The sequence below is a fragment of the Ylistrum balloti genome, unplaced genomic scaffold, assembly GCF_031769215.1.
Source record: "Ylistrum balloti isolate Yb309-2 unplaced genomic scaffold, AGI_CSIRO_Ybal_v1 Utg369754, whole genome shotgun sequence".
Classification (NCBI taxonomy): domain Eukaryota; kingdom Metazoa; phylum Mollusca; class Bivalvia; order Pectinida; family Pectinidae; genus Ylistrum; species Ylistrum balloti.
This window is the reverse complement of record NW_026781956.1, coordinates 1,187,940-1,443,845: the sequence shown is the minus strand read 5'-3', so window position 1 is coordinate 1,443,845 and position 255,906 is coordinate 1,187,940. Positions and strand designations below refer to the sequence as shown.

Below are 255,906 nucleotides of genomic sequence, written 5' to 3'. Positions count from 1 at the left end.
TCGTTTCCAAGGTTCCTACATACACAGTCAATGAACAACCACTTCGTCTCCAAGGTTCCTACACACATGGTCATTGTACAACCACTTCGTCTCCAAGGTTCCTGCATACATGGTCATTGTACAACCATCAGGTTTCCTAAGTTACTGCATACACAGTCAATGAACAACCACTTCGTCTCCAAGGTTCCTGCATACATGGTCGATGTATACCCATCAGGTTTCCTAAGTTACTGCATACACAGTCAATGAACAACCACTTCGTCTCCAAGGTTCCTGCATACATGGTCATTGTACAACCATCAGGTTTCCTAAGTTACTGCATACACAGTCAATGAACAACCACTTCGTCTCCAAGGTTCCTGCATACATGGTCGATGTACAACCATCAGGTTTCCTAAGTTACTGCATACACAGTCAATGAACAACCACTTCGTCTCCAAGGTTCCTGCATACATGGTCGATGTACAACCATCAGGTTTCCTAAGTTACTGCATACACAGTCAATGAACAACCACTTCGTCTCCAAGGTTCCTGCATACATGGTCGATGTACAACCATCAGGTTTCCTAAGTTACTGCATACACAGTCAATGAACAACCACTTCGTCTCCAAGGTTCCTGCATACATGGTCATTGTACAACCATCAGGTTTCCTAAGTTACTGCATACACAGTCAATGAACAACCACTTTGTCTCCAAGGTTCCTACATACATGGTCATTGTACAACCATCAGGTTTCTTAAGTTACTGCATACACAGTCAATGAACAACCACTTCGTCTCCAAGGTTCCTACATACATGGTCATTGTACAACCATCAGGTTTCCTAAGTTACTGCATACACAGTCAATGAACAACCACTTCGTCTCCAAGGTTCCTGCATACATGGTCGATGTACAACCATCAGGTTTCCTAAGTTACTGCATACACAGTCAATGAACAACCACTTCGTCTCCAAGGTTCCTGCATACATGGTCATTGTACAACCATCAGGTTTCCTAAGTTACTGCATACACAGTCAATGAACAACCACTTTGTCTCCAAGGTTCCTAAATACATGGTCATTGTACAACCATCAGGTTTCCTAAGTTACTGCATACACAGTCAATGAACAACCACTTCGTCTCCAAGGTTCCTACATACATGGTCATTGTACAACCATCAGGTTTCCTAAGTTACTGCATACACAGTCAATGAACAACCACTTCGTCTCCAAGGTTTCTGCATACATGGTCGAGTTACAACCACCATGTCACCTAGTTAGACATAGTAGATGTACAATCACCAGGTCCTCTAGTTTACAACATATACAGTCGAGTTACAACCACCATGCCACCATGGTTACTACATACACGTTCGATGTACAACCACTATGCCACCAAGGTTACTACATACACGGTCGATGTGCAACCACCATGCCACCAAGGTTACTATATACACGGTCGATGTACAACCACCATGCCACCAAGGTTACTACATACACGGTTTCGATGTACAACCACTATGCCACCAAGGTTACTACATACACGGTCGATGTGCAACCACCATGCCACCAAGGTTACCACATACACGGTCGATGTACAACCATCATGCCACCAAAGTTACTATTTACACGGTCGATGTACAACCACTATGCCACCAAAGTTACTACAAACACGTTCGATGTACATCCACCATGCCAACAAGATTACTAAATACAGGTCAATTTACAATCACCATGCCATCAAGGTTACTAAATAAGCGGTCGATGTACAACCACCATGCCACTAAGGTTACTATATACACGGTCGATGTACAACCACCATGCCACTAAGGTTACTAAATAGACGGTCAATATACAACCATTATGTCACCTTGTTTACTATATGCTCGGTGGATGTACTTTGCCAGGTACTTATGTAAAACATGCAAGGTCTTTAACACCTTGTCACCTATTACTCGTTTAATTGGGACCTTTTCCCAAGTCTTGTCGTATATCAAAAAGGTGTTATCAGGTGCATGTCTCCATATGAATTATTGTCATATCTAACACACGTAGGGTGATAATTTATCAGAGAATTGTATATGAGATAGCATGCTTCTGTATGTTGATATTAGTATTGCACAGTAAGAAGGAATACCAGTGGATTTCCTGGCCAATTAAGAAAAAAGGTTGAAAATAGTTAGTTTGCTTCGTTGGATTTGCTTTCCTCGTGAATTAAGACCAATTATTTTTTTCAATCTAGAAATGAGAAACAAATCTGAACATATTCAAATTGTTACAAACTCCGAAAAACTCGCCAGCATATGTTTATATTTTACAAGTATAATTCCCTTTAAATATAAACTCTAAACCTATAATCTTATATAATTGTGATGATTAAGGTATTTAATTTAGCATAAAACTATCTTGTACCGTATCTAAAATTTGTCCCACTTTTTAACGATTTTATATGTGGTTTCCAAAACACCTCCGTTAACAAGTCAAAAAAGATTGTACAACAAACATACAAGTAAATAGCACCTTTCAATACAAGGATTACATATAAGCGAAAAACACTTTTCTGTACCAGACGCACCAATGGATAGCACCTTTCTGTGCAATTATTGTACACAAGACACACAAGTAAAACCCACTTTTCTGTACAACAGTGAATATCACCTTTCTGTGTAATTATTGTAAACAAGACACACAAGTAAAACCCACTTTTCTGTACCAGACACACCAATGAATATCACCTTTCTGTGCAATTATTGTAAACAAGACACACAAGTAAAACCCACTTTTCTGTACAACAGTGAATATCACCTTTTTGTGCAATTATTGTACACAAGACACACAAGTAAAACCCACTTTTCTGTACAACAGTGAATATCACCTTTTTGTGCAATTATTGTACACAAGACACACAAGTAAACCCCACTTTTCTGTACAACAGTGAATATCACCTTTTTGTGCAATTATTGTACACAAGACACACAAGTAAAACCCACTTTTCTGTACAACAGTGAATATCACCTTTCTGTGTAATTATTGTACACAAGACACACAAGTAAAACCCACTTTTCTGTACAACAGTGAATATCACCTTTCTGTGTAATTATTGTACACAAGACATACAAGTAAACCCCACTTTTCTGTACAACAGTGAATATCACCTTTTTATGCAATTATTGTACACAAGACACACAAGTAAAACCCACTTTTCTGTACAACAGTGAATATCACCTTTTTGTGCAATTATTGTACACAAGACACACAAGTAAAACCCACTTTTCTGTACCAGACACACCAATGAATATCACCTTTTTGTGTAATTATTGTACACAAGACACACAAGTAAAACCCACTTTTCTGTACAACAGTGAATATCACCTTTTTGTGCAATTATTGTACACAAGACATACAAGTAAACCCCACTTTTCTGTACAACAGTGAATATCACCTTTTTGTGCAATTATTGTACACAAGACACACAAGTAAAACCCACTTTTCTGTACAACAGTGAATATCACCTTTCTGTGTAATTATTGTACACAAGACACACAAGTAAAACCCACTTTTCTGTACAACAGTGAATATCACCTTTCTGTGTAATTATTGTACACAAGACACACAAGTAAAACCCACTTTTCTGTACAACAGTGAATATCACCTTTTTGTGCAATTATTGTAAACAAGACACACAAGTAAAACCCACTTTTCTGTACCAGACACACCAATGGATAGCACCTTTCTGTGCAATTATTGTAAACAAGACACACAAGTGCATAGCACCTTTCAATACAATATTAGAATTAGATACAATAGAGCCAAACAATGAATTAAACTTCGTCACACAGCTGTTTCGTCCTTCTTGGAATGGTCAGTGATGCTAAGGGTCTAAACTGAGGAAAATCAGAAGTGATCGAAATGTAAAAATCTAGAAGGGAAAATGCACTTGCCACATAATTCAATAAAATTCTATATTTTCATTTATTTGATTATTTCAAAAGATCGTCATGAACATATAGATATCCTGAGCCATGCCAACATTCGAATGAGTTTAAACGTGCATGCTGCGAACCTCGAAGTGTAAAAGTTCACCAGCGATGTTAACTATATGCAATATGGAAAGCATAGCTGTAAAGCGAGATACATAAGTAAGCAGGACATGTAATTGGTGTTTCCGTCAGCTTTAATCATATGACATATATGGATGTTTGGTTTTCATTTTATGGTTATATGTATGACACAAATTATCATAAGTAATGAAGTAAAATGGAAATATGTAACGAATTAAATAGAAAGTATATGTCAACAAAGCTGTTCTCCCAAATAGTGTTTCATTCAGGAAGCATAAGGAATTCCTTTTGTCTCACATCGATGTCGCTTATTCTCCCAAGGTAACTGAATGTAGGACATCTGCATTTTCCATAAGTAATATATGTACATTATTACGTATTACCGTGTCTTAACGCTTATTAATGCCCATATTTAAACTCTAGCCGACTTTCCAGAGCATTCTAATATATAGAAAGCTACCATACGAGTTCATGACATTCAAAACAGTATTTAACAAAGCATTCTTAAACCAATAAAAACTGAGGATAGTATCTAACAGGACATTTTTAGACTGGAAACAATATTTAAAAGTACATTATTAAACCTACAAAAACCGACAGCATTATTTTACATTACATTCTTACACCTTCAAAAACTGACTAAAGTATTTAACAGAACATTCTTAAACCTTCAAAAACTGACCAAAGTTTTTAACAGAACATTCTTAAACCTTCAAAAACTGACAAAAGTATTTAACAGAACATTCTTAAACCTTCAAAAACTGACCAAAGTATTTAACAGAACATTCTTAAACCTTCAAAAACTGACCAAAGTATTTAACAGAACATTCTTAAACCTTCAAAAACTGACCAAAGTATTTAACAGAACATTCTTTATAACTATAAAAAAAATTACAACAGTATTTTACGAAATATTTTGGTATCTACAAACACTTACAACAGTACTTCAAAGAACATTCATATGTCTACAAAAAATGCCAGCAGCAGTTGATATTTTTAGACCTAGAAAAACCGACATTATTTAACAGAACATTCTTAAACTTACAAAAACCGATAGCAGTACATTCTGTATTTAACAGAACATTCTAATACCTACAAAGATTGATAACAGTATTAACAAGTACATTCTTATAGTTACGAAAACCCATATGGGATACCGACACGTTAACACAATGGTATTTCACACCCGAATTTAATGAAACTATGGAAAATATGAAGAAGAGACACATGAGAAAGAATATCGATAGTTTCTTCACTGGTATTATCGATAGTAATAAGCTGTTTATTTTGACTGTAAATTTTGGTTGGTTTAAACTCCGTTTTAGATGTGCCAGGACTACAAATATCACGAGTACCGTTACAACAAACCCATATTGATCACTACTTGTTGTCTATTTTGGTTTCGTCATGGGAAAATATTTAGATAAAGGGATTATATATAGAGTCCGCCGTGGTCTTGATTTCCAAGTCTGGCAATGGTCAATACAATCTCATGTTATTTAAAAGCAAGGCCATCATCAATTTACCTAAAATTAAAACTGAAGGATTTGGTAGGATCTTTTAACCTGCTTTGATAAGCTTTAATAAATTCAGTCTCGTATGAAAACAAACAATAAAATGCAGTGAAAAGAGGGAAAGAAGTTCTTACGTTGTTTACTGAAAATAAACGAAGAAATTATAAAATGATTGTACCTGTTTACATCCTGTGAAAATGCTTTTTATCAATGCGAAATCAAAATATGGTGAAAAATAGCCTAGAATTAAGTTTCATTATACAGCTGTTTCGTCTCCTTCGTGATACAAATGGTTGTATTATTAAAACCTATGAACCGAGAAAAAACAAAATTGATAGGAATAAAAGTTAAAAAAAAAAAAAAAAAAAAAAAAGACAGACGAAGAGTTAGACTATCAAATCATTCAATACATGTTATGACTTTCAATATTGGTTGATTTCAGAAGTTCATCAACGACCAGTGTAAATATTAACCCTAGCCTATTTGGCAAAGTTTACCCCATCTGAAATGGTTGTACCAAAACCAGACGTGGAATACAACTTTCAATAGAATTAGTTAATGTATCATACATTCATATCGCCCTTCTTGGACGCGTCAGTTATGCTACAAGTATTGACCTTGTGAAATCAAACGTATATAGTGATTGATCAAAGTACTGAAAGTACTGAGAGGCTAAACTTAATGAAAAATATTAAAAAATAACCGCTAAGCTATATTACTTTCCCCATACTCCTACACTTTGGAATGCAAAAATTACTAAAATAAGAGAACCAGAGGCTATTTTCCTTAATATTAAGCTATTTTAAATCTTCCTAAATTCTTATTTCAAATTTGACGACAATAATGTGAACAAATCAAGATAGGTTAAAAAAATAAAATAAACACAACCATATAATTATCGCCAACAAGCCAAATGATAAATAGCTCTATGATGAAGTTGACTAAATATAACCTTTGAAATACCCAATATTTTGCAATTACTATCCTATCAATATGAGGATTTAGACAAATCGAAAGGACTTTATACCTACTTCTCTATTTTAAATGTATTGCAAAGTAATAGTCCTTACTTATTATAATTATATTTTTAGTTGAGGAAAGTAGATAAGGTGTACACAGCATTTCAGATAGATAAAAGTGTAAATAATTAAATGTATTTACATGCCTATCTTCCAAGATGTATCATGGTTGGATTTTTCTTCCAGTAATTATATCTATAAAGACATAGTTCTATGAGATTAAACTAGACTTCCATATACAAAATTTACAATATTTTCACTATAGCTACTACTATTTCTGATCTTCAATGCATTAAATAATGTCACAATGACAGGCAAAATGAATAATTATGTTATGGAAATATTTCGTTCTAGTTAATTGATTATTATTATCTTTATTTTCTCCAAATATGAAGATTTACAAAGACAACTATATAAACAGCAATAAATTACATAAATTTACACACGTACACACCAACACGCACATACATATATATACAGTTACAATATGTTTTGATAGTTAATTAGAGGTATTTCACTACTTTCAACACATTTTCAAGATATAGGGTTTTGGTACTTATATTTACCAGAAAAGCAGATTACTGATAATAGTTTTTCAACATTTGACATACATATGAGATAGCGCCTAATCTAAAATGTTCCATTTTCTCTGAAGATAAATCATACTTTAATAGACTGCCTAACAGAGCATTAGTTAATTCGAAATCCGATAAGTTATGTATATGGACACTGAATTGAATATCTGACATGTTAATAACATAGCACCATAATTCGTCTCTAATGCATGCATTTGCATCACAATTTAGAACAATATGAGTTATAGAATCATTGTAAAATTTTCCACAAACATGACACAATTCCGTATTGGTAGATCTGCGAGAGGTTACACACCATCTTAAAATACAATGTATAGATCTAGCGTACTGAGGATATTTTGCAGCAAGTTTCCATAAGCAATGTGACTCTAGCTTGTTATGAATCGACGCGAACCGGAAGAAGTCACTGTCATTTGACATTCTTTGTTTCAATTCATTTTCTTCAAATATATATACGTACTTATTTACCAATGTTTTCCACTGTCGTTTACCAGTTAACGAGCCCGTTCTTATACAATCTAAAAAAAAACATACAATGTATACTTTCGTAGGATCCGTACAATATCTGGTATGAACCCACTTTGTTTTGCATTACTCGTATTAAGCATAAAAAAATCCAGTGGCAAATAGTTTATATACCAAAGTGCTAATGTTCATACTATATATTCGCCTCAAATATAGTAACTTTCTTATATCAATATAAGCTTCAATAGATGTCCAACCTAATAATGAGTTACACATATCGGTTCTCGTCCTTTTTTTCAAATCCTTGGATGGATTTAACAATATAATTTTGTGCTCTTTCTAACATGGCTATTTCAGTATCCATAGTTCACAACCATACAACGCAGACGGATACACTTTAATCTTAACCAGTTTAGCTACAGTAAGAGGGTTAAGTGTACTGGGGTGAGCACCAGATTTAAGGAGAGACATGGTGCCAGATTTTAAATTGTTGCAAGCTCTTTCTGTTCTTTCAGTTGAATTACATCTACCGTTTAACAGTATACCTACATGTCTAATTTCACTAACTACTGGCAGAACACAATTGTACAGGTAAACATTTGGTATCTTATATGGATCGCATTTCTTTGAGAAACATACTATTTTACTTTTTGTAGAAGAGAAGGTAAATCTCCACTTTTTGCTATAATGTTCACACATGCTGACCATTTGTTGAAGACTTCGATGATTCGTGCTCACTAAACATATATCGTCTGCTTGAGTTGGTATATTAACTTTAAGGTCAATAATCATTGCTCCTTTCCCACATGTCTCTATTTCATTCAATAATTCATTAATAAAGATAAGATACATTTTAGCAGACAGAGCTCCCCCTTGTAAGATTCCTCTCTTCATTTTAACATTTGGTGAGGTGAAACCATTATATAAAACAGAGCTTCCAACATGCGTGTACATTTCTTGTAATATGACCCATATTTTACCCCTCAAACCCATTTCATGTAGTTTAAATAAAAGGCCAGCATGCCAAACTGTATCAAACGCCTTGTTGCTGTCTAAAAAGGCGACATACGTTTGAGCCATTTTCTATATTATAATTCACACATTCTTGTAAGTTAAATGATGTACACATGCTACAAAGATTCTTTTGGTATGCAGACTGTTGCTTGTTCGGAAACGTGTTTGAACACAGTACCGAGTCTATTCTACTTGAAATAGCCATTTCGAATAGTTTAAACATGACAGGCAGAAGGGTGATTCTCCTGTAACTATTGGGATCATCTTTTACTTTCCCTTGACCTTTATATAACGTTACAATGATTCCCTTTTTCCATGGCTTAGGGATGTATCCTTTTTGTATTATAACATTAAATAACTTGGCTATGTGTTCAGACAGAGTTCTGCTACCATACTTAATGTGTTCGTAAACTAAACCATCATGGCCTCCAGCTTTTTTAGAATTAAGTTTTTTACACAACAGTTGTATTTCGGAAAATGTAATCACATCTCCAAGAAAATTATCTTGTTCAAATTTCTAGTTTGACTGTATATGCTTTATATTCGCATCAATAAATTTGAAAAAGTCTGTATCGAAGCATTCATCAGAGTTATCTTGGTATATAATTTCAAAGTGTGAGGCCCAAGCATTAACAATCTCTTCTGGATCACGTAATGTTTTCCCATTGTACTTTAGTTCAGTTAGAACATGGGATTTTTTCCGTGACTTTCTTTTATATAATTGCCAAAACAGTATTTGATCTACCTCTCCACTTCTATCAATTTCTGAAAATTGCTTTGATATATACACATTGAAAGCTTTTCTCAAGTTCATACGGAATATTGTTTTAGACTTTTAATAATTAAAAAAACTTGTACTATTAGATCTTGGTTTACCTTCTGAAATCCAAATTTGTCTTGTATTTGTCATCGATTTATGAATTCTAGACAATTCCTTATTCCAATATAGTTTCAGATAACTTTTATACACACTTTTAGGCAATGCAGCATCAGAGGCTTTCTTCATAGCTAATAAAATATTATTACAGTAGACATCGATATCTTTGTTACTTGTGTCACTTTCAGGTATAATTACGAGGCTTAAATTATCATCTAAACATCTTCTATATTCTCTGAGAAGACCGTTAGTTATTGCCTTCTTCCAGTTATACTTTACATAACCAGACTGTACATTAAGAGGTGGAGAGACAGGCACTGATAAAGAACATATTACAGGATTGTGCTCGGACAGATTGTGCAAATCTTCGTCTAAAACTTCACAGAAATTGATGAGATCAGCTGTGTTTGATTGAACTAATATATGATCGATGGATGTACAATTTCCTGTTTGGGGGTAAAATGTATATACTGGACCGTGACAGTTGGGCTGTACATTAACCGAAAATAAATTTACTCGGTCTAAAAATGATTGAAATAAGTCTGAGCTTTCATTGTTTTCAAATTGATATCGATCACCACGTATCTTAACGTTTAAGTCACCAATGATAAAAACTTTTCCCTTTTCAGAATAAACTGTGAAAAGTGCCTCCAGAGTTTCGATATGATCGATGAACATTTCAATTGGCCTCGTTGAGGCTGGCATGTATACTGAGAAACAATAAATATATTCTCCGTTTGGAGTTTGGATCTCAACACCAATGATTCTAGGACTGTCAACCTCTATTTCAGTGACAATGAGAGTGTTGGATTTAAAAAGTATCGCAACACCTCCTCTTATGTTACATTTATATCGAAAGGGGTCTATTTCATGAACAGGTTTGACTATACATGTATAACCATAATCATTGAACATGTCAAAGAAGGAAATATTGTATTCCCTAACCCAATGTTCTGACAAACCACAAATGTCAATGTCATAAATTTTGAGACACTTTAGAAGGTACGGAGTGCCAGACATAACACCTTCAATGTTCCAATGAGCACCAACTGTACCTTGCCTACAAAGCGCAAACTTTTTATCTACAAAAACTTGAAAAAGTGTCATGGCGGTGGGTGTGAAAAACCTGAAAAAGTGTCATATCGGCGGGTATGGGCGTGGGACAAACAGTCCAATTTTGTGACGTCTAATGAGGTAAAGTAATGTTATATATTAAGACTATCTTGCCACAATGACAAGGATTAAAACAAAATTGATGTTCTGTTTGTAAGTTTTGTTTGTTTATAAGTGCTGTTAATTAATAATTCAAACCAAGCCCCATGGCGCCAAATCGCACGTACAGTGTTCTGTACGCTTACGTCATGTCGAGAAGGATTCATAAGCCGCCATACAGTAAATACACTGTAAATCAAATCATGCAGTTACAATAAACTTTGAAGATACAAGAAACCATTTCTTTGCTTACTTACGGCAGAGACGTATCTCTGCTTACGGTTAATATGGTTGTTTTCTAGGAATATTCACAGCAGGCGAGAAGATCTTCTTCAGCAGCACAGGTCGGGGATGTCCGTGAGCAAATTCCGTAAAATATATTGTTCAAAATTTATCAATAGTTCAACCACACTGTGCTTCTTTTTTGAAATGTATAGTAACCGTATTGTTATTAAAAACATAAACTTATTGTGGATGCTTTGAAAATAGCGATTTGAAAGATCGCGACATTATTTACGCAGAAAATTGCCGCTAGAGGGCTCTAACTCTTTTCGATATTTCAGCCAATGAGAAGGCCAGGATCGGTAAATTTTGTCTGAAAGGCCGTCGCAATAGGCTGTACGTACTGAGTACGTTTAGCCTAAAAATGATTTGGCCAAAAATTCCCTTACCTAGTAAAATAGACGACACATTTGTTGAAATGACTTTTTGGAACGAAGTAAGTCTTTAACAGGTTTCAAATGGTTATAGCATTCAATGAGAAGAAAAATAGTTACTTTTTTACTGGTTTTATTCAGATAACTAGCTACAAATGACATGAAGTCCTACTAGCATAAGTAATTAACTGGTATCCTTCTGATATTACCTTGATTAAGATTGTCGCTTGTTGGAGGTTACCGGGCCATGGTATTTGACATGTTACACTTAACACAAATGGAAACGGTGATAGTCATGTTTATCATGGATAATTCAGCGTGAGTGTGTGTCTCGCCTCAACAAACTGTGTTACTACCTGAAACTTGTTTGAAGGATCATTTCACATTGTTTTAATACGCTTTAGTTTTGCGTCATAACTTTATGTAAATTACAATATAATACATTTCACTTTATTTCGAAAAATAAGTTTAATCAATTGATTCTGAATATTTTGTACAGATATTTCAAATTTAGTTATCTTTTTTTGCGTTTCCGAGAATATCACGTTATTTGTTGATAATAATCACGACAGGTCACCGACTTAAAAACGAAATTGGGTCAGTGTGATGTTAGGTTATTTTTTCAAATGTAATACATGAAACGGCAACTTAAATGTCTATCACGCAACAAATTTCATTCCTGTTTAATTACAAAACACAATGTTAGGAGGTTACCTGATATTGCCTAACTTTTGAATATACATTTAATAGGACTATTGAATATTAATTTGGCGATAGATATGGTACATGTCTAATATTAGATAAAACTACAACATAAAGCTGGTTTGTTCCACTTTTAAAATGGTGCTATAGACCAAAAGTATCCACAGTTACGAAAATCTTTATCGGCCTATACATATGTAAAAAATGTATATAGTTGGTGATTGTAAATGTTGAAATTTAAATCGATATTAAAATGACTAGAATATAGTAAACAGTAAATAACAAACAGATGTTATATGTAACGGAAGAAAAATGATAAACTGTAATAGGGTAAGTGTTATCTGTAACAGGTGAAAAATGAGAAACTTTAATACAGTAAGTGTTATCTGTAACAGGTGAAAAATGGGAAACTTTAATAGGGTAAGTGTTATCTGTAACAGGTGAAAAATGGGAAACTTTAATAAAGTAAGTGTTATCTGTGACAAGTGAAAAATGGGAAACTTTAATAAAGTAAGTGTTATCTGTAACAGGTGAAAAATGAGAAACTTTACTAAAGTAAGTGTTATCTGTAACAGGTGAAAAATGAGAAACTTTAATAAATTAAGTGTTATCTATAACAGGTGAAAAATGGGAAACTTTAATACAGTAAGTGTTATCTGTAACAGATGAAAAATGAGAAACTTTAATAAAGTAAGTGTTATCTGTAACAGGTGAAAAATGAGAAACTTTAATAAAGTAAGTGTTATCTGTAACAGGTGAAAAATGGGAAACTTTAATACAGTAAGTGTTATCTGTAACAGATGAAAAATGAGAAACTTTAATAAAGTAAGTGTTATCTGTAACAGGTGAAAAATGAGAAACTTTAATAAAGTAAGTGTTATCTGTAACAGGTGAAAAATGGGAAACTTTAATAAAGTAAGTGTTATGTTTAACTGATGAAAAATGATTAACTGTAATAAAGTAAATGTTATGATTATCGAGTGAAAAATGATCAACTCTGATAAAGTAAATGTTATGATTAACGAGTGAAAAATGATCAACTCTGATAAAGTAAATGTTATGATTATCGAGTGAAAAATGATCAACTCTGATAAAGTAAATGTTATGTTTAACGAGTGAAAAATGATCAACTCTGATAAAGTAAATGTTATGATTAACGAGTGAAAAATGATCAACTCTGATAAAGTAAATGTTATGATTAACGAGTGAAAAATGATCAACTCTGATAAAGTAAATGTTATGATTATCGAGTGAAAAATGATCAACTCTGATAAAGTAAATGTTATGTTTAACGAGTGAAAAATGATCAACTCTGATAAAGTAAATGTTATGATTATCGAGTGAAAAATGATCAACTCTGATAAAGTAAATGTTATGTTTAACGAGTGAAAAATGATCAACTCTGATAAAGTAAATGTTATGTTTAACGAGTGAAAAATGATTAACTCTGATAAAGTAAATGTTATGTTTAACGAGTGAAAAATGATCAACTCTGATAAAGTAAATGTTATGTTTAACGAGTGAAAAATGATCAACTCTGATAAAGTAAATGTTATGATTATCGAGTGAAAAATGATCAACTCTGATAAAGTAAATGTTTTGATTATCGAGTGAAAAATGATCAACTCTGATAAAGTAAATGTTATTATTAACGAGTGAAAAATGATCAACTCTGATAAAGTAAATGTTATGATTATCGAGTGAAAAATGATCAACTCTGATTAAGTAACTGTTATGTTTATCGAGTGAAAAATGATCAACTCTGATAAAGTAAATGTTATGTTTAACGAGTGAAAAATGATCAACTCTGATAAAGTAAATGTTATGATTATCGAGTGAAAAATGATCAACTCTGATAAAGTAAATGTTATGTTTAACGAGTGAAAAATGATCAACTCTGATAAAGTAAATGTTATGTTTAACGAGTGAAAAATGATCAACTCTGATAAAGTAAATGTTATGATTATCGAGTGAAAAATGATCAACTCTGATAAAGTAAATGTTATGTTTAACGAGTGAAAAATGATCAACTCTGATAAAGTAAATGTTATGTTTAACGAGTGAAAAATGATCAACTCTGATAAAGTAAATGTTATGATTATCGAGTGAAAAATGATCAACTCTGATAAAGTAAATGTTATGTTTAACGAGTGAAAAATGATCAACTCTGATAAAGTAAATGTTATGTTTAACGAGTGAAAAATGATTAACTCTGATAAAGTAAATGTTATGTTTAACGAGTGAAAAATGATCAACTCTGATAAAGTAAATGTTATGTTTAACGAGTGAAAAATGATCAACTCTGATAAAGTAAATGTTATGATTAACGAGTGAAAAATGATCAACTCTGATAAAGTAAATGTTATGATTAACGAGTGAAAAATGATCAACTCTGATAAAGTAAATGTTATGTTTAACGAGTGAAAAATGATCAACTCTGATAAAGTAAATGTTATGTTTAACGAGTGAAAAATGATCAACTCTGATAAAGTAAATGTTATGATTATCGAGTGAAAAATGATCAACTCTGATAAAGTAAATGTTATGATTAACGAGTGAAAAATGATCAACTCTGATAAAGTAAATGTTATGTTTAACGAGTGAAAAATGATCAACTCTGATAAAGTAAATGTTATGTTTAACGAGTGAAAAATGATCAACTCTGATAAAGTAAATGTTATGTTTAACGAGTGAAAAATGATCAACTCTGATAAAGTAAATGTTATGTTTAACGAGTGAAAAATGATCAACTCTGATAAAGTAAATGTTATGTTTAACGAGTGAAAAATGATTAACTCTGATAAAGTAAATGTTATGTTTAACGAGTGAAAAATGATCAACTCTGATAAAGTAAATGTTATGTTTAACGAGTGAAAAATGATCAACTCTGATAAAGTAAATGTTATGTTTAACGAGTGAAAAATGATTAACTCTGATAAAGTAAATGTTATGATTATCGAGTGAAAAATGATTAACTCTGATAAAGTAAATGTTATGTTTAACGAGTGAAAAATGATTAAATCTAATAAAGTAAATGTAATTTGTGACAAAGAAGAAATAACAAAATTTGATAGAATGAATGTTATATGTGGCAATTGAAAAATAATAATAAGGAATGGGGAATAATAATTAACTTGAATAAGTGAATGTTATCCTTGGAAATTAAGGACACGACCGACTTCATCAAGCGCTTTCCTCGATCTTCTCCTTCAACGAAACCAAAATGAACAGCTTTCCACCAAGCTGTTTGGTAATCGTGATGATTTTAATTTTTCCTTTTGTGAATTTTCCATTTCTTGATAGCAAATACCTGCATCTTCAACCGATAGTATGTACATGTCACAGTATCCAATGACCTGTTCTCATTTCACGATTTCCGTGCAAGAAGTCGTCAACTTACGGACAAACTCGCAACACAGGGTTTAAAAAGATGCAGGTTGACAAAAATTATGGGGAAGTTTTACGGTCACCATTGTGATTTAATTGGAAAATATAATGTCTCTTTGTGCGGTATAAAGCTGGACCTCTTTTTATTCATTTTTGTTGTTGCTGCTGTTGGTTCCATTGCTGTATGTCTTCTTGTCGTTTGAGAACTTGACATTACTGATTTGAATTTATCAATGTTTACATGGCGGGTGTCGTTGATGATTACTCTTCCGGAAAACCTGATATTATTCCCCTTATACTTCTTCAGGGGTCTCCGTGTATATGTTTCTTTTGTTCATATTTTGCCCTGGTTTTATTTAATTTGAGTTTAGATGATATCATGTTGTTTGTATTTTCTTGTGTTTTGTAATGAAGTGGATGTTATCTGTAAGGGGTTAGTAATGATCAATTTTAATAAATTAAGTGTTATTTGTTACGAGATAATAATGATAAACTATAGGTACCTTTCGTCTTACTTAATATTGAACTTTGAATTGATGACACATTACACATTATAATACACAGATTACTATATATAGTAACCACTGTTTATCTTCGATAAATCTTTTGTTGAAATTTATGTGATTGATAGCATTGATTTGTAAAAATCCAGACACTTGACTGGGAATGCAGATGACTCACGGAAATAGTGTAAAATTCAAACATGCAGCTTCAAAATCTTTCAGTTTTTGAACAACTATTCTGTTATTTTTTGCCGTTTAGTAAAGACGATAGAAAGTGCCGTCATGATGGTTGTCTTTTCTGATGAACATTTACAATCTTAATATCCCTCGTGACGAACATAGACCTTACAAGAACGGATACCGAGAAAAATCCAACCTTCATTTCAGTTCAAATAAAAGCGATCAGAACAGGAAAAACTTGGTACAATGCAATCGTCAGTTAATCTGAAATACTGTGATAAATCCCATTTTAACATTAAAAAGCAACGAAAAGCACGTGGAAATTATTGGGAGACGTAAACCAATAATCTTTCCTCCATCAAAAATATAATAACTTTTATTTCACATGTGTATACCATGTACTCTAGATTATTGATTAAGTGCTTTGTCCGTGGTTCATTGCGGAACATTCTGGATATTAAGGATTAAACCTTGGTATTTGAGTAGTTCAGGTGATGTTAAGATTATTCAAACATAGATGGAATAATTGGAGTTGGCTTCGACAAGCAAAAAAATTCATAGAAAGAAATGAAAGATGGCCTTATATCTTTAATAGATTTCCATAATCTATATAAGGATAGGTGTTCAGAAACGTTTTCTGCTTCATTGGCGACACCAACCACAGAAACTTGGTCAGACCAAGGTTGCACTGTCAGATTTCAAAATGAGAACAAGATTAAAAACAACGGAACAACATGACATTCTAATTGGTTTAATCTTTGGTGATTGATGTAGTTATACATCTTAAAGAATCTTTACACGTTTTGCCGACATTTTCGCTAAATAAAATAAATTGAAAAAAAAAATCGTGATGTTCTAATTATTAGTGTATAAATGCAGGACAATGTTTCTGCATAATGTCAATGTACATGGTACTATGTTTAAAGTTTTTTTCTATCGATGATAAATTTCCTTAATTCAATCATTTCCACATCGACATCTTTCACAATCTGCCTATAATAAAGTCTATTATAAGAACTTCTGTGGAGACATAGTGCTGACATTGTTTGGCAATCATGAATACTATAACGAAGACAATTTGGGTTGTACTACATCCCATGTTGATAACACTTGTGTGTTGCTAGTATTCTACATTGTACAACATCACGTGACACGGTTCTATAAATCTTGTGTGTTGCAAGGTGATCTACATTGTACCTAATGACGAGACATGTGCCTATAAACCTTGTGTTGGTAGTTTCTACATCGAACCATATCCCAGCATACGCTTCTTTAAACCTTTTGTGAAAATTACCTTTGCTTGTGTAACTGTGACAAGTTATACATACTGACGGTGACCTATCCTGTTCGAAGGAGCACATCGGGATACTACTTAGGGTGAACGCGTTAGCCTGAATATACCATTCTCGGTTTCTAACTTCCAACAGTTAAACACACCGTCTTGTGGTGCGAAGGGATTAAGATACATAGCGATTTAATTGAAGGTATGTAAAGCCGATTCCTTTTTTAACCATTAATTCCAATTCCTCATAACTGTACACTTCTTTGCTAAAAACTGCTGATGTGAATAGTACGGTTTTATAAACTGAAGATAAAACATTGTCGTCATTGCCAACAATATTTTGACATTTCACCAAATATATAAGTTATCACTGACTAGTATAAAAAAAGTGTCTAGAATTTCGAGAGTTTTCAATGTTGCTCAGTGCTGAAGTCAAAATTAAGTAAATTTTGTCGCCTGTTATAGATAACGCTACTAAGATGTTAATTCGTGGTAACTACGCGTGTTTCATTGAAATGCAACTATATTTTTTAATGTTACAATAGAAGTGACATACCATATACCTATATCAAAGCATATTTCGTAATATATATATCCTCTATAGATAGAAGAAATATACGGAGGACGAAGTAAGAAAATGACGGTGAAGTCTGATTAGCGCTATTGTGATCTCATGGAGAAATATTCTATTTCTATAAGCGATATGAAGCTTGACGTGTTTGATGATCGCTAGTTTCCCTGTTTATTCCGTTGTCGTATACCTTGTTTCCATTAGAGATCGTGACATTACTTACTTGGATTGACCAAGGTTTACATCGTGAGTGTCGTCGATGAAGCAGAAGACGCTTACTCTTTCGGAACATCTGTTCTGATTCTCCTTGTACTTGTTCAGGAGTTTCCGTGTAAATCTTTCGTTTGTTCATATTTTGCTCTAGTGTATTGAATTTTAGTTTGGATTATGACATGATGGTGTTTTCATCTTTTTTTTAAATCCTTATTTTACTCCATTTATCTTATTATTCCAAATTTGAATGAAAGATGTTCTTCACATGTGTGTCTATAGTGTAATTTTGTATTTTTAATATCATCATCATCATCATCATCATCATCATCATCATTTGTGTCATTATATTAGGTATATGATTCTGCAGTGTGTAAAAATGTAATAAAAAAAGCAAGTAATTAACTATACACTAACCTTGAGCTCAGTCAAATGTGTGACTGAATTAACAAATAATATATGTTTACCTAGTTCTACGCATGATGATTTTTGTTACATGGAAATGTAATTAATTTAATGACACATTACACGTTGTAAATTAATTAAGTTACCATTACTTACAAGGTACTTTTAAAATCTACAACATCTATAATGTACACTATTACACATATAACTGACATCACGTTTTCGTAGCAGAACTTCACGCAAAACGACACTGAGCATTTTTACATCAATACTAGAGTAGAACAACATTTAAAATCTAGAAATAATTGTTTACTCTGATCTATCATGAATATTTAATGGAGTGATTTTTATTAATTTATTTATTCATTCATTTAAACATATTCATTGTCAACTCTGGTCAGACATGGGTTTGGCAGCTATAACATATCCCTGACACCAGTCCTTGACTTTAAGTTATCACATTATGGATATGTTTGTCAACTTGCATCAACAATTAAGTCCGAAGTTCAGAGGTGCATCTGACAATGTTAAAACATTCAGAGGTGACAAATTACAGGGAATATCTGACAATACTACTGCACCTTAAACTACACACTGTGTGTAATGTCTAGCTATTCTTCCTAGGTGATTTTTCAAACTACTTGAAAACGTCATTGTGTTCCTTAAGACATTTGAAACACATGCATCCAATGCTTCTGTACCAGAAAGCTTTGCGTAAGGTACATATGAAATTAATAAACATCTGTTAGTGAAACATAAACGTATATAAACTTGCATATTTATCAATTACAAAATGGATAGTGGTATGATAAATATAACGTTAGGCTATTTTAGAATATATATATATATATATTGTATTACACATAATCTTGAAATTCACCTATCAACTTCAAAATCATTAGTAAGATGTATTCTTTTGTATTATATTGAAAAGGAAATTTAATTGAAATGTCATTTGTTAATTAGACTTATTTACTTGTAGTTACATGAAGATGAAGTTGAGTGATTTCTACCTGAAATACGAGAAAAAGGTCGGAGCTGTTTTCGAGAAGTACGGGTCCTTTGCAACGCATCATCCCTGGTACCTTATTTTGGGTTGTTTGATGATGAACGCTCTGATGGCAATAGGGTTGATGAGGATGAAATCCGAGACACATGTTGACATATTATACACGCCAATGGGAAGTCAAGCTTATTCAGACAGAGCTAAAGTAGCAGATTTATTTCCAGATCAAACTGGTATAAATTTTAACATATTCAGTCTTGTCGACCTTGGCATGTATGGTCAAGTAATGATACGGACAAAGGACGGTTCTACGATCTTAAACGACACGCTGCTGGACGAGGTCGAAATGATTGACAGGTTCATCAATACCATCTCTGTGACCGACACCAGCACCGGAAAAGAAAAATTTTACTCTGAGGTCTGTGCGACCAACAATGACGGATGTGGTCTCTTCGGTAACGTTATTTTTACGAATACATTCCGGACTCGGATGCGAATTAACAATATTACATATCCAAGATTTCACAGAGAAGCTGTCGCACCTATCTTTGGTAATGCAACAGTGAAAAATGGAATCTTGCACTTCGCATCTATGGTGAAACTGAGGTATTATCTTCGTACGGATACCCCAGCAAACAGATATCTCGCACGGCAATGGGAACAGGCCTTTGTGAAGAAGATGGAGGATATTGTCACAAATCTTACGGAAGTAGCATATGAACATTCAGATTCTTTAAATGTGGAACTGAACGGAAACACAGGAGGTCGCGATATCGGCCTGTTTTCTGTAACATTTACTATCATGCTGTTTTATGCTGGATTTGCAACTTCCGGTGGAGACTGTATATCACAAAGACAGAATCTAGGACGGGCAGGTGTCCTAACTACTCTGATCAGTATTGCAGCCTCGTTTGGACTTGTTAGTGCTTGCGGAGTTAAGTTTGTAAACATTGTAGGGGTGATGCCCTTTTTACTTGTCGGTAAGTCGGATATCACTTCCATCTTATGTCTTTATTGACGAAAAGAATTTAGATATGTTCTATTTCTCTTACCTGCTAAGGAATGAAAGGTATGTTCCTATATTTCAAAAGACAATTAATACAGAGTTATTTCCAATATATCACGTGATAACGAAAACACAGACTCATTCAAATACTGATAACGAAAAAAGAAAAAAATCCCTTAATCTTACCTGATAACAGAAACATGTTCTCCGTCTTACCTGAAAACGAAAACATCAACATTTCCTCAATCTCAGACATTTTGTATATCTTACCTAATAATTAACTTTGTGTATAAGGTGTAGGTCTACTTGTATATACATATTGTAGACTCAGATAGAGTGTTATGTTTTAGGTATGTTGATATTGTAGACTCAGATAGAGTGTTATGTTTAGGTATATTGATATTGTAGACTCAGATTGAGTGTTATGCTTTAGGTATATTGATATTGTAGACTCAGACTGTTATGTTTTAGGTATGTTGATATTGTAGACTCAGATAGAGTGTTATGTTTTAGGTATGTTGATATTGTAGACTCAGATTGAGTGTTATGTTTTAGGTATATTGATATTGTAGACTCAGATTGAGTGTTATGCTTTAGGTATGTTGATATTGTAGACTCAGACTGTTATGTTTTAGGTATGTTGATATTGTAGACTCAGATAGAGTGTTATGCTTTAGGTATATTGATATTGTAGACTCAGACTGAGTGTTATGCTTTAGGTATGTTGATATTGTAGACTCAGACTGTTATGTTTTAGGTATGTTGATATTGTAGACTCAGAGTGACTGTTATGCTTTAGGTATGTTGATATTGTAGACTCAGATAGAGTGTTATGTTTTAGGTATGTTGATATTGTAGACTCAGACTGTTATGTTTTAGGTATGTTGATATTGTAGACTCAGAGTGAGTGTTATGTTTTAGGTATGTTGATATTGTAGACTCAGACTGTTATGTTTTAGGTATGTTGATATTGTAGACTCAGATAGAGTGTTATGCTTTAGGTATATTGATATTGTAGACTGTTATGCTTTAGGTATGTTGATATTGTAGACTCAGACTGTTATGTTTTAGGTATGTTATGTTTTAGGTATGTTGATATTGTAGACTCAGATGAGTGTTATGTTTTAGGTATGTTGATATTGTAGACTCAGACTGTTATGTTTTAGGTATGTTATGTTTTAGGTATGTTTTAGATATGTTGATATTGTAGACTCAGAGTGACTGTTATGCTTTAGGTATGTTGATATTGTAGACTCAGAGTGACTGTTATGCTTTAGGTATGTTGATATTGTAGACTCAGAGTGAGTGTTATGTTTTAGGTATGTTGATATTGTAGACTCAGACTGTTATGTTTTAGGTATGTTGATATTGTAGACTCAGATTGAGTGTTATGTTTTAGGTATGTTGATATTGTAGACTCAGAGTGACTGTTATGCTTTAGGTATGTTGATATTGTAGACTCAGAGTGACTGTTATGCTTTAGGTATGTTGATATTGTAGACTCAGAGTGACTGTTATGCTTTAGGTATGTTGATATTGTAGACTCAGACTGTTATGTTTTAGGTATGTTGATATTGTAGACTCAGAGTGACTGTTATGCTTTAGGTATGTTGATATTGTAGACTCAGAGTGACTGTTATGCTTTAGGTATGTTGATATTGTAGACTCAGACTGTTATGCTTTAGGTATGTTGATATTGTAGACTCAGAGTGACTCTTATGCTTTAGGTATGTTGATATTGTAGACTCAGAGTGACTGTTATGCTTTAGGTATGTTGATATTGTAGACTCAGACTGTTATGTTTTAGGTATGTTGATATTGTAGACTCAGAGTGACTGTTATGCTTTAGGTATGTTGATATTGTAGACTCAGAGTGACTGTTATGCTTTAGGTATGTTGATATTGTAAACTCAGACTGTTATGTTTTAGGTATGTTGATATTGTAGACTCAGATAGAGTGTTATGTTTTAGGTATGTTGATATTGTAGACTCAGAGTGACTGTTATGTTTTAGGTATGTTGATATTGTAGACTCAGACTGTTATGTTTTAGGTATGTTGATATTGTAAACTCAGACTGTTATGTTTTAGGTATGTTGATATTGTAGACTCAGATTGAGTGTTATGTTTTAGTTATGTTGATATTGTAGACTCAGAGTGACTGTTATGCTTTAGGTATGTTGATATTGTAGACTCAGACTGTTATGTTTTAGGTATGTTGATATTGTAGACTCAGAGTGACTGTTATGCTTTAGGTATGTTGATATTGTAGACTCAGAGTGACTGTTATGCTTTAGGTATGTTGATATTGTAAACTCAGACTGTTATGTTTTAGGTATGTTGATATTGTAGACTCAGAGTGAGTGTTATGTTTTAGGTATGTTGATATTGTAGACTCAGACTGTTATGTTTTAGGTATGTTGATATTGTAGACTCAGAGTGACTGTTATGCTTTAGGTATGTTGATATTGTAGACTCAGATTGAGTGTTATGTTTTAGTTATGTTGATATTGTAGACTCAGAGTGACTGTTATGTTTTAGGTATGTTGATATTGTAGACTCAGATTGAGTGTTATGTTTTAGTTATGTTGATATTGTAGACTCAGAGTGACTGTTATGTTTTAGGTATGTTGATATTGTAGCATCAGTACATATGTTGTGTTTTAGGTATGTTGATATTGTAGACACAGTACATATGTTATGTTTTAGGTATGTTGATATTGTAGCTTCAGTACATATGTTGTATTTAGGTATGTTGATATTGTAGACACAGTACATATGTTGTGTTTTAGGTATGTTGATATTGTAGACACAGTACATATGTTGTGTTTTAGGTATGTTGATATTGTAGACACAGTACATATGTTGTGTTTTAGGTATGTTGATATTGTAGACACAGTACATATGTTGTGTTTTAGGTATGTTGATATTGTAGACACAGTACATATGTTGTGTTTTAGGTATGTTGATATTGTAGACACAGTACATATGTTGTGTTTTAGGTATCGGTCTAGATGACATGTTTATACTGCTTTCTGGTCTCGCTGATGTTCCTGCCTCAAAAACCATAGAGGAGAAAATCAAACAGACCATGCGGACGAGTGGGGTGGCCATCACGATTACGTCGCTTACAGACTTCCTGGCCTTCGCTATAGGAGCTTCGTCAGTATTCCTTAGCGTGAGGAATTTCTGTTTATATACAGGTAAACCACTCGTATGTCTATAGATAATTATCTGATATATATATATATATATATATATATACGGATTTAACTACATCACTAATACGTGTATAGGTAAGTCACTAATAGGTAAACAAGACAAATTACTAATATTTGTACAGTTAAATTTCTTATGTATCCATGTTAGGAAAACATTAATATATAACAATTTGTTCGTGTTAATCACACACAAACACACACACCTACACACCCAGACATCACCTCACAAACACACACACACACGCACGCACCTACACACACACACGCACGCACCCACACACACACACACACACACACACACACACACACACACACACATATATATATATAGATAGATAGATAGATAGATAGATAGATAGATAGATAGATAGATAGATAGATAGATAGATAGATAATGTAATATGATCAATAATGTAAAATACATAAACATGTGTTTACATGCATACAGGTAATTCTTACATATTTACAGATGAGGATACAAACACGAACATATATACAGCAATTTACAAAAAAAATTAAAATACCAAACATACATGACACAAACAAAGAAATATCAAATATATAATAGATACTCAAATTTATTACACTGTCAACAGCAAGGGTCTTTTCATAGCGGGGCATCCTTGTAGTGCACAGCTGGTTGCTACCACAATGGACACAATGCTGGAGAACCGCCGCATGCTATCCAAAGTAGTTGGAGTAAAGTGTCCCAAGGACACAACCTACAAAGCACATGATGAACCATGATCTCAGATTCTTGAGAATACAAACCTGTCTCAGGTAGGGATATAACAACACACCTTGGACCTACACCTGAGAAACTTAATTCTGCCTGATATAAGGATAGAACTACACATCTTTATCCTACATTTGAAAACACAAACCTGTCTGAGGTAGGGATAGAACCACACACCACCATGGACCTACATCTCAGGTTGTAATGTCTGATGCTCTACCGACTGAGCTATCCCAAAACATACACAGGTAAATTACAGACACATATATACATAACAAATATCGGTAATAACTTATATATATATATATACATAAATAATATGAAAATAAGTTTACACACATATACATTCCAATCCATGACACCACACTACCTAAAGCCATTTGCAGATTTTGGTGTTTTATCTCCCAGAGGATCTGAATGTGAGTAGAAGGGATATGCTGTACGTACTATAACAGTTTAAATACATGATTTTTCTCATCTTCCTATCGAACATTTTCCTTTCCACTATCTTTAATGGCAACATTTCGATTTTCGTCGTAACATCACTCTTTTGCCACGTCTCGTTGTCCTTCCGTCATAACCTTTTCAGGATGTCAGAGACTCACTGACAAGATCTGCACTAGCAAGGACATGTGGCTAGTCAGGAAGTCGTGCGTAAGATACTTTTGAGATAATACATATACTATCATTGTATTCTTTGTTAACCACAAACCCAAAATATGTATATCAGTCACTTGGTGGAATAGAGAGATGAAGAAATCTGTGTGCTTGTTGTTTGGCAGTTTGTAGATAAGGCCTACGAAAACTACCTCTAGTTTGATCATCGTGTCTGAGTGTTACAGCGTCAGTCTGTCACCTTCCACTATTAGAGGAAGTTGTCACAGCTGGAAAACTTGTGTTTTCCATTCCTACATATCAACTAAAATGTACTCTTTTCCTCACGCAGGTGTCGGCGTCCTGGTATGTTACATCAACCAGCTCACGTTCTTTGTTCCCTGTATGGTGCTCAATGAACGACGAGTAGCCAGTCGACGACATTGCCTAACATGCCTTACCATAGACACTCGCGAAAACCTCCAGTCTCTGGGAAAGTCCCGCCGCTTTGTCAGATGCTGTGGCGGGTCGCCACCTAAGAACAGAATGGACAATGAAAGTCCTCTAGAACGATATCCAAAGTTTGTGTTGCAGCGTTTTGTACTTTATCCGCCATGCAAGGTATTAATTATCTTAGTATTTTGTGCTTACTTTGGGTTTTCTATCTACGGTGCCGTAAATGTAGAACAGGGTCTCAAACTGAGTAATTTAGCTGACGAGAAATCGTATTATCACAAGTATGCTGTTTGGGACGAAGAATTCTTCACTACACAAATGCTTGTTTCCTTCGTTTTTCAATCCGCTCTGAACTATACTGACCCATACACTTTGAGACACATAAACTCTTTGGTCGACACTTTAAAAAATGAGACTGCAACAGTGACGTACATCCCCGAGTGGAACTGGCTGGAAGAGTACCAGGGATCGGTATTTTCTAAACTAATGGGGAATAACGTCAGTGTATTTACCGAAGGTGTCAAACTATACTTACAGTACAGACCCGATCTTATCAATAATGTTATATTTGACGACAAAGAAAACATTGTAGCATCTCGTATAAACATAATTACCAAAAATCTGAAGCATTCTACAGAACAAGGCCAGATGATGCTACGGATGAGGGAGATCGCCGCCGACTCGCAGCTAAACGTCCTAGCCCACTCTGCTCCCTTTATCTACTTCGAGCAGTACGTGGCCGTATTACCGAGCACACTGACTACAGTCGGGATAGCTGTCGTAGCCATGATAGTTGTGACGACGCTCTTTATGCCTCATCCTTTACTCGTAGCCCTGGTGGGTGTCACGATGATCATGATTCTGGTCGGACTGTTTGGCTTCATGTACTTCTGGAACTTGACCCTGAGTTCAGTCACTATGATCCACCTTATCATGAGCATCGGTTTTTCAGTCGACTTCAGTGCCCACGTCTGTCACGCCTACATCTGTATGGAGGGCACGTGCAGAAATTCCATGGTCAGCGCCGCTATAACCCGATCCGGAGGACCTATATTCAATGCTGCAATATCTACCATCCTTGGCGTGGTGGTACTAGCATTTTCATCGTCTTATATATTTCAGTCATTTTTCAAACTGATGTTACTAGTTATGTTGTTCGGTTTTGCTCATTCAATGTTTCTTTTGCCGGTTATACTATCACTCATAGGACCGGAAGTGAATGTTATACCACTTATAAAAGAACATAGGAAAAAGCTCAAGGAAAGAATGTTGACAAATAGAAACATTAATGAGGACATCAAAGGATTTCAGCCAGGGTTTGTAGAAAAACAGGGTTACTCAAACAACGCTTTCACAAAGGACAGCGATTCTACGGAGGACAATGCAGGTAACCATTATGAAACTTTGGATAGCGTAATTGGCGGTAAAAAACCAAACCTGGAAAATAGTCAACTGTCAGAACCCCAATATGAAAACGAAAATATTATAGCACCTCACAGTAACTCAAGCATAGGCATTCCCATTGTGAACGAGAACAATTACATGAGTCATCTGTAAAGTAAATAGTGTGTCTGTGCTAGGTATATATATGTTAGCCTCGCATTTTGTGATTGATAGATTAAATGCTTCATCTTTTATGAAGCTTGCCTTCTCTCACTATGCACTCATCAATACTTGATATGATGTTAAAATGTTAACATGTAAATCAGACGAATCATGTGTCAGTTTTCTGTTTGGTCGATATGATGCCCTGTGTTAGGTATCTTTTTCATGTTTTGGTTTATACTATCGTCAGTGTTAGGTGTCTGTTTCCTGATTGGTTTATATTATCGTCTGTTTTAGGTCTATTTTTTCTGATTGGTTTATATTATCGTCAGTGTTAGGTGTCTGTTCCCTGATTGGTTTATATTATCGTCAGTGTTAGGTGTCTGTTCCCTGATTGGTTTATACTATCGTCAGTGTTAGGTGTCTGTCTCATGATTGGTTTATATTATCGTCAGTGTTAGGTGTCTGATTCCTGATTGGTTTATATTATCGTCAGTGTTAGGTGTCTGTTCCTGATTGGTTTATATTATCGTCAGTGTTAGGTGTCTGATTCCTGATTGGTTTATATTATCGTCAGTGTTAGGTGTCTGTTTCCTGATTGGTTAATATGAAATACCGTTTTAGGTATCTGTTTCCTGATTGGTTTATATCATCGTCAGTGTTAGGTGTCTGTTCCCTGATTGGTTTATATTATCGTCAGTGTTAGGTGTCTGTATCCTGATTGGTTTATATTATCGTCAGTGTTAGGTGTCTGTATCCTGATTGGTTTACCTTATCGTCTGTGTTAGGTATCTGTTTTCCTGATTAGTTGATACGATATTCTGCGTTAGATGTCTGTTTTTGGTGTGATGTTTCCATGGTAGTTAGCTCTTTGCCATATGTTTCCTATTATAGGATATTAGAGCGGGGTTTTTTTTCTTGCTTGAATCGGATAACGATGATGAAAAGCTGTAATGAATTGAAACCCTTAATAAAGTGTTAGGAGGTTCCGTATTTACACACAAGTATGATATGCGTTCCTGAATGTGTAACATTTTTGTAAAAGGTAATGGCTGAGAATATTTTCTTTACACGCTAGGCTTAGTATGATGAAATGTCGACATAATGTATCACTTAGTATGCTTTTTTAAGAGAGATTTCATCGGGTTCATAAATGTTTATATACAATAACCAGTTGACGCTCAGCTAACATGTGCATTAAAGACATTTCGTGTAAACTTAAGACCTACAAAAATAGCCAGCTTCCTGCAGTGCTGGTCTAAGTAGCATCCTGTAATCCGAGCTTCACTTACATCATGTCCGTTCTGTTGAGCGAGACAGTTCTATAAGAAATTTTTTGGTGATTGTATGGTGTTCCAGGTATCCCTGGCCCTTTAACATATCATGTAACATCATCCTAGTTTGGGTGATCAATACTTGCGACTGGTGTTGGTTATATGACCTTTAGTGTGTTAATGTCGTCTTAATTTGATTAGAATATCATTTTTATGTTGGAGTGTGATGGAAACATTGTATAAAATACACACAAATAGATACGCACCTATAATTATTAACCTGGTATGTAACGTTGTGATTGCTGAATAAAATATATAATAACATACAGCTGTTTCTTCATTTGAATACTAATGACCTGGCGTAAGCGTCCAAACGTGTAGAAAAAGACACAGGGTTACATAATGATAATCATACGGACATGTGAGAGTGTTTAGAAATAATACCAAATATGTGTGTATTTCATCCTTAGCCACAAGAAAATATAATGTGCCTTAAATGGCGGAAATAATCTTTATTAGCAGAATGTACCACTAAATTACAGCTTGTCATATAGCTGTGAGTATTATAAGTCACCTTGCCGTGGAAATGTAGGTTGAAATATATACATCACGTTTACAAAAACCGTCACAGATATAGTCATGTCTGTTATACTTCTTATGTGAGTTGTGTTTATTCATAACCCATCAGATATAATAAGCTACCGCTGGAGTTCGAGATCGTGACGATAGATCTGGTTCTTGTTGGTACGGTAATAAAGTGGTCAATGACAATATTCAATACATTTAAACATGTATATATATTTCATTCAGACTATTAAGAACAACAACTCTTTCAGTACGTTCTTGTTTATCCCTCCCCATATATATTGCCAAGCTGAACACATAGATTCCAAAACGATCGAGACCGTTCTTCCATTCGAATTGAAAATACTCAGATATTGGTAAAACATGCCAGACACAGAGTGAAATGAGGACAACCTTCCACGTTCAGACTTGAGTACATCAATGTTATCTAACATTTCACAAGAATTAGCAATTTAGATAAAAGATACAAGACTCCTGATCCCGAGGCAACACAACACTTTACACCTTTCATAATAATGTGTAAGTGTCTATGCACAAGACAACAGACACCCAACCATTGCCTGCTAACTCTTTGCTACGAAAAACACTAGGTTTAAAAACTCTACCTACAAGTTACCTAATATTTCCAAGACGAGTTACCTTTCTGGATTACCAGTCAATGATGATAGGATACGGACCTCTCTCGTACAAGAATCTATATGAAGTACTTGTCTCGTTGTCCACCTAACTCTGTTTTAATACATATTTTATTCAATAATTAAACAGTATTTCACACACACACACACACACACACACACACACACACACACACACACACACACACACACACACACACACACACACACACACACACACACACACACCATATTTGGAATGGGAAAATAACCTGAAGCTTATATCAATTCCTTTACAAAATTAAGCTATTACTACAATTTTAAGTACTATTATTATCTTAGCAAGATTTCATTCACTTTACTGGGGATATTGAGCTAATGATATGTCGATTTCGAAGAAACCAACTGATGTAAACTTAAATTGCAGACATATTTTGTAATTCCAGCTGATCCCAAAGAAATGTAAGTACAATGTAAATGTATTATTGATAACGTTCAATCATTTAGACACTAATTGATATACATGTAGCACTGCATATAACTAACAGGCACACGCAACAACACAGTCTATATAACACTGTATATAACTAACAGGCACACGCAACGACACTGTCTATATAACACTATATATAACTAACAGGCACACGCAACGACACTGTCTATATAACACTATATATAACTAACAGGCACACGCAACAACACTGTCTATATAACACTATATATAACTAACAGGCACACACAACAACACTGCCTATATAACACTATATATAACTAACAGCCACACGCAACGACACTGTCTATATAACACTATATATAACTAACAGGCACACGCAACAACACTGTCTATATAACACTATATATAACTAACAGGCACACGCAACAACACTGTCTATATAACACTATATATAACTAACAGGCACACACGCAATATAACAATATATAACACTGTCTATATAACACTATATATAACTAACAGGCACACACAACAACACTGTCTATATAACACTATATATAATATAACACTATATATAGACAGGCACACGCAACATACATATATATAAATAATAGACTGTCTATATAACACTATATATAACTAACAGCCACACGCAACAACACTGCCTATATAACACTATATATAACTAACAGCCACACGCAACAACACTGTCTATATAACACTGTATATAAATAATAGACACAAGGAAAGACACTGTCTATATAACACTATATATAACTAACAGGCACACGCAGCAACACTGTCTATATAACACTATATATAACTAACAGGCACACGCAACAACACTGTCTATATAACACTATATATAACTAACAGGCACACACAACAACACTGTCTATATAACACTGTATATAAATAATAGACACAAGGAAAGACACTGTCTATATAACACTATATATAGATAATAGGTACAAGGAACGACACTGTCTATATAACACTATATATATAAATAATAGACACAAGGAACGACACTGTCTATATAACACTATATATAACTAACAGCCACACGCAACGACACTGTCTATATAACACTATATATATAAATAATAGACACAAGGAACGACACTGCCTATATAACACTATATATAACTAACAGACACACGCAACAACACTGTCTATATAACACTATATATAATTAATAGGGATACAGCATAACGAACAAAGCTTCACGGTTTTGCTTTGTTCATACCAAAGTCTTTGTAATGCAGTGAAGGCAAAAAAGAAAAGTATCTTCACAAATGGTATAAGCACCAGAACGGACTTGTCCCTGACCCTGTTATCGCTCCCTGGCGAACACAGGTAAAACATCTTTCTGTTTGTTATAGAAGCTCCGTCATCAACGAGAATGGCACATTTTATACAAGGTACGAGAACGCTATAGGAATGGTCTTTTAGATTTATGCCATCGCAGTATACAAACATCCTTGGACAATTCTAGGATTCGGTGTGATGTATAACTGCTTTTTTTGTTTAGGATTCTTAAAATCTAGTACTGAGACTGACATGAAAAAGATATTTACATCTAAGAATAATGAGGCAATAACAAACATGGACAAAATATTTCAAAACAATTTCTATCCAAGAGCATTAACCAATCTGAATAAACATGGTGGAATAATAGTCAAATCGAAGGAAAACTTAAACCTCCTGAGGGCAGATAAACTACGTGAGCTGAGGAGAATTGATGAGATCATACGGGAGGAAGTTGATATCATGAGTGATTCTGGTTCTGTGCTACATTACTAAGATGTGTGTGCTCTTAAACGGAAGCAGTGTGCAGGCAATGGTGACTTTGTATTGTCCAAGCTTTTTGCAATGCTCATGAAAGCATGATCCCATATCCTAATTTCGCCGGAATAGTCTCTCTGCGGTGTTTGGAAAGGTACGCGTAGTGAACGGTCGCGTGCTAAAGGCTTCCTTGTTACGCTTGATGTACCATCTCCGTTTAGAAACCTACGAAGACAAGAAACGAGCTCGAGCATGGGAGACCAGCTTTGTGAATAAACTGAAACATCTTCAAACAAACCTAACTCGCGTTGCATTCAGAAGTTGAACGTCTGTTATTACGTTTTTGGTGAAAGTTCCTTCTTTTCACAATAATGTTGATTTATGCTACTTTTTCTATTTCTGGAGGGAACTGTGTATCTAGACGTCACACCTAGGCAGTTGTTGGAGTCGCATCCACCTGTTCGGCCGTACTGGGGCGTTCAGAGCGGTCAGCGGAGCTGGAGTTAAATACGTCAACGTTTGTGGTGTGATTCCTTTCCTTATTGTGGGCAAGTGTGTTTGTTGTCACAACTTCCAATGTGGTCGTATTGAAAAAAAAAAACATTATGTTGTATTCTACCACAAAGTAACATAAACGATTTTTACAAAAGTGCAGAACGCTGGCACAATTATGAGTATGACAGCTGACGGAAGAGAGTGCGACAACAGTTGACAGTAGAACCACGAGAAAAATATTAACACAAAACGACAATATCTTGTTAATTTCTATCTATCTAAAGTTTCCACAGTTTCCTGCCCCCCGTTTGTCAGTTGTCTGTCCGTTATTGTTGTTCACTTTCCACTACCTGCAGTTTCGTGTGTGTTTATTGCTCATTGTCTGATGTCTACTGCTTATTGTTTAAAGCAAATTCTTTCTACAGAGTACACCCTGTTGCAGATTCATGTGATACGCGTCTTTTGACTGAGGTATCGGGTTTTACGACATGTTTATCCTGATGGCGTGCATGACCGACACGCCGAAAACTGTTGCTGTGAAAGACCGAATTAAAAGCATGATGAGGACAGACGGGGTGGCGGTTATCATGACGTCACTGACAGACTTTCTGGCATTCTTGGTTGGCTCCACCTCCGTGTTCCCGAGTGTACAGTACTTTTGTTTATATACAGGTAAACTCGTTTGAAGTACCGTAAAGTTTTGGAATAAGGAATATAAATTGCAATACAAGGTAAGAAGTCATTACGACAACAGGAACACGAAATAAGTAAATATCCCAGTCGACTCATTTAGACAAATATACAGAAAACATACTATGTAATCATACTACTAATGTTAAATCATATTGTTCGGCCGGTGGGTAGTTCAGTGCTATTGATGTTGAAAAATTGATTTTTAGATGACTTACGACAAAAAAAAAGGATAATCGAAATCATCCTGCAACTGGTTCTGGCATTGCCAGAATACACCTGGAGGGGCGTATCTTCAATAGAAAGGAAAAGCCCGCGCTTACACATAAAAAATCCGAGTATGTCGGACAAAAATACAAAACTAAGGTTGAAAATAAATATCTAATATTTTTGATAAATAAAAAAATATAAATAGAAAATTGTTGAATAACTAGGCCTATTGCATTGCTTTACGGAACTTTATACACGTCATACATTTCTACTTCTTACTATCATTTCAACGTTTCCGATTATAATGTTGTTAAAGTGCAAATTTTAAAAATGAAGAAGGCTTCTAGATTACAGACGTCGAACGACAAGTTTTTCAAACAAAATATAGTCTTTTATTTAATCAGGGGCTGAAGTTTCTTGTTAAAGAAATAAAAAAACGTCTCAGAAAACGATTCAAAACATCTTTGAAATCATGAAATTCATTTTCCGTCGAGGGTGCTTCGCCCCCCGATCCCCCCACCAGGGCCCTGCCCTGGACCCGCTGGGGGCCTAGAAGTTGTGATTTTAAGATATATATTCTCTATTTATGAGATGATACCATGTTATGATGTCTAAGATCGTATTGCGTTCTGCAAGTATATGATTCCCATGATTACATCCTAGGTGTAGCCGTATGTTTTGGCTACCTCAACCAACTGCTCTTCTTCGTACCCTGCATCATCCTTAAGGAGAGACGCACGTTCGAGTAGCGTCACTGCATTACGTGTCCGAAGACGCGATCGTACAAACAGTTAAGGGATGCCAACCACAGCGTGCTGTGGAGCCATTGTTGTTGCGGGGAGCCCCCTAGGTCAGCTTCCGATAACAAGAGTGTTTTAGAACGATACCCCAAACAGTTCAAACAGAGGATAATATCTAAACGATCAATAAAGGCTGGGTGTATGTTATTTTTCATTGGCTACCTCACAATGTCAATTTACGGTTCTGTGAATGCCTCTCAAAACTTCCGTGTGAGTTAGCTTGTGCTAGACGATTCTTACGTGCACAAGTGCCTGACATGGACGGAAAATTACTTCAAAAACGAGGTTATTGTATCCTTTGTAATCCACAAAGAAATTGACTTCAGTGACCATGTCATACAGGACAAGGTGGTCACCATGTTAAAAATGGCGAAGAATGAACCGTTCATCGAAAGAAAACGGGAAATAATTGGCTATTAGCGTATAAACGTTCACGCTTTTACGACTCTAGTGGTTTTGTAGGACTGAAAATGTTTTTCAAATGCAAAAAAGATTATGACGTAGATGTTATCCTAAATGAATCTGGACACAGGATAAAGGCATATCGATTTTACTTGATATCAAAAGACATCCGCGATTCTAAGATCACAAAATCATTTCTGACTTGTAAGAGGACCATAGCCAGTAACTTGGGTCTACCTGTTATTGCGCATGCGCCCATATTCAATAATAGCGAACAGTTTTTAGGCTAAACGTACTCAGTACGCATAGCCTATTGCGACGGCCTTTCAGACAAAATTTACCGATCCTGGCCTTCTCATTGGCTGAAATATCGAAAAGAGTTAGAGCCCTCTAGCGGCAATTTTCTGCGTAAATAATGCCGCGATCTTTCAAATCGCTATTTTAAAAGCATCCAAAATTAGTTTATTTTTTAATAACAATACGATTACTATATATTTCAAAAAAGAAGCACAGTGTGGTTGAACTATTGATAATTTTTGAACAACATATTTCTCGACATGACGTAAGCGTACAGAGCACTGTACGTGCGAGTTGATAAGAAGCTAGTCAGGGGACTTGATTTGAATTATCAACAGCACTTATAAACAAACAAAACGTACAAATACAACATTAATTTTGTTTTAATCCTTGTCGTTGTGGCAAGATCGCCTTAATATTTAACATCACTTAACCTCATTAGACGTCACCGAATTGGACTGTTCGTCCCACGCGCACACCCGCCGATATAACACTTTTTCAGGTTTTTCACACCCACTGCCATGACACTTTTTCAAGTTCTTGAAGATAAAAAGTTTGCGCTTCGTAGGCAAGGTACATTTGGTGCTCATGATTTATGAATAATATATTTTTAATACTGTACTGATCATGATGTTGACTTTGTTATAACTTATATTTTTTGTCTTTTAGTTTTATTTGATGAAGGTTGATTGTGCTGATTTCTCAAGGTTTGTTAATGTGTATCAAAGTTCCTTGAAATGAAAATATTCCTTCGAACAAATCGCGTATAAAAATCCCCAAAATATTCATGTTTATAATTATCAATTAACTGAAACGAAATATTTCCATAACATATTTATTCATTTAGCGTGTCATGGTGACATTATCTAATGCATTGCAGATCAGAAATAGTAGTAGCTATAGTGAAAATATTGTATTTTTTATATATATTTGGAAGTCTGGTTTAATCTCAAAGAACTATGTCTTTATAGACATAATTACTGGAAGAAAAGTCTAACCATGATACTTCAAGGAAGATAGGCATGTAAATACATTTAATGTAATTACTTACACTTTAATCTATCTGAAATGCTGTGTACACCTTATCTACTTTCTTCAACTACAAATATAATTATAACAAGTAAGGACTATTACTTTGCAATACATTTAAAATAGAGAATATAGGTATAAAGTCCTTTCGATTTGTCTAAATCCTCATACTGATAGGATAGTAATTGCAAAATATTGGGTATTTCAAAGGTTTCATTTAGTCAACTTCATCATAGAGCTTTTTATCATTTGGCTTGTTGGCGATAAATATATGGTTGCGTGTATTTTGTTACTTTTTTTTACCTATTTTGATTTGTTCACATTATTGTCGTCAAATTTGAAATAAGAATTAAAGAAGATATAAAATCGCTTAAAATTAAGAAAAATAGCCTCTAGTTCTCTTATTTCAGTAATTTTTGCATTCCAAAGTGTAGGAGTATGGGGAAAGTAATATAGCTTTGCGGTTATTTGAGAATATTTTTCAATACGTTAAACCTTTCAGTACTTTGATTGGCAATTGGCACGTCAACATTGCAAACAATTTTAATCGCCATGACGGCTGCATCGATAGTCACAATAGCGGCGATGCTAAACCCCTTAATTGTTATGTTAGTGTGTATCAGCATGGTAAGTATACAGACGGGTGTGTACGGATTCATGTACATATGGGGACTAGGTATTAACTCGATCACACCATGGTCCAGCTCATCATGAGCATAAGATTCTCTGCTGACTTCAGTGCCCATATCTGCCACGCCTACATCACAGCTGAAGGTCCCAACAGAGCTCAGCTAGTAGACTCCACCATCTCTAGAGCTGGAGGTGCTGTCATCAACGCAGCAACATCCTCAATAATAGGCGTTCTCATGCTTGCCTTCACGTCAACATATGTGTTTAGATACTTTTTTAAAATCACGTTTCTTATGATGGTGTTCGGCTTGCTGCATGCACTTCTATTCCTGCCAGTGGCGTTGGTTGTGTGTGGTTCACGTCCGAGGACAACTGAGGAAGACTCTGGCATTACACCATCAAACATTTCTATGATAACTCTCTACAAGGATAGGGAGCAGAGTGAGTCAAGGCATTAGTCGTGTGATGAATGACAAATGTGAGAGGGATGTAGTTAGCCATATGCATTTTTATTCGTCTTTTTTTTCACTAATACAAAAAGTGGTTGCCGGTTAACTTATCCGGACTTAGGTACAAACTAATACAATGATTTACAATAATTTCCGGATTTCAGTTATCTCCCTTTGACCATTCCCTTGTTCTCCATGCCCAGTACACATACAAATATAGAATCACAACACCCGTATACTTGTGCAGTAGACCAGTGTTCTGCAAGAGCAGCTGCACACAATACATCAACAGCTTCTAATATACATTCTACATCTGATTAAAACCCCTTTATCTCATAATGTACTGGTTTCTTCATCACGGAGAGGTCACTGTGCTTTTGACATTGATTTATCGCGAATCTTCAACAACTTTGGCTTATATGCAGCTGACATGCAACACGTGTCAATGATGAAACAGAGCAATGTTACATATATATCTGTTTGAGATAAGCTAGTCTACTAACTATTTCTATTGTGATGTAATCCTGACTGATCGATTCTTCTATTATGATGTCAGCAGGTCTGACTACATTATCTAAAAAGGCGTGAACCGTGCCATATTAACAAAAAACAAGACATCCAACATTTGACTTTTATTTCTAATTTAAATATTTTTACATAATTTAGTTGTGTAATGTTTTAAATAAAATTAATTAAAACAAATCCTAATAAAAAAGAAAATGTATAATGATGTGAACTACTGGCTGACATGCAGGTGAATCCTTTTGTAACAATCTGATATGTGGAATGGAGGTAACGTACTGCTGTACCAACATGGCAAGAATGACACATTTAATATCATCCCAAACCATTGTGTCATAGAAATAGTCATCAATTTTATAATTTTGTAGAACGTTTTTCATAAAAAAAATGTCCAAATTTGTTCCTTAATTGAGAGATAAAATGTAACATTGTTACTGCGACAAAGAAGAATGTAATGCCAAACATGATAAAGAAATGTATTAATAATGAAGTGTGGAATGAGTTTAGTCCACAAGTTGTATTCATCTTCTACATGGTTTGATGACTGACTTCTCAAGTTTGTGAAAGCAAGCAAAAACCACAAGTCTTAATCACAGCATTACATTTACCTATAGTGCTCCTACATGTCAGCCATTTGGAAAGCAACCAGAAGTTTGCAAAATGACAGTAGTAACAGTTTCAGATTAAAAAACTCTTTGCTTTTTTTTTTTTTTTTTTTAACAAAGACAGGTTTTAAATAAAATGTGATCAAACTGAAAAAGTAGATTGATTTTGACCCAGTCACTGACGCTATCTGTCATTGCCGAGGAATTATAAGTACCAAGTTGGAACCACTCCATAGTATTTTGTATCACATACAGCCTAAAACTTGTTATGGTTCTGACAGATTTTTGCCATGTCATTTACGAGTGAGCTCAGTATTGGTTACATATTTATATTCAAAATAGTATATTACATCATTCTGTAAATATTTCTTAAATCTTTACTGAATCAATATTACTGATTGGCCTGTGTACTTGTCCAATACCAAATAAAAGAGAAACGTTTTGACAGTTGTCTCTTTTTTCAAATCAATCTGACGAGGATGTAAAATGAAGTTTATTTTGTGTGGTGATGAGATGAAGAAGTCCAAATGCTGTTTGGGTGTTGAAGGTTTATTGAGATGTAGTCTACGGAGAGATGGAACACTCACATGCCTTCAGGAACCGATACATACTGGCTAGAAAGGTGGTCATATTTATACTAGCCATGTTAATTAACTGATAAAGTAAAATTACACATTAGCTAACAGGTAAACAAGGATTGAATAATACATGAGTTATTGACATGGTGTTACACATATAAATCGCAATAGATCCGACTGTTTACAACAATATAAGGTTACACTGACCTTCACAAAGGCTACTTAGATAGGTCTCGGGTAATGACAGAACCAGGGAACAAATTAATACATGATCAACAACAACAGAAAAATTAACTAACATGTTAACATATAATAGTTCATTTGTACTCTTAATTAAATAGAAAATTAAAGGAAAAATTGACACTGGAAGGAAAGAAGACACCACGCTTTAAGTCATTGTGTCCCTTGGACCATGCGGAATGTGAAATTAAGTCTCTTTAAAATAGAGTACGATAACAGAATGTTTAAAAACAATAAGGCTAATATCTTGGATGATTATGACTAGTAAGTTAAAACTCTTCTAAAATAGTTACATGTAAAAGAGATGAATTCACAGTGTTTCATATCACAGTTAACTAAACAATTACAGTATATAGTATCACAGATGAAATGTACCCAATGACATAGATGAATGATCTTATCAGTTGTAAGAAAAGTATTGATATGTCAATTAAATATACACTGTACAACACATTGAACATTTTTATGCGTCACATCATATTTAAAACACAACAAAAGTCTATAAAGCAAATTAAATAAACTTTGAGAAACTTTATAAAGCAGTAATGTAAATCCTGCAGAAACCAACACGGATCATAAAAAATTAAAAAATAGATATATATATATATAATGTAATATATCAAAAGTAGATATATGAAAATTGAGCAATATCTGGATTTATACCATAATAACAAAACATTGTGTTGACCATATACCATACAAAACTGAACTGTCCTACTTTTTTCATTTTTGATTTGAGCTGCGGTTTATTTGCATTGCCCTGAATATTTCATGATAAATCAGGGTCTATGTGTTAATGAACATGTTACAGTGCGTTGTGACAGAATACATTACTGTGCATGGTGGCGTCTTTGTCTCAGAATATGTTACGATACATGGTGATCTCTGTTTAAGAGTAAGTTACAATGCACGGTAGTACCTGATCAGAGACTATGCTACAAAACATTGAGGCTTCATTGTCTCAGAATATGTTACAGTAAATGGTGATCTCTGTTTTGGAATGTTACATTAAAGGATGGTGTCAGGTCTCAGAATATGTTACAGTAAATGGTGATCTCTGTTTTGGAATGTTACATTGAAGGGTGGTGTCAGGTCTCAGAATATGTTAGGGTGAGGAGTGATCTCTGTTTTGGAATGTTACATTGAAGGGTGGTGTCAGGTCTCGGAATATGTTACAGTAAATGGTGATCTCTGTTTTGGAATGTTACATTAAAGGATGGTGTCAGGTCTCAGAATATGTTAGGGTGAGGAGTGATCTCTGTTTTGGAATGTTACATTGAAGGGTGGTGTCAGGTCTCAGAATATGTTACAGTAAATGGTGATCTCTGTTTCAGTATATGTTATGATACAGGGTGATCTCTGTTCAGAATGTTATGCTGAATGGTGCTGTCTGTCCTCAGATTCTGTTTCAGTATGTGTTATGATATAGGGTGATCTCTGTTCAGAATGTTATGCTGAATGGTGCTGTCTGTCCTCAGATTCTGTTTCAGTATATGTTATGATACAGGGTGATCTCTGCTCAGAATGTTACGCTGAATGGTGCTGTCTGTCCTTAGATTATGATATTGTATGTGGAGGTTTTGTTGTCTGAAGCTGTGTTACTATACATCATGGTCTCTGTGTCTCAGAATATGTTATTGTACATCACATATTGGGTTTCACATGGATATTAAAATTGTACAAAAAGACACAAATGAAAAACATGATTTTATATAAATTTGTTTAAGATAGAGCCAACAATGAATGAAACTGCATCATACAGCTGTTTCAACCCTCTAGGACTCCTCAGTGATGTTGATAGCATAAACATTAAAACGAGGAAACGACTGAGGAAATTTCAAAGTGATTGAAAGAAAGAGACTGAAAGTGAGGAAAGTGCTTTAGGACTCCTGAATATACTTCTGTATAAGGTGGTTTTCATGTTTTATGGGTGTGATACACAAGGTACAAGTGTTTTTGTAAATTAAAACCATAAACTCTTACTTATTGCATTGTTCTGTAGAAGTATACTTACAATTAGAGATTGTCATTTAAAAAAATATTGTCATAATATCTTGTAAAAACATGTTATAAAATAAATAAAAACATACAATAAAAAACTAAACAGTTCAAGTCATACAGTTATTGATCAATGTATATTGTGTATTATACAGATACTATAAACTACTTGTCAGTTCTGTCAATATTACAGATCTACAGATTGAATGTATTTTACATGTTTGATATGAAACTGTATGTTAACATCATAAACATTGACCATGAGAAAAAAAGTCGTCCGTTTTCAACTGGTGACAAATCCCTTTGGTTCACACCTTTGCAAACAATAGGTTCAACTAAAACAGAGAACATCAAGGTTTTTTGTGCATTTACCAAGTATTCTGCCAGAGAAAACAACAGAGAACAGAAATCAGAAGTTGGGAACCTTTCTGAAGGTATTTGTAAGAAAATATAATTCTAAATTTACTCCTGTTTTAAGAGTACAAACATAAGAATGCTTGTGTCTGTACAACAGATTGCAATCGTTCGGGAAATGCCAAACCCTAGCATTCCAAACAAAGGCATGTATACGATTTAGAAAATAAACCAAAATCCATGCATCTCCATCAAACGAGCATATATGATCAGAAAATGCACGGAAATCCATGCATCCCGAACACAGGAGTGTAGACAATTGGGAAATAAACCAAAATCCATGCATCCCAAACAAAGGAACATATATGATTTAAAAAATTTATAGGAGACACACATGTGAATAGCACCTTTTAATAATATTGAGTTAAACAGAGGTGTTAATGGTTGGGTAAGGCTAACCCTTGGCATCCTCTACAAAGGAGAATGAATAGTCACCAGGAATTTTCCAGATATTGATTATGTTACAGTATCACACATGTTTTGCTTGCTGGTTTGCCTTGCTGAGGGATGTCTTGTCTTGAAGAGGGGGTAGTTTTGACCTCTACAGCCATGCTTATCGGAAGGGAGAAAGTTGCAGGAGTTGGAGTGTTTGGGACAGAATTGACCTGTGAAGAAGACAGCTTTGGTTCATTGAAGTTCCTAGAGGAAGAGTTTGACTGGTCCTTGTGTTGTTCTGTGATCTCCTGTGTAGCCGTATGAACAGTTGATGCAATGGGTGCTAATTTACCACCACCAATTCTTGAATGTGAAATGTCTGTGGTCAGTGCTCCCTGTGTTTCTGCATCAGACAGAGGGATGGTGGGTAACTTTCTGTATCTCTTTTCAACACTGTCAACACCTGAGTCATTAGGTGTCCCCTGTAAGGTGATGTCTAAATCAGTCTCAGAAGAGTCTTTGGCCTTAGACTTTTTGTGGCTCTTCTTGCGTTTTTTCTTTGGTTTCTCTCCCTCTTTCTTTTGAGATACATCCAGAATCTTTGCAGAGACTTGACTGGTGGTTGCATCTTCCTGAACCTCCTGAGTGAATTGTCTAACAGCTTGATCTTCCTGAACCTTCTCAGCAGGTTGTCTAACAGCTTGATCTTCCTGAACCTTCTCAGCAGGTTGTTTAACAGCTTGGTGTTCCTGAACCTTCTCAGCAGGTTGTTTAACAGCTTGGTGTTCCTGAGCCTTCTCAGCAGGTTGTTTAACAGCTTGGTGTTCCTGAACCTTCTCAGCAGGTTGTTTAACAGCTTGGTCTTCCCGAACCTTCTCAGCAGGTTGTTTAACAGCTTGGTCTTGTTGAATTTCCTTATTTGCTTGTTTAATCGCTTCCTTGTCTATAGTTGAAGAACTTTGCTGCGACAGGGTCATCTGGGTGTATCTCTCAACTTCAGCCACATCTCCAGCTGCAAAGTGATGCGAAAAAATCAAAGAACACTTCATCATATTCTTTAATCTTACAATTAAAGTATATAAATCTTTAAAGCTGAATTGAAAAGAAGTTCTTATATCACGATGTGTCAGAAAAGTTTTTAGAAAAATTTTGACAAAAGCCTTGATGTCAAGGCCAGTCTGTATGTGGTCAAACCTCTTGTCTAGATCACAGCCTGTATGTGACAATGCCTCTTGTCTATACCACAGTCTGCATGTGACCAGGCCTCTTGTCTAGACCACAGTCTGTATATGACAATGCCTCTTGTCTATACCACAGTTTGCATGTGACCAGGCCTTTCCTGTCTTAGACCACAGTCTGTATGTGACCAGGCCTTTCCTGTCTTAGACCACAGTCTGTATGTGACCATGCCCTTCCTGTCTTAGACCACAGTCTGTATGTGACCAAGCCCTTCCTGTCTTAGACCACAGTCTGTATGTGACCAAGCCCTTCCTGTCTTAGACCACAGTCTGTATGTGACCAAGCCCTTCCTGTCTTAGACCATAGTCTGTATGTGACCAAGCCCTTCCTGTCTTAGACCACAGTCTGTATGTGATTAAGCCTTCTGGTCTGATACTACAACACTTTCTATAACCCAGTCTGTTTGAACCAAGCCTCTTGTCTTAGACCACAGTCTGTATGTGACCAAGCCCTTCTTGTCTTAGACCACAGTCTGTATGTGACCAAGTCCTTCCTGTCTTCGACCACAGTCTGTATATGACCAGGCCTTTCCTGTCTTAGACCACAGTCTGTATGTGATTAAGCCTTCTGGTCTGATACTACAACACTTTCTATAACCCAGTCTGTTTGAACCAAGCCTCTTGTCTTAGACCACAGTCTGTATGTGACCAAGCCCTTCCTGTCTTAGACCACAGTCTGTATGTGACCAGGCCTTTCCTGTCTTAGACCACAGTCTGTATGTGACCAGGCCTTTCCTGTCTTAGACCACAGTCTGTATGTGATTAAGCCTTCTGGTCTGATACTACAACACTTTCTATAACCCAGTCTGTTTGAACCAAGCCTCTTGTCTTAGACCACAGTCTGTTTGAACCAAGCCTCTTGTCTTAGACAACAGTCTGTATGTGACCAAGTCCTTCCTGTCTTAGACCATAGTCTGTATGTGACCAAGCCCTTCCTGTCTTAGACCACAGTCTGTATGTGACCATGCCCTTGCTGTCTTAGACCACAGTCTGTTTGAACCAAGCCTCTTGTCTTAGACCACAGTCTGTATGTGACCAAGTCCTTCCTGTCTTAGACCATAGTCTGTATGTGACCAAGCCCTTCCTGTCTTAGACCACAGTCTGTATGTGACCATGCCCTTGCTGTCTTAGACCACAGTCTGTATGTGACCAAGCCCTTCCTGTCTTAGACCACAGTCTGTATGTGACCAAGCCCTTCCTGTCTTAGACCACAGTCTGTATGTGACCAAGCCCTTCCTGTCTTAGACCATAGTCTGTATGTGACCAAGCCCTTCCTGTCTTAGACCACAGTCTGTATGTGACCAAGCCCTTCCTGTCTTAGACCACAGTCTGTATGTGACCAAGCCCTTCCTGTCTTAGACCACAGTCTGTATGTGACCAAGCCCTTCCTGTCTTAGACCACAGTCTGTATGTGACCAAGCCCTTCCTGTCTTAGACCACAGTCTGTATGTGACCATGCCCTTGCTGTCTTAGACCACAGTCTGCATGTGACCAGGCCTTTCCTGTCTTAGACCACAGTCTGCATGTGACCAGGCCTTTCCTGTCTTAGACCACAGTCTGCATGTGACCAGGCCTTTCCTGTCTTAGACCACAGTCTGTATGTGACCAGGCCTTTCCTGTCTTAGACCACAGTCTGTATGTGACCAAGCCCTTCCTGTCTTAGACCACAGTTTGTATGTGACCAAGCCCTTCCTGTCTTAGACAAAGTCTGTATGTGACCAAGCCCTTCCTGTCTTAGACCACAGTCTGTATGTGACCATGCCTCTTGTCTTAGACCACAGTCTGTTTGAACCAAGCCTATTGTCTTAGACCACAGTCTGTATGTGACCAAGCCCTTCCTGTCTTAGACCACAGTCTGTATGTGACCAAGCCCTTCCTGTCTTAGACCACAGTCTGTATGTGACCATACCTCTTGTCTTAGACCACAGTCTGTATGTGACCAAGCCCTTCCTGTCTTAGACCACAGTCTGTATGTGACCAAGCCCTTCCTGTCTTAGACCACAGTCTGTATGTGACCATACCTCTTGTCTTAGACCACAGTCTGTATGTGACCTTTTTTGTCTGATATTACAGTACTAAAAAGCTTACCGTTTCCATGAAATGTCCTTTTCTGTAGAGCAGTTGGTTTAAAAGTGATTTTAAGGTTCTGTGGGAGCCTGAGAGCCTCCATCATGGCCTCAACCCAGACCTGGTTTGTGGACATCTGCTTGACTTCAGTCACACTGTCACTTAATACAGATACCTTCAGTTTATCAATGTGCTCCTCACAAAGCCAGCTTGTCTTTCCACTTGGTAAACGACACCTTCAAATCAAATTCACTCTGTGGAATTATTTGTTGTTGTGACAAAGAGAAAACTTGGCAATCTAAAAATGACTGATTTCCTTCCTGCTTAAATATACTGATCAGTCATTCATGATGTCATACAGAAAATTAAGTTTAAATCATCATACCTTTTCAGTTGTCCTTTCTGTAATTTTGAATCCATGTCGAACACCTTCTGACGGAGCAGCTGGTAACTTGTTTCAAAGGTGTGCCCACCTTTCACAGTCAGCTAAGGACACAGCAAACAAAGTAATGTGATGAGAGTTCACTAGCATCATCTCAGTTACATTCTCGGTTTTCTTCAATAAAAGTCTGCGTATAGGCTAGTCATCCCACTTCAATAGTGAATGTTACCTCCTGTGTATTACATAAGCACCCCTCTCCTACAGTAAAACCTACCTCCTGTGTATTACATAATCACCCCTCTCCTACAGTAAAACCTACCTCCTGTGTATTACATAATCACCCCTCTCCTACAGTAAAACCTTCCTCCTGTGTATTACATAATCACCCCTCTCCTACAGTAAAACCTTCCTCCTGTGTATTACATAATCACCCCTCTCCTACAGTAAAACCTACCTCCTGTGTATAACATAATCACCCCTCTCCTACAGTAAAACCTACCTCCTGTGTATAACATAATCACCCCTCTCCTACAGTAAAACCTTCCTCCTGTGTATTACATAATCACCCCTCTCCTACAGTAAAACCTACCTCCTGTGTATAACATAATCACCCCTCTCCTACAGTAAAACCTACCTCCTGTGTATTACATAATCACCTCCTGTCCTACAGTAAAACCTACCCCTCTCCTAAAAGTAAAACCTACCTCCTGTGTATTACATAATCACCCCTCTCCTACAGTAAAACCTACCTCCTGTGTATAACATAATCACCCCTCTCCTACAGTAAAACCTACCTCCTGTGTATAACATAATCACCCCTCTCCTACAGTAAAACCTACCTCCTGTGTATAACATAATCACCCCTCTCCTACAGTAAAACCTACCTCCTGTGTATAACATAATCACCCCTCTCCTACAGTAAAACCTACCTCCTGTGTATAACATAATCACCCCTCTCCTACAGTAAAACCTACCTCCTGTGTATAACATAAGCACCCCTCTCCTACAGTAAAACCTACCTCCTGTGTATAACATAATCACCCCTCTCCTACAGTAAACCTACCTCCTGTGTATTACATAATCACCCCTCTCCTACAGTAAAACCTACCTCCTGTGTATGACATAATCACCCCTCTCCTACAGTAAAACCTACCTCCTGTGTATTACATAATCACCCCTCTCCTACAGTAAAACCTACCTCCTGTGTATTACATAATCACCCCTCTCCTACAGTAAAACCTACCTCCTGTGTATTACATAATCACCCCTCTCCTACAGTAAAACCTACCTCCTGTGTATAACATAATCACCCCTCTCCTACAGTAAAACCTACCTCCTGTGTATAACATAATCACCCCTCTCCTACAGTAAAACCTTCCTCCTGTGTACAGCGTAATCACCCCTCTCCTACAGTAAAACCTTCCACCTGTGTATTACATAATCACCCCTCTCCTACAGTAAAACCTACCTCCTGTGTATAACATAATCACCCCTCTCCTACAGTAAAACCTACCTCCTGTGTATAATAATCACCCCTAATCCTACCTCCTGTGTATAACATAATCACCCCTCTCCTACAGTAAAACCTACCTCCTGTGTATAACATAATCACCCCTCTCCTACCTCTCCTACAGTAAAACCTACCTCCTGTATAACATAATCACCTTCTCCTACAGTAAAACCTACCTCCTGTGTATTACATAATCCTGTGTATAACATAATCACCCTTCTCCTACAGTAAAACCCCACCCCTCTCCTACAGTAAAACCTACCTCCTGTGTATAACATAATCACCCCTCTCCTACAGTAAAACCTACCTCCTGTGTAATTACCCTTCTCCTACATAAACCACCCCTCTCCTACAGTAAAACCTACCTCCTGTGTATAACATAATCACCCCTCTCCTACAGTAAAACCTTCCTCCTGTGTACAGCGTAATCACCCCTCTCCTACAGTAAAACCTTCCTCCTGTGTATTACATAATCACCCCTCTCCTACAGTAAAACCTACCTCCTGTGTATAACATAATCACCCCTCTCCTACAGTAAAACCTTCCTCCTGTGTATAACATAACCACCCCTCTCCTACAGTAAAACCTACCTCCTGTGTATAACATAATCACCCCTCTCCTACAGTAAAACCTTCTACCTCCTGTGTATATAACATAATCATCCCCTCTCCTACAGTAAAACCTATCCTGTGTATAACATAATCCCCTCTCCTACAGTAAAACCTACCTCAAGTGTATAAAAAAATCACCCCTCTCCTACAGTAAAACCTACCTCCTGTGTATAACATAATTACCCCTCTCCTACAGTAAAACCTACCTCCTGTGTATAACATAATCACCCCTCTCCTACAGTAAAACCTACCTCCTGTGTATAACATAATCACCCCTCTCCTACAGTAAAACCTACCTCCTGTATATAACATAATTATCCTTTTCTACAGTAAAACCTACCTCCTGTGTATAACATAACCACCCCTCTCCTACAGTAAAACCTTCCTCCTGTGTATAACATAATCACCCCTCTCCTACAGTAAAACCTACCTCCTGTGTATAACATAACCACCCCTCTCCTACAGTAAAACCTACCTCCTGTGTATAACATAATTACAAAACCTACCTCCTGTGTATAACATAATCACCCCTCTCCTACAGTAAAACCTACCTCCTGTGTATAACATAATCACCCCTCTCCTACAGTAAAACCTACCTCCTGTGTATAACATAATCACCCCTCTCCTACAGTAAAAACTACTTCCTGTGTATAACATAATTATCCTTTTCTACAGTAAAACCTACCTCCTGTATATAACATAATTATCCTTTTCTACAGTAAAACCTACCTCCTGTGTATAACATAATCATCCCTCTCCTACAGTAAAACCTACCTCCTGCGTATAACATAATTATCCTTTTCTACAGTAAAACCTACCTCCTGTGTATAACATAATCATCCCTCTCCTACAGTAAAAACTACTTCCTGCGTATAACCTAATTATCCTTTTCTACAGTAAAACCTACCTCCTGTATATAACATAATTATCCTTTTCTACAGTAAAACCTACCTCCTGTGTATAATCACCCCTCTCCTACAGTAAAACCTACCTATATTATAAAAACCTTTTCCTAATTATCCTTTTCTACAGTAAAACCTACCTCCTGTATATAACATAATTATCCTTTTCTACAGTAAAACCTACCTCCTGTGTATAACATAATCATCCCTCTCCTACAGTAAAAACTACTTCCTGCGTATAACCTAATTATCCTTTTCTACAGTAAAAACTACTTCCTGTGTATAACATAATTATCCTTTTCTACAGTAAAACCTACCTCCTGTATATAACATAATTATCCTTTTCTACAGTAAAACCTACCTCCTGTGTATAACCTAATTATCCTTTTCTACAGTAAAAACTACTTCCTGTGTATAACAGAATTATCTTTATCTACAGTAAGATCTACCTCATGTGTATATCCTTATAATCCCTTTTCACAATTAAACCTACCTCCTGTATATATTTAAGGTATTGCTGACCAACAACATCTGAGAAGAGATTGAGGACAAAGTCTGGGCTGTGTCTCATTACCAGAGTTATGTGAGCTAGGTAGGGAGCATATTCTTCTATATCCTCACCAATAAAGGTGGTCTCCAGCAGCAGAGGTTTACAGACTGAGTGCCACCCCTACATAAAAACAAATCATACACTTTACAAATATTGTATTGCAGAGGTTTACAGACTGAGTGCCACCCCTATACCAAATAAATACATTTTACAAATATTTTACTGTGGAGGTTTGCAGATTTGGTGCCACCCCTACACCAAACAAATACATTTTTACAAATATTTTACTGCCGAGGTTTACAGACTGAGTGCCACCCCTATATAAAAACAAATCATACACTTTACAAATATTTTACTGCCGAGGTTTACAGACTGAGTGCCACCCCTACACCAAATAAATCATACATTTTTACAAATATTTTACTGTGGAAGTTTGCAGATTGAGTGGCATTCATAAAAATAAAAGTCAAACATACACTCAAATAGAGGAAAGTATTAAACACATTCTTGGGAAAACAGGATTCTGGTATAACAGCAATTTGGTATTAGATCATATGGATACCTTTGATTATGCCATATCCTTCTTAAATTAAAAAAAAAATCTAACATTTACTGTTTCCCAAAAAGTGTACAATAGCATGATTTACCTGTTCACATTCACACAAAGTGTACACACAGTATCTTCGGGACTTGAAGTCATCCTCACTTGGTAACATTTTCTTTGCTTCTACAAGAATTTAGAGTTTTTAATAATTTTAATGTAATAACTGAATTAAAATTAAAAAGAAACAAAACATCATCCTTGACCTGAAACTCCTTGCAGTAATTAAACACTTTTTTTGAAGTTTTAAGAAATTTTAGTCCAGGAAAAATATTCAAAAGTATCAAATTGAAAAGTTCTTTTTCCATGCACAAGTATAGTTTCATGGTCTTCCATTGTCCCTAGTTACAAAAAAGTTTAAATAGTGCAGTTTTAGTTCTGCTAATTACAAGGTTTTGTCACAGAAATCATAGTTTCAAGTTCCTCATGCTAAAATATTTCAAATTACAAGTACCTTTCTTAATTGATAACCATATATTTTGATCTTCCATTGTGCTCACTAAAAATACAAAAACACAACCTGCAGCTGAAGAGAAGTTTTGGTTACATGGATTTTAATGTTGGGAAGTTTATTCTATAACTCCAGAAAAATATAGCTGCTTTCAAAAATTCCATTATATATATTATGTCTCTTCTGTGTGCCAAGTTATACATAGAAATAAGTGTATAGAGAGGATTTTTACTAACAGAAACCGTGATTCCTGTGTACCTATCATTTACAGAGGATATACTTAACCTAATGAACTTCCAGTTTTACCTTGTACCCCAGTATCCACTATATCCACTACAAACAGACGTGGGTAGCTAGCCATGTCATGTTTTAGAGCATAACTTGAAATCTGTCGTAGAAATTTCCTCTGAGCAAGCTCGTACATCTCCTACATAAACCAAAATATAAGTAAAATTGCTTTGTAATCTTTCTTTGGTGGGGATATCTGACATAAAAACTTTCTCTGGGCAAGGTCATGATTTCCCTATAACCAACATAGCTATAATACTGGGTCCATTCTGGTTGTAACTTTATACAATGTATTATGATAAATATTAATTTGATTTGCAATACATTCGCTGAACTACTAGTCTAAGGTGATTAAGAAATTTTGAAACAAGATCCAGCAGCCCTAATTTAAGTAAGTCTTGTTGGAAGGTTCTAAAACCAATATATGTACCTACTATATACTAGAGTTGTGGTGATATTCTTAAACTTCCTCATCAGAACAGATAGCATTCAGCACTTAGATAGGCATGTAATTAATATGGCAGGCATACAAAGATAAATATTACTGTAATTCTTAGTGTAAAGCTCATAAATAAAAAAAAATCTCTAATTCTGGGAACAGAAAGAGAAAAATAAAAAAATAACAAACACACAAACTGATACCATGAGTTTTGTGTAGAAATTTTTATAAAGTTTGTTCAGTTTTAAAGCAGAGCAGCCTGTACAAAATGATGTCCATGTTCCAGTACATCAACAAACAGCTGGAAAATGACACAAAGTTTATGGCAACTTTTAAGTGACACCAAAATTTAGTCATGACTAGATTGTTCTGTCCTGTTTCTACAGAGTTTAACATCCTTGCAACAGCCAAGGTCATATGAGGACAGGTATCAAGAGGGACACTAACAGTCAGGGTCTTATGTGACTTGGTGTACTAGGGTGACACCAATAGCCAGGGTTATATGAAGACGGGGGTGAAAAGGGACACCAACAGCCATGGGCATATGAAGACAGGCATCAAGAGGGACACCAACAGCCAGGGGCATATGAAGATGGGGGTCAAAAGGGACACCAATAGCAAGGGTCTTATGAAGACAGAGGTCAAAAGGGACACCAACAGCCAGGGGCATATGAGGACAGGCATCAAGAGGGACACCAACAGCCAGGGGCATATGAGGACAGGCATCAAGAGGGACACCAATAGCAAGGGGCATATGTGGTTTGGTGTACTAGGATGACATCAACAGCCAGGGTCATATGTGACTTGGTGTACTAGGGTGTCACCAACAGCCATTGGCATATGAAGATGGGGGGTTAAAAGGGACACCAACAGCCAGGGGCATATGAGGACAATCGTACCGGGAAGACACCAACAGCCAAGGTCATACGTGGCTAGGTGTACGAGGGTGATACCAACAGCAAGGGTCATATGTGACTTGGTGTACTAGGATGACACCAACAGCCAAGGTCATACGTGGCTAGGTGTACGAGGGTGATACCAACAGCCAGGGTCATATGTGGCTAGGTGTACTAGGGTGACACCATCAGCCAAGGTCATGTGTGGCTATGTGTACTAGGATTATACCAACAGCCAAGGTCATATGTGGCTTGGTGTACTAGGGTGACACCAACAGCCAAGGTCATATGTGGCTAGGTGTACTAGGGTGACACCAACAGCCAGGGTCATATGTGGCTTGGTGTAATAGGATGACACCACCAGCCAGGGTCATATGTGGCTTGGTGTATTAGGGTGACACCACCAGCCAGGGTCATATGTGGCTAGGTGTACTAGGATGACACCAACAGCCAGGGTCATATGTGGCTTGGTGTACTAGGGTGACACCAACAGCCAGGTGCATATATGGCTAGGTGTACTAGGATGACACCAACAGCCAGGGTCATATGTGGCTTGGTGTAATAGGGTGACACCACCAGCCAGGGGCATATATGGCTAGGTGTACTAGGATGACACCAACAGCCAGGGTCATATGTGGCTTGGTGTAATAGGGTGACACCACCAGCCAGGGGCATATGTGGCTAGGTGTACTAGGATGACACCAACAGCCAGGGTCATATGTGGCTTGGTGTACTAGGGTGACACCAACAGCCAGGGGCAGATGAGGCTAGGTGTACTAGGATGACACCAACAGCCAGGGTCATATATGGCTAGGTGTACTAGGATGACACCAACAGCCAGGGTCATATGTGGCTTGGTGTACGAGGGTGATACCAACAGCCAGGGTCATATGTGGCTTGGTGTAATAGGGTGACACCACCAGCCAGGGGCATATATGGCTAGGTGTACTAGGATGACACCAACAGCCAGGGTCATATGTGGCTTGGTGTAATAGGGTGACACCACCAGCCAGGGGCATATGTGGCTAGGTGTACTAGGGTGACACCAACAGCCAGGGTCATATATGGCTAGGTGTACTAGGATGACACCAACAGCCAGGGTCATATGTGGCTTGGTGTACGAGGGTGATACCAACAGCCAGGGGCATATGTGGCTTGGTGTACTAGGATGACACCAACAGCCAGGGGCAGATGAGGCTAGGTGTACTAGGATGACACCAACAGCCAGGGTCATATGTGGCTTGGTGTACTGGGACATCATTTGGAAAACAAAGCACAGAAAGGAAGAGCAGACAAGAAAAAAAATCAAAAGATCAAGATCCCACATGTCATGATGGAGGCAGCATATCTATTCTGCAGGAGGCACACGTTTAGTTACCTCCTATGATAATACAGTGGAATACAGTGGAATATGCTTGAGCTCTGCAATGTCCCCTTAACAGGAGATCTCAGAGAAAGCAGCCGCAAGTGATGCCCAACAGTGAGTCATGTGTTATGACATGCAGTGACATACAGCAGGCATATTCTCCTTCAGGGGTGGGTTAGGGTTCATGCCTGAAGCTTTGATACTAAGTGTCTACAACAGGTTCTTGGGTGAGGAAAGTGAAGGGGCAATTTATTAGAAATTATAAATGGTGTCAGGTAAGTAATTCGGTAAGTGACCTTGAATGATGTATTAGTTCTGTCTATGTCCTTTCTCCTATGCTTGTCTATCACCTCCATACTCTCAGGCAGCATATTTGACTTGACAAGTGTGAGCAAGTCTTGGCAGGCGTTTGGGTTAGGTCGTTGGAAGTCAATGACAGGGTATGACATGGAATTGAAGCCCACCTGAAACATGAAAACAGCTATCATATTTAGTCTAAATGACCACATTCCTGACTTCTTGTGACCTTAGTTCTTGTAATCCTAGTGAAGGCGACTATATTTCTAGTCACCATCGCATAGGTGACCTTACTTCTTGTTACTCTAATCCATTTGACTTTAATATAGATTTTGTATTGTTCTTATAACCTTGAACAAGAATATTTAATGCCAGTCACCTTCGCATAAATGACCACACTAAGTATAAGAAGGTTATACTGAGATACACTAAGTATCAGTCTGATATACTGAGATACACTAAGTATCAGTCTGACATACTGAGATACACTAAGTATCAGTCTGACATACTAAGATACACTAAGTATAAGTCTGACATACTGAGATACACTAAGTATAAGTCTGATATACTGAGATACACTAAGTATCAGTCTGATATACTGAGATACACTAAGTATAAGTCTGACATACTGAGATACACTAAGTATCAGTCTGACATACTGAGATACACTAAGTATCAGTCTGACATACTGAGATACACTAAGTATCAGTCTGACATACTGAGATACACTAAGTATCAGTCTGACATACTGAGATACACTAAGTATCAGTCTGACACACTAAGTATCAGTCTGACATACTGAGATACACTAAGTATCAGTCTGACACACTAAGTATCAGTCTGACATACTGAGATACACTAAGTATCAGTCTGACATACTGAGATACACTAAGTATCAGTCTGACACACTAAGTATAAGTCTGACATACTGAGATACACTAAGTATCAGTCTGACATACTGAGATACACTAAGTATCAGTCTGACATACTGAGATACACTGAGTATCAGTCTGATACACTAAGTATCAGTCTGACATACTGAGATACACTAAGTATAAGTCTGACATACTGAGATACACTAAGTATCAGTCTGACATACTGAGATACACTAAGTATAAGTCTGACATACTGAGATACACTAGGTATCAGTCTGACATACTGAGATACACTAGGTATCAGTCTGACATACTGAGATACACTAAGTATAAGTCTGACATACTGAGATACACTAAGTATCAGTCTGACATACTGAGATACACTAGGTATCAGTCTGACATACTGAGATACACTAAGTATCTGACATATGTCTGACATCAGTCTGACATACTGAGATACACTAAGTATCAGTCTGACATACTGAGATACACTAAGTATCAGTCTGATATACTGAGTATCAGTCTGATATACTGAGATACACTAAGTATCAGTCTGACATACTGAGATACACTAAGTATCAGTCTGACATACTGAGATACACTAAGTATCAGTCTGACATACTGAGATACACTAAGTATCAGTCTGACATACTGAGATACACTAGGTATCAGTCTGACATACTGAGATACACTAAGTATCAGTAGATACAGTCTAAGTATCATACATACTGAGATACACTAAGTATCAGTCTGACATACTGAGATACACTAAGTATCAGTCTGACATACTGAGATACACTAAGTATCAGTCTGATACACTAAGTATCAGTCTGACATACTGAGATACACTAAGTATCAGTCTGACATACTGAGATACACTAAGTATCAGTCTGACATACTGAGATACACTAAGTATCAGTCTGATATACTGAGATACACTAAGTATCAGTCTGACATACTGAGATACACTAAGTATCAGTCTGACATACTGAGATACACTAAGTATCAGTCTGACATTATGAGATACACTAAGTATCAGTCTGACATACTGAGATACACTAAGTATCAGTCTGACATACTGAGATACACTAAGTATCAGTATCAGTCTGACATACTGAGATGAGATACACTAAGTATCAGTCTGACATACTGAGATACACTAAGTATCAGTCTGACATACTGAGATACACTAGGTATCAGTCTGACATACTGAGATACACTAAGTAAAAGTCTGACATACTGAGATACACTAAGTATAAGTCTGACATACTGAGATACACTAAGTATCAGTCTGACATACTGAGATACACTAGGTATCAGTCTGACATACTGAGATACACTAAGTATCAGTCTGACATACTGAGATACACTAAGTATCAGTCTGACATACTGAGATACACTAAGTATCAGTCTGACATACTGAGATACACTAAGTATCAGTCTGACATACTGAGATACACTAAGTATAAGTCTGACATACTAAGATACACTAAGTATCAGTCTGACATACTGAGTATCAGTCTGACATACTGAGATACACTAAGTATCAGTCTGACATACTGAGATACACTAAGTATCAGTCTGACATACCTCTGAGCGTTTCCACTGTGTTCCAGTTCCAACAACAGCCACTACTACAGGCAGCTCCAGTTGAATGGCAAACCTTAGCTCCTTACAGCATATCTTTGATTGGGCATACTGGTCAGACACACAAGCGATTACTACCCGGGCCTCAGACAGACCCTGTGCTATCCTGTTTAATAACTGGTCATTCTGTGGAGTTAAGTATGAACTTTAGTAAACAAGCCTACAAATTAGAATGGACTGTGTACTCTATCATGGTTTTATATTAAAAGGTTCCCGACAAAAAAAATATAGGAGATCAATTTTTATTAAAACTACATGTATAAATCAAGTCCTGGTGAATGTTCATTTTAGGAAAACACCAGATCTTTAAAGCTTAATTGATTCCTAAAAAACAGTGTAGCAATATCATTCTTAAAAACAGCTCTAAATATGTATTCTTCACTTCAATACAAACAGACACAGTCTCACTATTCTGTATAACATGTTATTTACACTGACTACTAAGTGTCCTTGTTTATTTACACTGACTACACAGTGTCCTAGTTTATTTACACAGACTACACAGTGTCCTAGTTTATTTACACTGACTTCACAGTGTCCTAGTTTATTTACACTGACTACACAGTGTCCTAGTTTATTTTCACTGACTACACAGTGTCCTAGTTTATTTACACTGACCACAGTGTCCTAGTATATTAACACTGACCACACAGTGTCCTAGTTTATTTTCACTGACTTCTTAGTGTCCTAGTTTATTTACACTGACTACACAGTGTCCTAGTTTATTTACACTGACTACACAGTGTCCTAGTTTATTTACACTGACTACACAGTGTCCTAGTTTATTTACACTGACTACACAGTGTCCTAGTTTATTTTCACTGACTACACAGTGTCCTAGCTTATCTACACAGACTACACAGTGTCCTAGTTTATCTACACATACTACACAGTGTCCTAGTTTATTTACACTGACTACACAGTGTCCTAGTTTATTTTCACTGACTACACAGTGTCCTAGTTTATTTACACTGATTACACAGTGTCCTAGTTTATTTACACAGACTACAGTGTCCTAGTTTATTTACACAGACTACACAGTGTCCTAGTTTATTTACACTGACTACACAGTGTCCTAGTTTATTTTCACTGACTACACAGTGTCCTAGTTTATTTACACAGACTACACAGTGTCCTAGTTTATTTACGTAGACCACACAGTGTCCTAGTTTATTTACACTGACTACACAGTGTCCTAGTTTATTTACACTTACTACACAGTGTCCTAGCTTATCTACACAGACTACACAGTGTCCTAGTTTATCTACACATACTACACAGTGTACTAGTTTATTTACACTGACTACACAGTGTCCTAGTTTATTTACACTGACCACAGTGTCCTAGTATATTAACACTGACCACACAGTGTCCTAGTTTATTTTCACTGACTACTAAGTGTCCTAGTTTATTTACACTGACTACACAGTGTCCTAGTTTATTTACACTGACTACACAGTGTCCTAGTTTATTTACACTTACTACACAGTGTCCTAGTTTATTTACACTTACTACACAGTGTCCTAGTTTATCTACACAGACTACACAGTGTCCTAGTTTATCTACACTGACTACACAGTGTCCTAGTTTATTTACACTGACTACACAGTGTCCTAGTTTATTTTCACTGACTACACAGTGTCCTAGTTTATTTACACTGACTACACAGTGTCCTAGTTTATTTACACTGACTACACAGTGTCCTAGTTTATTTTCACTGACTACACAGTGTCCTAGTTTATTTACACTGACTACTAAGTGTCCTAGTTTATTTACACTGACTACACAGTGTCCTAGTTTATTTTCACAGACTACACAGTGTCCTAGTTTATTTACACTTACTACACAGTGTCCTAGCTTATCTTCACAGACTACACAGTGTCCTAGTTTATCTACACATACTACACAGTGTACTAGTTTATTTTCACTGACTACACAGTGTCCTAGTTTATTTACACTGACCACAGTGTCCTAGTATATTAACACTGACCACAGTGTCCTAGTTTATTTACACTGACTACACAGTGTCCTAGTTTATTTACACTGACTACACAGTGTCCTAGTTTATTTACACTGACTACACAGTGTCCTAGTTTATTTTCACTGACTACACAGTGTCCTAGTTTATTTACACTGACTACACAGTGTCCTAGTTTATCTACACTGACTACACAGTGTCCTAGTTTATTTACACTGACTACACAGTGTCCTAGTTTATTTACACTGACTACACAGTGTCCTAGTTTATTTACACTGACTACACAGTGTCCTAGTTTATTTACACTGACTACACAGTGTCCTAGTTTATTTACACTGACTACACAGTGTCCTAGTTTATTTACACTGACTACACAGTGTCCTAGTTTATCTACACAGACTACACAGTGTCCTAGTTTATTTACACTGACTACACAGTGTCCTAGTTTATTTACACTGACTACACAGTGTCCTAGTTTATTTACACTTACTACACAGTGTCCTAGTTTATCTACACAGACTACACAGTGTCCTAGTTTATCTACACAGACTACACAGTGTCCTAGTTTATTTTCACTGACTACACAGTGTCCTAGTTTATTTACACTGACTACACAGTGTCCTAGTTTATCTACACTGACTACACAGTGTCCTAGTTTATTTACACTGACTACACAGTGTCCTAGTTTATTTTACACAGTGTCCTAGTTTATTTTCTACACACAGTGTCCTAGTTTATTTACACTGACTACACAGTGTCCTAGTTTATTTATCTACACAGACTACACAGTGTCCTAGTTTATTTACACTGACTACACAGTGTCCTAGTTTATTTACACTGACTACACAGTGTCCTAGTTTATCTACACTGACTACACAGTGTCCTAGTTTATTTACACTGACTACACAGTGTCCTAGTTTATTTTCACAGACTACACAGTGTCCTAGTTTATTACTACACCTAGCTTATCTTCACTGTCCTAGTTTATCACACATACTACACAGTGTCCTAGTTTATTTACACTGACTACACAGTGTCCTAGTTTATTTACACTGACCACAGTGTCCTGTATATTAACTGACTGTCCTAGTTTATTTACACACACACAGTGTCCTAGTTTATTTTCACTGACTACACAGTGTCCTAGTTTATTTACACTGACTACACAGTGTCCTAGTTTATTTACACTGACTACACAGTGTCCTAGTTTATTTACACTGACTACACAGTGTCCTAGTTTATTTTCACTGACTACACAGTGTCCTAGTTTATTTACACTGACTACACAGTAAGTGTCCTAGTTTATTTACACTGACTACACAGTGTCCTAGTTTATTTTCACAGACTACACAATCTACACAGACTACACAGTGTCCTAGTTTATCTACACAGACTACACAGTGTCCTAGTTTATTTTCACTGACTACACAGTGTCCTAGTTTATCTACACTGACTACACAGTGTCCTAGTTTATTTACACTGACTACACAGTGTCCTAGTTTATTTTCACTGACTACAGTGTCCTAGTTTATTTACACTTACTACACAGTGTCCTAGTTTATCTACACAGACTACACAGTGTCCTAGTTTATCTACACAGACTACACAGTGTCCTAGTTTATTTACACTGACTACACAGTGTCCTAGTTTATCTACACTGACTACACAGTGTCCTAGTTTATTTACACTGACTACACAGTGTCCTAGACTACACAGTGTCCTAGTTTATCTACACAGACTACACTGTGTCCTAGTTTATTTACACTGACTAAACAGTGTCCTAGTTTATCTACACAGACTACACAGTGTCCTAGTTTATTCACACTGACTACACAGTGTCCTAGTTTATTTACACTGACTACACAGTGTCCTAGTTTATTTACACTGACTACACAGTGTCCTAGTTTATCTACACAGACTACACAGTGTCCTAGTTTATTTACACTTACTACACAGTGTCTTTGCTCATACTTACCACATTAACTTGATCAACATCTAACCAGCACTTGATGCCATTCTCCTCTAAATAGGACTTAAGTTGACGTGGATCCCCAAATCCGAGGGCTCCAGCTATCTCTCTGTAAGACAGTTATATATATGTGCAAACTATGAATTATGTTATTGTAAGTGCAACAAATTACACTTATATTCAAAATAACTATAACTTCCCCACATACCACAATTTTTTTAACATCCTCAGAGATTAAGATTTTAATGTATAGTTAATCGCTAATACTGCTTGAAATTTCTGATAATTCCAGAAATGAAAACTTGGAAGCTCACATAGAGTTACACATTGATAAAAAGATGATCATAAAACCCTCAACCTGTGCCAGACCCAATACAATCCTTTGTCTGAATTTTTGATGACACTCTACAGCCAACCTAGAGTTAGCCCAGGAGTAACTGATGAAGCAGGCACCAACAAAATCTCAATTATACCATCCTCTATCACACCATACTCACTTGGTGCCGCACTCTACAGCCAACCTAGAGTTAGCCCAGGAGTAACTGATGAAGCAAGCACCAACAGGCTCTGATTTAACTTGAGAGATTTGGTCATTTTTCTGCAGCGTGGCAAGCAATTCCCTCATCTTCGACTCATACATTGGCTTCTTTGAATTAATCATGTTTACAAACACCTGCAAAATAAACACAAACACTGTAAATAGGAACACCTGTTAACATACTGACATCTTCAGACACATTGTGGATCTCCAATCCCAACTCCTACATGATGTATCTCCATCACCCTCCCAACCCTACATCCTTGATTCCTATTTCCCAATCCTACCTTCTGGATCCCCATTCCCCAATCCTACATCCTCGGTCCCCATTCCCCAAGCCTACATCCTGTATCTCCATCACCCTCCCAATCCTTCATCCTCGATTCCTATTCCCAACCCTACATCCTCAATTCCTATTCCCCAATCCTGCATCATGGATCCCCATTCCCCACTCCTACCATCTCGATCTCCTTCACCCTCCCACTCCTACAATCTGGATCCCCATTCCCCAATTTTACATCCTGGATCCCCATTCTCCACTCCTTCATCCTTGATCCCCATTCCCCTATGCTTCAGCCTTGATCCCAATCACTCTCCCAACGGAACACTTTGGATCCAAATCCTCTATCTTTACACCATTGATCACCCAATTCCCCACCCCCTCCCCTCACATCATGGATCACAATCCCCCTACCACCATATCCTGGATCCCCATTTTCTACTCCCACATCATAAATCACCATTCCCCACAGTTACACCATTGACCACCATCCCCTACTCTCACATCATTGATAACCATCCCCTACTCTCACATCATTGACCACCATCCCCCATCCTCACATCATTGATCACCATCCCCTACTCTCACATCATTGATCACCATCCCCAACCATCACATCATTGATCACCATCCCCCTCCCTCACATCATTGATCACCATCCCCAACCCTCACATCATTGATCACCATCCCCTACTCTCACATCATTGATCACCATCCCCAACCCTCACAACATTGATCACCATCCCCCACCCTCACATCATTGATCACCATCCCCTACCCCACATCATTGATCACCATCCCCAACCCTCACATCATTGACCACCATCCCCCAACCTCTCATCATTGATCACCATCCCCTGACCCACATCATTGACCACCATCCCCAACCCTCACATCATTGACCACCATCCCCCACCCTCACATTATTGATCACCATCCCCCACCCTCACATCATTGATCACCATCCCCCACCCTCGCATCATTGACCACCATCCCCCATCCTTACATCATTGACTACCATCCCCTACCCCACATTTTGAATCAGCCTCTCACAGTGTGAACAGTGAACTTACCGATATTCATTTTTCAACTGACCCTCTGTCAAATACTTACCACATCAGCAGTGATGACGCCAAGAGAGGGACTCTTTTTCCAGTCAAAATTTTCGCCCAGTGCCACACAGATGGAGGGACGTTTCATGGTGCTGACAGCGTATTTGTACATGTCACAGCAGACCTCATTAGCAGCATAGTTATTGGAGACTAAGGCCAGAAATACAGATGAATGGACTAGTTGCTGGGCCATCTCCTCGCGAGAGGTCAGTGCATCACCCTCCGGAAAGTAACTGTAACAGCAGTTCTCATCCCATTGGAGACTTAATGACAATGTTTATGCATTAATGAAGTTACTATATAGTCACCTCATTTCTGTGACTATGACCTCGTATTCCCCTTACATAGAACATAATAGTTGTGCTAGTTAAAACACAAGAATAGTGAATCAATTCTGGTATTTCTACAATCCAAGCATCGTCGTTGAGGTATAATTTTTAAGCTGAATTATATCTATACAACTTACCAGGAAAATCCAGCTTTTTCAAGGTCAGCACAAATATCAGCTGGATGTATAACCTTTGACCTATCCCGTGGGGCATCTTTAGAGCAGTAGGAAATGAAGATGTCTGCCCACAGATAAAAAAAACACTGATACTAGATATCAACATTCATATCCCATATAAACAGTAAATCATAACATCTACATAATATCTATACTAATTAACATCACAGATCAATTTATCTACGTAATATCTATACTAATTAACATCACAGATCAATTTATCTATGTAAATCTATACTAGTTAACACAGATCAATTTATCTATGTAATATCTATACTAATTAACATCACAGATCAATTTATCTATGTAATATCTATACTAATTAACATCACAGATCAATTTATCTATGTAATATCTATACTAATTAACATCACAGATCAATTTATCTATGTAATATCTATACTAATTAACATCACAGATCAATTTATCTATGTAAATCTATACTAATTAACACACAGATCAATTTATCTATGTAATATCTATACTAATTAACATCACAGATCAATTTATCTATGTAATATCTATATTAATTAACATCACAGATCAATTTATCTATGTATATCTATACTTATTAACACAGATCAATTTATCTTTGTAATATCTATACTAATTAACATCACAGACCAATTTATCTATGTAAATCTATACTAATTAACATCACAGATCAATTTATCTACAAATAAATGATAATTAACACAGATCAATTTATCTATGTAACATCTAAAATTAACATCACAGTTGCCATTTCTTTTTGCATCTATAGCAAATTAACATCACTGATCAATTTATCTATGTAATCATCTGTTAGTTAACAAGAATGGTCAATTTATCTATGTAAATCTATACTGGCACTAACACAGATCAATTTATCTATGTAATATCTATACGCCTTAAACATGTGTGGATCCTTCTGGTGCTGTAAACCAGAATAAACATCAATTTCTATAACGATGTCTGGTTAAAAAGTGACTTAGTAAAAAACAGAGTAAACATCTAGTTTCTATAGCAATGTCTGGAACAGTGTGACTTAGCTATAAACCAAAGTAAACATCTATTTTTTCTTATAGAAACATATGGTACAAAGTGACTAAATTATAAACCAGAGATTGAGATTTTTATTCTCTTTTCCTTTCTTGTTACATCTGGTGTCATACACCACTCCAAATGCAAGCAGACTGAGAGATTCTGTTGAAGCAAGAGAACCTGCTTTGATGTGGTGGTATTCAAGGGTGAACACATTTGATGGGGGAGCAGTTTGTAAGATTCCAGAGATGTAGAACATAGAGATATAGTTGCCTTCTAGCTTCCAGCTAAAGGAAATTTCCCTTTAGTTAGATCATTAGAAAGTTGGACCAGTATACCAGTTTTACCTTGACCTTTGACCTGATGACTATGATCTGTGGTCATCATCTTTTCATTTGATTTCAGTCAATAATGCTACTTCATATCATAACAAAATATCTGCAGATATAATAATTCAAATTTGACCTTGGCCTTTACCAGATAACCTTGACCTGCAGCCAGGTGACTTCCCATTTGTTTCAGCCAATAACGTTTCATTATGTAAATATTTACCAGGAACATTCAGGTATGATATATTTTTGCTGTATAGCCCATTTCTATTTCTCTTAACAGTGACCTTGTTTATGACCTCTGAACATAAAAAACAAGAAAGAGCTTGCACTTCCTGTGAAGAAACAATGGAGAAAATCGTAATGTAATTATTGAAACAGAACTTCAGATAATTTGCAAAAACCAACTTTCGAGTTATAATAACAGTGATATTGACCTTTGATCCCAAGACATGAAAAACACTCCCACTCAACCACTTCCTTTGATGAAACATTGGTGAATGTCTAAGTTCAATTGGCTCCACAATATTTGCGATGTTGTGCAAAAAAAAAAAACATCAAACAAACAGGCTGATGAGCAACCTGATAACTACAGGGCACCTGCATCTTCAATGCAGGCCGTCATAATTTTGATCTAGTAAAATCCATGTGACACCAGTATTAATCCAGACTTCTCTTATTTTTGATACCAGACATGGAAGAGATAACAAAGTCAATGAAGCATGAAATATAGAGTACATTCAGAATCCTTAAGAAAAGGTCTGTATAGCAGTCCTTGCTACATAATAGTATGACATCGCAGTGCTGATCATATCCAGGTATAAAACAGATAGTCTTTCGTCACTGGTTAGGGTGACACAGTGGTTTTGACTTACAGGTTACTGTTACATGTTTGCGGTTACTGAAGGCTGAAAACAATAGACCAGACAAATGGACATACCTCATAACCTGCACAAAACTGACTAAGGAGGGCATAATATGTCCATTGGTTACCCACCAATGGCTGACAGATATACCTACATGTTTGGTGCAATCTGGACATGGTATCTCGTAGTCATAGGTCACGCCATGGAACGACTCATTGATCAAACCTTCAAACACTTCATGAATGAAGAAAAGGATGTTATTTGGGTTAGGTCCTTGTACTTTGACACTAAGCTCCGTGTCCCTAAAAATACAGATTAAAATGAAATATTTTTTGTCCACAACAAACATTTCGACACCTTTGGTCTGACTTGTAAGAGTCCTAGCTCCAGACATGACTTCTCTCTTTCCTAGTTTAGCACACTGTTTTACTAACTTTTGTGGTGGCAGCAGTTTATCACAGCAGTATTACCTTGCTTATACTTGTTGTATTTATCATCGTACATGGAAGATAGTATCCCTAAGACTTCTATCTTTATCATTATACAGGAATAACTATCCACTATGATTACTGTAGTTACTTCTCACACCTGAGATGTAGCAGCTGGAACAACCACAGGTATTTCAATTGATACTTGTTTTATATACTGTAAGTCAGATTTTCACTCTCAGTAAATAAATTCTAACAACAGCTCCTGTAAACCTTTCTTACTCATTCATTTTGTTGTATCTATGGTAACTTGCCATTTTACACTGACCAGTGCCAAAGTGACCAATGAAACTACTCACTCGTCCTGTTGTATCAACGCTAACTGGCCATTTTTCTCTATGTAAGATCCTCTCTTCCAGATCAGCGAATCTTCTGAATACCCATGTAGTCTCACCTAAATTTGAATTTTGAAAGAAATATTAATGTTTAGCTTTTTAAGTGTCTGAAACTTTAGCAAATATATAAAAAAAAACCCAACAATAAAACAAAAAACCTAATATATCACAATATAGAAAGATGTTTATATTTAACTATGCTTACAAACGGTCAATACTACAAAACATTACGATGCAAATTATGACTTCAAAGATCTTTGCACCTGTAATATCATGCCTTTAAGGTGTTCTACAATACAGAAACCATCTAGTCATGTATCAAGACTGTTACCCACAGGTTAAATATCATATCTATTATGTATAACTTTTATCTTCAGGTTAATTAAAAACCTTCTCATGTGTAACTAGGACTTTTATCTACAGGTTAACTAACAACCTTATCATGTATAACTAGGACTTTTATCTACAGGTTAACTAACAACCTTATCATGTATAACTAGGACTTTTATCTACAGGTTAACTAACAGCCTTATCATGTATAACTAGGACTTTTATCTACAGGTTAACTAACAACCTTATCATGTATAACTAGGACTTTTATCTACAGGTTAACTAACAACCTTATCATGTATAACTGGGACTTTTATCTACAGGTTAACTAACAACCTTATCATGTATAACTAGGACTTTTATCTACAGGTTAACTAACAACCTTAACATAATATAATAATATTATTATAATAATGAGGACAGTTATACATCTGAACTAGGTTCTTTATAATTGTTTCGGTGATAAAGGAGCAGAATTTAATATCAAAGTCATAATTGATTTAACCTACATTTACATACTGAGAGTTATCAGGACTTACTTGTCCTGAAATTATCATTTAAATCAACCAGAGCTTACCTGTCCTGCATTCAACATTTAGATATATCAGGACTTACCTTTCTCGAAATAAACATTTAGATATATATTGACTTTCCTGTCTTGAAATCAACATTTAAATATATACTGACTTACTCGTCCTCAAATCAACATTTAGATATATCAAGACTTACCTGTCCTGATATCAACATTTAGATATATCAAGACTTACCTGTCCTCAAATCAACATTTAGAAATATCAAGACTTACCTGTCCTGATATCAACATTTAGATATATCAAGACTTACCTGTCCTGATATCAACATTTAGATATATCAAGACTTACCTGTCCTGATATCAACATTTAGATATATCAAGACTTACCTGTCCTGATATCAACATTTAGATATATCAAGACTTACCTGTCCTGATATCAACATTTAGATATATCAAGACTTACCTGTCCTCAAATCAACATTAAGAAATATCAAGACTTACCTGTCCTCAAATCAACATTTAGATATATCAAGACTTACCTGTCCTCAAATCAACATTTAGATATATCAAGACTTACCTGTCCTGATATCAACATTTAGATATATCAAGACTTACCTGTCCTGATATCAACATTTAGATATATCAAGACTTACCTGTCCTCAAATCAACATTTAGAAATATCAAGACTTACCTGTCCTCAAATCAACATTTAGATATATCAAGACTTACCTGTCCTGATATCAACATTTAGATATATCAAGACTTACCTGTCCTGATATCAACATTTAGATATATCAAGACTTACCTGTCCTGATATCAACATTTAGATATATCAAGACTTACCTGTCCCCTATTAAATAAGCCTGCTGGCAGGTAATCAAACTTGTACACCATCTTCATCTCATATATTCCTTCATCTTTATTGATGTCAGGCCACTCAAACTGAAGTTAATCATTGTATGGAAAGCAATCAATGTGAAATATTTATTTCACTAAGATGAAGAGAGTCAGACTGTAATGATGTGTGTAAGAGAGGTATGTCATGATTAGCTTGATTAGTACAGTCCTATTCATTACCTTTCCTATAAAGCATAATGGAAAGTAAAGGTACAAGACATCGAGTGACATGAAATTTTCCCCAAAATTATCAAAACTTGGAACTCCAAAAGTCTTTACATGTATCAATAAAACTTGTGGATCAGATAAAACATGTGCCTGTTAAAATGACAATGGGATTAGTGACACTGCCACTTACATTTGGTCGTTTCTCTGGCAGAAGACATGGTACAATGTTACAATTCTCCCCTTCCAGTGGAAATGTGAGGTCAAACTCTTCAGTGAGCTTAAGTAACCAGTTAGCCATTTGGTGGTACTCCGACCATATAGTGTCAATATCCGAGTGCATCAAGCGCCCATCCTGTAATGGTAGAGGTAATCACAGGTCAAAAGTAGCATGCAAATTAATAACTGCTCTGAGTAATGAAACAGGACCCCTGGTAATACCACTAGACAGTACAACAAGCCACTGGGTAACACAGCCACTAGACTGTACAACAAGCCACTGGGTAACACAGCCACTAGACTGTACAACAAGCCACTGGGTAACACAACCACTAGACTGTACATCAAGCCACTGGGTAACACAGCCACTGGGTAACACAACCACTAGACAGTACAACAAGCCACTGGGTAACACAACCACTAGACTGTACATCAAGCCACTGGGTAACACAGCCACTAGACTGTACAACAAGCCATTGGGTAACACAACCACTAGACTGTACATCAAGCCACTGGGTAACACAGCCACTAGACAGTACATCAAGCCACTGAGTAACACAGCCACTAGACTGCACATCAAGCCGCTGGGTAACACAACCACTAGACTGTACATCAAGCCACTGGGTAACACAACCACTAGACTGTAAAACAAGCCACTGGGTAACACAGCCACTAGACTGCACAACAAGCCATTGGGTAACACAACCACTAGACAGTACAACAAGCCACTGGGTAACACAGCCACTAGACTGCACATCAAGCTACTGGGTAACACAGCCACTAGACTGTACAACAAGCCACTGGGTAACACAGCCACTAGACTGCACAACAAGCCATTGGGTAACACAACCACTAGACAGTACAACAAGCCACTGGGTAACACAGCCACTAGACTGCACATCAAGCTACTGGGTAACACAGCCACTAGACTGTACAACAAGCCATTGGGTAACACAACCACTAGACAGTACAACAAGCCACTGGGTAACACAACCACTAGACTGTACATCAAGCCACTGGGTAACACAGCCACTAGACAGTACAACAAGCCACTGGGTAACACAACCACTAGACTGTACAACAAGCCACTGGGTAACACAGCCACTAGACAGTACATCAAGCCACTGAGTAACACAGCCACTAGACTGCACATCAAGCCGCTGGGTAACACAACCACTAGACTGTACATCAAGCCACTGTGTAACACAACCACTAGACTGTAAAACAAGCCACTGGGTAACACAGCTACTAGAATGCACAACAAGCCATTGGGTAACACAACCACTAGACAGTACAACAGGGCACTGGGTAACACAGCCACTAGACTGCACATCAAGCTACTGGGTAAGACAGCCACTAGACTGTACAACAAGCCACTGGGTAACACAGCCACTAGACTGCACAACAAGCCATTGGGTAACACAACCACTAGACAGTACAAGAAGCCACTGGGTAACACAGCCACTAGAATGCACATCAAGCTACTGGGTAACACAGCCACTAGACTGTACAACAAGCCACTGGGTAACACAACCACTAGACTGTACAACAAGCCACTGGGTAACACAACCACTAGACTGTACATCAAGCCACTGGGTAACACAGCCACTAGACAGTACAACAAGCCACTGGGTAACACAACCACTAGACTGTACAACAAGCCACTGGGTAACACAGCCACTAGACAGTACATCAAGCCACTGAGTAACACAGCCACTAGACTGCACATCAAGCCGCTGGGTAACACAACCACTAGACTGTACATCAAGCCACTGGGTAACACAACCACTAGACTGTAAAACAAGCCACTGGGTAACACAGCCACTAGAATGCACAACAAGCCATTGGGTAACACAACCACTAGACAGTACAACAGGGCACTGGGTAACACAGCCACTAGACTGTACAACAAGCCACTGGGTAACACAGCCACTAGACTGCACAACAAGCCATTGGGTAACACAACCACTAGACAGTACAACAAGCCACTGGGTAACACAGCCACTAGACTGCACATCAAGCTACTGGGTAACACAGCCACTAGACTGTACAACAAGCCATTGGGTAACACAACCACTAGACAGTACAACAAGCCACTGGGTAACACAACCACTAGACTGTACATCAAGCCACTGGGTAACACAGCCACTAGACAGTACAACAAGCCATTGGGTAACACAACCACTAGACTGTACAACAAGCCACTGGGTAACACAGCCACTAGACAGTACATCAAGCCACTGAGTAACACAGCCACTAGACTGCACATCAAGCCGCTGGGTAACACAACCACTAGACTGTACATCAAGCCACTGGGTAACACAACCACTAGACAGTACAACAAGCCACTGGGTAACACAGCCACTAGAATGCACAACAAGCCATTGGGTAACACAACCACTAGACAGTACAACAGGGCACTGGGTAACACAGCCACTAGACTGTACATCAAGCTACTGGGTAACACAACCACTAGACTGTACATCAAGCCACTGGGTAACACAACCACTAGACTGCACAACAAGCCATTGGGTAACACAACCACTAGACAGTACATCAAGCCACTGGGTAACACAGCCACTAGACAGTACAACAAGCCACTGGGCTAGACAGTACAACAAGCCACTGGGTAACACAACCACTAGACTGTACAACAAGCCACTCGGTATCACAACCACTAAAGTGTACATCAAGCCACTGGGTAACACAACCACTAGACAGTACATCAAGCCACTGGGTAAAGCAGCCACTAGACTGTACATCAAGCCACTGGGTAACACAGCCACTAGACTGTACAACAAGCCACTGGGTAACACAATCACTAGACAGTACAACAAGCCATTGGGTAACACAACCACTAGACTGTACAACAAGCCACTGGGTAACACAATCACTAGACAGTACATCAAGCCGCTGGGTAACACAACCACTAGACTGTACATCAAGCCATTGGGTAACACAACCACTAGACTGTACATCAAGCCACTGGGTAACACAACCACTAGACTGTACAACAAGCCACTGGGTAACACAACCACTAGACTGTACAACAAGCCACTGGGTAACACAACCACTAGACAGTACAAGAAGCCACTGGGTAACACAGCCACTAGACTGCACATCAAGCTACTGGGTAACACAACCACTAGACTGTACATCAAGCCACTGGGTAACACAACCACTAGACAGTACATCAAGCCATTGGGTAACACAACCACTAGACTGCACATCAAGCCACTGGGTAATACAACCACTAGACAGTACATCAAGCCAATGGGTAACACAATCACTAGACTGCACAACAAGCCATTGGGTAACACAACCACTAGACAGTACATCAAGCCACTGGGTAACACAACTACCAGACTGTTGGACAGGCCACTTAGTAACACAACCAACCAACAACGTATTTACACAACAGCTAGACTGTACAACAGGCAATTTAGTAACACAAACAGTAGGCTAAACAACATGCCAATTAGTAACACAATCACTAGAATGTACATCAAGCCACTTAGTAATACAACCACTAAAGTGTACAACAAGCCACTAACTAGCACAATCACTATAATAGCACAACCACAGGACTGTACAATAGGGTCCGTAGTAACGCAACTACTAGATTGTAAAATGCTACTTAGATGCAATATATTTAGATGGTAAACTGGTCACTTAGTTTCAGGAAAAGGGTCACACACATACTTTGATGTTGATGGAACATTCACATAGACTTTTAGTAAATAAAACTTACCTGAAGGTTTATAAAACATAATAAACATACACATGAATGTTAAGTAAATAAACACAAATCTTCAGGTTAAGTTAAAAGAGATATACCTTGATCACTTCCTGTTTGACAGACACCACACAGGCCATAACATTGACAATCCATTGTGGGTTGATCACAACACGGCTACGGAGAAACTCACTGGGGAAGTACTGCACTGATCCAAGGTCATGTAAAAACTGGATTGCTTGGGACACCTAGAGTGAAATCAAAGACTTTAATACTCTCATAACTGATACAGCCTCAGGACCAGAATTTAGCTCTGACTTATACATCTTATAATTTTGAATGCTGACAATTAGTGATGGTGTTTGTTTTTATACTAGCTGTGATGGAGAGGTATAGCTTCTTAATGCATAACCTCTCACTTCACCTAGACAATCTTACACAAACAACATTTCAAGGGAGGTAACCTCCAACTTCACATCTGTAACTGTACTCTTCAACACTTTGAGGGAGGTATTCTCTAACTTTAACTTTGAAATCTCATATTTCAAATGAGGCTGCCTCCAATTTTGCTTTTGTAATCCACATTCAAGGGAGGTAGACTCCAACTTAATCTTGATTCATAATAAAATGGTTTCGAGTCAATTTGAACTTTCGAGTCTGATTAAAAAACAAACACATTTTGGAATAATAATGTCTTCACAACATATTCACTTTAATCAAGCGTTCCTGATCTGACAAAGATTTGTTTTGTTTGCGGTCACCTACCTGACATTATAAGTCTTGAGTAGGCTTCCATTTCTCACATTACATGCCTCTCTGAACTTCCAATGAGGCCATAAATTGTGACTGATTAAGTTTGTGGATTTTTTCATGAGCGCTGTAAAGTGTGATCTTTCTTACCTCTGATGGCTCAACAATGCCTGCATCAGCAGCAATCTTCTCAACATTTGTATAATCCAGCACAGGAATTTTTTTTTTCCCTCTGTAAATATATTACTAAATATCGTCAGACTTGATTAAAACTGTGTGATTCAGTGATATATATTAAAGAGCCAATGATACACGAGTGTAAGATGGCCATATCTAGATCTACATGTAACTAAGAATCAGATGTGGCCAATATATAAGTACTAAGTTGTTGCCTTGTGAGGACGCAGATATCATACATTCTGCACTAAACCATATAAATGTTTTAAGAATTTGATTCTGCAGATAGCCCACTCTGGTGTAATACCTGTGGGTAATCTACTTCTAATCATATATAATTGTCTTACGAGTTCAAGTATTCATCACACTACCTATAGAATTCCTCAATGCATTGTTTACAATCCGGTTAACAGGTTTCCCAGGTTCTCTTACTTTTACATGTAAACAGTGTTAATAAACATGAGGTGGATGATCATGACAGTGATGATGGCATGCCTATAGCACAGATTGCTAGACTGGATAGGGAACAGCTAGGACTGTACAATAGTGACTTGGACAGCTAGGACTGTACAATAGTGACTAGGACAGCTAGGACTGTACAATATTGACTTGGACAACTAGGACTATACAATAGTGACTAGGACAGCTAGGACTGTACAATAGTGACTAGGACAGCTAGGACTGTACAATAGTGACTTGGACAGCTAGGACTGTACAATAGTGACTTGGACAGCTAGGACTGTACAATAGTGACTTGGACAGCTAGGACTGTACAATAGTGACTTGGGCAGCTAGGACTGTACAATAGTGACATGGACAGCTAGGACTGTACAATAGTGACTTGGACAGCTAGGACTGTACAATAGTGACTTGGACACCTAGGACTGTACAATAGTGACATGGACAGCTAGGACTGTACAATAGTGACATGGACAGCTAGGACTGTACAATGGTGACTTGGGCAGCTAGGACTGTACAATAGTGACTTGGACAGCTAGGACTGTACAATAGTGACATGGACAGCCAGGACTGTACAATAGTGACTTGGACAGCTAGGACTGTACAGTAGTGACTTGGACAGCTAGGACTGTACAGTAGTGACTTGGACAGCTAGGACTGTACAATAGTGACTACCAGCACTAGCACTTAAAACACTTACACTGCACAAGCCAAAACAAACACACCAGACCAGCACTTAAAACACTTACACAGCACAAGCCAAAACAAACACACCAGACAAGCACTTAAAACACTTACACTGCACAAGCCAAAACAAATACCAGCACCAGCACTTAAAACTAATACACAGCACAAGCCAAAACAAACACACCAGACCAGCACTTAAAACACTTACACAGCACAGCATGGCCCTTGAAACTGAAAAGTGACATTGTCTGATGTGACATTAAGTGGTTAACACTCTCCAACAGAGTGAGAATGTGTTAAAGCTATAGAAATATTCATGAGATAGTTTGTACAAAAGCTTCATATTTCTGAATGTTCAAGTTCATCTTTTGACCTTTAACCTTGACTAGTACAAACTGACAACCACAACAATGAATAAATTGAATCACTATTGTACAAAATGGTTTCTATATACCATACAGCACCTCTCTTGTTAAGTGGGGTATAACTACAGTTAGAAGAGTCAAACATGAGGCATGCAGGAGGTCACACACAAGGGACAGAGACTTACTAGGGTCACGAACCGTAGACAGAAACTTACTGGGGTCACACTCCAGGGACACAGATTTACTGGGGTCACGCACCGCAGACAGAGACTTACTGGGGTCACACTCAGGGGACACAGACTTAATGGGGTCACACTCCGGGGACACAGACTGACTAGGGTCACACACACGGGAGAGAGACTTTCTGGGGTCGTACAAAGGGGTTTAGACATGCTGGGGTCATACACAGGAGTGTACACATACTGGGGTCATACACAGGGGTGTAGACATACTGGTGTCATACACAGGAGTGTAAACAGACTAGGGTCACACACCGGAGTTTAAACATATTGGGGTCATCCACAGGGGTGTAGACATACTGGGTTCATACACAAGGGTATAAACAGACTGGGGTCGTACACAGGAGTTTAAACATATTGGGGTCATCCACAGGGGTGTAGACATACTGGGTTCATACACAAGGTTGTTAACAGACTGGGGTGTTACACAAGAGTGTGAACATACTGGGGTCACAACCAGGAGACAGAGACTTACTGAAGTCACACACAGTGGTGTAGAAATACTGGGTTCATACATAGGGGTGTAGTCATACATGTCCTGAGGTCACACAAGGGACCCTATTTGGGTCCGACAAAGTGATTTAGATATAATGGGCTCACACACAGAAGCGTTTACCTGGCTTACTCATAATTGAAGTACACTTACTGTGATATAAGGGATTCAAAATGGAGCCAAGCCTGAGGTATCTTTTCTCCCATGTATTCCTGTTGTAATGTTATTCTGAATAACTTCTCCTTCAGATTTTGGATGCCCTGAAAATCATTGTAATAGAATTGTTATAAATTACATATTAATTCAAACAAAAGTGAGTTCAACAGTCTCTGAAGTTTTTGTAGGGTCACAGAGTTTCTGTACTATCTGTAGGGTCACAGTGTCTCTGTACTATCATAGGGTCACAGTGTCTCTGTACTATCATAGGGTCACAGTGTCTCTGTACTATCTGTAGGGTCAGAGTGTCTCTGTACTATCTGTAGGGTCACAGTGTCTCTGTACTATCTGTAGGATCATAGTGTCTCTGTACTATCTGTAGGATCATAGTGTCTCTGTACTATCTGTAGGATCACAGTGTCTCTGTACTATCTGTAGGGTCAAAGTGTCTCTGTACTATCTGTAGGGTCACAGTGTCTCTGTACTATCTGTAGGGTCACAGTGTCTCTGTACTATCTGTTGGGTCAAAGTGTCTCTGTACTATGTGTAGGTCACAGTGTTTCTGTACTATCTGTAGGGTCACAGTGTCTCTGTACTATCTGTAGGGTCATAGTGTCTCTGTACTACCTGTAGGATCACAGTGTCTCTGTACTATCTGTAGGGTCACAGTGTCTCTGTACTATCTGTTGGGTCAAAGTGTCTCTGTACTATGTGTAGGTCACAGTGTCTCTGTACTATCTGTAGGGTCACAGTGTCTCTGTACTATCTGTAGGGTCATAGTGTCTCTGTACTACCTGTAGGATCACAGTGTCTCTGTACTATCTGTAGGGTCATAGTGTCTCTGTACTACCTGTAGTGTCACAGTGTCTCTGTACTATCTGTAGGATCAAGGTGTCATTGTAGTATCTGTAGGATCACAGTGTCTCTGTACTATCTGAAGTGTCACAGTGTCTCTGTAATATCTGTATGGTTCAAGTGTCTCTGTACTATCTATGGGTCCAAGTGTCTCTGTACTTTCTGTAGGATCAAGGTGTCATTGTAGTATCTGTAGGATCACAGTGTCTCTGTACTATCTGTAGGATTACAGTGTCTCTGTACTATCTGTAGGGTCAAAGTGTCTCTGTACTATGTGTAGGTCACAGTGTTTCTGTACTATCTGTAGGGTCACAGTGTCTCTGTACTATCTGTAGGGTCACAGTGTCTCTGTACTATCTGTAGGATTACAGTGTCTCTGTACTATCTGTAGGATCATAGTGTCTCTGTACTATCTGTAGGATCACAGTGTCTCTGTACTATCTGTAGGATCACAGTGTCTCTGTACTATCTGTAGGGTCACAGTGTTTCTGTACTATCTGTAGGGTCACAGTGTCTCTGTACTATCTGTTGGGTCAAAGTGTCTCTGTACTATCTGTAGTGTCACAGTGTCTCTGTACTATCTGTAGGGTCACAGTGTCTCTGTACTATCTGTAGGATAATAGTGCCTAGGTTCTATCAACAGAGTACTCACATCACCAGTCTTGGAGCTGACAAATTGAAAGCCAACAATCTGGTGGTATTTGTGTTGCATATCCTCAACTGGCAAGTCCATCTTAGTCATCTACAATCAAAACAGAACATAAATGTAACCATAATTAGCCATAAAACAGTGGCCTTACATCATAGATATCTACTATCAACAGTACATGAATGTAACGATGCCTTACATCACAGATATCTACTATCACCAGTACATGAATGTAACGATGCCTTACATCATAGACATCTACTATCAACAGTACATGAATGTAACGATGCCTTACATCATAGATATCTACTATCACCAGTACATGAATGTAACGATGCCTTACATCATAGACATCTACTATCACCAGTACATGAATGTAACGATGCCTTACATCATAGACATCTACTATCAACAGTACATGAATGTAACGATGCCTTACATCACAGATATCTACTATCACCAGTACATGACTGTAACGATGCCTTACATCATAGACATCTACTATCACCAGTACATGAATGTAACGATGCCTTACATCACAGATATCTACTATCACCAGTACATGAATGTAACGATGCCTTACATCACAGATATCTACTATCACCAGTACATGAATGTAACGATGCCTTACATCACAGATATCTACTATCACCAGTACATGAATGTAACGATGCCTTACATCATAGACATCTACTATCAACAGTACATGAATGTAACGATGCTCACAGATATCTACTATCACCAGTACATGAATGTAACGATGCCTTACATCATAGACATCTACTATCACCAGTACATGAATGTAACGATGCCTTACATCATAGACATCTACTATCAACAGTACATGAATGTAACGATGCCTTACATCACAGATATCTACTATCACCAGTACATGAATGTAACGATGCCTTACATCATAGACATCTACTATCAACAGTACATGAATGTAACGATGCCTTACATCACAGATATCTACTATCACCAGTACATGAATGTAACGATGCCTTACATCACAGATATCTACTATCACCAGTACATGAATGTAACGATGCCTTACATCATAGACATCTACTATCAACAGTACATGAATGTCACGATGCCTTACATCACAGATATCTACTATCAACAGTACATGAATGTAACGATGCCTTACATCATAGACATCTACTATCAACAGTACATGAATGTAACGATGCCTTACATCACAGATATCTACTATCACCAGTACATGAATGTAACGATGCCTTACATCATAGACATCTACTATCAACAGTACATGAATGTAACGATGCCTTACATCATAGACATCTACTATCAACAGTACATGAATGTAACGATGCCTTACATCATAGACATCTACTATCAACAGTACATGAATGTAACGATGCCTTACATCATAGACATCTACTATCAACAGTACATGAATGTAACGATGCCTTACATCATAGACATCTACTATCAACAGTACATGAATGTAACGATGCCTTACATCATAGACATCTACTATCACCAGTACATGAATGTAACGATGCCTTACATCATAGACATCTACTATCACCAGTACATGAATGTAACGATGCCTTACATCATAGACATCTACTATCAACAGTACATGAATGTAACGATGCCTTACATCACAGATATCTACTATCACCAGTACATGAATGTAACGATGCCTTACATCATAGACATCTACTATCAACAGTACATGAATGTAACGATCTACCTTACATCATAGACATCTACTATCAACAGTACATGAATGTAACGATGCCTTACATCATAGACATCTACTATCAACAGTACATGAATGTAACGATGCCTTACATCATAGACATCTACTATCAACAGTACATGAATGTCACGATGCCTTACATCATAGACATCTACTATCAACAGTACATGAATGTAACGATGCCTTACATCATAGACATCTACTATCAACTGTACATGAATGTAACAATATCTAGCCATAAAACAGTGGCCTTACATCATAGACATCTACTATCAAATTAATCATAGTGAACTAAGACATAAAAATAGTGTCATTATGATCATATCTTCATATTTATACATTTATTTGACTCTATATACCTATCAAGATAATCAATGGTTATTTTTCAATTAACCTCCCATTTGGCATAGGAATATAATATTATGTGTTTTACTAAAAGCTTGGATTATCTCCCCTTGCAAAGAACTATTTGTATGAAGTGAGGCTGGATTTCTGTAAATTTCCATGTTTAATAATTGCTCCTTCCATTTCTAAAACACAAAAGGGAAGAGGAGTGAGCTTCACATGGTCAGTGGCTAAGTCTCACCTGGTCACTGTGTGTGCCCACTACAAAGATAGGCGCTTTAGGGGCATGCACTGAGATAGAGTTAAGCCAGAACTTTAGACCAGCATGCTCATGTCCAAGTCTTGTGTTCCACAGCAATAGATAGACTGCACGATCAGACAGGAAAAACTGCAACATAATAAACAAGAAAGCCATGAGTTTTGACAGTCATCTGACTAGGAAAGACATGAATGACACAACAGCAGCAGTTAAAACAATTAAAACTATTCTGAATATTTCAGCAGGAAAGGTAACAAAAAAAACAACAGTACAATTAATTTTCTCCACATCCATTAAATGTTTAACTCAATGGCACCAGGAAATCTGAAGAAGAGGTTTAAAATGTTTTTCAAGATGGTTACCATGGTAGCTATAATGGAGTTTGGACTGACCTGAAAAATAAATCATTTGATAAAGGAGTTTAAGATCAAATCACGCTGATATTTGTTGAGGCATTTGAGAGGAGAAGAATTATTCTAAAGCCTAATTTCCTAATTTCCCACACACACCTTGCTCTTTAACATCTTGGAGTCAAAATACCTTACATTATATAAATCAGAATGGTGTTTCATGCATATTTTGTTTGAAATCTGTGTAGGTATGTGAGAGAATATTAAAGCAAAAATTCCTAAATTCATTTTTCATTTATTTATTGATTGATTTTGCCCTTGGCACCTAAGTGTCCCACTACCTTTAGTTATCAATATCATGACTGCACTCCCAAGGTTGAAAGTTGTCTAGGTATGTGAGAATGGAAGAATTATAAAGAATAATTTTCTAATTTCCAATAACAAGCCTCTCCTCTTGGCCTCTTGGGGTCACAATACCTACATTTTCAAATTATGATTGCCCTCCCCTATGATTTTTCAGGTAAATTATCAACATTTTTTTATCAATTTGTCTTGGTAAAATAAATCAAAGTAAAAGATTTTAAACTTGACCTTGACCTCTGACCTGAGAGCAGTGACATGAAATCAAGTAAAATATTTATGAAGATATAGATCTGGCAAATTTCTGATTATGCTAACTGCAAAACTCAGGTGAAGGTCACTGTAATAAAAGAGTGTATGCTAAGTTATATCATTAACATCTTTTTTCGTGATATTCTCCTATCATGACCTTGCCATCCATTACCTAAGTGTTGTATTATAATTACTTTTTCAGAACTTCCCCTATCTAGACCCTGTTCATGACATCCTCTACTTGAGTCTTTTATTACACTTACCTTTTGAGAGGACCCCTTACTAGTCCCTGACATCTAATATCTTAGTGCTTTACCACCTTTTGAGATAATGCCTTTACCTGACTATAACCTCCATTACCTGGTGAGTATTATAGTAGACAGTCTGGCCAGCGAAGTCCCACACACTGTATGATATCTTGTCTCCTTCATAATCTACGTCCCATGTACAAATGTCGATACCTGATCAGAAACAATCGATATAAACTTAGTGTTTGCTAACTTATTGTATATGTATGTATAACTATCAAAATAACCATATCAGGCAGTGAAAGCAAATAAAACTAGGAGTCAGACCATGTTGTTGTCTCACAGATGATATCCATTGTTCTGTCAATGTGTGAAATTATTAAAACTGAAACAAATTGTTGCCCTGGTACCCAAATATTTGCATAGAAAATGCATATATATATCTCTACTGAAGGACTGCTTTCAGTTTTCAGACCCTTAAAAAATGAAGATAACATATATTGGAAGGGAGATAACTCTGTTAAATCTCCTATTTTCATTCCCAAACTGTAACATTCTGGAGAGAATCTCCTGAATAGATTAAGAATCAATTTCTGAACAGCTAAATGGTGGTAGGGGATTTAGAGATGATATAGGTTACCTCTGACAAACAAACATTGCCTGATTCTTAAACTGTCCTTCAGGTTTCAATATTCAAACCTCAATTATGTAATGCTCAGAGATTAAATGAAATACAATTCTGCAGCTCTTGATAGCAAGAGCAAACATTTTATAGCAATAAAATAGTAGTCCTAATAACACAACCTGCAGAAGATTAGAGTGTGATGTTTTGATGACTTCTTGGTCACCTTCATCAAACAAATGATCAGAGCATACCAGCACTAATGTAAGTGGTGTACAAGTACTTTTTCAGTTGTACTAAAATCCTTTATACACTAAGGTAAAAAATAGTGTGAAGATCAAAGAAAATACACAAGTTGATAATGTAATGTAGTCAAATCAGCTACACTTTGTTTAACACTTGGTCACAGACAAGCTAGAGTCTGTGGCCCCTCTTGTCCCTTTTTAGCACTAGCCTGCTGCTGCGTATCTAGAAGGGATGTTTTCCATGTCCACTATTTTGGTATTTTCACCGTAAATGATGAGACTTTGCTGTGTTGAATGATCTGTAAGTGCTGATCTATTGATCTGGGACTGTGAATTTTCATTCTGATCTATTGAACTTTTTGCTTTACCGGTGTTCACCAAGTCAGACCCCAAATGTCCTGCCTGTTTCTCTGATATATGATGAGTCACAATTCTTGTTTTGAATATTATATAGCTTGTCTTAACTGATTATCAATATTCGACACTGGGATAGACAGATGAGTAATGAAATATCACACTTACCGTCTGTTATGGCGTCTGCTCCAGTTAAATGTGATTCCTGGTCAGTTGATATCAATGTTCTCATCAAACTGTAATTGCCATACAATGTATTTTAAATGCATCTGTCATAGAGATAAAATACACAATTCTAGTACAAATAAGTGACAAGATCCCAATAAAACAGGTGATAAGTGGCTGAGCCCCACTGAAGGAGTAGAATTTCAACATCATTTCTTACTAGTCTCGTCTGCCTATTTGCTCTCTTAAGTACAAGAGGTTATAACCTTCTCAATACCTTCACTAGGAATATGAAAGCCTTCAGTTTACTGGTCAACTACTCAAGTTAATCAAGTAGATATTCTAATCCACCAAGGAAGTGGTTAGGATTCTGATAGTATAACATTAGTACAGGTCAGAGTTCAAATCACTTCTTCTCTTGCCTTTCATCATACAGCTCTGTCATTGCTATGTAGAATTGATCCTTATCAACCCTGCCGTAAATTAATTCCTACTGAAATCTATTTGTAAGCATGAGAAACAATAAGATTTTAGGTAAATCACCTAAATATTCTAACAATGCCTACTGACTTTCTAGAGAAGTAGCTTTTACTGGTATATTTAGTCACATCATCTACGCTGCAGACACATGTGAATCAAGTAACTTAAGCATGAGTTCTTTAAGTCATAATTACTCAAACTCCTTTCAATGAATACATTTCTCAAAACTTCCATCGGCAACCAGACCCTACCTTGTTTTACCAGCACCTCCTAACCCCACCAACATAAGCTTTGTTCTTTTACAGTCCACCGAGCCTGTCTGTAACCGTTTCAGATAAGCTAAGGTGGCCTTGAAGCCTCTGTCTCGGATCTCTTTGGGAGGTGTTTTCAGCAATGGACATTCTTCCAAGGCCAATCCTTCAAGTACATAAATATAAACTTAAAGATTAAGGGAATAATATAACTGAAAATATGCCATCTAGTCAGAGGACAGCAGACAAATGAATAGATGCTAGATATTTCTTCACTGTGTCACCTAGTTAGAGACACCATACAAGTAAATGGGTGCTAGATATTTCTTCACTGTGTCACCTAGTTAGAGACACCATACAAGTAAATGGACACTAGATATTTCTTCACTGTGTCAGCTAGTTAGAGACACCATACAATCTAATGAACACCAGATATTTCTTCACTGTGTCAGCTAGTTAGAGACACCATACAATTTAATGAGCACCAGATATTTCTTCACTGTGTCAGCTAGTTAGAGACACCATACAATTTAATGAGCACCAGATATTTCTTCACTGTGTCACCTAGTTAGAGACACCATGCAAGTAAATGGGTGCTAGATATTTCTTCACTGTGTCACCTAGTTACAAGTAACACCATGTGTCACAAGTAAATGGGTGCTAGATATTTCTTCACTGTGTCACCTAGTTAGAGACACCATACAAGTAAATGGGTGCTAGATATTTCTTCACTGTGTCACCTAGTTAGAGACACCATACAAGTAAATGGGTGCTAGATATTTCTTCACTGTGTCACCTAGTTAGAGACACCATACAAGTAAATGGGTGCTTTCTTCACTGTGTATTTCTTCACTGTGTCACTAGATATTTCTTCACTGTGTCAGCTAGTTAGAGACACCATACAAGTAAATGGGTGCTAGATATTTCTTCACTGAGTCAGCTAGTTAGAGACACCATACAAGTGAATGGATGCTAACAGGGATGTTTCTTCACTGTAGTCAGTTAAGACACCATACAGTTAGCTAGGTCCATTCAATGAATGGATTATTTCTTCACACCATACAAGTAAATGGATCAAGATATTTCTTCAGGGAAGCTAGTTAGATCTACATCACATAAATATGTTATCCCCTATGGACATAGGTATTTCTACACTGTGTTTCTTCAGGAAACACAGGGAGAGTTATCATTAAAACACAAAACAATAATGTTAACATCATCTACAACATATAACAGGGATGTTATCATCTACATATAACAGGGATGTTATCATCTACAACAGATGGGTGTTATGTTATCATCTACAACACAAAACAAGTGTTAATCTACAACATATAAAAGGGATGTTATCACTACATCACATCAGGGATGTTATCATCTACAACAGATAACAGGGGTGTTATCATCTACACACAAAACAATGTTATCATCTACAACATATAAAAGGGATGTTATCATCTACAACAGATAACAGGGATGTTATCATCTACAACACATAACAGGGATGTTATCATCTACAACATATAACAGGGATGTTATCATCTACATCACATAACAGGGATGTTATCATCTACAACAGATAACAGGGATGTTATCATCTACAACACATCTAAACAGGGATGTTATCATCTACAACACAAAACAATGTTATCATCTACAACACAACATATAACAGGGATGTTATCATCTACATCACATAACAGGGATGTTATCATCTACAACACATAACAGGGATGTTATCATCTACAACACAAAACAATAATGTTATCATCTACAACATATAAAAGGGATGTTATCATCTACATCACATAACAGGGATGTTATCATCTACATCACATAACAGGGATGTTATCATCTACATCACATAACAGGGATGTTATCATCTACAACACAAAACAATAATGTTATCATCTACAACATATAACAGGGATGTTATCATCTACATCACATAACAGGGATGTTATCATCTACAACACAAAACAGGGATGTTACCATCTACAACACAAAACAGGGATGTTATCATCCACAACATCTCATCTACAACATATAACAGGGATGTTATCATCTACATCACATAACAGGGATGTTATCATCTACAACAGATAACAGGGGTGTTATCACCTACAACACATAACAAGGATGTTATCATCTACAACACAAAACAGGGATGTTATCATCTACATCACATAACAGGGATGTTATCATCTACAACAGATAACAGGGATGTTATCATCTACAACACATAACAGGGATGTTATCATCTACAACACAAAACAGGGATGTTATCATCTACAACATATAACAGGGATGTTATCATCTACAACACATAACAGGGATGTTATCATCTACATCACATAACAGGGATGTTATCATCTACAACACATAACAGGGATGTTATCATCTACAACACAAAACAGGGATGTTATCATCTACAACATATAACAGGGATGTTATCACCTACAACATATAACAGGGGTGTTATCACCTACAACACATAACAGGGATGTTATCATCTACAACACAAAACAGGGATGTTATCATCTACAACAGATAACAGGGGTGTTATCACCTACAACACATAACAAGGATGTTATCATCTACAACACAAAACAATAATGTTATCATCTACAACATATAAAAGGGATGTTATCATCTACATCACAAAACAGGGATGTTATCATCTACAACACAAAACAATAATATTATCATCTACAACATATAAAAGGGATGTTATCATCTACATCACATAACAGGGATGTTATCATCTACAACAGATAACAGGGATCATCTACAACACATAACAATAATGTTATCATCTACAACACAAAACAATAATGTTATCATCTACAACATATAAAAGGGATGTTATCATCTACATCACATAACAGGGATGTTATCATCTACAACAGATAACAGGGATGTTATCATCTACAACACAAAACAATAATGTTATCATCTACAACATATAAAAGGGATGTTATCATCTACATCACATAACAGGGATGTTATCATCTACAACAGATAACAGGGATGTTATCATCTACAACACAAAACAATAATGTTATCATCTACAACATATAAAAGGGATGTTATCATCTACATCACATAACAGGGATGTTATCATCTACAACAGATAACAGGGATGTTATCACTACAACACAAAACAATAATGTTATCATCTACAACATATAAAAGGGATGTTATCATCTACATCACATAACAGGGATGTTATCATCTACAACAGATAACAGGGATGTTATCATCTACAACACATAACAGGGATGTTATCATCTACAACACAAAACAATAATGTTATCATCTACAACATATAAAAGGGATGTTATCATCTACAACACAGTACAGTTGTGGTATCAGCTACAACAGATAACAGGGATGTTATCATCTACAACACAAAACAGGGATGTTATCATCTACACCCGATAACAGGGATGTTATCATCTACAACACATAACAGGGATGTTATCATCTACAACACATAACAGGGATGTTATCATCTACAACACATAACAGGGATGTTATCATCTACAACACAATAACAGGGATGTTATCATCTACAACACATAACAGGGATGTTATCATTATCAGGGATGTTATCATCTACAACAACATATAAAAGGGATGTTATCATCTACAACACATAACAGGGATGTTATCATCTACAACAGATAACAGGGATGTTATCATCTACAACACAAAACAGGGATGTTATCATCTACAACAGATAACAGGGATGTTATCATCTACAACACATAACAGGGATGTTATCATCTACAACATAAACAGGGATGTTATCATCTACAACACATAAGGGGTGTTATCATCTACAACAATAACAGGATGTTATCATCTACAACACAAAACAGGGATGTTATCATCTACAACAGATAACAGGGGTGTTATCACCTACAACACATAACAGGGATGTTATCATCTACAACACAAAACAGGGATGTTATCATCTACAACACATAACAGGGGTGTTATCATCTACAACAGATAACAGGGATGTTATCATCTACAACACATAACAGGGATGTTATCATCTACAACATAATGGGGATGTTGTGATCATTTTTGCACCTTAGTTTCACACCAACAATATGAAATTCAATGAGATTTTATTATCTTTGGAATTTTTGTAGAACTTATTAATTATTATTATGCGTATTTGACTAAAGTGACTATTAAATAAGTAATTAAAAACCAAATTCAATATCTGTTAATTGAGTAGCTGGTTCAGTTTACGCAGCAGTAACCTCATGTAAACATCCAAGGCACTTTATCTGATGATCATGTAATGTGCTATTGTTGTAGTGGGCAAGACACTTAAACCATATTGCTTTGGACGGCATATGTACCTAAAGATGGCACCGGTTTTACATAAGCTGATATACTTAGCAAACAAATATAGCTCTTCATCCTATTACCTGCTAGGTAGAATCTATACAACAGGCTTTAATAGCATTCTCAGGCAGTTGTTCTGATGTATTTTACCTGTGAACTTGAAATTAGCATGCTTCTTCTTGTAGCACAGTAGCAAGGCCCTCAGCTTCTTGTTCATTGATAACAATTTAACCATAACCATGTATCAATTCTAAACCATTTCACATCTCTGACTAAAGGCAATTCATTTGGACAATTTCCATAGCATGATATCTGTATATTGAATGTTGCTGGTTAAACATCATGATTTCAGGACTTTTGGTTATTGAGGAAATATTGTTTAAAGCCTTATGAGGTTAAATAGCACTTACCAGGAGGCAGTTCTCCAGTAAAACCTAATCTGGGGAACAGCTTGAACAAGAAAGCCTTATGAGGTTAAATAACACTTACCAGAGGCAGTTCTCCAGTACAACCTAATCTGGGGAACAGCTTGAACAAGAAAGCCTTATGAGGTTAAATAACACTTACCAGGAGGCAGTTCTCCAGTAAAACCTAATCTGGGGAACAGCTTGAACAAGAAAGCCTTATGAGGTTAAATAACACTTACCAGAGGCAGTTCTCCAGTAAAACCTAATCTGGGGAACAGCTTGAACAAGAAAGCCTTATGAGGTTAAATAACACTTACCAGGAGGCAGTTCTCCAGTAAAACCTAATCTGGGGAACAGCTTGAACAAGAAAGCCTTATGAGGTTAAATAACACTTACCAGGTGGCAGTTCTCCAGTAAAACCTAATCTGGGGAACAGCTTGAACAAGAAAGCCTTATGAGGTTAAATAACACTTACCAGGAGGCAGTTCTCCAGTAAAACCTAATCTGGGGAACAGCTTGAACAAGAAAGCCTTATGAGGTTAAATAACACTTACCAGGTGGCAGTTCTCCAGTAAAACCTAATCTGGGGAACAGCTTGAACAAGAAAGCCTTATGAGGTTAAATAACACTTACCAGGTGGCAGTTCTCCAGTAAAACCTAATCTGGGGAACAGCTTGAACAAGAAAGCCTTATGAGGTTAAATAACACTTACCAGGTGGCAGTTCTCCAGTAAAACCTAATCTGGGGAACAGCTTGAACAAGAAAGCCTTATGAGGTTAAATAACACTTACCAGGTGGCAGTTCTCCAGTAAAACCTAATCTGGGGAACAGCTTGAACAAGAAAGCCTTATGAGGTTAAATAACACTTACCAGGTGGCAGTTCTCCAGTAAAACCTAATCTGGGGAACAGCTTGAACAAGAAAGCCTTATGAGGTTAAATAACACTTACCAGGTGGCAGTTCTCCAGTAAAACCTAATCTGGGGAACAGCTTGAACAAGAAAGCCTTATGAGGTTAAATAACACTTACCAGGTGGCAGTTCTCCAGTAAAACCTAATCTGGGGAACAGCTTGAACAAGAAAGCCTTATGAGGTTAAATAGCACTTACCAGGAGGCAGTTCTCCAGTAAAACCTAATCTGGGGAACAGCTTGAACAAGAAAGCCTTATGAGGTTAAATAACACTTACCAGGAGGCAGTTCTCCAGTAAAACCTAATCTGGGGAACAGCTTGAACAAGAAAGCCTTATGAGGTTAAATAGCACTTACCAGGAGGCAGTTCTCCAGTAAAACCTAATCTGGGGAACAGCTTGAACAAGAAAGCATTAAACTTGGCAATTTCAGAAGTGTCAAGTGTTCCACTGCCGTCTAGATCAAACAATTGGTACAGCTGATCCTCTGTAAGCTTCTGAAACATAGCACAACATCTAACACGTTAATATACCATAATATACCCCAACACGAAAACAACATAACATCACAGAATATAGAACAACACCATGACACCTTAATATCACAGGATATAGCACAACACCACAACACCTTAATATCACATAATATAGAACAACACCATGACACCTTAATATCACAGGATATAGCACAACACCATGACACCTTAATATCACATAATATAGAACAACACCATAACACCTTAATATCACAGGATATAGCACAACACCATGACACCTTAATATCACAGGATACAGCACAACACCACAACACAACACAACACCATGACACCTTAATATCACAGGATATAGCACAACACCATGACACCTTAATATCACATAATATAGAACAACACCATAACACCTTAATATCACAGGATATAGCACAACACCATGACACCTTAATATCACAGGATACAGCACAACACCACAACACCTTAATATCACATAATATAGAACAACACCATGACACCTTAATATCACAGGATATAGCACAACACCATGACACCTTAATATCACATAATATAGAACAACACCATGACACCTTAATATCACAGGATATAGCACAACACCATGACACCTTAATATCACAGGATACAGCACAACACCACAACACCTTAATATCACATAATATAGAACAACACCATGACACCTTAATATCACAGGATATAGCACAACACCACAACACCTTAATATCACAGAACATATCACAACACCACAACATCACAGAACATATCACAATACCACCATATCACAGAACATATCACAATACCACCATATCACAGAACATATCACAACACCACAACATCACAGAACAGATCACAACACCACAACATCACAGAACATATCACAACACCACAACATCACAGAACATATCACAACACCACAACATCACAGAACATATCACAATACCACCATATCACAGAACATATCACAATACCACCATATCACAGAACATATCACAATACCACCATATCACAGAACATACCATAACACCATTGAACTCCAATATCACATGACATGAAACCACAACATAACACTGTAATATCACAGAACAGATTAACCCGTAAACACATTAACTTTACCTCTAAGCCCATTTTTACTAAAGTAACACAGTTCCTCTGTGATATGCCTCTAGTGGATCGCTCAACACTGGTAGATTAAATCTCAGATTAACCATTATGATGGTAAATTAAACTGGTATTGTCTTCTTCATACAATTACTGGAAAACAAAGAATGTTGTTTGCTCTGAGAGAAAAAAGAAGTCTATTATAATCTCGGACAAAACCAACAAAAAAATTTTCTTGCAGTACCTCTGACTGAGCATTCATCCATCTATCAATGCCTTTTTCCCTCAGAAATCGGGCAAAGTGTGACTTGGAGAGGAAATACTTGGCTTTGTTCTGTATCCACCTCACCCCTGTCACTGACAAGGATTTCAGCTGCTGCAGATTAGTAAAACTCTTTGGGAGATTTGTGAGGCAGTTTCCTTTCAACAATAAAAATGACAAGTTAGCCATGTCCCCTATGTTCTCGGGAAGATCTGTTAGCATCAAGTTGCAGGCAAGCAGACGTCGTATCCCCTTCATCTGTACCAGCACAGGTGGCAGAACCTGCATTCTGTTGTTGCTAATATGTACTTGGTAGATATTGGTACAATGGACCAGGCTGGCTGGGAGGTCCATCAGGTTGTTTGCCTCCACATTCAGGAAGAGCAGATCCTTACACAATCCTATAGACTCTGGGAGAACATCAATGTAATTTTCGCTCAGGTCCAGCTTTAAGAGATGAGGGAGGTTTACGAAGGTGTCAGCAGGAATATTAGTGAGACGGTTCCCCTGAAGTTTAAGACATGTTACCAGATTTGGATTACCACTAAAAACCAGTTTTGGTATTTCTGTGAGGCTGTTGTTTGTACCCACAGGTGACCGACAGGCAGCATGACACTCGCACACATAATTCTGTTTCTTCTTCCGCATCGTAGTAGCAAGACCAAATCTTGTCAAGTTGTCTTTTATTAGGCTCCGAAGTTGCTGAAACAAAACACATGATAATCATTCCTCTCATCAAACCAATCAAAAAATCAGCAGAAACAAAATTTAGGGAAAAGCAAATAATATCTGTGGAACAAATTTCATTCTTTTATTTATTCATATATATATTTCGTTTTTTTCTTATTTCAATTAAATTCACTCAAGATATTGCAATAATAGAATAGAAAAAGATGATTCAATCAGATCTGTCCTTCCCACCTCTCGGAGCATCTTATGATAGGCACTATATGTTATCAATATAAGCATGGCATGGTTGCAACAGAGACAAAACCTCTTGTTGCAACACAAATGTTTTTAAAAAAAAAAAAGTATAATGGTTTTGTTTACCAAGCTTACATTAATTCTCTCAAAACATTTTTTCTATATAACATTTAAGATAGAGAGGTGAATTGCTGAGAGACAAGATAGTGTTTTTCCCATGTATTGTTTCAAGCCTACCACAGCACCAGGGCTCAGGTAAGGTCGAGCATGTCCATCTTTAGCTTTAGTTTTACTCATTGTAATGCTTAAGATGCTATCTCTGCCAAAGCTTTCTCCAAAAGATGACAGCTGCTTCATCGCATATAGCACTAGCAGTTCCTGTACACCTTGTCCAATCTGGATTACAAAATAACATTGACATACAATGTATCCTTCTAAGTTAAAGCAAGTGTTAGGTATATTGTTTGAAGGTTACAGGTCTGCATTATTAATTTAATTGATAATTAATATTGGAAACACTGATCAAGGTCTTCCATGAGTATACTGAGATTTACAATATTATCTTGGTATCTAGGAGATCACCCAATTAATACACACGCCTCAATAACACTGTTTATACTTGAATGTGATAATAGACATAGAAACCCCATTATTGTATCATATGGCTTTGCCAATAGTTAAACTTCAGAAGAATTCAAATTACTCTGTCTACAACACACAGAGGTGATTGATTATTTTATCACACACATTCCCATCAACAACAACTACAAGTTGTAATGATTAACTCAATATGTTCCAACAATTGTAAACAGTGACATAAAATAAAGGTCCTAGTGTCAAAGGCAGTAAGCACAAATATACTCTTTCATTTGAAAAAAACACAGGGACATCAGTAATACCAGTGGGAGAAGACAGAAAATTGATAAGGTACCTTAATCTATTAAGCAGCAGTAATATTAAACATTATAATCCAACAATCTCCATACCATCATGGCTATGTTATCATGCAGAAAACACCTGCAGGCAGACATGTTAAATCTATTTTGATTACCTCCCAGTGATTGTATACAATCTTTATCTTTACTGCATTGTTTTCAGTCCAAATATAGCCATGATAAGCACTGGACTGCCTATATATAACAATTAAATCTTTGAATATTTAGATAAAGAATACTAACTAGGTGAGTCTTGTGGTCGTTAACTCCAGCTGAAGATGGCAGGTGGGGAAACAGCTTGTCATAAACTGGTGGTAAGTCCAACTGACAAAAACAATGTCAATTTATACTCGATATAATCATCATTAATTAATACCAAACAAAATTGATGATAAATTATCACATTTTTCAAAAGTAAATACATCAAATATATTGAATTAGTGATTCCATCTTTCTAGTGAAGTAGGTACAACAAGTACTGAAGTATCATCAGATAGATGAATAGTATTGTATCACTGAATGATTTAAAAAGTACCTGTGCACTATACGCGAATATTTACGGTATCATCAGACAGATGAATAGTATTGTATTACTGAATGATTTAAAAAGTACCTGCGCACTATACGCGAGTGCGCACTATACGCGAATATTTACGGTATCATCAGACAGATGAATAGTATTGTATCACTGAATGATTTAAAAAGTACCTGCGCACTATACGCGAGTGCGCACTATACGCGAATATTTACGGTATCATCAGACAGATGAATAGTATTGTATCACTGAATGATTTATAAAGTACCTGCGCACTATACGCGAATATTTACGGTATCATCAGACAGATGAATAGTATTGTATCACTGAATGATTTAAAAAGTACCTGCGCACTATACGCGAGTGCGCACTATACGCAAATATTTACGGTATCATCAGACAGATGAATAGTATTGTATCACTGAATGATTTATAAAGTACCTGCGCACTATACGCGAATATTTACGGTATCATCAGACAGATGAATAGTATTGTATCACTGAATGATTTAAAAAGTACCTGCGCACTATACACGAATATTTACAGTATCATCAGACAGATGAATAGTATTGTATCACTGAATGATTTATAAAGTAATCAGAAAATACAGAAAAAAGGTTCCTAGTTTTACTGAAGCAAAATAGGAAACTCAAGTATAATTTTGATGATGTCACCTGTATACGGGTATCTACACAGTCGTAGATGATGTCATCATAGTCTGAGTACACATTAGTAGGCAGTGTATCTACACAGTTGTAGATGATGACATCATAGTCTGAGTACACACCAGTAGGCAGTGTATCTACACAGTTGTAGATGATGTCATCAGACTTTGAGTACACACCAGTAGGCAGTGTATCTACACAGTTGTATATGATGTCATCAGACTTTGAGTACACACCAGTAGGCAGTGTATCTACACAGTTGTATATGATGTCATCAGACTTTGAGTACACATCAGTAGGCAGTGTATCTACACAGTTGTATATGATGTCATCAGACTTTGAGTACATACCAGTGGGCAGTGTATCAGAAGGCACTGCCAGGCCCAGATAAGACGTTGCATGGTTTCGTCAGAGATGACCAGTGGGAAGCCTTCAGCATTGACTAGATGCATGAGGAACGTTTTATGACGCCAGTTGTTGCTGGATTGTCCTAACTCCAAGCCATTGTGCACTAAGTAATAGTAGAATATGAGAATCTATAAACATTGTCAAAACTGACAAAATAATAGAAGCCAATTTATTGTAAGATTATTACACATCCATCCTTATGTTAAATGCTCTATTTGGGTACTATATCATGAAGTTTTTTTAAATTGAGAAACACACCTAATTTATAGCCATTGAATTCCATAATATACTGTGTTACTTTTAAAACTTTCCATGTACCTAATTTATAGCCATTGACTTCCATAACATACCGTGTTACTTTTAAAACTCTCCGGGTACCTAATTTATAGCCATTGACTTCCATAACATACCGTGTTACTTTTAAAACTCTCCAGGTACCTAATTTATAGCCATTGACTTCCATAACATACCGTGTTACTTTTAAAACTCTCCAGGTACCTAATTTATAGCCATTGACTTCCATAACATACTGTGTTACTTTTAAAACTTTCCAGGTACCAAATTTATAGCCATTGACTTCCATAACATACTGTGTTACTTTTAAAACTCTCCAGGTACCTAATTTATAGCCATTGACTTCCATAACATACTGTGTTACTTTTAAAACTCTCCGGGTACCTAATTTATAGCCATTGACTTCCATAACATACCGTGTTACTTTTAAAACTCTCCAGGTACCTAATTTATAGCCATTGACTTCCATAACATACCGTGTTACTTTTAAAACTTTCCAGGTACCTAATTTATAGCCATTGACTTCCATAACATACCGTGTTACTTTTAAAACTTTCCAGGTACCTAATTTATAGCCATTGACTTCCATAACATACCGTGTTACTTTCCAGGTACATGACTTTAAAATGTCAGCACAGAATATCTACCACAGAAGAAAAACAAAACTGCACGTCTTTGACCTTGACATTTGGTCATGTAGTTTCTTTTATCTAACTCTGAACAAAAAGCCTCAGTTTCACAATATTTTACATATAAGTAATGTCACTATGTACATACCTAATTTTTTACCTACATTACAACATTTCATCAATATCTATAATATTGCAAAGACAATTCAACTTCTATCTTTAGCATTGGTGACCTTTACCAGGGGGTCAAATGTTTCAGACATTACTTCATTAGAGATATATTTTAGTCGTTACATCATTAAAACAATACGGAACAAGAGATGACAAGGAATTGTTCAGGATGACCGATAGTCAACAACATACCAAAATACAACCTGTTAAAATCTTGATACCTAAAAATTACAAAGATAACCTTTGTGTTTCTCAAATCAATAAATGTTTACATTATCATGCTTATAATTATTGAAGTTTATAAATTAAAAACTTCAAGTAAAACCTAGTAATTAATAAAGAAAACAAGGCTTCATGTTGATACACACCATTGGCTACACAAAGAGGATGGAAGAGGAAAGTCATCCTTAACAACTTTGGAGAGGGGCACACAACCTCATCCAATGTCAGCTGTTGGGGTAACATCACACCTGCTGTTCCTGTTAAAAAATTGGAATTTTGTTTATAGAGTGTTTTTTTAATTCAAGGTAGCATACACTGAACAACAAGAACAACATTATACATGTGAAATGTAGACTAACAAGGATAAGTAGTATCTGTAAAGTGTAGATAATAAGGAAACGTTTTACATGTGAGCTGTAGACTAACACTGAAAAGTTTTACCTGTGAGCTGTAGACTAACACTGAAAAGTTTTACCTGTGAGCTGTAGACTAATGAGGAAAAGTTTTACCTGTGAGCTGTAGACTAACATTGAAAAGTTTTACCTGTGAGCTGTAGACTAACAGTAGACTGAAAAAAGTTTTACCTGTGAGTTTTACATGTGAGCTGTAGAGTACTGCTGTAGACTACATGACAAAAGTTTTACCTGTGAGCTGTAGACTTACATTGAAAAGTTTTACCTGTGAGCTGTTGACTAATGAGGAACAGTTTTACATGTGAGCTGTAGAATAATGAGGAAAAGTTTTACCTGTGAGCTGTAGACTAACATGGAAAAGTTTTACCCGTCAGCTGTAGACTAATGAGGAAAAGTTTTATCTGTGAGCTGTAGACTAATGAGGAAAAGTTTAACAGTTTTACCTGTGAGCTGTACTAATGAGGAACAGTAATGAGCTGTTAAAAGTTTTACCTGTGAGCTGTAGACTAACATGGAAAAGTTTTACCTGTGAGCTGTTGACTAATGAGGAACAGTTTTACATGTGAGCTGTAGACTAATGAGGAAAAGTTTTACCTGTGAGCTGTAGACTAATGAGGAAATGTTTTACCTGTGAGCTGTAGACTAATGAGGAACAGTTTTACCTGTGAGCTGTAGACTAATGAGTGAAGACTAAGGAAAAGTTTTACCTGTGAGTTTTACCTGTGAGCTGTAGACTAACCTGTGAGCTGTAGACTAATGAGGAAAAGTTTTACATGTGAGCTGTAGACTAATGAGGAAAAGTTTTACATGTGAGCTGTAGACTAATGAGGAAAAGTTTTACCTGTGAGCTGTAGACTAATGAGGAAAAGTTTTACCTGTGAGCTGTTGACTAATGAGGAACAGTTTTACATGTGTGCTGTAGACTAATGAGGAAAAGTTTTGCCTGTGAGCTGTAGACTAATGAGGAAACGTATTACATGTGAGCTGTAGACTAATGAGGAAAAGTTTTACCTGTGAGCTGTAGACTAACATGGAAAAGTTTTACCTGTGAGCTGTAGACTAACATGGAAAAGTTTTACATGTGAGCTGTAGACTAACATGGAAAAGTTTTACATGTGAGCTGTAGACTAATGAGGAAACGTTTTACATGTGAGCTGTAGACTAATGAGGAAAAGTTTACATGTGAGCTGTAGACTAATGAGGAAAAGTTTTACATGTGAGCTGTAGACTAATGAGGAAAAGTTTTACATGTGAGCTGTAGACTAACATGGAAAAGTTTTACCTGTGAGCTGTAGACTAACATGGAAAAGTTTTACCTGTGAGCTGTAGACTAATGAGGAAAAGTTTTACCTGTGAGCCATAGACTAATATTGAAAAGTTTTGCATGTGAGCTGTAGACTAATGAGGAAAAGTTTTACCTGTGAGCTGTAGACTAATGAGGAAAAGTTTTACATGTGAGCTGTAGACTAATGAGGAAAAGTTTTACATGTGAGCTGTAGACTAATGAGGAAAAGTTTTACATGTGAGCTGTAGACTAATGAGGAAAAGTTTTACATGTGAGCTGTAGACTAATGAGGAAAAGTTTTACCTGTGAGCTGTAGACTAATGAGGAACAGTTTTACTTGTGAGCTGTAGACTAATGAGGAAAAGTTTTACCTGTGGGCTATAGACTTACATTGAAAAGTTTTGCATGTGAGCTGTAGACTAATATTGAAAAGTTTTGCATGTGAGCTGTAGACTAATGAGGAAAAGTTTTACCTGTGAGCTGTAGACTAATGAGGAAAAGTTTTACCTGTGAGCTGTAGACTAACATGGAAAAGTTTTACATGTGAGCTGTAGACTAATGAGGAAAAGTTTTACCTGTGATGGAAAAGTTTTACCTGTGAGCTGCAGACTAACATGGAAAAGTTTTACATGTGAGCTGTAGACTAACACGGAAAAGTTTTACCTGTGAACTGTAGAATAATGAGGAAAAGTTTTACCTGTGAGCTGTAGACTAACATGGAAAAGTTTTACCTGTGAGCTGTAAACTTAAATTGAAAAGTTTTACTTGTGAGCTGTTGACTAATGAGGAACAGTTTTACTTGTGAGCTGTAGACTAATGAGGAAACGTTTTACCTGTGAGCTGTAGACTAATGAGGAACAGTTTTACTTGTGAGCTGTAGACTAATGAGGAAAAGTTTTACCTGTGAGCTATAGACTTACATTGAAAAGTTTTACCTGTGAGCTGTTGACTAATGAGGAACAGTTTTACATATGTGCTGTAGACTAATGAGGAAAAGTTTTACCTGTGAGCTGTAGACTTACATTGAAAAGTTTTACCTGTGAGCTGTTGACTAATGAGGAACAGTTTTACTTGTGAGCTGTAGACTAATGAGGAAAAGTTTTACCTGTGAGCTGTAGACTTACATTGAAAAGTTTTACCTGTGAGCTGTTGACTAATGAGGAACAGTTTTACTTGTGAGCTGTTGACTAATGAGGAACAGTTTTACATGTGAGCTGTAGACTAATGAGGAAATGTTTTACCTGTGAGCTGTAGACTAATGAGGAAATGTTTTACCTGTGAGCTGTAGACTAATGAGGAACAGTTTTACCTGTGAGCTGTAGACTAATGAGGAAAAGTTTTACATGTGAGCTGTAGACTAATGAGGAAAAGTTTTACCTGTGAGCTGTAGACTAATGAGGAAAAGTTTTACCTGTGAGCTGTAGACTATTGAGGAAACGTTATACATGTGAGCTGTAGACTAACTAGGATAAAGATACCTGAGAGGAGCAGACTTATTATAAAAAGTTTCACCTGTGGGATGACTCATGAGGACAAGTTATATCTTACCTGTGAAGAACAAATCACCATATGAATTATGTAAGAGATGTTCCTCCAGCAAAGCATTCATCACAGACATTCTTCTCTCCAACACTAAAACATTATCAAACAGTCTGACATAAATACAGCATAGCTCAAACATAAACAGTCTTAAACAGTCTAACAGGCTTCATTCCAAACACTCAATCAGAATATCATACTTCTGGGCTGTTTGGTTAGTTAGAAGAAGTTGTTAAAAGGTTTCAATAAATTTGACCCCTTTTCTTTTTCGTAAACTTTTCCTAAGAACTTAGCCATTTACCATGCTTTTGTGCCTTTGACTTAGTCATAAGAAGTTGTTTAAAAGTTTTTACAAATTCCATCCTTATGACCTTGAATATAGGTCAAGGTCATTTCATTTGCAAACTTTGTCGGATTTCATCCTCAGAACTTACCAGCCAAATACCATGCTTCTTCTCATTTTGGTTAATCAAAATAAGTTGTTTAAAGGTTTTAACAAATTCAACCCCCGTGAACTTGAATATGGGTCAAGGTCATTTCCTTACAAAACCTTGTAAATCTTGTTTAGAAAGTTCACCCCTGTGATCATGAATGAAAGCCAAGGTCATTTCTTTTCACAAAATTTGTTGGACTTTTTCCTAAGAACCTATCAGCCAATTACCATGCTTCTGTTCCTTTTGCTCAGTCAGAAGAAGATGTTTAAATGTTTTAACAAATTCAACCTCAGTGAACTTTAATAAGGGCCAAGGGCATTTCTTTACACAAACTTTGTTGAGCTTCATCCAAGCAATCTACCAGTCAAATACCATGACATTTAGTTCTATGGGTTATTGAGAAGAAGTTGTTCAGATGGAAAAGTTGATACAAGATGGACGAACAGACGGACAGATAAACAACATACCACTGCACAAACTCATTTGGCATTTCCAGCCAGGTGAGCTAAAAATCACATTTATGGAGAAAACAAACCTGTAGGAAAGGAACCACAGCATTTGAGGACACGTCCATCTTGAAAAATTTCCTTATTCTTGGTGTCAAGTTTTTCCTTTTTCTATAAATTAGAAACATGGGTGTTATGACTAGATCATTACAACAGGTCAATACTTAATGCTGTATTAGTGTCAGTATGAGTAAAAACAATCTACCTCCTCACAGCATTGATAAAATCTTACAGTATAAGAAAGATTTCTATCGACATCCAATTGGTCATTCACGAGAGTATGAAAATTCTTCTATCATCACTTCATTGATTGTTTCCAAGGGTATCAGACTTCTTTATCTTCATCTTGTTAATTGTCTCCATGACTATAAGACTACTATCCTCAACATAATGATTTGGCTAATATAGGAAAGAGATCTTGACTTTAACAGTGCTTCATTGAAAATTGCCTTTAAAAGATTAAGGAAGGGACAAAGTGTTAGGGCGAGTATGGTTACCATTATGGTTAGCAATCATCAAGGTCAAAGGTCAGAAGACATTCTATGTGGAGGTAGCTAGGAAACGATTCATCTGGTTATTGACATTTTATCATAAGTTACAAACTTCAGGCAAATGTGACATTATAAAGTATTGGGTTAGAAAACACACATAAGATGCTAGATTTTCATATATCAAGGTAGAAAACAAAAACACTACATCAGTATGACATAAATCCTAGATCAACCGTGACTTATGCTGTTAGCTGAGGCTACTTACAATGAGGAAGGGCGTATACAGGAATATACTGCAACTCTCCTTGGATGTGATTTTAACACTTGTTCTTCCAAGAGCATGCAGGTCAAATTCAAAGATGAAAGCTCCATTCTTCTGTATTTGCAGTTTCTTTTTGAACTGGTCCATCTGTCAAAGAGCATAAGAAGCTATTTCACATTTGTCTGTAACAGCAAACTATCTCTATCTCCCATATATTTGCAAAACATTGGGCAACAACAGAAGGCTCATTTAACTGTAATTCTTCAATATAGCTCATGTCTTTTGAGCCAGGTAAGCTAAAAAGACCTTTATCTACCACACTATCAGTCTTGCTTTTCTGACTGAACCAACTCCTTCTATGAGAGTATCTCGATATATCTACTGTCGCAAGTCTTTGTGGAGATATCTGTGTCATCAATATACCACAACACATGTAAATTTCATATGCAAAGTAGAGAACATATTCAGCCAGAATTGGTTTATTTATTTATCTATTGAACAGGTTTTAAGTCCACTATTATGGCCTTTCAGCCTTTCAGCAGACGAGAAAATGCAGAAAAATGAGTAAGGCACTGGTGTATCCATCCCTTTTGAGGGACTTTTTAATGACTAGTAGGCAGCGCATTGTTAAGTTCCCAGTTGTGAAGTCTCAGACACTTTAAGGGACACGTGTTTATCCAGTGATTTATTTATTGAGAAATATCAGGTAATATTGTGAATATCAGTTTATGTAGGAAAGCAGTGAACCATGAAGGTTAAGAGGAGAAAAACAAAACAAAAAAGCTAATAAGAAATGAAAGTTCAATTATTTTAGATAAAGTGAATATTTCAAAAGCATAACTTCTTTATCAAAATAGGCCAAAAGCTTTCCAACTTCATAGTTGAGTTTTAATTATTCAAAAATTGTTTAGTCCAAGTGTTGCATGCTCAGTACATTTATATCAAACCTGTCAGCTCTAACAGTTGCTATAAATAACAGATCTACAAAATGTTGTCATGGAGTCACATGATAGAACACCACGTCCAGGACACTCTTCTACAAGTAAACAGAGTAATCAATAACACCCAAGTACAGAAATCAGAACTTACCTCATTATAAACAATGAGAAAATCCAGCTGATCATACATTTCACAGGAACTGTTCCTGTAAGACAGATTATCCTCACCCACTGTCCCGTCTACTGTTATCTGTCCTGTACTTGTCTGGTACTTTACAGTCAATTCTGGGCCTTTCGGCGATAAGCTGCTCAAATTAAGATATACATTTTATTTCTGGAGTATAAATAAGTGAGAATAATACATTTATTGTATACAGAGAAATATTCATCACAGTTTAATGTAATATCTATTCACGTTTTCACCCTTTTGTCAATAAGGCAATAATAAAATGGTGGCTTGAGTTGTAAGCTAAAGCTCCATTGTATAATTATGCTTATAGGATAAATTTACCACCAGCCAAAACATAAGATATTTTTAGTGTAAAAAAACCCTGATTTCCACATACAGTAAAAAATTACAAACATATCTGTCTTTATTCTATTGCCATACAGGTTGTACTGATTGTACAGGTAAACTGCTTCAGTTACTTATACCAAAGTAAATTCAAGAATGAGTAAAACCCTGGCCCTCAGCCCCCAAGTCAGATATCCCTACCACGTATGGTATAAAGAAGGGTTGTCATTCTTTTTAAACCCTGCCCCTCAGCCCCCAAGTCAGATATCCCTACCCAGTATGGTATAAAGAAGGATCATCATTCTTTTCAAAGCCTGGCCCTCAGCCCCCAAGTCAGATATCCCTACACAGTATGGTACAAACGGTTATCATTCTTTTCAAAGCCTACCCCTCAGCCCCTAAGTCAGATATCCCTACCAAAACCACATACAAAAACGTCTGGATCAAAATGAAGGAAGAAAGTATTGGGTGATTATGCTAGTACCATTATGAAAAGAGTACTTACTGTTGAAGGTCAATAATTAAGTCACACTTTTTGTTCAGGACAATAGTAACTTGTCTGTTGTACTCCGGATGTATGTAATCATACAGGAAGTACTCCTGGCCTGCCATGAATTTCACCAGACATCCAACTCTCTTAGCCGAGTCTGTATCCTTCTTAGCTAAGTCTGTGTCCTTCATAGCTAAGTCTTTGTCCTTCTTAGACGAGTCTGTATCCCTCTTAGACGAGTCTGTGTCCTTCTTAGCCGAGTCTGTGTCCTTGGTAGGGCGATGGAAGGAGGGCTGAACAGTGACATGGGCTTGCTAGAGGTACAAAGACAATAGAGATAGAGAACTAGAAATGATGACTGTTTAAATAGATCTACAGTTAAAGCCAGTGATTATCAACAAATATCAATTAAATGTATCTTCAGTGTTAACTAGATTTCAAACCTAAATGCATTTATTATAAGAACAATGGTAATTTGTCATTTAATATGTGCTGTAACAGAGATTGGGAAAAGTCTTACCTCTAAAAATGATAAGGATTGTTTTGGGACGGATGATAGGTATACAATGGACAGATGATGACCCATGGGTACAAGGTGATTCAAAGACAACGTCTGATCATGGTGGTAAAAAATTAGTTCGTTGAAATACATTCAGTACACACTGATCCCATGTCACAGTACACACTTACTGTTAACTGTAGTAGACACTGGTCACACACACCACAGTACACACGTACCGTTAACTGTAGTAGACACTGGTCACACATCACAGTACACACTTACCGTTAACTGTAGTAGACACTGGTCCCACATCACAGTACACACTTACCGTTAACTGTAGTAGACAATGGTCCCACATCACAGTACACACTTACCGTTAACTGTAGTAGACAATGGTCCCACATCACAGTACACACTTACCGTTAACTGTAGTAGACACTGGTCACACATCACAGTACACACTTACCGTTAACTGTAGTAGACACTGGTCACACGCACCACAGTACACACTTACCGTTAACTGTAGTAGACACTGGTCACACACACCACAGTACACACAAAGACTTCGTCTATATTTACAGCTACATAGTCTGGAAAGTAAAAAAATACATGTTGTTTTTAGCCATCTTTTATTGTTGAATATTGAAAACAAAAGAGACCAAAACCAGAGAGTAATAAGCGAAGACCAATATAAGATTGCTATATACCTGCTGGAGACTAATGGTTTTAGGTTCTCTGGACAGTAAATGCCCTGCACACAACAGTTGTTACACAGGAAACATCGAGGGGATACTGTCAACTTCTTAGCAAATCCTTGTGTCATCATCTGCATGTATTTGTGGTTAGGGATGTAGTCACTCTGACTCAGACCTGCAGTTGATATATATCATAAATTGTGCTTATGTCACACATTAGTTACACTAACAGTCATACAGGTAGCACATTAGCCACACCTACATGTCATACATTAGCCACACCTACATGTCATACATTAGCCACATCTACATGTCATACATTAGCCACACCTACATGTCATACATTAGCCACACCTACATGTCATACATTAGCCACACCTACATGTCATACATTAGTCACACCTACATGTCATACATCTATAACCAGATTTCTAAAATGATAGCATCTTATTTTGATAGCATATCATATTATTATGCATCCTGTTTGTAGGCTTCAAAATTGTCCCTGATGATGTGAGATATGTAACAAATAGCGGATTTGTCATTAGTGTTGATGTAATATAGAATTCATGTCACTTGCCTAACAGTTTGTGACATTTCAACTTATTGATCTTGTTTAATAATTTTGTTTATTTTTATATCATTTGACATGTCATTTACCCAAAGTTCATGGCACATCAAATTACAGAAATTATTTATCATATAACCCATATTTCTGGAAAATAAGCAAAAACTCTCAAATTAACTTCTCTTTAAGACAGCTTAAGTTTGACATGGACAGTATATTTTTTTCATTACCAAGACAGTCATGTGACCTCATAAAGACATAAATTATCTATGATGTCATTTGTAAATTCTGCATTGTTTGCCTGGATAAAAGGACAGATTGTCTTGAAATTTGACAACAAAATATCATAAGTTTTATCATGACTTTATCATATAGGTCAGTATCATTGTGGTGACCTTGTTACTGACCTTGGGGAAGTAATGTCTCCTTCCTGATGACTATCCCAGAATTACTCCTACGACAAGAGACTGGTTCTTCACTAAGTCTGATGTCCATCTCTCTCATTTGACAACACTTTTCACTAAGGGCAAGATTTGTACTGTGGGTGGGGTTACAAGTCTCACATGATACACTTTTCTGGAACAGATTATAGAGCTTTTATTAGTAGACCCCTAATACATCTTTGATGTTGTAAAGAACAATAAAAGGTATCAACAGCTACCAAAAACATCTAGGGCAACAGCTACCAAAATCATCTAGGGCAACATCTCAGGCAACAGCTATCAAAAAATATCTAGGGCAACAGCTACCAAACACATCTAGGGCAACAGCTACCAAAAACATCAAGGGCAACAGCTACCAAAAGCATCTAGGGCAACAGCTACCAAAAACATCTAGGGCAACAGCTACCAAAAACATCAAGGGCAACAGCTACCAAAAGCATCTAGGGCAACAGCTACCAAAACCATCTAGGGCAACAGCTACCAAAAATATCTAGGGCAACAGCGTTAGAAGAATCAGATATAGCATCATCATAGCCATTTAAATGCAGGCTCTGACTGTCAAAATACTTATTTACGAAAATATTTACCACTGCAAAAATCTTCCTCTTCTGTAACATTGCCTCAAGGATTGTTTTGATGTTGTTGAATGTGAGAGTTAGTGTGTTTCTCATGTTGGTATGCATCACCCGAGCACTGATCGCTAGAGAAGGTAAGCCTAGTGGAAGAATGTTAAGCATTAATAAATATCTGGAATATGTACAGAAAGGACACCATTATAGATAGAACAATGTGTAAAGAAATCCAGACAAACGTATTACACATTTAAAACACTTATGAGACATGATACCAAGAATTCATTTTTGTACAGCACACCACATCACTTGACTGAAATCTGCAGTCGTGTGATCATTGTATGAGTACTACTGACCCTGACAAGCCTGGTTGGTAATTAGTTTCACCAGAACTATCACTGGGCCCTGGCGTACAACTAATCCTGCCCTCCACATCAGCAACACTTTAGACATTTCCTGAAGTTTTCTGGGAATAAAAATGTTAATCATAATTATGTTAAATAAATACTTAATGATCTTACATGTTTCCATGTTGTATTAGATTTTGGAGTCAGTTTATAAAACCTGATTTTCAATATTCTCCTATTACATGAGTTCATAAAATGGGGAGGGGAGGGGAAGGGAGGGTCATGCCTGAATAAAGCAACAGTCATGTAATAAACATATATGGAAAATGTTGTTTTTTTTTTGGTCATTCTTAGACTTTCTTTAGAATGTTAAATCAAAGAGCAAGTGAAAACATAATCAGTCTCATATGAAACAGAGTATGTTTGACAGAAAGGTGAACAGACATGAGAACAGACAGATAGACAGACAGGTGGACAGTCAAGTGAATAGACAATTTAAAAGACAGAAAAGAGATTGAGATAGGTAGAAAGACAAGAGGACAGAAAGACAGAAAGACAGAAAAGACAGACAGGTGTTAAATGAAAAGCAAATGAAAAGTTTTATAAATATAGTATGAAACAGAATTATTTTGACCATCTATCCATTTCTTTGTCATATATTCTTAGCATCAATTCTGATGTCAAATTACCAATGGGAAATCAGTTATGTGGGTCAGACAGGTGGACAGATAAAGGGATAGTTAGGTGGTTCGAAAAGTGGACAGACAGACAAATGAATTATTTTGAGATCTTTTGTGTTTGATAACAACTAATCCTATATTTAAGAAGAATGAAGAGTAGCAGGACAGGCAAAAGATATGTTCTCTGTGATACCTGAGGAAGCAGGGCAGCAGGCTGGATGGTAAGGATGGCAACGTCATATAGCAATCTCTCTGTTCTTCTCCAGTCTCCAACTCTTCAGGCCACACTTGCTCCTGTGTAAAACATAAATATAAAAAATCATGAAAAACATAATCCAGGACAACTTACGCTGAAATAAAATGTTCTAGTTATTTTATCCACACTTGGAAGACCTCTATAGTTAATGGCAGCTGAATATTCACTGACGAGAACACCTTGTTTACTGTAAAAATTCTGGTAAAATTCTCTATATAAATCTCTATTACCAGGAGAGGATTTTACCAGTGTTTCCACCTATATGACTTTTATGGAACAAACATTAGAATTTCTCATTTTACTGAGCCTCTCATATGAAATGGAAACAAATGGTAAATTCTGTTTATCTCATAACTTTTATATTTTCACACAAACATTTGTAGAAACAACATTTTAACAGACTGATACACAATGTGAAGCTATCCTCTTTCCACGTCTCTTTCTTGGCCATGATGACAGTGTGAATGTCCACACCAACAAAATATGCAATGTTGAAAATTAATTTATCTGTATAATATTGATTTACTGAATAGAAAATATTTTTAAAAGGCACTTAATCTCACTGAAATATTTCAAAAAGTTCAAATAGCTATCAAAAATATTTAAAGCATTCTGTATTGCTCAGTGTCACATCTAACAGAGTCAGTAATAGACAACCTATACTGAGACAGCTATTCCAATGGGCTCTGTCAGATCTTCATATAACAAGGTACAACATGAAATAAGAGACTCAATTTTAATTAGATCGAGTTGTGTTAACATATGTTTTAGTGTATCATAAGTATAATTGATCTCTTACTACTTACCAGAGGCAGGAATGGACTGTTGGGGAGGTCAGATGTCAAGACATACAAGATTGTATCTGTAAACTGAGAATCCCAGAGGGAACATGCAAACTGGAACAACAATCCCTTTTTCTTGAGCACCCTAAAAAGGAGATTTTCAAATCCCTGAAAATTAAACAGAAAAGCATTCAGAGTATTGTTAAAGCCATACATGTCCCCTACCAACCCCCACAAGGTTTCACTGAAATGATTTATATAGATGAGCTGTTTGGTGTTAATTTGGACAAGAAATAAGTATACTATTATATTGTACCTGATTTGTAATGGAACATTGCAATAAGTATGAAATTCTGACAGTTTCATCATCAATGTATAATAATGCAATATGGTCATTTGTTTGTTTGTAAGGTTTGATGAGAACCCCTTCTAAAAATAGTAACTTTGACCTTGACATTGACTCAACAACCCTGAAACTCTAATTTGCACAAGATAAGCATGTGAAGGATAATGAAAATGTCTCGAGTATGAAGCCACAAAAATGCTGACAATGATTTTCTATAAATAGTACCCGGTAACAGTGATGTTGATCTTAGCCCAACAACCCTGAAACTCGTCAAGTCTGATGAGCATCCCTTGACCCAACAACCCTGAAACTCGTCAAGTCTGATGAGCATCCCTTGACCCAACAACCCTGAAACTCGTCAAGTCTGATGAGCATCCCTTGACCAACAACAACCCTGAAGCATCCCTTGACCCAACAACCCCGTCAAGTCTGATGAGCATCCCTTGACCCAACAACCCTGAAACTCGTCAAGTCTGATGAGCATCCCTTGACCCAACAACCCTGAAACTCGTCAAGTCTGATGAGCATCCCTTGACCCAACAACCCTGAAAATCAAAGTGCGATAAGAATACTTCACAAAAAATAAAGAAAAATTCCTCACATATGTAAACATTCATTGGAATGGAATCTTATTTGCTTTCCTATAACGTAGCTTTACAGAATATGAAGCAAAGAAAAGTTATAGTCAAAAAGATATCCTAGAGAGGTCTTGGCAAGAACTGATGATGGACTGATGACAGATGGAGTGTAGATGCAGTTTGAACAGAATATAATCTAATAAATGTGAGTCTAAGAAACAGATTTTCTCTTTGCATTTATAATTCTGGTAAAATCACCATCGACAAGAATCAAGTGATGTAACTTTTATACCCACAATATTTCCGTGGGAGAGTATTAAATATCATCGAGTAGGAAACCCAAGGGACAGTATCAAATATCACCGAGTAGGAAACCCAAGGAACAAGTATCAAATATCACCGAGTAGGAAACACAAGGAACAAGTATCAAATATCACTGAGTCTGAAACCCAAGGAACAAGTATCAAATATCACCGAGTCGGAAACCCAAGGAACAAGTATCAAATATCACCGAGTCGGAAACCCAAGGAACAAGTATCAAATATCACCGAGTCGGAAACCCAAGGAACAAGTATCAAATATCACCGAGTAAGAAACCCGAGGAACATGTATCAAATATCATCGAGTAGGAAACCCAAGGAACAAGTATCAAATATCATCGAGTAGGAAACCCAAGGAACAAGTATCAAATATCACCGAGTAGGAAACCCAAGGAACAAGTATCAAATATCACCGAGTAGGAAACCCAAGGAACAAGTATCAAATATCACCGAGTAGGAAACCCAAGGAACAAGTATCAAATATCACTGAGTCTGAAACCCAGGGAACATGTATCAAATATCATCGAGTAGGAAACCCAAGGAACAAGTATCAAATATCACCGAGTCGGAAACCCAAGGAACAAGTATCAAATATCACCGAGTCGGAAACCCAAGGAACATATTAAATGTTTCTAATGATTCTTGTTAATCTGTACTTAATCAGATCCCAAACCCTGATGGTGTTATTCAGATCCCAAACCCTGATGGTGTTATTCATGTTATTCAGAACCCAAACCCTGATTGTCTTATTCACAACCCCAACCCTGATGGTGTTATTCTGAAATAATTGTAAATCATACCCTTATGGTATCATTCAGAGAACTGAAGTCCTCTTTCCTCCAGCAGGGCACATTAGCTCCCAGTCCCTGTATGTAGGCTTGGTGAGGTGCCTTTCCCACTAGATTGGCAACCATTGGCAGTATTTCTATGTCACGAATAGCAGGTTTCTCAGCAATGTCACGGAAAAACACACACAAACCCTACAGAAAACAATTATTATAAACTTGAATTACCTCAAAATGAAACCAACAATTTCAATATAAAAAAGAAACAAGAGTTTCAGATGAACTGGCATTCTACATACTTGGTAAATGGCAAACTTTTGTAATATATGACTATAATTTTAGTTTTTATTTAATATCACATCACAATTTTTTAGTTTAAAGTCCTTTTTGATAAAACTTTCTGTTCAGGAAAGGTAAATATAAGATTTTCAAGATGACTACCATGATAGCAATCTTGACACAGGTCCTAAATACAGTTTGGAATATTTGTTCACCATCTAAAATTCATTATTGGGAGTCCTGTCTCAAAAGGATTCTTTTTCCTGATCAGGAGAAAATAGAGATAACATTACTTTCAAAATGGCAGTCATGTTAAATGCTTCACATGCTAAAACTTCATTTAGAGCCATCTGTGTGACCATCCACACTTAATCATTGTAATTCCAGTCTCAATATACATTGTAAGATGTCCATGATGGAAGAGTAGTAATGAGATTTTCAAGATGGCAGATAAGTAGGTAGGCCCCAAATTCTATTCAGGACCATGTGTTTTTACATTACTGAAGAAGAGGTTTGTCCCCTACTTACCCTGTCATGTAGAATTTGCATGGCAGACTCCACCTCATCATATCTACTGAAAGTGTACCTCACATCCTTATTTACCTCTGACAAAGGACAAATTATAGGCGATGTGCCAGGAAATGTTTTGGTTAAATTGTCCAGACCTTCAATAGAATCCTCCATAAACTTTGATAAGTGCCAAGGAAATAGCTTCTCCAGTTGTTCCAAGGAGTATGATAGGTAGGAGTGTTCTGGGTCCTTTGCCTAGTTAAAACCAAACAAAGACCAAAACTTATACTAGTTAATAAAGTAATGCTTTGCTATTACCATAGTGAAACCATACCATAGACAGTGTATCATCCTCGCCTTGATAACATTCCAAGTTGACTTTGCAATGTACTTACTGTTAATCAACCAATCTGACAGCAATGACCAGATTCAGACACCAAGTAGTTCAGTTCAAAATAGCTATATATAAGACAATAAACAATGTGATTCAGATACCAAGTTGTTCAAGCTGTCAAAAAGTTAATATATAAACTTAACATGATTTACCAATCTGACAATATATAAGACATTGACAACATTGACACGTCAAGATGCAGACACCAAGTTATTCCTGCTGTCATAAAGTGTCTGACTGTTAATCTAAAAGACTTACAAAGCTAACAGCACTGACAAGTCCAGGCTGAGACATCAGGTTATTCAAGCTGTCATAAAGTGTCTGACTGAATACCATCTGCATCTGATCAGCAAATGTGGACTCAGTCAAAACCTTGCTATCAATTCCACTAAAATTGAAAGAAAAAATATCTCATTACGTATTTAAATGATGCATGTTTTAACAGCAGATATAATACTAAAAACTTTGAGTATTTACTTTAAAAGGTAGTCTCACATAACATACTACATGATATTAAGGGTTTAAGTCCCTTTCTACTGAACCATGCATTATCAACATGAAATTTAAACAATTAAAATTGATTATGAAAACATATTTCTGGAAACTGTATAGAATTATTCAACAATACATCAGATACCTCTGATCCTGTGGTTAATGATCTTGTCATCTACCAGTTAAACTAGAACAGTGATTCATTAAAAATGACTCTGCTAGGTGTCTCACTTTAATATTGCCTTGGTCATGGTGTTACATTGAGATACAAAATTTGCCCTTGATTAGTTTACCTAATGACCTTTAGAATTGATACAACGACTCTATTCCACATCTGCTTATCACAGTGAATCAACATACCAAACACAAAAAAAATGTTCTCCGCTCTGGGATTTAAACTGCATTAATCCTTCACATTTGGGTATTTAGCATAATCAGCAGGCTTCATTAAAATAGCATATCTGCAGGAGCTATTGTTAAGTAAAGGATTAGAATGTAACAGTTGCATTAAATGTGCACAGCACCTGCTGATAAATAAGATCCTTGGTGGTAATTGGGTGGTCAAAGGTCATGTACTACCAGATTTATCTTCAAATAAGTCACCCTCCCAGAGTGTAAATGTCTAGTATTCAAGTTTGGGGACGGTTTATTTGTGATCTATTTTTAGCTTACTAGACATGCCTAGGTGAAGGTGGAATAAACATGCCTATGTCATATCTGTGTAGACATGCCTAGGTGAAGGTGGAATAAACATGCCTTTGTCTGTGTAGACATGCCTAGCTTGTGTTGGTGGAGACATGCATAGGCTTCGAAGGTGGAGGAGACATGCAAAAAGTTATATAGGTTTTATACAACCTAAACATGTCTCCAACTACACAAGCTAGACATGTCTCCACAGACAGTGGAGTAGGCATGCCTAGAAGTATAAGAGCAGATATGCTTTGTTTATATTGATCAAGACTTCTCTAGTTTGTTTCTGGAGTCTTACCCTTTGTATACCATGGAGTCTGACACATATTGCATCCAACCTTGAAGAATAGTATTTATTTTGTTCCACATTACCATTGGTGGGTTGTCAGAGGACAAGGCAGCTAGTACAAATACATTCTCAGGATACTGTAACATACAGATATTGTGAGATACATTTTTTTGTCAGTGTGCCATTAAGAGAATCTTATTTACCTAATCCAGACTAATCTGAAGCCTTATATAAAAATTCAGGAACATGAAGATGGCAAATAAACTATATTCAATTAAAAAAAATTTAAACTGTCTTATCTCTGATAATTTTTTAACAATAAATTCTCAGTACCCTACAAACAATATCAATCATACAATAGTTACCCAGGACTAGGTTCTCTGTACCCTACAAACAGTACCAATCATACATTACCCAGGACTAGGTTCTCTGTACCCTACAAACAGTACCAATCATACATTACCCAGGACTAGGTTCTCTGTACCCTACAAACAGTACCAATCATACATTACCCAGGACTAGGTTATCTGTACCCTACAAACAGTACCAATCATACATTACTCAGGACTAGGTTCTCTGTACCCTACAAACAGTACCAATCATACATTACCCAGGACTAGGTTCTCTGTACCCTACAAACAGTACCAATCATACATTACCCAGGACTAGGTTCTCTGTACCCTACAAACAGTACCAATCATACATTACCCAGGACTAGGTTCTCTGTACCCTACAAACAGTACCAATCATACATTACCCAGGACTAGGTTCTCTGTACCCTACAAACAGTACCAATCATACATTACCCAGGACTAGGTTCTCTGTACCCTACAAACAGTACCAATCATACATTACCCAGGACTAGGTTCTCTGTACCCTACAAACAGTACCAATCATACATTACCCAGGACTAGGTTCTCTGTACCCTACAAACAGTACCAATCATACATTACCCAGGACTAGGTTCTCTGTACCCTACAAACAGTACCAATCATACATTACCCAGGACTAGGTTCTCTGTACCCTACAAACAGTACCAATCATACATTACCCAGGACTAGGTTCTCTGTAACCTACAAACAGTACCAATCATACATTACTTAGTACCAATCATATACATACCAAGGACTAGTTGTTCTAAAGGAGAATCTGTCAAAAAAATAGGAATGATCTGATGCAAATGTAAATCTGATCAGTGAGAACTTGGTGTGATGATACTATATGTAGAGGGCGACACAAATGTAAACATTGATTAGTTTCAGTCCGTGGTCCAGTGATTTCCCAGTAAATATGCCCGTCCTCTCACTACAGTCCTGAGTGTAAAGGACCAGCAACTTATGGTGTGGATAGTTGACAGTTTTTTTACCTCTGTATGTAGCTGAAAACAAAAAATACATCAACATCAGTGTCGCCATTTCACCACCAGATACTAAGAACTTGTAGGAATATCCTTCAGTTTTACAGCTTTGAATGTTATCTACCTACAGTTCTAACTCTACAATTTTTAGCTTCTATTTACTTACTTAAATCTGACATAACAATAGGTTTTATTACAAGAGGAACATTATGATATACATAACAATAGGTTTTATTACAAGAGGAACATTATGATATACATAACAATAGGTTTTATTACAAGAGGAACATTATGATATACATAACAATAGGTTTTATTACAAGAGGAACATTATGATATACATAACAATAGGTTTTATTACAAGAGGAACATTATGATATATTTAACAATAGGTTTTATTACAAGTGGAACATTATGATATACATAACAATAGGATTTAATTACAAGAGGAACATTATGATATACATAACAATAGGTTTTATTACAAGAGGTACATTAACAACAAAAATCAACACATATCATACTAATTGACCACTTACAGTTGAAAGCAGCTTGGGAACGACAGGAGTTGTAGGAATTGTAGAATGGTGACACCAGAGGGCAGCATGAAACTTGTACATGTGGTGTGAAATCCGCCACTGTATACACATGATAGGTATCACATAGTTATTGTTTTGATGTCAATTGCTTGATAAATCAATTTTGCATGATAGTTTATTTTGCATTTACTCTTGTCCCATCTAAATCATGTATTTTAGAGCAGGTATTACATGTATACTGAACAAGTAGCAAATATCATATAGCCAGTTATTTTTGCAGGACGGTATTTTTGCTTTTTCAAGGTACACTAACTTGATAACAGAAATATAATCTGTAAAATAATGAAACGCATGTGTATAACATGTCCTTTTACACCCAGATCCTGAAATTTCATTTGTTAAAATAAAGTTCATCTGTTTTAAATGAAAATCGTGAAAATTACCATATTACGGTATTGAATTGGTTGTTCTGTACAAATATGTTTACATGTCAGCAGGTGAATAAAACTATCACCAGGTCTGGAGAGATAAGTCACTAGTTCATGGTCACCTGGCTTTAAATATCAATAGATGGAAATGTTCATCAGAACAAAGGGAGATAAGTCACAAGTTCATGGTTACCTGGATTTAAATATCAATAGATGGAAATGTTCATCAGAACAAAGGGAGATAAGTCACAAGTTCATGGTCACCTGGCTTTAAATATCAATAGATGGAAATGTTCATCAGAACAAAGGGAGATAAGTCACAAGTTCATGGTTACCTGGATTTAAATATCAATAGATGGAAATGTTCATCAGAACAAAGGGAGATAAGTCACAAGTTCATGGTTACCTAGATTTAAATATCAATAGATGGAAATGTTCATCAGAACAAAGGGAGATAAGTCACAAGTTCATGGTTACTTAGATTTAAATATCAATAGATGGAAATGTTCATCAGAACAAAGGGAGATAAGTCACAAGTTCATGGTTACTTAGATTTAAATATCAATAGATGGAAATGTTCATCAGAACAAAGGGAGATAAGTCACAAGTTCATGGTTACCTGGATTTAAATATCAATAGATGGAAATGTTCATCAGATCAAAGGGAGATAAGTCACAAGTTCATGGTTACCTAGATTTAAATATCAATAGATGGAAATGTTCATCAGATCAAAGGGAGATAAGTCACAAGTTCATGGTTACCTGGCTTTAAATATCAATAGATGGAAATGTTCATCAGATCAAAGGGAGATAAGTCACAAGTTCATGGTTACCTAGATTTAAATATCAATAGATGGAAATGTTCATCAGATCAAAGGGAGATAAGTCACAAGTTCATGGTTACCTGGCTTTAAATATCAATAGATGGAAATGTTCATCAGATCAAAGGGAGATAAGTCACTAGTTCATGGTTACCTGGATTTAAATATCAATAGATGGAAATGTTCACCAGATCAAAGGGAGATAAGTCACTAGTTCATGGTTACCTGGATTTAAATATCAATAGATGTTCACCAGATCAAAGGGAGATAAGTCACTAGTTCATGGTTACCTGGATTTAAATAATGACAAATAGACATGTTCACCAGGTCAAGGGGAGATAGAAAGGACTTTTTAATTTGATATTTAAGAAGTCTAGATTATATGATGACAAAAAAACTTTTCAACACCATTGTGATATTCCAATGAAGCTGTTAAAGTGGCATCAGTACATTTGTCCCCCTATATGGTGCCACACTGAAATTCTGAGTAGATTCAGAATACAGTATTCCTATTCCTAAAGTTTCAAAAAGACATCTCAATTCTTTTCTGCAGCATTGTTTTTTCTGGTGTATATTTTACCTTCGACATGACCAGGGAAGAATGCACAAGATGTTCCCATCATACTGAATTCTGCAGCTTTACTCATTAATCTGTAAATGCTTTTGTGTGTCAGTTGTTTACAACCATTCAGCAAAACCTGAAAATCAATACATGGACCCATTAACAGAAACCACAGAAAATCAGTCATCAGGTACATAAACCACAGTCACTAGAAACACAAGCCACAGTCACTAGTAACACAAACCACAGTCACTAGAAACACAAACCACAGTCACCAGTAACACAAACCACAGTCACTAGAAACACAAGCCACAGTCACCAGTAACACAAACCACAGTCACCAGTAACACAAACCACAGTCACCAGTAACACAATACAGTCACTAGTAACACAAATCATAGTCACTAGAAACACAAACCACAATCACCAGTAACACAAACCATAGTCACTAGTAACACAAACCACAGTCACCAGTAACACAAACCATAGTCACTAGTAACACAAACCACAGTCACTAGTAACACAAACCATAGTCACCAGTAACACAATACAGTCACCAGTAACACAAACCACAGTCACTAGTAACACAATACAGTCACTAGTAACACAAACCACAGTCACTAGTAACACAAACCACAGTCACCAGTAACACAATACAGTCACTAGTAACACAAACAACAGTCACTAGTAACACAAACCACAGTCACTAGTAACACAAACCACAGTCACTAGTAACACAAACCACAGTCACCAGTAACACAAACCATAGTCACTAGTAACACAAACCATAGTCACTAGAAACACAAGCCACAGTCACCAGTCACACAAACCATAGTCACTAGTAACACAAACCATAGTCACTAGAAACACAAGCCACAGTCACTAGTAACACAATACAGTCACTAGTAACACAAACCATAGTCACTAGAAACACAAGCCACAGTCACCAGTGATACAAACCATAGTCACTAGTAACACAAACCATAGTCACTAGAAACACAAGCCACAGTCACCAGTAACACAAACCATAGTCACTAGTAACACAAACCATAGTCACTAGTAACACAAACCATAGTCACTAGAAACACAAGCCACAGTCACCAGTACCATAAACCATAGTCACTAGTAACACAAACCATAGTCACTAGAAACACAAGTCACAGTCACCATTAACACAATACAGTCACTAGTAACACAATACAGTCACTAGTAACACAAACCACAGTCACCACAGTCATCAGTAACACAAACCACAGTCACCAGTTACACAAGCCAGTCATCAGTAACACAAATGGTAGTTCAACTTGGTTACACTGTAATCTAGTTTTCTAAACTTATGCTTCAGTCAGATTTAGTTAAGTTACACTGTAGTCCAATTTAGTTCAGTTACAACGTAGTCCATTTTATTTCATTTATGCTCCTGTCAGGTTAAGTTTAGTTACACTGTCTGTAATGAAGTTTACTTAGACTGTCTGTAATGAAGTTTAGTTTACTTACAGAAGATATAAACCCGTTTTCAGTCTCTGACAGCCATCGTATACCTTCATCTGTGATATTTCGGCACCCTGGCAAAAAAGGATATTGCATTATCATAAACATAGAAGATACCTCAAAACATGACAATAACAGGCTTAATTCAAAAACAAACTAATAATTTAAGAGGCCCAGTAGGTCTGTATCACTCACCTAGTACCTGTATTTAAAGTTACTTCAAATACAAGCATTCTCATACTTTAAGCTGAGAAAAACTTATCTCCAGCAAATAGATTATTTTCTGATGAATTCTGATTGATGAGGTTTTTAAACAGATATTTAAAATGCAATGCTACTCGTAACACTTTAAACACTCTAAAATAAACTCTATTTTTAACGTCATAACTGAAACTTTGAATATAGGTCAAGGCTATTCACAGGCTGCTTCTCAGGGAGCAGTTTAGCAAAATATCATGATACTAAACCTTTTGGTTACAACCCAGATGCTTGTATATATCATACTTAGTTTACTACACCTGATCATGGTCAAACATTCCATTGACAAGTATTAGATAACTTGACAAGTATTAGATAAGATGACAAGTATTAGAAAACATGACAAGTATTAGATAACATGACAAGTATTAGATAACATGACAAGTATTAGATAACATGACAAGTATTAGAAAACATGACAAGTATAAGATAACCTGACAAGTATTAGGTAACATGACAAGTATTAGATAACATGACAAGTATTAGATAACATGACAAGTATTAGATAATATAGATAACATGACAAGTATTAGATAACATGACAAGTATTAGATAACATGACAAGTACTAGGTAACATGACAAGTATTAGATAATATAGATAACATGACAAGTATTAGATAACATGACAAGTATTAGATAACATGACAAGTACTAGATAACATGACAAGTATTAGATAATATAGATAACATGACAAGTATTAGATAACATGACAAGTATTAGATAACATGACAAGTATTAGATAATATAGATAACATGACAAGTATTAGATAACATGACAAGTATTAGATAATATAGATAACATGACAAGTATTAGATAACATGACAAGTATTAGATAACACGACAAGTATTAGATAATATAGATAACATGACAAGTATTAGATAATATAGATAACATGACAAGTATTAGATAATATAGATAACATGACAAGTATTAGATAACATGACAAGTATTAGATAACATGACAAGTATTAGATAATATAGATAACATGACAAGTATTAGATAATATAGATAACATGACAAGTATTAGATAATATAGATAACATGACAAGTATTAGATAACATGACAAGTATTAGATAACATGACAAGTATTAGATAATATAGATAACATGACAAGTATTAGATAACATGACAAGTATTAGATAACATGACAAGTACTAGGTAACATGACAAGTATTAGATAATATAGATAACATGACAAGTATTAGATAACATGACAAGTATTAGATAACATGACAAGTACTAGGTAACATGACAAGTATTAGATAATATAGATAACATGACAAGTATTAGATAACATGACAAGTATTAGATAACATGACAAGTACTAGGTAACATGACAAGTATTAGATAATATAGATAACATGACAAGTATTAGATAACATGACAAGTATTAGATAACATGACAAGTATTAGATAACACGACAAGTATTAGATAATATAGATAACATGACAAGTATTAGATAATATAGATAACATGACAAGTATTAGATAATATAGATAACATGACAAGTATTAGATAATATAGATAACATGACAAGTATTAGATAACATGACAAGTATTAGATAACATGACAAGTATTAGATAATATAGATAACATGACAAGTATTAGATAACATGACAAGTATTAGATAATATAGATAACATGACAAGTATTAGATAACATGACAAGTATTAGATAACATGACAAGTATTAGATAACATGACAAGTATTAGATAATATAGATAACATGACAAGTATTAGATAACATGACAAGTATTAGATAATATAGATAACATGACAAGTATTAGATAACATGACAAGTATTAGATAACATGACAAGTATTAGATAACATGACAAGTATTAGATAATATAGATAACATGACAAGTATTAGATAACATGACAAGTATTAGATAATATAGATAACATGACAAGTATTAGATAATATAGATAACATGACAAGTATTAGATAATATAGATAACATGACAAGTATTAGATAACATGACAAGTATTAGATAACATGACAAGTACTAGATAACACGACAAGTATTAGATAAGATGACAAGATGACAAGTATTAGATAACATGACAAGTATTAGATAACATGACAAGTATTAGATAATATAGATAACATGACAAGTATTAGATAACATGACAAGTATTAGATAACATGACAAGTACTAGATAACACGACAAGTATTAGATAAGATGACAAGATGACAAGTATTAGATAAGATGACAAGTATTAGAAAACATGACAAGTATTATATAACATGACAAGTATTAGATAAGATGACAAGTATTAGAAAACATGACAAGTATTGATAAGATGACAAGTATTAGAAAACATGACAAGTATTAGATAACATGACAAGTATTAGATAACATGACAAGTACTAGGTAACATGACAAGTATTAGATAATATAGATAACATGACAAGTATTAGATAACATGACAAGTATTAGATAACATGACAAGTACTAGGTAACATGACAAGTATTAGATAATATAGATAACATGACAAGTATTAGATAACATGACAAGTATTAGATAACATGACAAGTACTAGGTAACATGACAAGTATTAGATAATATAGATAACATGACAAGTATTAGATAACATGACAAGTATTAGATAACATGACAAGTATTAGATAACACGACAAGTATTAGATAATATAGATAACATGACAAGTATTAGATAATATAGATAACATGACAAGTATTAGATAATATAGATAACATGACAAGTATTAGATAATATAGATAACATGACAAGTATTAGATAACATGACAAGTATTAGATAACATGACAAGTATTAGATAACATGACAAGTATTAGATAATATAGATAACATGACAAGTATTAGATAACATGACAAGTATTAGATAATATAGATAACATGACAAGTATTAGATAACATGACAAGTATTAGATAACATGACAAGTATTAGATAACATGACAAGTATTAGATAATATAGATAACATGACAAGTATTAGATAACATGACAAGTATTAGATAATATAGATAACATGACAAGTATTAGATAATATAGATAACATGACAAGTATTAGATAATATAGATAACATGACAAGTATTAGATAACATGACAAGTATTAGATAACATGACAAGTACTAGATAACACGACAAGTATTAGATAAGATGACAAGATGACAAGTATTAGATAACATGACAAGTATTAGATAACATGACAAGTATTAGATAATATAGATAACATGACAAGTATTAGATAACATGACAAGTATTAGATAACATGACAAGTACTAGATAACACGACAAGTATTAGATAAGATGACAAGATGACAAGTATTAGATAAGATGACAAGTATTAGAAAACATGACAAGTATTATATAACATGACAAGTATTAGATAAGATGACAAGTATTAGAAAACATGACAAGTATTGATAAGATGACAAGTATTAGAAAACATGACAAGTATTAGATAACATGACAAGTATTAGATAACATGACAAGTATTAGAAAACATGACAAGTATTATATAACATGACAAGTATTAGATAAGATGACAAGTATTAGAAAACATGACAAGTATTGATAAGATGACAAGTATTAGAAAACATGACAAGTATTAGAAAACATGACAAGTATTAGATAACATGACAAGTATTAGATAACATGACAAGTATTAGATAACATGACAAGTATTAGATAACATGACAAGTATTAGATAACATGACAAGTATTAGATAAGATGACAAGTATTAGATAACCTGACAAGTATTAGATAACATGACAAGTATTAGATAACATGACAAGTATTAGATAAGATGACAAGTATTAGATAACATGACAAGTATTAGATAACATGACAAGTATTAGATAACATGACCCCAGTTCATGTTGTTTTTGGGTTGATTGAGAGTCATTATTTATTGACCTCCAGGATTGAGGGTCTGGAGTCCCTACTACCTAATCATTATTTATTGACCTCCAGCATTGAGGGTCTGGAGTCCCTACTACCTAATCATTATTTATTGACCTCCAGGATTGAGGGTCTGGAGTCCCTACTACCTAATCATTATTTATTGACCTCCAGCATTGAGGGTCTGGAGTCCCTACTACCTAATCATTATTTATTGACCTCCAGGATTGAGGGTCTGGAGTCCCTACTACCTAATCATTATTTATTGACCTCCAGGATTGAGGGTCTGAAGTCCCTACCACCTAATCATTATTAAATAGGTATGTAATGTTTTTCTCTGCTTCACCTACTGACCAGAAAGATTGAGAACTTCAACTGAGTTCAAAGCCATGTCCTTCTCATTAAGTTTTAGCATCAAGAAGAATATATCTGTTATCTGGTCTACACAAGAAAAGTCAATTTCCACCACTTCATTCCAGCTTTCCTTCTGTAGATGTTTCTGAAAAAATAAACATCATTATTTCTAATAGAACAAAATATCCATTCAACTGCTAAATGGTTTAAAGAACAAAATCAACTCCCCTTTCACACAAGAATGCTTTAGACCAAATTTAAGTAAAACACAACCATTCCTACAGGAGGTATAGGATTTTAAGAATTTGTCCTATTTTGCACATTGGCCCGGGTGACTCCCACCCCAGGGGGCTTAGACCCGCCATTTATACAAAATTCATTTCTTTTCACCCAAGAATGCTTCAGACTAAATTTGGGCCTTTCAGACAACATGTGCTAAAAACTACAATAAATGATGTGGATTGGCTCATTACCAATCAATGATTATTGATAGATAAATATGGTGCCTTATGGTTCACAATATTTCAAATCACCAAACATCACAACTGATACTTACTAATCAAATTTCAATGATTTTATAAAGAATTTTCAACATTTACATCAACCACTCACAAGAATTGATATCACATCCAGACAATCTCCATCCTCAAGGTCTGTTCTGTCCAGCTGATCTGAAAGCAAGAATACAACAGCTATAATTATTAGTAATCTAAAGTAAATATGTGAGCTTGAAAGGTAACCAAATTATTATGGAATAAATGTGTATTTAGTATACATACACCATTATAATGGAATTTAGTTCATTTTGATGAAATACAGGTGTACACACTTCATTATGATGGAACACAGGTGTACACACATCATTATGATGGAACACAGGTGTACACACATCATTATGATGGAACACAGGTGTACACACATAATCATGATGGAACACAGGTGTACACACATAATTATGATAGAATACAGGTGTACACACATCATTACGATGAAATACAGGTGTACACACATCATTACGATGGAATACAGGTGTACACACATCATAATGATGGAATACAGGTGTATACACATCATAAGAATGGAATACAGGTGTACACAAATCATTACAATGGAATACAGGTGTATACACATCATAAGAATGGAATACAGGTGTACACACATAATCATGATGGAATACAGGTGTACACAAATCATTTCAATGGAATACAGGTGTATACACATCATAAGAATGGAATACAGGTGTACACACATCATTATGATGGAATACAGGTGTATACACATCATAAGGATGGCATACAGGTGAACATACATCATAAGGTTGGCATACAGGTGTATACACATCATAAGAATGGAATACAGGTGTACACACATTATTACGATGGAATACAGGTGTATACACATCATAAGGATGGCATACAGGTGAACATACATCATAAGGTTGGCATACAGGTGTATACACATCATAAGAATGGAATACAGGTGTACACACATTATTACGATGGAATACAGGTGTATACACATAATTAAGATGGAATACAGGTGTACACACATCATTAAGATGGAATACAGGTGTATACACATCATAAGAATGGAATACAGGTCTACACACACCATTATGATGGAATACAGGTGTACACAAATCATTACGATGGAATACAGGTGTGTACACATCATAAGAATGGAATACAGGTGTACACACATTATTATGATGGTACATCATGCTGGTACATATGTTCATCTTGACTTGCTTCACTACAAATTGATAGGATGCTATATGCTCTTGTTGTCATGTGGTTAACATATTGTTCATTGGATTTTCTGGCAATATTCTGATGACTGATGGAGATATTTTGTTTTATCAGTCGACTAAAGTAGATATGAATATCATTTTAACTCTTTCATGGTAACTCATATTGTGATCTGTTCACACATAAATGGTACTATTTTCTTTTAAGTAGGTAAAGCTAGTAGTTACTTGATCATTTGCTATCTTAAAGTCACCAATTAAAGTAAACATGCTAGCTTTAATTTACTTCATATCACCATATTTTACAAATTCAAACTGGTTGTTGCCAGGAATTTCATAACAAAAGTTCTAAATATCTATAAGTATGTATAGATCATTAATAAAAAATGTGATCTGACTGCTTAAATGGAAGCGAAAAAAATCACACACAATCTATACTAGTGTGATCCACTCACCTATCAGGACAACCTGATAACGGCCATTACATGACCTGCTCAAATCATGAAATATGCTAGAATCACCAGACTTTTATTCAAACATAACAAAGAACATCATTTAAATACATCAAGATGTGATAATTATTCAATAGAATTGATCATAAGGTCTTTTAACCTAATGACGCTAGAAACACCCAGTCAGTCTTGATTTTGAAAGCCGTGACATGAGGTTAGTGACACTGCTAGACAAGGAATTATGTAATTAAGTAAGAGTATATTTTTTGTTTATTATTTATAGCCGAGATCATAATACTTTTGGTGTACAAATTAAATAAGTCTCTTATTTAGTATTTCCAAATTGATTAGGCTTCAAAATACAACTATAGCCAATAAGTGGACTATTTTGCAATACCTGACATCGAGATAAAAACATGTCATCATTTGGCTCATATTAACTTTATTTTCCATTATATATGTGATATATATATTTTTTTGTTTTTGTTTTTCTACATAGTAAAGGTCACATCCAAAGTGCAACAGATATACTTACGTCTTGTTTTAGGTTGAGTGCGTTTCAGTTTGCTCCTCATACTAAGCAATGCTTGTACACTAATTGTCTCCTCCGATGTTGACAAGTTTGTCTGTGAAACCTGCTCAGATGATGGGTGTGATTCCACAGTTGGCAGCAGAGGGGGTGGAGGAGGGGCAGGTGGAGGGGCAGGGGAAGGAGGGGTTGATGAGGCACCATCTGAAATAAACCAAAATTTGACAATTAAATGAGCTCCTGAGTTAACTACTGGTTTAATGTTTCTGTGTTCATTATTTACTGGTTCTAGTAGAATGATATGGTTATGTCTGTGCCAGAACTTAAGAAAATGTGAAAAATAAAATCAAAATAAAAGAGTGTATCATAATTAAGTCCAAATTCAATAGAGTTTCTTATACGCATACCTGCTTCATTTGTCTGTTTCAAGTCTGTGTGATGACTCCGACGAGCAGTCTGTTTTGTCCTTGCCATGATGATATTTTCTGTGAAAGATAAAAGTTTAACATCATTTATTACTTCTGTAATGTTGAATTAGACTTTCCATGTGTCATGTTTAGAACCTGATATTACCTAATGATAAAAAGCAAGGTTGGCTATATCAAATAACCCACAGTGTACCTTCCTACACATATGAAATATTTATATAAAATGTTACCTGAGGACCATAATGTCAGTGTACACAAATAAATTGGGATAATCTTAAATGGATCCAATTTTTCAAGAAATTATCACACACAATCTTGGCAACTGCACGCAAGATATGGCAGATTTATGTGACAATAAACAACACAGAGTAGATGCTCACAGGCAATATTCAGACAATTTAAGGTGAATATTGTGGAAGTGGTACTCGGTGCACATAACAAAGGTGCATAACTCTGCATACAAAGGATCAAGAAAGGGTTTAAACACTGGATCCTCTGAACTCTAGACAGACAGTTCTCCACCAATGGAGCTACCTGGAAGCTGACAATAGACCCAGTCCAGTTCAACTAAATTACTCTCTCATTTATCGAACTCGTTGTCTCAGTTTGAGTATACCCTTGTCAAGCACTGCTTGAAACAAGGGTTGGTCATGATTTAAAATACCACATGCAAATGCGTGGCCAGATTGGGGTCCAAACCAGGACCCTCCAAACTCTAGACAGACACACTACCAATTTAGTTATATTGTTGCAGATGATCGACTCGGTCTAGGTCCACTACCTGCAGTACATTACAAATTGTGACACTCAAAGCAATTTCTGACAAGTTTAGGTGATATTATATGAGATTAGAAAGATGTGTCCTGGAAACAGCTAACTGCATATAGATTCAGTTCGTTTTAAGTAACTGAAGGTAGAAAATGAAAACAAACAAAAACAAAATAAATATTTTCCATACTGTAAGGTCTATTAATCACTGTTCGGTTATTTCCCTCAGCTAGTGATGCTTACATTGTTAAATAGTGTTTATCATCCTATCGACCTATATTTTTACAATTTACACGTAAATTGTAAAAAAAAAAATATAGGTCGATGTTTGTCTGTTTCCATGTTTTAGCTGATAGATGTTATTTATCATCGTAAACATATTTCTTAGTAATCAACATGTTTAGTTCACCGCCTACAAGTGTTGTAACTAACTTTGCATTTTAGTCTTACTTTCGTTTCTCGTCATTAAAACCTTATGCTGGATACTGAATGATAGTAATAAGGTTTAATTGTCTGACAACTTATTCATGTGTCGATATGTAAGATTGCTAAAATGGCAAGAGGATTTATCATCCCTGTCTGGATCAACCTGCTTTACTTACATGAGAGCTAGAGCTGCTGATTATCGTAGCTAAGACGCCATTGATGTAAATAGTCTGAAGAATCCATACGAGTTAACTCCCCTCGTACAAACATTTTTTTTATTTTTATTATTTATTATTATGATCTTTATTTTAAGAATTTAAGAATATTAAAAAAAAAAAGAAGACCACAACGTGAACAGGTAAAGAAATTATCTATTAAAAAGTATACACACGCTCTTCCTTTTCAGAAATCCTAATTATATGTTTATGTATAGATGCACTTACTAGATATATTCAAATATGCTTTTAACATTTTAAAAGGACTCCACGGGAAATAAGTCCATTTAAGGCTTTTATTGATAAACCTTCGTAAATGGCACATACCACTGCGTAAATCAAGGGATTGATATATATATACTGCCTTGTCACCTGTCTAATTTCTTATAGTATTTACGGTTACCTGCTATTTTTACAATGCGCTCTCTCTCTCTCTCTCTCTCTCACCTATAGTTTTATTTAGCCGTTCATCATTTCCCTGACTGATAATGAATATTTTGATTGACTAAAGCATTTTTCGACTTGGTTATTTCTGTGGATACTTTACAGATTTTTTTTAACCTTTCCGTGATTGATATACCCTTCACGTTGATCCAATGTTAGACAATCCTCGATTAAAATCTTATCTTTATGGACAAAACACCTTAGCCCCCGAGGACAATAAAGTATAACTACCAACACTATCATTTCTCCTCAGAAGCCATGGCACTAATTTTTAGCGGAGGTCCATTACCGACCCGGTTGAACCCACATTTTATACACCCTCTAAGCTGAATTGTTGGATTATAATTAACTCATTACTATTACATTGATCAATGGCAACAGCTCATCCTCCATGTAACCTTAGTAAAATACCAGCCGTATTATACCGCTTGGCTAGAGAAAACTTCTCTTTAGTTTCAGTCGGTAACGCGGCGAACTAGTAAGCCAGGGGTTCCATGTTCGAATCCTAGCGGATGCATTGAAATAATGACCTCGGTTACATTGACGCCAAATCGTACTTAATCATACTCAACCATCATCGCTGTAACCCCTGGAAACTCGAGGACGAGTTATTCCCTGGAGGAGAAGTAAAAAGTGAGAAGAGAGAAATTCTCTTTAGCTACATCGGTTTAGCGACAGACCAGTAAGCCAAGGGTCCCGGATTCGAATCCTATGTGATGCATATATGCCTGGGGTCTCGGGTTTGAATCCTAGGTGAGGCCTATATAATTATCTCTGTTACATCCATCTCACTTTGACGGACTTCCAAAATACTATCGGAATTTAATCATGTAGAACCCCCTTCCTTTTCCTCTGTGTCCATAAAGCGATCATCTTACTGCGACGTGCTTAGTGTTAGGTTAGGTCTAAAATTAGGCCAGGGGTTGCCTTCTAAATTATAGTTTTAGAACAGTTCATAGACGGACCATCTCTATCTCCTCTCTGTATCCCACTCTCTACCATCGCTTCCTATTTTACCCTCAATTTCCTATCTTTTCTCGTACGCTGAAAGGCCGAAAGGCCGTAAGAGTGGACGTGAAATAAATAATATCCATCTCACATAACACGACAGTTCTGAACAAGTCAGACTTAGTGATTCCCTAAAGTATTGAGCTTCACAAGATTACTTCGGGTACCATACAAATTTATGTACAAAGTGGAATCTATTGCAAATTTTGATATGACAGATGAATTTGTTCACACATTTTTTTTTTTTTTTTTGGCGGGGGGGGGGGGGGGGGGGGATACATGTCAGCAGCGCGCATATCTATAAATAGATCACTACAAGGCGTGCCAGGTTCAGCAATATTTTTGAAGAGGTACGGGTACCGAAAATGGAACATCTCATATAACTAGCTCATTTATAAAAATGATATTAGGAATATTAGTGTTGTCGCATGGCGTATCCCTCCTCCTCCCCCCAACCCCACATCATCCCTCTTCTTTTTTTACAATTTCATTTTTTTATTATTTTAATTTTTTTCATAAATTCAATTTTTTATTTTAAGTAGAAATGATAATCAACAAAGAAGACATATGCTGCTAAAAATAACCCGAATTATTTATCAATACATCATATTTTTGTTAATTATAGATAATATACATCTGTCTCGCGGAAAAATACATTTCAAAGCGGGTAAGACCAATTTCATTGGGATTTTTTTTTTTCTCGTAGAAGGAAAATAATTAAACTTGAGAAAAACGTACAAATAGTGATAAAGAAATGTTGAACAGTATGCGCTTTCAAAAGTTTGATTTCGGGGGGGACTTCCATCTCGATATGATGGAGGACTTTTCATTGAACTAGAATGAATTCTGTTGCAATTAGGTTAGGTCTCGACTTACTTGTTTTCAGTAAGTATAACTTTTCATTGTTAACAAAGTAATCAATGTACTTTGCTTGGTTGATGTTGATGTATTTGTTGAAATAGACTATACTGAGTAAAACTCCAACCAATGAGAATCATCGAAACACGTGATCGTTTGAAGCTAACCAACCAACGAGAAGCCCGCCAAGCGTCGTCTTTCGCGTCCATTGCAGGAAGAGGATTTCGAATTGTAAGTAAAAATGGGTCATAGTACTCTTATTTTTTCGTACTGTTTACGCATGTATGTAATTTTAACAAATGAAGTTAAAACAAGATGTAAACACCTTTCATTAACAGTTACATCAGATCGCATTGCTCTTAACGGGAATTTTTTGTGATCCGGTTATCGCTCATATCGAAACGAAAACAAAACAGCGATTGTCCTCGTAGTCATTACGCTGTATTAACTTTTACATGGCACGTAGTGATTAAGTCAGATACCATTAATTTGCTTTGTCATGTGTTATACCGAAGATCAAACTCGTCTTCTTGTTATTAGGAATGTGTTATAAATGTGTAGACTGTAATGTTAGTTTTCCCCTTCCACGTGCCATTGTTTACATCAACACGGATGAAAAACTCTTAGGAGTTTCGAGGGCAAGCAAGCTGACTGGTTGTAATTTTACTGCAAATATCTTGGACTAAAACACTACAACATCACTGTTATTGTGTTAGAAAACACAGATTATTTAACTTTTAACCAATTTGTTTTTATCGGTAACAAATATGTTGGAAATTACGGTCGCAGTTCGTGTTGTGTATTGAATGCCAGACGAGACTTTATTCAGCAGGTCTAACTGAAGCTTTAGGCTAGATTTATTTGTTTCATATGGAAAGTTTTAGTGACTTATTTCTTGCTATTGTGACCATTCAATGTTCGAGTGAAATTAATTTTGCACCATTTTAAAGTATAGTTTTATCAATTTAAAAGCAATGTGTAAGATGAAATGTATTTAGTAAAGTTACTATCGAGGACAATTGGCTTTTGGGAAATTAATGTTTTCTATGTAGTTTGAAAATAAAGGAACTTTTAGACAATATGAATTACATTAACCAGGTAGTGAAATATTGATTGAGGATAGAAGATGGAAGCTGTATTTACTACATGTTTTGTAATGATCATGTTTCTACTGCTTCCAGTTTGCAATACTTTATTGAGCATTACAACATATACACTAGTGTAGCAGTATTGACCTCATCAAAGGTTTGTTATTAATATATATATATATATATTGGATAGTATATTTAATGTATACACATCACACAGAATGTAGTTGATACACCTTTGTTATTGTACAGTTAAATACTACAATATTGATAGCCTCTTTTGTATTGGCATTCAGAGAATAAGTTTACAAATGAAACATTCTTTTCCTTTGTTCATAGCAATTCTGCTGTGTCAGTCAAGTTTGAAATTCTTCAAGTCAAGCATTCCTCGTTAATACCCTTAGCAATTGAGAAGTATGTAGTAACAGATACGAGGTATTATAACCATGCAAGCATGGATGATGATACTTCCCACAATTATATCAGGTGTTCATCATCGAGTATTAATAAGTAAAACACACTATCCTTATCACCATTGATCGAGATATGGAGTTACCCATTCAGAATACAGTCTGTGGTTATATACCGGAAAAGGACATAAAATGAAAGACTGACAAGTTATTGAAATTGGCTTTAATACTGTATGTACAAATTTAGTCACAATGGCAGGGTTCAGCGAATTGATATGTGTGTATTTTTCTTGCAATGATATGTGTTCCTATATTGGTTGTGTATATATTTATAAGAACACCTTTACCTGTAGCTTTAGGTTTTATGTCATTGTGATATCCACATGATTTATTTTGTGTCAAAATTCAGCTGCTTTAGAGAAGAGGATGTGTTAGCAATTACCTCTCTCACTGTACATGTTTACAGGGTGTGTATGATTTTGTGTGCTATACAGTAACTTTAATATTGTTTGTAGGTGTGGATACAACAGAATCCTTTACACCTTGGAGAGACATTGTTACTAAATCAATTTAGTACACTTACCAGATGAGAAATAGGTCAAAGCACCCTTCTTTTTTTTTTTTACACCTGATTGTAATTGGAAGAATGACACCCCTTCTTGGTTACTTACTGTTAATCTTGTGTAGAGATCTACTCACTCAGTTTTCAACACATTTCTTTTAAATTTTATTGGCTTAATAACCATGACATAAAGTTGTACTTTTGTAAACAGCAGTTTGACTCAACTGTGTTTTGAAGAGTATCTGAACTTTTTTCAGAATGTTAATCATGTTTTAAGATATTTCTTTTTGACCCATTTCTTTCAAACGTAATAAAATGAATCACCATGACATGGAAATTACAGATTTGATATGAAATGGTGTTTTCCTTTCTGGCATTGTGGCATTTAATATTTATATCTTGTCCAGATATTTCTTATTGCATATTTTAACCAATTTCATTGAAACTTAAGCTTAAGCAACAGGAAATTGTGTTCTTTTGAAAAGTTATTGTCTTTTGTTCTTTGCAGCATTTTCATTTTGTTCAGAGATTTCTTTCAGTTTTCCAACTATCTCTTTAATACTTGGTATGCTTTGATCTGTCATTGAAATATAGAGCACTGCGTTCCCTTATGATATTTTGATTAATTATTACAATGGCCTTATTTGTATTCATTTAGATATAACAAATCCTGAATATTTCTTTTGCACAGGACAAGTGTATTTGTTCTGTCCTGTGGAACTCATGTTACCATTGATTTTCATAGATAAAAGTTTACCAGCTTGCTTTTGCATATCTACCATACCATGTGCCTGATAGTGGCCAGTAGGGATAAGGTGTCAATGGTTTACTTTGTAGTGAGTATGTTATATATAGGTAACAAATCATGATTTGTGTAACAATGCTTGAAATTTAACCAAAAGAGAGATTATTTAATGTTATACCCCTGATAAACTTTCAATTTTTGTAAAGTGTGCTTCTTTGTAACTAAAATATGTTTCTAGCAGGGGTAACTCCACACACAACCTGATCCACACACAGATGTACAACAAATTTGAGGGAAGATTTTTACTGGAATTGATAACACAAAATCAATGACTGAAATCCCCACAGTGTCAAGCTTTTTTTCTCTCTTGAAGACAGTAGCCATAGCATGGGAATTTTTCCAGTATTTGCCTATCAGTGAATCTATTGAGGTTTAATATAACATCTCAAATTTCAACATTTCAGGATATTAAGCGTGAATAGAAAAGACTAAATCATGGCTTCAGTAAAGGTAAGCAAACAGCCACTCATAACTTTATTTGAATTTAGTTCTACTGTAACTGATTATGAGTTGTAAAGCTACATATGTTGATCTATAAATGTAAATATCTGTGATAAAATGAGTCACATGACCCGTAGTATATCAATTACTCAGTAAGGAAAGGTATGGTGAGACCAGGAGAGTATGATGTTTACATAAACCCTAGTTTATGGGTGTACCCTGGTTTGAGCAGTATCAACTTTACCCCTTTTCTCCTGAAAAAGAGCTGGAACAATATAGTGTCAGGTAAAGTTGTTGCTTATACAGAACAATATACAGATGTCATTAGACTGGGTAGGAAAGACCTGTAGGTAATATAGGGTCATTTGTCACGCCTGCATTGACCTTGACTGGCAGGTTAATTTCTACTTCATTAGGAGGGTTGCCTGGAGGTCTTATAGTAAGGAAGTGTGGCTCTGGCTGACCCTATTCTTTACTGGCCGTGGTCAGGTTGATTGATGGCTACATTTGTATGTAGTAATGTTGACTGATTTGTGTCATATAAACAATTATAAGTATCATATTTACATTTATGTTTGCTATTTATGCTAAACATCTCCTAGTCTCGCCTTGAATTTATTATCAATGTATGAATAAAGCTTAACTCTTCTCATATGCTGCTTAAGTACAACCCCTAACCCCTCCTCATTTTTTTTAATTTGTAACTTCATTGTATTTTTCAATAAATCATGAAGAAATTTAACTATTGGTATTGGACATGACAATAGCATGCTTTGTTTTATGTAGGTAGATATTACTTGCTTATTTGAATTATTCCCATGTTATTTGGTTATCACAAGTTGCACCAGTAGAATCTGTTTACAAGCTTCAATTAAGCAAGGACTTCTCAGATTACTGATGTTAAGTGTTCATGTGTGATTATACATTCCACCACTTTCTGATCTGGTTTTCCTTCCTTAAGAGTTAGGCAGTCCAATATGGTTGATAGCATTACATCAGCTGGAAAAGAATGGAATGGTGGTTTGATTCAATATCATCATGGTTCAATAAAAATGTATGCATGAATTTGTTATTTCTATGTTGTTCATGTTCAGATAAAATTGTATATCTACTGATAAAATTGAATTGGTAACCAAGGTACATTTCTCCAAATTTTCTTTAAATATTTTCATCTTTTCACAAGTTGCAAGTAAGCTTTGATCAGCTCACATGTGCATACTTTATAGGTCATGTACATGTGAGATCTACCTAACCTGTAAGTAATCTTGTTGTCAACCACCCCATTTTGGGGGGGGGGGGGGGATAAAAAAAATGTATGCTTCCATGGTATGAACCTATTTTAACCACACTAACAATTTCATTCAGTTCTGATGCATATTGTTCTTGGTTAAAGGTCAGTGACTGCAGGGCTAGGTAAACTGAATCATTGGAGAAAAGAGATTGATCTGAGATTACAGGTGTCAAGTGTCATTTACTTGTGATCTTATTGTGACCTTAAGCATTCTGTGTGGCTAGCGTCATTGCTAGTATCAATACAGAACTCTTTAAGGCTAACAATTATATTTGTCTGTGGCAGTCCACTGCTTAGTAACTTCAGTTCAGGCACATGGATATTACAGACCATTCAATTATAGAGCTTTGTATAAGCTACCATTCCATCAGCTGGACTACATTGGAAGTGATAAAAGCTAGTGAAGCTGGGCTGGTCATGTATACCTGTGAGCTTGAAGCTTGTCAGAAAGCGAATAGACTGACAGTATAGCAGTGTATTTGTTTAAATAAAGTTGACAGGAAATGGCACTCAAACCACTTATAAAAATATCCAGTTTTGAAATTGTATCCTGTGTTGCATACGTTAATGTATTTTTTCCTTGTATATATCTCTATCTGTTTATGTAGCATAGATGCATGTTTGAAAATATAACAGAATAAAACAAAATAATATCTAGATTATTTGCTTAACTGGTGTTAGTTATTGGTAATATAGCAGCTAATGACTTGAATTAAAGTCTAAAGATTTAAGATGTTTTTGGAATTTAACAAAATGAAGCAGTTTGTAAGTTATGAGGACATTCTCCTAAATTTCATTCTTATTGGACACGTACACTCAGTAGTTCTAAAAATTGAGGTCGAAGGTAAAGGTCACCATTACTATAAATAGAAATTGGAATATAAAGCGCAAAAATATATATCTAAATATTACTGGTAAAAGTTTACTTATTCTGTAATGAAGCATAATTGATTACAAACAATTAAAAGCTTAGGTCAATAGTCAAGGCCAAATTTGACACATCTTACTGGCTAATGTCTTCTACAGAGCTTTAGGTAGCAAAGTTCACCAAAGTTAAATGAGAAGTTGCCAGACTGCAGGTCAAGGTCACTAAGTCAAAATTTGCAAATAGCACAGGAAAATATTTTGTTACAAAGTTGAGAGGAAAATTTACTTGAATTAAATGAGAAGTCATGCAACTACATGTCAAGCTCACAGGGTCATTTTTTTGTGGTAAATGTTTTGTTATAACATCATGAAATAAAGTTGATAACCAGTACAAAATAAATGCTTTGTCAAAGTTCAAGACCAGTGGTTCAAAGTAAAGGTTAGATTTAAATACTTTTACTGTTTTATTTTTTTTTTAACTTTATCAATCTCATAACAATTTCTTTCGAATAACTTGCTTTATTTCTATAACTTCTGCAATTAGTTTGCTTTTGATCAAAATGTGTCATTATTTGCCAACGTTACCAGACTTTAGACAGTATAAACTTACAGTTACATTACAGCAACGATCACACCATCTTTAGATATTCTTGTGCCAAAAATTTTGCCAAATACTTTTCGATAAATCATAAATTTAGGAGCCAAAGATATGTAATTGGGTAAAAAGCCCATGCTTAAATAATAGAGCTAATTGTTTTAATGTGGTAAGATATTTATATGATCTGTTATAAGGAAATCACCCTCAGTTGCAGTACTTTTGTTGTAATAACTTATTAAATAATGTCATAGAAATGTATGTAGCTTAAGGAAAAACATACCTGGTAGAATCGTCATGTACACATACTTCATATTTTGTGAAATAATTCTGAATTGAAAATTTTGTAACCAAACTAATTGAAACCTGATCATGACCCTAGAATATGTTTTGATGGAAATAAGAACAGTAGTATGGTGATTACACTATGATTAGGGAGTTAATCACAAAAATTTACCTGTATCTTTTTGTAATATATATCTTAAAACTAAGATACAAATTGCTCAATTAATTTCATTACCTTTCAAAAAATGTATTTATTACTTGACTATTGCACAAACTTAGATAAATGTAGCATTCATGGTATTGTATGTTTTGTATTGATGTATGGGAAAATACAATAAAGTTCGATACTTTCTGCATGAAATGTTGAAGAGGAGTTATTAATTTTCCTTGTCATAATTTTATCTAAATTGTGCAGAATTAATTTGTTTTATTTCAACTAAAATGAAGGCCAAAATGTTACCTGAATTTTGGTACGTATCCATTTTGGTATCACATTACTAGTCCCATTTACTAACTCCATGGGAGTCAATCTTTATGAATTTGGTGGAGATAGAGGGAAAATATCTATTAAATGACTGTATAAGAACTTTTAATCAAATTCTCAAGTAAGTGTTACTTCTTACTTCAATTGCAGTGGTGCTGTATTTGACCCTGTTTCCATTTCTGCTCTATAGTTGTAAAGCAACTCTTGACTCTTTAATATCTTGTCAACTGTGTTCTTACAGTTTGGTGCCTTGACTAGACTATCTTTTCTGGAAGACTACATATTCTCCACACTCTCAAAGAGAAAAAAAAGTTGTCTTATTTTTGTTTTTGTCCTCTGTGGAAACATTTTCTTGATGTTTCCTCTAGAATTTTTCTTTGAGTTTGCTATGGAGCTGTACTTGGCTGTGACACTGTTCCAATGTTTGAGGATATTATTAATGTCTGTCATATACACCATTTACAATCTTATAGATTTCAATCATATCCTGTCTGAAGTGAAGGTAAACTAGTGTGAGTGACCCTTAACATCCTCAGTCTTTCATCATATATGAGATCCTTCATCCATGAGATTTGCTAAGTAGCCCTTCTCTGCACTCCCTCCAGCTTTTCAATGACCAAACACAGCTAGTCAAATCTAGATGAGTGCAAACTAAGGTTATGTGTTATGGCAGTAGTGACTTTTCATCCATGTAGTTGAAGGTCCTCTGAAGGATTGCAAATATGGAGTTTGCTTTCTTGTCTTTCTCACTTATGGTCTTGAAAGGTGAGGTTAGAATCCATCAGTACGAAATTATCCTTTTCACTTTCTGTATGGGTGAGCACTTGGTTATTGATAGAGTATGTTGCTGTTCCTTCTGTTCATTTGTCAATGTGCATATATTTACATTTTTAAGGATGTTCTTCTAGGGGCCAGATAGATAATTTTGTTTTTGTAAGTAACTTCAAATAAGAAAAAATAAAAATTTCAAATCCATTCAATTTCATAAAATTTGGTATAATGTATATAATATAGATTTCAGATCAGTTCAATATTGTTCAAAATTTGTGGAGATTTTCCAGAGTTTACGCATTTAGAGACTGTAATATTCATAATATAGATACTTGTTTCCATCAAATAACTTTCTTTTTTTATGTCTGATTTGAACTAAACTTGAAAGAGTTCAATAATGGTCAAAATCCATGAATGTTTGCCAGAGTTACTAGACATAAAATTCCTGATTTAGACATTTTTTTTTGTTGCATTCAGTATTGGTCAAAATCTGTCATCATTAGCCAGAGTTACAGGACTTCAAAATAGGCCAAATAGAATATTTCTGTGTTACTATCCGACATCTTTATTTTTTCAAACTGAACCTTTGTGAAGATTTGCTAGAGTTAACAGGGTTTTGAAAATAGATGATTTGTTTGTTTCAGTCAAATAGCTTTAATTTTGACTTCTAGACTCGAAGCAAATTTTGTGTTGCTTTATGTTTGAGATCTCAAATGAGTATGCCCCCATAGCCTTTAAGAAAGGCTTTCCCTGGTTGATATATTGTCATTCAAACACATCTTAATATTTTGCAAATTGATTCATATTTTGGAAATAAAGAAATGCACCCGATTTATCTTTTTCTGATGAAGGATAACTTATTATTTACAGAGGTTTGGTTTCCTGAGGTTTGTTCAGATCCTTTTAGAATAGATTCCACAATGATGTTTAAAAATGTTATGCTCATTTATTTATTTTTTTAGAATGGATAAAAATATAAGACATTATTAACATAAATGGCAAATTATGAGTTTTTGGTTGTAGTTCAGTATTTGTATTTGTTTATAAGTTAATAGGAACCTCACTTGATACTAAAGACTGTTATTTTTCCATGTTTGTAAATATAACTTTTTAGAGGGGTTAAACGTATGTGATTCCAAGTAATAATAATTGGATGATATATTTATAGTTGTAAATCTAGGTCCTACATATTATCAGTTTGGTTTGACCATTCAAACAGACCAACATTGTAAGGAGTTTGTTTCATGCACATGTTCACTAATCAGGCCCAGCTGTAAACTTGAGAAGACTAGAGGGCACATGTTTCTCTATATTTGTGTTAGTGTAATTGATATCTTGTAGACATTTGATACCAGTAATTGTAGAAAAAGTGATATACATGCACACAGTTTAATTTCTCAACAGTGTTTTGAATTCTGATATACATGATATTCATATACATATATAGTATTGTACCTGTAAATCTAATTGTGTCATTGGCTACTAGAAGGGTTTTTATGAAACAGACTATAGCTCAGTGCAATTATAAGCATATACACCGACCGATATGATAAGGTATGGAACCTAAAACAGTTTGTAGAGAAAATTTTTGAATCTAAATTTGATGATTAACCTGTTTTGCAAGAATTCTAATGAACAACAGCTATGTATCTAAAAAATCTGGTTAAAAAAAAAGAAGAAAAATAATTTCAAAGATATACTAATAACCCATAAATGTAGGTTATATGGTTTTCATTACATAATGGTATAGTATAAATGCTATTTTGTGTACATTTTGATTGTGTTACTTAAGTCTAATAAAAGTATTTTGCATTATGATCTCCCACTCTTATTGTATAAGATTTAAGTGTAGTGCATTCTATTTTACATCTTTACTTCCTCTATAAGAGTATCATCATCATGTTTATTCCATCATTAGGAGGCAAAGTCGCCAGGTAGGACTTCGACGAGACAATCCAAATCCAAATCCAGGAGTCGCAGTCGTAGTAGAAGTAGAAGCAGATCTAGAGGACGAACATCATCAGCAACTCGCAAACGCAAACCTACAACCTCTAAACCAAAGCAGGAAAAGATGGAGCCAAACTCGCCTGCTAGAGCAAAAGCCAGAACCCCTGAAAGGGCTGCAACTCCCACCAGAAAGTCTGCACGTCTTCAGAATCAGGTGAAAGATTTAACCTCACATCTAAATATAGGAAAAATGTACATGTTTTTATACAGTAGAGCTTCTTATAACAGGAGTCGTTATTTCCTTGTAAAGCATTACAAATTTTCAAGCAACAGGAAATGCATGATACGGCCTATAAATTATGTTTTTTGTTTGGCAGAGTCTTGCCCCTGAAGAAAGGAAGCCAGTGGAGTTTGAAGCATCTTTAGAGGAGGAGAAGCGTGTTTCTCGTACAAAGAAAACAGAGTTTGGGGGTGCCGTTGGTGCTTTTTTCATGATCCTTGGCCTTCCATTGTTAGTCTACTTCCTCAACTTTGTATGCGCCAAGGTATGAAAAAGTAGTTTTCTCAGGATTAATACATATAAACAATAAATTGTATGGGTTATGGTGAAAATGTAACTTGTTCAATATCCTGGAAAATGTTCACAGTGAAATAAAGAAACTGTTGTTATAGTTGGATATAGAAAGTGATCATCACATGGTCATAGTTGATGCCTATCATGGCTTGTTATAGTCTTTTGTTTGTTGATTATACTAGGAAGTACAGAGTAATATAAAGTTGAATACATACTTGTTACAACATTTTTTGCTGGCTATACTTGGAAGTTTTTATCAATATTTATCATGGTATGTTTATGTTTATGTTGGTCGCTAAGATATAACATAGCAACATAAGAAAACATCCTGTGTTATAGACAGGATTTATACATAATACTAATATGTGTTTCATGTATGTTTATGATTTGGATAAATTTAATTGCTTTATACTATATTTCTTTAGAACAAGTGCAAGCCAGTCCTGCCTGTTGTGCCATTGGACTGGCGGAGTTATTTTGACATCCAGGCTGCTGCAATTTACCTTGGCTGGATGGCTTTCCAGGCAGTTCTTTACATGTTACCTATTGGTCCAGTGGTGTTGGGGCAGCCCTTGCGCTCTGGTCAACGACTCCAGTATAGGTGTAATGGTAAGATATAGATAATGTTACAGTAAGCTTTTGATTATTTCACAAATAGGAGTTAGGTAATTGATTGGAATGAAAAAAACATTGTCATTATTATTGATCAGTTGTCTGAACCTTCATTCTGTTTCATTTATCATAATCTGCCTTCATCATTGGTAAATAGATTATCAATTTAACATATCCCGCCACTTGGGGGGAGGGGAGGGGGAGTTGTAGTTAAAAATCTCTTTGTGCTTCCATCTGTGATGAACTTATATGCACAATATCCCACAAGACCATGAACAGATTTATAGTTCTTATTGACATCATAGGTTCACCCCAGCAAGGTATATACCTGATTTGATTTGGGTGTGCATTGCTTAAATGGAAAGATCCAAGGACATCCTTGACCACTTTTAAAGATAAAAAGCTTGTGTGCAATATATTTTGTGAACCTCTTAATACATTCAAGATTTAAATCAGAAGAAAAAGACAAGGGGATATATCTACATGAGTCATATTGTTTCTATTAACTATAGCTGTTAGCGAAAATATAGAACATCGTTTATGAACTTATAATAACAGGAAGAAATGCCATAACGAGATAGAAAAACTATACTTGACCAAGTACATAGTGGTAATCCTTTCTGTTATCCTTCTGTCAGAACTGATGTTCCTAACACCATATACACACAATTCTACTTTCACATTAAAAAGTCCACCAAACTTTTTGAGAGTTAAACATGTGTGAGAATTATATTCATGTTTCAGGTTTTATCTCGCTTTGTATCAGCCTTGTTGCCTTCGGAGCTGCTGTCTACTTAAAACTTCCTGTTGGTATTGTTTTGCAAAAGTTCACCCAGCTCATCACCACAGGAATCCTCTTCTCATTTGTTGTTAGCGTCATTCTTTATGTCCAGGCAAGGAGAGGACCTAACAATAAGTTAGCACCTGGAGGAAATACAGGTATTTATACAAATATGATATTTCCTTCATGGTCAAAGAAACATGATAAATTTATTTGTATAGATGAGTTGTTCAGTATTTTAAAATAAACATGTACTTTAACAAACACCTGAATGAAAAGTATGAATGTCATAATTTTGAATTAATTTTGCAAGACAAAATTTATGGAAGTTAACAGTGCTGAAACTTTTTCTTAGAAATGTGCACATTTTTTTCAGGCAACGTTCTGTATGATTTCTTCATTGGTCATGAGTTGAACCCTCGAGTGGGCAGTTTTGACTTGAAGTTTTTCTGTGAGCTGCGTCCTGGTCTAATTGGCTGGCTGATGCTAAACCTGGTGATGCTTACAGAGAAATACAACAAAGAAGGGGCTTTTCCTCCAGCTCTCACCATGGTTGTGGTGTTCCAGGCACTTTATGTAGCTGATGCTCTTTGGTTTGAGGTACAGTGAAAGTCACTTATTATATTTTCTGATATTATGATATCCTGCTGAGCTGTACCTTGTGAAACACAAATCTGCTAATTGTCGCTGGAGTATTACAGAAATTGGTCCAAACCTCAGAGGTGCTTCCAGATTTATACAAAGGAATTACCTTTGCAGTTTTCCATTTTATAGGAAAACAACCATTTTGAATACTAAGATTCATTATATATGATAATTAGCAAACAATAGAGATCAAATCATCACCTACCTGTGCCAGTTGCAGTCTGCCAAAACATACACACTCAGACAGAGAAGATAGTTCTGCTTTGAATGATGGAGAAAATACAGCTGTTTATGCAGAGTTTCTGTATGTAACAGGACACCAAATGCTGTCCATTTGGGAATATATTTCCTTCTAAATTAGATTTTATTGTCAAATTCATAAAAAAGATTATGTTCTATTTAAATAATGTATTGCCATGATTATGTTACTTCAGTTTTAGGCCATCAAATAAGTTTTATTCACAAAAATGATAAGTGGATGTAATAGGATACCAATTTTGCAATCAACAAGTTTTTCAGGGTATAAAGATTATCAGTATTATGTTTAAAGAATTTCATCACTCGATGATGATTTTATTCACCAGTTGCAATTATGGTGTCCTGCATTACATCCAATTAAGAATCCATGAGTTCATGTTACATCCCAGACATATTTCTATGAAAAATAGATACTCCTGTGATACACCAGAAAATTTCAATGTTAAAAGTAATGTGATGCAAAGTAGTTTTACATAGAATATTGTCTCTACACATTTCATCATCAAAGTAATACATCTATTGCAGAATGGAAAGACGTAACAAAGACACTAGATTGCGTTGGTGTCAAAGGAACCACTAATGACATAATATGCCACATACTTCTTATCCACCATTTGTTACATGTAAAAAGGTCTTTCTTGTATATTTTGGGTTTTCTTGTGTTATATGAGGCTGAGAATCAAACATGTCGGTCACATTGAGAGTAATTCATCATGACATAACAGTGGACATTAAACCACATCAAACAATATAAGCAAACCTCGGCTAAAATTGGTCATGTTACAGCACAACATTTGATTGGTTGTTGATCTTCAACTGTCATTTTGCGGTAAAATATATTAAATATTCATCGACTTGTTATACTGGACAAATTCTGACATTTCAAACAACGTTTTCAACGGTTGGCTGACATATTCATCTAATGTCATGGATGTAACATTCGACTTTCATTACCGCCACTCCAGTATATAGGTCATCTTTTGCATCGTGGTAGTGCAGAGATATGTTAAACAGCCGGAAACCAATCTGTGATATGTGCCTCTAACAGGATGTTGTAAAACATGTATACCAACGAACTCTTAATGAGAGATAAATCACTGTAGTTTCATTGTCCAGGACATAACATTATGCCACAATTTACAAAAGCGCTTAATGATTTAATTTCTTTAAAACATGTTCAGAGGTTTTTCACTACATTCTGGTGTTGATACCATTGTAGAATGCCATTTTGACTACTATGGACATCATTCATGATGGTTTTGGATTCATGCTTGTGTTTGGAGACCTTGTTTGGGTGCCCTTCCTCTACTGTCTACAGACACGCTTCCTGTCACTCTATAGTGTCAAGATGGAATGGTACTGTCTGGTCTTTATTGGCATCCTCAATTGTAAGTACTGTTACAACAGAGAAACCTGTTATGTTATCCATTGTTCAATATTAACCAGAACCCATTCATGATATAAAAGCTACAAGGTCACAATCTTAGTTCAGTTTTCAAATTGTTCTGCATATAGATTTAATATAGTTATCAATAGATTATTGCTATTTACAGAAAATCCATCGTAGAAAAGAAATATATTTAAAATGAGAAACTAGAGGCTTTTCCTCATGTTACGTTCAAATATACACAGGTTATGAATTCAATTTCTTCAGTTGTGTTTTTAATCATTAATTATTTACATATTTTGAAATTAATGTTGCCACATTCTTTTCAGTGATTGGCTACTACATATTCAGAGGAAGTAATTCTCAGAAGAATGAATTCAGGAAGAATCCCTACAACCCAGCTCTAGCGCGTGAGTTTTTCCCTATGAATTCCTGAAATACTCTGTCCGCAGTAGCTCAGAAGCCAAGAGTCTCGATATGTTTCTCCTGAATCTTCAACACACCTTTATTGAGAATGTTAAATGCAGTTTTTTTTAGAAATAAGTGGAAATCGAAAACATTTCTGCTTCAGATCGAAAAACCATTAGTTCTACGCTATAATGGATATCACAATGTAATTGGATGGTCAACATAGATAACTACATGTATTTATATTCAGTCTGAGACTATGTTGGTGTTTTTTCAGATCTTGAGACTATCCCAACTTCGTCTGGCAAATGCTTGCTGGTTTCTGGATGGTGGGGACTCTGTCGCAAGCCTAATTACCTAGGAGACATCCTAATGGCCACTGCCTGGTCCCTCTCATGTGGTAAGTCATTTAGTTCCTTGTAATGGTTGTAGATATCACAACTTGTCTATTTCTTTAGATAAATTAGTTACTGTAAAATGCAATATTTGAATTTCATGTTAAAAATGGCAAACCAACAGTATGGATATTGTTTGTCATTATCTGAATGGGCTGTTTAAGGAATGGTGAATCAAGCAAAGAAATGAATAAGTAAATGAATAAATTCTAATTTACTATCATTTGCTGAACTGTTTTAAAGCTATTACCTGATGATCTAGAACCATCCTGTTTCCTCTGTTTTGGATCCTCAACAATCTGAACTACCTTGCAATTTTCTCTGTCTGATCATTTTTCTCCCTATTGAAGATTTAGAACAGCTTGTCAACTTTAGGAAAAGAAAAATAGTTGAATATTTTTTACTTGTACTAGTATTTTTAAGCTATAGCCAAATAAATAACTGGTTAGAAATTTGTATAACAAATTGTTTTTGCTGTCAACTAGCTGTAACTGGAAACATTACTTCATTCAAAACATGTCTGGATGGAAAAAACTTGATGGTGAAAACATTGTTAATGAAAAATCAAACAGTAAACTGGGCATCTTAGTGTCGCAACATGTAATAGCTGTTAGTACATTTGAAAGTGTTAGACTGTAAGCCATATTCTCTTACAAACTTTCCTTTTTTGGGGAAAAAGCACACATTTGTTAAAACATTTGGTTTTGTTTTAGGGTTTTCTACACCAGTGGTTTACTTCTATCCTGTGTACTTTACCATCCTGCTGATCCACCGGGAATACAGAGACTCAGAACAGTGCCAAAAGAAATACAAGGCCAGCTGGGACCGTTACTGTGAACGAGTGAAATACAGAATATTCCCATACATTTATTAGTCTTACCAGTAGTTTTATTACCTACCTGTAGGCAGTACTAAAATACTCCACAGTATTTAGTTATTGTTTGTATTCATGTGTAGTACAAATTTTTCTGTTATCATTTCCCATTGATTTATTTTGTTTTGTTTATTGCATTGTTCAAGACTAGGATATTCTTTTCATTTTCTTTTTTTCTGAAATATTTTAAAATTTTTAATATTTTATGATTTTTTAAAGTGTTTTTATAGTGTAATTCATCAGATGAGATTTCCATTGACATAAAAAATGCAATAACCTTGTGTGTAGAAATATTATTAGAGTAAAGTTACATTTACTTTGTGTTTTAATACTAGCGTCTGGAAATCATTTTCCATTTTCCTTTTAGTAGAAAATGGTCATTGACCTGAATATTAAAATATTATTGATTTTTACCTTTATTATTTTTATCAAAAATAGTGCCTTTGAGAAGAAAAAAAAAGCTTCTAACTGCCATTCCCAGATTACTAGAACACACTTTTTTCATAAGATGCATATTTCTTGAATTTTTTCTTTTCATACATGAAATTTCTGTCTACCAATATCGAGAGAGCATCTTTCAGTAGCTATCAAAAACTTTGAAATAAATTATGCAATGAAATAAAATGATGTACAGAATGGGTTTTGTCATTGAATAGTTTGCAAATCAACCATACATGATAAAAGAAATCAATTTTTGTCATCCTTTACATCAATATCAGAGATTTCTGAAAAACTTTATAATTTGGAGGATGAGAAGGTATGTGAATATGTGTGTATGTTTTGTATAAAAATGTGAATTTAACACCAAAATAATGCTCCAAACATTTTCTTCAAAAAAAATGTGAAATCTAATCAAGGCTCTTATAAATATGGGGATAGGAGAAAAAATTGTTTATATTGTGAGTCTCTGGGAAAACTTCCCCTTTCTATTGTTGATGATTTATCTGAAATATTCAGTTTTAATTTGAGTGATTGTAAATGTCATGATTAAGGAGCTCAAACTGCAATACAACATTCTCAGGAAAATCACAATCCATTTCTGCAGTACTGTGAAAGATCTCAACATTGAATATAGTCTAGTGAAAGGGAACATAGTGTCCAGGGTAATTTATTTGCTGGACATGATGAAATCATGTGTATTAGGATTTGCTGGATGTAAATGTGTAGTATGTACATAGTCTCAGCATTTTAATATAAAGTGTACTGTATATAGAATGGTGTTTGTACATATTATTGTATTCCAATGTTGTAATAAAACTTTTAGCCTGTATATAATTAGTCACTTTTATGGATGTTTAAAATAAAGCAGCTTATCAAGCATCGACAGTGGTCCAATGTTTGGAGTAATAACATTAAATAACAGCACTGTAAATTGGGATATTTTGGTAGGGTTATATTGTGGAGGTTACTCTTTATTCTATTTAAATGTCATACATGGAAAATGTAGATTGATTGATCTGGAATGAAAATGTCGGATATGTGTTGAAGAGAAGAAAAGTTTGGCACAACATAAAAATTGGACACCAGTAATATAACCTTGTCCATATTGAAAATATCCCAGTTAAACAGTAATCTTGTTTGTTACATAATGAAACATTTGAAAATGTTACTTCACGTTATGAAAAATTAACACAAAATGTTCCAGATAAAGATTGTATGTATATTTGCCATGTCTGTGTAAACACAGTCCCAGTATAATTATATTCACTGCAGAAATACAGCTTGATTTTAATTACAATACTTTTGTTGTGTTTTTTTTTACTACACCAATGAAGAGTTGGCCCCAGTGACAAAAGTAATAACATACCATACATTGCCATTAAAAGGTAGTTTATACATGTAGTACAAGTTCTTGGTTTTGTACCAAGTACTAGAAAGAGAAGTGAAAATTAGGTTACAGCAGAGGTAAATGTATACTTGAAAATAAGTTGGGATGGTCAGATGGCACAGTGGTAATGCATTCCCCTTTTACCCATGAACCTGTGATCCGATTTCCAGATCAGATGTGAATATGTGTGGGATCACCTGGCTGACCCCTTTTTTATCATACACAGCCTATTTTGAGCAAGAAATTTTGTAAAGTGTTGACAAATGTCAGCTGTAAATAACTGATGATGGGTATCATCCACATTTATGATACGGAATGCATTTATTCCACATTGAATATGTCTCAAAGTTTTCTGAAGATTCCTTTAGTAATTGCCAACAAATAACTTTCTAACTTTATCACTGGTGCCTGACTTGAATATGTATGCTATATCAAAAGGTACTGTGTATACATTTTGATAATGTGCAGCAAGTTTCAAGAAGACCTTTCCAATAGTTTTGAGCCCACCGTAAGATTTTGATCTATTTAAATCGTTCTAGCCATTGTCCATCCTTCCAAAAACAATTTTCATCACTATTTCTTGAAATGTTTAGAATAGTTCTTTCTCAATTTTCATGTTCTTTAGGTTTCCCTTGGTCCCAATTAGACCCTTGTGATTTTGTTGATGCTCAGGAAAAAAGGAGGAGGATGTGCGGCCATGTTTGATTTTGATCGTGAAAAATTTGTCATGTGACAGTGATGCTAAGGGCCCAAATTGCCAACATCCTGGAGGCAATTGAGGAAAATCTAAACTGGTTGAAATAAATATCAGAGACTAGATGGGAAGGTGCACGTAACCAAAAATTGAAAAAAGAGGGTGAAAATCAGTAGTGAAGGATTTTAAAAGAATGTACTTGTGTATACACTTATAGATTTCAAATGAGGCATACAGGTTACTGCAAACCTTGAGGACTGAAAGTTCACCGTCAGTCTCTATCACCTGCAATCTGAAGATTGAACAAAATACTCCCAATTAATAGCCAACCATTTACAATTTGTAAACGCTCTTTCTTGAGATCTGGATGGATCAATGCAGCTTCCATTTGGTCCTTATTTGTGCTTTTCTGAGCAGAAACAACTTTCATATGTTTTGGAGCGAAGTCACAGGAAAGAAGTGCAAAGGTCCAATTTTTTTAAAGAACAAATAAAGATAAAATAATAGATGTCAAGATCACTCTGGGATCTCTGGTAGTGAACTTTTAAACTTCAGACGTCTCAAGGTTGCTGGTGATCATTTTAAACATGGAAACGTTATTCAAATCCGGCCTGTGTTACCAGTTCCATTACTGATTTGCATTAATGTAAAGGGCAATCTTTGGGACCACCTATTATTATCGACACACAAAATGGTTAAGGACTATGCTCTCAATATAACGGTAACATATCATGTCCTGAGAGCTGGATTAGTACATTCAAGCATTGAAGTATAAAATGTAGCATGTACAATGCACATTTTTTTTGTTTCCGCTAATTCGTTAGAGAAAATCCATGAGAAATGGCAATAAAATGATTGTTTTTGATTGGACAGCGTGGTAGTTTCTAATAAACGAACGGAGCTAAGAATGGGGAAAAGTTATTCTTCTCATTGTTACAGTTCCACGAGTTATTTCCCTTCCCTTTAAACTGAAGCGTGTTCGTGAGTCAGAGTATGAAGTACCCGGATATTGGATTTCGACTCATATAATTTTTCAGTGATCTGAACTCAAAACATTTCTTTGCGGAGAACGACAGAGTTCGCCTTGAGGGCAGGAGTTGGCCATTTCGCCATAAAATGGCGGATACATCAGAATCTGACACCACTGAGGTCCAGTCAGTGGCAGATACCACTGTATTTTCAGAATATCTGTGCAGAATTGTTCCCGTTTTGCTGGAAGATAGGGAGTCTGCGTCTGCAAACCTGAAAACTGCTTTGGTGGAAAAACCTCACGTGGAAAGCATAAAAAAATTTCTCGGAGACCCACAAGTGCCAGTGTTGTTAGTACAACGGTTATCTACCAAAGGTAAAGTATCAAACGATAAAATAAATTATTTATATGGCGGCTAAAAAAAAGGAGGCGTGGCTTAATTTTCAGTAAACTTTGCAATTGATGCTCCTGTCCATGCTATAAAAGTATTATACATAAAATGGAGAGCATCCCTTTCTAATTTTCCGACTAAGACCACTACAGACAATTGAATTTAACGTTACACATTTTAGGCGACGTTGCAGACATCACATGACAAATTCTTATCATAATCAATAGCATGACTCACTGGCTGCAGTCTATCTGCAGAGTATAAGTTTGAGACGTGTTTAAGTAATTCGGTCATGCCTATTATTATCGTGAAGCAGTAAAAGAATTGCACTAAAGCCATTTTATCCGGATGGACAAGCCTATCTAACCATTAAAATAGTCAGAACCGTTCCTGACCGAATTTAACGTGTCTTTGATGGAGAAAAATCTCTAGTAAAACTTCAATATTCAATTTATGGTTGAATTAAATCAGTTCAACAAATGCTCTGAAAATAGGATGCAGAATGCATGAAGTTTTATTAGGCAGGTATGTTTAAACAATTGAACATCAACCATACAGTGTTATAAATGTATAAATGGTAACATCGATAGAATGAATACCTCAGTTAATTATTTGTAGTAATAAAATTTTGAAGTGTCTAGGTATGACTCAGAAAAAGTTTTTATGTAAATAAAGCAGGTTGAGGGATCTACATTCAATAGAAAACAGTGTACCTGAAGGAAACGCAGGGGGTTGAATTGTTTAAGACACAAATTTGGTACTGCCTCACATTTGCAATCTGTCTCCAAGCTCTGCTGGACAGTTCAGTCTTCTTATTATTCACTACTTACTATTTAGCTATGTGTTTTTTTTACTTCGTCAACTGATTTGCTCATTTTTAGTGTATTGTGACAGGATGGAATGTGCAGCCAGACTTATTTGGCATTTATTCTTCAGTTTGACATCACTATAATGTCTGCATCACAGGGAGGCTAATAAAACATATTGCAGCCACCTGAAAACACAGCAGTCCTTAAATGACAGCAGATGTTAAAATTACATTAAGGAAAACAAAATAAGAACCAAACAAACAAAATCCCTTACATCAAACCTCTGGTCAGTTCGAAAAGGCATGTTGTTCAAACATATTTCTCAAAATTAAATTGATAATTTTAAATCATCCACAGTTAAGCAAGAATCTTGAAACTTGGCATATACATTAGTCCTACAAAGGGGATGTGCATTGTACCAAATTCATGGCCCTTAACTGCTCAATTATAGAGTTACTGTCCTTTGTTGAAACTTCATCTCCAGTGCATAATTTTGCTTGCATTTAAACTAGGATAACAAAACTTGGCGTAGACATTGATCATGCAAAGATGATGTGCAGTGCACCAAATTCAGGGCCCACAATCCCTTCATTACAGAGTTATTGCCCTTTGTTAAAATTTTGTATCTGGAGCATTAGTAGTGATTACTTTACGTTTGAACTAGGATATGGGAATGTGATAAATGCATTAGCTATTCATACAAAACAGGGTGCAATATATAGCAAAGTCAGGGCCCATGACTACACTGTAGTTATTGTCCTTTGTTAAAATTTTGTCTCCAGTAAATTAATTTTTGGGGAGCATTATCAGTTTCACTGATCTCTGGTCTGTCTAGTAATAGGTTGAACCCTTTCTAGTTTGTTTCACTTACATTTTGAATTGTTTGAACATATCATGAGACTGCATGTTTAACTACTGATAAAAGCATCAGTGTCTCAATAGATGCTCCATGCTGTCACTATTCACATTGACATTAACTCTGTGGGCAGTAGGCTGTAAATGACCATTGTAAGCAATTGATAGCATCAAAATATACACACATGTGTAACTTAATAAGGATTGATATGTATTATGATTTCTTTCACATCTTGCTGTAACATCATGCGCACACCAGCTGACACCATTTGAGGCTCCAACTCTGTATTTCATGCTAAGTGATCTGTAAATATATAGTGACAACGGGATGTCAGCATGTGTTTCATCAAAGAACAATATTGTTTGACTTCTTCACATTTTGATAAGATAATCACATCCAGACTCTTTCAATGATTGTAAGATTCATAAAGATTTTAACAAACATTGATCTGTAGTCAATAAAGTCTCAATTACCACTCCACATACTGATATGTCAACATGAACTTCTGCCAACACAAGCAGAAATTATTATGCTTTTTATGAGCTTTCTTTTTCATCACAGTATCCAACGTTATGAAGATCAAAATGAAACTTATGATTTCATAACACATATTACAGAACAGTAAGTGTTTCAAGAGATAATAATTTTATAATCAACAATTTTCCCCCCAGAAAATGTCATTTTCAACTGGTATTTTCCGTCTATGCTAAAATCATATCTTGATCTGTGATTTTGTACTGTAAACTGTGTTCCATGGATGAAATGTTCTTACAGTGGAACTTCTCTAAATGGACCATGCATGGAATATGAATATTTGGATGGTTTAAGGAGGGTTCGGTTTGCAAAAGTGAACAAAATTGACCAGTCCAGACTTAAATATAATTGACCAAATTCTATTCTGTATATGATATTAACATTTCTTTGAGCATTTACACTGCACCTGTCAAACTCTAAACAGAAAAAAAATTGTGTAGAGTAAAAATGTTTTGATAAAGTGGAAAAAAGGGGGTGGGTATGATACCAGTATGCAATATGTGACTACTTGAGAAGAAATCTATGCGTTGTCCAGGCCTAGGGTTGTCAGAAATTACCTTACATACGACTGACCCCAGCTCAAGTCAGATGATTGGCTTGCCTGAAAGTGTTTACAACTGATATATTTGATGAATAGATATTTTGTTGATCTGTATAAAAAATCATTTAAAACCGCACTCCAGAGCTGTTTCCATTTTTTGTATGTGTTGAAATATTATTCTATAATTGACAATTTAGATGCAAAACTGCAACTTTCTTGCTTTGAATAAGTACTTATTTTCACTTTTAGCTGTTACTCACTTTAGTGAAACAATGAATTTGTTTGAATTTGTTTCATTTTGTTGTTAGTGATAAATATAATGTTTATTATCACTATGCTAAAAAGGATATTCTGTACATCAGCATTTTGTGCAGCTTCTAAAGGTCATCGGTTTTTGAAAAGGAATTTGGAGGCAGTCGCACTGTATTGCATCTATCACAAGTTATTGATTAGCATGCTTGATAGCATATAACTTGCCACTCTGTGATATTTAGTTGGAATCATTTGACTGATGTTTTCTGTTTCAATAGCTTTAAGATTAACTTAGTCTTTCATATTTGCAATATATCAGTTATATCCAAATGCTGGATAGTAAACTCATTTGTTGACATTGGTCAACATTGTTAGATTTTCTGGTGCCATGCTGATACAACTATTTAATTTTGATGCCAATTCAATGTAAGCACTTAAAAACTTAATTCTTTGACAGTTTTTGGTCAAACTTTATACAAAGATGAATTATGAAGATGCTGGACATCATATTTTGGGGCCCAAAGTCAAGGCCAAGGTCACCTTTGTTATAAATAGAAAATCATTAATTGATTCCTGATTTTGGTCAAACTTAATTCAACCATCAGTTATGAGTATACTTTGGACAAGGTTATATGTCAGGATTTCGAGGTCAAGGCAAAGGTCACCCTTGCTGTATATAGTAAATCATCAACTGATTCAACACTTGAACTTATTTCACTTGTCAGTTGGGGCATTTATGTCTTACAGGCATTTTCTATTGTTAGTTTGTACAGTTTCTTTTTGTTAAATCATTATGTTGTATGGAAAACTGAAACACAGAGCTTAATAATCGTCAGATTAATGGTACAGTCCAGTAGGATGAAGTCTTATTTACTGATTCAGTGGTTATGGTCACTGTTACTGTCAAATTTGAAATAATAGATCAGGGCATGACTGGCCTTTTAAGTTACCGGTAAACATTTTGAGGATTAAGTGAAATTATCTCAGATGCTTTTGATAAATTTCCTATTTTTTTCTTTTGTGTGAACAGATGAATCTGAGGATGTTGCTGAGGGAGATGGGGACAATGAGGGAACTGTGGCCTATCACATAACATCTACTGTCAAGTACTCCAGTTCAAAGATCTGCAGGTAATTAGTACAAGTGTATACCATGGCTTTGTACATCATGCTGTAGTCTTTTATCATATACCAAAAGACATGAATACTTGTATTAAAAGGAAAGTAAAAGTTGATGATGGTTTAAATGATTTGAAATAAATGGTATGTAACTTATTTCATTGAATATAAAAATATTAGTGAAAAGTATTACTGTATAATTGCCTATGTATGTGGCAGATTTAATCTAGCTAACTTTAAGTTCACTGAAAATAGTGCAAATTCAATTACCTGAATATTTATGGTGAATTGAAATTTCTGGGACTGTATATGGTATGCCTGTATTTATATTAATAGGTATATTTATCTGTCTTCTGAGAGAAAAATGACTAGATGGTGTTGTGCAAAATTTAATCCTCATAAACTTGTTCTAACTGGTACTACCACAAAAACATAAAAAGTAAACAAATGTTCAGAATCATCAAGCTCCTACTCCCCATGATAGTATCAGTATGGGGCATATCTACTAATTAGAATGACCTCCTGTACATTTTAGATCTATGCAATATCTTATGTATGGTTTTTATATGTACATCTAATGAGGATGAGACTTAAATGAATTTTTTATACTATTACTTGGTACTCTGTAGATTTCTTCTGATATTCAAATACTCCGTACTAAAACTCTGTACTAAAACAGAGTTTCAAAGTATGATATTTGTATCAAGTTATGAATTTCTGACTTTGAATATTTCTAGCATGGTGCTCATCAAGAGAGGGCCCATAGTGGAAGCAGACAAGTCCTTTCCCTCACAGCTTAGGATTATGAACTTCAGTGAAGGCTCACCATATGAGACACTCCACTCCTACGTTGCCAATGCTGTGGCCCCATTCTTCAAATCCTACATCAAGGAAACTGGAAAGGCTGAGAGGTCAGTGTTAATTGATAATTGATATATTGACCACAGGTGTGGCATCACTGGTGTAACATTGGTCTGAAACTTTCAATCGTGCCATGTGTAATAATGAATGAGAATGGCTGTCTAAATTGATTGAATATATATCAGAGTTGGTAATTTGTCTTTTATCAAAGTGATATGTAAATGTTTTTACACAAAATATACTTTTGTCAATAAAACACATTTATTTAACAGTGACTGTAAAAGTTACCTGCAACAGTTTCTATCATGAAAGTGTTTAAATAAAAAAAAATCTGAAGGTTTTTTAGCATATGGTTACACACGATGGCTAGAACAGTTTTTTCCAGATCTGTCATGACAGTTTTGAAGTATTACTTTTGCTTCTTTAAAAAAAAAGAGTCACTGATGCTCATTAATTTTAATCCCTAGGGATCTGTCATGACAGTTTTGAAGTATTACTTTTGCTTCTTTAAAAAAAAAGCGTCACTGATGCTCATTAATTTTAATCCCTAGGGATGGTGATAAAATGGCCCCTACTGTTGAAAAGAAAATTTCTGAGCTGGAAATGGGCCTTCTTCATCTACAACAGAACATAGACATCCCAGAGATCACTCTGCCCATCCACCAGGTAGTTTCTAGTGTCATCAAAAAATGTGGAGAGGAGAATAAAAAACCCAAGGTGGAGGATTTTGGGGACAAAGTGGAGGATGCTCAGTTTCTTAATGCTCTACAAAGTGGGGTAAACCGCTGGATAAGGGAAATCCAGAAGGTAAGAACACTTTTTGGTCAAATGCTAAAGAAATCAGAATGGAAGAACTAGGGTCAAAAAGTGCTAATTTATGTAATTATCTTAATTTATGAACTGCTGCAGTCTTTTTGAAACATTTTAAGTTGATTTATGAACTTGTTAAATCTTTAAGTAAGGAAAATTTGAAATATTGGATCAGTTTTTGTTCCTGACATGTGAAAATAAATGTAATTTTTGCTCTGTTTTTACAGGTGACTAAGTTGGACCGAGATCCAGCATCAGGAACTGCTCTCCAGGAAATCAGCTTTTGGCTTAATCTAGAGCGAGCTCTCCTGAGGATCCAAGAAAAACGTGAAAGCCCTGAAATTGTTCTAACTTTGGAGATCCTCAAACATGGAAAAAGATTCCATGCTACCGTCAGTTTTGACACAGATACAGGTCAGTTATTATTGCAAGGATTGATAGTTTTGTAGATGAATTTTAATTGTGGTACACTGTAACAATTTTTTCTGTTCTAAAGGAGAATTACAAATGAAAATATTAGGTATGATTTTATGTTATGTGGTATGAATGTGTTTAAATTATTATATTGAGATTTTGTCAATGGAAACTGTTATACACAGGTCTTAAAACTGCCATGGCCACCGTGAATGACTACAACCAGCTGATGAAGGACTTTCCTTTGAATGATCTTCTGGCTGCATCAGAACTAGATAGAATTAGAGTGTCAGTACAGGCAATCTTCCTGCACCTGAGGAAGATCCGACCAACAAAGTATCCCATTCAAAGAGCACTGAGACTGGTGGAGGCTATCTCTAGGGACCTCAGCTCACAACTTCTCAAGGTAAGGTAACCCAGTGCTATGAGATCTGTGGAGGTTATCTTTAGTGTCCACAGCTCACAGCTTACAAAATCATGGGCACATTAAAAAAAAATTTTGAAGGTAAGAAAATATAATCATGATCTAATTATTGGCATCATTGAAGATCAAAACAGAATTATACTTTGATAAAAAATTCTATTTTATGTTATTGATAATTTTGCTTTCAATTTTTTTAAGCAAATAGTGACATACTTCATTTGTATGTTATTCTTTATGGAAAGAATTAACAATCTAATGCATTATGTTGTGTGGAAAATGCCATTTTATTTGCTGTTTTTGTAGGTGCTTGGAACTCGGCGCTTAATGCATATTGCATATGATGAGTTTGAGAAGGTGATGAATGCATGTTTCGAAGTATTTGGGACATGGGATGATGAATATGACCGGCTCCAGGGACTACTGAGGGACCTGGTGAAGAAGAAGAGAGATGAACATTTGAGGATGGTGTGGAGGGTGAACCCGGCCCACAAACGTCTCCAGGGAAGACTAGAACAGATGAGAAAGTAAGTGACTCAAAGTGGGACCATTTCACATTTGATAACAGACCATTTATAAATAAAGTAAGAAACTCTTTAAAATTGAAGGTAAGCATGAAACATAAACAATAACTTTTCATTTTATGACTGTAGATTTGGTTGAGTTTTGTACTGAATGTTCCTGTTGTTTTCCAGGTTCCGGAGGCAGCATGAACAATTGCGACAAGTCATTGTACGTGTCCTTAGACCAGCAGTCATCTCCTCTGGACGAGCTACTACCCCAGGACAGGACGATGCAGAAGCCAAGACCATTGAACCCATGGTAGATGAAGCAGCAGATGCCAATGCCATTGAGGTAAGCCAATAAATAGTTTAGATTTAGAAAAAACACCATCACATTTTTTTCTTTTGCATGTTCTCATTTGAATTTGAATTTTTCAAATTGATGACTATTTCAAATAGTTTTTTTTGATTGTGTGCATTGTGACAGGAGGTGAATCTCGCATATGAGAATGTGAAGGAGGTAGATGGACTGGATGTGTCTAAAGAAGGTTCAGATGCCTGGGAGGCTGCCATCAAAAGGTGAGTTAGAACTTAAAATTGTTTATCTTGTTTGATCATATAGTTGTAAATGCAGTTGATGAGCTGATGTCTCCACATGATGTAGTGTATGTCAATTCTACCTACATGTGATATGCGTCAACATGTAACACTTGGTGTAGTCGACACTTGGTCAAGCTTCTATACGGCTTGATCATAGACTACACCTGCTGTTCCCAGTAATATATGAAACATACTTTATTATTTTCTTCATGAATTATCACAATGATAAGGATGAATATTATGATAAGGATGTAAAGTATTTGCAGTATTGATGAAAAAATTAATAGATAAAATTATGAATGTTTCCAGGTATGACGAGCGAATTGACAGAGTGGAAACCCAAATCACAGCTCGTCTGAGGGATCAGCTAGGGACAGCCAAAAATGCAAATGAAATGTTCCGAATCTTCTCACGCTTCAATGCCCTGTTTGTGCGACCACATATCCGTGGAGCAATCAGAGAGTACCAGACCCAGCTCATACAGAGAGTCAAAGATGACATTGAGTCACTTCATGAGAAATTCAAGGTAATTGTCGACAGAAAAGAAAAATTATTGCTGAAAAATTCTTCTTATGTACACTTTCATTATAGATTTCAAGTGAAACATGACTATGTAGGTTTATAGAATTATTTCAAGTATATATCAAGCAGATTTAAAGGGTTTATTTTTTGTTGCTTACAATAAAGTTGGCTGTGTGGTTCACTTAAATGTTCAATATGTGAAGAAAAAGTTCAGCTGGATTTTACATTAATGATTCAAAATGCCCAGAATAAGACTTACTGAATGTTTACGCAACTGAATGTCTATGCAACAGGTTCAGTATGCCCAGAGCAAGGCCTGCCGTATGAGTAAGGTCCGAGATCTGCCACAGGTGTCTGGTCGTATCATCTGGTCACGACAAGTAAGTATACAATTTATATCAACTTTTTATGAATCCATGCTACTGACTTTCTAAAGTTTTGGTTGGGTATTACTATTTATTACTGTCTATATGGACATATAGACACTGACAGCATAATTAGCACTGAGGCAAACATTTATGATGTAAAGAAAACTTATTGTCATCAACAGTCAATCAGTTTACAAGTGGCTAACAGTGTTGATGTCAATTATGATATGTTGTTATTTTATTCAGATTGAGCGCCAGCTGAATACCTATCTGCGTCGTGTGGAGGATGTTCTTGGGAAAGGTTGGGAGAACCATGTAGAGGGACAGAAACTCAAGGCTGATGGTGACAGCTTCCGCATGAAACTCAACACTACTGACCTGTTTGAAGACTGGCAGCGAAAGGTGATGTAGCAAAGAAATTTTCGACCAGAATTCAGTTCTTTCTAACTTAACACATAACAAAAATGGCAAAGAAAGCTCTGAGTATTTTTTGAAGACCAGATGCGACTATAAGAATTATATTTGTAGAGAAATAAGAAGCATAGGAAATAATTGATAGTAAACTTGTGCATCAAACTATCTTTTTTCCTGGTTTCAGGTCCAGCAACGCCAGCTTGTGGTCACAGGTAGAATTTTTGTCATCATCAGTGTCAAGTCCAAATCCATGGCAAAGGGCAACATCCTCAAGCTTGGAGTCAACTTCCAACCAGATGTCATTAATCTGTCTAAAGAGGTTGGTTAAATAATCCTTTTTTGTCATCAATAACCATCCTCTTGATGGAGTTCGATATTTTTCTCCCAGATGAAACTGTGGTTTTGTATTTTATTCTCTCATGACTTAACAAAAGATCTCAAATTGATAAATTGAATACTTTCTGCTTCCAAAGTTTGTTTCTTACACTTCTTTTATTTCTATCACCAGGTTCGTAACATGAGGTGGCTTGGATTCCGTGTTCCTCTTGCAATTGTCAACAAGGCACATCAGGCTAACCAACTGTATCCCTTTGCTATCTCCCTGATAGAAAGTGTGCGCACCTATGAACAGACACGCGAGAAGGTAAAGCTATGATGGAACAATTTACATAATTGATTTTGAGATGTTTGTAATTATTATTGATGGCATATAGGTAACTTGTTGAAACTATTGTTATATACTAGACCTATTTCATCGACTGTAGAAGTGAAAAACCTTTTTCTTTTAATTCATGGCGAACTTCCATTCTCAGATTGATGAGCGTGCCTCCATCATGTTACTTGTAGCTGGTCTTCGCAAGGAGGTACAAAACCTGATTGCAGAGGTAAGATTTAAAAAGGATTTTGATCGAATGTGCAGGAAAAGTCCTTATTCGACAGGGCTTCTTTCAGGGATTTTTAAGACTGATAGTGGGGCCCATTCTGAATTCTTCTCAAAAAGGCCCCACCCAAAAACCAGTGAAAAAACCTTTTTCATGAAAACTCCTGTCCAATAGATTCCATGAAAAATGTAGCCATTGAATAATTGGTAACATCAAAACTTTTAAAACAGTTTATTCAAATTTTTATTCAGATTGTTGAAGTGACTGTCTTTTTTCTTGTTGAATGATAACTGATGTTGATTTGTACAGGGTGTACAACTGGTTTGGGAGTCATACAAGCTGGATCCTTATGTGCAGAGACTAGCTGACACTGGTTTTAACTTCCAAGAAAAGGTTTGAATTATTAAAAATGTTTGACTAGAAATGATAAAATGACTGTCAAATATTTCACATGATGTCTTTGTTTGAGAAGGCTTAATGTTATTTTAGAAAATTAATGCAAATCTAGTTTCAGTGCATGAAACTGCATTTATGTTCAGTCTGATAACATGTGGTTAGCAACATTTACCAAATGTGTTTGGAGGTAGGGAGTCTTTGCATGAAGTCTGAATTATTTGTCATGTTGATGGTCAGTTATTTATGTATTTGTTATAGGTGGATGACTTGGTAGCAATGGAGGAAGAGATTGAGCTGGAGGTTAAAGCTCTGGAGACGTGCGCCTATAGTAATGCTACCTTCAGTGAGATTTTGGGCAAGATACAGAAAGCTGTTGATAACCTCAGTCTGCATGGTTTCTCCAATCTACAGCAGTGGGTGGCCAAACTTGATCAGCAGGTGGGTAATCTTTCTGTTGTTAGTCTGGTAAGGAAGGTGCCAATTGAGAAGATTGATAACTGGAGTCTATTTGTGTGCTTTGTTTTTACACTTCTACTCCATGTAGACACTAAAAACTGTAACTACCTGTGTTTTTAATACCTAATGCTTAACCCTGTGTTACAGGTTGAGGCAAAGTTGGCCGCTCGGTTGGAGGCAGGCCTTAAAGCATGGACAGAGTGTCTGAAGCAAACCAAAGAAGATACCATGGATCACACCATGGACACAGATGCACCACAGCAGGTGGCTCATAAACCAGGAGGTGACCCCAACATCAAGGTAGATAGACTGCTTTTCTGTGTAGTTTGTATCTCTTGTATTCCGTATCTTTTTAATCAACTTTGGTGTCCAAACTTTTTAGTGTTTCTTTAAAACTTCAGTTTAAAGAGAACATTTTGTTAACTTTCAGTCGTTGGTCCATGAGCTGAGGATCACAAACCAACTGATCTATGTGAATCCACCAATTGAGGAGGCTCGTGTCAATATAATGCAGGAATTATTTGGTTGGGAAGCTGTCATCACAAGCCTGCCTCGTATCAGACATTCTAGGTACCAGGTATGTACTGCACCTCTCTGAAATACAGTAATGATCATCTTTGAGTTGAGTATATAACACCATTTTGTTCACAGAAGTGATAACATAATTGACAAGCCATTGCAATTTGGATGTTCATGGCTAAATTTTCAATCTTTAAGATAGCGTGATGTGAGAATAAGTGTTCACAAATCTACACATTTGTAATTTATTATTTTTTGTAGGTTGGCCTGGATGTGGAGTCAGAGTCCGAGACAACATACCGTAATGTTCTGACAAAACTGCCTAGTAGTCAGATTATTCTGGAGGATGTATACCAGGCTATAGAAGACACCATGAAGGAATTCTCTAGCTATGTTAAAGTAAGTACGATATTTCACTATTTTAAATTATTAAGAATATATTGATTTATGTGTGGTCTTGGCTGAGTTATCAATCTATGTTAAATGTGTTTTTTAAGTATGGCTTAGATACCAGTCACTGTGTACAACATTTATCTGACTTACCACTACTATGAAGTATAGGAGTATATTGATTTATGTGTGGTCTTGACTGATTTATCAATCTATGGTAAATGTGTTACAGGTGTGGCTTAGATACCAGTCACTGTGGGACCTGAACCCAGATGTGCTGTACAGTCGTCTTGGTAACAAGCTCAAGGTGTGGATGGCTACCCTTGAGGAAATTAAGTAAGTTATATAAAGTTAGAACTGACTGAAACTCATCATTCCTATTGTTACATGTTTTAACATTTATATTTCAAAATTCCCATCATTATATTGATACTTGGTATTTCATTTGTTAGAGCCTCAAGGAAAACTTTTGACACATCAGACACTCAGAAAGAGATTGGACCAATTATTGTTCAGTATGGCAAAGTACAGTCGAAGGTGAGCCTTAAATATGACTCTTGGCACAAAGAGGTTCTCAGCAAGTTTGGTACTCTCCTCGCCACAGAAATGCAAGACTTCCATGGAACTATCTCCAAGGTAAGTACCAACATGTAGTAACGAAAATTTTCATTGACATTATGACTTACTGTAATTGTAACACAACATTTGATTGGTTAATGAAAGTAATTTGTAAATGTATAACCAAGGTATACCATCAGCAAATTCCTCATTTGCATATTTAACCCATATTACAATTGATTGGTAATGATTTCATTGACCCTGACTGACCACAGATACGTCATGAAAAGTAGTGTAACCCGAAAAGGTCAATAATACATTAAGTGATACTTGTGTCAGGACAGAGTGATCCAGCTATCTAGTGAAAATGTAAAATTGACACTAAATGCCATGTCTTACTTATTCAAAAAATAATTCATTCAAATAGGGATCTCCCTGCTGTGTTTTGGAACTTATGGCATCAAAACTCCTGCAATTTGTGATTTACCTAGAGCACTTAATATATGAATGTAATTCTACATATGCATTGTACTTAGAAAACTTGCTTATCAGACACAAACTCATGTAACTCTGTTTCCATGTTAAAGTCAGAGACAGAATGTAAGTACACAAACTCATGTAACTCTGTTTCCATGTTAAAGTCAGAGACAGAATGTAAGTACACAAACTCATGTAACTCTGTTTCCATGTTAAAGTCAGAGACAGAATGTAAGTACACAAACTCATGTAACTCTGTTTCCATGTTAAAGTCAGAGACAGAATGTAAGTACACAAACTCATGTAACTCTGTTTCCATGTTAAAGTCAGAGACAGAATGTAAGTACACAAACTCATGTAACTCTGTTTCCATGTTAAAGTCAGAGACAGAATGTAAGTGTCCTTTTTAGTTACCTGTAAGCATATTCATGTTTCAGTCACGAACAGAACTGGAGCAACAGTCTATAGACACAGCCAACACTTCAGAGGCAGTGTGTCTTATCACTCAAGTCCAGGCTCTCAAACGCAAAATGAAGACATGGGAGAAACAGGTGGAGGTGAGTACCTAACTCAATAAGTTACTCTTAGTGTTAATCAATATCAAAGATTTTAATTTAAGTTTTAATATTTACCTTAAATTAAAAATTTTCAGTAAAATCAGTTTTTTGCAGAAAAAGTCTTACTTTTCATTACATTTCATGACCTCTGATACGTATTTGTCATTGTGAATAAACTGTTTTTCTTACATGTCATACATATACAAGCAGTTTGTCTACATTAAAATTAAACCACCTGATTAAAATCTCAGCAGTAACTAAATAGGTAGTACTTGTTACATTACTAGATGTACAATGAAGGACAGAGGATTCTGGAGCGACAAAGATTCCAGTTCCCTGCCAACTGGCTGTACAGTGACAATATCGAAGGAGAGTGGGGGGCCTTCAATGACATCATGAAACGCAAAGACTCATCCATCCAGACACAAGTTGCCAGCCTTCAGATGAAGATCGTATCTGAGGACAAAATCGTGGAGAGTAAGACAGGGGACATGCTACAGGAATGGGACAAAGAGAAACCTGTTGATGTGAGTAGTCCACCATCTATAACAAGCTTGGCCTTAACTACACTAGATCATTCTGAAGAACCACTTACCAACAGATAGTTGGTTCATATCTCTTTTCGTGAAGATTAATCATTTTCTCTTTATATTTCATGATAAATTCTGTAGAAGATATAACCATTGATTATCCTGTTGTCCTTTGTAGGGAAACATGCGTCCAGACATGGCTACAAAGGCTCTGACAATATTTGAGGGAAAATTCACCCGTCTGAAGGAGGAGAGGGACAATGTTGCCAAAGCCAAGGAAGCATTGGAGCTATCTGAGCCTGGTAAGGGTGGCAAACACTAGGTAAAATTGAGCCTTGAAATGGCGAGAAAGGATAGTCTAGATTCGCTAGGTAAAAGGGGGTCTGGAAATGCAAGATATGAGAAGTTCTGGAGTTGCTATGGAAGGATGGGGATTGGAATGCTCGGTAAAGTGGGCTTAGAACAGTTGGATAAGGATAGGGTCAGAAAGGCAATGAAAGAATTAGGTTGATATACCAGGGAAGAGTGGGACTAAAAGTGCTAGGAAAGGATTGAGCTGGAAAAGCTAGGTAAGGGTGATCTTTGAAATGTCAGGGAAGGGTTTAGCTGGCCATATGATAACAAAACTTTACTTGAACCTTTTTGCTTGTTACAGGTCAGCTTAGTCCCAGTGAGGAACGTGTCCAGGTTGCTTTAGAGGAGTTACAAGATCTCAAGGGAGTATGGGCTGAACTGTCTAAGATCTGGGAACAGATAGATGAGCTTAAGGATAAACCCTGGCTGTCTGTGCAGCCCAGAAAGGTAAGGCGAAGCTCACAGATGAATCTATCTGTCTGTACATTCCATTCAAGTAAAGATGAAACTCACAGACAAATTTGTCTGTGCAGCCTAGAAAGGTAAGATAAAACTCAGAAATATCACAGTCTGTGCAGCCTAGAAAGGTAAGATGAAACTCAAAAATATCACAGTCTGTGCAGCCTAGAAAGGTAAGATGAAACTCAAAAATATCACAGTCTGTGCAGCCTAGAAAGGTAAGATGAAACTCAAAAATATCACTGTCTGTGCAGCCTAGAAAGGTAAGATAAAACTCAAAAATATCACTGTCTGTGCAGCCTAGAAAGGTAAGATAAAACTCAAAAATATCACTGTCTGTGCAGCCAAGAAAGGTAAGATAAAACTCAAAAATATCACTGTTTGTGCAGCCTAGAAAGGCAAGATAAAACTCAAAGACATCACTCTCTGTGCAGCCTAGAAAGGTAAGATAAAACCCACAGGATTGTATTGTAATGTAGTCAGTGATTATATTGATTCCAATTTTTCAAGAGTGTAGTGGATCTCATTAAATGGATGAAAATATTACTTCAAAAACACATCAATTATTAGTCTCAAGATCACACATCAAAAATGCATTTCTATTAATTGAAAATCTACACACTAAACATTGAAAACACATCTGTCTAATCTCAAGATAATACAAATATTATAAAGACATGTTTTTCTTAGTTTCGCTTATGCAATTTGATATAAAAATAAATCACGATGTTTGTCTTATTTAGATTCGTCAGTCCTTAGATGGACTCCTGAACCAGCTGAAGGACTTACCTGCCAGATTGAGGACATATGCCTCATATGAATATGTCAAGAGAACTTTACAGACTTATGCTAAGGTAGTAACCTAATTATTTTACCCTTTATGTAGAGTTTTATCATGTCATAAATCATGTCAGGCATAAATAAGGTTTATCAGTAATGAAGAACTTTTCTCAAGCCATTAAATTGAGCATAGTGAAATGTTCATGGTTTGTTACTGGTTTCAAAAGTTTTGTTGGAAGTAAAGGTTACATTCTGATGTTTTAAACTTTATAAAGGTGAACATGCTGATTGTGGAGCTGAAATCAGAGGCTCTGAAGGAACGCCACTGGAGACAACTGACCAAACGCCTCAATGTTCGCTGGGTGTTATCAGAGCTAACGCTGGGACTGGTCTGGGATGTGGACCTCATTAAAAATGAACCAATCATTAGAGATGTGATCCTTGTAGCTCAGGGAGAGATGGCTCTGGAAGAATTCCTCAAACAGGTATGTAATCTTAGATATATAGTTTGTTAAATTCAGCAATGAAAGTCCAGGCAGTCAGGCTTCTGTTAAGATAGAACTTTCATGATGTCTAGAGAATGTATTTGTGTAGGTATCTGATATAAGAAATTAAAAATTTACCCCTCTTTTTGTTTATTTAATGAAGTACTGTCTCATAAAACATAGAGTTCTCAGCAAACATATAACAAGTCTATATCACTTAAAGATGGAAAGAAATACCTCAAATGATACAAAAATAATGTGGGAAATATATCTCCGCAACACATAAAAGAATGGAATCCCATCGCTATAAAATGAGAATGGTGAATTCGAAATTTCACTTGGGTTTTTCCTTCATATAAAGGTTAGCGAAGTTTGGAGATCTTACGAGCTCGATCTGGTCAATTACCAAAATAAATGTCGACTGATCCGAGGATGGGATGACCTCTTCACAAAGGTCAAGGAACACATTAACAGTGTCACTGCCATGAAGCTCTCGCCCTACTACAAGGTTGGTAATTCCTGCAATATTCAATTAATGGTTTGATGTTTTGTTATATTTTTATTGTTCATGTGTAATATTTTACTGTTTGTAACTGTGTGTAATATTTACTGTGGACATTTTGAAAATGCAAACTACAATATTTAAGTAGGAAATAACATTTTGTTGGGATACATCCTGATTATCAATGAAATTTTCAGCAATTTGAAGAAGATGCCCTAGCCTGGGAGGACAAGTTAAACCGCATCAATGCTCTGTTTGATGTGTGGATAGATGTCCAGCGGCGTTGGGTCTACCTTGAGGGTATCTTCACAGGAAGTGCTGACATCAAACATTTGCTGCCAGTGGAGACATCACGATTTCAAGGGTAGGCCTTACAGTAGACCTTCACTGTCATGTACATGGTTGTGGTTGTCCAATCTCCTTTACGAAATAATAAAAGAATAGATGTTTGAAAAAATATTCAGAAAGCATCTTCATATAGAAAACATATTGGAATTATTTTGATATACTTGGAAAGGCACTGTACAGGGATTGCTGTGTTGACTCTGTCCTTGGTTGTGTCATTTACCTTAAGATTCATTGATGACTCAAGATCTTGTTTGCCAATGTCTGAACGTTAATGGTGTTAATGCTTGCTTGGAATTGATTTTTATATGATTATATTTCAGTGTGAGTACAGAGTTCCTTGGTTTGATGAAGAAGGTGACAAAATCTCCTCTTGTGATGGATGTTGTCAACATCAATAATGTACAGAGACAGCTGGAGAGGCTGGCTGACCTGCTAGGCAAGATCCAAAAGGCTCTAGGAGAATACCTAGAGCGAGAGAGAGCATCATTTCCGAGGTATGCCAAATACAGTGTAGAATTAATACAAGGGATGATATCTTTCCCTGAGTAGGTCAAACACAGATGCATGGTAGAAGTAGATTGTGATAAAGGGAAGTGTATCTTTCCCTATGTAGATCAGAAACAAGGTAGAATTAGTTTGTAAAACAAGGGATGACATCTTTCCCTGAGTAGGTCAAACACAGATGCACAGTAAAAGTAGATTGTAATAAAGGGAAGTGTATCTTTCCCTATGAAAATCTGAAACAAAGTCAAATTATTTTGTAAAACAATAGAGGATTTATTTCTGTAGGTTTTGTAAGACAAAGTGCAGAATGAACTTGTGAAATACAGAGTAGAATTTGTTTGTAAAACAAAACTCCTTTTTGATTTGGTTTTAGATTTTACTTTGTTGGGGATGAAGATTTACTGGAAATCATTGGCAACAGTAAGAATGTGACCCGTTTACAGAAGCATTTCAAGAAAATGTTTGCTGGTGTGGCATCCATCATACTTAATGATGACAGTTCCCAGGTGATTGGCTTGCTGTCCAAGGAAGGAGAGGAGGTATGTGTCTGGCTGACTACATGGTTGCTTTTCTAATGGCTAGGCTTCTAACTTTTTCCGTACCTATTCTTCAATGACCATTTCAGAAGGAAACTTACGAATCTGGTTCCTGTATACTGGTCCAGAAGACATTCTCATCCCTGCCTCCCTATCTAAGTGTCCGTACTCGAGATGTACATAATCTAGATGGAATTGAAGTAACCGATACATTCATTCTTCCATAATGTTTTTGTTGCTTTGTTTTAGGTACAATTTGCCACTCCAGTGTCCATTGCAGCCAACCCTAAGATCAATGAATGGCTGACATTGGTGGAGAAGGAAATGAGGATGACTCTAGCAAAACTCCTCGCCTCCGCTGTCCAGGACATTGCTGCCTTCAAATCTGGCAATATTGACCCCACCAAGTATCTCCAGTGGGTGGACACTTACCAGGTAAGGTCCAAGGTCAATTATTTATATCATTTGAAGGTCACATAAGGATTTATAGCATTGTGATAGAAATGTAAGTTTTGGAATGAGATTTTGATCTCCAGATTTAGCCTTTTTACTGTTGTGATGGGCTATTTTTCAGTTCGAAGTATTTTGTCAAAATGTAGATCCTTGAAACCTGTCTATTCTGACCTATTTATTGTATAATTTACATAATATATTAGATGTAAAGGATGGGAAAAGAGTTAATGCCCTTTTATTTTTTTGTGTTAGGCCCAATTGGTGGTTCTGGCATCCCAGATTGCCTGGTCGGAGAGTATAGACAGTGCCCTTGCTGCCATTGCTGCACAAAAGAATGTTGATGACCTCAAACCCATGAACAATGTCCTACTGATGGTGGAGTCCACCCTCAATGTCCTGGCTGACTCTGTACTTACAGAACAGCCGCCAGTCCGAAGAAAGAAACTAGAACATTTGGTGAGTCTTTAATGATGAATAGAATTGGATTACTCTGCTATGGTTATCTATCCAAATGTCAAAAACTTTTGAAACCAAGATAGACTTTGTAACTGATATAATTTCTCTAAATTTGTGGCATTAGATATGTGTGAATGTTATTGCTCAAAGTACAGATCAGTCCTTTTGTAGGAACAAACTTATCATCAATCAGGATGTTAAAAGAAGTTAGAAGTGTTTTATTTATGTTTTGCTATATATGGTAGTTATTGAGCTTTGGAACTTGTGAAGATGCTAAATTTAGGTAAAGAACATCCCATTTTAAATTGAATATTTTAGAATTAATTTACTTTCCTATTTGTCAACCTCAGATCACAGAGCTGGTGCACCAGAGAGGAGTCACTCGGAATCTCATCAAACAAAAAGTGAACAGTCCCAAAAACTTTGACTGGCTGTGTAACATGCGCTTCTACTTTGACCCAAAGAACCCAGAGGTTCTACAGCAGCTGTCTATTCAGATGGCCAATGCCAGGTTTAATTATGGCTTTGAGTACCTTGGGGTTCAGGACAAATTGGTACAAACCCCACTTACTGACCGCTGTTACCTCACCATGACACAGGCTCTAGAGGCTAGATTGGGAGGCTCCCCATTTGGTAGGTACTCATCCCCCTAAGTGGTTGAAGCACATGCCCCAAATATCCTTAGACATCCGTAGACATGATAAAATCATAGCATATGATGAGAATACAGGGTAATATAGACAGGCTTAAACAACCCGGTTCATAGAGCATTTTCCTACATTACCTCAGGTGAAGATCAGAAGTGAGTGATTTTAAGCTTCCTATCTGTGGCAGTTTGTGTTTCTCAGGAGGATGAAACCAGTCTTTGCTGCTATGGTTGTGTTCTTGGGTAAGACATGTTACCCAAATTGCTCTAGGAGATATTATGGGCCTCCCATATGCTGTTCATTGAGGTAGCCACCAACTATTACAAGGACACCCACCTCAAAACAACCATCTGTTTATGTGGCAATAAATCCAGCAAATGAACAAAATACAGAATTATCATAGACACTGCAATCACACCTGTTGTACTCTATTTTTGCAAATTGTATTTGTGTTACTGATGTCCTTGTTTCTGTGCAGGACCTGCTGGTACTGGTAAAACAGAATCTGTGAAAGCCCTTGGAAATCAGCTTGGAAGATTTGTGCTGGTGTTCAATTGTGATGAGACCTTTGACTTCCAGGTATGTATGGATGTACACTGTATCTTGTTTCTTTTTTCCTTATCTGATATTCATTCGTTACAGATTTCTTTCTTCAGCTAGTTTTTGTGTCACCTGCCAAAGGCAACATATAGGTAAAACTCATTGGCGTCATTGGTGCTGTCATTTATGAAGGGTTTTTTTGTGATAAATTGAGTGCACTTTGGCCAAAAGTGCTTGCTTAGAATTGCTTTTCATGAAGATGAAAGGTTAAGGTCACTGTTACTATGAATAGAAAATTAGTTTTTCTCAAAGTAACTTCAGTTCCCTTTGGACAATCAACCTGAAACTGTATACAGTACTTCTTTACCAAAAGTGCTACCTTGGGATTGATTTTCAAGTCCAAAGGTCAAAGTCTCTGCTACTATAAATGGAAAATTTTTTTTTTTTTTCATGATAACGTAGTAACCTTTGTCAGATTATCCTCACTACATACAATGCTTCCTTGCCAAAAGTGGTTGCTCGGGATTGGTTTTCAAGTCCAAAGGTCAAAGGACAAGGACAGTGTTACCATATATAGGAGATTGGTTTTCATGCAATACCTTAAGTTTTCTTTGGACAATTACACTCAAATTTTATGCAGTGCTTCTTTAACAGGTCCAAAGGTCAAGGTCATTGTAGCTGTAAAAAGAAAATTGGTTTTGTATAATTACTTGAGCTTTCTTTGATAATTAGACTCAAACTTCATACAATGCTTCTTAAACAAAGGGGCTTGTTTGAGATTGTTTTTCTTTGTCTGCTGGGTTGTCCCTGTTCCTGCCATATTTGGAGCAAATAGATTACAAAAATGGAATAAATACAATGAATATCTATGGCTGTTGTTCCTTAGAATTCATCTCCAGAAACCTTGCTGGGCAGGTGACACATCCACTTCTGTGGAATTCTTGTAACATCTGTTTGGTTTCTAACTTTATGAAACTTGCAAAATCCTGACTTTTTAAATTGTTTTACATTTTGTGCATCCATGAGCATTGGGTTTCAAGATTGATACTCGTAATAATGCTGCCAATGTTTGTCATTTTCCTGCCTAATCTGTTTGGAGGTATGGAACATTCAGGTGTCATAATAATCAATAATGTATATTTTACAGGCTATGGGCCGTATCTTTGTCGGTCTGTGTCAAGTAGGTGCCTGGGGATGTTTTGATGAGTTCAATCGACTGGAGGAAAGAATGTTGTCAGCTGTCTCCCAACAGATTCAGACAATCCAGGAGTCTCTTAAGGAACTAGCAATCACAAAGGGCAAGCAAGGTAAGAAATCTGCAGCAGTGACACAAAACCTGTCAATACTAGCAATTACAAAGGGCAAGCAAAATAGGAGAATTGGAGCATTTATTAAAAACCTTATCCCTATTATTATATTCTTATGAGATATCTACCGTTATTAATTGGTCATGGTAATTATTGGAAATATCTAATGTTGATTATTTTTCGTCATTTTAGCGTCCCATATCGTGGTGGAACTAATCGGTAAGCAAGTGAAGGTGAATGCTGACATGGCAGTGTTTATTACCATGAATCCTGGTTATGCTGGCCGATCCAATCTACCAGACAATCTGAAAAAACTGTTCCGTAGTTTAGCTATGACCAAACCAGACCGCCAGCTTATTGCTGAGGTGATGCTCTACTCTCAGGGCTTCCGAACGGCAGAAAAACTTGCCTGCAAGATTGTCCCCTTCTTCAAGTAGGTACCAATAGCATCATTGATTGATCAAACTGTAACATATACTTAAGTAGAATTTTTCTGTATTAAAAAACTTTTCTCTGAAAAAGAAAGTCATATTTATTCATTATGAAGGGGTTTCAACATTTGTGACAAACTGATTTCAAATTTTACAGACTCTGTGATGAGCAGCTTTCACCACAATCTCACTATGACTTTGGGCTGCGAGCCTTGAAGAGTGTACTGGTTAGTGCAGGAAACGTCAAGAGAGATCGCATAGCATGTTTGAAGCAAGGTTTACTGGACCGTGGAGAACCTGTAGATGAATCTGTCATTGCAGAGAACTTACCAGAACAGGAGGTAATTTATATATTGACCAGTGTTGTTGTGGTGATTTTGTACTGTTTGATGATGCTCCGATATTTACCAAAGTATTACAGTAGAATGTAATTGATGATAATTTAATGTTGTGTATGACTAGATCCTGATACAGAGTGTGATGGAGACCATGGTTCCTAAACTGGTAGCAGAAGATATTCCTCTCCTCAACAGCCTGTTGTCTGATGTGTTTCCTGGAGTCGATTACAACCCTGCTGAGATGTCAAACCTCCGCCAGGAAATTAAACGTGTGTGCCAGGAAATGTACCTTGTGTATGGCGAGCAAGATGAACAGGGTGCCCACTGGGTAGATAAGGTAAGGTCTGCAATTACAGTTAATCCTCTCTTTACTTGTTAATGATATAGGTTTTAACTGACCTGGTAATTGTCTCATTTTATTTGATAATGATATAGATTACAAATAAACTGTTAATTCTCTAATTTGAATTATTAATGATGTAGATTTATATGCCCTGTTATTCCTCAGATGGATGCTTGAATAAACAAGTTTTAAATTACAGGTGCTACAGCTGTACCAGATCACTCAGCTACATCACGGCCTCATGATGGTTGGTCCCAGTGGTAGTGGCAAGTCTACAGCATGGAGGGTTCTACTCCGAGCCTTGGAGCGACTTGAATCCACAGAGGGCGTTGTGCATGTCATTGACCCAAAGGTTTGTGGTTAAGAGCAGAAGTTTAATAGAAATTGATAAAAAAGGGACCATTATCTTTTATAACTTTCAATAGCCAAGAATTTTCAATTTTGCAATGCCTTTACCTTACACTAGTTATAGACATGTCCATCAAACTTAGATGTCACATTTTGATTGCTGTTTCACTCAATCATTATCAATAAATGTTTCACTTAATCGTTATCAATAGATTCTACTTTTCTATTTGGTCTAAATTTGATGATATGAAATGAATTTTTTCTTGTTGAACAAAAATCATTTTAAAGTTCAGTTTTTCAAATATTGTATTCTAATAACAAGTGATAATTTCATTAATCTAGGCAGATATTTTTATAGTGATGAAGTATTCAGTTGTATTCCAGGAACTTAAGATGTATTCTTTGTTTTGTGCAGTCTATTTCAAAACAAATCCTGTACGGTAGCCTGGACCCTAACACAAGGGAGTGGACAGACGGTCTCTTCACTCATATCCTCAGAAAGTAAGTATCAAACATAATGCCATGTCAATCTATCACGACAGCTGACAGGTGTTGGAGAGTCAGAAGAACATAACATAAAAAAATCAAGAAACCCATAAGACTTTCACCAGTAACTGTAGCAATGTCTCATTGATAAGTAATTGTCAATATATGTCAGTTCCTGGTCATTTTGCTTTTATTTCAAATGTGTTATTGTGAGAATTTGATGAGATATTTATTTACTTGCCTACCTCCCCAGGATCATAGACAATGTGAGAGGAGAATTACAGAAGAGACAGTGGATCATCTTTGATGGAGATGTTGACCCAGAATGGGTAGAAAATCTCAACTCGGTGCTTGATGACACCAAACTTCTGACACTTCCTAATGGAGAAAGATTGGCCATACCCCCTAATGTGAGTCCACCATTAATAAAAATGTGACTGTACACTATTGTCTTTACCTGGTTGTTCATTCTGAACAAAGTATGTGAAATTAGGATTAACTGTAAATGTTTGTTCTCTACAGGTGCGGATCATGTTTGAGGTACAGGACCTAAAGTATGCAACGCTGGCTACTGTCAGTCGCTGTGGGATGGTTTGGTTTAGTCAGGATGTCCTGTCAACAGAAATGCTGTTTGAGAACTACCTATTGCAGCTGAAGAACCTTCCAGTTGAGGAGGCTGAGGATGAGGGCTTCATGGGACTCGCCTCCAAATCTGAAACCAAAGATGAGACTCTCTCACCAAACATGCAGGTACAGTATTAGAGAAATAGCCTTTCTCCGATGACTCATTGCCTCACATCCTGTATACAAGTGTGTGTGGTTTGGACACAGCTTTTCTTCTAGGATTAACAGATTTTGCCTTTCTAAACCTATTTCTTTCATCATACAGGATTTTAAATCACTAGAAGAAAGTTGTGTATATCAAATCTTGATCTGTTGATCAGTCTGACTATTACCACTTTCGATGTTGTTCCCTGAGACACAGATATGTTTGTTGAATTTGCCAGATTAGGATCAGCAATTCAAGGATATTACCAAATCAGGTGTAGAAATTGGTATGATTGCATGATACTCATATGTGCTGGTATAGTCCTGTCAGTCTTGAAATGCTTTTTTCAGGTTCAGAATGATTGTGCTGCATTTCTGGCTCCTTATTTCTCCTCTGATGGGATCATTGTGCGCTCCCTTGAGTATGCCAAGGATCTTGACCATGTGATGGACTTCACCAGGATGCGGGCTGTCAGTTCTCTCTTTTCCCTCCTTAACCAAGGTGTAAGGAATGTGTTGACCTACAACCACAACCATTCAGACTTCCCCATGCCTGTAAGTTGACTGGAAAGCTAACTGATTTCAGAGCTGTGAAATGATTTTTAAGTGCTTTTTAAAACTTTTAGTTTTATGTAACCTTGCACTCAGGCCTGCCACCAATATGTTTTTCAGCAAGACCAGCTGGAGAAGTACATTAGCAAATACCTCATCTACAGCTTGGTATGGTCCATGACTGGAGATGGACCACTTAAGATGAGAAAGGACATGGGCGAGTTCATCCGCAGCTGTTCTACAATATCACTTCCCTCTACTCATCCCATTGTGGACTATGAAGTAGGTATTTACAATCCCATAGTAGTCTATTTGATAGTCTTTGCTATCCCATTATTGACCATAAGGTAGTGTTTGCTATCCCATTGTTGATAGCACTATGAGATAGTCTATCTATTCGATTGTTGACTTTGAGGTAGGACTTGTTCCATTCTGCTATTACAACCTCTGTGTTCCAATACTCATTTATTACTAGGTTCTGTTAACTTAATTCACTTACATATAATTTCACCTGGATGAAAACTGCATGATGTAAGGATGACCTTATTTTGTATAATAATAGTAAGGTGTAGAAAAGTTTCAACATTAATTGATATCACTAAGGTGTTATATTAATATATGATAATGCCTTGTAGGTGTCTATCACTGGAGAATGGGTACCATGGCAATCTCGTGTGCCACAAGTGGAAGTGGAGACCCACAAAGTTGCCTCTCCCGATGTCGTCATCCCAACTATTGACACTGTAAGACACGAGGCACTACTCTTCACTTGGCTTGCAGAACACAAGCCCCTTGTACTGTGTGGACCCCCTGGTTCTGGAAAAACCATGACATTGTTTAGTGCCCTACGCTCTCTTCCTGACATGGAGGTATGTTGTTAGTTTGTGAGGATCGATATTATAAAGACCTATGGATCACTAGAATGTTTGTACTGGATTACATGTGTTTTTATTAGCAGGTTTCCCACGTCTCAATCAACAATGTCTACCATTCTCAAGTTTTATGGACTAATATTGGTTTCCATACATTGTGTTGTTCTGAAAGCCTAGTTGTTAACTTGGATTAATATTGTCTCATGTATTATGTTGTATAGGTTGTCGGCCTGAACTTCTCCAGTGCGACAACTCCTGAACTGTTGCTGAAGACTTTTGACCACTACTGTGAGTACAGACGTACTCCTAATGGTGTGGTGCTATCCCCAGTCCAGATGAACAAATGGCTTGTCCTTTTCTGTGATGAAATCAACCTCCCCAATATGGACAAATATGGTAAGATAGATATTTTTCTTTTAGACTTCATAGTAATTAACACAAATTTTTTATATCATATTGTAGATTCATATTTTGTATCATTTTCATTTATTCTTTTTTTGATGGATAGGTACCCAGCGAGTGATATCCTTCCTCCGACAAATACTGGAGCATGGTGGATTCTACCGCACCACTGACCAGTGCTGGGTTAAGTTTGAAAGGATCCAGTTTGTTGGAGCTTGTAACCCTCCAACAGACCCAGGCAGGAAGCCCCTATCTCACAGGTAAATATAACACAGCGGCACTTCTGTGAGATTATTACATTTTTCAAAAATATTCATCGTTGAAGTCAGTTGTCCATGAAGTAGTAACATTTAAAAGAACCACAAAATTGAGCCCCAGAAAAATATATGATTATAAAGTAACTCTGTAACCAACCAGGAAAAGGCATTATACATGTAGAGTCATGTACACTATCTACAACACATTCATGCGCTGAAAAAGATTGTTATTGTTTTACATTCCTAAATCATTGAATATAATAGGAAACTGTTTTGCCTATCGCTAGGTTCCTGCGTCATGTGCCAATAGTGTATGTGGATTACCCTGGAAAGTTGTCCCTGACCCAGATCTATGGCACCTTCAACAGAGCCATGTTGAGATTGGTACCAAGTCTAAAACCCTATGCTGAACCTCTTACAAATGCTATGGTGGAGTTCTATCTCTTGTCACAGGTTAGTTATGATTTTTAATGTTAATATAAATATTTTCCTGATTGATCATATTGCTCAATTTTGGTTAATTACCTGCAATGTTTTACTAAAATTGTATGGCTCTACTGCTTTTTCTATGTTACACAGGAGCGGTTTACTCAGGACATGCAACCTCACTATGTATACAGTCCTCGTGAGATGACACGTTGGGTCCGAGGAATCTGTGAGGCCCTGCGGCCCCTTGATAACCTTTCTGTAGAGGGACTGGTCCGAATCTGGGCCCATGAAGCTCTCCGACTCTTCCAAGACAGGTAAGGATACAAGCAAGGATTACAAAAGCTGTTAGTGAAAAGCAGTGTACAAAGCCATTAAGTTGAAGGTCATATAGTGTTATCCATGTTGGTCTGTTCTGTCGCATCTCATTTGGAATCAGAAGGGTGGGAGCGAGGGCATTCATATCAAACAGACATTTTTCAGTTTCAGTGAGAATTTTTTTTATTTCTTTTATTTTCAAATTTCAGTAATAAATTTTATCAGAATTTTGTTATAAGGTAGCAATTTAAGTATGTATAGTTTGGAGATTATTTACTATTGTTGTTGTTTATAACTTTAGATATTGTTTTGAATAAAGATATATGTTAAAGAATTGAAAATCATTAACAGAAGCTGTCTGGTTTAGCATGTTGCAATTATTCAGCGAAATTTTATCATGTGAGTGATGATAAATATGATGTAAATGTGATTGGTCAGATTGATTGAGGATGAGGAACGAAGGTGGACAGATGAAAATGTTGACATGGTGGCTCTAAAACACTTCACTAACATCAACCGGGATGCTGCACTCGCACGGCCAATCCTCTTCAGCAACTGGATGTCCAAGGATTATGTGCCTGTTGATCGGGAGGATCTGAGGGAATACACCAAGGCTAGACTCAAGGTGTGTATCCTTTGTGATGATTGTACAAAAGACACACAATTGAACAGCATCTTTTAATTTAAATTTAGAGTTAACTATAGTAGAGCCAAACAGTGAATTAAACTGCATCGCACAGCTGCCTTGCCCCACTAGGACACATCAAAGATGCTAAGGGCCTAAATTTTGAAGCCTAGGAAGTGACTTAGGAAAATAAAAAAAAATTCAGTATTTCATAATTTATATATATCACAACCACTAGCCTATCTACACCCATCACAAACCATAGCCTCCCTACACCCCATCACAAACTCTTGCCCTTCTCATTGTTATTTCACTACATCTCCAAACATACCTGCTTCACCTCTATCTTAACCTTAACTGTGCTTCACCTTTAAATAACACCCCCTCGCCCTATATCCTGAAATCTCCCCAGTTTCAGTCTACTCCTTAAACAGCTATAGCTGTTTCAACACTGTCTTATAGCTATCATAGCGGTATATTGTTTCTGAAATATTTGAAATTCACAATCTCAGTTTCTTTGTGCAGGTGTTTTATGAGGAGGAGCTAGATGTGCCCTTGGTGCTCTTTGATGAGGTATTAGACCATGTCCTCAGAATCGACAGAATTTTCCGTCAGCCTCAAGGTCACGTCCTTTTGATAGGGGTTAGTGGAGCAGGAAAAACCACTCTGTCCAGGTTTGTGGCATGGATGAATGGCCTCAGCACTTACCAAATCAAAGTACACAACAAGTACACAGCATTGGACTTCGATGAGGACCTGAGAATTGTGCTGCGTCGGTCAGGTTGTAAGGTCTGTAGGACGTTAATCTTTCCATGTTGAAAAATATATTTCATATAGATCTTTCTGAAAAAGTTCAAAAGTAGATGGGAAATGGAAATAAGAAACTTTCTGTGATCATTCCTTACTCATGTTACAGTAAATGTAACCTAATATCCTGTATCCTGATAGATCTGCTTTGTAAATTCTGAAGTGAATTATGTGACTTAGATGTGTGCGATGTCCCTGGAGTGAGTTATGTGACTGAGATGTATGTGATGTTCCTGAAGTGAGTTATGTGACTTAGGTGTGTGTGATATGTCTCAGAAGTTAGTTATGTGACTTAGATGTGTGTGATATTTGTGTGATAGATAAACTGTATACATGAGATCTACAGTATACATGCTGGAGTGAGTTTTGTAACAAAGATGTGTATGATATCCCTGAAGTGAGGTTTGTGACTGAGATGTGTGTGATATATCCCTATTACAGGATGAAAAGATCGCTTTTATCATGGATGAGTCTAATGTGCTAGACTCCAGCTTCCTGGAGAGAATGAACACCCTGCTAGCCAACGGAGAGGTTCCAGGTCTGTTTGAGGGGGATGAGTACACTACCTTGATGACCCAGTGTAAGGAAGGAGCCCAGAGAGAAGGACTCATGTTAGACTCTGGGGAGGAACTGTACAAGTGGTTCACTGGACAGGTAAAACAGATTGTCCTCATATTTATGTATAAACCTGATAAACAAGGGGTGAATTTTTTACCTGTATATTAGATAATAGGTTTTTAAGGGATTTAATGTTCAGATTAAGCTATTGTAGTAACGATGGCCTTGTAAGTTAACACTATGTTTGTGGTTGACAGGTAATGAAGAATCTCCATGTAGTGTTTACCATGAATCCGTCATCAGAAGGTTTGAAGGACAAGTCCGCTACATCTCCTGCTCTCTTCAACAGGTAACTTCAGACTCTCATGATGTGTTGTCAGATTAACTGGCTGTAGGGATGTAGGAGAGAGAGTACCGAGTCAGCAGGTGGGAGTAGTCAAATTAGCTGGGTAAAGGGGTGTAGAGGAGGGAGTTCTGAAACAACAGGTGTGAATAGTCTGGTAAGCTGGTTGTAGGGATGTAGGAGAAAGAGTACTGAGTCAGCAGGTGGGAGTAGTCAAATTAGCTGGGTAAAGGGGTGTAGAGGAGGGAGTTCTGAAACAACAGGTGTGAATAGTCTGGTAAGCTGGCTGTAGAGGTGTGGGAGAGAGAGTATTGAGACAACGGGTGTGAGTAGTCAAATTAGCTGGGTAAAGGGGTGTGGGGGAAGGAGTTCTGAAACAACAGGTGAGAGTAGTCAAATTAGCAGGGTAAAGGGGTGTGGGGGAGGGAGTTCTGAAGCAACAGGTGGGAGTAGTCAAATTAGCAGGGTAAAGGGGTGTGGGGGAGGGAGTTCTAAAACAACAGGTGGGAGTAGTCAGGTTAGTATGCTGAAGAGGTTTAGGGGAGGGAGTATCGAGACAATGGGTGTGAGTAGTTGGGTAAACTGGCTGTTATTGGTGTGGAGGAGGGAGCATAAGACAACGAGGTGAGTAGTCATGTTAGCTGGCTTTAGAGGTGTGGAGGAGGGAGTATAAGGCAGTTGGGCGAGTAGTCATGTTAGCTGGCTGTTATTAGTGTGGAGGAGGGAGTATAAGACAATTGGGTGGGTAGTCATTATAGCTGGCTGTAGAGGTGTGGGGTATAGAGGGATTGTAGACACTGGATTATCATGGCTTGACTCTGCCCTTTGATTATAGGTGATGACAAATTATGTCAATATTTACCTTCCAGGTGTGTTTTGAATTGGTTTGGAGATTGGTCCAATGGAGCTTTGTTCCATGTTGGAAAGGAATTTACCAACAAGATTGATTTGGAGAAGTCTAATGTAAGTAACCAATAATATGATTTAGCTGCGTATAGTAGAAAATATTGAAGTTATCATAGTTATGTGTAAATCTTGGTCTTAACATGTGTAATTGTTGTATTATTTTGTTGTAGTACATTGCTCCTGACTATCTACCAGCTGCCTACGAGGGTCTGTCTGCATCACCATCCCACAGGGAGGCTGTGACCAATGCATTTGTCCATGTCCACCAGTCATTGCACCAGGCCAACGCTCGCGTAGCTAAGCGAGGGGGGCGTTGTATGGCCATCACACCTAGGCACTACTTGGACTTCATCAACCACTTTGTATGTACTTTACTATCTTAAACGATTGTATGGTTCATAATTCTTTTATAATGTATGTCTGTAAAGGGGATCAGAGGCATTCTTTTCCTTATTGGTGAAAATGTTATCATTACATTACTATTACATTATGATTTTAATTCTGAAGAGGTTTTGGTTTCATTTAAATTCTTGGATGTGTATTTTACCTGTCTTTCTCACAGGCTAAATTGTACAATGAGAAGCGATCTGACTTGGAAGAGCAGCAGCTTCACCTGAACATAGGTCTACAGAAGATCCGAGAGACAGTAGATCAGGTGGAGGAACTGCAGAAGTCTCTCTCTGTCAAACGCATCGAGCTGGAGGAGAAAAACGCTGCTGCTAATGCCAAACTCAAGCAAATGGTAAATTTAACTTCACTATGAGTTAGAGAATCATTGATAGGCTTCATGTATATTTGCTTACAGAGTATACACAATAAACCATGATGCCTTTTCTGCAAATTTTTATTTGAATTTTACTCTTTTTATGCATTACAAGGAATATTGCTTTCATGTAACATGTTTGAAACTACTAGAATGCATGATTTATTTATCAAAAAGGTCAAAGATCAACAGGAAGCTGAGAGGAAGAAAATGACATCACAAGAAATTCAGGTGGCACTTATTGAGCAAACCAAGATAATCGCAGAGAAGTCGGCTAGTGTGAAAGCTGACTTAGCTGGGGTAGAGCCAGCTGTCATAGAGGCACAGCAAGGTAGGCAACAGGGTCTTACTTTTCTCTACACATCATACTGCTGACAGAGTCAAAGTTCAAAGTGTTATTGCTCCTATCTATCAATCATGTACAGGCATAATGTGAAGGGCTAAAATGGTATAAAAATGAAATGTTTACCTTTGCTTTCTTCACCTGTCCATAGCTAAATTATGATTCCTGTGTTACAGTCTTTCATATCTAGGGTTTGAAAGTATAGATTTGGATAGACGTTATAAGTTTAACATTCATCATTTCTTATGACTGAATCATGCTGAATTTATTTTACAGAAGCTTGTGCTTATTATGTCAAGTTTGTCACATTTATTGCTGAATTTTGCATCTATTTCTGTTAATGATGAATTTGTTTTCTGACCTTCAAAAGTCTTGGGTAGTCCAATTACTAAAACTGGTTATGCTCAATGCTTTTGATAACAATAACATGCATTACCAGAAAAGGAGCCATTATGAAGGAAGGGCTTTATGTGATTTTGCTAACACTTTTACTAGGGTTGACCTTCAATTTATCTGGTCATTGATAGATGAACTGACCAAGCCGAGGTGTGACCTTGCCCTGCTCTCTGATAGATGGACAGCTGGGGATGTAGGAGATAGATGTAGTCCCGTGTACTAGTGTTGTGTAATCTGCTTATCTTCAGTTTTATTACCGTTTTAGTTCCGTCATTTCTGGTGTTCCTTTAGTATTAATAAACACTTGATATTGTGCCACTTTATGTAGCAATTATCATCAAAAATAATTTTCTGCATAAAATCTATGCTGAAGATTGATTTGATTTGGACAACAGATAGTATCCACCATATTACCACATGCACAATATCACATCACTTGGGTGAAAGGTCACCACACTTCAGTAAAACCAATGGCAACAAACGCCATTGAGGTATAAATGTTTAAAATGTTTCGAGAAAAGAAGGGAATCCTTGATTTATCAATTTTATTAGGAACGTAGGTATATTTACATTTGCTTCATATTACTGGCTTTATTGCTTTGCGTGGTTTTGTGATTGATGGATAGTGAACATCTGAATGTATATTTAGGACGTCATATTTGTATGTCATAGCAATATTTACTGGTATCATTTTTTATCAAGGAAACCTAGATACAAATTGCATGATGTGTGAAGTTGTATATAATCATATTAAAGTGAGAGTAGAAGTGCATGAAATCAAGATTGTTTATCAGAGAAATCATTCAGATTTGGATATCTCCCTTTAATAATCGGTCTGAAAATTTGGAAGAGAAAATGTTTTATCAAGATTGTGAAGGTTTTACAAGAATAATATGAAAACAAATTTTTAAAAACAAATTTTGACCAAAAAAAAGTTATATGTATGATTTTTTCCCCATTTCATCATTGCAGAGTGCTATTAAGGTTTGTTTCCAAGATTGTATTTCAGCTTTATTAAGGCTTACATCAATGTTTTGTACAAAGACATCAGAGTCCAGCTTTGTATTGAAAATTTTTATCAACACTAGTGGATTAATAGATACAAAGCTCTCTTATGTATACAGGACATGTTGGTTTACCCACACAAGTAGACACAAAGCTCTCTTGTGTATACAGGACATGTCTGTTTACCCACACTAGTAGATTTATAGACACAAAACTCTCTTATGTATACAGGACATGTCTGTTTACCTACACTTGTAGGTTAATAGACCCAAAGTTCTTGTGTATACAGGACATGTCTGTTTACCCACACTAGTAGATTTATAGACACAAAACTCTCTTGTGTATACAGGACATGTCTGTTTACCTACACTTGTAGGTTAATAGACCCAAAGTTCTTGTGTATACAGGACATGTCTGTTTACCCACACTAGTAGACACAAAGTTGTCTTGTGTATACAGGACATGTCTGTTTACCCACACTAGTAGACACAAAGTTGTCTTGTGTATACAGGACATGTCTGTTTACCTACACTTGTAGGTTAATAGACCCAAAGTTCTTGTATGTATACAGGACATGTCTGTTTACCCACACTAGTAGACACAAAGCTGTCTTGTGCTTACAGGACATGTCTGTTTACCTACACTTGTAGGTTAATAGACACAAAGTTCTTGTGTATACAGGACATGTCTGTTTACCTACACTTGTAGGTTAATAGACACAAAGTTCTTGTGTATACAGGACATGTCTGTTTACCTACACTTGTAGGTTAATAGACACAAAGTTCTTGTGTATACAGGACATGTCTGTTTACCCACACTAGTAGACACAAAGCTCTCTTGTGTATACAGGACATGTCTGTTTACCCACACTAGTAGACACAAAGTTGTCTTGTGCTTACAGGACATGTCTGTTTGCCCACACTTGTAGATTTATAGACACAAAGCTCTCTTGTGTATACAGGACATGTCTGTTTATGCACACAAATAGACGCAAGCTATATCTTGTGTGAACACTGTATACATTCTTGATACTCCAAGGGTCACAATCACTTTTACACTCCCTACAATCCCTGGAACAGATCAAGGCAAAATTGAAGGTGTAAGCAAAGTAATTTGATTGATGTAGAGCAGGTTTTAGGATGAAAACTGACCAATCACAGACTGATACTCAGGAGTGACAATCAACTTCAAAGCCAAAACAACACACAGTTACGCAATCTTGAGATTCAGTTGATGTACATCAAGCTTGTCTTCTCATCTTATCCACAAAGAGTTGGAACCATCCATTTTGTCGTGAAATGTTCTAGGGGTCCAGAGAGCGATATTGAGCGTAACCTATAGAGTATGAAGGATTCACTGTGTAGGATATTGTGTGTACAGAACATGTGTGTTTTCCCACCTTAGCAGAAACACACTCTTTTCTCTATGTAAAGGGCATTTTCTGTTGTTTATAGCACTCTCACGTGTGTACAGGATATTTGCTGTTGTATAAAATACTATTGTATGAGGCACTGTCATATGTGTAAAAGACATCGTCGTACATCTAAGGCAGTCTCTTGTGTGTACAGGACATTGGCTGTTGTGTAAGGCGGTCCTCCATGTGTACAGGATATTATAAGCTGTTGTATAAGGCAGTCTCCTGTATGTATAGGACATTGGCTGTTGTATAAGGTTTACTGTAAACAAATTTTCTTGCACTGGTGCTAGCTTTCAGAATTTCAGCAATACAGCAAGTCAACTTGTCAAACAAACCAGTCTTATTTATGTCCAAATAAGTTAGGTGTTTCACCTCTGTGCTTTTGTTTCAAGAGAAATGTGAAAGTCAATCAAAAAGCTTGTATGGCTGTGTTCAAAGACACTAACAAGAGATTTTTGAAAATCGTTATTGCTGTATGAAATGAGCACACAGAGTCAGGAAAAAGTCCTTTTTGTAAAGTAAATAGTCAGATGGTTTTAATTATAGAAGTTTAAGTATGGAATTTTTTCCTTATTATCATAATTTTAATTCATAGCAATGCATTTTTTCAATTTTTTTCTACGATGAAATTCTTGAAAACATACCGCACACGAAAGAAAGCTTGTTTACAGTATATGTTATCAGGTTGTGTTTCTTTGTCATACTACCAAGTGTAGCTGTATTTAGTTTCCTTAAGCATGCTCAATATATTTTGTTCATTTTGTTATGTTTTTGTATTGTGTTTTGCTTTCTTCAGCTGTCAAATCTATCAAGAAACAGCATCTTGTGGAGGTAAAGTCCCTCCCTAATCCTCCTAATGCTGTCAAAATGGCCATCGAGTCCATCTGTACCCTGCTCGGAGAACAGGATCTTGACTGGAAGTCGCTGAGAGGCATCATTATGAGAGAAAATTTCATTTCTACTATTGTGAACTTCAACACACTAATTATTCCGTGAGTTTATAGAAAATACAGCTGGCGGTACTAGGTGTAGTCAGATGTGTATGGGTTGGTAGATTTTCTTGTGTGTGTAGAAATGGCCCACCATACCTAATCAACTTGTTTTACAATGTTAAAACAGCCTTTTGGTCCTCATTGATATTTGGTCAGGAAAAGTTGTGTAAAGCAGTTGATGTCGAGGTGTAGTGGGCTTTTCTATATACCTGGATTCTTTGGGTATAATGGTGTGTGACCTGTATATTTCTCTCTCCTTGCCTTCCCACCTAAGCTGTGAAAGGAATAAAAAAGAAGGACCTTGTGGAGATCAGGACCATGTCCAACCCCCCACCCCCTGTCAAGCTAGCCCTTGAGGCCATCTGTCTCCTCATAGGGGAGAGTGCCTCTGACTGGCGAACCATCCGAACTGCAATTGTCAAGGACAACTTCATTTCCAACATTGTCAAAATGCACATTGAGGATATTAAGTAAGTATGTCAGGTTTTTCTAAGGGACAGGTAAGTCAAGCAACTCCCCTGTCATCGGGAATGTCTGATGAAAGGTTTTGTTCAGGGGCTGTTATTAAATAGGACTTTGTCATCATGTTTTACTGAACAATGGACAGCAGGTAGGTCAGAATGGTTTCTATACACAGGACAGAAAGTAGGTTTGAATGGTGTTTGGACACTGGACAACAGGTAGGTACGAAAGGTGACTAGTCACTGGACAACAGGTAGGTCAGAACGGTTTCTATACACAGGACAGCAAGTAGGTTTGAATGGTGTCGGGACACTGGACAACAGGTAGGTACGAAAGGTGACTAGTCACTGGACAACAGGTAGGTCAGAATGGTTTCTGTACGCAGAACAGCAAGTAGGTTTGAATGGTGTCGGGACACTGGACAACAGGTAGGTTTGAAAGGTGACTAGTTACTGGACAACAGGTCTGTCTGAAAGGTGACCTTAACTGATAAAACAAATCTGATGCCTCTTTACTAAAGAGGACTGTCCCTGATGTTATGTATATGTGTGTTCAATTTGTTTGATTGTTTAGAAGAAACAGGATCAGGAGATTGAAATAGCAAGAGATGTTCCTCTAGTTTCTTGTAAATATTACTCATACATATTACAAAGAATATACTTGATGTACCAATTTGAGTTGAAGATACAAAACATTTCGTTTTACCAGGTGCTGAATGTCACCATCTTTAGTTTGTAACATATTGGTAGATACATTGTCAGGTGATTTCATGCACAGGATTAAAGTCATCTGAAGTCTTTTACGATATGGGTAACAATGTAAAAATGTAATTTAAGAATTTATCATACACCTCAATCTCATCATCATACAGAAAAGGATATTAGCTATTGTTTGTAGAAGAAGTTGAAAACAATGTAAAATAATTGCATATAGAATATTTGATAATGATTTTTACAGAGATGACATCCGTCACAAGATGAAGACCAAGTATATGGCTAATCCAGAATACAATTATGAGAAAGTGAACCGTGCTAGCTTGGCCTGTGGTCCTATGGTGAAGTGGGCAATTGCACAGGTTAATTACATTTTTTTAAGCTTGTCACATTGAATTTTTTTACTGTAAATTAATTAACCTATTTTATGTTAACCAGTAGTATGAGTTTACCATTGCAGGTGGAAAATTATAAGCTTACCGTGTTTAATAGTAAGATGTTTATCTGAACGTGGCATATTTTTTCCAACCTTCACCGGCGCCTGATGTACAACTCTGTAATTCTGCCTCGTTGTGTGATGTTACAGCTGAACTATGCAGATATCCTAAAGAAGGTGGAACCTCTGAGAAATGAGTTAAAGGGACTGGAGAATCAGGCGGAGGAGAATCGTCTGAAGGGCGACGAGGTCAACAAACTGATCAGTGAGCTGGAACGTAGCATTGCCAAGTACAAGGAAGAATATGCTGTTCTCATCTCTCAGGCCCAGGCCATCAAGTCTTCCCTCTCTTCTGTGCAGGCCAAGGTCAGTAGGTCAATGTCCTTTGTCCAAAATCCATAAAACAAGGTCACTAGTTCATGACCTATATAGAGGGAGAGTCAGTAGGTCAAAATGTTTCCTCCATATTTGTGACATCAGAAAGTCTTTACTCTGATTCACTTTGCTTGTAATAAATAACTTTATATCAAATGAAACAGATTTGTGTTATACTGTTGTAGGTGGAAAGGAGTGTGGCCTTACTCAACAGTCTTGGGAATGAGAAACACCGCTGGGAGGCAGGAAGTGAGACCTTTAAGAGTCAGATGGCTACCATCATTGGTGATGTCCTCCTGTCATCTGCCTTTATGGCCTATGCAGGTAAGTGGTTGTCAGCAGATCATTTTGACAGTGCTATATTTGTGTGGATAACACCAGAGAGTTGCCAAACTCAGACCCCATTTATAAGTGTCTGTTAGAATCAAACACTCTAGGGAGTAAGTCATCTATAATACTAAATTACCAACAGATGTATGTATGAACCTTTCCATAGCAGTATGAATTAGACATGTAGATTTAGAATAAATTGCATGTAAGATGAATAGTCATGTTATATAAGTTAACAAAGTTTAACTTACAATATAGGTTTGGATCGTGAAATTTGCTAAAAAGAAAACCACAAACTTTTTTTTAAGAGTACATTAGGCAGCTTATAGAACTGATGGGGTTAAGTTACAAATATCACTTGGAAATATTTTTTAAATTCATTTAGTACAGTTTGTCCAAATACATCTTGCTTGTTGTTTAGGTTATTTTGACCAGCAGATGAGGAGGAATCTGTTCACCAGCTGGTCATCCCATCTCCAACAGGCACACATACAATTCAGATCAGACCTAGCCAGAGTCGAGGTAAGTCTGCTAAAATTTTTGGCTTTCAAACTAGAATAATTGTGACATCATGGAGTGCACTGAATAGCATTGGATTATATAAGTGTCATTGAACTTTTGAGTAACAAGCTATGGTACTATATCAACATGTTAGATAAAGGTCACTGTGGTGTGTGTTTGTGTGTATAACTTTACATAGACCACATACTGTGTAACACTGAGTCCTTGTTAACATTGCAGTACTTGTGTAGTGTTGAATATGAGGTTTTGTTTACATTGCAGTACCTGTGTAATGCTGATGAGAGACTGAGATGGCAGGCCAATACTTTGCCAGCTGATGACCTATGTGCTGAAAATGCCATCATGCTTAAACGCTTCAATCGTTACCCACTCATCATTGACCCATCTGGTCAAGCAACAGAGTTTATCATGAATGAGTACAAGGACAAGAAGGTGACCAAGACCAGGTAGGCATTTAGTGTTTATAATTTTTTATACCTGGTAGGATGACATGACCTTGATCACCAATGTCAAGGTCAGGTAGTGTTTGCTTATGAAGTAAGTGTTACAAGGAATCTGACATAGACAATTTACTGTAATAAGGCATACCAGTATATTAGCCGCGGAACAGATTTTTATGGATTTTTTTTTATTTGATCTACATGTAAACTGCACTGGAATATAAGCCACATCCTTTCTTACAATATGGTGACCACTTTTTTATGGTTGATATACCAGTAACAGATAATGGTAGGCAGATCTTGCAAAGCAGTAACCGTTGACCAAAGTTCATTGATATAACAGACTTCAGTGGGCAAATTAATAGTTTGCAAATGAATTATATACACAGATAATCCTTTATTTTATTGATGTAGTTCAAAAGGCGTGAAATAGCAAATATTGAACTTGTTTGGTTTGGGTACCTTCACATTCCTCTATGCACAGATAAAGGCCCTGACGTTATGTATGGTTTACTAAACAATCTATTCATCGATGAAATGATGTCATTTGTTTTGGTTATTTCAGTTTCCTGGATGATGCCTTCAGGAAGAATCTAGAGAGTGCACTTAGGTTTGGAAATCCATTGCTTGTCCAGGTAAGTGTCTTTGTGCAAAATTTTCTTTCTTACCTGTAAAAGAATAGATTGTCAGTCATGTTTTGAATAACAATTTAAGGCTTTTATATAAGGTAAAATTTTTGAAATACCTGATTTTTATTCTTAAATCTGCATGTATAAATAAATCATCAGTTTTTATTGGTTGTGTCCCATTTTACATTGGCTGTTACCTATTAACAGGATGTGGAAAGTTATGACCCTATCCTGAATCCTGTACTTAACCGTGAGCTGCGAAGGACAGGTGGACGTGTCCTCATCACTCTCGGAGACCAGGATATTGACTTGTCACCATCCTTCACCATCTTCTTGTCAACCCGGGATCCTAATGTAAGCTGTAGTATCTATTCTCAACGTCCAACCAGTGGAACTAATTTATAAAATTATTTTAACTAATTGTTTATTTATATTAAGGTTCCAACTTGACCTATAGATTATGACGATATATCATGATTGGTCGTTATATGGATTAATAATTACAGATTTTTTTTTTTACTTTGTAAATGATGATATATGTTATTAATGCTGGTTTATACCACAGGTGGATTTCTCTCCGGACCTCTGTTCCCGTGTAACCTTTGTAAACTTCACAGTGACCAGGAGCAGTCTGCAAGACCAGTGTCTGAACCAAGTGTTGAAAGCAGAGAGACCTGATGTGGATGCCAAGAGGTCTGACTTACTCAAGTTGCAAGGTCAGTATTGCTACACTATTATAAGGAATAGATCATAACAGATAGATTAGATATAATGAGATGTATTATGGCCAGAAAGGATGTTGATGTTGTGAGGATAATTAACAGACCCTGTTTTTATAATTTCAGCAATGACAAAGCATGCCTTATTTATCTATGTGATCAGTTATGTGATTTGAGTGATAATTTACTCTAAACAGGTGAATTCCAACTGCGACTCCGTCAATTGGAGAAATCTCTTTTGGGAGCTTTAAATGAATCTAAAGGGCGTATCCTTGACAACGACAGCATTATCACCCACTTAGAGACTCTGAAGAATGAGGCAGCAGAGGTGGCTAAGAAAGTGGAGGAGACGGACATTGTTATGGCAGAGGTCGAGACTGTGTCACAGCAGTATGTGCCTCTAGCTCAGTCCTGCAGTAGTATTTACTTTGCTCTGGAGGGTCTACAACAGGTGAATAGGCTACTATAGAACTAGCCATTGAGTTAGAAAACAATTATAGAAATTGGTTATATGGATATAAGAATAGATTGAAACTACACATAGATGTAAGCATTCGCACTTTCACGTTCCTAGGTATTCTATGACTCATAAGACTTCCATTCGTTTATCAGTATAGTTTCAAAATATCCTTTTTGGGATGTCCTGGCAGTGTAATGGTTAGGCAGTGGATTTGGAGTTTGAGGCCTGGACACATGAGCCAAGGATTGTCTTCTTTCATCAGTTGTGTCTCAATCTCCAAATATCTATATAATATATGTAGTGACTATAGGATTCAAAATTATGTAAGAGAACATTTCTAAAGTAAAATGTTTTTCTTGAGTTAATTTTGTGTGACTTTTACCCACGTTGTTTGTAGGTCCATTTCCTGTACCAGTATTCACTACAGTTTTTCCTGGAGATCTTCCACTCTGTCTTGAGCAATGACAATCTGAAAAGCATGAAGGAATACTCTGCACGTCTCTCATCCATCACCAACAACATCTTTACGGTCAGTACTTAGCTATAATATCCATAAAACCCAATTTTATTGATAAAGTATTAATGTGGTCAGTCTCCAGTCAGCTCATGCCCCAATATTTTCATCAGACTGTGTTATAAATGACAATCAGTTTTCATTCCGGCACTAATGTCACTTTACACATCTATGTTCTTGCAATACATTAAGATGCAACATATTGCAGCCCATAAATGGAGATTCTTATTGATCTGGTTCAGAAAACTCTAAATAAGATGTCATTTTGCAGTAAATTTTTAATGTCTATTTAACAGGAGACGTTTGGGAGAGTGGGACGTGGTATGCTCTACCAAGACAGGATTACATTTGCCATACAGATGTGTAGGATCTTCCTCAAGGGACAGAAAGGGTAAGATATTTTGTCATCTTGTCTTTCATTATAGTTAGATCCTGCTATTTCATAGGGGTGGGGGTATATGTACCCATGTCAGTTCTGTAAGGGATTTAGATCAAACTTGATACAAAGGACAATTATGACAGTATCTAGCATGAATTTGTGTTTCAAGGTTCAGATCACAATTATTACTATTTACAGAAAGTCATCAATCTAATCTGTTAATCAGTGTGGAGACTTCACTTCCGAAGGGATTTTCATCAAATTCCATGCACAAGCTTTGAATGTTGTTTAAGGGTTAAAGGTCAAGTTCACCTTTCGCTTTTCTTCAACGTCATCAACTTTGATATTAGACTTACATCTTCAGGAATTTTGCTGACATCTGACAAAGATCATGTATCCATGTATCAGGGATTCCAGGTCAACTGTGCTGTAACTATTCATAGATAATTATCAACCAGTTTGGGGACATCTTGTTAACGTCTGTATTCCTAATTGAATTTTGGTCAATCATTGTTATGAGAACATATGAGTTATTGGTACTACTAGTAACAATGATATTGTTAATTTTCTGAGGATATTTGGTGAATCAACATGATGAGAAAACATCATTGTTGCTATTTACCACAATGCTACTGATAAGTATAAGAGTGGTTCAGTCTTGCATACAATTACTCTTTGAATTATTGATAATGAATTATAAATATTCTTATTATAAGTAATGATAAATTTTTATCAATATTTCTTGAAAGTTAGTTTTATTGGTGAATGGCATGTCTGTTTCTTGACAATAACTCGGATTAGACATTGACCACATATGTAAAGTGTAGCATTTCAAGCGTGAACAGGTTTCTTGAGACTTTTCTTACTTTGGATGAGTATATTTATAAGATAGCAAATAAAGTTGAGTATACTTGATATCTTAATTTTTCTGTTGTAGTGAAAACACCTACGAAGATGAGTTCAACTATTTCCTGAGAAATCAGGAAGCAGTTTTAACTGAAAAACCAATGTCAACCATTCAAGGCCTCTCAGCACAACAGGTAAGTGTAGGCATTATCATCAAGGGCCCGTCATTCATGCCTTAAACAGGAAAGTGTAGCTACAATGTTCAATGCACCTTTTCATATTTTAAACACTAAAGAACATATGGATACAGATTTACAGTGGGTAAGGTTTGACAGTGTTTATCAATAAGATTGATGATATATGTTGATATATTGGAGCAATACAAATGTTAAAAATGGAATGTTTTTGTGTTATTAGCAAGCCTCAATGTTGAGACTGTCAAAGCTGAAGGCCTTTAAGTCACTGGAGCAGGAGATCAGAGGAAATGGTGTAAGTTACCAACTTTTTAATCCTTTTTTCTTAATAAATTAGTATGTTTTTTAAAAGATTTCACCAGACAGGTGTTGCCTAACTGCATAAAATCTTAATTGCCTTGACCTGAATAAGTAAAACAACATTACCAATGGGCTACTAATATCCCACCACTATATTCTCACCAGTTTCTCACCACAACCTTGTATAAAGTCAATGAGATTACAATGAAAGTATTTGTAAACTTCAGCAGTTCTAAACTCACTGTCTACTGTTTTATTATTTAGTAAGATATGGCTATTAAGGTTCCTAAAGTTTTGACTCCTTTATAATGATATCATGAAAATGTTCCTGTAATATTTCATGACTTAAGTGTTTGTTGTACTGTTGGTCTGTTACAGGAATTCCAAGCTTGGCTAGAGAGTTCCACTCCAGAAGAGGACATTCCGATACTATGGGATGAAAGCAAACCATTCAGTGAGTTGTTCTTGTTTGTATAGCCCATTGTTGACTTTGTTTATGGATAAAATGTGCAGAAAATAATTTGTTGTCAATGTATTATCTGAAAACTATTGTTTGGGATACATTGTTTAGGTCCTATTGGGAAAGCTGTACATGGACTTCTGTCAATCCAAGCGTTCCGACCAGACAGACTTATTGCTATGTCTCGTGTGTTTGTTGAGAAAGTACTTACCGCCAACTTCATGCACTGTGCCGAGAAGGAACTCAATCTGGCTGAGATTGTTGAACAGCAGGTAAGATGTTACTGACAATTAATGTCAGAATGGAGATGGAATTAACACTGATTATTCTTGTATACCATGTCACTATCCCCTAATGCCCTATTTCTTTAATGGAATTAACACTGATTATTCTTGTATACCATGTCATTATCCCCTAATGCCCTATTTCCTTAATGGAATTAACACTGATTATTCTTGTAAACCATGTCACTATCCCCTAATGCCCTATTTCTTTACTGTAATTCTAGTGATGGATTGTCAAATTATCTTTTCCGATGTTAAGTAATTTATATCTACCTCTGAAATGTTTTGGTATGTGTCCCTGGTATTGCTTTACAATGATATAACCCTGACTTTTGTCCTGTTCAATGCTATCTGCTCCTTTTTTTTGTATTTATTCATCAGTAATAATTTATCAGTTCAATACCCTCCTTTAAACTATCTTTGCCTCTTATGCTCCAGGACCGAAGTATTCTGCCTCTTCTGTTTTATGTACTGTTACCTATATATCTGTTCCTTAAGTGATTTACCCTTAATATTGTAGATAAAAGCCAGTACACCTGTCCTTATGTGTTCTGTTCCGGGATATGATGCCAGTGGCCGTGTTGATGACCTTGCTACAGAGCTCAGCAAGCAGATCACCTCTATTGCCATGGGTAGGTTTATGATTCTTGTCTCTGACAGGGATATTTTGATCAATGAATGTATGAAGTATTACTGCATTATTAAACCATACTCTGCATATTACGGATTAGAATTAATGGAGACAATTTTCTTTTTCTGTAATTCTTGAATAATTTCCAAAATTTAAAATTTAAAATTCAAGCTACTAATTAGGCTGTTCATGACACTGAATATCATAACTAATAATTTTGTATTTTGATTAACAGGGTCAGCAGAGGGCTTTACACTGGCAGAGAAAGTCATCAATTCATCCAGTAAGTCTGGCCGCTGGGTGATGCTGAAGAATGTGCACTTGGCTCCTTCATGGCTTGTACAACTGGAGAAAAAGCTGCACAACCTGACTCCACACCCAAGCTTCAGACTTTTCCTTACAATGGAAATTAATCCCAAGGTACCATGTGGTCTTTTAGGATTGCATTTCTTGTTAGGGTGCATATCCCCAAATTTATTTACTACAGTTGTGCAAAAAAAAGGTGTTATTGAAATTATCTATATAAAGAGACATTCATTGTCTATAAACTCTTGCTTATGAATTTGTAAAAACAAAGGTGTTTGTCTTTTTCCAGCTGCCAACCAACTTACTGCGTGCTGGTCGTGTGTTTGTATTTGAGCCACCCCCAGGTGTCTCTGCTAACCTGTTGCGAACCTTCAGTACTGTGCCAGCCTCACGAATGTGTAAGGTGAGTAATCTATGTAAGCAGTGAGCTTTCTGTTCCCCATTTTTGTGTGTCAACTTACTTACATTATATGTACACTATAATCCACTATATATATACACAGTATGCTGTCTTGCCTCTGTAAGTGACCAATGAACAATTTAGAACTTTACAGTGGTACTGCCAGTTAAGGTCTTAATAAGATTGATATCTCTCCTTCATTGATTAAGTAGAAATGTTGACTGCTTCTGTGTTCAGTATACAGATTAAATGATGTAAACTTAGTACACTAGTTTTAATGATATCCATTACTTTCCACAGACTCCTAACGAGCGTTCACGCCTGTACTTCCTTCTTGCCTGGCTTCATGCTATTGTCCAGGAGAGGATGAGATACACACCTCTTGGCTGGGCCAAGAAATACGAGTTTACAGAGTCGGACCTCAGGGTCGCTTGTGACATGCTGGATACTTGGATTGACTCGGTTGCTATGGTAAGTTCAACAATAAATGTTGTTTTCAGTTAATATGCTGTTGTACTTTGATTGTAAATATTGTTATAATTTGCTACAGTAAGTTGGCTGTAAAATATTGTTATTGGTAACAAACTTTTGGCTCTTTATTTTACATCGGTTTAGATCTGAGATTAGGTCTATGTAACCAGACATCAGTCTAAAAATGATATAAATTTTTTAATGGAGGATATTTGTGATATAAGTGATTTAATAACCAGGTATTTGCAATATTAGAGGGTGTTTGAAGAGAATTATTGAAAAACTTCTGTCAAGTGTTCATGTTTACTTAACAAGTTTCAGTTGGTAATATCACATTTTATATGAAATCCATCAGGCTATACATTAAATGGTTCTCTGTTTGATTCTGTGGAATGTTTGTAATTTGAGTGTCCTTTGTTTACAGGGACGTACCAATTTGCCTCCTAATAAGGTGCCATGGGATGCAATTAAGACCCTTCTATCACAGTGTATCTATGGAGGCAAGATTGACAATGAATTTGACCAGGTAAATATTGTCCCTATCATACAGCGTTTCACTAAACATAGAAAAAATGTCAAAATGTCACAGCCAGGTTAACTGTGAAGATTCCTTCAGTTTCATCTGGGTAGGTTTTGCTTTATAATAAAGAAGTATATTTTGTGTCTGTGGACTTAACTGACCTCTAATTTTGTAGCGCCTGTTGACCACTTTCATCAACAAGTTGTTCTCGCCCAAGAGTTTTGAAGCAGAGTTCAATTTGGTCAGTAACATAGACGGCCATGGCAAGAAAATCAGCATGCCAGACGGTGTTCAGTAAGTGTCCACAGATAATTGTAACATTACGGAATGTAAGAGAGTAACTGTCCATACTAATTCTTATTTTTGCTGAATGGATGTCAGTGTATGTAGATACTTTGAACTTTGCTGAATTTCGACAGACTTTGTGGGAAAACCTTAGTGTTCACTGCAATACAATGTCCAGTATTAAAGCAGTGTTAATTGTTCTGATGGTCTATTACTAGTGTGATAATTTCATCTTAGGTTAGAAATACTGACTTTGAGAGAAAGAGATCATTCTAACAAACTTAATACTTTATCAGTATCACAGTTAACTTTCTTTTTTTAAACAGGCGTGAACAGTTTGTTCAGTTTGCGGAGTTGTTGGAGGGAGGAAGACAAACTCCATCCTGGCTTGGTCTGCCCAATAATGCAGAGAAAGTCCTTCTTACTAACCGTGGTAAGTGATATAGTATGACCACATCACTGAGTGGTAAAGTATACCTCTAGTAATGTATGTTTAAGTCCAGTGGAAGCAAGGTATGACTCATTTACTGGTGTATCAGGGATGCCTTTTCAATCTTTTTTTTTTGTAAGGCTGACAAGATCCATCTCAGCTTATCAATGATTCTGGAGAATTCAATGTTTGTCAATGACTGATCTTATTTGGACAGCCCCTCTTAAACTATTTTTGATTTGGGAGAGGGTTGGGGACTATTTTTGATTGGGGAGAGGGTTGGGGACTATTTTTGATTGGGGAGAGGGTTGGGGACTATTTTTGATTGGGGAGAGGGTTGGGGACTATTTTTGATTGGGTAGAGGGTTGGGGACTATTTTTTATTGGGGAGAGGGTTGGGGACTATTTTTGATTGGGGAGAGGGTTGGGGACTATTTTTTATTGGGGAGAGGGTTGGGACTATTTTTGATTGGGGAGAGGGTTGGGGACTATTTTTGATTGGGGAGAGGGTTGGGGACTATTTTTGATTGGGGAGAGGGTTGGGGACTATCTTTTATTGGGGAGAGGGTTGGGGACTATTTTTGATTGGGGAGAGGGTTGGGGACTATTTTTGATTGGGAGAGGGAGACTATTTTTTATTGGGGAGAGGGTTGGGGACTATTTTTGATTGGGGAGAGGGTTGGGGACTATTTTTGATTGGGGAGAGGGTTGGGGACTATTTTTGATTGGGGAGAGGGTTGGGGACTATTTTTGATTGGGGAGAGGGTTGGGGACTATTTTTGATTGGGGAGAGGGTTGGGGGTTTTGAAGCAGTGGAAAGGTTATTATTCACCTGACAACAGTTCTAGTTTTAACAGTTGTGAGAAATATTGATTCATGGAACGATTTTTATCTTAATGAGAACAATAACAGCATAGATGATATAGTTAATACCACTATTATTGATGATTGTCTGATTTATCAGATTTTATCAGTAGAATCAGACTATTTCAGTTGGACTTTGAAATGCTTGTATGTCCTGTATCAGGCTCTGCAATGATTGCCAAGCTCCTCAAGATGGAAGTTTTGGAGGTTGATGATGATGAGTTAGCATATGGAGGAACCCCAGAGGATGAACAGAAACGACTGGCTGATGGCCGCCCAGCCTGGATGAGGACACTCTACTCCTCTGTGTCTACTTGGCTTAACCTTATACCCAAGGTCAGTACAGTATAGGAGAGGAATGGATTGGGATATCCAACACTTCTGGCTAAGATAATAGGCTAGTTAGAGTATTGCCTGTGTAAGTAAGTCTAATGAATGTCTGGTGATTCAGTAAGTTGGTATGTATTTCAAAATTGTTGAGAAATAAATAGTTTACAGTTATCTGCTACATTGGAAAGAAGTTAGGAATTGTAAGAGAAGAACAGGTGAGGGACTGTAAGGCTGAAGACTTGGGTTTGGGGACTTGTAAGACTGGATGGAGTTAGTACTAGTTAGGATTAGGGTTGTGGAAGATGAAGACAGAAGTTTTGGGAACCTTTAAGACTAGACTTTGTTCAGAAGGCTGGGATAAGGAGGATGAGGACTGGAGTTTAGAGACCTGCAAGTCTCGGTTGAGTTAAATCTACACATAGGCTGGGGGTAGAAGGGACGAGAACTGGGTTTCGGGTACCTGTAAGATTTGGACAAGTTAGGACTGGTAAAGCTTAGGGTTGGGAGGATGAGGACTGGGGTATTTTGGGATCGCTAAGACTAGGGCAGTTGAGGACTATTAAGGTAGGTCATTGTGCAAATGAGTAATGGGATTTGGATACCAGTAGGAGTGGGACATGTTCGGGTCTTTACAACAGTAGGTGATGGCAACAGAAAATTTGTGTAGTGGGTCACTATTTAAGGCTGTAAAGATGCATTAACATCAAGGGAAAAACTCCCTATTCCTACATAGATTTATGTTCGGTAGGTGGGGTAGCTATAGTTACATTGTTGAATAAATAAAATCATTTTTTATACAGGAGCAAGATGAGGCATTGCAACAATATTTCTCCCTTTTGCAAACTTCATATTAACCCTAATTAATAACAATAACAGAATTTCCTCTGACAGAAGTGCAACGAGAGGTGTGCATGGTTCACTGTGTATATCATACCTTATTAACACCACTGTATATATATATATATATATATATAGCATGCTGATTTGGTGTTCTCTGTGTAATTTTGTTTATAATCAAATACTTGAGTGTTTAACACAGTGCTCGTTATATAATCCTGTACTTTGTGTGTGACTCCAGTGTATTCTGCATGTATATATATCATGTACTGAGTGTTGACTAATATTAACCTAGGACCCAGAAGGCCTGTTGGTAAGTCATCATTTTCACCTTCTAACACATTATTTCTCACCATCTCTCCACATCAACCTTCCCTTTCCGACAACTCAATCTGATCATTTCACACCACTGAACCTCTAGACTCCCTGGACCCAAACTACTGGTTCATCATGTTTAATATTGTAGACAATAAATGATGATATAATCAACATTAATTTTGTACCTGTATTACAAGTTCATCAATAAGAGGGCAATGGGGAACCTGTTATTTCCTATCATTTAGTAGATTTATGGTGGGGTTTTTTTTCTTGTACAGGGGAATTTCATTGGTATTTCTTGTATCATTACAAAATGAGCTCTTCCAGGGTAATCATTGGTTGCTATTTCCAAATTTCCTAACCTCCTAACTTCCTTGCTTACAATTCATCCAGTGTTTCATCAGATGTGTGAAAAAAGTAATAAAAGCTTTTTAACACAGGAAAAGTTTGTATTTCAGTGGTGATAATACTGAATATAGACATGTTAACAGCTAGTATGCATGCTACCTGGATCAAACTTACTAAAACATTCATAAATGCTGATACTAATACACAGATGTAAGTAGGTGGAGGTGGTGGCTTTGTTACGACTTATACTGATTCTTTTCTCTCTTCATTGTGAAATAGATTAATCCATTCAGCATTTGGTATCTAACAAATTATCTTCTGAAATGTTTGGTTTGAATACATGTATATATGATATTCTGAATTAATTTGTTATGATAGTATTTTTCATGACTTTTTACTTGTTTTTTGATACATAAGTGAACATGTCAGAATGTTGAACAATTCTCTTGCTGTTTATAGACACTGGGCTCCATGAAGAGGACGTTTGACAACATTCGTGATCCACTGTTCCGTTTCTTTGAGCGTGAGGTGAATGCTGGAGCAACCCTTTTGATGGACATTCGCCAAGACCTAAATGATGTGTCATTGATTTGTCAGGGTGAAAAGAAACCGACAAATCACCACAGGGCTATGATGGCAGACTTAGCAAAAGGTAAGACGTGAAGCAACACACAAAATAAGATATTTCTGTATTATGTTTTCAGTAATAAACAAGCAGTGCTAGTTCTCAAAGGTCCAGGTCTAATTTTGAAATAATTAACTGGTAAATATTCAAAATTATTTGTCTTCAGGGCAACAATTCATGATTAATTCAGTGGTACCTTATAGCAATTTGGTTGTCTGTGTGTTTGTCCACATTCAAGTTTACAATATGACACAATGTTGGGCCCCATCTGACAGGTGTCAGTACTTAGTTTTTACTTTGTTGTAAAGGTTTTTGTACCTAGATTTTTATTTTGTCTTGGCTGTTTTTCTCTCAATTAAATGATTTATTTCATGTTGCTGCATTTTTCTCTGTAGGTATTATCCCCCAGAGTTGGCACCGTTACACTGTTCCTTCTGGAATCACCGTTATACAGTGGATCACTGACTTCTCCCTGCGAGTCAAACAGCTACAACACATTGTAGTCACTACCCAACAGGGTGGAGCAAAGGAACTCAAGGTATCATTTCACCTCATTCCTTACACAGGGTTGGTAGGGGGGGGGAGAGGATGGAATTAATAGTATCATTTCATCTCATTCTCTATACAGGGATGGGGGGATGGAATTAATAGTATCATTTCATCTCATTCTCTATACAGGGATGGGGGGATGGAATTAATAGTATCATTTCATCTCATTCTCTATACAGGGATGGGGGGATGGAATTAATAGTATCATTTTATCTCATTCTCTATACAGGGATGGGGGGATGGAATTAATAGTATCATTTTATCTCATTCTCTATACAGGGATGGGGGGATGGAATTAATAGTATCATTTCATCTCATTCTCTATACAGGGATGGGGGGATGGAATTAATAGTATCATTTCATCTCATTCTCTATACAGGGATGGGGGGATGGAATTAATGGTATTATTTCACCTCATTCTCTATACAGGGATGGGGGGATGGAATTAATGGTATCATTTCACCTCATTCTCTATACAGGGATGGGACAGGACCAAGGAACTCAGGTATCATTTCACCTCATTCTGTATTCAGTGACTTCTATGTTCAGGGACTAGAATTACTTTAATATGGGCAGGTATGAAACCCCAATAGAGAAGAGAAAGTACACAGAGAAAAAGCACTGTTAGTTCCCCCTGTAGTCACATGCAGTAAGATACAGTAAATCTTTTGCTTATTGGCGTTTTTGAAAAAGACATGGAACTAATGGCATTTTGGAAAAATCAACCCAGTCATATATTCACTTTACCCTTACAGAGCCTGAATGTATGGCTGGGAGGCCTATTTATCCCAGAGGCTTACATTACGGCCACACGTCAGTATGTAGCCCAGGCCAACAGTTGGTCATTGGAGGAACTCTACCTAGAGGTAAGTCTGTAATGTTTGTGGTCCATATACCGGTGTATATAACTCAGTTACCAACTACCATAATGCATTTATTCCTTAAGCCTGCAGACCTAATTCTGGTCCATAGTACTCTGTATGGATAATTTTTTTATTAGATATTTTGACTACATACCTTGTGAATCTTGCTACATTTACGTAATACATATGATGAATACTTTTTGCCCTTGAATCTACTCTATGTATACGATGCTGACACCGTTTTTTTTTCTTGTCAGGTGAAGGTGATAGAAGGCAAGAGTACAGCCTCTACAGATCCTTGTAGCTTTGCTATCACAGGTACTACCTGCTTACAGCTACTACAGACTATCAGAGTCAGCTTTGACTTTATCTTATATTAATAAGATCTGAGATGAGTTTGATATGGGTCAAAATCGACAGCGTTTGTCAGAGTGTAGGATTTGGGGAGGAAAAAATAGATAATTTCTTCAATTATGTCCAATTTTATGTTTACAGTAAGAAATGAACCAAATGTTGTATTGCTTTATATTAATGAGTTTTCAGATAGGTTCAATTATTGGTCACAATCCTTCAATATTTATCAGAGCCATGCTACTTTTGACAATGAGAATGATAGTAAGAAATATGGTAACAACAAGTCCACCACTTCATCTGGCAGACTATAAAAAAAATTCTTAAGTTACATTTCACTTTCCTTAATTTATAAAGTATGTCTCCTATACTCACAACCAATCAGTATCTTATTTAACACAAGCATCCCTAATGATATCTCACTCCATTATATCACACTTATACACCTAAACCTTCAGTGTATTGCAAAAACAATATTTCAGTTGAATGTACTAGCCTTCAGGTTTGCTTAGCCTTCATGAATGGATGCCCCTCAGGTACATAATGTTTCAAATCTTAATTCATAAAGGCTTGATAGGTTGTCCTTATCTTATAGAGTGCTGGGTGTAATACACATATTGTGACTGATGTGTATATATTGTGTTATAGGACTGAGACTCCAGGGTGCTGTCTGTAAAAATAATAAGCTGCAGCTCTCCACCACCATATCGACTGACCTACCCATCACCATGCTCTGCTGGATAAGGTAAATATTCATTATGTATGAAAAAGTCCCACTGTCCATCTATCTGTAAAAAGATTGGTTTCATTGGTGTCTCTCTCACATTATTTCAAAAGGCGGCAAAATTTCTGTGTGAGCTATCAAGGGGAAGAAACTTTGCATCATGTATCAGAAGTAGGTCACAGCAACTTGTGTTTTGACTCGATTTTCATATGATATTGGTAACATTGACTTTGATTAGGTAATATTGGGACATATCTCTCATTTCTTACAAGAAATACGGTAAATTTTCGCGTATAGTGCGGACTTTTTCAAGCTAAAACTGTCGTGTTAAAAAGGGGGTGCGCATTATACGCAGGAACATGTCATTCTTGGGGTTATCATTCCCGAGTTTTGTGTCTGCCATATTGGATTACCTCACTTCACATAGTTACATGTAAAAGTCGTCGGTCTTATATGATAGTTTGAAGATAAAAACAACCAAAAAAAAATAAAATAAAATAAATTTTGAATGTTTTAATCATCGATAGGTCATTATAACCTATATTCTTAACCTCAGAAGGAGAAAATTATTTCTGAAGCATATCTTCTGCTCCATTTTGCATGTGACAGAGTTACATCAAAAGGAGACAGTAGGAGGTATCTATTAAGTTCTACTGAAAACTACATATAATTAATGTTGTTCTTCCTTAGGTTGGATGGTGCAAAGAAGGAAGGGAAGGTTACTCTACCTGTATATCTAAATGCAACCAGAGGACAGCTCCTGTTTACCCTGGACTTCGACACAGAGGGTGAAGGATCAGGAGAGGGACATAGCTTTTATGAAAGGGGTGTGGCAATGATTTCTTCTGACCTGGGATAGAGACGATGGACGACAGTGTCAAACCCTGAATGGGTCATAGATATAGACTTTACTACAAGTGTTCTCTTATAAGGACAGTTCAAGTCCTGCTGTTTAGATTTAGTAAATGAAGCTTTGGAAAATAGTCATATAGAAGCTTGATTATTTGTTTTCACTGTTGATAACTAAGGTTTTTCACAGATAATATGTTGTATGATGAAAGCTTAATCTTAACATTTGCTGTAAGGCGATAGCTTAAATATTACAATACATGAATTATATGTTTGTGTGGCGATATATAGATTTTAAGTAGTTGAAAGAAGTATACAAGATAATCCTGCATCCTGCTACAGAATACAGGCTCCTATGTCGACGATGATGACACAAGTGAAACATGTTTCCAGGTGGTGACCTCCGAATACCATAGTATAGATATCAACCTTCAGTAAGTTCAGCTCACCACAACAGTTTGTTAGTATCCCTGCTTTTCTTTATCTCTGTCACTTTAATTCCATTAGAGTTGTAAAAGCTAAAATCAATAGGAAATAAAACTGTTAATTATTTTTAAAATAAACTTTGATGTTCTGTATTGGTATGCTTGTCCCTGATGGTCAAATTCTTTTAGTGCTTACTGTGTACCAGATATCCTTTGTAGTCCTGTACTGTTGTATCATAGGATCAAATAACATTTGGTTAGTCTCGAACACCTATCCCTGGTCCTTTGCTATTGATTACTAGTGTTTAACATGGTTTTGTGCTTTTCTGTATATGAATCTTAGGTATGTTAGGTGATGGTTTATAATTTGATTGTGACCTATTTAGAAAAAAAATTCAAATTTTTGAACTTTTCTTAAGGAACTGGAGTAACAAAATCTTTGATGTTTGTGGAGTAGGTTTTGATATGACTTCCCTCAGACTACCACTGTGGATTTCACTCAATGTTGTATTAATAAATAAAAAATTTTTCTTCTGAATTTCATATATGTCCTTTCTGTTTTTATTTAAACTTCGCATACATACTTACTATAAATGATTCCTTATATGATCCCATGTGATTGACCACATTTTTGTGGATCACTCGTTGGAATATTATTTATCAGAACACCATATGGCATCATTATGAGATGGTAAGCCAGTTAGTAAAATACCTTTATTCTATATTTTAAATAGGGAAAGTATTCTTTTCAAATACTTTGCATAATAAATTTTGAAATTGATGGAAGCAGGTGAGTATATTAACACTACAAATAAGTTCCTTTGATCAATAGTTATCAGGTTTAGATTTGTAACTGAAGGAATAAGATAGATGCCGTAGCTTCATTAGAAAATTAAGGTGCCTTTACAGGCTCAGATCTTATAGTGAAGGATTGGTGTAGATGTTGAGAATACAGGTCACCTTACTAGCCTCGGCTGGTGGAAATTTCCCTTTAGTCTAGCGGTAGAATGTCCAGCTAGGGACTTTTCAAGGTAAAAGGTCAAAGGACAATATGAAGTTAAAATCAGAAGTTAACACAAAATATAGAAGATCCATGGTGATGACATTCTAACAAAAATGTAATGGAGGCCATTGTTTTTGGAAAGGCTTCAAATGAATCGGGCACTTTTCTTTTCACGTCTTTTCAGTACCTACACAACATTATAGTGTTAAAGGAAATTGTCAAACAAAAGTCAAAACCAGCTTACTCTGAGCTTAAGAGAGAGAAGTTGAAGTAGCTGTATTTTTTTCAATATGACACTATCCCAGTATGACCTTATTGAATGCTATTTTATGAGTACTCCAGGTATGTTATTCTCCATCATAAACAACAAAACGGCATTTTTAAAAATACACATATTTTAATAGGAAAGGCACAATATTTGATCATAATAGCTGTGTATAAAATGGTTAGTTCAACTGTGTATATAATTAATACCCAAGATAAATAGGTAATCTGTTCAATAAATAATGTAAAACGTTAAAGTAAAAATCTAAATGAAGACGGTAAAGCATTGGGACATCTCATATGGCACACCCTCCAGTAACAAACAGTACCACAAAACAAGAAGAGTTTTAACACACAGTGGCAATTGTTGAACACATTATTAACTCTAAATATTTTACTGAAGATATTTTCTTAGTACTTAATTTTAATGTTTTTGACAAGAAAAACATTCTGAAAATCTTCCAGAATATTTCAGTTCTGCAAATGCACCAGGTTTTCACTTTTGACTTGAGGACGGAGCAGCAACGTATCAGTACATCAATGATGTTATAAATGTAGATAAATGGATTTCTGAGTCGTTTTAAAAAAATAAAATACAGTGGTACAATATTTATTCCATGAGAATTATTTCCCAATTCTGGACAGCTTGTTTTCTGCTGAATCTTCAAAAATTCAGCATCGTTGTCAGTGTGATATCTGGTACAAGACAAAACGACAACTATCAGGAATAACTATTAATCCTACCAGTACATTGAACTTGGCTAAACAGGGGGCTCATACCTAGCTGGGCATTCCACCCATACCTGACTGGGCAGGGGACACTTAAGTGGTTGGATAGGAAACGGGTGAATATTTGAACTGTTGTGCTATACAACATGCTGCCTTTATACTTGTTATATGTTGGGAGATAGATAACAATGAAGCTCTGTAAATGTGGACGGCATCAAAGCAATGACATGAGCATTAGATATACTGGTCAGTTCTTATGGTTATAACTGTCTATAGCAGTTGTATCAGGGCTACCCTCTGGTCAGTTCCCAGGGTTATAACTGTCTATGACAGTTGTATCGGGGCTACCCTCTGTCTGGTCAGTTCCCAGGGTTATAACTGTCTATAGCAGTTGTATCGGGGCTACCCTCTGTCTGGTCAGTTCCCAGGGTTATAACTGTCTATGACAGTTGTATCAGGGCTACCCTCTGTCTGGTCAGTTCCCAGGGTTATAACTGTCTATGACAGTTGTATCAGGGCTACCCTCTGTCTGGTCAGTTCCCAGGGTTATAACTGTCTATGACAGTTGTATCAGGGCTATCCTCTGTCTGGTCAGTTCCCAGGGTTATAACTGTCTATGGCAGTTGTATCAGGGCTACCCTCTGTCTGGTCAGTTCCCAGGGTTATAACTGTTTATGACAGTTGTATCAGGACTACCCTCTGGTCAGTTCCCAGGGCTATAACTGTTTATGACAGTTGTATCAGGGCTACCCTCTGTCTGGTCAGTTCCTAGGGTTATAACTATGGCAGTTGTATCAGGGCTACCCTCTGTCTGGTCAGTTCCTAGGGTTATAACTGTCTATGACAGTTGTATCAGGGCTACCCTCTGTCTGGTCAGTTCCTAGGGCTATAACTGTTTATGACAGTTGTATCAGGGCTACCCTCTGTCTGGTCAGTTCCCAGGCTTGTAACTGTCTATAGCAGTTGTATCGGGGCTACCCTCTGGTCAGTTCCCAGGGTTATAACTGTCTATAGCAGTTGTATCAGGGCTACCCTCTGTCTGGTCAGTTCCCAGGGTTATAACTGTCTATAGCAGTTGTATCAGGGCTACCCTCTGTCTGGTCAGTTCCTAGGGTTATAACTGTCTATGGCAGTTGTATCGGGGCTACCCTCTGGTCAGTTCCTAGGGTTATAACTGTCTATAGCAGTTGTATCGGGGCTACCCTTTGTCTGGTCAGTTCCCAGGGTTATAACTGTCTATGGCAGTTGTATCAGGGCTACCCTCTGGTCAGTTCCTAGGGTTATAACTGTCTATGGCAGTTGTATCGGGGCTACCCTCTGTCTGGTCAGTTCCCAGGCTTGTAACTGTCTATAGCAGTTGGATTTGGACTACCCTCTGTCTGGTCAGTTCCCAGGCTTGTAACTGTCTATAGCAGTTGTTTTCAGACTACCCTCTGTTTGGTCAGTTCTCACGGATATAATTGTCTATTGCAGTTGTAGCCCCAGAATGCTGTCTTGACAGTTCCTGGTGAACTGCTCATGACCTAGAAAATTCTAAGGAAATACTATGTGTCAATGGCAGCTGTACAATTAAGGATAGCCACCTACTGGCATTGTAACGAATATACAAAATGTTCCATGACAGTCAATATAAACCTGGATGTTTTTGAAGTTTGGTATATCCAAGGTCTTCTATCGCAATGTTTAGTCCACTCCAAAGGTCTGGCAGTAACAAAGTTCCAAAGATCTGGTAGAAAAACCGTTCTAAAGTTCTGGTAGAAACACAGTCCCGTAGGTCAGGCAAAAACACTTTTCGAATTGTCTTACGTAATTACAATCGTGAAGTATTAACCTTTTGATTGACTTGGCAATGCAGTGTGTCTGTATACTGTCAGATGTTCAAACAACATCCTATAACATGTTCAGTGTCAGCACATCATACTAGACACAGTAACCAATTCTATAGCATACTATTGTGTACATCTTCAATGGCTGACAGTTATTTTTATTGGTCATGATCTGCATTTGGGGTTTTCAAAATTTGACCAAGGAAGACACTGACCCTAATCTCCACGGATACTAAAGTGAATTGTAATGACAGCCACTGTCATACGATGTAGATGTTGAAGTTCTCTTGTCGGAAGCACATCTGTGCCTCCTGAAGGATGCGAAGGCGAGGCCCCATAGGTACACCGATCCTCTCGAGTCGATCTTCCGTCATGTAAGGCAGCTCTATCATGCCAATGTGTTCATTCTCAAAGTTGCCAGAATATTTCTGTTAGGAAAGGAAATCAAAAATATTTCAATTTATAATTACAAAATTCCTAGCCTTCATCCTCTAAACATAACAGATATTGTCCTGTGAGTTGATCAAGAACTATCTAAAATTGTTCAGCTTATATGTAGTTGAAGAAATCTGAGAGTGAATTTATATATATATCTAGTCTAAATGTTCAAAGCCAAATTACTTTCAGAAATATTTCTTATTAGTAGTAATTTTCAATATATCATATTTATAACTTCATTTTTAAGCGGTGTACCCGGAGCCTTCCTTGTTAATGAGGATTTTAGTTTTCACAGGTATATCTTCTTTATTAACGAGAATTACAGTTTTTAGTGATATAGTCCTTAATGAAAATATATACTTATGCTTTACCTCGTATCCTAATTTCTTCAGAAACAGCTGAAGAAGAGGTGGTTCCTGGCCGAAAAATCTGTAAAATAAAACTCTGTGATTAGGATAATCTCCAGTAATCTACACCTCTTAATCTACACCTCTTAATCTACATTGGAAAGTTGTATTAACATATTATAAAGAAACTTCACTATGGATTGTCAGGGTTAACCCTGTCTTCATAATGTGTCCTAGGAATAAGCTGTCCAATTATGTTGTATTTTTTTTATAAACTACTAATGAAATAAAAGAATGATGAACTAGAACACTGTCAGAATGAGCCACATCATGTAGCTATGCATCCCCTATAAGGCGTTTAATTGTGATCCATTTTGTCCTTGAGTTTAGACCCGAAGGTCAAACCCATTGATTTTGAACTTTGGTCATTTGACTTCTTGTATAAATCTTGACAATTTTGATGACATAACAAAATGTTCATTAGTGTTAAGCAATAATCAGTTTTATACACATCTTAATTTGGACCTACTTTGTTAATTTGTTGACCCGCTTTGGATTTGTAAGTGATGGCACCCATCCCCTGAACCTGTCTAGGTCATCCAATTCATGTAACATTGGTGTACGCTGTGCTGCAGACTGTCTGATTTCCCGCACTTCTCGTAACTCCTTGCGTAATGCCTCAAGCTCATGTGACATTGAACTGTGGGAACGCAGCTCGGATGAAAGATGGGCCACACTCCTAGCAAGTGTTACCACATGAGATTCAAGTCTTTGGAATCTTCGATTTATTGCTCTGCAATAGATAAGTAGATACAATCAACATTCATATCAGTCTTGCAGCTAAAGTAAAGAAAGACTGTCACAAAACCCAAAACAACAGATATCCCAGTAGCCCATCACTGACTTGATGTCCCTTTAATCCACAAATCCAACATCTCTTTAACTGCCATTAACTTATGTCCATGTAAACTCCTTTCCTATGCACACACTTACTTGATGTCCCTGTGACTGTAGTGATGATGGCGATGATGCCCACCCATATTTGTTGTAGTACTTGAGCCACGGCCTTTTTTCACAGGTCTCCGTAAAGAACTGGTGTCTGAGCTACCAATGCTCCACCGTCGTCTTGGTACACGGTTCATGACTGTAGTTACAGTCTCTTTGTCAACTCCCAACACTTTCATAATATCCTGATACATGCCCTCCAAATTGTCCATTTTGTTTTTCATTTTGTCAATATCTCCAGGGTGCTGTGGCAGATCACGGGGCCTTACTGGCTCAGTGTCATGAGATTCTACTGTTAAAATAGTGTCCTCTATATCAAAAGGCAGATCACTCTCATCACCAGCAGATTCTCGTAAATCATTTGGGAAACCACCTGAAATATATTTTTTTATCAATATTTATAATTTTGAAGTAGTATCTATAGAATATTAAAGTTAACACTCCTCAGTAGCATTTTTTTTATTGTGTAAGTTAAAAGTAACTAAATGCCACTCAAAAAATATGCAAACTGATACAATATGAAGTAAGGTACTCACCCTCCATACGACCATTGATGAGCACTCGTCCACTAGGAGGTTTTCCAAGTCTTTGGCCACGGGGATGTTTTTTATCTGAACGATAGTTTAAATGTGAGGCTGGTCCCCTTCGTGACCTGGGGTCGTTGTTTTGCCTTGTGTTACTAAGGAGATCAGGAGTCTTTTGAGTTGAGAATATGTCAGCACTAGCTGAGCGTGGTGGCCGTGGTGTCACATTGGGACTGGAGAGTTCTGACTCTGACTCTGAGTTAGACAAAGGAGGAAGAGGAGGGGTTACAGACCTGGATGAGGCCTCACTTGGGGTAACATAGTCAAATATACTGGCTTGAACCTCTCCTGTACCTTCGCTGCCCAGTGTACTGGTGGTAAAATCACCGTTAGTGAATGTCCGATTATAGTTACCATCATTTACAAATGGATCTGACATTGAGAATGGAGTGATGGACCTTCCTGTGGTCTTGGACTTCAGTCCCACAGGTGCAATATCCTCTCTGAAATCAGCACTGAAACTTGCAGGTGACTTGGTGCTACTGTCCCTGAGGTCATCACGACTGAATGGTTTTGGTGGCACCCCTGGCTTGTGCCGAACAATAGGTTTATTTCCACCGTTGTCAGGATATTTTGAAGCTGGCCCTATTGTTAGTCCTGACGGTGAGGTACTCTGAGAAGGAGAAGTTTGATTATCACTTTGGTCAGACGATTTTCCAAAGGTTTGAAATGTTGACACACCTGTGTCCACTTCCAATCCTGAATGACTAGAATTTGATCCCTGGCCTTGGGTACTTGAACTCTGACCCATAGGACTTGTCCTTGAACTTGTGATGGCAGGTGCACTGTACCGTCCAGGTAGATCACTACTAACGTGTGGGGATGGAGCAGCAGGTAGTATGACTTGCTGAAACATTAAGAAAAAATGGGATGGGTTAACTCCAGCTTTGGTCTTTTAGATAAAGTGAGGGAGAATTGTTGTAATCTTTCTGCAAGGTTTGTCTATGGAGCATTTCACTGGTCTAGTTAAATCAACATATTTAGTGGTATGTAAATAAAGAATATTTACCTGTAGGTTTGGGTACTGGTGCATTTTGGCTGGACTATTGTTGACTGGGCGAGACATCCCAGGGACTTCAGGTCGTCCTGAACGACCATACAGTTTGTTCCAGGCGTCTCTCAGTTCAGATCCTCCAGCTGGATTCCTATTAAAATCATTTACTGCATTTAATATCAACAAATGTATATTATTTTAGAAGGCAATCCAAAGCAGATTACATCTTTATCAGATGACTTCCTTTCCAAAAAATACCATATGTAGGGAATTTTTTGCGCATATCAAATTTTTGCAAATTTAGTGAAAAATAACATCACAAAATTTGCATGTTTTTTTCATTTTAATACTAATGTGTAAGTAATACATCTATGGTGTTGACATATCTACATGCACCTAAACACTCTCTAGTCATACTTTGGTAAATGAATACTAGTCAAGATGTAAATCTCTTCGTACGACTGGTCAGTTAGATCTCCAGTCAGAACCTACACTAGTATGACTGGTCATTTAGATCTCCAGTCAGAACCTACACTAGTATGTCTGGTCAGTTAGATCTCCAGTCAGAACCTACACTAGTACGACTGGTCAGTTAGATCTCCAGTCAGAACCTACACTAGTACGACTGGTCGGTTAGATCTCCAGTCAGAACCTACACTAGTACGACTGGTCGGTTAGATCTCCAGTCAGAACCTACACTAGTACGACTGGTCGGTTAGATCTCCAGTCAGAACCTACACTAGTACGACTGGTCGGTTAGATCTCCAGTCAGAACCTACACTAGTATGACTGGTCAATTAGATCTCCAGTCAGAACCTACACTAGTATGACTGGTCAGTTAGATCTCCAGTCAGAACCTACACTAGTATGACTGGTCAATTAGATCTCCAGTCAGAACCTACACTAGTATGACTGGTCAATTAGATCTCCAGTCAGAACCTACACTAGTATGACTGGTCAGTTAGATCTCCAGTCAGAACCTTCACTAGTACGACTGGTCAGTTAGATCTCCAGTCAGAACCTACACTAGTATGACTGGTCAGTTAGATCTCCAGTCAGAACCTACACCGGTACGACTGGTCAGTTAGATCTCCAGTCAGAACCTACACTGGTATGACTGGTCAGTTAGATCTCCAGTCAGAACCTACACTAGTACGACTGGTCAGTTAGATCTCCAGTCAGAACCTACACTAGTATGACTGGTCAGTTAGATCTCCAGTCAGAACCTACACTGGTATGACTGGTCAGTTAGATCTCTGATTGATGTTAGAATCTACACTAGTATGACTGGTCAGTTAGATCTCCAGTCAGAACCTACACCAGTACGACTGGTCAGTTAGATCTCCAGTCAGAACCTACACTGGTATGACTGGTCAGTTAGATCTCCAGTCAGAACCTACACTAGTATGACTGGTCAGTTAGATCTCCAGTCAGAACCTACACTGGTATGACTGGTCAGTTAGATCTCCAGTCAGAACCTACACTAGTACGACTGGTCAGTTAGATCTCCAGTCAGAACCTACACCAGTACGACTGGTCAGTTAGATCTCCAGTCAGAACCTACACTGGTATGACTGGTCAGTTAGATCTCTGATTGATGTTAGAATCTACACTAGTATGACTGGTCAGTTAGATCTCCAGTCAGAACCTACACCAGTACGACTGGTCAGTTAGATCTCCAGTCAGAACCTACACTGGTATGACTGGTCAGTTAGATCTCCAGTCAGAACCTACACTAGTACGACTGGTCAGTTAGATCTCCAGTCAGAACCTACACCAGTACGACTGGTCAGTTAGATCTCCAGTCAGAACCTACACTGGTATGACTGGTCAGTTAGATCTCCGATTGATGTTAGAATCTACACTAGTATATATGTAAGTTATATCCATTCTGAAGTATTCTTCTGAAATACATCACCTGATGAAAAAGGGCCAAATTTAAAAATGAATTACTCAGGAATAATAGTAGTCCTGCTTTACCTGTTAGGTCCTGGAGATTTATCTGTGGTGTTGGGTAGCTCAGAGAAAGCAGGGTTAGTATTAGCCCCAGGGTGGGGCCAGTACCTGACCCCCTCACCCTGGTCTGGGTTCTGTCCTATTTGCTGCCGATCTAGGATAGCCTCAGAACGGGATCCCTGCCATCGCTCATCAGGCTGGGAAGGCTAAAAACACACAATCACATTGTATTACAGACGTCCTTCCAGTTATCATAAACACAGTATCACAGGCTGCTCATCTTTGTTTCAGATAAAACTCCTATAAAAGATAGAATTTGTTTTCAGTTTTCTGGAATCTTGACTGACTGAACAAACAGCTGTTAACTGAATGTCATTCCTCTGTGTAACCTAACTATCATGAAGGTCTTTATACGATGAAGATGAATGACAAGAATGTGATAATAATGAGTCCTCCAGAATGAGATTAGCGCCAACAATGCAAAGTGATTTGTAAGTATACTTACGACATAAGAGTTGTTGTAATGACCTTCCCCAGGGTAACGGCCATATCCACCACCCCCCTGTACTGTCACACCCATCTTACTCTTGGGTTGTGGGGGTGGGGGCAAGAGTAATTCTCCATCATCAAATGACTTGGATGCCTGAAGTGATAAGATAGATCATTGTTGTGTCTCATTAAATCAAAGACATTTGTTGAGACAGGTTGTTGTTGTGTCTCATTAAATCATAGACATTTATTGAGAGAGATCATTGTTGTGTCTCATTAAATCAGAGACATTTATTGAGACAGGTCATTGTTGTGTCTCGTTAAATCACAAGTGTGTTGAGACAGATCATTGTTGTGTCTCGTTAAATCACATGTGTGTTGAGACAGATCATTGTTGTGTCTCGTTAAATCACATGTGTGTTGAGACAGATCGTTGTTGTGTCTCGTTAAATCACATGTGTGTTGAGACAGATCATTGTTGTGTCTCATTAACTCATGTGTGTTGAGACAGATCATTGTTGTGTCTCATTAACTCATGTGTGTTGAGACAGATCATTGTTGTGTCTCATTAACTCATGTGTGTTGAGACAGATCATTGGTGTGTCTCATTAACTCATGTGTGTTGAGACAGATCATTGTTGTGTCTCATTAACTCATGTGTGTTGAGACAGATCATTGGTGTGTCTCATTAACTCATGTGTGTTGAGACAGATCATTGTTGTGTCTCGTTAAATCACATGTGTGTTGAGACAGATCATTGTTGTGTCTCATTAAATCACATGTGTGTTGAGACAGATCATTGTTGTGTCTCACAGATGTGTATCTCTTCTCCCACTAACAAAACATTCTGTCACTAAGTTTTTACTGATGGAGGTTATACATCAAAGTTAGCTATTCCTTCACAAAATAGAAGGTTTTTATCCACAGAATCAGTAATAATAACATGAACATTATATCACATGACATCTGGAACAATAAGTAGTGACAACAGTAAAGGTAGGCAAAGTCCCACTTAATACAGGCTAGCAAAATCAAATACACAAAATAAAAGCCAACTACATTATTTTTAGATTTATAACTTTCTACCATCATTAAGAGCCTGTCAACCTAATGTTACAGTCTTTGTAATATGATAGGTATGTTTATATTAGTATCAGGCATGTCATACATTTTCTTGTTTCTATAATTTCTGCAAATTGTAAAGGGATGGAGATAATGTTAGGATAATAGACAAAGCTGTGATTAATAAATACTTTTGAAATTCCCTTACAAAAACAAAATCTAATCTCTATTTATACCGTTAATAACTAGCAGCTACATATTGGGTTAAGAGTTATGTCCCTTAGTCAACTGTGGCCCTCTTAGGCTAGATTACCTGTTGTAGTTTTTATACTCTAAGCTAAATTTTGCTTTGAAATAACAACAGGTCAGGGCTATTAATCCTGGAAGTTCCATTGGCAGATCTCTATATTTACCCTTAAGGTGTTCTTTTCCAAGATGGTGTCTGTTGGATTTCCACAAATAACATTCAAGTTTTGGTATGTAATCATTGTCATGATGTAGTCAAATATAATTTGTGGAGTACTATACAACATTGTTTTAAGTAAACACTTGATGAGCTAAGCTCTAATGTTCTGTTTCTAGGGGAATTCACTAATTTAGCAATACACATCAATAATATCACTTCTATACTCATGCAAAAATAGCAAACTGTCGCTAGCGATGTTCACTCACACGGTGGAGGGAGATGGGGGCCACTCGACGATGCTGTCGCAGGAGAGATGGGGCTGTCTGTTACATAAACACAGTAAGCTATCATCCTACCATAGACAGACATGACTTAGAACAAGGCTGTGCGTGCAAACATCAGTTTAATCTAAGCTTTTCACAGAAAGTCACAACGAAACAATGTCAGTCATTTCATTCATTCTTTCTGACTGCTTCAAGGGTTATTATGAGTTTGATGACAATGAATGTAAACTAAGTTTTCTGACAATCAGATATGGTTGTTAAGGTTAAAGGTCAAAATTAAGATAATAGTAAGTGACACTACCATACAATTCCCTGTATGTTTATCATAAGGGTTACACACTGCCTGTCTACCTCTTTCTGGAAAACAAAGGTTAAAGGTCAAGGTTTAAACCACCAATCTGTAGAGAAGTATGTAGAAAACAAAGGTAAAGTTCAAACCTCAAAATATCTCTGTACTTTTGGTATCACATGTACCAAAAAGGTTTAAGGTCAAAGTTCACACAACCAGACAATATACAGTGCCCTGTGCCAGACTTACATGGTGAAGATCTCGTGTAGAATTGGACGATGGTGACCCTATCAGTGACTTTAATCTATCTTCCACAGACAATGATGACTGGTCAACACCCTAAAGTGGACACAAAACAGTGATCAACAAAACTCTGTGTGACTTAACTGGACAACGGACTTCATTGTTTAAAAGTTTCTTAAAAACTGGGTATAAACAATAGTTTAAAAGGGGAAGGGATGGCACAATGGCACAAATAGGCAGGACAAGAGGGTGGGATATGGAGTGAGGGACTTGGGGCCTGACGATATATGGAGTTGGGGATAGGCAGACCTAAGGGTGGGATATTGAGTTAAAGTAGCATGTAGGTTCTGAAGGCAAGATAGGAAGTAAGGGACTGGCAGGACATGAGGGTGGGATGTGGAGTTATAGGCACAGGAAGGACTGGAGGTTGGGATATGGAGTTATAGGTACAGGAAGGACTGGAGGTTGGGATATGGAGTTATAGGTACAGGAAGGACTGGAGGTTGGGATATGGAGTTATGAACAAGTAGGTCCTGAAGATCAGATATGGAAGGTAGGGTATGGAGTTATAGGAACAGGTACTTGTAGGTGAAGAGGGTGGGATACAGAGTGATGGGAACAGGTAGGACTTTTGCTTAGGATATGGATTTAGGCACAAAAAGGGCCTGAGGTTCAGAGATAGGGTTAGGATCAGTGAGGACATAAGGGTTGGATATAGATTAAGAAACAGGTACATGAAGGGGATGAGGGTATGATACAGAATTATGGGAACAGGTAGGGCCTGAGGGTGAGATATGGAGCTATAGGATCATATAGAAAGTGGAGTCGGGATATGGAGTTATAGGAACAGGTACGGCCTGAGAGAGGATGTGGAGTTAGGTATAGGTAGGACCTGAGGGGGGATGTGGAGTGAGGAATAGGTAGGACCTAAGGAGGAATGTGGAGTGAGGAATAGGTAGGACCTGAGGGGAATGTGGAGTTAGGTATAGATAGGACCTGAGGGGGATGTGGAGTTAGGTATGGGTAAGACCTGAGGGGGATGTGGAGTGAGGAATAGGTAGGACCTGAGGGGGATGTGGAATTAGGTATAGGTAGGGCCTGAGGGGGGATCTGGAGTTAGGTATAGGTAGGACCTGAGGGGGGATGTTGAGTTAGGTATAGGTTGGACCTGAGGGGGGATGTGGAGTTATGAACTGGTAGGGATTAAGGGTTGGAGGTTGAGTTAGAACCATTGGACATGAAGATGGGATATGGAGTTAAGATATAAGGTATAGATATATCTATAACAGTGTTGTTGATAAGGACACATGGCTGAGTGACAGTAGATACAAAAACGTGATTTATTGTGAATGAATAAACTCAAACAAATCAATATAGCGTCTGAACAAATCATGCCATTACATGTGAACAATACATCAATGAAATTAATGACTTATGTAAGGTGGTTAAAGTAAAGACATAATGTGATGAACATAATCATGGAGTCCTTAAACTCCAAACATAAGGAAAATTACTAGGGTTTTTACATTTTGAACATGTCTTGTAGTACTCTCAACTGTCAATTAAAGTGAATAACCTGCCAGTGTTTGGTCACTTACCAGACATCAAACCTCAGGAACTTGACCCTTGTAAGTACCTACCTTTGACCTTTGACCATCAGCGGTCCATGCATTGGAGACTGTCCCTGGGATTGGCTGGGTGTTAGGTTTAGGGGTAGGTGGTCCTGGGGGTCTGGCCCCTGCACTTAGGGGACGGGACCGTCGTACATTGTTAATGGGAGTGTGGTCTTGTCGCCCATCAGCACCATGTTGTGATACACCATTAGATCCCAGCTCTGTCATCGACTGAAACCAGAATAACAAGGAATTCTAACTTCCAAAATTGAATCTACAATCATGAAATTATCATGTGTATAAATTACACACTATAAAACAGTTCTCCCCTGACCATCAGAATTGATGGGTTCCAGCTGCTGTTATGAGTGCTCCTAGACATGTGTTTGTGAAAACCAGACAGGAATCAAGTTGACCTACACTAGGCTGTGAACAATGTAAACAAAAGGCATATTTTCATGTGTGAATTTAAAACTGTCAGTAGGAAGGCTAATACCCCCATCCCTACCAACACTGACCAATACCTCCATCCCTACCAACACCCACCGATACCCCTATCCCTACCAACACCAACTGATACCCCCATCCCTACCAACACTGACCAATACCTCCATCCCTACCAACACCCACTGATACCTCCATCCCTACCAACACCAACTGATACCCCCATCCCTACCAACACTGACCAATACCTCCATTCCTACCAACACCAACTGATACCTCCATCCCTACCAACACTGACCAATATCCCCATCCCTACCAACACTGATTAATACCCCCATCCCTACCAACACTGACCAATACCTCCATCCCTACCAATACCGTCCAATACCTCCATCCTTACCAACACTGATTAATACCCCCATCCCTACCAACACTGACCAATACCTCCATCCCTACCAATACCGTCCAATACCTCCATCCTTACCAACACTGATTAATACCCCCATCCCTACCAACACTGACCAATACCTCCATCCCTACCAATACCGTCCAATACCTCCATCCCTACCAACACTGATTAATACCCCCATCCCTACCAACACTGACCAATACCTCCATCCCTACCAACACTGACCAATACCTCCATCCCTACCAACACTGATTAATACCTCCATCCCTACCAACACTGACCAATACCTCCATCCCTACCAACACTGACAAATACCCCCATCCCTACCAACACTGACAAATACCCCCATCCCTACCAACACTGACCAATACCTCCATCCCTACCAACACTGACAAATACCCCCATCCCTACCAACACTGACCAATACCTCCATCCCTACCACACTGACAAATACCTCCATCCCTACCAACACTGATTAATACCCCCATCCCTACCAACACTAACTGATACCTCCATCCCTACCAACACTGTCCAATATCCCCATCCCTACCAACACTGTCCAATATCCCCATCCCTACCAACACTGACCAATACCTCCATCCCTACCAACACTGACAAATACCCAATCCGTACCAACACTGACCAATACCCCCATCCCTACCACACTGACAAATACCTCCATCCCTACCAACACTGACCAATATCCCATCCCTACTTGAGCACCTACCAATTCCCTTTCTTCCTCAATGAAGTTGTTTATAATGTGTTTGAACAGAAATTAAAGAAGATGCAACCTGTGTGAAGCGCTGTTTGGGCATAATTCCAATAAAATAGACAAATAAAAATAGACATCAGTGAAATTGGGAGTTATTGGGAGTTGCCAAAAGAATAGGGGCATAATTACTGCAGTAGCATGAGACCCCAGTGGAACCTTGATACCCACCTTTATTTTACCTTTATTTATTCCTAAAAGTTGTGATTTTCCCTCCTTTTCCATTCTTTCCTTAGCATTTTCTGTTTATTTCATGAAGTCTAAAAATCCTCTTAAATGGTGATAGTTATCTTTAACTGTCTAATTCAAGATGAATGCCTATTAGTCATTTTGTTTGTCTGACCAAAGGGAGCCTACATATGAGATTTGAGAAAAAATCAACCCAGTGCTTCTCAAGAAATAACGATAACAAACTTTCATTGTCAAAATCCAAAATAGCTGTCTGTCAGCCATTTTGTTTTTCTGATCAGTCCTGAAATCAAAAGGGCACAATAAAGGGCTGAAGGAAACCTACACTCTTAAAATGTAATTTGCACAAGTTGGAACCAAGGTGAATTTGTAAATGAAATTTGAAAGTGATCATTCCAAAACATCTCATAAAAATCTATTACTGTCAAAATCCAAGATGGCCACTTGTTGGTCACTTTGTTTTTCAGATCAGTCCCAAAATGGGACATTGCACAACTAGCAAATGTACAGAGGGCTATTGAAACAGCCCATCATCTGCACAACTTTAGTGTGTGATGACTACATTCACAGGGTTTCTAAGAGTTCTGATCATAACTGTATAGGAGTAGGGATTATCAGGAAAAGATCCCATATATAGACAAAAATACACAGACAACCTTATTCCAGTATAAGGAGTGGGGTCTCATTAGACAGGTCTCATAGCTACCTGGTATATATATATAAACCTTTACTTGTTGGTTCAGTCAAAAATGAAATCATACTAGAATATTACATGATATTATCTACACTAAGATAGACCTGTATGGAATTTGAGTTTGTCTAAATGTTCAGTTTCCGATTTGTAATTTTCACACACTATCCCTATACTTAGCTCTGACAGAAATAAAAGTTGGTATCTACACTGCAGATCTTCCCCAGCAGTGTATGTGTTATTGGTATCAAATAACAAATCATTGCAATTTGGCTCTCTTACTCCTGTCAATAAATCTAAATCTATGTACATAATGTGTTCTCGTTCGCTAAAATGGCCTTGAACTGCTCAATACTGATCACCTTGTAGATACACAACTATGTTTCACTAAACTTTTATCACAGTGCTGACTTATTTCTACATTATGTCATTGTTTTATTTTCATTTTTAAATCTGTTGGTTTTGCTAATCTCAGATCACCATCAAACAGAATGCTTGGACATTCTCTCTAACAACAATAGGGTGCCATGACACACTCTGCGGTGACATACTCTAACAACAATAAGGTGCCCCAACACACTCTGCGGTGACATACTCTCTAACAACAATAGGGTGCCATGACACACTCTGCGGTGACATACTCTCTAACAACAATAGGGTGCCATGACACACTCTGCTGTGACATACTCTCTAACAACAATAGGGTGCCATGACATACTCTGCTGTAACCTACTCTCTAACAAAAATAGAGTGCCCCGACACAATCTGCTGTGACATACTCTCTAACAACAACAGGCTGCTCTGAAACACTTGCTCTAATACACTCTATAAGAACAGTACAGTTTTGACTTACAATGATAGTTTCATGCATGCCCTGTCGCTCATTGTTAGTGGACAGAGAGCCAGGCAACAGGTCCTCTGCCGAGGTGATAAATGTCCTCCTCACTGAATCAGATAAAATATTATAAACAATATTACATCGATGCTGACATATACATACCATGACATGGATATATCCTTACCAACAACCATCTACAATGAATACAACTCTGATTCAAAGCAACAACAACAAATACTTATCTGTGCAGATGCCTCAACACATTACAGAAATACATCTAGTTCTTCAAAAATATCTCATTAAATGAATATGTAGAAATACATGACAATCTCCATGGATATCTCACCATGTTAATACAGAAATATATCTTGTTCTCCATTGATATCCAACCATGTTAATATAAAATAAGTAATGAAGCACACCATGCTCCTTTCGGCTTGAATCAAAAAAGGAAAAAGAAATTTGAGATTTAAATCTCTTTGAACTCATGAGGCCCAGGTGACTTTTGTTACATATACAGCACTGCTTATCTGTAGATTAATTACTATTGGCTAATTACATGTAATGGACACCACCTCTGTATATTCATTTACCACCAATTACACAGGTATACTGAACATAACTTACAATCTCTACCTAGCCTTATCACACAGGTAATACTGAATATCTACCTCGCCGATTTACACAGATATACTGAACGTAACTTACAATCTCTATCTAGCCTAATTACACAGGTATACTGAACATAACTTGCGATCTCTATCTAGCCTAATTACACAGGTATACTGAACATAACTTACAATCTCTATCTTAACATAACTTACAATCTCTATCTAGCCTTATTACACATGTAATACTGAACATAACTTACAATCTCTATCTAGCCTTATTACACAGGTATACTTAACATAACTTACAATCTCTATCTAGCCTTATTACACAGGTAATACCGAACATAACTTACGATCTCTATCTAGCCTTATTACACAGGTATACTGAACATAACTTACGATCACTATCTAGCCTTATTACACAGGTATACTGAACATAACTTACAATCTCTACCTAGCCCAGTTACACAGGTAATACTTAACATAACTTACAATCTCTATCTAGCCTTATTACACAGGTATACTGAACATAACTTACGATCTCTATCTAGCCTTATTACACAGGTATACTGAACATAACTTACAATCTCTATCTAGCCTTATTACACAGGTATACTTAACATAACTTACAATCTCTATCTAGCCTTATTACACAGGTATACTTAACATAACTTACAATCTCTATCTAGCCTTATTACACAGGTATACTGAACATAACTTACAATCTCTATCTAGCCTTATTACACAGGTATACTGAACATAACTTACGATCTCTATCTAGCCTTATTACACAGGTATACTGAACATAACTTACAATCTCTATCTAGCCTTATTACACAGGTATACTTAACATAACTTACAATCTCTATCTAGCCTTATTACACAGGTATACTGAACATAACTTTCAATCTCTATCTAGCCTTATTACACAGGTAATACTTAACATAACTTACAATCTCTATCTAGCCTTATTACACAGGTAATACTGAACATAACTTACAATCTCTTTCTAGCCTTATTACACAGGTAATACTGAACATAACTTACAATCTCAATCTAGCCTAATTACATAGGTTTACTGAATATCTACCTCGCCGATTAACACAGGTATCTCTGAATGTGACTGCAAGTGCATTACCTGTCGTTCCGTTACTCGTGGCGTGAGCTCCTGGATGTTTGGTAACAGTACCAGGCATGGCTACCCCAGATGTGTCTGTTGGGGTGTAGTCTGGTACATCTCGCACAGTGGACTTGCTATCACTTTTCTGTTGCTGTAATAGCATATTTTGATTACTTTGAATTAATGCCAATCAAAACATCATGAAAGCTGGGCGAATTTTCACTAAATAAGTTGAAAATGACAGTATACTTTATATTATCAAAACATAAATATTATCATAATTTTCCGCATTTTACTTACATCCAAATGACTTCGAATGTTTCCAATCAGCAGCAAAGCAGATTTTAAATTTCCATCAGCTAAATCTGAAAAAAGGGTTGAGAAAGGCATAATTGATAATTCATCCAGTGTGACCTACCTGCTTTCCAGAATTCCAATAAAGATTAAAAACATTTATTGTTTCTCTATCAAACATAGGTGATGTCTGAACATTGAAATCAGAATATCGATGTAGGAGACAGCATTACTATCCTACCATCAGCATCAATTCCAGCGAGGTCCACACCCTGAGATTCCAGAACTGTCAAACAGTGGGAGATGTTTTCAGTTCTGTCTCCTTTACAAGTTATCTCCTCCTGGATGTCAGGAACAGTGCTGCCATCTGTTAACATACAAAAATAGGTTCCATTTAAACAAGCAGGTAACATGCTTTACTAAATCTACACTCTAACACCACTGTCCACACGGGGTTAACTCAGACCAGGAGGATTTAGAGAAAGTTTCAATGTTCTGTAATTCAAGCATTGATACAGAAATCTTTACAAATTGTACAAAATAACCAGAAACAATCTGAAAAGCCTCAAACCAGGAAAGACAATATTTATAAACTTTTCATCACATTGAAAATGTACAATCCAGCACCATATATCTGTACGAGTTATCGACTTCCTCACAATTAATTCTGTAGCAATCGTTTCTGTTGCCATAGTAACAGTATTATTAAGTCGACATACTTCCTCTGGTCATATCCTGATTACACATGGCACTGCTGGTGTATACCTACATCTGCCAATAGAGAAACATTCCTTTCCACGTAAAAGGCAACAACAGCCAATAACAATATAAAACCCATCTACACAATATGCAATGTCTATCACATGGTAAAGCTGTATGGTGACAGTCAATATCTCTACTGTTACCTCACCTTATTGAGTACTATGATACATAATGTCTATCACATGGTAAAGCTGTATGGTGACAGTCAATATCTCTACTGTTACCTCACCTTATTGAGTACTATGATACATAATGTCTATCACATGGTAAAGCTGTATGGTGACAGTCAATATCTCTACTGTTACCTCACCTTATTGAGTACTATGATACATAATGTCTATCACATGGTAAAGCTGTATGGTGACAGTCAATATCTCTACTGTTACCTCACCTTATTGAGTACTATGATACATAATGTCTATCACATGTAAAGCTGTATGGTGACAGTACCTCACCTTATACAATACGTAACATCTATTACATGGTAAAGCTGTATGTTGACAGCCAATATCTCTACTGTTACCTCACCTTATTGAGTACTACAATGTATGAAAGAAGGGTAATTGTATTTTTCAATATCCACGGGGTCAAAGTGATTCAGTTATCATACTCATTTGAATGGTCAGATAAAATAATTAATATACCAATAAGATGATCTCCTCTGACGTACTATTTTCTGTAAACATGGGAGAATTTGTCATATGAAGTAAACCTTTAGACATTTCCATCAACAGTCTTTGAATTCATCTCAAAGCCATATCATTATTTCAAATGCTATTTTTCTGTTAATGCACAATCAAATGATTGTATTTGGCACTGTATCAATTAAAGTATTTTATCATGGAAGAGGGGTCTCCTATACAGCTCACTGGTAAAGTGCATGTTTCATTGTTAGATTCCAGGTCTTTGGTGAAAATCAATTATTTCTTATTTGCATTAAATTCCGTTTTCATTTTTTTTATAATTACATTTTATTGAAAAAAAAAACAGTAATAGGAGTCATGAAATTGGCGATATATAAAATAATTAGAAAATCATTTCTACCTAGTGTGGTTTACTGGAGATAAATTTCAAGCAGCTAATTCGTATTATAGTTTCAAGTATTAAAATAATATCACAAAAGTATTTTTAGGGTGCGAAATCATTATGTATTTAGATTTAGATGAACACAATCCCATATGTGTATCTTAAAATGTTCAATCTTAGAAAACATCCAATTTTAGCTGCAATGTCATAATGCTCTTGGATTTGATACAGTACTTGTCTTAAGACTTAATTAAACACATTATTTACTGTCTTATATCAATGTAATTACGTTATTGGGATGGATATATCAAAGATTTAAGTGATAATCACTGAGAAACAGGGAACAGAGACATACTTATGACCAAGAACGAAATATTTAACCCCAGGATCCAACCGCCAGATCACTTGTAAGTGAGTCATAAGTGACTTTTTCATTCTTGTATATGGAATGTGCCTTTCTGCTATATATATTCTTTATTTCCTCCAGAAGGAAGATTCTAATAACAGAGTATCACAACACATTTGTTAAGGTATATATAAATTATTTGCTAGTAAGTCACAATGAGACTATGATATTAAAGTAAGGGCTTGGGATTCAAGTCCCAAGTAAGAATGTCAGACCCTTTTGATTATTTGGCGATATACGGTATAGATACCATAGTTGTAATGTTTCATTGTAATATGAGGTTATCATTTGAAAAATTAATTTTACAGACCTCACACAGAACTCTTCAAGATTGAACTTACACAAGTCAGAAGAAAAGTTACTTCCGATAAGAACATGAAGTAACTGCCAATCATTCAAGGGAGGCCAATATACACTGAACAGTATGTCACAAATATTAATGATTTCACACCATAATTTGTGCCTTAATTCGTCATCTTTATACATGTGACTACATATATGACACTATTGATTATGAGAAAACATCTCACAGTAACAATTAATTTCATTATATAATAAACAGCTTCCTAATTTTCAAGGAACTTTAACACACGATTTCCACAGCCGGTGTGGACTTCGCTTGTCTTGTAGTAAAACGAACCTAGAAAAGTCAGCATATCCTATTTAACTAGGCATTTTCCTCACAAGGAATTCGCCTTTTCTGCTATGCACAGAGACATATGATATTCATGTTTCTCATTTATGATGCATTTCCTGGCTGCAAGACGTTTTTACCACCAGTACTAGAAAACATATGTAAACTAGTTAATCTTACAATTACCTCCTTATATATTAAATCTGATCCTTCGTCAAATCAATATTTGATGTTCTATATAAGGCAACAGTTTCAATAATGTATCATAATAATAACATACACATATGTATATCAATTTAAAATCTACCTTTTGAGACAACCCCTATCTTAATTCACATTCACAATTCATTCTCACATTCCTTCAGTTGATTGAAATGCCTAGTAGTGATATCTCCTTTTTCCAAAACTACAGATATGTACTAGTTAGTATTTCAACATGACTACAGCAGAGAGTGTGCACAGAGTTCTGCAAAAAAGAATGCAAATTGTGTCACAGATCTGGAGCCGAACTAACCTATTTCATATATTCCCTGTAATTTGTGGCTGGTTTCTGAGTCACCTAGCTGGGCTGTTCAATCTTTGATCAAAGGCTGGGCTATATATTATTGAATGGCGTTATCACAAATATTTCATATTTCCTGCACTCCGTCTATAACCATAAATACTCTCTAATTTAGCTAGACTGCTTCTGTCGGAAGTTGAGATTTGTACCTGAGCATTGGATAAGCAATTACCTTGTGCTTAGTAGTAAACATCTCTGGCTGATTTTAACTATTTCCAGTATTTTTTTTCTCATATGGAAATCAATACACTGGCCATTACCAACCTCCATATACATCACACATCAAATATTGATAAAGTCAGATGACAGGAAGCTTGACATTCCAATAACAGCTTCCACTAGCAATGTTTTATATGATTTAAAATTGAAAAATTAACTTTAGCTACATCAGTCAGTTGTAGAATGATTATCACTAGATTTTGGCTGGATTTAGCACACTCAGTGTTTGCAATAGAAAATATTATGAACTAGATTTCACATCTGTTGAATTATCATCAACTCTAACATTATATCTGTCAAGACAATCTTGCACCTGTCAATAAAGTCCACACCTTTATTTAAAGGACCACATCTATCTATAACATGATCCTCATCAATACATGGTTCTCGGAAAAATTACCCTTATTATCACATGGTCCCCAAAACATGATCCCTTCAACAGGATCATAATTATCACTGGCCCCTAAAACATGGTCCTTATCAAAATCCCCTAAAACAATATCAGGGTCCTTATTATCACATGTTCCCCACAAAAGGGTCCTTATTGTCACATGTTCCCCACAACAGGTTCTTTATCATCACATGTTCCTCATAACAGGGTCCTTATTACCACATGTTCCTCACAACAGGGTCCTTATTATCACATGTTCCCCACAACAGAGTCCTTATTATCACGTTCCCCACAGCAGAGTCCTTATTATCACATTTTCCCCACAACAGGGTCCTTATTATCACATGTTCCCCACAACAGAGTCCTTATTATCACGTTCCCCATAACAGGGTCCTTATTATTACATGTTCCTCACAACAGTGTCCTTATTATCACATGTTCCCCTCAACAGAGTCCTTATTATCACGTTCCCCACAACAGGGTCCTTATTATCACATGTTCCCCACAACAGAGTCCTTATTATCACGTTCCCCACAACAGGGTCCTTATTATCACGTTCCTCACAACAGTGTCCTTATTATCACATGTTCCCCTCAACAGGGTCCTTATTATTACATGTTCCTCACAACAGTGTCCTTATTATCACATGTTCCCCTCAACAGGGTTCTTATTATCACATGTTCCCCACAACAGGGTGCTTATTATCACATGTTCTTCAAAAATAGGTTCTCACCATCATCTAGTCCTATATCACAGCTACATCATGGAGAATGCCTCACTTTCCAGATTCTGTATAAACTTGTCAGTAGCTGTGTACAAGCATTGCCTGGTAGGATGAATATCAAAGTGTTCATTACAGACAAAACAAAATGCTATACAGCAGTCACATGTATAATTTACCTGTTCAGCCAGGCAAATGTAGCAAATCTTACTGCTGTGATAATGTATCGAGTGCCTTCTCTTCTTACTAGTCACACACTTCCATGTCATAAACAGCACCAACACATGTCAGGATGGTAATGAGGATCTGAATATCAAACAATACAGAATACCTGACTGACTCGTCGCTGGTTTTAGAGTACCTAGGACAGCCGTTAGGTTCACCAGATGTAAACCAGTGTGTGGACCATTGTTGAAGTTTAAAGAACAACAGATCAATACCTGAAATGACCCACATTATCTGATGCTATCTGAGATTGGTCACAGTGGTAAAGCCACAGTTAGACTGTGATCCTACCCGACTGTTTTACCTGTTGTTAATTAGTCACTGACTCCAGATGACATTACACCTGCACTCTATTAGGCCTATCTGTCTCCAGCCGGGGGGGTGTTCATTCACCCTGACGAAGGGGCAAGAAAGCCTACCTTTAAACAGGTAGATCCTCGTTACAGAGTGAGCCACTCCACAGGTACATCTACTACATTGAGGTGCTGGGTACACCTCAGGTAGATCTATGTCATACCTGTCGTTAATTTCACTTTCAATCGGCGCAGGAATGATTGACAACAGGTGTGCAGCCTGCTGGTGTATGCACAGATACCCCTAAAAGGGTTCGTACAGAGGACCTGGCCGGGTAATCACCTCAGTGTTATTGATCAATAATCTCCCTATAACAACCATTACAAGACATGCACCACTGACGGTTTCTTTAATTTCCGAGGATTTCACACCACAACAAAAGACTATAAAGTTTAACTGAATCAACTGTGATATTTTTATCACATGCAGAACTAATAACAATTTCCTGGCTTTCATGTCATCAACATTGAGTGATAAAGAAAATCCATAGTGATACAACACTACTTCAGGTCTCCAACATCAAATCATTTTTTTCCTCCTGAATTTACTCTACATGTAACACACTTGTATCCTGATCATAAGAATAGGTAATTTACCATATATGTAATAAACCAGTGTTCTTACCCTGAGGGTACACAATTCACCATACAGGTAACACACCAGTGTCCTTACCATCAGGGTACACAATTCACCATACAGGTAACACACCAGTGTCCTAACAATCAGGGTACACAATTCACCATACAGGTAACACACCAGTGTCCTTACAATCAGGGTACACAATTCACCATACAGGTAACACACCAGTGTCCTTACCATCAGGGTAGACAATTCACCATACAGGTAACACACCAGTGTCCTAACACCATACAGGTAACACACCAGTGTCCTTACAATCAGGGTAGACAATTCATCATACAGGTAACACACCAGTGTCCTTACCATAAGGGTACACAATTCACCACACAGGTAACACACCAGTGTCCTTACACCATATAGGTAACACACCAGTGTCCTTACTAACTTACAATCAGGGTAGACAATTCACCATACAGGTAACACACCAGTGTCCTTACACCATACAGGTACAACACCAGTGTCCTTACAATCAGGGTAGACAATTCACCATACAGGTAACACACCAGTGTCCTTATTATCAGGGTACACAATTCTTAATACAGGTAACACACCAGTGTCCTAACAAACAGGGTACACAATTCACCATACAGGTAACACACCAGTGTCCTTACAATCAGGGTACACAATTCACCATACAGGTAACACACCAGTGTCCTTACCATCAGGGTAGACAATTCACCATACAGGTAACACACCAGTGTCCTAACAATCAGGGTACACAATTCACCATACAGGTAACACACCAGTGTCCTAACAATCAGGGTACACAATTCACCATACAGGTAACACACCAGTGTCCTTACACCATACAGGTAACACACCAGTGTCCTTACAATCAGGGTAGACAATTCATCATACAGGTAACACACCAGTGTCCTTACCATAAGGGTACACAATTCACCACACAGGTAACACACCAGTGTCCTTACACCATATAGGTAACACACCAGTGTCCTTACAATCAGGGTAGACAATTCACCATACAGGTAACACACCAGTGTCCTTACACCATACAGGTACAACACCAGTGTCCTTACAATCAGGGTAGACAATTCACCATACAGGTAACACACCAGTGTCCTTATTATCAGGGTACACAATTCTTAATACAGGTAACACACCAGTGTCCTAACAAACAGGGTACACAATTCACCATACAGGTAACACACCAGTGTCCTTACCATCAGGGTAGACAATTCACCATACAGGTAACACACCAGTGTCCTAACAATCAGGGTACACAATTCACCATACAGGTAACACACCAGTGTCCTAACAATCAGGGTACACAATTCACCATACAGGTAACACACCAGTGTCCTTACACCATACAGGTAACACACCAGTGTCCTTACAATCAGGGTAGACAATTCATCATACAGGTAACACACCAGTGTCCTTACACCATACAGGTACAACACCAGTGTCCTTACAATCAGGGTAGACAATTCACCATACAGGTAACACACCAGTGTCCTTATTATCAGGGTACACAATTCTTAATACAGGTAACACACCAGTGTCCTAACAAACAGGGTACACAATTCACCATACAGGTAACACACCAGTGTCCTTACCATCAGGGTAGACAATTCACCATACAGGTAACACACCAGTGTCCTAACAATCAGGGTACACAATTCACCATACAGGTAACACACCAGTGTCCTAACAATCAGGGTACACAATTCACCATACAGGTAACACACCAGTGTCCTTACACCATACAGGTAACACACCAGTGTCCTTACAATCAGGGTACACAATTCATCATACAGGTAACACACCAGTGTCCTTACCATAAGGGTACACAATTCACCACACAGGTAACACACCAGTGTCCTTACACCATATAGGTAACACACCAGTGTCCTTACAATCAGGGTAGACAATTCACCATACAGGTAACACACCAGTGTCCTTACACCATACAGGTACAACACCAGTGTCCTTACAATCAGGGTAGACAATTCACCATACAGGTAACACACCAGTGTCCTTATTATCAGGGTACACAATTCTTAATACAGGTAACACACCAGTGTCCTAACAAACAGGGTACACAATTCACCATACAGGTAACACACCAGTGTCCTTACCATCAGGGTACACAATTCACCATACAGGTAACACACAGGTAACAGTACTCAGGAAAGTGTGCTTTGTACAGTTAGCAAGAGTACACACCCAATGAGGATTTAAATAACAAGAATTTGCAGCCCTGTCATTGCTCATTAATTTCATCAAACACATTTTCTGCCAATAACTCATCTCCAAAGTCATAAATAAAACTGTTGTCATTAAATATAACTTCTGTAGTCATAAAATCTTCACAATATCTTCTAAAGAAATATACCGAGGAACAACTTCAAAACAAGTATGGTATGCATCAATACATCCCAATTAACTCACCTGTATGAGACTATCTACAAGAGCATCACCTGCATTCACACCTGAGCAATATGAAGCTACAGTGTGTAAACCTGAGACAATCTGGCCTTACTAGATATTCAGGTACTGTCTTGTTCTAACTTGGAGTCCGACCTATTCCCGACACCGTTAGACATTAACATATAACACACATTGACTACATCGACGTGTGGATTTATAATTTAATGGGTACACAAAATAACTATTTGTAATTCAAGAGATATACATATTAGATCAGTGATTTACATAAATAAACAATTATTTTAGGGAGGAAGAATAGAAGATGATGAATCATTTTGTATGGGTAGAACTTAACTGTCCAGTTATGTTCCAGTATATAACAGGGATAACCTCATTTCATGTATTATATAATATATCATTAAAATGGCATTATATCATACTGTATTCAGCAAAACTGGTCAGGATTTGAACAAATGTTTAAGAAAAGAGATTTCTGTGTGACAAACCCAAAGCTTGTGAGGCAATCATGAGCCTGACAACCCTCTATGTGTGAAAGAGACATCACTGTGACAACCCTCTACCTGTGAGAGAGACATCAGTGTGACAACCCTCTACCTCTGAGAGACATCAGTGTGACAACCCTCTACCTGTGAGAGAGACATCATTGTGACAACCCTCTACCTCTGAAGAGACATCACTGTGACAACCCTCTACCTCTGAGAGACATCAGTGTGACAACCCTCTACCTGTGAGAGAGACATCAGTGTGACAACCCTCTACCTGTGAGAGAGACATCAGTGTGACAACCCTCTACCTCTGAGAGAGACATCAGTGTGACAACCCTCTACCTCTGAGAGAGACATCAGTGTGACAACCCTCTACCTGTGAGAGAGACATCAGTGTGACAACCCTCTACCTCTGAGAGACATCAGTGTGACAACCCTCTACCTGTGAGAGAGACATCAGTGTGACAACCCTCTACCTGTGAGAGAGACATCAGTGTGACAACCCTCTACCTCTGAGAGAGACATCAGTGTGACAACCCTCTACCTCTGAGAGAGACATCAGTGTGACAACCCACTACCTGTGAGAGAGACATCATTGTGACAACCCTCTACCTGTGAGAGAGACATCATTGTGACAACCCTCTACCTCTGAGAGAGACATCACTGTGACAACCCTCTACCTCTGAGAGACATCAGTGTGACAACCCTCTACCTCTGAGAGAGACATCATTGTGACAACCCTCTACCTCTGAGAGAGACATCATTGTGACAACCCTCTACCTCTGAGAGAGACAACCCTCACCTGTGAGAGAGACATCACAACCCTCTACCTCTGAGAGAGACCAGTGTGACAACCCTCTACCTCTGAGAGAGACATCATTGTGACAACCCTCTACCTCTGAGAGAGACATCATTGTGACAACCCTCTACCTCTGAGAGAGACATCAGTGTGACAACCCTCTACCTCTGAGAGAGACATCATTGTGACAACCCTCTACCTCTGAGAGAGACATCATGTGTGACAACCCTCTACCTCTAGAGAGACATCAGTGTGAGAGAGAGAGACATCACTGTGACAACCCTCTACCTCTGAGATACATCACTGTGACAACCCTCTACCTCTGAGAGAGACATCAGTGTGACAACCCTCTACCTCTGAGAGAGACATCACTGTGACAACCCTCTACCTCTGAGAGAGACATCACTGTGACAACCCTCTACCTCTGAGAGAGACATCAGTGTGACAACCCTCTACCTCTGAGAGAGACATCAGTGTGACAACCCTCTACCTCTGAGAGAGACATCACTGTGACAACCCTCTACCTCTGAGAGAGACATCAGTGTGACAACCCTCTACCTCTGAGAGAGACATCAGTGTGACAACCCTCTACCTCTGAGAGAGACATCAGTGTGACAACCCTCTACCTCTGAGAGAGACATCAGACAACCCTCTACCTCTGAGAGAGACATCATCTGAGAGAGACATGTGACAACCCTCTACCTGAGAGAGACTGAGAGAGACATCACTGTGACCTCTGAGAGAGACATCATTGTGACAACCCTCTACCTCTGAGAGAGACATCAGTGTGACAACCCTCTACCTCTGAGAGAGACATCAGTGTGACAACCCTCTACCTGTGAGAGAGACATCACTGTGACAACCCTCTACCTCTGAGAGAGACATCAGTGTGACAACCCTCTACCTCTGAGAGAGACATCAGTGTGACAACCCTCTACCTCTGAGAGAGACATCACTGTGACAACCCTCTACCTCTGAGAGAGACATCACTGTGACAACCCTCTACCTCTGAGAGAGACATCAGTGTGACAACCCTCTACCTCTGAGAGAGACATCACTGTGAGAGAGACATCACAACCCTCTACCTCTGAGAGAGACATCAGTGTGACAACCCTCTACCTCTGATAGAGACATCACTGTGACAACCCTCTACCTGTGAGAGAGACATCATTGTGACAACCCTCTACCTCTGAGAGAGACATCAGTGTGACAACCCTCTACCTCTGAGAGAGACATCAGTGTGACAACCCTCTACCTGTGAGAGAGACCTCAGTGTGACAACCCTCTACCTGTGAGAGAGACATCAGTGTGACAACCCTCTACCTCTGAGAGAGACATCAGTGTGACAACCCTCTACCTCTGAGAGAGACATCAGTGTGACAACCCTCTACCTCTGAGAGAGACATCAGTGTGACAACCCTCTACCTGTGAGAGAGACATCACTGTGACAACCCTCTACCTCTGAGATACATCAGTGTGACAACCCTCTACCTCTGAGATACATCAGTGTGACAACCCTCTACCTCTGAGAGAGACATCAGTGTGACAACCCTCTACCTGTGAGAGAGACATCAGTGTGACAACCCTCTACCTCTGAGAGAGACATCAGTGTGACAACCCTCTACCTCTGAGAGATACATCAGTGTGACAACCCTCTACCTCTGAGAGAGACATCAGTGTGACAACCCTCTACCTCTGAGAGAGACATCACTGTGACAACCCTCTACCTCTGAGAGAGACATCATTGTGACAACCCTCTACCTGTGAGAGAGACATCAGTGTGACAACCCTCTACCTCTGAGAGAGACATCATTGTGACAACCCTCTACCTGTGAGAGAGACATCATTGTGACAACCCTCTACCTGTGAGAGAGACATCAGTGTGACAACCCTCTACCTGTGAGAGAGACATCAGTGTGACAACCCTCTACCTGTGAGAGAGACATCAGTGTGACAACCCTCTACCTCTGAGAGAGACATCAGTGTGACAACCCTCTACCTGAGAGAGACATGAGTGACAAGAGACATCAGTGTGACAACCCTCTACCTGTGAGAGAGACATCATGTGACAACCCTCAACCCTACCTGTGAGAGAGACATCAGTGTGACAACCCTCTACCTGTGAGAGAGACATCAGTGTGACATGTGAGAGAGACATCAGTGTGACAACCCTCTATCAGAGAGACATCAGTGTGACAACCCTCTACCTCTGAGAGAGACATCAGTGTGATAACCCTGTATCAGTGTGTGACAACCCTATATGTAGAGAGTTATCACTGTGACAACATCAGAGAGTGTGACAACTAACAACCTGTATCTGCGGAAGAGACAACCCTGTCAGTGTGACAACCCTGTATCTGTGAAGGAGATACCGCTGTGACAACCCTGTTCCTATGAAAGACAAATCAGTGTGACAACCCTGTATGGGGAGGGACACATCAGTGTGATAACCCTGTATTAGTGAAGGACAAATCAGTGTGACAACCCTATATTAGTGAAGGACACATCAGTGTGATAACCCTGTATGGGAAGAGACATCAGTGGGATAACCCTGTATGGGGAGGGACACATCAGTGTGATAACCCTGTATGGGGAGAGACATCAGTGGGATAACCCTGTATTGGGAGAGACACATCTGGGATATTAGTGAAGAGACACATCAGTGTGATAACCCTGTATGGGAAGAGACATCAGTGGGATAACCCTGTATTGGGAGAGACATCAGTGGGATAACCCTGTATGGGGAGAGACACATCAGTGGGATAACCCTGTATGGGGAGAGACACATCAGTGGGATAACCCTGTATGGGGAGGGACACATCAGTGTGATAACCCTGTATGGGGAGAGACACATCAGTGGGATAACCCTGTATGGGGAGAGACGTCAGTGGGATAACCCTGTATGGGGGGAGACACATCCGTGGGATAACCCTGTATGGGGAGGGACATATCAGTGTAAGAACCCTGTATGGGGAGAGACACATCAGTGGGATAACCCTGTATGGGGAGAGACACATCAGTGGGATAACCCTGTATGGGGAGAGACGTCAGTGGGATAACCCTGTATGGGGAGAGACACATCAGTGGGATAACCCTGTATGGGGAGGGACACAGACTCCAGTGGGATAACCCCGTCTGTGGAGGGACACATCAGTGTGATAACCTTGTATGGGGAGGGACACATCAGTGGGATAACCCTGTATGGGAAGAGACATCAGTGGGATAACCCTGTCTGTGGAGGGACACATCAGTGTGATAACCCTGTATGGGGAGGGACACATCAGTGTGATATCCCTGTTCCTATGAAAAGGGCAGCCTTTTATCATTATGACAGATGAAGGTTTACCATTGTCCAATTCTGCCCTATTCTCCTCCCTAATCTAAACAAACAGCTTGTGTATGGCCCCACTGGTATCTCCATCAAGTGTAACAATCCCTTTATTGTAGGGACCTGTGTTTACAGTAAACTTTTAGCAGTTTAGAGAAATCCATTCTTCCTGGATTTAAAAGTTAAGAAAAGTCTATTCAGCCCCTAGAGATAAAGATGACCCTATACAAAGTGTTTGAGAAATTCAGTCTGGTACTTAGTGAAGTGTATAACATGATTGTCAGTGTCAGGTTTGGGGGAAGGTTTAGGGATGTGTCGCCATTGTATCCTTATGTAACCACAAACCACCCCGAAGTATAAATACCACTATGTACCGATCACAGCTAATGGATAGTTAATGTGATTGACAATGTGTTAACAACATAACGACACTTTTTAATCATGATTTATCAAACATTTAACAAAGTTGAGGAATTTTGATAGTTCACTACAAAAAAATGTTGTTTACAACAGTTGATCGGAGATATTGGTATTCTGGGTTTTCTAAACAATTCCACCCAACCTTGTCTACCTCTAAGATTATAATTGTTTACTGGAAGTAACCTGGGTCAACCACCAGGTAATCATGTTTATGTTGCATTTGGAATATAAACTTGGCTAATGAAGACTTTAAGATGAACAATAAAAGCTGGAATACTTTGCTGATTGCTAATCATTTCATTTCTTATTTAGTACCAAATTTTATCATTTATGCAAATCTCCCACAGGTACTGAACATTTCTGCAACGATACATGTATATTCATGACATGTGGGAAAATTTACTTATTTAATCATGGAAAACCTGTTTTGATTTTCAAATTATTTGTGCAGCTGTTTTTTCTCTTGGTGGTCTGATGGCTATGTCATAACAAGGATTAATCCAACCATGTTTGATGACTGTGTCAGAATTAATCCAACCATGTCTGGTGACTGTGTCAGAATCAATTCAACCATGTCTGGTGACGGTGTCAGAATCAATCCAACCATGTCTGGTGACGGTGTCAGAATCAATTCAACCATGTCTGGTGACGGTGTCAGAATCAATTCAACCATGTCTGGTGACGGTGTCAGAATCAATCCAACCATGTCTGGTGACGGTGTCAGAATCAATTCAACCATGTCTGGTGACGGTGTCAGAATCAATCCAACCATGTCTGGTGACGGTGTCAGAATCAATCCAACCATGTCTGGTGACGGTGTCAGAATCAATTCAACCATGTCTGGTGACGGTGTCAGAATCAATCCAGCCATGTCTGGTGACGGTGTCAGAATCAATTCAACCATGTCTGGTGACGGTGTCAGAATCAATTCAACCATGTCTGGTGACGGTGTCAGAATCAATTCAACCATGTCTGGTGACGGTGTCAGAATCAATTCAACCATGTCTGGTGACGGTGTCAGAATCAATTCAACCATGTCTGGTGACGGTGTCAGAATCAATCCAACCATGTCTGGGTTATGTCTCTTTTTCAATTGTCCATTATATTTTATCTTTTCTTTGACTCCATAGTTCTTTTTATAGTTTGTCTAAAAGGTTATAGTTCATGTGATTTTACTTGAGTGGTACCTGACATAACAATCCTGTACTTAGTATCAAACTTTCCAAACTGACCTGTGTGGTATATATATACAATGTCCACCTATATGTTAATCACCAAACAAAATCAGGGTCATAGTGACACTGAACAGCCGAGATTAAGGATTATAAGTCTTTATATTAATCTATGGCAAAAATCCCCGATATCTTACAGGTATATTAATCTATGGCAAAAATCCCCGATATCTTACAGGTACATTGATCTATGGTAAAAATCCCCAATATCTTACAGGTACATTGATCTATGGCAAAAATCCCCGATATCTTACAGGTACATTGATCTATGGCAAAAATCCCCAATATCTTACAGGTACATTGATCTATGGCAAAAATCCCCGATATCTTACAGGTACATTGATCTATGGCAAAAATCCCCGATATCTTACAGGTATATTAATCTATGGCAAAAATCCCCGATATCTTACAGGTATATTGATCTATGGCAAAAATCCCCGATACATTAATCTATGGCAAAAATCCCCGATATCTTACAGGTACATTAATCTATGGTTAAAATCCCTAATATCTTAAAGGTACATTGATCAATGGTAAAAATCCCCAATATCTTACAGGTACATTGATCTATGGCAAAAATCCCCGATATCTTACAGGTACATTAATCTATGGTTAAAATCCCTAATATCTTAAAGGTACATTGATCAATGGTAAAAATCCCCAATATCTTACAGGTACATTGATCTATGGCAAAAATCCCCAATATCTTACAGGTACATTGATCTATGGCAAAAATCCCCAATATCTTACAGGTACATTGATCAATGGTAAAATTCCGCGATATCTTACAGGTATATTGATCTATGGCAAAAATCCCCAATATCTTACAGGTACATTGATCTATGGCAAAAATCCCCAATATCTTACAGGTACATTGATCTATGGTAAAAATCCCCAATATCTTACAGGTACATTGATCTATGGCAAAAATCCCCAATATCTTACAGGTACATTGATCTATGGCAAAAATCCCCAATATCTTACAGGTACATTGATCTATGGCAAAAATCCCCAATATCTTACAGGTATATTGATCTATGGCAAAAATCCCCAATATCTTACAGGTACATTGATCTATGGTAAAAATCCCCGATATCTTACAGGTACATTGATCTATGGCAAAAATCCCCAATATCTTACAGGTACATTGATCTATGGTAAAAATCCCCAATATCTTACAGGTACATTAATCAATTGCGAAAGTCTCTGATATCTTACTGGTAATATATTACTCTATAAACACTTATAACAAGTTTACTAATCCACTCTGAATTCACTTGTCAAAAATTTGTTTGGGTTCCTAATCTGATATCAATACCACAAACAATAGCTGTTACTTTTTGTCTTTTGTCCACATGTGATCATTCCTCTCAAACCATTGTTTTTTTTGTCCCTCTATCTGTAACTTTACTCTATATTCCAGGTGCAATATTAGTCATGTGACTGGGGCTGACAACTTTACACGTTTTTGAACTCTAATCTGTTCATCATGTGGTCGCATTGTAAATAAAGTGTCATGAGGGACGATGCTAATCACACTGACAAACTTGTATTTAAACTTAAACATGTACTTCAATTATTGGTCTCTGCCAAACATCCTTCAGAGAAAAACAGGGCCTAACATTTAAACATTGCAAACTTGTAAACTTTTAAAAAAACTACATGAATGTCAGCTTAAAATTTCAAACATATAGGTTTATATAACCTCAGCAACTGAGTTTCAAAAATGTTTCATAAAAATGTAAATATTTATCAGATATTTGTTGGGATATCATAACAAGATAGCAATATCATATCAGTTGTCCAAATGTCATACAACGCAGATTCACTGATTACATCTCACTGTAGGACCAAACATTCGTAGTGTCGGCCAGTAACCAGATTTCTGTCAGTACAAGTTCAGATCACCATTATAGTTCCTTTTGGGTATATTTTCTTTTGCGGTTAGTTTGTATAGCCTTTGCTACATCCAACTGTCTTCTGTAAATGTCTGATGTGACATCATCTTTTCTATTCATTTCCAATGTACCAACATCTAATAAATGTTTTGCTGTATAAAGATAGATTCACAAATCCTCTTCAATAACTTTTTACCTTAAACTTGACTTTTTTCATTCTTAACCAATATTATCTTATTGTAAGTTGTGTCCTATTACAATCATATTACACACAATGTAATTGGCAGAGTTCAGGAAACTTTTACACAGACAAGCAGCAGACAGGTTAATATTATCAAAATCTAGAGTCAGTTATTATGAAGTACAATATTGACAATCTAATACAACATTCCACTGAAACTGGAACCTTCGAACACAATGTGTGACACATGACCCACCACAAAACAATAATTCAATAGTCTGTCAGGTAGATGTTAGTGGGGACAGAAAAATAACGTCAATACAGACAACCTGTCATGTTTGTTCAGACTAAAAGTATTTTGGTTAAATATACGGAAGGAATTGTCAATATGTCACTCACCAAGAACAACATACTAAACCAAGTCATCATAGAATGATTGCTTTGTGCAGGTGAATTAAACACTCCAGATGTTTATCAGACCAACAAACATCCAACTGATGCATATTTTGTGAAAAATACATCCAAATCAAAGACGAAGTATAAGGAGGATGAATCATAAAAAAGATCCTATATCTCGTTGACGATTTCATTTTTGAGTTTGGAGGTAAGATCCTCCAACAGTCTATAGTTGGGTAGTACCTACATACCTATGGGAAGAAACTACAGACTAAACTTATTGAAGAGCTTATCATAAATTGCAAAGTCCTTCAATTTCACTTCCTGATATACTGATGATGTCTTTACAAGACAAAATATCACTAATAAGATTGAGTCCAACACAGACTGAAGGTGTCATCAGATGGTTTATCAGAGGGTTCAGATGACAGCACTCCCTAGAGTCGAAACTTATAAACAACTTTAATTAATTTAGGATCATAAGAAGAACTTTCTGTGTTGGACTCACTCCCTTTTTAGTAATATTACCAAGACACCCTAGTGACGCCTCTTGTAAACAGACATATCCACAATAGTTTTGTCAAGATTGACAACAATTTAGACACTGCAGTAGGCTGTGCCTCCAACCCCAGTAATAATTAAATAACAAGGGACTTCTCAGCCATGTCCACATATACCTTCACCAGTGGATATCAAAGACACAACAGACTTTTCTACATCAGCATCCTAACTCAATTCTTGCTACAGAGAAACTGTATGATAAGCCTAAATTTATTTTTTTAATTTTTTTCATTTCTGTATAGGAACAGTCCAGCATCCCCAAAATATTCAGTTGATTTTCATGCAAAAGTTTGGCAACTGATAAACTCACAAAACAGGGTTTCGAGAGATGCAGGCTGATGAAGATTACTTGAAAGTTTTATAGTCGTCATGATAATTTCATTGGAAATTCTGTCTTTTCCTCATTTTTGACCCTAGCTTTATTGAATTTCAGTTTGAATTAAGATTCTATTTACAGCCTACCATCTCAGAATTCTGATGTTGATACTTCTACTTTTGGTAAAAAAGAAACTTTTGCCAAACTATTCTTGTAATACTAAATTCTTGAAAGAGTTTTTCATCAATACCAAACAACCTATCTCCTCAACAGTAAACTAGTGGCATTTACAAACCAATATTTAAACCATATGAATAAAAATCTAACAAATATTTATATGAGTCAATAGATTAAACATGTGCCACCACATTGATAACATGGGGTATCTGTAAATATAAATTATGTAGTACAGGACATGAAAACAGGCACTCTACTTACTCTTTTGTATCATAATACATCACTAAAGTGTTACTATTAGTTCATACCTGAATGACAGTGAAAGGTAAAAAGGCCATACCTTTACCAGCCACGATCAATACCTGATCATCAGACACAGATATTACCCCAACATTTTATGGGTATGTCTCACTCTGGGAATATTCTATTAAAGGTGTGACTGTGCCCTACAAATATTTACTGCATTTTTGGTAAGGTCAGGATACTGGGTTTTGGTAGGGTAAAAATACTGGGTTTTGGTAGAATCAAAATACTGGGTTTCGGTAAGGTTTCGGTAAGGTCAGGACACTGGGTTTTGGTAAGGTCAAAATACTGGGTTTTGGAAAGCCATGGTATAGAGTTTTGGTAAGGTCAGGATACTGGGTTTTGGTAAGGTCAGGATACTGGGTTTTGGTAAGGCCAGGATATTGGGTTTTGGTAAGGCCAGGTTATTGGGTTTTGGCAAAGCCACAGTATTGCATTTTGCTAAGGCTAGTACATCTATCTTGATAAAGAAATGCCACATTGTAATAATGTTTTAGCATGAAGTGCCATGTCACATAGTTATGTAAAACTTCTCCTTTATAATCCTTCCTGAACATTCATACCTTGAACATTTACAGGTATAATCCCTGGATTGTCTCAACAGCCTTGTATACTCTGTGGATATCGATTTCAGCTAAGCTGATGGTTGCTACATTCCAAAGACTATAAGTGTACCCAAACCCTGTAATCTCCTACTATTGTCTCCCGGTGTAATGTTACACCCAAGGTTACATGTGTAATATTACACATAAATGAGTAGTTACTTGTATTTGCCTGGGAACCAGAGGCTATCACTGATAATCACATTAGCACTGTGTTGATCCCTTTAGTAAATGTTTCCAGATACCATTGGCTTTAATCCCTACAGATTACAATTACACCTACAGGTAAAAAAACATCCTAGGGAGGGAGACACATCCATATACAGGTAAACAGCTGTACCTGGAGGGGGGTGACACATCCATGTACAGGTAAACAGCTGTACCTGGAGGGGGGTGACACATCCATATACAGGTAAACAGCTACCTGAGGGAGGGACATATCCATGTACAGGTAAACAGCTGAACCTGAGGGAGGGACATATCCATGTACAGGTAAACAGCTGTACCTGAGGGAGGGACATATCCATGTACAGCCGAACGACTATCCTTGGGGAAGGGGACATACCCATACACAGGTAAACAACTGTACTTGGAAGGGGGAGACATTCCCATACACAGGTAAACAACTGTCCTTGAAGAGGAGGGGATATTGATAAACATGTAAATAACTGTTCCTGGGAAGGAGGGACACATCTATATTTAGGTAATCAAGACAGGAAGAACATATCCATATAAGGTAAACAACTGTCCCTGGAGGGGGAGACATTCCTATATACAGGTAAACAACTGTACCTGAAGGAGGGACATATCCATATACAGGTAAACAGCTGTACCTTAGGAGCTGGCATATCCATGTACAGCCAAACAACTATCCTTGGGGTAGGGGACATACCCATATTCAGGTAAACAACTGTCCCTGGAGGGGGAGACATTACCATATACAGGTAAGTAAGTGTCCCTGGGGAGTAAAGACACATCAATAAACAGGTAAACAACTGTCCCTGGAGGGGAAGACATTCCCATATACAGGTAAACAACCATTTCCTTGGAGTAAAGACATATACAGGTAAATAAGTGTCCCTGGGGGTGGGGCGGGGGTTATTTATTACACATCCATTTAGGGTATATAACTCTCACTGAGAAAGAGGGACACATCCAAATAAGTGTCCCTAGGTACAGGATGGGAATGAGGTTACTCTGCAATTTATGGTAAATAACACTCACATACAAGCCATCTAGAACCTGATGTTGTTGTGACTGATTCCTGGTGAGGTGTACATTGTTATGATGGTAATTAAATACTTACAGACTTTCTCTGTCAGCGTGACCAGGGTTGTCCCATCCCCAATACTTTTCCTCAGGTCTACTATGGGTTCACTTTTATCTTTAGGGTTGTCAGATTTCAGAAGATCATTTGCCCAAGTTGTGTGTTCCTGAAATTAATAATGAAAATAAATCTCCTGGCACCAATTCAATATCATCTGTTGTTGCTCCTGCAGGGCAATCGCGTGGCTGGCTGAAGTAATCACACATGTGGTGATATACCTTTTAAGGAATTACTACAACCAGATGGAGATTAATTAGCTGGTATTCCATCAAGATGTCATCCTCAGGTTTAAAACAGCAGATTTCACATCAACTGTAGAACAGTCCAGTTTCTTTAGTTCAAAATAAATCCATACCAAAGCAAGTGTACTTAAAATATGTGTATCAGTATCTTTTCTATATATGTAAAAACAAAATAATTGTATTCATTGGCACTGTTTCAAACAAACACAAATATATACACAAATATCTACTGAAAGTCTGACAGTGTGAATAAACACTCCCTGGTTCCTGTTAATATATGATAGGAATTCGATATTGAATGAGTCGAATATAATACACATATGCTGTAGGTGAGCTGCTATTCCAGGTGGAGTGGGTGTCACCTACTGGCGACTTTAAACATTTGGGCATGTCCTGGCATGAAGCTATCACTAATCAGATCCACTGCTGTTAGATTTACAGACAAACCAATAAACTTACCCTTAGGTGCTAAAATGGTACCTTATATCTATAACACATATTAACACAGTGAAGGCTACCTAGCACTAGACCTCGTCTGTGTAAACCCTATTGAACGGTGACTGGCCATTGATTAAACATTGTCAAAAGACACACAAAACTCTCACAGGTTAACACTTGCAATCTAACTGTGGTGAAAAACCGTGGCCCTTTGTTCTCTTGGGATCACACAGTTACTCTCCAAGTCTGAAAACCCTAAATAGCACAGTTTGGTTTAAATGTCAAACAGCAAAAAAAATTCTATGGAAGCTATTCATTAAAAGCAGTTAAAAAGGGTTGAGGTAGGAGACAGGCCAGCTCTCCATATTGTGGACAGATTGAATATATAATGGGATATTTATTTAATTGAAATGTCACATGGGTATTTATATCTACCTAATAACTTCAATTCAAATTTTAAAGCATTTAATATGCGTACACTGCGATCAAATTCACCACCCTTTCATTGAGATAATTGCCATTAATCACATGAACTCCTGAATTAAGCAAGCTTGTATTTAAATTTGATTAGAAGTCAGATAAATAATATAAAATAACTGACAAGGAGGGCGAACAGCAGTTTTTTTCTACTTGATGTATACAATATAACTGTGTTGTACATACCCTGGATAAAAGGAAATCAGAAAATGTTTTCATTACAACACAGAACAAGTTGAAAACTAATTTGAACATTTTCAAAGCTTGAACTTAATTGGGAGTCTAATGTTGTCTAATATAAATTAGAATCAATGGAAACTAAACTAGCTGTCCATCATCACAAATTAAGATGATTACACCCTTAATATTGCACCAAAAGATATCACATACTCTATCAAACCATACTACATCTACCTTCTATCACACAAAATATGCTGACAAAGATTCTTAAGGCTACATGAGTTACTTCCCTTCCTTCTCTTACAGATTTCAGTTTTGATTTTGTGCCTGCAGTATTTAATTTAGGACCACTGTAGTTATTTGCCTTAAATTCACCAAAACTACTCCGACAATTACAAGGTTACTTTCATTATTTCCTTTTATAATTCACATTACGTTATTAAGATTTAATCTTTATTCAACTGACTCTACTTTTTCCTCTGGGCATTTTTTTAGCAGCCCTACTATAGTCTATCAACAATGTCATTTTACATGTAAAGAAATGACAACATCAATATCTTTGACCAAAATAAATATTCATTTCAATGTACAAAATTGATTCAGGAGATATTTTGTACATATGTATTCCTAATTAAGCTCATTATTTTTCAAAACTGTTTTCCTCTGAAATATTCACTTCATATTTTCAAAATCTTTGAAAGAATTTTCCAAAAGTTAATTTGAAAAATCTTAGTTGTCATATCTCCACCACCTTTGTCTCTGTTAGGAATTGAAATCTATGTTAATATCTGTAAAAAGCAAATCGATGTACCCCTACACTTCCACCCTACCTAAAACAGAAGTTAAAAATTAGCTCATAAATTTAGAAACAGCAGAGTATGCTTGTTGATATCGATATACACTGAAGAATGACTTCTAACAAGTGTACTAAGCAAAGATGGTGTCACTAACATTTGAGAAATATTTATCAGTTCTTGGAAATACCTGAAAAGCTATCAGAGCCAATCTCAATTTAATATATACTACATACTTAATATAAATAAACATATTTTGTAAATTTTCCTTGACATAAATTCATCAGCTGGAGAAGTAGTATAAACAAGGTATCAGATTGATAAAGGTGACAGTTCACCAAAAGTCTAATTGTAACAAACAGGAGAAAATATTTTTCTGTGGTTGAGTTATTCCCCTTGGTAAAGAATTTTTGTTAACCATGTTATAGTTTGATATAGGCATGGCAAACAGGCCACTTCCACTCCTACAGTATAGCATGAGATTAAAAGGCCACCTCTATGCCACTTCAACACCTCGGTAATGGCACAGGTAAAAAGGCCATTTCAGCCCCTGGGGTACAGTATGGGAAATAGGCTACATCAGTCTCTTGGGTATCATATGGGAAATAAACCTATTCACCCTCAGGGGAACGGCATGGAAAATAGGCCACTTCAACCTCAGGGGAACGGCATGGAAAACAGGCCACTTCAATCGATTGGGTATTATAAAGGAAATAGGCCACTTCAACTTTTGGGTATGGCATGGTAAATAGACCACTGCAAAATCTAGGTATAATATGAAGAAAAGGCCATTTCTCCATCACTTCAACCTCTTGGGAATTGCAAAGGAAATAGCCTACTTCATCACCTGGAGAACTGTAGGGAAAAGAGGCCACCTCGACACCTGGAGAACTGTAGGGAAAAGAGGCCACTTCGGCACCTGGAGAACTGTAGGGAGAAGAGGCCACTTCAACACCTGGAGAACTGTAGGGAAAAGAGGCCACTTCGACATCTTGTGTAATGCATAGGCAAATAGGCCATGACAACCTCTGTAATATCATATGGGAAATAGGCCACTTTAACCTCTGGGGTATGGCATTGGAAATAGGCCACTTCAACCCCTATGGTATGGTATGAGAAAAATGCCACTTCTAGGCCACTTCAAACTTTTGGGAACAGCATAGGAAATAGCCCATTTCAACACCTGAGGAACTGTAGGGAAAAGAGGCCACTTGGACACCTCTTGTAAGGCATATGTAAATAGGCCATTTCAGCCTCTGTAGTATCATATGGGAAAAAGGTCACTTCTGTCTCTGGGGTACGACATGGAAAACAGGCCACTTCAACCCCTTGGGTATCATAAGGGAAATAGGCCACTTCAACCCCTTGGGTATCATAAGGGAAATAGGCCACTTCAACCCCTTGGGTATCATAAGGGAAATAGGCCACTTCAACCCCTTGGGTATCATAAGGGAAATAGGCCACTTCAACCCCTTGGGTATCATAAGGGAAATAGGCCACTTCAACTCCTTGGGTATCATAAGGGAAATAAGCCACTTCAACTCCTTGGGTATCATAAGGGAAATAGGCCACTTCAAACTTTGAGAAACAGCATGAAAAACTGGCTACTTTAATCCCTTGTGGTTCTGTTTTAAATGTTTACCTTTTTCATTTTAAGATCAAATTTCAGATTTATGAGGCTGTCTGTAGTAGTGGCAATAAGAAGCATTGTGTGTTGAATACATATCTGAACAAAAAACATATTTCTTAGCAGTGACACTGGATAATGACATACCTTGATGGGCCTATCTAACATTACACCAAGTCACTTGACACTGACAAGAAAAAACTGTACCTAAATTGCTGAACAAAGTATAAACAACAACTTTCCCATGAGAGGAACCAATTAAATTTCAATAGGACAGTAGTGTGTGGCTCTGTCGTGTTTAAATGTTGTAATAATTATAACCTGTCAGTGTCTTATACGGTCTTCCTGAAGATAATATGAAAGTCATTCAGGCTTGTAATGTCAGACAGGTTTATATTTACTTCAAAAACATTCTGATTAAAAATTAAAATTTACATAACAATCAGGAAAAGCGTACCGGGGTGTTGTCTGTAACCTAGCGTGTGTATTACAGCTTTTTAGTGGTTTAATTACCTCAATACTGTACTGGGGCTTGAATGAGTTTCACAATATAACGACAACAAACATAGCATTTTCTCTTTTACTGGGATCTGTCCTTTTAGTCATATATCATGTGTGGTTCTGACAAGTTGTACATTGAAAAGTAAATAGATATTTGGCAGAAAAACTGAACTATTCAGCCACTATAATTTATCAAATTAATATTTGAATACAAGGGCCACAGTATCAACACTGATATAGAAAACAGTGCCTATACATTCATTGTCACCAGTTGACAGTTATATATTTGTAGGCTAATGATACAAAATCCTAATTATACACGAAACTGATATAACACAGGTCAACAGCATACATGTTGAAATCAACAGAAAAATCATACAAAGTCTTTAAAAATCAGACAATACAATCCATTGGACGAAATCAATCTATCAACATAGGAGAACACAAGCATTACTGAAAGTCAACAACTCCTACAGGCAGTATTGAAGTCACTAGGTTGTACAGCAAGAATTGAAGGTTATTAGGTTCGTACAGCCAATATTGAAGGTCACAGGGACATACAGACAACATTGAAGGTCACCATCAGGTCAAACAGTCAGTATTGAAAGTCACAGGGACATACAGACAACATTGAAGGTTACCACCAGGTCATACAGTCAGTATTGAAGGTCACCGAGTCATAGTCATTATTGAAGGTCAGTGGGTCATACAGCTAGTATTGAAGGCCACAAAGGTCATACAGCCAGAATTGGAGGTCACCAAGTCATAGAGTCATTATTGAAGGTCAGTGGGTCATACAGCTAGTATTGAAGGCCACAAAGGTCATACAGCCAGTATTGGAGGTCACCAATTCATAGAGTCATTATTGAAGGTCAATGAGTCCTACAGCTTGTATTGAAGGCCACAAAGGTCATACAGCCAGTATTGGAGGTCACCAATTCATAGAGTCATTATTGAAGGTCAATGAGTCCTACAGCTTGTATTGAAGGCCACAAAGGTCATACAGCCAGTATTGGAGGTCATTTGATCAGATTCATCAATATATAAGGGCTTCTATTATACGAGAAAGATAATTTTCTCTTTCTATTATCTTCTTTTCATAAAACATTTCATTCTCCTCGATGTCAAAACTATTCAATATGTCATTACTACATAGTAGTATAAAACTCATAACATTCCTGGTTCATATTTAGATTCAAAGATATTTGACCGAACTTTTCTCAAAGGAGAATCTTTGAAACATTTATAATATGTTCTACTTGAGATTAAACAAACATTTAACCCTAAGAGAGGTCCGATCAGTCCTTTCCACTCATAAGTGCTTTAGTTGTGTGGGTTTAACACTAACTCACTATCCAAAGGACCCCAATTATCACAAACCATTGTACTAATATGTTACTCAAAGAACTTACAGGTCAAAGGATTTCTCTAATTTGTCAAAATTAAACTTAGAAATATCATAACTGACTGTCTGGAGTGAGAATATGCTCTTAACAAATAATGTTTAAGGTTATAGATAGTCACTGCTCATTAGAACCATTCAATAATGCCAGACTGATGTTGACCACTCTGAGAATAAGACAGATGTCAACATCACCAGTGTTATGTACTGATGTCAGTGTGAGAACTAGAGATGTCAACATCACCAGTGTTATGTATTGATGTCAGTCTGAAAAAAAGACAGATGTCAACATCACCAGTGTTATGTATTGATGTAAGTGTGAGAATAAGACAGATGTCAACATCACCAGTGTTAGGTATTGATGTAAGTGTGAGAATAAGACAGATGTCAACATCACCAGTGTTAGGTATTGATGTCAGTCTGAGAATAAGACAGATGTCAACATCACCAGTGTTATGTGTTGATGTCAGTGTGAGAATAAGACAGATGTCAACATCACCAGTGTTAGGTATTGATGTCAGTGTGATAACTAGACAGATGTCAACATCACCAGTGTTATGTATTGATGTCAGTCTGAGAATAAGACAGATGTCAACATCACCAGTGTTATGTGTTGATGTTAGTGTGAGAATAAGACAGATGTCAACATCACCAGTGTTAGGTATTAATGTAAGTGTGAGAATAAGACAGATGTCAACATCACCAGTGTTATGTATTGATGTCAGTCTGAGAATAAGACAGATGTCAACATCACCAGTGTTATGTGTTGATGTCAGTGTGCGAATAAGACAGATGTCAACATCACCAGTGTTAGGTATTGATGTAAGTGTGAGAATAAGACAGATGTCAACATCACCAGTGTTAGGTATTGATGTAAGTGTGAGAATAAGACAGATGTCAACATCACCAGTGTTATGTATTGATGTCAGTCTGAGAATAAGACAGATGTCAACATCACCAGTGTTATGTGTTGATGTCAGTGTGAGAATAAGACAGATGTCAACATCACCAGTGTTAGGTATTGATGTAAGTGTGAGAATAAGACAGATGTCAACATCACCAGTGTTAGGTATTGATGTAAGTGTGAGAATAAGACAGATGTCAACATCACCAGTGTTATGTATTGATGTCAGTCTGAGAATAAGACAGATGTCAACATCACCAGTGTTATGTGTTGATGTCAGTGTGAGAATAAGACAGGTGTCAACATCACCAGTGTTATGTATTGATGTAAGTGTGAGAATAAGACAGATGTCAACATCACCAATGTTATGTATTGATGTCAGTGTGAGAACTAGAGAGATGTTGACATCATCAGTGTTATGTATTGATGTCAGTGTGAGAACTAGAGAGATGTTGACATCACCAGTGTTATGTATTGATGTCAGTGTGAGAACTAGAGAGATGTCGACATCACCAGTGTTATGTATTGATGTCAGTGTGAGAACTAGAGATGTCAACATCACCAGTGTTATGTATTGATGTCAGTGTGAGAACTAGAGAGATGTCGACATCACCAGTGTTATGTATTGATGTCAGTGTGAGAACTAATGATGTCAACATCACCAGTGTTATGTATTGATGTCAGTGTGAGAACTAGAGAGATGTTGACATCACCAGTGTTATGTATTGATGTCAGTGTGATAACTAGAGGTGTTGACATCACCAGTGTTATGTGTTGATGTCAGTGTGAGAACTAGAGAGATGTTGACATCACCAGTGTTATGTATTGATGTCAGTGTGAGAACTGAGATGTTGACATCACCAGTGTTATGTATTGCTGTCAGTGTGAGAACTAGAGATGTTGACATCACCAGTGTTATGTATTGATGTCAGTGTGAGACCAGTGTTATGTATTGATGTCAGTGTGAGAACTAGAGATGTTGACATCACCAGTGTTATGTGTTGATGTCAGTGTGAGAACTAGAGAGATGTTGACATCACCAGTGTTATGTATTGATGTCAGTGTAAGAACTAGAGATGTTGACATCACCAGTGTTATGTATTGATGTCAGTGTGAGAACTAGAGAGATGTTGACATCACCAGTGTTATGTATTGATGTCAGTGTGATAACTAGAGGTGTTGACATCACCAGTGTTATGTGTTGATGTCAGTGTGAGAACTAGAGAGATGTTGACATCACCAGTGTTATGTATTGATGTCAGTGTGAGAACTAGAGATGTTGACATCACCAGTGTTATGTATTGATGTCAGTCTGAGAATAAGACAGATGTCAACATCACCAGTGTTATGTATTGATGTCAGTGTGAGAACTAGAGATGTTGACATCACCAGTGTTATGTATTGCTGTCAGTGTGAGAACTAGAGATGTTGACATCACCAGTGTTATGTATTGATGTCAGTGTAAGAACTAGAGATGTTGACATCACCAGTGTTATGTGTTGATGTCAGTGTGAGAACTAGAGAGATGTTGACATCACCAGTATTATGTATTGATGTCAGTGTGAGAACTAGACTTCACCCGTGTTATGTATTGATGTCAGTGTGAGAACTAGAGATGATGTCACATCACCAGTGTTATGTATTGATGTTATTGTGAGAACTAGAGAGATGTTGACATCACCAGTGTTATGTATTGATGTCAGTTTGAGAACTAGAGAGGTTGACATCACCAGTGTTATGTATTGATGTCAGTGTGAGAACTAGAGAGGTTGACATCACCAGTGTTATGTGTTGATGTCAGTGTGAGAACTAGAGAGGTTGACATCACCAGTGTTATGTATTGATGTCTGTGTGAGAACTAGAGAGATGTCGACATCACCAGTGTTATGTATTGATGTCAGTGTGATAACTAGAGGTGTTGACATCACCAGTGTTATGTGTTGATGTCAGTGTGAGAACTAGAGAGATGTTGACATCACCAGTGTTATGTATTGATGTCAGTGTGAGAACTAGAGATGTTGACATCACCAGTGTTATGTATTGCTGTCAGTGTGAGAACTAGAGATGTTGACATCACCAGTGTTATGTATTGATGTCAGTGTGAGAACTAGAGATGTTGACATCACCAGTGTTATGTGTTGATGTCAGTGTGAGAACTAGAGAGATGTTGACATCACCAGTATTATGTATTGATGTCAGTGTGAGAACTAGAGAGATATTGACTTCACCCGTGCTATGTATTGATGTCAGTGTGAGAACTAGAGATGATGACATCACCAGTGTTATGTATTGATGTTATTGTGAGAACTAGAGAGATGTTGACATCACCAGTGTTATGTATTGATGTCAGTTTGAGAACTAGAGAGGTTGACATCACCAGTGTTATGTATTGATGTCAGTGTGAGAACTAGATGTTGACATCACCAGTGTTATGTATTGATGTCAGTGTGAGAACTAGAGAGGTTGACATCACCAGTGTTATGTGTTGATGTCAGTGTGAGAACTAGAGAGGTTGACATCACCAGTGTTATGTATTGATGTCAGTGTGAGACTTTCTTCCATACTATTTTCTATTTTATCGTGGTTGTATCAGCCTTGTACCAATTATTTTACTCTACTTCATACTTATTACAATACATGTAACCTGGCAGTGACATGAGATTCTCCTTACCTCACATTCTTTGAGAGCCCATTCGCCACACACAGTGAATCGGACAGGGGTACGGTTGTACCGGATCCGGGGAGCTCCGCGAGATCGGCCAGATTTTCCAGGAAGCGATAGTGATGGTGTCATGGCTCTGGATCTCGCAGCAGCCCTACTTGGCGATGTTCCGAAACTATGGAGATTACGAGACGGTGATACGTTGGGGTGTCTTGGACTGGCTTCAGTTTGATGGGATCTTGGCGACCCCTCAAGTTGACTGGAACGGTTCGTCCGCGTGGCATCACCTTCACTTGATTTTGGCGGGAGATCAGAGGGGTCTAAAACCCAACTATTTACTTGCGGTTCCGGTCGAGAATGGTCCGAACCAGCCACCCTCGGAGATTGTGACTTGTCATTGGACAAGCGTTTGATTAGACTCGGCATATTACATACTGTATCCAGGCGTATATATATATATATATATATTTATTGAAATATCCCCAATTCAATTATCCATATTCAGCCTTGGATCTGTGCTCACAAATGGTAGACATAGTATGCTATCGCTCATGTTTGACGTTTCCTGTGAAAACACAATACCCCTGTTAGAATGTGTGAAACAAGCCATTGCCAATTACAAAAGCAATCAAGCATTCTTAAACAAATACATCAGTACCTAATTTCAAACACGTAAACTTCTTCATTCTTTTCTGCAATGTGTTTACAAACGAAGCGGGGCCACATCCAACGCCCGCGTTCAATGGCGTATTTGTTGATAAATATCACAGATTTTCTCGACATTTCTCACTCACATGTGGGCATGTAAAAACCCTGTTAAAATCTGAATATTTAAAATTTGTATATACTCATACAAAGGTCCTTGTCAGCATCACGCGAACGCTACAAGTCCACTATGGATATTCCACGAAGTCTCTCCAACCCTAGGGGTAAACGGACGTGTGATACATGCCAACTTCACATGCAATATTGTGGCAAAAAAACATAAATTAGCTACACTATATAATATAACACCATGTATTATTTATCAGGGCATTGATTTCTTAAACTTCAACACAACAACTTTTCCCAGTCCGTCTCCCCGGAGAAATATTCTGCTCACAGCCGGAATCTCTCCACAGTCATGTTTGTGCTATTAGTTATTAGTTGGTTTAATTTTAGTTTATTTATCCGAGACAAAAAATAACGCATCGGTGATTTTTCCCTTCTGTTGGTCGGCCTGACGATGTATGTTGACAATGCTTTGAAGGTTTCGTTCTGCATGTGTATGGAATATAATACCGATTTTGAAAGAGAATACCTACCTAACTAAAACAGCCCATATTACCTGCAGAAAGTGCTACAATGAAGGTATTGATGTCGGCGCCATATGAATACAACCACTTTGGGTATTTTAAAGTAGTTTGAATGAAGAACTGAACAATAAACGTTGTTTTTATGATGTACGGAAATTCTGTAGTAAATATACCACACACGAGATAACATTCAAAGATCATTAAAATTAATGACAAAATTTCATCAGCCATGAAAAGTCTAACCTTCAAAAAGATTCCAATTTTCCAAAGATAAAAGCACCTCTTGGATCCAATTTACCGGCGACATTTTAACGATAACATCCTCCTAAAGTCACAAAATACAAGTCTGCCACAGGGAAATTATGTCCGACACAGGTCCATTGTCTTGTAGAGCTTTAAACTCTGTGGCAATCAATCGTAAAATCTATACTACGCTATCGATACCTGTCGGGACTATTGGCGGTCACTTGTGTTATCCCGTCTTGTCGTATTCATTTGATAAACAAATATATTTCCTTTCCGATATAAAACGTCACTATGTTTACACATTATTTACCACAAGATATCATACGGTCATTTTATTGGTCACTACTGTTTGGACAGTCATAAATCAGGCCAAGATCGATAAGATTTTGCACGAGTTCATTCTTTTTTCGCTGGAACTATATGTGTCGGTAATCCAGGAGTATTAATTGTGAGTGTGACTATCGACCGAGCTACCCGGGGTAGCACCGTCGGAAATACTTGACGGGTTCCCACTCGGCTCTCCTTCCACGATCAATGGCAATGCATCCTCCTACTGGCCGCCCAGCAATAAAATAAAGCAGCATTCAGCCTCAATTATCTGCCGGTCGGTCGTTTTATTTAACGTGGTATTTTGAATAGCCGATATTTTACACGGTTGGAAAGGGTACCACGGAATTCCGGCGCCTACCGTGGGTATCCTACGTTTCCGCACGACCTAGAAGCCATAGACCTTATAGTCAGCTGTATTGCTGTACAGTTTGTGTAAACACCCCAGATTAAATAGGGGATGCGAGAACAACAGCGAACGCATTCAAATATAGGTTACATAACTTGAAATATTTGTGTGATAACGTGGAATTACAGGTAATAATCGACCTTCCCGAGAGCTTGCCTGCTCTCCGTACGGTCCGAAGTAACCGTGGGTACTTGTAAATTGAACATTAAAACTTACTGTAGCATGTACGTACACATGTTACGGCCCGATGAAATAATCCTTAACAAATCGGTGCCTCTTTTCTCGTGTACCGAATCCTGGACCAAACCTCTGACCAAGTCACACACAGTTCCTTCATTAAAGTCACCGTAATATCAAACCAAATAGGCTAAAATCCACTGCAAAAATTCCTACGAAAATCCGTTTAATGTCCAAAGCCCACTGATCTCAGTAAAGAGTGGGGCACAATGTAAATATATGTTCCAGATAGTGTGAAACACGAAACCATTGTCACTCACCACTCGTTATGTACTCCTGTCCCGATGTATGTATCCTATACGTGTTACCACCTGTGCAGGCATCACCCGTTTAAAGGTAAAATGACAATGTACAATCTTTACATCTCGATATAACCTATTTATTTTTTTGGAAAGACTCCTCCAAACCGATGACTTAACTAGGATGTATATATTAACACAATCCCATTGTTATTGAAATACACACACGCATTTCCCACGACAGCCTAAAAATATAATAAAATAATTAAAAAAAACACCTTGCATCCTTTAAAGTGAGGTTTCACATGACTGTGCATAAAGGAAGATTTCCACACGTAATAGAAGCATTAGTTAAAACTACGTGGGGATGCCCTGATGCGCGTTAGGTTTATACACCTGTGGCTGTACATCTTTATAGTAGGGTAGGCTGCCGTCAGATCGATTCCCAACACATAAATATATATATATATTTAACACATCTCTTGGCAATTACCTGTTATAGAATACATTCACGCCGAGACGGTAATGCCTCGGACCAATCTAAATAGGTTATAGACACCAAACTCTGTGAGGACACTTTACACAATCTAAAAATCCGGAACTATTAACTCCCACCAACTGGCAGAAATATTGACAAACCAATTGGATTTGTTGTTATCAAGTTTAACAGATACATGTCTTGGACATTTAAGCAGTCATCACGCTGTAAATACTCCTTCTCGCCTTCTCAGAGTGGACGCACGACTGCCTTTATCACTGACCAACACGAAACCAAGATTCCTACCCGGGAAGACAACTGATCTGGTCGAACATCTTCAGCAATACTGCAGCTGGTACCTGAATATCGATCGAAACGCTAACTGTCGTTTCAACAATACTTCAATAATGATTTCATTTCTAAAGGTGATGTTTAGGGAACGGCGTGTTCCATATTGTTAAGTAAACAGATAAATAAACATCCTCTTTAAGTACAGTTCATGTTCTGATGGAAGTTTTACAGATTGCCATGATTCAGCATCCGAACTCTTCACCACTAATTTACACTTACCTCTGTGGACGATTGTTTCGGTGATGTACCCCGTGTGTAATAGTCATATCGGGTGGTGGTCTAGGTATCGATTCCTGCACGCAACATCCACAGGAAGATCGACCTAGTTTAGTTATGATAACAGCATCCCATATATGCAATAAAACCCCGATACTTGCCCAGGAGGTATGCCTTTGATGTTCGCTTCCATGACTAAGCTCCAATTGATATTCAAACCACAGGCCAATGTTTTCGATGGTCATTGAATAATAAAAAAAGATACATATAGTTGAGTGCATACACAAACGTGAGAAAAGAAGCCCGTGTTTATCTTTTAGTCACATTTCACAGAGGAGTTGATTAATCTTTGTAAGTGAAAGTTTCTTATCATATTTCATTTCTGTTAATAAATGTTGAACTGGCAGTGACACGAATTAATCATAATCTAGAGCTCGATTTTAGATTAGCCTACCAATATCATGGTTGTCATCTTGCAAAAACTCTTACAACTAAGCTTATTCTACAAGACCCCGTTAACCGTCATCTTTTACTTCTCTAGTGCGATGTCAGTGACAAGTTTTCATCGTACTAGTGTTATTTACTACGATATATGTAATTGCCAGAATTGGAGCCATGTATTCAATAAAATTACAAATCTGATATCACTCAAAATCACCTGACTTCTCTATACAAACCACAATCGCTACCAGTCACGGGCATAAAAACCTCAGAATTCAAGGAGGTGGCGGTCTTGTATTCTGGACTCTTGACCTGTCATACGCAGTTGCGTCTTCTTTGGCACGACCTTAAATCAATTAACATTCTCTTGTTCTTTGTCATGGAAGAAAGCCGTGGGGAGCTCGGTATTGGTGACAATATCGAATAATGAAAATAGTGCAAGTGTAAAAGAAGCACCGGCAGAAACAGTCTAGAAGTCGCTAAGTCAAACAGGTGGAAAGTGTGACAGATGGTTCTGGTCAGGCTGTTTCTTTTTCTGTTCATTACCCTGTCCATAACTCTGTTTGTCCATTTTGCACAAGACGTCATAGTACATTCAAGTATCTGTACGAGAATAATGCCTTCCATTCTGTTTGAGAAAGACTTAAATTGTCTGGGTATGCATGCATGATTTCCTGTGTTTGTTTGGGTGTTTGATGCTGTTGAATGCACTGCTATTGGTGTGATGTCAAATGCACTGTCATTGCCATAACATTGTTCCCAAGTCTCTAGCTGGCAAAAACCACAAATGATAGGCGTAAGAACATTGTACAGATTTATGTATCTTTCTGGTCATAATTACCATTTTTTACGACCAACTGGTCGGCTTGCAGTCCCATAAAGATCTTCTACAATCTAAATGGAGACAAACCGTTACGGGAAAACGTTCTACAATATATTGGTTAGCTAGTAGCCATGTGAAGATGTTTCACAATATACCTGGCGAGCAGCAAACCAGTGATAACTTTCTACAATCTGCTGGTCAGCCATTAGCCATGTGAAGACGTTTTACAATCTACCTGACGAGCAGCAAACCAGTGATAACTTTCTACAATCTACTGGTCAGCCAGCAGCCATTTGAAGACGTTTTACAATATACCTGGCGAGCAGCAATCCAGTGATAACTTTCTACAATCTACTGGTCAGCCAGCAGCCATGTGAAGACGTTTTACAATCTACCTGGCGAGCAGCAATCCAGTGAGAACTTTCTACAATCTACTGGTCAGCCATTAGCCATGTGAAGACATTTTATACAATCCACCTGGTGAGAAGCAATCCGATATAGAGAAGCAGTCGCGTGAAGACGTTCTACAATTAGCCAGGCGAGCAATACTTCAGTGGCGAATATCAATCCGATAGCGAATTTCTACGATCTGCCCGATTTCTAGCGATCAAGCGATACTCTATACAATCCATCTGGTGATATACAGTTCAATAAATGTAGCTAGTAGAGGTTTTCTATAACCTGCATGTCGGCCAGGAGCCCCAGAATTTCCGCAAACTTCTATATGACCCGCAAAACAGCGACATTTTTTTACAATCGGTAAACCACGTGATGCCCAGCTGGAAAGAAGTCCCTTTAACTCAATCGCACGAGCGCAAGACTTTAGTAAGTCAGAGACTACGGATTAAAATCCCATTGGGAGCATTGAATAAAGTATTTAAATTAAAACACTTTGCACTAGCTATGGTTAAAGATTCTTGTCATCTTCTGTAAACACTTTTTCCCCCCGAAGTTGATCATCGGGGGATATTTCTACACCAAATATCACGAGCGACGTAAGTTACAAGTGACTTATTGCAACTTCAATATTGAAGAGTTCTTCCGTGGTCCATGAGCATGAAATGATGCCGTAGCAAGGTTACATAGTTTATCATATGACGGTCAGAGTTTGGTGTGCACAGGTATGGTGTCTATAGCCAAATCAAATACGGGTTATGCTTAAGATCTCTCAATGTAAAAGTCGGAAACGTGTGTGAGGGAGAGAGGGTGACTAGTGTGTGGGAGAGGGATAAACTTTGTTGTCAACCTACGAAAAGGATTCGAAGAAAACATAAACAATAATTACATCAACAGTTACTGCAGTGCGAGGACACTTATAGATATACCTTACTGATATTAGTGAGCAAATCTGAGGTGACCCTTCACTACAAGTGGTCATCACTTTTGACAGAGTATCGTCGTTTCATAATGGGTTCATCGCTGCATTAAAGCGGCAGTCTTCAAAGGGGGGAAACTCGTCAAACCTTATAAATTATTAAGTCAAGTGATGATTGGACAATCCAGGAGATCAGTCGATGTATGAAAAGTCAGTTATGACTTTACCTTTAATATCAATCTATAGACACGCATCTTGTTTCTTGAACTAAGTTATCAACATTAACTTGCATACATGTACACTTACAAAGTATAAATAGTGATACATTATTTATCTGCAAAGAAATTGGTTCAAGAATTTCAGTTAACACAAGGCTATCCTTTGATAACCTTTGAACTCAAAATGATATTGATTTTCTGTTCATTTACATGTAATACATACACGTGCATTAAGAGTTGCGTTTACCTGGCTTTTGTTAATCATAAGGGAAGTAACTCCAACTACCCCAGGAACATTCCTCCATCAGTCCCATGAAATGTTGGATGAGTGCAGAGAAAGATATTGATTTGAAAAAACTGAATGATATTCCACTGATTTTCAAATAAAAAAAAAATGGGCGAATTTATAATTTAAATGCATTAAAATGTTCTAGATGTAGCTTTAACAAAAATAATAATTTCAGGTAGTAAATTAGAGAAAAATAAGATTATGTGTACATATACTTATTATCTGAAATGGCTTAATTGATGCAACCCAGATGTTCAGTAGACAAAATTGAAAAAAGCAAATTTCTTGAAATTTGTGTTATGTTTTTCATTTCAAGTCGGAAATGTGTCTTGTGTAAGCCATCTGTCTGTTCTATAGTAAACCCATGGAAATGAAAGTAGTAAAATGTAGAGGGCTTTTGTTCCTGAATACATTAACCAGGAAACACCATGAATATGACACCTGGGCTTTACAAATTTGAGGCCTTGATGCTGGACATTGAAAACTCTCCAGACTATTGTAAATAATTCAGTAGAGTACAGAATTACTACTAGAAATCCTATATGTTTTTTAACTGTTACCTGGCTGTAAAGTAATTTAATACACAGACCTTTTCTCCTGCTTTATAACGGCTTTCAGAGTCAACAGGGGGGTCATGCAATGAATAGAAAAGGAAATATATACACCCAGACTTATTGATATTCAAGTGTGTGTTGGGGGACATGTCTAATTTTAGATTAGGGGACAGGTAACAGAGTCAACATGAGGCTCCCCTGTAAAGTCAGCACACCTGAGTGAGCACTTGACCTATATTTATGGATACAAAAAATTATCATTCATCAATTTCAGGCCTGGTGGAAAATGATTGTTGAATTGTAAGGCATGAATGACTGGGTGATCAACAGCATTGAACAGTTTGAAAAAGAAATGGAAGATGAATGTGCATATCAGCCAAGAGTTTTCCAGAATTGTTACAATGTCTGCTAACAAGGTAAGATGTGGATGTAGAGTTTAGTAAAAGGTTCTGCCTTGTAGTTGTAATGAGAGGTTGTCTGTAGGTAATGATAAGCTCTAGCAGACAGCGCCTGTGTATAGACGGTTGGGACAGACGCTACAGCACTTCTGTGTACTAAGTGTGTCCGGTAGACAGTGATAAACCACTACCCTGGATAAAGTGTACACGTGCATACCTGTGCAGTTCCAAATGAAGGTAAACAACCAATGCCATGCCTCAATGAATTGGAATTTGGAGATG

General features: G+C 36.9%; 4 protein-coding genes and 2 pseudogenes across 4 annotated transcripts; 4 read left to right on the top strand and 2 right to left on the bottom strand.

The window, feature by feature from the left end:
- Window positions 1-19,627: 19,627 nt before the first annotated feature.
- On the top strand, window positions 19,628-27,209 carry LOC132543372 (patched domain-containing protein 3-like; annotated as a pseudogene).
- A 4,523-nt stretch (window positions 27,210-31,732) lies between these two features.
- Window positions 31,733-36,923, top strand: LOC132543371 (patched domain-containing protein 3-like; annotated as a pseudogene).
- A 4,809-nt stretch (window positions 36,924-41,732) lies between these two features.
- On the bottom strand, window positions 41,733-123,206 carry LOC132543370 (uncharacterized). Its single transcript, XM_060206862.1, has 54 exons — window positions 123,140-123,206; window positions 122,739-122,936; window positions 120,617-120,675; window positions 120,005-120,149; window positions 115,499-115,566; window positions 110,305-110,432; window positions 109,083-109,212; window positions 108,449-108,685; window positions 107,657-107,836; window positions 105,637-105,780; window positions 104,768-104,868; window positions 103,904-104,013; window positions 103,563-103,690; window positions 102,940-103,108; window positions 101,977-102,139; window positions 101,784-101,859; window positions 101,048-101,081; window positions 100,783-100,945; window positions 99,915-100,068; window positions 98,829-98,972; window positions 98,102-98,183; window positions 97,142-97,225; window positions 94,042-94,152; window positions 92,522-92,682; window positions 91,215-91,295; window positions 90,274-90,432; window positions 89,095-89,814; window positions 87,602-87,740; window positions 81,565-81,751; window positions 80,837-80,904; window positions 79,560-79,660; window positions 78,220-78,366; window positions 75,902-75,991; window positions 74,392-74,498; window positions 71,969-72,050; window positions 71,170-71,316; window positions 67,307-67,468; window positions 66,895-66,993; window positions 65,154-65,248; window positions 64,441-64,668; window positions 63,289-63,458; window positions 62,110-62,212; window positions 61,645-61,876; window positions 60,211-60,386; window positions 59,720-59,822; window positions 55,710-55,892; window positions 53,244-53,411; window positions 50,265-50,385; window positions 49,554-49,633; window positions 48,850-49,026; window positions 45,337-45,437; window positions 44,973-45,187; window positions 42,402-42,658; window positions 41,733-42,278 (listed from the first exon to the last, which is right to left on the bottom strand). The coding sequence occupies exons 1-54, from the start codon at window positions 123,204-123,206 to the stop codon at window positions 41,733-41,735; spliced, it is 8,280 nt and encodes a 2,759-aa protein (XP_060062845.1).
- A 3,870-nt stretch (window positions 123,207-127,076) lies between these two features.
- On the top strand, window positions 127,077-144,075 carry LOC132543405 (delta(14)-sterol reductase TM7SF2-like). Its single transcript, XM_060206906.1, has 11 exons — window positions 127,077-127,110; window positions 130,149-130,194; window positions 136,397-136,639; window positions 136,803-136,970; window positions 137,425-137,608; window positions 138,356-138,550; window positions 138,769-138,992; window positions 140,515-140,683; window positions 141,012-141,092; window positions 141,368-141,490; window positions 142,199-144,075. Exons 2-11 carry the CDS (start codon window positions 130,180-130,182, stop codon window positions 142,357-142,359), a joined length of 1,563 nt encoding a protein of 520 aa, XP_060062889.1. The 5' UTR covers window positions 127,077-127,110; window positions 130,149-130,179; the 3' UTR covers window positions 142,360-144,075.
- Window positions 144,076-145,997: 1,922 nt separating this feature from the next.
- Window positions 145,998-199,828, top strand: LOC132543351 (cytoplasmic dynein 1 heavy chain 1-like). Its single transcript, XM_060206843.1, has 90 exons — window positions 145,998-146,226; window positions 150,265-150,364; window positions 151,090-151,263; window positions 151,765-152,020; window positions 152,251-152,437; window positions 152,623-152,843; window positions 153,165-153,385; window positions 153,554-153,713; window positions 153,849-153,940; window positions 154,271-154,487; window positions 154,777-154,863; window positions 155,098-155,253; window positions 155,450-155,584; window positions 155,774-155,908; window positions 156,078-156,149; window positions 156,456-156,539; window positions 156,801-156,980; window positions 157,146-157,298; window positions 157,429-157,575; window positions 157,779-157,916; window positions 158,140-158,243; window positions 158,360-158,543; window positions 159,380-159,499; window positions 159,787-160,026; window positions 160,208-160,331; window positions 160,685-160,830; window positions 161,586-161,696; window positions 161,898-162,107; window positions 162,469-162,615; window positions 162,807-162,973; window positions 163,278-163,451; window positions 163,835-164,000; window positions 164,247-164,432; window positions 164,703-164,906; window positions 165,257-165,539; window positions 166,032-166,132; window positions 167,241-167,400; window positions 167,593-167,833; window positions 167,989-168,172; window positions 168,294-168,506; window positions 168,712-168,864; window positions 169,276-169,361; window positions 169,600-169,756; window positions 169,869-170,096; window positions 170,466-170,669; window positions 170,787-170,948; window positions 171,302-171,535; window positions 171,760-171,934; window positions 172,047-172,200; window positions 172,485-172,650; window positions 172,777-172,940; window positions 173,380-173,566; window positions 174,092-174,355; window positions 174,815-175,027; window positions 175,189-175,280; window positions 176,144-176,237; window positions 176,351-176,542; window positions 176,743-176,922; window positions 177,121-177,274; window positions 180,901-181,096; window positions 182,516-182,633; window positions 182,858-183,073; window positions 183,268-183,406; window positions 183,834-183,934; window positions 184,196-184,380; window positions 184,940-185,009; window positions 185,211-185,357; window positions 185,569-185,719; window positions 185,920-186,173; window positions 186,580-186,711; window positions 186,993-187,087; window positions 188,013-188,115; window positions 188,339-188,410; window positions 188,794-188,869; window positions 188,987-189,147; window positions 189,680-189,791; window positions 190,026-190,210; window positions 190,386-190,499; window positions 190,797-190,967; window positions 191,392-191,493; window positions 191,663-191,781; window positions 192,099-192,205; window positions 193,230-193,402; window positions 194,529-194,546; window positions 195,359-195,551; window positions 195,920-196,062; window positions 196,829-196,939; window positions 197,194-197,254; window positions 197,936-198,032; window positions 198,702-199,828. The coding sequence occupies exons 1-90, from the start codon at window positions 145,998-146,000 to the stop codon at window positions 198,868-198,870; spliced, it is 13,959 nt and encodes a 4,652-aa protein (XP_060062826.1). The 3' UTR covers window positions 198,871-199,828.
- Window positions 199,829-203,367: 3,539 nt separating this feature from the next.
- Window positions 203,368-217,967, bottom strand: LOC132543402 (uncharacterized). Its single transcript, XM_060206903.1, has 13 exons — window positions 217,910-217,967; window positions 216,176-216,267; window positions 212,845-213,048; window positions 211,211-211,300; window positions 210,655-210,711; window positions 208,937-209,074; window positions 208,456-208,637; window positions 206,491-206,626; window positions 205,434-206,328; window positions 204,886-205,270; window positions 204,422-204,685; window positions 203,917-203,974; window positions 203,368-203,535 (listed from the first exon to the last, which is right to left on the bottom strand). Exons 1-13 carry the CDS (start codon window positions 217,965-217,967, stop codon window positions 203,368-203,370), a joined length of 2,727 nt encoding a protein of 908 aa, XP_060062886.1.
- Window positions 217,968-255,906: the final 37,939 nt, after the last annotated feature.

Bases quoted from the DNA above. Each gene is read 5' to 3' on its own strand.
- LOC132543370 (XM_060206862.1), bottom strand. From the start codon at position 123,206: ATGGCAAGGACAAAACAGACTGCTCGTCGGAGTCATCACACAGACTTG. The intron at 80,905-81,564 runs GTAGGGTCTGGT...TGGCAATTACAG, and splicing joins GGAGGTGCTGGTAAAACAAG to TTTGATGAGAACATTGATAT. The intron at 65,249-66,894 runs GTAAGTCTTGAT...ATTCAAATTTAG, and splicing joins GCTTATTTAATAGGGGACAG to GTGAGACTACATGGGTATTC.
- LOC132543405 (XM_060206906.1), top strand. The intron at 138,993-140,514 runs GTACAGTGAAAG...ATACCATTGTAG, and splicing joins CTGATGCTCTTTGGTTTGAG to AATGCCATTTTGACTACTAT. The intron at 140,684-141,011 runs GTAAGTACTGTT...CATTCTTTTCAG, and splicing joins CTTTATTGGCATCCTCAATT to TGATTGGCTACTACATATTC.
- LOC132543351 (XM_060206843.1), top strand. From the start codon at position 145,998: ATGGCGGATACATCAGAATCTGACACCACTGAGGTCCAGTCAGTGGCA. The intron at 155,585-155,773 runs GTTGGTTAAATA...TTCTATCACCAG, and splicing joins TCATTAATCTGTCTAAAGAG to GTTCGTAACATGAGGTGGCT. The intron at 156,981-157,145 runs GTGGGTAATCTT...CCTGTGTTACAG, and splicing joins TGGCCAAACTTGATCAGCAG to GTTGAGGCAAAGTTGGCCGC.
- LOC132543402 (XM_060206903.1), bottom strand. From the start codon at position 217,967: ATGCCTGGTACTGTTACCAAACATCCAGGAGCTCACGCCACGAGTAAC. The intron at 211,301-212,844 runs GTAGGTACTTAC...TGTCCACTTTAG, and splicing joins CTGATGGTCAAAGGTCAAAG to GGTGTTGACCAGTCATCATT. The intron at 204,686-204,885 runs GTAAGTGTGTGC...TATCTATTGCAG, and splicing joins TACAGTCACAGGGACATCAA to AGCAATAAATCGAAGATTCC.